The sequence below is a fragment of the Sus scrofa genome, chromosome 13 (genome assembly GCF_054392235.1).
Source record: "Sus scrofa isolate SSC_HxYL_T2T_F1_AM1 chromosome 13, Sscrofa_HxYL_maternal_Yorkshire_Landrace_v2.0, whole genome shotgun sequence".
Taxonomy (NCBI): domain Eukaryota; kingdom Metazoa; phylum Chordata; class Mammalia; order Artiodactyla; family Suidae; genus Sus; species Sus scrofa.
The window spans coordinates 37,759,751-37,977,043 of NC_139395.1; the positions used below are offsets into that span (position 1 = coordinate 37,759,751).

The 217,293-nt window shown below is 44.0% G+C and overlaps 4 protein-coding genes across 27 annotated transcripts; all 4 read left to right on the top strand.

The window, feature by feature from the left end:
• The first annotated feature begins 1,641 nt into the window (after positions 1-1,641).
• Positions 1,642-97,808, top strand: OXSR1 (oxidative stress responsive kinase 1). Of its 4 annotated transcripts, XM_084987082.1 has the most exons (19): positions 1,642-2,074; positions 21,028-21,140; positions 27,857-27,965; positions 30,783-30,919; positions 38,425-38,566; positions 53,464-53,519; positions 57,501-57,610; positions 61,457-61,558; positions 64,939-65,072; positions 65,787-65,835; positions 66,478-66,543; positions 74,150-74,272; positions 84,436-84,471; positions 87,533-87,685; positions 90,246-90,310; positions 90,976-91,028; positions 93,116-93,184; positions 94,575-94,639; positions 95,064-97,808. In XM_084987082.1, exons 4-19 carry the CDS (start codon positions 30,829-30,831, stop codon positions 95,136-95,138), a joined length of 1,389 nt encoding a protein of 462 aa, XP_084843208.1. In that variant the 5' UTR covers positions 1,642-2,074; positions 21,028-21,140; positions 27,857-27,965; positions 30,783-30,828; the 3' UTR covers positions 95,139-97,808.
• Positions 97,809-101,037: 3,229 nt separating this feature from the next.
• Positions 101,038-110,469, top strand: SLC22A13 (solute carrier family 22 member 13). Its single transcript, XM_003132117.4, has 10 exons — positions 101,038-101,524; positions 105,381-105,484; positions 105,681-105,835; positions 106,038-106,206; positions 106,354-106,474; positions 106,561-106,655; positions 106,878-107,092; positions 107,271-107,379; positions 107,962-108,177; positions 108,356-110,469. The coding sequence occupies exons 1-10, from the start codon at positions 101,147-101,149 to the stop codon at positions 108,552-108,554; spliced, it is 1,761 nt and encodes a 586-aa protein (XP_003132165.1). The 5' UTR covers positions 101,038-101,146; the 3' UTR covers positions 108,555-110,469.
• Positions 110,470-113,342: 2,873 nt separating this feature from the next.
• On the top strand, positions 113,343-142,431 carry SLC22A14 (solute carrier family 22 member 14). Of its 3 annotated transcripts, XM_084987792.1 has the most exons (11): positions 113,343-113,510; positions 130,063-130,578; positions 131,326-131,429; positions 131,644-131,798; positions 132,676-132,844; positions 136,381-136,501; positions 136,758-136,849; positions 137,098-137,312; positions 138,995-139,103; positions 139,716-139,919; positions 142,084-142,431. In XM_084987792.1, the coding sequence occupies exons 2-11, from the start codon at positions 130,063-130,065 to the stop codon at positions 142,250-142,252; spliced, it is 1,854 nt and encodes a 617-aa protein (XP_084843918.1). In that variant the 5' UTR covers positions 113,343-113,510; the 3' UTR covers positions 142,253-142,431. The 3 variants fall into 3 exon arrangements, with proteins under 3 accessions (XP_084843918.1, XP_084843917.1, XP_084843919.1); XM_084987791.1 differs by lacking the exon at positions 113,343-113,510 and having other exon boundaries at positions 129,925-130,578; XM_084987793.1 differs by lacking the exons at positions 113,343-113,510; positions 142,084-142,431 and having other exon boundaries at positions 129,925-130,578; positions 136,752-136,849; positions 139,716-140,046.
• Positions 142,432-154,840: 12,409 nt separating this feature from the next.
• On the top strand, positions 154,841-205,646 carry XYLB (xylulokinase). 19 transcript variants are annotated; one of them, XM_084987781.1, is made up of 23 exons: positions 154,841-154,912; positions 156,451-156,533; positions 162,446-162,515; positions 166,130-166,210; positions 168,464-168,550; positions 169,191-169,319; positions 170,182-170,247; positions 172,322-172,394; positions 174,184-174,302; positions 176,655-176,744; positions 178,970-179,051; positions 179,577-179,653; positions 180,256-180,332; positions 182,059-182,081; positions 182,752-182,792; positions 183,217-183,332; positions 184,086-184,201; positions 185,039-185,112; positions 190,131-190,227; positions 193,943-194,001; positions 195,374-195,461; positions 198,270-198,364; positions 203,464-203,840. In XM_084987781.1, the coding sequence occupies exons 1-23, from the start codon at positions 154,856-154,858 to the stop codon at positions 203,539-203,541; spliced, it is 1,878 nt and encodes a 625-aa protein (XP_084843907.1). In that variant the 5' UTR covers positions 154,841-154,855; the 3' UTR covers positions 203,542-203,840. The 19 variants fall into 19 exon arrangements, 15 of the variants coding, with proteins under 15 accessions (XP_084843907.1, XP_084843909.1, XP_084843908.1 ...); XM_084987783.1 differs by lacking the exon at positions 176,655-176,744; XM_084987782.1 differs by lacking the exon at positions 166,130-166,210.
• Positions 205,647-217,293: the final 11,647 nt, after the last annotated feature.

Below are 217,293 nucleotides of genomic sequence, written 5' to 3' on the forward strand. Positions count from 1 at the left end.
CATATGGAAATTCCCAGGTTAGAGGATGAATCAGAGCTGTAGCTGCTGGCCTATGCCACAGACACAGCAACGCTGGATCGGAGCCGTGTCTTCGACCTACACCACAGCTCATGGCAACACCAGATCCTTAACCCACTGAGCAAAGCCTAACCCACATCCTCACGGATACTAGATGGGTTCATAACCCACTGAGCCACAAAGGGAACTCCAAAACCTTGAGATTTCTAATCTCTACCATCAGGTTTATCTCCTGACAGATCTGATCCCCATCTCTCTTCTCCCTGCCAAATGAAAGGCAAGAAACACATGGCAATAAAGGTGTCAGTAGTAACAGCTGAAACCAATCTTTACAGCAAGGCCTGTGCTATGCTTTCAGACATGGGAACAATAGCACCTTCGCCGTGACTGGATATTCTAGCCTCTCAAATTCCTCCTGTTGGCATCAATGTGAACTTTTCAGGGTCTCCTCTGTGAAACATTATCCAATGCCACCAACCAGGTGGAAACCTGCTAACAGCTTCGTTCTGCAGCTCCCAGTTGACTGCTTTGGTTTTGTGGTCAATGGATTTCCTGCACAAGGTTTCCAGTGCCTGGTAGGGTATGGTTCTTAATGACTAATACAGGTCTGAAAGATGTTCAACTCAGAGGGGTTCACAACCGAGCCTGACCCACATCGATACTCTCGTCTCCATTCTACCAAGCGCGTTCAATTTTCACCTCATTAATTTCCCCCAAAGACCTAAGTGTTCAACTTGAGAAAACTTAAGTTCAGTGAGGTCACACAAAAGTCAAGGCCCTTGAAATGACCTCAGATACCGTGGGCCAAACCTCACTCGTTTAGTATTTCCAGCCACATCAAGGGAAAAATGCCAACCTTCTGAGGTCCCAAGGTAAGGGCTCACTTGAGCTCCCGACCCAAAGCTTAGAAGGGACAGAACACCCTTCCTGCCCCGTAAGGTTAGAGAAAATGCTATATCGCGCGCTGCAAAGAAAACTTCCGCCTAGAAAGTGTCGTCACTTTCGGTGAACTTCCGGCTCCACTCAGTCCCGTGGCCAAAGGCCTTTTATCCTATTTGGCAGTCGTCCACACTCCCAGGTTACCCCACCCAGCTGCTCCCTAGGGTTTCTCCACACCCTGCGGAGCCTTTTGCACGTCTTGAGGGTGTGACGGTTACGCCGCGACGTCACTCGGCGGAACCAGGCAAAGCAATCAAGATACCAGAGATCGCCAAAGATCGGAGCCCTGTCGCCAAACCGCGCGCCGAGCGCCTGGAGGCAGGACTAATTTATGAGTGACGTCCACACACGCCTATTGCCTTTCTGATTCCTTCTCAAATAAGCCAATGAATGCGACGGCGGAGACGGCAACGTGCCCCAGCCGCCAGAAGTGGCTCCGCCCCCTCTACTCGACCGCCCTTTAGTTGCCATGCTTAGTGTGGCTAAAGCTTCTGGGCTATTTAAGGCTCTTCTCTGGCTTTCCGAGTTCCTTGCCGAACTCCTGCCAAAGCATTTCCTCCCTCCCCTTGTCAACTTCCTCCTCGAGCTCCAAGCGCTTTCGCTTTTTATCCAGCCACTCTTGATATGGCGCCTGGGGGCGTGGCCCATGGAGGCGTGCCCGGCGTGGTGACGTCAGCGCGCTGCGTGTCGGCAGGTGGAGGGAGAAGGGAAAGTTTGGCCCGTGCGTGGGGCTAGGGTGGAGGGCGGGACGGAGGGGCTGGGCCCAGGCGAAGCTAGTGTCGCTGCAGCAGCGGAGGCCGAGGCCAGGCGCTGGGCCGAGCCGGGGAGTGCCAGCCGCGGAGGAACAGGAGACGAGGTCTGCCGGCGTTTCGAGCCCACCGCCGCTTTGCCGCGCGGACACCCCCCGCCAGGCGCCGTCCGACCAGTGGCTGTTCCAGAGGCGGTTGGTGGGGGCGCGGCAGCAGCGGTTGGGGGTGGGGAGAGGCGCGGCTAGGAGACGGGAGAGGTCAGCGAGTTGGAGGGAGAACCGAGTGCGGTGCCGCCGTCATGTCCGAGGACTCCAGCGCCTTGCCCTGGTCCATCAACAAGGACGATTATGAGCTGCAGGAGGTGATTGGTAAGAGCTGTCGCCTTGGAGGGAGGAGGCGCTACGTTGGGCGGCGGGTGACACGCGGGAGCTTGGGGAGGGCAGGACCCTCAGATATTTTTGGGCACTCGAGCGGCCCGGGGCGAGGTAGGGCGCGTGGGTGAGGCTTTGCGTTTGTGCAGCGCGTGCGAGGCAGGGAGGCTACTTTGAGTGGCGCTCCTGTGCGGCGGGGCAGGGTGGGGTTTGAGGGGCTCCCAAGAGATTTGCGTACTGACTGATGTTTGAACCTGAGCGACAGGTGTGTTTGGGAGAGAAAAGTGCAGGTGTCGGAAAGGCCTTTACAAGGCGCTTCGAGAAGTGAGGTATTGCAGTTGGGACACGGCCCCCTATTTGGGGGGTGATGGGATAGAGTGCTTTTGTTCACTTCAGCATCCTTGTAAGAAGTGCCAGGCGTTGCTGGGATGGAGCCAGGGATCCTCTCCAGATGAAGCTGCAAGTACAGCACTGAGCTTTGTAGACAACTTGCGACTGCTTGAAATTGACTTTCTAGTTACAGAGGTAGACATTAGATAAGTAGGCAAATAAAAAGAATGACAGGTTTTGGCAAGTGCTAGGAAGGAAATAACCAAGAAGTTCTGATAGAGAATAACCTAGAGACCTAGTCGGGGCGATTTCAAGGAAGTTGTTTTTTCCGAGGCATTGACATGGAAGTTGAGCACTGAAGGATGACCGTCTTAAAGAGCCTAAGGAAGATTTTTCCTTCCTGAGGGATGAGGAAATGCAAAGGCCTTGAGGAGGGAAGGAGCTTGGTGTGTTTTAGGACCTGAACGAAGACTGGTAAGGATAGAAAAGTAAGGGAAGGGCCAGATCTTAGGGACCTTCTCAGCCAAGGTGAGGATTTTGGAATTTTATTTTAAGTGTTATTGAGCGCCTTCAAGGGGAACATGACATGATTTGATGGGTCTGGCTGTTTTGTGTGAAATGGGTTTGAAGGGGTCCTGGGAATACCAGTTGGCAGAAACCAAAACTTGCACAAACATGGATTGTAATTCTCTCTGAGAGGCACAGTGATTGAGGGAGCGTGGGGGCCAGGGATGAGGCGGGTATTTGTTGGACAACAATAATCCAGTGATTTTAGAAATCAGAAGGGGGTGGGTTCAGCTAAACAGAAGCTCAATACAACTGATAGGAGCAGACCCCTGTGTGTTGGAGGAAGGAGATTGTCTACTCTGCTAGCTCAGCATCCTGTCCTAAAATTAGTTTTATAACAAAGAGTGGATGAAAACCCCTTAGCTGGTCTTGTGGGGTTTGAGTGTTTATTGCATTCTGCCTGTATTTAAAGAAACTTCGTCACATTTCTTTTTTTCACTTTACTTGCCTCTTGTTTCGAAACAAATCTGGGCTGAGTTTTATCTGAAAGACATCACAACTTTTTCCTTAAGCCACTTCATGGATCTGGTCCTTCCTGCTGGGTCTTTGATGTGTACTGGTTGGTTGTAAAAACAGCTAGCTAGATCCCTGTCTTGATTGACTGCTTCTGTTCCCTCAGTCAGTTTCATATTGGAGAAAGGGATTAAAAGGGAGATTCCAAAATGATTTCTAAAAAGTGAAGAAAGGGGGTCACTGTCATTTTAGAAAAGGAACTTTGCTTTTCTTTCTGATAAGGAGTACGTCTTTCTAGGGTGAAGAGTTGGGTTGTGGTTGTTTTTAATGTCTTTGCTGTTAAGGTGGCACAAGGCTCTAGAGCTTGAGAGACTTGTTAATTTGGTGTCTTCAGACCAAGAGGGTGTCTGTGAGTGGACAAAAGGGAGGCTTAGCCCTCTGGAATAGGGTTAATCTTCATCTCATTCTCGAAATGGTCTGTGTATAAAAAGTTAAGAATGCCAATGTGATTTGACCACCTTATTTTTTTTAAATTTTTTGAAATATAGTTGATTTATAATGTGTTAATTTCAGGTGTACAGTAAAATAATTCAGTTATACATATATCTGTGTTCTTTTTTTATATTCTCTTCCCTTGTAGGTTATTACAAGATACTGAGTATAGTTACCTGTGCTTAACCACCTTATTTTTAAAAACAACATTACTCTGAGGTATAATTTTACCCATTTTTAAGTATAAAATTCAGTGATTTTTAGTAAATTTATTGTGTTGTGCACCAATTAGCATTAACCAGTTTTAGAATATTTTCATCACCCCAATGAGATCCCTTGTGTCTGGTTGCAATTAATTAGTCCCTGTTCCCACCCCAAGATCCAGGCAACGGCAAATCTACTTTGTCTCCATAGATCTGCCTTTTCTGGACATTTCATATAAATGGGATCATATAATAAGTAGTCTTGGGAGTTCCCATCAAGGCTCAGTGGTTAATGAATCCGACTCGGAACCATGAGGTTGCAGGTTTGATCCCTGGCCTCGCTCAGTGGGTTGGGGATCTGGCATTGTGTGAGCTGTGGTGTAGGTTGCAGACATGGCTCAAATCTTGTGTTGCTGTGGCTGTGATGTAGGCCAGCAGCTACAGCTCTGATTTGACTCCTAACCTGGGAACCTCCATATGATATGGGTGCAGCCCTAGAAAAGACAAAAAAAAAAAGTAGTCCTTTGTGTTTGACTTTATTCATTTAGCATGATATTTTTTCATTTTAAAAAACAATTTATGTACCATAAAATCTACCTGTTTTAAGTGTACAGTACTATAGTTTTTTTAGTAAATTTACAGAGTTCAATCACCATCACAATCCAATTTTAGAACATTTTCATGGTTCCAGAAAGATGCCTCATGTCCATTTGCAGTCACTCCCTATTCCCAACTCCAGTTGCAGGCAACCACAAATTTTTTTTTTTAAAGAGCTGCTCCTGTTGCATATGGAAGTTCCCAGGCTAGGGGTCAAATCAGAGTTTCAGTTGCTGGCCTACACCACAGACACAGCAATGCAGGGATCTGAGCCATGTCTGCTACCAACACCACAGCTCACGGCAATGCTGGATCCTTAACCCACTGAGCAAGGCCAGGGATTGAACCCACATCGTCATGGATACTAGTCGGATTCATTTCTGCTGCACCATGGAAACTCCAACAAATAGTCTTTCAGTCTATAGACTTGTCTTTTATGGATGTTTCATATAAACATGATCATATAATATGTGATCTTTTGTGTTTGATTTCTTTTACTGTGTGAATTTTTTTGAGGTTCATCCATGTTGTATGTAGCCTGTATTAGTACATCATTCCTTTTTATTGGACACAACTTGATGGACATAGAGTTGCTTCCACTTCTTGCCTATTTGGAATAATGTTGCTGTGAGCATTTACATCGAATCTTCATGTTAACATGTTTCATCTTTCTTGAGTAGAATTGCTAGATCATATTTTAGATGTATGTTTTAACTTTTTAAAAAATGGACACACTTTTAAAGTGACTGTATCATTTTACATTCCCATCAGTGATGTATGAGGGTTTCTATTTCTCTACATCTTTGCCAGCATTTGTTATCTTTTTTTTTTTTTGTCTTTTTGTCTTTTGAGGGCCACACCTGTGGTATATGTAGGTTCCCAACCTAGGGGTCCAATCGGAGCTGTAGCCGCCAGCCTGTACCACAACGCACAGCATCGCCGGATCCTTAACCCACTGAGCAAAGCCAGAGATCGAACCCGCAACCTCATGGTTCCTAGTCAGATTCGTTAACCACTGAGTCATGACGGGAACTCCTGATATCAAATATTTTTCCTAGTCTTTTCGTTTTCTCAGGTTTTTTTTTTTTTTTTTTTTTTTTAAATTTTATGTCTGCACCTGAGGCATATGAAAGTTTCTGGGCCAGTTGGATTCCTAACCCACTGTGCCACAGTGGGAACTCCAAGGGTGTCTTTTTTTCTTTTCTTTCTTTCTTTTTAGGGCCACACCTGTGGCATATAGAAGTTCCCAGGCTAGGGGTTGAATGGGAACTACTGCTGCTGGCCTGCACCACAGCCACAGCAACTCAGGATCTGAGCCATATCTGTAATCTATGCCACAGCTCTCGGTAATACTGAATCCTTAACCCACAGGGAGGCCAGGGATCAAACCCACATCCTCATGGATACCAGTTGATTCATTTCTGCCACACCACAACGGGAACTCCTCAAGGGTGTCTTTTAAAGCACAAAAGTTTTGAATATTGATAGAGATTAAGGTATCACTGTTTTCTTTTGATTCTGCTTTTTATCTTGTATCTAAGAAATCTTTACTAACCCAACATCACAAAGTTGTTTTTTTTTTTTTTGTCTTTTTGCTATTTCTTGGGCCGCTCCCAACGGCATATGGAGGTTCCCAGGCTAGGGGTCTAATCGGAGCTGTCGCTGCCAGCCTACGCCAGAGCCACAGCAACTCAGGACCCTAGCCGTGTCTGCAACCTACACCACAGCTCATGGCAACGCCAGATCCTTAACCCACTGAGCAAGGCCAGGGATTGAACTTGCAACCTCATGGTTCCTAGTCAGATTCGTTTCTGTTGTGCCACGACAGGAAGTCCTCCCACAAAGATTTTTTTTTCTTACATTTTCTTCTGTTATAGTTTTAGCTCTTACATTTAAGCCACTGATATATTTTGAGTTAATTTTTCTGTAATGTTTGAGGTAAAGTGAACCATCTTGTTTTACAAATAAAGACACTGAGACATAGAAGTGTAAAAATGAGTACAGTCAGAGCTAGTTACAGGCAGAGGTAGTCCTGGCATCCAACTCTCCTGTTGCCTAATCTAGGACCCTTGTTTCTGCATCTTCTTTTGATTGGTTTTGGGGAGTAGTTCAAAGATGGTGGTCATAGTCCAACTAAGGAAATAGCCTTAACAATGAAAAAAATCTGATAGGAGCAGATATTTTGCAGATAACCCTTTTAGATGTAATAGGATTTAATCTCTTTTGTGCATTCTATTTTGTTATTTTTAAAAAATGTTTTCTTGGAATTCCCATTGTGGCTTAGTGACAACAAACCCGACTAGTATCCAAGAGGACGAGAGTTCGCTCTCTGGCCGCTCTCAGTGGGTTAAGGACCTAGTGTTGCCATGAGCTGTGGTGTAGGTCGAAGACATGGCTGGGGTTTGGTGTTGCTGTGGCTGTGGTGTAGGTTGGCAGCTGCAGCTCCGATTGGACCCCTAGCCTGGAATCTTCCATGTGCCATGCGTGCTGCCCTAAAAAGACCAAAATAAATAAATAAATAAATAAAGTTTTCTTGCTCATTAATAAGTTCCTGAAAGTTCATAATGTACTTCTACTCCACTCGTCATGCACTCTGTCCAACCCCATCTTCCTAACAGGAAAAAAGTTTTCCCTTGAACTACAGCCTGGTACAAGTAGCAAGACTCAATAAAGTGGTGTATTGTTATTCCAGCTTTGCTTCCATGACAATGTTTGGAATACAGTATTTTGTAATAAGATTTAATTAGTTTTTAAAATGAATCTTTTAATTTCTTCAGATTACATTCTTTTTTTTCCAGGAAACAAATCATTGAAGTCTAGAAAAAAATGGTTTGGGGCATCTTTTGAATTTTCTATTTTCAAAGGATTGTATTTTAAGGAAATGGTATAATGGTGTCTTCTTTCTCATCAAAGCACATACATTTATTTGAACCATAATTTTTTTTCCACATGTGCTACTTAGAACTGTCTTTGTGGGGTTAATATATCACATTTTATTTTGTTCTTACTTTTTCTGGCAAAGTCCTACAGAGAAAAGATAACTCTCTTCCTAGAACATAATAAAAGCATATGGATTGGGAATTCAGAGGACTTCCTTTTAAATAATTTTATCATCTTTTTTTTTAATAATAAAAATTTTATTTACTTTTTCCATTGTAGCTGGCTTACAGTGTTTTGTCAATTTTCTACTGTACAGCAAGGTGACCCAGTCACACATACATGTGTACATTCTTTTTTCTGACATTATCATGCTCTATTGTAAATGAGTAGATATAGTTCCCAGTGCTATACAGCAGGATCTCATTGCTTATCCATTCCAAAAGCAATAGTTTGCATCTAATAACCCCAAATTCCTAGTCCATCCCACTCCCTCCTCTTCTCCCTTGGCAACCGTAAGTCTGTTCTCTAAGTCCATGAGTTTCTTTTCTTTGGAAAGGTTCATTTGTGCCCTATATCAGATGTAAGTGATATCATATGGTATTTGTCTTTCTCTTTCTGACTTACTTCACTTAGAATAAGAGTCTCTGGTTCCATCCATGTTGCTGCAAATGTCATTATTTTGTTCTTTTTTCTGGCTGAGTAGTATTCCATTGTGTATGTATATACACCACATCTTCTTAATCCAATCATCTGTTGATGGACATTTAGGTTGTTTCCATGTTTTGGCTATTGTAAATAGTGCAGCAATGAACATGTGGGAGCATGTGTCTTTTTCAAGGAAAGTTTTGTCTGGATATATGCCCAAGAGTGGGATTGCTGGGTCACATGGTAGTTCTATAGTTTTCTAAGGTACCTCCATACTGTTTTCCATAGTGGTTGTACCAATTTACATTCCTACCAACAGAGTTCCCTTTTCTCCACACCCTCTCCAGCATTTGTTATTTGTGTACTTATTAATGATGGCCGTTCTAACTGGTGTCAGTTGGTACCTCATAGTAGTTTTGATTTGCAGTTTTATCATCCTAATCATGCTTTGGCAAAAGTTGGATGTTATTTTTATTTTATTTTATTTTATTTATTTTTAGGGCCACACCTGTGGCATATGGACGTTCTCAAGCTAGGGGTCAAATCGGAGCTACAGCTGCCAGCCTACACCACAGCCACAGCAATGCCAGTTCTAAGCCACATCTGGGACCTACAATACAGCTCACGACAGTGCCAGATCCTTTAACTCACTGAGCGAGGCCAGGGATAGAACCTGCGTCCTCATGGATGCTAGTCAGATTCGTTTCCACTGAGCCATGACAGAACTCCTTGGTGTTCTTTAAATGTGCTTATTCGTAAAAGATGTAGTATTAGCCTCACTATTAATCATTCATCTTTTCAGTGTTTCTGAGCTCCTTTCATAACTCCAATTACTGTATTAGAATTTCTGACCAGGTGGTTACTGTGTTTGATGTGTGTTGAAGCAGTTGCAAGAGTATGTATGGGCTTTGGGATTAGACTGACCTGGATTCAAACCCTGGCTTTATCTCTTACTACCTGTTTGATCTTGGGCAGTTTATGTAACTGGGTTTTTTTTGGTTTGTTTGTTTGGGTTGGTTTTGTTTTTTGTTTTTTGTTTTTTTTTTTTTGTTTTTTGTTTTTGTCTTTTTAGGACCAAACCCCTAGCATATGGAAGTTCCCAGGCAAATCACAGGTACAGCTGCCAGCCTGTACCACAGCCACAGCAATGCAGGATCCGAGCCATGTCTTCTACCTACACCACAGATCACAGTAACACTAGATCCTTAACCCACTGAGTGATGCTAGGGATCAAACTTTGTCCTCCTGGATACTAGTTTGGTTTGTTACTGCTGAACCACAACGAGAACTCCTGTAACTGGTTTTGTGTGTGTGTGTCTTTGTGGGGTTTTTTTGACTGTGGCATGCGTAAATTCCTGAGCCAGGGATCAAAGTAGTGACCGGAGCTATAGCAGTGACAGTGTTGGATCCTTAACCCACTGTGCCACGAGGGGACTCCTTATGTAACTGGTTTTAGTGTCAGTTTTTTGTCTGTAGAATGGGGATAATGGTACCTATGTCATTAGGGCTGTTGTATGGATTAAGTGTTATTGTTTGTAGGAAGCTTTTAGTGAGAATTTAGTACTCCATATGGTGGTGGTTATCTCCAACATTCTTTGTTTCTTCTTTCATTTCCTAATTTTAGGCATCGCCATAAAATGTAAATTACTGTATGGTTTGAAGTCTTTCAAGGGCTGTGCTGTGTAGGTTTTGTTAACTTGTATCTTGAAAAGTCTCGGTAAATATTTACCATTTACCTCAGCCTAGGTTTAGAAAATTGTTCTTTAAGATCTATTTTTAGGAAGGTGTAATTCACTAACCTTCGACACTTTGGTGAAAGCAGCTTACATTCTTTATTCCCTACTTTCCCTCTCCTTTTAAATTATCGTTAATTGTTCACTAGCCACACATTTTGATGTCTAAGATGTTGGTTTCTGAATATAAATTATGGGATCCCACCTCTAGCCCCTCTGTAAATGTGAAAGACATTATGTTCTATCAGTAGAGTGATGCTTTAATGATTACTGTATTTTCTCTCCCTGATAGGAAGACTTAGCAATGGTGACATTTTCAATGAGGCCTGCATTGGGCTAACAACCTCACAGGGTTGTATCAAATAGCATTTGGTTGCATGTAATGGAAAGCAAATAATAGTGGCTTAGTAAAATACTTTTTTTGCCTCCTTTATATAAAATGAAAACTGGAATGGCAGCCTAGGTGCATCAGGCACCCAGGCTCATAGTTTTTCACTCTATTCCACTTAGCACATGACTTGAATTCTCACAGTTGCAAGATAGTTGTTCCACCCCTAGCCTTGTGCTTGTGTTCCAGGCCAGGAGAATATGGTAAAAGGACAAAGTCACATGACAACTAAGTTGGTTCCCTTTCAAAGGGTTTTCTTTGCCGAAGCCTTAGTGACTTACATTTCTGTTTTATTGGACAGAACTATGACATTTGGCCATTTACAAATGAAATGAAGCCTTTTATCCAGGCATTTTATTGCTTCAAATAAAATAGGTCAAAGTTCTCTTATTAAAGAAGGGAAAATTGTATGTTAGATAGGCCACTAAAAATGTTGGCCTCCGTTTTTTTGAATTAAAATAGTTAAATAAGACATTGCAAGTAAATATTTTAACCTGACAGTATCAGTTAATAAATGTTAGCTTTAAAGAGCCAGTTGCCTACCAATTAATAGCATGATGTTGAAACATCATGTCATTTTGGTTGCTAGACCCTACACTGCCTTTTACTAATTTATGACCTAAATCTTACTTTTGCTTCCATTACTTTGTAAGATCAATAACACTTAACTCATGGGGCTATTGTGAGAATTAGATGAAGAAAAGAAATGCAAGTAGAGAGTGCTCAGTATAGTACCTGGCACACAGAGTAAGTGCTCAATAAATGCTAACACTCATGCTGGTAAAAACGAGGCAATGCCTGTGAATACTGTCCTGTGTATGTTCTGCCCCAAGTAAGCAAATTTTTTTTCTTGAAAATATATGCCACTACTTGATTGATTAATCTATTCCACAAATATTTACTGAACTCTTCTTGTGTATCAGGCAGGCACTCTTCTGGATGCCAGAGGTACATCAGTGAAGCTAACATCAGTGAAGCTAACAGCCAGAAATTCCTGCTTTTATGTAATTTATAATCTGGTGGTAATGAAGGACAAAAACCAAGTAGGGAAAGGGGTTGAAGATTGCTAGGATTAGAGATAAGTTTTAAATAGGTCAAGGAGAGCCTTGCTGAGGTGACATTTGGGGGAAGGTGGAGAAATGAATGTTGTGGTTATCTGCAGGAAGTTTGGTCTAAGCAGAGGGAATAGCAGGAGCAAAGGCCATGAAGAAGGAGGAGCATGCTAAATCTGACTCAGAAATAAGCAGATGAGGGGTGGCTGTAGCAGAGTGAGACTGGCTGAAGGGATTAGGGGAGTTAAGTGGTAGGGATGGATGGTTCTGGCCACCAGATGGTGTGAAGCCTGGTAGGTCATTGTGGTACTTGGCTTTTGCTTTGAGTGAGATTGAAAATCATTTCAGGGTGTTGAGCAGAAGGTTACTATGATCTGATTTATGATTTAAAAGGATAACCCAGGGTGCTGTGTGGAGAATAGTTTCCTAAGGGTGGAAGAAGTTATCCTGGAGAGAGAGGTGGGGAGAAGCAGCCAGATACTGGATATAACATTTTGAAATTAGAGCTAAACCATTGCCTTAGACATGAGGAGTATCCAAAATTTTTGGCTGGAGCATCCGGAAGGCTGGGGGTTACTCTCCGTTGAGACAGAGATCACCAGAGTGATCAGGAGAGAGAGGTGATTCATTGTAAAACCATCAGGCTGCTTGAATAATTACTCAGAGCATATGGCAGTGTGTCCTTATTTTCATCTTTGTATGAAGAGATAGTGTGATCTTTATGATAATGACTGTTCTTACAGCTGCTTCACCAGTTCTAGGAGCTTTAATTTTCATTATCATTCGTACAAGAGGGCTTATTCAGAAGAAGGTTCACGAAATTGTAAATTCCTGTATTTTCCATGGTTCAGGTAACAACGTCTTAGTCATCTTTCAGAATGAACAGTCTGGGCTAGCTTTTTAGTGAATGTAAAATTTTACTAAAAGAGTCCCCACCATGGTGCAGCGGAACCGAATCTGACTAGGAACCATGAGGTTTTGGGTTCGATCCCTGGCCTCAGTCAGTGGGTTGAGGATCGAGCATTGCCGTGAGCTGTGGTGTAGGTCAAAGATGCAGCTCGGATCCTGCGTTGCTGTGGCTGTGGCCGGCAGCTGTAGCTACGATTGGACCCTTAGCCTAGGAACCTATATATGCCACAGGTGCAGCCCTAAAAAGCAAAAAAACAAAAACAAAACGTGTTAAAAATATTTAAAATCTTTAGAATAGGTATCGTTATAGTGATGATTTGTCAAAATTTGGGGGGAAGTAACTTCAGTTGATTTGGTTCCGTTGATTTATTTTTTCTTCACAGATAGGAATAAAATCCTTTTTTTTTTTTTTTTTTGCTTATTCTTTTAAATTCCTGGGTTTGGCAATATGGAGAGAGACTCTGAAATTTGGGCAGCTGCTTTTCTCTCTCAAGAGATGAAATTACCCAGTTTGAAGGATTTCGGGAGAAAGCTCAATCGTACTCCATTCTGGTGTGTAATGTACATAATAGCAGTTAAAGAACCAGCTAGGAGAGAACAGAAGAACAGTAGAAAAGTGGGGACCTGGGGAATGGAGGATGTACAACACTTAAAGTAGTGAATGTCTGGAGTTCCTGTCATAGTTCAGTGGGTTAAGAACCAGACTAGTATCCATGAGGATGTGGGTTCCATCCCTGGCTCTGCTTAGCGGGTTAAGGATCCAGCATTGCCATGAGCAGCAGTCAGTGTAGGTTGCAGATGCAGCTGGGATCCCACATTGCTGGCTGTGATATAGGCTGGCAGCTGCAGCCCTGATTCAACCCCTAGCTTGGGAACTTCCATATGTCCCATATGTGCGGCCCTAAAAAGAAAAAAAAAAAAAAGTGAACATTTGAGTTAGGATGTGCTATTGGAAACCATTTTACACTTTCCATTACATTATTCTTCATATTAGACTAGTGCTTAGGGGGCATTAGACCAGTAGCTTCTACACCTGGATTAAACCTTTCCTAACAGATGACCTTTTACACATTTGCATGTGTACTTACACTTAAGTAAAACTTTTACAAATACCTTTTTTTTTTTTTTAATGGCCACACCCATAGCACATGGAAGTTCCCAGGCCAGGGATCAAATCTGAGCTACAGCCGAGACAACACCAACACCCACTGGGCTGGGCATTGAACCCTCGCCTCCACAGTCACCCGAGCCACCACATTCAGGCTCTTAACCCACTGCGCCACAGTGGGAATACATACTGGGGTTTTCTAATTCTTTTTAACTCTAAGAAAAATAATGGTTGAAACCCAGTAAATTGACTTTGATTTGAAAAATTCCTCCTGAAGGAACCTGCTTTAAAGAAGAGATAAAATAGTTTTAAAAGTTTTATCTCTAATCCTGTTTTTAATTTGCTTCAAAAAGTTGTTGAATAATTAAAATAATTATAAATAAAAATTTCAGATGTTCTTCCCTAGTATTTATGCTCAGTTGCTATTTTCTGTGAAGTAAATATTTTCTAACATAAAATGGAACATCATTGGCTATTCTGAATTAGTGGTATTGAAAGTAGTGAGTTTTTACAGCATTACCATAATCCTTTATGTTAGTACCTTAAAATGTTTTTCAATTCCTGAGTAATATTTTGGCATTTGTTTTGGGAAGACCATATGAAAATCAATGAAAGTGATTGCTAGCATAGAAAAACTGGAACCTACAAGTCTCTTTTTATCATCAGGTCTGGGAAACATAGCAGCTTGTCTTTTGGCCATTTGTTAAATCACAACAGAATTCAATGTCTTATTCCTAAGGAGATTTGTTTCTTAAGTGAGTGAATCATTGAGTGAAAGACAGTTACCTTAGTTATAAACAGTTGTTATTTAGTGTTTCATTGGTAGTGAAATTAATTCTGTTTAATAGCGACTAGGAATCTGGAGTTCCCATTGTGGTGCAGTGGTTAACGAATTCGACTAGGAACCATGAGGTTGCGGGTTCGATCCCTGGCCTTGCTCAGTGGGTTAACCATCTGGCGTTGCCGTGAGCTGTGGTGTAGGTCGCAGACGCTGTTTGGATCCCGTGTTGCTGTGGCTCTGGCGTAGGCTGGTGGCTATGGCTCCTATTCGACCCCTAGCCTGGGAATCTCCATATGCCGAGGGAGCGGCCCAAGAAATAGCAAAAAGACAGAAAGACCAAAAAAAAAAAAAAGTGGCTGGCAATCAATAATAACTAAACTTACAATGTTATTTCCATATGTCTCTCTCTCTCTTTTTTTTTTTTTTTTTTTTGCTTTTTAGGGCCACACCTGCGGCATATGGAGTTTCCCACGCTAGGTATCAAATCGGAGCTACAGCTGCCAACCTACACCACAGCCACAGCAACGCAGGGTCTGAGCTGCCTCTTCGACCTACACCACAGCTCACAGCAACGCCATATCCATAACTCACAGAGTGAGGCCAGGGATCGAACTTGCAACCTCATAGTTCCTAGTCAGATTCTTTTCCACTGTGCCACAACAGGAACTCCTGTATCTCTGTTTTTAACCCTAGCATGTTTTTGGTTTAGGTAGAACATGCCATTAGTATGTTTAAGGCTGGTATTTCAGGTTTTGTGTACATAAAATAAATAACCAATTTTGGATGATCCAGAGAGTAGAATAACTGGTTTGAGACTTAATAATGGTTAAAAAGAATATCACTAGATAGTGTGTTTGTGAAAGTCAAAGTGATAATCAGGGATATCTACGTACTAGGAGATGTCTGTTATCTTGGACCAAAAGTACCCTCTTTGGCCCCTTTGTGTCTTCTGTGAGTTGAGAATGCCTCTAGATCTGTGACTTGCATAATTAGCTTCCTTGTCTCTGGTGTTTATCAGAGTAGGGCAGTGGCCTCTCACTGAAGGCAAAAAAGAGAGTTAAGTTTTCTTCAAGGTTTACTTGCAGAAGGAATTAGGAGAGGAGAAGGCGGGAGAGGGAGGAAACTTAGTGATAAACACTAAGGTTCTGCCTAACTCTGACCCATACTCTTGTCAGCCAAGAAGCAGGCTGCAGACTATATCAATAGTGCCCTGTTGATATAGTCAAGCCACGCATCAGTGTTCCTAAGCTATTGTCAAAATAGTTCAAGTACACTGATGAATGATGTCATTGAATGTTAAGTATGTTCTTGGATATTGGAGTTTGACTTTTGCATTGCATGAGCTTTGTGCAGAGGTTTTACTTAGTTTGTTGCCATTGTGATTGGGGCTTATCCATGTCACTGCTGTGTTGTACATATGTGGTTTTAGTCAGAGATTCTGTTGAATGATATAGTTCTAATATATAGATTGCTTTTGTTTTTTAGTGTTTGTAGCACATTAATGTTAGAAATGTGGTAGCATACTTGGACAGATTTTTTTTAAATAACAGCTTAATTGAGATATAATTCACATACCACACATACCATAAAATTTACCCTTTAAATTGTACACTGCGGTAAATTCACAGAGTTGTGCAACAGTCACCACTATCTAATTCCAGAACACTTTAGTAGCTCCAGAAAAATATTCCTTAGCTATTGCAGCACTCCCCATTCCTCCCTTTCTTTAATCCTTGGCTACCACGGATCTTCTTTCTGCTTCTGGGACTTGCTTAGAAGACTCCTAAGAGGACTTGCCTCTCCTGGGTACTTCATATAAATAAATGCAATTACACTATATATGGCCTTTTGAATCTGACATATTTACTTAGCACATTTTCAAGGCCTATTCATGTTGTAGCATTTATCAATACTTTGTTCCTTTTAATTGTCAAGTAATATTTCATTGATGGTATGCCATATTTTCTTCATTCATCAGCGGATGGACGTTTGGATTGTTTCCTTTTTTTTTTGGCTCTTATGAATAATACTATGATGAACAACTGCATGCAGGTATTTATGTGTACATGTTTTTCATTTTCTTAGGAGTGGAAATACTGGATCCCATCTATGGTAACCATTTACCTGTTAAAGGATATTTGAGTTGTTTCTAGTTTTTAGCTATTATGAATAAAGCTGCTATGAATATTCATTTCTGTATGAACATATATTTTTGTTTGTTTTTAGGTCCGCACCCAAGGCATATGGAAGTTCCCAGGCTAGGGTTCAAATTGGAGCCTTAGCTGCCACCCTATGCCACAGCCACAGCAACACCAGATCTGAGCCACACCTGTGACCTACACCACAGCTCATTGCAACGCTGGATCCTTAACCCGCTGAGTGAGGCCACAAATCGAACCTGAGTCCTCATGGATACTAGTTGGGTTCGTTACCACTGAGCCATAATGGGAACTCCAGAAATTTAAGTTTTAAAGCCCTAGATGTAGAGTTCTCTGACATTGTGTTTTAAGATTTTGGTTTCCACTTGTTTATTATTTGTATAAGGAAATGCAGTAGGTTTTTGTGTTGATCTTTTATCTTGCAACCTGGCTAAACTCTCAGATTAGTTCTTGAAGTTTTTCTTAGAGATTACTTAGGATCTTCTTTTTTCTTTTTTTTTTCTTTTGCTTTTTAGGGCCGAGCCTGTGGCATATGGAAGTTCTCAGGCTGGGGGTCAAATCAGAGCTACAGTTGCAACACCGGATCCTTAATCCATTGAGTGAGACTGTGGATGGAACCCGCATCCTCATGGATCCTAGTCAGGTTTGTTAACTGCAGAGCTCTGATGGGAGCTCCCAGGATTTTCTTCATAGACAGTTATGACAAATACAAATGGGGACAGTTTTATTGCTTCTTTTCCAATCTGGATGCCTTTTATTTCTTTTTCTTACTTTATTCTCTTGTTTAGGATATCCAGTACATGTTTAGTAAAAGTGATGAGAATGGACATCCTTGACTTTTTCCCAATCTTAGAGGGAAGGCTGCACCATTAAGTATATGTTAGCTATAAGTATTTTTGTAGATGTTCCTTATGAGGGTAAAGAAGTTCCCTCTCTTCTAGTTTGCTGAGAGCTTTTTTTTTTTTTAATCATGAATGGTGTTGCATTTTTAAAAAAAGTTTTTCTGTGTCATTTGATATGATCATGTGATTTTTCTTCTTTAGCCTGTTGACATAGTGTATTCCACTGATTCTTTTTTTTTTTTTTTTTTTTTTTTTAATATTGTACCAGCCTTACATACCTGAAATACATTCTACTTGGTTGTGGTATATTATCTATTGCTGGAATCAGTTGTATTTTGTTAAGAATTTTGCAGCCAAGTTCATGAGAGATACTGGTCTGTGGGTTTTGTTTTGTTCTATTTTGTTTTCTTGTAAGGTCTTTGTTTGGGCTTGGTGTTGGTAATACTGGCTGCATGAAGTGAGTTGGGAAGTTTTCCCATTTCTTCCATTTCTGGAAAACATGGTATAAAATGACTGTTTTAATTCTTCTTTTAATGTTTGATAAAATTCCCCGTGAAACCATTTGGGCCTGGGGTTTTTTCCAATAACTTTTAAATTATAAATTTGATATCTTTAATAGTTGTAGGATTATTCAGGTTATCTTGGCTGAGGTTTTTTGTTTTTTTGGGTTTTTTTTGTCTTTTTGTCTTTTCTGGGGCCACACCCACCACATATGGAGGTTCCCAGGCTAGAGGTCCAATTGGAGCTGTTGGTGTTGGCCTACGCAAGAGCCACCACAACGCCAGATCCTTAACCCACTGAGCAAGGCCAGGGATCGAACCCGCTACCTCACCATTCCTAGTCGGATTCGTTAACCATTGCGCCACGACGGGAACTCCCGTGGCTGAGTTTTGATAGTTGTTTTCAAAGAATTGGTCCATTTTTTTTCTAAATTGAATTATGAGCTAAAGCTGTTTATAGTGTAGTCTTTTTTAAAAAGGTTGAAGTATGTCACATAATATAAAATTAACCATCATTAAAGTGTACAATTCAGCGGGGGTTTTTTGTGTGTATTCACAGTGTTTTATTATTTTTTTGGCCACGTCCACAGCATGCAAAATTTCCTCGGCCATGGATCAAACTCGTGTCACGGTAGCGACAAGGCTGGACCTTCAACCTGCTGAGCCACCAGGGAACTCCATATTCACAGTGTTTTGCAACTATCATCAGTGTCTAATTCCAGAGCATTTCTCTCACTTTAGAAAGAAGTCTTGTACCCATTAAGCAGTAACTTCCCATTCTCCTCTTCTCCCAGTCCCTGGTAACCACTAATCTATTTTCTATCTCTAGATTTGCCTGTTCTGGACATTTCATGTATATGGAGTCATACCAGTACGTGGTCTTTTGTCGCTAGTTTATTTCACATAGTGTAATGTTTTCAAGGTTCATCCATGTTGCTGCATGTATCAGTAGTTGTTCCTTGGCTCATGGCCCCATTATTCTGACTTCTGCTTTCATTGTCTCACCTTCTCTGACTCTGACCCTCCTGCTTGTCTTTTATAAAGACTTTTGTAATTAGATTGGGTCCACCCAGATTATCTTTCCATTCTCATTTTAATTTAATAACATGTGCCAAGTCTTTTTGCCATTTATGGTAACATTTCAAGGATTAGGATGTGGGAGTGGGGGATATTCTGTCTACCACATGGACTTAGAGCTTTTATTATCCTGTTTCTCCCCGATGCTCTGTTCTTTTTTCCACAGTATGTTTTCTCCCTGTTGTTTAGATTGAGTAAACTATGGAGTTTATCCTCATATTTACCAAATTTATCCTGTCATTTCTATTTTTCTGTTGAGCTTCTCCAGCAAGTTTTTTATTTTGGAAATTTTATGTTTCAGTTGTATAACTTCCGTTTAGTACTCTTTTTTTTTTTTTTTCTTTTTAATGGCCACACCCAAGGCAAATGGAAGTACGGGGGGCCAGGGATAGAATTTGAGCCACTGTAGCTGCAGCCTACACCCCAGCTGCAGCATCACTGTATCTTTAACCCACTGCGCCACCTTGGGAATTCCTTCAGTTGGTACTTTAAAAAGATAATTTCTGTTTCTTTCTTGAGATTTTTCTGTTTTTAAAATTTGTTTAGGGAGAATTCTTGGAGTTCCTGTCATGGCTCAGTGGTTAATGAATCTGACTAGCATTCAGTGAGGACGCAGGTTCAAGCCCTGGTCTTGCTCAGTGGGTTAAGGCTCTGGTATGAGCTGTGGTATAGGTTGCAGACTTGGCTTGGCTCCTGTGTTGATGTGGCTGTGGCTGTGGCGTAGGCCAGCAGCTACAGCCCCGATTTGACCCCTAGCCTGGGAACCTCCATATGTACAGGTGCAGCCCTAAAAAGCAATAAATAAATAAAGAGAATTCTTAACTGTTGAAGCATTTTTATGATGGCTTCTTTGAAATTCTTGTCAGAATAATTCCAATGTAATTCATTTTGGTGTTTGTATCAGTGTGATTGTCTTTTCTTACTCTGTGTGTTTTTCCTGGTTCTTTTTTTTCTTTTTTTTTTTTTTTGTCTTTTTGCTATTTCTTGGGCCACTCCCGCGGCATATGGAGGTTCCCAGGCTAGGGGTTGAATCAGAGCTGTAGCCACCGGCCTACGCCAGAGCCACAGCAACGCTGGATACGAGCCTCGTCTGCAACCTACACCACAGCTCACGGCAGCAACGCCGGATCGTTAACCCACTGAGCAAGCGCAGGGACTGAACCCGCAACCTCGTGGTTCCCAGTCGGATTCGTTAACCACTGCGCCACGACGGGAACTCCTTTCCTGGTTCTTGATGTGACATGTGATTTTCTTCTTTTTAAAATTACATCCAGGTGTTTAGGATGTTAATGTTAGGAGACCACTAATTCATTTAAAATTTCTCTTTTAGTAGGCAGTTACTCTGCTTAGGTTTAAGGCGTAAGTCCTGGCCTACTTTAGTGAACTTTGTAATTCCTATGATAACTTAGTTTTCAGAGCTCTGGCACTGCTTTATTCTTCTGGCACAGCAGGAACTCCTATTTAATCTCTGCAAACATTACCTAGGCTGACTGGTGGATGTGGGTCCTGTCCCCTCTCCCTGCTGCTGCTAAGGGCAGATTGGGGCAGTGAATCTGGCCTATTGCATGCAGTTTGGGTATTTGGGGGAGACCCTGCTGATGCTGTTGCTAATGCTGTGTATGTTGGGTGGATTGGAGAATCTGTCTTCTAGATCTCTGCTGAGCTTCCCCTTTTACAGTCCTTTGGCCAGAAAGAAGAATTTTTCTCATTTGTTTGTTTATTTGTCTGTCTATCCTTTTTGGTGGTTCTGGAAGGCAGGCTGTTCTGGTGCCCAAACATGGATAGGTGAGAGTTTAAAAACAAACAAACAAACAAACCCAGGGAGCTGCAGTGGTGCTTTTCCTTTCATCCTGAGGTTCCTAGTCAGTCCACCTGCTTCTTTCTACCTTTCAGAATCATTTTATGATTGTTTGTTGAATTATTTCTAGGGAATTTAGTTGTGTTCAGAGAAGAAGAGCAAGGAAATGGAAGCCTATGTCGTCATATTCTAGAACCTTTGGGACTCTAGCAATTTTTATTTTTGTGTGCATGTTGGTATTTATTGGCAATTCTATGAAATGGTCGAGGCTTTTGCTTTTATAGATAGTCTACTTTTTAGAATGTTTTTCTGCATCTATTGTTGAGTATAAGAACAAGTTAAGAATTATTCTCTTGTTTGAATTGTGTAAGAATTAGGAATGTCTTGTTTGTATCTATCAATTTATTTATTTACTCACTTATATATTTATCTTTAGGGAGTGGAGCAACAGCTGTGGTCCAAGCAGCATATTGTACCCCTAAAAAGGAGAAAGTGGCAATCAAACGGATAAACCTTGAGAAATGTCAAACTAGCATGGATGAACTCCTGGTATGCACATCTCATATTTCTTTGTATTCATGTTAGAGTGGGAAATAGCTTGGAGTTTTTGATTTCTCTTTAAAAAAAAATTGTGATTTCTTCATTAATAAGTAATGCTTTTTATAAAATTTATAAAATCCAGGTAAGTAGAGAAAACGCATTCACTTATAATCCTCTCATTCCAAGTTTGACTTGCTGTATGTGTGCATTTAAACATCCTTGTATTTTTATGATAATGTAATCATATCTTGGTCTTTTCATTGAAAAAATATTTTAATATTTATTTATTTTTCTTTTTTAGGGCTGCTCCCGTGGCATATGGAGGTTCCCAGATAGGGGTCAAATTGGAGCTACAGCTGCCAACCTACCCACAGCCACAGCAATGCCAGGTCCAAGCCATATCTGCGACCTATACCATAGTTCATGGCAACGCCAGATCCTTGACCTGCTGAGTGAGGCCAGGGATCGAACCTGCAACCTCATGGTTCCTAGTCAGATTCTTTTCCGCTGTGCCACGACAGGACCTCCCATTGAAAAATTTATCATAGAATTCTTTCTGTGTCTGTAAGTATGAGTTAATATAGTTTTCAGTACTTATGTGGAGGTCCATTGAATACTTTTATGTAACCTAGTCTCTGGTGTTGGATGATTTTTATTTTCTTTATATTATTATAAACAATGCTTGCCTACTTCTTTCCTTAAAATAGTATCATGCAATTGTGATTCCTGGTCAAATGGAATACCCTTTAAAAGGCTTTTGGTCTTTTAGGAACATGGTACCAATCTACATTCTGATCATTGATGCACGATGAGCAACAGAATCTCTCTCACGCACACACATCCCAGCAGCATTGGCTTCTCCAAGGGCTGAGGACAGAGAGGAGGATGGGGGTCCCAAGGGTCCACAGCTGCAACTAGAGGTTCTGTGGTGTTAAAAGCTAGTCACACAGGGATCATTTTGAAATTCTTTTATGCACCATGACACCTAGAGTAGTTTAAGTATGTAGTAAGTGCTCAGTAAGGGAAATGGGATAGTTTTTCAAATCATTTAACTTTTTAATCCTCAGGTTCTTTGGCTTAAAAAGGAAATAACATCGCTTTGTGTGTGTTCTTCATGAGGTTTTTCTTGAAGATCAAATGATACAGTACTTGAAAACTATAAATTGCCACACAAATATGAAATAATATTGTTAGATAATTTCTGTAAGAAATTATCAACTACAGCTAGTAGTAGAAAGGGCAGGACCTAGGACTGGGATGATCTAACAGTCCCAAAGCCTTTCCAATGTCCCAGACTGGATTTTATTTCTAGTATAGTCTGTACTGAGTATTTAGGGAATAAATGGAATGAAGAGATAATAGAATTATTGTAGAACCTTCAGCAGATAAGGGAAATGTATTTCTTCAGGAGTTCGTGATGCATAAACAGAAGCTGAAGAATTGGGTTGCTGGAGTTATCTTGAACTGTCTTTGGTGAGAGAACAGACATGTAGAAGGAGATGCCGAGGGAAATGCTATGTCATGATCTTGGATTTTCAGATGCCCACAATACCTTAGAACACTGTTTGGGCATTTGAACTGCTGTGATCATTAAAGAAGTCTAAACTGAAAACTAATTCTGTTAAAGAAAAACAATATTTTTAATCTATATATTAACACTGGAATTTGAGAAGTCCAATATGAATTCCTATCATTTGCCAGTCATTTTACTTTTTTTTTTTTTTTTTTTTTTTTTTTTTTTTTGGCCCCTGCAGCAGATGGAGTTCAGGGACCAGTGATCAGATCTGAGCTGCAGTTGCAACATAAGCCCACCTTAACCCGCTGTGCTGGGCCGGGAATTGAACCTGTGTTCCAGCACTCTAAGGTGCTGCCGATCCTGGGGTGCTGCAGCAGGAACTCCTGTTTTACATAATTCTTAAGGGTAGTGTTAGGATGAATGAAAGTTTTATTATTTACTACTTTATGACTAAAGAAACTGAGGCTGAGTTTAAATACCTTGAATAAGTTCATATGATGATAATACCACACATCTTTTTGGTGCTGGGCACTAAAGTATACTTTAACCTTGTAAACATCTCTGTGAGATAGATAGGTAGTTACTCCATTTTATAAATGAGGGAAATATATCATGATAACCAACAGAGTCTGGATTAAAAATCAGGCTTTTCTGACTCAAGTATTGTTTTCCACTTCATATAATACTAACAAATGATTGATTATAATCTTAGTTCAAAAGTAGAAAGAACATGGAGTTCCCATCGTGGTGCAGTGGTTAACGAATCCGACTAGGAACCATGAGGTTGTGGGTTCAATCTCTGGCCTTGCTCAGTGGGTTAAGGATCCGCCGTTGCCATGAGCTGTGGTGTAGGTCACAGACATGGCTCGGATCCTGAGTTGCTATGGCTCTGGCATAGGCCAGTGGGTACAGCTCCAATTCGACCCCTAGCCTGGGAACCTCCATATGCCACAGGAGCAGCCCAAGAAATGGCAGAAAGACCAAAAAAAAAAAAAAAGTAGAAAGAACATTTATTCTCAAATATCAGTTGACAATTCTTGAAAGTAATATTTGTTATTACATTAGGGTGTTTTTAGAGGAATGCAAACTTGATATACCTTATTAAAAAGAAAAAAATTGGTTAAACCTCCATAAAGTTTGGCCAGATACTTCAATAAGTTTTGCAGTGCAAATGCAGTGTTTATATATTTGGCAGTTAAGAAAAGGTAGGGGCAAGTGATTTAAAATAAGTTGAAGGAGTTCCCGTCGTGGCGCAGTGGTTAACGAATCCGACTAGGAACCATGAGGTTGCGGGTTCGATCCCTGCCCTTGCTCAGTGGGTTAACGATCCGGCGTTGCCGTGAGCTGTGGTGTAGGTTGCAGATGCGGCTCGGATCCCGCGTTGCTGTGGCTCTGGCGTAGGCCGGTGGCTACAGCTCCGATTGGACCCCTAGCCTGGGAACCTCCATATGCCGCGGGAGCGGCCCAAGAAATAGCAACAACAACAACAACAACAACAACAAAGACAAAAAGACAAAAAAATAAAAAAATAAAATAAAATAAGTTGAAGATAATTGGCTTTCTCGGTGGGTATGTGGGTAAGATTCCATTAAACCCTGAAGAAATATATATATAAAAGAATGTAAAGAATGCCTCATTAACCTCCTTTGTTTGTAATGGTGTCAGGAACTGAGATCTGAGTGCCAGAGTCTCTAAGAAATAGGAAGCCCTTCAGTTTACCTTAAAAATTTTATTGGTTCTCAACATAGTGAACTCTTGATGTTATGACTTTAAAATTTTTTTTTTTTTTTTTTGTCATTTCCGCTGAGCCATGTCAGAAACTCCTGACTTTAAACTATATTTCCTTTTCTGTTTTCTTTTTTTGCTTTTTTTAGTGCCGCACCCATGGCATATGGAAGTTCCCAGGCTAGAGGTTGAATTGGAGCTACAGCTGCCGGCCTACTCCACAACCACAGCAACACAGATCTGAGCCATGTCTGCGACTTACACCACAGCTCACGGCATCACCTGATCCTTAACCCACTGAGCGATGCCAGGGATTGAACCTGCAGTCCTCATGGATCCTAGTCGGGTTCATTAACTGCTGAGCCACAAAGGGAACTCCTAAAATATATTTTCAAAAGTATCTTTATTATAGTGCAGAAAAGGTACTGTGGGTTCTCCAGAGAGTACCAATGTAAAGCCACTATGGGTGTCTATTTTGTGTGACAGTTATTAGTGAGACAGTAGTGTATTGCTCCTTTCTCTTGTCATAGTGTTTTCTTGTCTGACAGCCTTTGCTAAGTGTGATAGTAAAATCAGCTGTCAAATCTTACTGTGTTTATTTTCTCCAGAGATTTTACTCACTCTTCTCAAAAAAAAAAAGGCACACAGTGAAGTTGTATTGAGATTTTTAGTCTTCTCTAGTAGATGCTAGGACTGCCTTCATTGGAGGGACCAGTAAGAGGCTTAAAATATCTTTCCTTCTACCAGGAGGCTCACAGTCTAGTTGAATAGTTAAGACCCTTGCCTGTTGTACAAGACTGTGTGCAAATGCCTAGGAAAAGTATAAATTTGTATTGAAGTAAGAGGAAGAAGAGAACTCCCAGTTACAAAGATGGAGTCCTTTGTGGAGATGTTTGTGGTTGAAGAGGCAAAGATGGAGACCTTGCCAGGCAGGGGTTTAGAATCATCAAAGAACAGCATATTCATATATATGATATGTATAATATAACTCAACATTTTCATAAAACTGTTCTTCATTATGTGGAACACACTCTGATTTTCTATCTTATTTTTTGTTTTGTTTCTGTTTTTGTTTTTTGACCACACCCACGGCACTTGGAAGTTCCTAGGCCAGGGATTGAACATGTGCCACAATAATGACCCAGGCCACTGCAGTGGCATTGCAGATCCTTAACCTACTGGGCCATAAGAGAACTCTTTTTTGTTTTCGATGTGATTTGCCAAATTTATTTTTCAACCTAACTAAATTACAACCCATAGGTTGAGAAACACTGGGCTTTCACAGAGAGATACTGTGACTCTAAATTCAGGCAGTGACTGATAATGGAAAGGAAGACACAGATTACCTAGACATTTTATAGATGGAAAAATTCTTAGCACTAGAAGATGGAAAAATTGTTAGTACTAGAAAGAGCACTTCATAATAGCAGGAACTTTGTTTTGTTCACTCTGAGTGAATGAACGAATGAACGAACTTTCCTTGGGGTCTCACTGAATTGTGTGACCTAGCGGAAAACCACCCATATTGGAGAACGTTTTCTAACCAGGGAGTAAACAATAGAAACCAAGTAAGTTTCAAGAAGAAATGAACAGTTACCACCAAAACATGGCTTCAGAATGCTTCAGATGGAGAACTGAACATTCCAGACAAAAGATCTGGTATTAACAGACAATAGAGGAATTTCAAGGAAGTACTTGAAATCACTTATGAGTGTAGAGGAAGCTGCTGGGAAATTTGAGTCAGAATGAGTGCTCTTGCCAAGCACTAAATATATATATTTTCTCTTGGAAAGGAAAGGGATAACTCCAACAGGAATTAAGATAAAAGAAGATTCCTCTTCCTCCCTTAAAGGACTAGCAGAGAAGAAAGACAGTATTTAAGGATCTTTTAATCTTTAAATTTTATGGCTCTCCTATGATAGTCTCCTTTTTTGTTGTTGGTATTTTGCTCGTTTATTTCTATTTTTGTTTTTTTGGTTTTTTTTTAGTTGAATTATAGTTAATTACAATGTTTCAGGTATACAGCAAAGTGACTCAGTTATACATACATATATATTCTTTTTCAGGTTCTTTTACATTTAAAATTATTACAAGATATTGAGTATAGTTCCCTATGCTATACAGTAGGCCTTTGTTGTTGATCTATTTTTATATATAACGTGTGTATCTGTTAAACCCAGATAAATCTCTGCTCATTTGGCACATACATGCTGTCCTGTCTCTCCCATATGTACATATCTCTTCAAATTCTATATAACTATGTCAGTAGGCAGGTGCTTACATTAGTTCCTTCCTCCTTATTCTTCATATTTACGTAGCTTTTAGTACAGAAGACTGTGCTAGTAATTTAGTGGGTGTTTTACCAAATTCTCAATTTATCCCCCTCCATAGTCTCCTTTTTTTTTTTTTTTTTTTTTTGCTTTTTAGGGCCACGCCTGCCACATATGGAAGTTCCCATGCTAGGGGTTGACTCAGAACTGCAGCCGTTGGTCTATGCCACAGCCACAGCAATGTGGGATCTGAGCTATGGCTGGGACCTACATCACAGCTCACTGCAATGCTGGATCCTTAATCCACTGAGCAAGGCCAGGGAGAGATAAATTGGTATACTGTGTTCTAGGCACAGTAAGTGCCAGTAATGCAGAGTCTGAGTTCTCATTGAGCTTATAGTTACAATTTAGTATGATAATTCCCACCATGTATAGGAATCCACTTTTTTTTTTTTTGTCTTTTTTCCACTTCTTGGGCCGCTCCCGCGGCATATGGAGGTTCCCAGGCTAGGGGTCCAATCGGAGCTGTAGCTGCCAGCCTACGCCAGACATAGCAACGCGGGATCCGAGCCACGTCTGCGACCTACACCACAGCTCACGGCAACGCCGGATCCTTAACCCACTGAGCAAGGGCAGGGATCGAACCCACAACCTCATGGTTCCTAGTCGGATTCGTTAACCACTGAGCCACGACAGGAACTCCTGAAGTGAGAATTATTAATTATTTCACAGAAATGCACAGAAACAATATTTGGGGGAAAAATGAAACAAACAAAAAAACAACCATCTGTTTATTAGTAATCATTCTCTATGACTGTAAAACCTGATTTCTCAAGGTGGTTCTTCAACGGCATTTCTTAAAGTAAAAATGTCACACGTCCCAGTGGAGGCCTCTGTAGTGCTGTCCAGGGTGTGATAAGTGGTGTGTGTTTCTGGTTTTAGAGGTTACTTGTATAGTGAATGAAAAGGGTAGGGTCAGAATGGACTGTGGGAACACTAAGTAGTTTTTTTGGTTTAACCATTCTTTTTTTTTTAATATTAAAATTAATTGATTTATAGTGTTGTGCCAGTTTCCAGTTTAACCATGCTTGAGGAGGTCAGGGCCATGGAAATCCTAGACATAGTCTCAAAATTCCCAAATCTGGATTCAGTAACTTATAAACTTATGCTTTAGCTTACATATTATGAATTATCATGTTTTCTCTTCTTTGTAGAAAGAAATTCAAGCCATGAGTCAGTGCCATCATCCTAATATTGTGTCTTACTACACGTCTTTTGTGGTAAAAGATGAGCTGTGGCTAGTCATGAAGCTCCTAAGTGGAGGTGAGTAGAGTACAATAAAGTATCGTTTCCATGGTTTGGAAAGTTATTACAAATATTTTTCTTTTTATCCTGGTTTGGTTTTCATGGACATTTGTGTTTGAGAAAATACTAAGAATACAGTATCTGCTAACCATGGTAGTATATGAGCTGATAGAAGCTCGACTTGTTGCATTTGGTTGTCATGTCTCCTCACTTGCTCTTATTTTAGGATGGTTCCCTTCCATTTCCTCTCTTCCATGACACAAACTTGTTGAAGGGTCTGGTCTGAAGGTCTTGTAGGATGTCCACGTTCTGGATTTATCTGGTTATTTCTTCCTGGTGATGTTTAAACTGATTTATATTCCTGTGTTTCCTACAAATTAAAATTAGACCTGAAGATCCGGTGTTGCCGTGAGCTGTGGTATGGGTAGGTCACAGACACGGCTCGGATCCCACATTGCTGTGGCTGTGGCATAGGCCAGTGGCTACAGCTCTGATTGGACCCCTAGCCTGGAAACCTCCATATCCCATGGGTGCAGCCCCAAAAAGACAAAAAGGCAAGAAAAAAGAAATTAGACCTGAAGGTTTGTTTGGAGAGAATGTGTTGTAGATGATGCTATGTACTTCATATTGCATCACATCAGGAAGTAGTACTTGCTGTCTAGTTGTATCTTTGAGTGTGATGTTAATTTTGACTGCTTAAGGTTGTAACAGCCAGGCTACCCCATGGAAAAATTAGCTTTATTTCCCTTTACAGCTAATAAATAATCTGTGGAATGATACTTGGGCATTGTGAGTGTCTGTTTCCTAAAAGGCTTATGTCTGATGATTTTTAGTGTCCATTAACAATCCTTGTTTGAATCAGTTATTTTGTGAGGGATGGCAGACAAACCCTCTTGTTCATATTGTATCCTATTTTAAATATATATGTATTTATATATTCATATATATTTCTAAACTTGCATTCTTTCTCTGTAGAGGAAATTTTCCTTTTTAACTAGAGCTTTTTTTTTTTGCTTTTTAGGGCCGCACCCACAGCATATAGAGATTCCCAGGCTAGGGATCTAATCAGAACTTCAGCTGCTGGCCTACACCACAGCTCATGTCAAAGCCAGATCCCTAACCCACTAATCGAGGCCAGGGATCAAACCCACAACTTCATGGCTCCTAGTCAGATTCGTTTCTGCTGTGCCATGACAGAGACTCCTAACTGGAGCTTTTTGATTAACCTGTACTGTAGTTCCTACTGAAAAGGCAGGATATATAATTGGATTTTTTTTTAAGGACCAATTTTCAGAGTAAAGGTTTAATAATTAAATTGCTTCAGTGGTAGCAGATGAGAGGGTTCTTTGGGGTTTTTTTTCTCTTTTTTGACATTGAGGCTTTCATTTTTTGGAGTGTCATTATCTAGACTCAAAAGTTTTTATATATTCCTTGTCTTTCAGTTATCCTCTGTTCTTCTCAGGCTCAGGTTATCCAGAATTTTGTCAGTGGGTGCTTACTCTTAGGTCCTTTTGACATGAATCCATCAGTCTTTGATAGCTTCCTTGATTTTTGGTTCAGCATAAATGATTCACAGTTACATTATTTTTCTCAGATTCAGAATCAGCCAAGTCTCCAAGGAGCCCTAATCCTTTTTATGGGGAGTGGTATTTAGAAAGAATAACTTGGATGCTTGGGATGCTTGTCACTACTACTTTGTTACTGCTTCTAGTTGAAAGAGCTTGGAAATACCACATATTAAAAATAAATCACAGGCGTTCCCGTTGTGGCACAGTGGTTAACGAATCTGACTAGGAACCATGAGGTTTTGGGTTCGATCCCCGCCCTTGCTCAGTGGGTTAAGGATCCGGCGTTGCCGTGAGCTGTGGTGTAGGCTGCAGACTCGGCTCGGATCCCGAGTTGCTGTGGCTCTGGTGTAGGCCAGCGGCTATGGCTCTGATTCAACCCTAGCCTGGGAACCTCCATATGCCGCGGGAGCGGCCCAAGAAATGGCAAAAAGACAAAAAATAATAATAATAAAAATAAAAATAAATCACAAACCGTGATTTGACATTAATATTTCCAATTCAGGTTGGACATTACAAACCTTTAAAACTTTAAATTTATATTTTATCTCTTTTCTCTTACACAGAAAATCTTGGTTCCCCCATATGAACATAATTAATTGTATGTATTATCCTTCAGTGTTATATATACAATTATTTCTGCTTTAGTCCTTAGAATAAAATGTAAATATTGCTGATGTCAACAGTGGACCCTTGATATGTAACCACTGAAGTTTTGTCCTGGTACCTGAAGGCCCATGCCTTGTAATAAATTAGACATTTTGCCACAGCGTGGATTTGAATCAAGTGGCAAGATGGAGAGAATGAGTGAGTGATGAAGCTGCCCAACTTTTCCATTAATATGCTGCTTGTTTGCATACGTATTTTATATGGGAACGTGATTTTCCATTTTGGATTGTTGTGTTGTAGAAAAGAGAATCCATGTTTATTTGCCATTTCAATACCATTGCTCACTGAATACCTTACTTTCCCAGAGAGGCTTTACAGAAAAGTCCATAGGCTTTAGAATTAAATTTCAGGTTTTCTACTTAGCAGTTGTGTCATTGGGCAAACTTTTAGCTTTTTGAACCTACTTCCTTGTCCATTAAATGGCGATAGCTTTCTGCATTTCAGGGTATTGGGAAGGAGTAAATGAGATGAATATGTAAAGCATCTACCATTGTGCTGACTGTAGTAGGTGCACAAGAAATTTTAGTCATTAATAATAATCCCTTGTTATTTGATGCTTTTCAGTGTAGCCAGAATCACCTTTTTGTTTCAATCCCATTAGTGACACACTGGAGAAACTGGATTGCTTTGTTAAAGGCCCTGTTCATATGATGGTTGGAAGCCTTGCTAACACCAACCACCTTTCAAGATGGTGGTCAAGCATGGTTCTTTCAGTATGGACAGATATGGGAATATTAGGTAATACTGTATCTTTCGTTATTGATCACCTATAGCATAATTTTCTTTATTTGTAATTTACAGCAATGTGTAATACAAAGTTTTTAATGTTTTGCTAGAAAGTCCTGACAAATAGGAATAAATTGCCTGCTTAATTCTCATCCATAGCTGTATGTGAGCCCATTCTTTCTGCTACTGCTAAGCAGAATATTTTTTCCAAAAAAATTTTTTCTTTAGGAGTTTCTGCGGTAGTGCAGTGGGATTGGCAGTGTCTTGGGAGCACTGGCACTCAGGTTCAATCCCTGGCCCCACACAGTGGGTTAAGGATCTGGTGTTGCCGCAGCTGCAGTTTATGTCATGATTGTGGGTCGGATCTGATCCCTGGGCTGGGAACTTCATATGCTGTGCAGCAGCCAAAAAGAAAAAAAAAAAAAAAAATTTAAGAATTACAGTTCTTGGGAGCTCTGGTGCAGTGGAAACAAATCCGACTAGGAACCACGAGGTTTCGGGTTTGATCCCTGGCCTTGCTCAGTGGGTTAAGGAAATGGCATTGCCGTGAGCTGTGGTGTAGGTCACAGACATGGCTTGGATCCCATGTTGCTGTGGCTGTGGTGTAGGCTGGTGGCTGTAGCTGCAGTTTGACCCCTAGCCTGGGAATCTCCATATGCCACAAGCGTGGCCCTAAAAAGCAAAAAAAATAAAAGAGTTACTGTTCTTCTCTCAGGGATTTTATGTCCTGATTACAGAAGGGGCAGGATATATAGCTGTGTAGGATATCTTTTAAACATATCTCTCTGTTCCTCCAGGTCTTAAGTTTCCTGGGCTAGTGCCCAAATTTTCTAGCATAGCGCTCAGCAAATTTCTTGGATGATAATTTCAAACATGTTCTAGGCATTAATTCTTTTTATAATTAACTTAGGCTTACACTAAACAGTTACTTTTCTTTCTTTCTTTCTTTTTTTTTTTTTTTTTTTTTTTTTGGCTGCTCCCATGGCATGTGGAAGTTACTGGGCCGGGTATCAAACCTGTGCCACAGCAGCAATCCAAGCTTCAGCAGTGACAACACCAGGTCCTTAACCCGATGAACCACAGAGGAACTCCAACAGTTACTTTTAAAATACTAAAAACTTTGCATCTTTTTTACGAAAATGTAACCTTTTATAGCTATAAAGTGAACACACATTTAAATGAAGAGATATATTTAAACAGTATTTATAAAACAAAAGATAGAACTAAAGATAACTTTTAAAAAATTTAAATAAGAGGAAACTGTCAAGATAGCTCAATTAAAATGCCTTTCATCAATTGTTGATTACCAACACAGTCATTAATCAAACTGTTAGTTCCTTGTTCTTATGGGCCTTATAGCTAATAAGAAAAAGGTACAATTATGTAATTATACATGTATATAGTGCCATGAAGAACTATCAGATGTCATGGAAGCAAGTACCAGGACAACCTAACTTTATTGAGGGAGAATAAATTTAGTGGAATAGACAAAAACTGCCCTAGGAAGTGATATTCTTCAGGAGACCTGAAGGATAGGTAATAATTAGGTGAAATGTGAGGTAGAGGTGATATATGGGGAAAAAGGAAAAGGGATCCATATAAAGGGAGCACTGTATTGAGAGGGTCTGGAGGCAGGATGGAGGAGTGTGGTGTGTTTGGGGAACTGATGGAGGATCACAGCTGGAGCATAGAGAGTGTGAGGAGGGCCCATTGATAAGCAGGGGCTCCTTTTGATTAATTAAAAAAATATAAGGAGTTCCCACTGTGGTGTGCTAGTTTAAGAATTGGACTGCAGCAGCTCGGGTTGCTGCAGAGGTATGGGTTCGATCCCCAGCCCAGTGCAGTGGGTTAAAAGATCCGGCATTGCTGCAGCTATAGCATAGGTTGTGGTTGCGGCTGGGTTCAGTCCCTGGCCTGGGAACTTCCATATGCCACAAGTGCTGCCATTAAATAAATGAGTAAACAAAAGGAAGCCAGAGTTAACAAATGTGTTTAGACTACACCCATTCACATCAACTTTCAGACAAAATATTTAAAACAAAAGCATATTTTTGACTTAGCAGGATTGTACTGATGGAGATTTTAATAAACTAATTAAATTGTAAAATTAATTACAATTGTCACTCTTAAGCCCATTGACCAGGTAGACATCACGTTTAAAATAAGTTTAAGGGTGTCGGTATTATAATGCTTCATTATGACTATAATATTCTTAACTTTTGTTAATTCAGCAATTAAAACTCTGATATAAAATGTTAGAAGTTGTTGATACAAAAAATTAATCTTTAAAAATCAGAATCACTTTTGAGAGTTCCCGTCATGACTCAGTGGTTAGCCAACCAGACTAGTATCCATGAGGACTTGGGTTCAGTCCCTGGCCTTGCTCAGTGGGTTAAGGATCTGGTGTTGCTGTAAGCTGTGGTGTAGGTCACTGACGTGGCTTGGATCCCACATTGCTGTGGCTGTGGTGTAGGCCAGCAGCTACAGCTCCGATTCAACCTCTAGCCTGGAAACCTCCATATGCTGCAGGTGCGACCCTAAAAAGCAAAAGGAAAAAAAAAAAAAAATTTAGAGTCACTTTTGGAGTTCCTGGTGGTGCAGTGGGTTAAGGATCTCCCATTGTCACTGCTGAGTCTCAGGTTGCTGCTGTGGCATGCATTAAGTTTTTAAAAAAACAAAACATTTTTTTAAAGAAATCAGAATTACTTTTGATCTAGATAGCTATTTCTACAATTTATTAGCACCAAACTGCAGCATAAGGTTTTTTAAAATCAAAAGTAATTAAGAAAGCTTCTTAGAAATAGCAACAACAACAACAAAAAAGACAAAAGACAAAAAAAAAAAAAAAGAAAGCTTCTGAAAGGAAAAGAAAACAAGTACCTATAGGACTTAAAGGGATGAACTGCAGAAATACAGAAATCTAATTTAAATTCACTGTCTTAATGAATTTTTTTGTAGTCTAGAGGTGCTCTCAACTTTGTCATCTTCTAATGGAGATAAAAAGTATGAAACTTCTTGGCCCTAAGTATGACCCACGTAAAAAGTATTAAGAGTGACCAGCTTTAGATGGTCAACAGTGGAGAATATGTCTGTTGTTCTGAAATAGAATACTCAGACCAAGCAAATTTTGGCCCCTTTGAAAACTTATATGGCTTAGGAAGACACAAACAGCATGTCATGACTGAAGATTGGTTAAAACTTCCTGGTAAAAGTACTGGTAACTAAAATAAGTGAGTTAATTTTTGACTCAAAGAATTTTTTTTTAATAAAAATAAACTGAGGAAATGAACATGTTGACTGAATAATTAATTTGAACTCTAATTATCAGATTTAACAAGTGTCTTAAACCAGCAGCTGTTTCACCACTTCTTCAATATTATTTTATTTTTTTTAGATTATTTATTTATTTATTTACTTACGGTCTTTTAGGGCCGCACCCTCGGCATATGGAGGTTCCCAGGCTAGGGATCTAATTGGAGTTGGAGCAACCGGCCTATGCCACAGGCAGTGCATGCACCGCCAGATCTGAGCTGCATCTACAACCTACACCACAGCTCACAGCAATGCTGGATCCTTAACCCAGTGAGCAAGTCCAGGGATCAAACCTGCAACCTCACAGTTCCTAGTCGGATTCGTTCCTGCTGCACCACAACGGGAACTCCAATATTATTTTAATATTTAGTAATGACTTTCTTGGGTAGTTAAAGTTTTGCATTGCTATTTATTTGTTTATTTATTTATGCTTTTTAGGGCCATACCAATGGCATATGGAGGTTCCCAGGCTAGGAGTCCAATTGGAGCTACACCTGCCAGCCTATACCTCAGCCACAGCAACACCAGATCCGAGCCTTGTCTATGACCTACTCCACAGCTCATGGCAATGCCAGATCCTTAATCCATCAGGGATCGAGCCTGAAACCTCATGCTTCCTAGTCAGATTTGTTTCCACTGCGCCAGGACGGGAACTCTACATTGCTTTTTAAATGTTCTGTGCCGTAGACTACGAAGGCAGACATGAGATGGTTTTGGGAAAATAAATGATCTGCATTTTAATTTTTTGCTTTGTTATAAAATTTGTACCAAATCCTTCTTGTTTTCCATTATTTAATTTACTTGCCTTCACTCTAAGAAATTCTTGGATTTCAGTGGGCAATGTTCATCAAGTAGTCTAGGTTGTTAAAATGCAACTTCTTGGGCCCTACTTCAGATCTTTTGAATGGCAGTCTGTGAGGTCTGGAAATCTGCATGTTTTAAGTAGTTTGTTAAGTAATTTCTTCATTATTAAAGTTCGAGAACAGATTATCCTTGTAGAATATTTCTTCCAGATTGTGCCCAAAGGCTATGCTGATAGAGCCTTCCCTCACTCATTTTCTTTAGATAATAATTTGAATCATCCAGTGATAGTCTGCAGTTTTCTTTTGCTTAGCATACTTTACCTTCACCTTTTTCTTGGTTGATATGAAGTGTTCTCTGTAATTTTGATATTCGAGGAGGGAGGATTGTAGGCACCATCATGTTAGATGCCTCAAGATGCTGAAAAAAATTATGTGGAAAAAAAGGGGGATACCTTCCAGGACCAGTATTCATCAGTTAAAGATGAAGGTCTTTAGTGGCATGATCATCCTTCCATCATTAAAAATCATACTGTTAGGAGATGAAAACTGAAAAGTCATTCTAATCCCAGGGAAGAGGGGGCTTCTTTTGTCTATTTTAGGGCCGCACCCATGACATATGGAGGTTCCCAGGTTAGGGGTCGAATCGGAACTGTTGCTGCTGGCCTACACCACAGTCACAGCAATGCAGGATCCAGGCTGCACCTGTGACCCACACCACAGCTCACAACAAAGCCAGATCCTTAACCCACAGAGCAAGGCCAGGGCAGAACCCACAACCTCACGGATACTAGTCAGGTTCGTTAATGACTGAGCCACAATGGGAACTCCAATGGAGCTTCTTACAAAGCCTTATTTGGTATATCCACTCCGGACACAGTGTTGGGATATGTATTGCTTTAATTTCCCTGTTGATCACTGGATGAGGTGAAACCAATAAAAATCTTGTAAGATTTTGGAAAGGAGTTCCTGCTTCAAACTCTTTAAAAATACAGATGTAATAACTTTGACATGCTCTAAGATCTTTGTTGCTCCATTTCTTTGATCTCCTAGAAGTTCCCTGAAAGCTGGCAGTCATATAGAATCTCTCTTGACATATTCTGTGGCACCTAGTTCTAGATCTCATATTACTTAATTGTTGAATAAGTTGTGTTTTTATTTTCTAGTAGGGATTTCTTTCTTTTCATTCCTTATTTTAGATCTTCTTTGCATTGTGAACATTCAACTGACATTTATACAGGTTTTCTTACTAAGCAGTTCTTCTGTGACCTGGGTTTCTCAGAAGAATGAAATATGCGGCCACTTGGTATAGTCGCTTTGCTTTGGGGGTTGTTGTGTGATTGGTTAAACTAAACAGAACAAAACTTCTTCCTTAGGCCCCCTCTTTATGGATCACAGTCTTGTGAATTTCAGCAATAAGAGGGGGAAACTATGGTAATATATTAGGAAACATTATGTAGAATCTGGAGCCTTCCTGGTTCTTTGTCTCCTGAGAGTAAACTTAGCCTGTCTCCTGCTGGAGGTGGGGATTGGTAGTGGCCTGGTTTCCAGGGTCAAGAGGAGGAATCTCAAATCTTACTCTGCCTTATATGAACTTTCAGCCAGTTTTCCTGTGTTCAACCCTTTCCTTCAGTCCCCCACCCTTCTCCTTATGTGTCCTTGGTGGATGTATTCTGAGTTCTGGCTAGGGATCCTCTTTATTCTAACTGCCATATCTCCTCTGCAGGCCCTAAAATTTCAGATTTCTCCACTCTGCATAGTCAGTTACTTTTTCTGCTTTCTCTCTTCCAGAAAGTTAGTGCTGTCTCTCTTCTGTTATCTTTTTTCTTGTTTTCTTTTTTATTCTAGGTGTATGCCCTTTTTATCAAGTTTATCAAGTTAGTGGATTTCAAATGGGAGCTAAAGTAAGCATGGGTTCAGTCCTCTCCTGTTTGCAGGGATTCCATCTAGACCACTTCTTTCCATCTTCCAAATGTGTTTGGAAGTACATTTTTTCTTTTTAAGTGTGTGAAGTAAAAAGTACTCACCAGGGCATATTTTCAACAGAAGTGGTTTTTTTTTGTTTTGTTTTGTTTTGTTTTTTTTAATTTCAAATTTGGTCATTGAAGTCTTTGCCAAGAAACGGGCATACAGTCTTTTCTGTGAAGTTTATGTTGTGTTCCACACTTCTTGGCACAATTTTTAATATTAGAGATTGTTTTGCTTTGGTTCTGTGATCTTTATGGGCTGTTGCACTGCCAGAAATCTTACTGATCTCTAGCAGATGTTTTTTTGTCATCAGTTATGGTAGATAGGACTATCTGATTTTTTTTGTTGGGGGTAAGGATGAGGGCTGTGCCTACAGCACGTGGAAGTTCCCAGGCCAGGAATTGGACCAGTACCACAGCAGTGAACTGAGGCACAGCAGTGACAATGCTGGATCCCTAACCTGCTGAGCCACCAGGGAATTCCAGCATGCTGTGATTTTAATTACTATATAGGTTTCTTTTCCCTCCCTCTCTTTAAGTAGTAGAAATATTATTTCCCATCCTGGGAAGAATAGGGTTATTAATACATCTGGGGTGTTATGTAAAGAGATCTTCCATTTTTATTCTTTTCATATTTTTCTTGTTTTATTTCTTTTTTCTTTTTTTTTTTTTTTTTTTTTTTTTTGCTATTTCTTGGGCCGCTCCCATGGCATATGGGGGTTCCCAGGCTAGGGGTTGAATCGGAGCTGTAGCTGCCAGCCTACGCCAGAGACACAGCAACGCAAGATCCGAGCCGCGTCTGCAACCTACATCACAGCTTACGGCAACGCCGGATCATTAACCCACTGAGCAAGGGCAGGGACCGAACCCTCAACCTCATGGTTCCTAGTCGGATTCGTTAACCACTGCGCCACGACGGGAACTCCCCTTGTTTTATTTCTATTATTTATTAACCAGAAACATAATTTTAACCCTTGAGTTAGTTTGCATACACATATGATATTTACTTTCAAGTTTTCTTGTGTAATTTGACTTAATTTCAGTTGTGTTTTTATGTATTTATTCATACAACATTGCATACTCTCATCTGGTGTTGGAAGCCTAAACTGGTTTGTGATACCTTATACTCAAGGGCATGGTTTAGTATCTCTAGAGAGATTCTTCAGAAGCAATCAAAAATCCTCTTATTACCTTTTTCAGATTCTCATTAGAAGTTTAAAGAAGAGCTGGTGTAATACTACTATTTGGTTATTAGCAGGCTGCTTTCTGTTTTAGAGTGGAATTAAGAATAAATTATTAATTTTAAACTTCTGAATTTCCTTACATTTCTCTCTCTTCCTTTCTTTCCTACACAGCTAAGTTTATTGATTTCAAAATAGCTCGGAATTATTTTGAATGAGTTAAGAAAATTATGACAAACCATGCCTTCTCTTTTCAGGTTCTGTTCTGGATATTATTAAGCACATTGTGGCAAAGGGGGAACATAAAAGTGGAGTCCTAGATGAAGCTACCATAGCTACAATTCTCCGAGAAGTGCTGGAGGGGTTGGAATACCTGCATAAAAATGGACAGATTCACAGGTATGTAGAGGACACCACTCTTCTCTTTTGGATAAGTGCAGTGATAGTTGGGCTGTATCATTTCATTGAGGCCATTCCCCATTCTTTTGCACAATTAATCATAATCTCTGAGTATAAACAGAGCTCTTTGCATTTCTAGTTCCAGTACATTGTGGTTACACAGCTAGTAAGTACTTAAAAAGTAACAAATACTTAAGTCACATTGGAAAATGCAAAAACAGGGCAAACTCCTAATTTTCTACTAGGAGTCAATCTGTAGTCACTGATAACATTTTGGAATATTCCTTCCCAGTTTCTTTTATATGCTTAAAAATATTTAAAACATAACTATCCATGGGAGTTCTCTTGAGGGTGCAGCAGGTTACAGATACAGCGTTGTCACTGCTGTGGCTCAGGTTGCTGCTATGGGGTGGGTCCAGTGCCAGTCCTAGGAACTTCAACATGCCATAGGTGTGGCCAAAAGAAAAGAATCCTAAAAAACCATATGTATAATTTTGTCTGTTTCTTTTTTGGTTTCTCTTATATCATGACCATTTTCTCAAATTATTAAAAACTTTTGTAAATAATGTTATAAAATTAAAACTTTTTAAAAAATCAAATAACATTTGAGGAGTTCCCGTTGTGGCTCAGCAGAAACGAATCTGACTGGTATCCATGCAGATGCAGGTTTGATTCCTGGCCTCACTCAGTGGCTTGGGGATCTGGCGTTGCTGTGGGCTGTGGTGTAGGTCACAGGCACGGATCAGGTCCTACGTTGCTCCTGGAAACCTCCATATGCCATGGTTTGGGGCCTAAAAAGACTAAATAAATAAATAAAAGCTGTATAACAGTTCATGGTTCAAATATTTCTGCTATTTATATCTCTTCAGTCCCTGAGTACAGATAATAAGAATTCCAAAGGTAGAGTCTCCCTGGATTTGGTTTTCCTTCTTTGGGAATATTTTTATTTCCCCATCCTTTCTGAAGAATGATTTCCCTGGATACGAGAGTTTTTAGTTGGCAGTTCTTTTTTTTCCAGCATCTAAAAGATGCTGTGCTACTTAATTCTGGCCTTCTGGATGGTTTCAGATGAGAAATTTGTCATGTGAATAGGTGTTCTGTGAGCAATATGTTGTTTTTCTCTGGCTACTTTCAAGAGTGTTTCTTTGTCTTTGGTTTTCAGAAGTTTAAGTATGATATATCTTGGTGTGGATTTCTTTAGGTCTATCCTGTTTGGGGTTCCCAAACTTCTTAAATCCATAAGTTTTTGACTTTTACTGGTTTGGGGAAGTTTTCAGCCATTATTTCTGTGAATAACTTTGCAACCCATTTCTTCTCTTTTTCTGGGAAGTGTTAGATCCTTTGTTATTGTAGCGTAATCCCTGAGACTCGGTTCCTTTTTTTTTTTTAACCTTTTTTTTCTCTCTTCGGATTGAGAAAATATTCTCCATTTGTTTTCAAGTTTGCCAATTCTTTGCTGTGTCCTCTCCATTCTATTCTGGAACCCATTTCTTGAGCTTTTTATTTCAGTTGTCATAGGCTTTCAGTTCTATAATTTTCATTAGGTTCTTTTTTTTAGCTTTTTTCTTTTTTGCTGAGATTTTCTGTTTTTCATTCGTTTTGAGAATTCTGAATTGCATGTTAGAAACACTTTTATGATGGCTGCTTTAAAATTCTTCTCAGATAATTCCAACAATTGATTCATCTTGGTGTTGATGTTAGTTGATTTGTCTTTTCTTATTTAAGTTTTTCCTAGTTCTTGGTATGTTGAGTAATTTTGTTTTATTGTATCATGAATGTTTTGGACATTATATTAGAAGACTCTTGATCCTATTTAAATAATAATATATTGAAATAATATATTTTAGGAATTGCCCTGATTTTTAGAGCTTTTGCAGTGGTGTTCTAGTTTGTTTTGTTCACATGACATTGCTGGAGCTCTCTGCTCAGTTCTTGATGATGCCACCATGGGAGCAGAGTGTATTTCCCCAGGCTAGATGCTGCTAGGTGGAAGGTGGAGATAGTGGCTGTGCCTTTGGGTCCGTGAGCACTTCCTTGGGCTCAGCTTGTGAGCTAGGCCACCTTGTGCTAGTTGGGCTCCCATTCATTCTCTGGTATTGCCTATGGACATGAAATGCACCTCTCTGGGCCACCTTTTGTTGCTGGGCTGGGTGTTAGGAGACATTGAACCAGGGTTATCCTTTACCACTGTGTGGAGGTCCAAGAGGTGCCAGGCCTAGGTCAGTCACTACCCTGAATGGAAGAATGGGAGGTCGCGGCTGAGCCTGAGACAGGTTGGGACCTAGGACCTGGGACCCTTTGCTGCAGTGGCTGCAGTGCTTTCAACTAGACAAACATCTCGAGCAACAAAATACAAAGCAACTGTAAGGGACTGAAAATAACTGCGGACATATGCATTTGGGAAAAATTATAAGCAAGAAGATACAAAAAGAGCTAAAAACCAGGCTGCCTCTTCTGAAGAGCCAAGAGCAAATCAGGGTGTCAGAAGCAAGAGTAGAGTACTACACATGCCCCCTGCACACACCACCACCAACAAGGTGGGAAGACCACCTAAACCACTCTTCTCACCTGACCCTTGGACCTGCCCCTACCCTCACTGCATATAAGGAACCAGCTCTGTGCCCCTTGAGGAGTGAGCAAGCAAGGGCACCTGTTGTCATTATTTCCCCCTGCTGCAGCAGGGACTCCAATAAAGCCTTGCCTGAATTATCCTTTCTGGCCTTTTGTCAATTTTTATTGATTGAGGAAGGCCAAGAATGCAGATCTTAGGGAGTTCCTCTTGTGGCTCATCAGGTAAAGAACCCAACTAGTATCCATGAGGGTGCGGGTCTGATCCCTGGCCTTGCTCAGTGGGATAAGGATCTGGCATTGGTGTGAGCTGTGGTGTAGGTTGCAAACTCGGCTCAGATCCCGCATTGCTGTGGCTATGGCTTGGGCCAGCAGCTGCAGCTTCAATTTGATCCCTAGTTTGGGAACTTCCATATGCCACCAGTGCAGCCCTAAAAAGCAGAAAAAAAAAAAAAAAAAAAGTCAGACAACTACCAACTTGTAAAACTGAAGGTTGGTGGGGGTTTTTTTGTTTTTTTTGTTTTGTTTTGTTTTGTTTTGTTTTTGTTTTTGTTTTTTTGCTTTTTGGGCTGTACTGGTGGCATATGGAAGTTCCCAGGCTAGGGGTCAAATCAGAGCTGCAGCTTCTGGCCTGCGCCACAGCCATAGGCACACCAGATCTGAGCTACATCTATGACCTACACCACAGCTCATGGCAAATGCTGGATCCTTAACCCACTGAATGAGGCCAGGAATCAAACCTGCATCCTCACAGATACTAGTTGGGTTCATTACCGCTTAGCCACAGCAGAAACTCCTAAAACTCAAGTATAAGGGGTAATCAGAAAATGGAGAGGAAAAAAGCAAAGTATCCCCTCCCTGAACACAAAAACATTTGATTAGTTACCTTGAGACTAGAAGCATTTTAAAGAAAATCAAGGTATAATAGGCGAAACCTGCTATCTATAGAAGTATCTCATTTTAGGAAAAAATGAATGATTTTTCCTTCCTTCCTTCCTTCTTTCTTTTCTAGCCTCACTTGCAGCATATGGAAGTTCCCAGGCTCAGGACTGAATCGGAACTGCAGCTGCCAGCCACAGCCACAGCAACTCAGGATCTGAGCTGCGTCTGTGATCTACACCACTGGTTGCAGCAACTCTGGATCCTTAACCCACTGAAAAGGGCCAGGGAGTGAACCCTCATCCTCATACAGTCACATTTGTAACCTGCTGAGTCACAATGGGAACTCTGAATAATTCTTTATAGTTGTTTAAATTTTCAACCTGTTTAAGTCTTACAAAGTAAATCAGCTTTCTTTTTATGGGGATAAAAGAGAAGAGTTGATTCTAAGGAATAATATGTAAACCAGAAATCATGGAAACACTGAAGTTGTATATTTAAGACAATAGGATTTTTCATCTGAAATGGAGTCATGGCACAGTGGAAATGAATCTGACTAGGAACCATGAGATTGTGGGTTTGATCCCTGGCCTTGCTCAGTGGGTTAAGGATCTGGTATTGCTGTGGCTGTGGAGTAAGCAGGCAGCTCTAGCTCTGATTGGACCCCTAGCCTGGGAACCTCCATATGACGCTTGTGCGGGCCTAAAAAGCCAAAATAAAATAAGATGAAATAAAATTGTACCTAATCAAAAAAAAAAAAAAAAAAAAAGTACCGGGTTCAATCCCTGGCCTCACTTAGTGGGTTAAAGATCCAGCTTTGCCACAAGCTGCAGTGTAGATGACAGATGCGGCTCAGATCCAGTATTGCTGTGGCTGTGGTGTAGCTCTGATTCGACCCCTAGCCTGGAAACTTCCGTATGCCCAGGTGCAACCCTTAAAAAAAGAAGGAAAAAGAAAAAAAAATTGTTTTTAATATACGTAATCAATTGTTTTGTATCTAGTTAAAATAATGTGTTAACAAATGACTGAAAAGGGGGCATGACCAAAGAGTAAACACTTGGGAATTTATTTCCCACACTGTCAAGAGGAAAAGGTACCCTGAAAAACAGCATTCCTATCCTCTGAATGATGATAACCTTGTGTATCATACCTTGATACTAGCAGTGAACATAATTCAGTTAATACCTCAGTTTGATTCCATGTTCTTTGAGTAATCTTTTAGAAGGAAATATGCCAGCAACTGCTAATTGGCCTCTAATATGTCTCCCCTCTGTTATTTTTATTTATTTAGTCTTTTTTTTTTTTTTTTTTGCCTTTTCTAGGGCTGCTTCCCACAGTTTATGGAGGTTCCCAGGCTAGGGGTCTAATCAGAGCTGTAGCCACTGGCCTACACCAGAGCCACAGCAACGCGGGATCTGAGCCGTGTCTGCGACCCACACCACAGCTCACGGCAACGCTGGATCTTTAACCCACTGAGGGAGGCCAGGGATCAAACCCTCAACCTCATGATTCCTAGTCGAATTCGTTAACCACTGCGCCGCAACGGGAACTCCTCCCCTCTTTTAGAACAAGAAAAAAAGGCTTTTTTTTTTTTTTTTTTTTACTGGGAAGATGACCATCCAGAAAAAGGGCAACGTTTCATAGCCTCCCATGCAGGCCAGATATGACTGTGAGATTTAGTTTTTAGCCACCGTGATGAGAACAGAAGTGTTGTGTACTATTTCCAAGTTGTTCCCTTAACAGGTTTTATCAACCTCAGCACTACTGATGTTTGATCTGAACAGTTATTTGTTGTAGGGGCTATCTTGTGCATTGTAGAATGGATCTAGCAACATCTCTGGTTTCTACATATTACGTGCCAGTAGCACTCCCCATCCCCACTCCATCAGTGTCCGCTGTGACACCCGAAAATGTCCCTTAACACTGCCGTATACCCCGAGAACTACTGCTAACAGAAAGTGACATAACCACTCTTTGCCCTTTTCCTTCATTCCATTGAAATGTGGATGTGGTAGTAAGGCATCATGGACTGTGCAGCAAGAACTTAAAGATGGTAAAGCAATAAAATACAAGGGACCTGAGTCACTCACTGCCTCTATGGAGTCAGTCCATGCCAGATTCATGTCATTCATGCCCAGACTATTATGTGAGAGGGAAAAAAATTTTTTTATAGCCATAGAGATCACCAGCGATTGATAAACTCTAGCCCACAGGCTGAATTATTTGTTTCTTTTTTAAAACACAGCCATGCCTACTCATTTACAGATTGTCTATGGCTGTTTTCATACTACAGAGACAAAGTAGTGGTGATGGTGAACCTGTGGCCCACAAAACCTAAACTATTTACTGTCTGGCCCTTTAAGAGAATGTGGATTTCTGGTGTCCATGATAATGGCAACTAGCAGTCACTGAAACTTGTGTGTGAAATCATTTTCTAAATATGTTTCCAAGCTTTCCTCAATTAATCTTCACAATTACTTTCTGAGTTGGTACTATTATTATTATTCTTCCTATTTTACAGATGACAGACCAAGACAAAGAGAGTTAAGCCAGTGGTCACCCAGCTAATGAGAGAGCTGGGATCTGAATTTAGGCAGTCTCCTTGCAGAGCCTTCTAGGAAAAAGTGGGCTAATCAGTGAAGCTGGGCATACACTGGTTCAATATCAGTTATAGCTTTTAGTTACTAACTCAGTAGAATTTAGGTCTGCCACTGGATTATTATTCTTCAAATAAGCTATCTGTTGTCTTATTTAATATATCCATATCTCTATCTTTAAAAGTCAGTCTTAGAGTTCCTGTCGTGGCTCAGTGATTAACAAACCCTGCTAGTACCCATGAGGATTCGGGCTCGATCACTGGCCTTGCTCAGTAGGTTAAGGATCCCGTGTTGCCATGAGCTGTGGTGTAGGTTGCAGATGAGGCTCAGATCCTGCATTGCTATGGCTGTGGTGTAGGCCACACACAGCTCCGATTTGACCCCTAACCTGGGAACTTCCATATGCCATGGGTACAGCCCTGAAAAAAGACACACACACACAAAAGGTCAAGGTCTTCACCTCAGAACATGAATAGAAGTGTATATATTCCAAGTGTATGAACCTTGGATGTTTTCAGTAGATTTTATTCTCTTCTCTTTAGAGTCCAGTTGTTATTTCATGTAGATTTGTGTCATGGTGAATTAGGGCAAATAATTTTATTCCATCTCTCCTGGGTTTTCTCCTTGACCTTCTAATCTTTAGAGCGTTTGACTAGGGTGATCAGGTCTCTAAATTAGACTTAAACTTTTCTCTGTCTCTTTTTTACTTACGTATTTTTCCAATTTAAAAAGGTTAGCTGATTTGTTTCTTCTCTTGGCCTTTATCAAGTGTTCCATAAACTTTGCCTGTTGATGAGTCATAAAAATGTAGTGGGAAGAAACTTGTGTTCTGTACTAATGAGAAAGTCAAGTATGTTTGTGATATTTCTTTTAATTTTAAAAGGAATTTGTAACTTTGGTGCAATAGTGCCATGTAAGAAATGGCATTAAGCTGTGAAAAATAAAACTCACTGTTCTTACTATTTAAGATTTGTCAAAGGATTTAACTATTGTGGTTGCTTGGTATCCTTAGTGGTGGGGTTAAAAAAAAAAAAAAAACTTTTTTTTTTTTTTTAAACAGTCGTATCCACAGCATATGGAAATTCCCACGCCAGGGATTGAATCCGAGCCACAGGTGTGGCAACACCAGATCCTTTAATCCACTGCACTTGACTGGGGATCAAACCCTCACCTCCACAGCACAGCAACCCAAGCAAGCTGCTGCAGTCAAGATTCTAAATCCACTGTACCATACTGGGAACTCCAAAAAAGGTTCTTTCATTAAGGACTACTATATTGATTTTCAGATACTTAGTTACAATTTTTCTTCTTTCTTTATGCTTTTTAGGGCCGCATCCAAGGCATATGGAAGTTCCCAGGCTAGGGGTTCAATCAAAGCTACTGCTGCCGGCCTGCACCACAGCCACAGCAACTTGGGATCCGAACCACATCTGCGACATATACCACAGCTCACAGCAATGCCAGATCCTTAACCTACTGATCCAGGCCAGGGATAGAACCCAAAACCTCGTGGTTCCTAGTAGGATTCGTTTCTGCTGAGCCACTACAGGAACTCCCAGTTATAAGTTTTTTTCTTGAAAGGTCTGTTATCCTGTTCTGTGTGAAGACATGTTGGTGTGCTTGGTTTTCCAGTGAGCCACTTAGCTTCATGATATTCCTCTGCTTTTACTCTTGGAAGCACTCCAATCTATAGATTATACTTTTGGTTTGAAAAGGGAAATATGAATTGAGTATCTGGGAAATTTATCAGGAAAAATAGTCACCCAAAGTGTAGGCTCTATTGAAAATGGATTACTGTCGTTTCACATAAGACAAAAACTTAGAAAACATTATTTGAGGGAGTTCCCATTATGGCTTAGCAAAAATCCAGCTTTTATCCATGAGGATCCAGGTTTGATCCCTGGTTTCACTCAGTGGGTTAAGTATCCAACATTGCCACAAGCTGTGGTGTAGATTACAGATTCATCTTGGATCTGGCATTGCTGTGGCTATGGCATAGGCCTGCTGCTGTAGCTCTGATTCGACCCCTAGCCGGGAACTTTCATATGCCATAGGTGCAACCCTAAAAACAAAACAGAAGAATCTGACTGCAGTGGCTTTGATCCAGTTCAATCACCTGCTGGGCACAGTAAGTTAAAAGATCCCATGTTGCTGCATCTGCAGCATAGGTTGCAGCTATGGCTCAGATTTAGTCCCTGGCCTGGAAACTTCCATATGCCTCAGGTTTGGCCACTAAAAAAAAAAAGAGAGAAAAAGAAAACATTATCTGAATGAGTAATGCAAATACAAGGCTTAAAATTTTTAAACAGCACAAAATGGTGTATGACATGACAAATCTTCTCAATATCATGTTGATACTATGTTCTCTTGATATGATGTGATGAAAATGGCATTTTACTGTTGTGATTTTTCTTTCCCCAAATGCAACACCAGTCTAATCTTGAGGAAAACATCATAAAAATTCCATCAGAGGGGTGTCCTACAAAATACTTGACCATTACTCCTCAAAACTGTCAAAGTCGTTAAAAACAAGGAAAGTCACAAACAGGAGGAACCCTAAGAAGACATGACAACTAAATGGAATATGGTATCCTGGGAAAGAAAAAAGGCATTAAGTTACAACTAAAAAACCTGAGTAAATTGTAGGTCTTGGTTAATAGCAATGCATCAGTACTGGTTCATTAACCTGGCAAAAGTACCCTTCTCATATATGATGTTAGTAATTGGGGGAGCTGAGTGTCAGGTATATGAGAATGCCTCTGTACTGTCTTCTCAAGTTTTATGTACATCTAAAATTTTTCTAGGAGTTCCTGTCGTGGCTCAGCGATAACAAACCTGACTAGGATCCATGAGGACAAGGGTTCAATCCCTGGCCTCACTCAGCGGGTAGGGGATATGGTGTTGCTGTGCGCTATGGTGTAGGTCATAGATGCGGCTTGGATCTGGCATTGCTGTGGCTGTGGTGTAGGCTGGTAGCTGCAGCTCCCAGTTATGCAGACTAACTGGGAGCCTCCATATGCCATGGGTGCAGCCCTAAAAAAAACAACCAAACAAAAAAAAATGTTTTAAAAAGTAAAGTGTTAAAAAAGTCTCTTTTTTTTCCCTGAACCTCTAGTATCCTGGTCTAAAGGGAACCACTTCTTGCCATTTTCTTGTGAATCCTTTGAGAGAAATTTTATGCCAGTTTAAACCTACTGTATATATCCCCCTCCCTCCTGCATTAAACAAACAAAGAGGGGGTAGTTCTTCCTGTGGCACAGCAGGATAAGGATCCGGTAATTTTCTCTGTGGCAGCATAGGTTCAATCCCTGGCCCAGTGTGATGGATTGAGGAGTGCACATTGCCACAGCTGTGGCATAGGTCAAAGCTGCAGCCTAGATTCAGTCCCTGGCCCAAGAACTTCCATATGCCTCAGATGCAACCAAAAAAAAAAGGCAAATGGCAACATGAAGTACTCTTTTTTCACTTGATATATTTGCAGATTGTCCCATATTAACAAACACATTCATTTGTTTTGGTAGTATTTCATTATATATAGCTATACCATAATTGTCTTCTATTTAGATGGATAGTTGTCCTCTTTAGCTACAACATATTAGTTTATAACCCTAATATTTAGAATAGAGATTAGATGTGGGAATTGGGGGCTGGGACAGCAGGAGGGAACAATTAAGTTACAAAATAATACAATTCTTTTGGTATTTAGTTGGATGAATTGATTGATTTAATACTTTCAGAAACAATCACTTTTTTGTTTTTTTAATTGAAAATTTGATTTCTTATTAATATAGCCAAAGTTACTCAGTTTTGAATTTCTCCTTATATGCCATTGAGATTTTAAACATCTGACAGAATGTTATGCATAGGCAGGAATAGTTGCTATTACTGAACTGATTAAAGACATTTTCTTAATATTTAATTGCTGTTTAAACTCATACATTGTTTTCATTTTTTAAAGTTTTATTGAAGAATTTGATTTAAAATGTGTTAACTTCAGCTGTACAACATAGTGATTCAGTTATACATGTCTACACATCCATTCTCTTTCAGATTATTTTCCCACATAGATTATCACAAAATACTGGGTAGAGTTCTCTGTGCTATTTTGGTGTATAGGTGGATGGATGGGTGGATTGACTTACTGCTTCACTTATCTCCTTAAGAGGATTTGAGGCAGGTGTCTTCTACTTAGTTATTTAAATCTGTTTGATGAATATCTGGCAGGTCCTCCTTATGTCCTAACTGTAATACCAAGTAAGTGCAGGTGATAAAGAAATATATTAAGATACAGGCCCAGATATGGCTAATGGTAAAATGAGAAAGACCCAGAGATAGGATTATATTTTTATGAGCTCTACTAACATTCTACAGTGCAGCCTGCTGCAAAAACACAGAGGAGGAGGAGGTAACTAAACTGTATGTCGCTGATACAAGATTAACACTCAGAAATCAGTTGCATTTCTGTTTATTAAAAATGAAATATTAGAAAAGAAATACAAAAATACAATACCTTTTAAAATTGCACCCCAAAAAGTCAAATACCTGGCAATAAATCTGACCAAGGAGGTGAAAGACTTATATGCTTAGAACTATAAAACATTCATCAAGGAGGAGTTCCTGTCGTGGCTCAGTGGTTAAGGAATCCGACTAGGAACCATAAGGTTTCGGGTTCGATCCCTGGCCTTGCTCAGTTGGTTAAGGATCCGGCGTTGCCATGAGCTGTGGTGTAGGCAGGCAGCTACAGTTTTGATTAGACCCCTAGCCTGGGAACCTCCACTTGCCGTGGGTGGGGCCCAAGAAAAAGACAAAAAAAAAAAAAAATCACCAAGGAAATTAAAGAGGAGTCAAAGAAATGGAAAGATATTCCATGCTCCTGGGTTGGAAAAATTAATATTGTAAAAATGACCATACTGTGCAAAGCAATCTACAGATTCAATGCAATCCCTATCAAATTACCCATGACATTTTTCACAGAACTAGAGCAAACAATCCAAAAATTTATATGGAACAATAAAAGACCCAGAATTGCCAAAGAAATCCTGAGGAAAAAAAAACAAAGCAGAAGGTGTAACTGTCCCAAGACTTCGGGCAATATTACAAAGCCACATTCATCAAGATAGTGTGGTACTGGTACCAAAACAGACATATAGACCAATGGAACAGAACAGAGAACACAGAAATAAACTCAGATACCTACGGTCAGTTCATCTTCAACAAAGGAGGCAAAAATATAAAATGGGAAAAAGACAGTCCTTTCAGCAAGTGGTGCTGGGAAAACTGGACAGCCGCATGTAAATCAGTGAAACTGGAACACACCCTCACACCATGCACAAAAATAAACTCAAAATGGCTTAAAGACTTAAACATAAGAGAAGACACCATCAGACTCCTAGAGGAGAATACAGGCAAAACATTCTCTGACATCAACTTTACCAATGTTTTCTCAAGTCAGTCTCCCAAGGCAACAGAAAGAAAAGCAAAAATAAACCAGTGGGACCTACTCAAACTGACAAGCTTTTGCACAGCAAAGGAAAACGTTAAAACCCAAAAAGACAACTTACCGAATGGGAGAAAATAGTTTCAAACAATGCAACTGACAAGGGCTTAATCTCTAAAATATACAGACAACTTATACAACTCAATAGCAAAAAAGCCAACAACCCAAGTGAAAAATGGGCAAAAGACCTGAATAGACTTTTCTCCAAGGAAGATATACAGATGCCAACAAGCACATGAAAAAATGCTCAACATCACTGATTATTAGAGAAATGCAAATCAAAACTACTATGAGGTAACACCTCACACCAGTCAGAATGGCCGTCATTAATAAGTCCTCAAATAACAAATGCTGAAGAGGGTGTGGAGAAAAGGGAACCCTCCTGCACTGTTGGTGGGAATATAAATTGGTACAAACACTATGGAGAACAGATGGAGGTACCCTAGAAAACTGTACATAGAACTACCATATGACCCAGCAATCCCACTCTTGGGCATATATCCAGACAAAACTTTCCTTGAAAAAGACGCACGCACCCACATGTTCATTGCAGCACTGTTTACAATAGCCAAGACCTGGAAACAACCTAAATGTCCATCAACAGATGATTGGATTAAGAAGATGTGGTGTGTATGTATACACAATGGAATACTACTAAGCCATAAAATAGAACAAAATAATGCCATTTGCAGCCAAATGAATGGAACTAGAGACTCTCATACAAAGTGAAGTAAGTCAGAAAGAGAAAGACAAATACCATATTATATCACATATCTGGAATCTAATATATTGCACAAGTGAACCTTTCCACAGAAAACATCATGGACATGGAGAACAGACTTATGGTTACCAAGGGGGAGGGGAAGGGAGTGGAATGGATTGGGAATTTGGGGTTATTAGATGGAAACTATTGCTTTTGGAATGGATAGGCAATGAAATCCTGCTATATAGCACTGGGAACAATATCTAGTCACTTATGATGGAGCATGATGATGTGAGAAAAAAGAATGTATGCGTGTATGTGTGACTGGGTCACCTTGCTGTACAGTAGAAATTCGACAGAACACAGTAAACCAACTATAATGGAAAAGATAAAAATCGTTATAAAATTAAAAAAACTGTACGTTGTTTTTTCTGTTGTTTTAGATGTCATTACGCATGAGCTGAGAAAAAGGAGTTGAAAGTTCATGGTTGTCTTAGTTGAATGGTCTTTGTCACCAAGGGAAGGGAATATCCTCAGTTCTCTCTTGTTCATGGTCAGAGACTTTAGGTGTGTAGGGCAAAGTGAGCTAACTTCCATTCTAAGTCAGCCTCTGGGGAAAGATCCTATAAATTTCTTGGATTTATAAACAGAACGTAATACTCAGTAATGTGATGTCCTTAAGCTTTAGTATATAGGAAAGGTATTATATACTCATGATACAGTGGTGCTGCTACACATAGTTGTGACACAGTTGTTCACTGTTTACCAGAGAATGGTTATATCTAAGGATGGAGGAACGAGGACAGGGGCAGAGAAAGGATGAAGTGTTGTGCTTTTCACAGGTTCTTTTCCCTGACAAGTAGGGCTTTCTTCCGTGAGCTAACCTCATTTTTCTTTCTTTTCTAACTTTAAGACCTGGCTCTCTTTTGTTTATTTAATTATATTTATTTATTTATTTTTAAGATTTTATTATTTTGTTGTTGTTGTTGTTGTTGTTGTTGTTGTTGTTGCTATTTCTTGGGCCGCACCCGCGGCATATGGAGGTTCCCAGGCTAGGGGTCGAATCGGAGCTGTAGCCACCGGCCTACACCAGAGCCACAGCAACGCGGGATCCGAGCCGCGTCTGCAACCTACACCACAGCTCACGGCAACGCCAGATCGTTAACCCACTGAGCAAGGGCAGGGACCGAACCTCAACCTCATGGTTCCTAGTCGGATTCGTTAACCACTGCGCCACATCGGGAACTCCTAATTATATTTATTTTTAACTGTAAAATAGATGAGTCCATTCCCACAAGATTATCAAACACTGTTCCCCCTTGACTCCAGCCCCATTCCTCTCTGCCAAGGAACCAAATTGATTTTTTTGCGTTTCGTGTATATGGAAAGGGGTGTGTGTCGCGTAATGGTATCATACAACATGTACTGTCCTTTTTGATTTGTTCTCTTAAGGTATCTTAGAGAGTGTTTGAAGTCATAACAGGTTAATTGACCTTAATCTATTTCATGGATGTAACAGAATTAATTTAACCTTTCTTCTTTTGTTGGCTTTCTAACTTATCATTTGGGGTTTGTTATTATAACCAAAGCTGTAGAGAATTGCCCTTTACATTTCATTTACATTGTGAGTTTCTCTAGTTATTAAGGAGCTGATTTGCTACTCATAGAATTTAGAGATTATAGATTTTTGTCAGATACTACTGACATGTTGCATGAGGAAACAAGTTGAAGATTTGAATGGAGAGTACAATATCATTTATGTTGAAAGAAAAGCCTGGCTATTTCACAGGAACATATTCTGTTAAGTGGATTTAATGGTTGAACATTTTGGAGAGAAGAATATTGGACTTGAGAATGGTAGTCAAATGAATTTTGACCTTTTCAGTGATGTTTAGGTTTTTACAATAGGAATGTATTTGTGTATTACTTGAATTGTTATAGTTATTAATAAAAACAGAGATGTTTGAATAATTTTATCATATTTTATGCTATAGGTGTAGAACAATCCCTGTTGCATATGGACCATTTAAAAATATTGATCATATCTTAGGGTGTAGAAAAAAAATCAATGTATTTGAAAAAGAAATAACATGAGGGTAAGTGAGGGCCATATTCTTTGGCCACTGTTATTTCAAGTGAGGATTTAATAACCTTGGGTTTTCCAGATTTTATAGTGGAAAGCTATGGTATTGTAGCTTTCTGTATACAAAGTTTGGATTCTAGTACAAGTGACTATAATTTAAAAAATACTGCTCTTGGCCTTAATACCCTTTAATGCAAAATCAAGCATTTAATATTGCCAGTGTTGGGAGTTCCTGTTGTGGCTCAGTGGAAGTGAACCTGCCTAGTATCTGTGAGGATGCAGGTTCGATCCCTGGCCTCACTCAGGTTAAGGATTTGGTGTTACTGCAAGATGTGGTATAGATCACAGATACAACTCGGACCTGGCGTTGCTGTGGCTGTGGCGTAGGCCGGCAGCTGCAGCTCTGATTCGACCCATAGCCTGGGAACTTCCATATGCCGCAGGTGCAGCCCTAAAAGAGCAGTAAATAAATAAATAAATAAATACTGCCAGTGAATATAGTGAACTGTTTAAATCATGTGATTTCATAGAATAGATGTTTTTTAATGTGTGGTTTTCTTTTTTTCAAAGAGATGTGAAGGCTGGAAATATTCTCCTTGGAGAAGATGGCTCAGTACAGATTGCAGGTAATGATTAGTATTTCTTTTTGTTTTAATTTAATGGTCGGTAGAACCACATTATTTATCTTTTTTCTCAGGTGGTTTTCTCTCCTGTTCCATGGACCATCTCTGGTCAAATATAGTATGTTAGCATATCCCTGCTGACTGAAGATGTCTTCCACTACTCATCCTTTAGTTTTAACCTTGGGCATTTTCTGACCATTCCACATTACCTTCCAGTTATCCACTCCTTACCCTTATTAGAGTCATCTTCTTTGGGTTCTCATAGTACTTCCCTTTAAAGGAGTGCTCAAGAAGCCTCATTACATTTAAGAATAAATATGCTAGCACATTGTAAACCAACTTGAATAAATCATCCTTCAATAAAATAAATTTTAAAAAAGAAGAAGAAATATGCTATAGAAAGTTGATACAGAGCTGCTTCTGTCCTGGGGAAAATGAAGTATTTGCCAGTTAGGAAAAGGTGGAAGTATACTTTTGGCAGATTCAGAATTGAAGAGTAAGAGTTGGAGGCCAAAGCCTGCCACTGTTGCTATTCCCGGTGAAATACCCTCTCTACCAGGGTGAGACTCCAGAATGGCTGAACTGCAGGATTGTTAAACAAGCAGATCATCTGAAAAAACCTCAGCTCAGTCCTGTACTGCTGGGATAATCAAGTGTTTGGCAGGAGGAAGATAATCACCCAAACCTTGAGTTATTTTTTCAGCCTTAGAAGATAATTTAGGCACACATCTTCATGTTTTCAGTTAAGGCAATATTTTAACCAAACCACATCATGCTTTTACTAAGCCACATTATGCTTTAACATAAAGAAAAATATTGATAAATTTGACTCCTGTAAAATTAGAAACTTCTCTTTCATTGAAAGAGGAATAGTTTATCACCATTAATAAGAAAAATAAGGCAAAACCACAGATTAGAGAAGATATTTGCAGTATGAATCATTGATAAAGGGCTTAAATTTAGAATATACAAGAACTCATTAAGGAAAAATCAGATAATGAAGACATGAGAATATAAATGGAATGCAAGATGTTCAGCCTCACTAGTTATCAATTAAATGCAAAGTAAAGTAACCTCAAGATACCGCATTATACTGGCTGACCTAGCAAACACACTAGTTGTCAGTGTGAATGTAAAGCAAGGGAAAATCTCACACTCTGGTGGTGGGAGTATAAATTAGTACACTTTATTTATTAAGTTTAAGATATGCATACCCAAAGACTTTCACTTCTAGATGTATGGTGTACAGAAATTCATACTTCAGCATGCTATAGTGCTCATAAAAGTTTGAAACAGGAGTTCCCGTCGTGGCGCAGTGGTTAACGAATCCGACTAGGAACCATGAGGTTGAGGGTTCGGTCCCTGCCCTTGCTCAGTGGGTTAACGATCCGGCGTTGCCGTGAGCTGTGGTGTAGGTTGCAGACGCGGCTCGGATCCCGCGTTGCTGTGGCTCTGGTGTAGGCCGGTGGCTACAGCTCCGGTTTGACCCCTAGCCTGGGAACCTCCATATGCCGCGGGAGCGGCCCAAGAAATAGCAGCAACAACAACAACAAAAGACAAAAGACAAAAAAAAAAAAAAAAAAAAAGTTTGAAACAGTCCCAAGCCTTTCGTTACTAGAATGGATAAATTGTAGTTAATTTATACTTTGGAATACCACATGGTGTTGAAAATGGATAGAACTACAACTTACAGAAAAATGTTAAATCAGTTATAAAAACATAGGGTGAAAGAAGCTAGTCAAAATAAAATATATAGCTTGTGATTCCATTTATATGAGTTCAAGACCAGGCACAATTATGTTGTATTGTTTAGAGAAACAAAACCCAGTGGTAAGAAACTAAAGAAAAGAGAATTCTTAGAAGATGGCAGAGTAGAAAGCACCTAAATTCTGTCTCCCCACCTAGACAATAATTGAATTGGCAGAATCCGTCTGATGTTACTGTTTTGAAATTCCACAGTCCATTGATTGCTTGAAAATTCTAGGGGCAGACTTGCAAGGTAAATTGCAGTTAATTTTGATCAATTTCAGAGCTACTCATTCCTCATCCATCAGCCACATGACTGGCAGCTATGCACATGTTTTTGGAGTGGCTTGCACACAGCTTAAAGGAACCATGGGGGCCAGAAAGGACCCTATTCTCCAAATACCAGGGATCTGCTCTGGTTACTGAGGTGCAGACAAAGAGACGGGCATCGGCCCCATTGTCATTGCACCTTCTCCCTTCCATGTGATTTTCAGGAGACTTAACTGGCCATCATTTTTTGTTTTTTGTTTTTTCCCTTCCCGTCATTTTTCCCTTCTTCCCCGTTTTGGAGCCAGACTTTAAGACATTAAAGAACAACCACATTCGGAGGGAAAATTGGAAAGTAAATGAATGTGCCCAGAAAAAGGTGCAAAAAAGATCCAAGAAGACCTCAAGTTTATACTTCAGGTTGATGCTTGACACAGATGCAGCCTACAACAACCTCCCCAAACAAAACAGTAACAAAAAACAGCAAACCCTGGGGAAGGGGAAGAATCTGATTTCCAGAGTTAACTGCATTATTAGATTCAAATGTTCATTCTTCAACAACAACACAAAAATAACAAGGCATTCAGTGAAACAGGAAAGTATGGCTTATGCTAAAAAATAAATAAACCAACATAAACTATCACTGAAAAAGACCTGATGGCATATCTACTGACAGAAACTTTGAAACAGCTATCTTGAAGATGTTCAGAGAATTAAAGGAAGATATGGGAAAACTCAAGAAATTGATGTGTGAATAAAATATAAATAGCAATAGGAGATAAAATCTAAAAAGAAACCACAAACAAATTCTGGAGCTAAAAAGTACAATGACTTGTATTGTGAAATGAACAATTCACTAGAAGGTTAACTTTAAATGAAGCTTTGAGCAGGGAGAAGTATATATCATCATACCCAACAGGATGGCTAATATCAAAAAAATATAAAATAAGAGGATGCGGAGGAATCAGGAATCCTTGTTCACTGTTGGGGGGAATATAAAATGGTACAGCTATAGTGGGGAACAAACAGTATGGCAATTCTTCATATCAATTAAAAATAAAAATACTATATGTTCCAGTATATAACCCCAAGGAACTGAAAACAGGGACTGAAATGGTTCTTTATACACCCATTTTCATAGCAGCATTATTTACAATGACTAAAATGTGGAAGCAGCTTAAGCGTACATCAGTAGATCAATGAATACACAAAATGTGGCATATATATATATGCAATAAAATATCACTCACCCTTTAAAGGAAGGACATCTTGGCGTATCCTACAACACAGATGAACCTGGAATGTTTTGCTGTGTGAAATAAGTCAGTTATAAAAAGACAAATACTGTATGATTCTACTTATATGGAATACTTATTTTTTATTTATTTATTTATTTATTTTATTCTTTTTTTTTTTTTTTGCTTTTTAGGGCCACACCCTTGGCATATGAAGGTTCCCAGGCTAGGGGTCCAATTGGAACTACAGCTGCCGGCCTACACCACAGCTCACGGCAATGCCAAATCTTTAACCCACTGACCAAAGTCAGGGATCGAACCCGAAACCTCATGGTTCCTAGTTGGATTCATCTCCACTGTGCCACAGCAGGAACTCCAGCTTATGTGAAATACTTAGAATAGTCAAAATCATGGAGACAGAAAGTAGAGTGGTGGTGGTTGCTGGGGGCTAGGGAGAAGGAGTAGTGGGAATAATTGTTTAATGGATATAGAATTTCAGTTTAGTAAAATGAAAAGAATGAATTGGAGCAAGGAGAAAAATCTGAGATGATGATGTGTGGAGGTGAGAGGAATGGAATGAGGAACCCCTAAGCTGTATCTTAATTTAGTCAAGAAGTTCTGCAGAAAGAGGAGAAAATGTCTTGCTATGTGTTATAGAACTATAACTATATAACAATGTTTTCCTGTCTATTTGTTACTGTACTTTTAATACCTTGCTCTTGTATTTCTATTTTAGACTTTGGGGTTAGTGCTTTTTTAGCAACTGGTGGTGACATAACCCGAAATAAAGTGAGAAAGACCTTTGTTGGAACCCCTTGCTGGATGGCACCCGAAGTTATGGAACAGGTACTGTGTCTTTTATCTTGTTTAAAATGACTTAAGGTTTTGTTAGAACATTAAAAAAACCGAAGGAGTTCCCATCATGGCTCAGTGGTTAACGAATCCGACTAGGAACCGTGAGGTTGCGGGTTAGATCCCTGGCCTTGCTCAGTGGGTTAGGGATCCACCGTTGCTGTGGCTGTGGTGTAGGCCGCCGACTACAGGTCTGATTCGACCCCTAGCTTGGGAACCTCCATATGCCGCGGGAGCGGCCCAAGAAATGGCAAAAAGACAAATAAACAAACAAACAAACAAACTGAATAGTTTGCGTTTGTTTGGTCTACTGGTTTGGCTTTGGGAAATACATCTCTGTACCTTGTTTAAGACTTTGGTCTATGATTAAAAAACAAACAACCCCCTCCCCCCAAAAAAACCTCTAGAACATTTCAAGAACATATAAACCTCAATAGTTATATGAAAGGCAATCCAAGGAAGGGTATAATCATGATTGGTTTAATACTTTCCTTAGTACAAATTAAATGACCTCATCTTTTTATATGTAGCTTAATCGCTATGGCTCATGAAGGACTAGTTTTCTACATGTCCCTATTTCCCAGTTGTCTCACATAACTGCAGTCTGATGTCACTCATCCCATTATTGAACGGAAACTCAGCTAATTCTCCAATCCAGTGCTCATTTTTTGCTGCTTGTATTCTTTATGGGTTTTCAAACTGTTGACCTTTTCCTCCTTTATTCACTTCTTAGCTTCCTCACTCTTCTCCTACTTGGGTCATTTCTCTGACTTCTCCTCTGGCTTTCCTTCTAATACTTAACAACACTGCATACTAGTGCCTTGTTTCTGAACTTTTCCTTTGAATTTACATACTCACTAGAAATTTTTATCTCCACTTCCCATCTGTTAATTATTTCTTAATTATATCCTGTCTAGTCTTGTTTTTTAAGCTTGCAGTTAGATATTTCCAACTCCCTATAGATATTTTACACACATGTCTTATAAGTATATCAAACTCAGTATGTAGCATATAAATCTTCTTTTTATTCTGTTGCAGTGTTTCTATTGACCCTGTTGGTGAAGGAAGGCTTCCTACCCTAGGGTTATGGGGCTGGCTGAATGCACAGCACTGGACAGTGGACCTCATGAGATTGACAGCAATTTACTATTATTATTATTTTTTTTAATGTCTTAAATGATTTTTATTTTTTCCATTATAGTTGGTTTACAGTGTTCTGTCAAATTTCTGTTGTACAGCAAAGTGACCCAGGCACACATACGTATATACCTTCTTTTTCTCACATTATCCTCCATCGTGTTCCATCACAAGTGACTAGATATAGTTCCCAGTGCTATACAGCAGGATATCATTGCTTATCTATTCCAAAGGCAATAGTTTACATCTCTTAACCCCAGATTCCAAGTCCATCCCACTCCCTCCCCTTCTCCCTTGGCAACCGTAAGTCTGTTCTCTAAGTTCATGAGTTCCTTTTCTGTGGAAAGGTTTATTTGTGCCATATATTAAATTCCAGATATAAGTAATATCATATGGTATTTGTCTTTCTCATTCTGACATACCTTACTTAGTGTGAGTCTCTAGTTCCATCCATGTTGTTGGCTGAGTAGTATTCCATTGTGTATATATACCATATCTTCTTTTATTTTTTTATTTTTATTTATTTATTTTTTGCCTTTTTAGGGCCACACCTGCCACACACACATGGAGGTTCCCAGGCTAGGGATTGAATTGTAGCTGCAGCTGCCAGCCACAGCCACAGCAACAAGAGATTCAAGCCTTGTCTGTGACCTACACCATAGCTCACTGCAATGCTGGATCCTTAATCCACTGAGCAAGGCCAGGGATTGAACCTGAGTCCTCTTGGATACTAATCGGATTCATTGATTGCTGAGCCACAACGGGAACTCCAGTACCACATCTTCTCAATCCATTCATCTGTCAATGGACATTTAGCTTGTTTCCATGTCTAGGCTATTGTGCATAGTGTTGCAATGAACATAAGGTGTATGTGTCTTTTTCAAGAAAAGTTTTGTCCAGATATATGCCCAAGAGTGGGATTGCTGGGTCGTATGGTAGTTCTATATTTAGTTTTCTGAGGTACTTCTTTACTGTTTTCCATAGTGCTTGTGCCAGTTTACATTCCCACCAACAGTGCAGGAGGGTTCCTTTTTCTCCACATCCTCTTCAGCATTTGTTATTTGTAGACTTATTAATGATGGTCATTCTGACAGGCGTGAGGCGGTACCTCATAGTAGTTTTGATTTGCATTTCTCTAATAATCAGTGATGTTGAGCATTTTTTCATGTGCTTTTTGGCCACCTGTATGTCTTCTTTGGAGAAAAGTCTATTCAAGTCTTTTGCCCATTTTTCACTTGGGTTGTCATTTTTTTTAGCTGTTGAGTTGTATAATGTATTTGTATATTTTAGAGATTAAGCCCTTGTCAGTTGCATTGTTTGAAACTATTTTCTCCCATTCGGTAAGTTGTCTTTTTGTGCTTTTTATGGTTTCCTTTGCTGTGCAAAAGCTTTCAGTTTGAGTAGGTCCGTTTGACTGGTTTATTTTTGCTTTTCTTTCTGTTGCCTTGGGAGACTGACCTAAGAAAATACTTGTAAGGTTGATGTTAGCAAATGTTTTGCCTAGGTTCTCTTCTAGGAGCTTGATGGTGTCTTGTCTTACTTTTGAGGGGTTTTTTTGTGTGCTTGGTGTGAGGTTGTGTTCCAGTTTCACTGATTTACATGCGGCTGTCCAGTTTTCCCAGCACCACTTGCTGAAAGGATTGTCTTTTTCCCATTTTATATTTTTGCCTCCTTTGTTGAAGATGAACTGACCGTAGGTGTCTGAGTTTATTTCTGTGTTCTCTGTTCTGTTCCATTGGTCTATATGTCTGTTTTGGTACCAGTACCACACTGTCTTGATTACTGTGGCTTTGTAATATTGTCTGAAGTCTGGGAGATGTTTATTATTTGCATATACACATATCTGGAGGCAGAGGACACTGCATGCCTCACAGGGTTGTACTTAGGAAGGGAGTGAATAAACAGTTGCTATAGGAGACAGGCTTTGTAGTATGCCTATGGGATGTGGGATGCCATTTGGTTTCTTTGTGAAGGTGTGATTGGCTTGTTTGAACAATTCTGAGGGCTGGCACAAAGTGGACATCTGCTGCTCAAGGTGATATACCTGATTGATTTGATAAGCAGGATTGTTGAACTTAGGGAACCTTGTCCTTGGGAGGAGAGTGGGGAAGGGAAATTTTGTTTAGGTCATTAGAGGCCTTCCTAATGTCAAGGCGGGACATAATGTAGAGCTTTAATTTTAGATCTCAAACCACACACACCCCAAAACCTGTTTTTCTTCCTATATTGCTTAGGACAGAAAATTAGAATATTTATTTAGTATGCTGGTGACCATGTAAAGGAGAGATATTTGGCAACATATTCACACCAACAACTTTAAGAATACTTTCATCCTTTGCAGCTTTTTTCATTCTAAAAATTAAGGTGAAATGAAAAATAAATAAATAAAAATTAAGGTGATAAGGAGTTCTCATTGTGCTCAGCAGATTGCAAATCCAGTTAGTATCCATGAGGATGTAGGTTCCGTCCTTGGCCTTGGTCAATGGGTTAAGGATCCTGCATTGCCATTGGGCTGCAGTGTAGGTCACAGATGCAGCTCAGATCCCATGTTGCTGTGGCTATGGTGTAGGCAAGTGGTTGCAGCTCTGATTCGACCCCTAGCCTGGGAACTTCCATATGCTGCAGATGTGGCCCTAAAATAAATAAATAAATGTGCTTCGAAGGTGGTAAAAGTAATCATGTACGTCTCTCTCTTGTTTACAGGTCCGGGGTTATGATTTCAAAGCTGACATCTGGAGTTTTGGGATCACAGCAATTGAATTGGCCACAGGGGCAGCTCCTTACCATAAATATCCACCAATGAAGGTAAGGTCCATATTCAAAGTACTCCCCCAACTGAAGTCCCAGTTCTCTCAGACTCCTACTTTTTTTGATATTGTTATCCATAGAATTCTGCCCTGAATTCCTTCTAGCAGTTAAAAATCTTATAGATATTTGGTATTTAGCATTGGATGACTTTACATTGTAGTTGATCTTTTTATATAATGACTCACCATCCCTTGACTGTGTAACAGTTTGATATTAGGACCTGATCTGTCTGTGTCTCTCTCTTTTTTTTTTTTTTTTTAGAGCCGCACACGTGACATGTGTAGGTTCTCAGGCTAGGGATTGAGTCAGAGCTGCAGCTGCCGGCCTTCACCACAGCCACAGCCACAGCAACGCCAGATCTGAGCCTCGTCTTCGACCTACACCATAGCTCACGGCAACCCCAGATGCTTAACCTGCTGATCAAGGCCAGGGATCAAACCCACATCTTCATGGTTACCAGGCAGATTCGTTTCATCTAAGCCACGAAGGGAACTCCTGATCTGTCTCATTTTAATGTGTGTTCCCTGCAGTCATCTGTGTAGAGGGGAGATGATGATCATTTCTACTTCATAAGGTTGTTGGAAGGGTTACATGTTTGTTTTTTACGGCCATATCCTTGGCATATGGAGATTCCCAGGCTAGGAGTCAAATCAGAGGTACAGCTGCTGGCCTTCACCACAGCAGTGTCAGATCCGAGCCACGTCTGCAACCTACACCACAGCTCACAGCAACGCCGTATTCTTAACCCACTGAGCGAGGCCAGAGATCAAACCCGCACCCTCAGGGTTCCTAGTTGGATTCGTGTTTGCTGTGCCACTATGGGAACTCCCAAAGGTTCCATGTTATAGTACTTACAGCTTCCATTCATTGAGCACTTATCTGTGCTTTAAGTGCTTTTTACAAATTAAGTAAGATAATCCTTTTCAGAGTGTTCGTTATACCATACCTATGTATTATTCTCATTGTTATTGAATAAAACTTTGCTTTGTGGTAGGACATTAAGCAGCTTTTATTAAAAGGCCTATTATATCCCATGAGGAGTAGTTCTTAATCCCAATGTCCCCAGTATTAGTAATAAATTCATGTTTCAAAATGGTCCTGCCAGTACTATTAGTAACCATTTTTCTCTATATGATCTCTTAGTTATAATATGCATATGAATTCTGTATCTGTTTGTATTTCTAGCTGTTGTTTATAGTTCAGCTTGCATCACTTTGCAAATTGCCCTATGCCTGTTTAAAATGGTGACCACTATTGAGAACTTTTGTCAAAGTGATATTTCACATCTCTGTGATCTTGGTGCACTTCAGAACCTTTAAAATGCTATTCTGTCCCCTTTAGGGCTCTGACAATGTGGAGAGAGAGAAATCCAGTAAAAACCTCTCTGTATCTCCATATTTAAACATGGATATTGACCTATGTGTTTGATGGATGAATTTTTTTTTTCTTTTTTTTTTTTAAGGGCTGCAGGTATAGCACATGGAAGTTCCCAGGCTAGGGGCTGAATTGGAGCTATAGCTGCTGGCCTACGCCACAGCAACACCTGATATGAGCCGTGTCTGCGATCTATACCACAGCTCGCCACAATGCCGGATCCTTAACCCACTAACCGGGGAGCCAGGGATTGAACCTGCATCCTCCTGAATACTAGTTGGGTTCATTTCCACTGAGCCACGACGGGGACTCCTGAATGAAATTTTGATTATATAAAAGGTTAATGATATTTTAAGGCCATGGTTTTCCTAAAGGTCAGAACTGCTAGGTGTAAGTGGATATTCACAAGGTTTTGTAAAGGATGGTTTTTTTTGAAACTGTAAGGTGGGAGGCTATTTTTAGACCCAATAAATGGCTTTTTTAAAGGGAGGTAGAGGAGAAAGATAAGGTTTACTTTTTATCATTGTAGGCAGTGACTGCTGCAATTGTAGCCAGACATAAACATGTTAACCTATTTGCTCAAAATAAAAAATATTGCCAACCTTAGTAATTCTCTTTTAGGAAATATAAGTTGACTCTGAATAGCAAATAATAACCCTGATTATAGCCTTTTGATTTTAGTATTGGCTGACTGTGTCCTTAGAGAAATGATGTATACTTTTATTAAGAAGTTAAACAGTACAGAAAAACACAAAACAACCCAAATCCCATTATATGTATATATGACCTTTATTAATTAAATCTTTTTACATCAAGATAGTATGTTGCCATGTAAGTCAAAGAAGGAAGAAATTTAAGATGGACAGAGTAGGAGTTCCCGTCGTGGCACGCAGTGGTTAACGAATCCGACTAGGAACCATGAGGTTGCGGATTCGGTCCCTGCCCTTGCTCAGTGGGTTAAGGATCTGGCATTGCCATGAGCTGTGGTGTAGGCTGCAGAGACGGCTCAGATCCCGCATTGCTGTGGCTCTGGCGTAGGCTGGTGGCTATGGCTCCGATTAGACCCATAGCCTGGGAATCTCCATATGCCTCAGAAGCAGCCCTAGAAAAAGCAAAAAGACAAAAAAAAAAAAAAAAAAAAAAAAAAAAAAAAGATGGGCAGAGTAATGAAGATTATCAGTTGCTACAGGGAAGGCAGGAAGAATGAGAACTGAAAAGAGGACTGTGTAGTTGTGTAATCTAGGATATCATCAGTGATTGCTATGAAATTTCTGAGGAGTTATGGAAAGAGAAGGCCAGGTTACAAGGGGTGATGTTGAAACAGAGCCATGAATACATAAAGTAAGCAAGGTCACACTTTTAATTTTGCTATTAAAATAAATAAATAAATATATATACATATGTGTGTATATATATATATATATCTCCAAGATACGTTGCTGGTGTAAGAATGGGGCCAAGAACACAAAGAAAGGATTCCAACTGAAGGACATACAACATTGATACAGTTGAGCCCTTACAGGTGTATTTTCTGGGAAACCAACTATCTATAGGATATTACTTATGTGCAAACAGCTAAAAAAAAAAATCTAGTATCAAAACAGCTGTCTAGATGTGAACCTTTTTTTTAATTCTTTTTAGAACCACACCTGTGGCACATGGAAATTCCCACACCAGGGGTTGAATCAGAGCTGCAGCTGCTAGCTTACCCCACAGCCATAGCAATGCCAGATCCAAGCTGTGTCTGTGAGCTATATCTGCAGCTTGTGGCAAAGCCAGATCCATAACCCACTGAGCAAGGCCAGGGATCGAACCTCCATCCTTATGGATGCTGGTTGGGTTATTAACCTGTTGAGCCACAATGGGAACTCCTAGATGTGAACTTGTAGAAAATAATTCTGCTTGTATGTTTTGAGGTTGTCTCTATTGGAAAATCTTAGCCACAATATTTAATTTACTTTATGAGTCTTCAGAAGTTTATATTATGTTGAAAATTCTTACAGGTTTTAATGCTGACACTGCAGAATGATCCTCCTTCTTTGGAAACTGGTGTTCAGGATAAAGAAATGCTGAAAAAATACGGAAAGTCATTTAGAAAAATGATTTCATTGTGCCTTCAAAAGGATCCAGAAAAAAGGTAGACTATGAGATAAAGCTTACTTTTCTTCTTGATCTAATATGTAAACCTTTGGGAAAGGCTAAGAATCACATACATACATGCACAGGGAATTATTGCTGCATATTCGAAGGAACTGCATATAAACTTTAGAAAAAATATACACAGACCATTGTATTAGATTGGAATTGAGTAAATTACTTTCTCCCTTCTTTTTAGTATAGAGTATACCCTAAATAAGCTATTTCCTGTTAATTTTTTATAATCATATATATAGATATAGATATAGATATATATCTCACCAAAATGCCAAGTTAGTGCTAGGGTTTGTTTTCAATTTGCATTTAAAAGTTATGAGTAAACAACTATCTTAATGCACTTTACAATTTTAGTAACAAAAGAAATACACATAGCAAATGTTTTATTTAATGTCAAATAGTCATACTTATTTCCTTGCTTCTGCCAAATTAGTTGACTTAAAAAAAATAAACATTTTATTAATGAATTTTTGAAAGAACCTACAGTAATTATTATCAGAACATTGCTATTTGATTTTTTAAAATTCTGTTCAGTGTCTTGTACTGAGTTTATCCTTTTCACTTTTTAGCAGGTTAAGAAAAGTGGAGTACACTGAGTTTTTTACCTTGCTGCTCAAGAAATCATTTTTTCATTTTGAATAATGAAAACCCATATTACACTTTAATTAACTCTAAAAACTTTCTTTTCTGGTTTTAGACCAACAGCAGCAGAACTGTTGAGGCACAAATTTTTCCAAAAAGCAAAGGTAGGAAATTCTAACTTTTGATTTCATGTGTTCATATGACCGTCCTCAATTACCTAAATTAGGCTCACTCCTCAAATGTTGTATTATCTTGAAATTATTATTTTTGGAAGAATGATGGTAGGTGAAATGATTGCTAAGGGTACTGTAAAATTATCTTTGGTATTTAAGATAAATGTATTTTTCCTATAAATAAATTTAAATGTCAGGCTAAACCTGTAAGAGGAAAAAGTGAATGTTAAACTTTTCTATTATAAATACAATCAGTGAAAAATTATGTGAAAAATACTGACCTCTAATTTTAGGGTTTACTACTGAACTAGTAAGTAATCTCATTTCCGAAGGATAACTGATAAGTGAGATGTTACTGTAGTTGGAAATGAGGGACTTTGATTCCAAAGGACATCTGATAAAACAAAATTTTCATCAGTGATGGCTCACACAGTACACTAAAGCTCTGTCTCAATGTATAAAGCCATGGTAGTGATACATTACATGAAATTCAGAATAAAAGAATGGAAACTTTTCTCAAACTTCTTTATAAAACAGTTGCTATATCACATTTTAATTGTGAATGTTTCTGTGTTAACTTTTTTGTTCAATAAAAAGTTCTTGTAAGAGAAAATACTTATTTTTCCTCTCCAGAATAAAGAATATCTTCAAGAAAAAATATTGCAGAGAGCACCAACCATTTCTGAAAGAGCCAAAAAGGTAAATGGGGATTTAACTGAGTTTTTCTGGGAAATTACTTAGGGTAGATTTACTTTCACATTTTGAAAGTGTATCTAAGTAATACTTTGTTAACAGTATGAGTATTACTCGTCTTTTTTTCTCTTTTTTTTTTTTTTGTCTTTTTTAGGGCCATACCCACGCCATATGGAGGTTCTTAGGCTAGGGATCGAATTGGAGCTGTAGCTGCCAGCCTACACCACAGCCACAGCAGCATGGGATCCGAGCTGCATCTGCGACCTACACCACAGCTCCCAGCACCTCCTGATCCTTAACCCACTGAGCGAGGCCAAGGATTGAACCTGCATCTTCATGGACGCTAGTCAGATTCGTTTCTGCTGAGCCACAACGGGAACTCCAAGTAATACTCATTTTCAATCCTTTCTTTTCTTTTTTTTGGCCTTGCCCATGGCATATAGAAGTGTCTGGGCCAGAGATAGAACACATGCCACAGCAGCAGCCCAAGCTGCTGCAGTGAGAGCGTCAGAATCTCAACCTGCTGAGCAATAAGAGAACGCCTTTCAATCCTTTCTTTAGCATTCTTTGATATATTCTTTTAGCAAATATTGTTAGTCCACTCTGCTAGGTATTACTCTGCTATCAACTAAAAGGAAAAGGTATATTACACAGTTGATGAATCAATTCTAAACTGTGGTAACAACAGACATCACAGAAATAGAAAGGATCATAAGAGACTACTATATGCAACTATACGCCAATAAAACGGAAAACCTAGAAGAAATGGACAAATTCTTAGAAAAGTACAATCTTTCAAGACTAAACCAAGATGAAATAGAAAAGATGAATGGACCCATCACAAGAACTGAAATTGAAACTGTGATTAAAAAACTTCCAACAAACAAAAGTCTAGGACCAAATGGCTTCACAGGCAAATTCTATCAAACATTTAGAGAAGAGCTAACACCTCTACTTCTGAAACTATTTCAAAAAACTGCAGAGGAAGGGATACTCCCAAAATCCTTCTATGAGGCCACCATCACCGTGATACCAAAACCAGACAAAGACTCCACAAAAAAAGAAAACTACAGGCCAATTTCACTGATGAACATCGATGCAAAAATCCTCAACAAAATACTAGCAAACTGCATCCAAAAATACAGGATTGTACATCATGATACAAGTGGGATTTATCCCAGGGATGCAAGAATTCTTCAATATCTGCAAATCAATCAGTGTGATATACCACATTAATAAACTGAAGAATAAAAAGCATATGATTCTCTCATTAGACGCAGTAAAAGCCTTTGACAAAATCCAACACCCTTCAGAAAGTGGGCACAGAGGGCACCTGCTCAACATAATAAAGGCCATATATGACAAACCCACAGCGAACATCATGCTTAGTGGTGAAAAGCTGAAAGAATTCCTGCTGAGATCAGGAACAAGGCAAGGATGCCTGATCTCGTCACTAATCTTCAACATAGTTTTGGAAGTCCTAGCCACAGCAATCAGAGAAGTAAAAGAAATCAAAGGAATCCAAATTGGAAAGGAAGAGGTAAAACTATCACTATTTGCAAATGACATGGTACTATACCTAGAGAATCCTAAGGACTCTACCAGAAAACTGTTAGAGCTCATCCATGAATTTGGCAAAGTCACATGATGCAAAATTAATACACAGAAATCAACTGCAATTCTATATACTAACAATGAAAGATCAGAAGGAGAAATTAGGGAGACAATCCCGTTTAACATCCAAAAGAATAAAATACTTAGGAGTAAACCTACCTAAAGAGGCGAAAGACCTTACTCTGATGAAGGAAATCAAAGATGACACAAACAGATGGAAAGACATACCACACTCTTGGATTGGAAGAGTCAATATTATCAAAATGACTATACTACCCAAAGCAATCTACAGATTCAGTGCAATCCCTATCAAATTACCAAGGACATTTTTCACAGAACTTGAACAAAATATTTTAAAATTTGTTTGGAAGCACAAAAGACCCGGAATAGCCAAAGACCTCCTGAAAAAGAAAAATGGAGCTAGAGGAATCAGGCTCCCTGACTTCAGACTATACTACAAAGCAACAATCCTGAAAACCGTATGGTACTGGCACAAAGACAGATCAATGGAACAGAATAGAAAGCCCAGAATTAAACCCATGCACCTACAGCCAACTAATCTATGACAGAGGAGGCAAGAATATACAATGGAGAAAGGACAGCTTGTTCAATAAGTGGTGCTGGGAAAACTGGACAGCCACATGGAAAAGAATGAAATTAGAACACTCCCTAACCCCATACACAAAAATAAACTCCAAATGGATTAAAGACCTAGATAAAAGACCAGACACTATAAAACTCTTAGAGAGTGCCACTCTCCGAAATGAACTACAGCAACATCTTCTCAGATCTACCCCTTAGAGTAATGTCAAAAAAAAACAAAAATAAGCAAATGGGACTTAATTAAACTTAAAAGTTTCTGCACAGCAAAGGAAACCCTAAACAGAAAGACAGCCCACAGAATGGGAGAAAATATTTGCAAATGAATCAACTGACAAGGGATTAATCTCCAAAATTTATAAACACCTTCTGCAGCTCCATACCAAAAAATCCAAACAACCCCATCAAAAAATGGGCAAAAGATCTAAACATTTCTCCAAAGAAAACATACAGATGGCCAAAAAACACATGAAAAGATGTTCAACATTACTCATTCATAGAGAAATGCAAATCAAAACCACTATGAGGTACCACCTTATACCAGTCAGAATGGCCATCATCAAAAAGTCTATAAACAATAAATGCTGGAGAGGGTGTGGAGAAAAAGGAACCCTATTACCCTGTTGGTGGGATTGTAAATTGGTGCAACCACTGTGGAAAGCAGTATGGAGATTCCTCAGAAAACTAAACATAGAACTACCATTTGATCCAGCAATCCCACTCCTGGGCATCTATCCAGAGAAAACCATGACTCCAATGTCCATTGCAGCAGTATTTGCAATAGCCAAGACATGGAAACAACCTAAATGTCCATCGACAGAGGAGTGGATAAAGAAGATGTACATATGGTACACACAATGGAATATTAGTCATTAAAAGGAATGAAATACCAGCATCTTTAGCGACATGGATGGACCTAGAAATTATCATGCTGAGTGAAGTCAGTCAGTGAGACACCAACATCAAATGCTATCACTTACATGTAGAATCTGAAAAAAGGATACAATGTATTTTTTTGCAGAACAGATACTGACTCACAGACTTTGAAAAACTTATGGTTTCCAAAGGAGACAGGTTGGGGGTTGGAGGGATGCACTGGGGGTTTGGGATGGACATGCTATAAAATTGGGTTGTGATGATTATTGTACAACTATAAATGTAATAAATTCATTGAGTAATATAAAAAAATTAACTCTGTTAAATCACTGTTTGCAACTACCAGAGTGATTTGAGTTTCTTCATACCTTACAAAACAATGGAGACACCACTTCATGTTCTTTAGGATAACTGTAACAAAAAGAATAGAGAATAAAAAGTGTTGATAAAAGATTTGGAGAAATTGGAACTCTTACACATTACTGATGAGAATGGAAAATGGTGCAGCCACTTTATAAAATAGTCTGGCAGTTTCTCAAAAGTTGCCATATGAGCCAGAAATGTTTCTGCTAGGCATACCCAAGAGAATTGAAAACATGTACGCATAAAAATACGTACATGAATGTTCATGGAAGGTTTATTTGTAAAATGGAAATAACCTGAATGTCCACTTACTGATAAATGGATATATAAAATCTTATATAGCTATAAAATCTCATATAGCTATAAAATGGAATATCATATAGCTATAAAGTGGAATATTTTATTCAGCAATAATAACGAATGAGGTAGTGAACCCATCTAGTATCTGTGAGGACCCGAGTTCAGTCCCTGGCCCCACTCAGTGGGTTAAGGATCTGGCATTGCCCTGAGCTGTGGCACAGACTCAGCTTAGATCTGGCATTGCTGTGCTGTGGCTGTGGCGTAGGCTGGCAACCACACCCCCGATTTGGCCCCTAGCCTGGGAACTTCCATATGCCACAGGTACGGCCCTTAAAAAAAAAAAAAAAAAAAAAAAGGGAACGAAACATTGATACATGCAATAACATGGATTACTATTACAAAATGCTGGAGTGGAGTTCCTGTCATGGCACAGTGGAAACAAATCCAACTAGGAACCTGCGTCCATGAAGATGCAGGTTCAATCCCTGGCCTTGCTCAGTGGGTTAAGGATCTGGCATTGCCATGAACTGTGGTGTAGGTTGCAGATGCAGCTCCAACCCCTCATTGCTGTGGCTGTGGTGTAGGCCGGCAGCTGTAGCTCCAATTCAACCCCTAGCCTAGGAACCTCCATGTGCTGGGGGTGCAGCCCTAAAAAGCAAAAAGCAAAAAAAAAAAAAAAAAAATCATGCTGGAGTTCCCTCATGACTTATCAGGTTAAGGATCTTACATTTTCACTGCTATGGCTCTGGTTATAGCTGTTGTACAGGTTTGATCCCTGGCTCAGGAACTTTCTCATACCATAGGTGGGACCAAAAATATATATATACACTAATTGAAAGACATATTGTATTATTCCATTTATGTGAAAATCCTGAATAAGCAAATGTATTAGAGACAGAGAGTAGCATATTGGTTGCCTCAGACTTGAGCAAATTGTAGAGAAATGGGTAGTGAGTGCTAATGAATATGGGATTTTGGGCGGGGGGGGAGTTGGGAAAGTGATGAGAATGATTTAAATTTGATTGTGAAGATGGTTTCACAACTCCCAGTATACTAAAAATCATTTAATTTCAGTACTTCAAAGGGTCAAATTAATCATATATGAAATTTCTCTATATAACTATTACTTTATGGAGTTCCCTGGAGGCCTAGTGGGTTAAGGATATGGTGTTGTCACTGCTGTAACTAGCCCAGGAACATCTTCATGCCACAGGCACAGCCACATACACACACACACAACAGCTGGAGTTTCTGTTGGGGCTCAGAAGGTTAAGGAACCAACATTTCCTCTGTGAGAATGCAGGTTCAGTCCCTGGACTTGCACAGTGGGTTAAGGATCCGGCATTGTTGCTGCAGGTTGTAGCATAGCATGCAGAGGCAACTCGGATCCATTGTTGCCGTGGCTCTGGTGTAGGCCACAGCTGTAGCTCTGTTTCAGCCCCTAGCCAGGGAACATCCATATGCTTCACATGCGGCTATAAAAGGAAAAAAAAAAAAAAGCAGCAGCAGCATTTAGGAATCCCACAGTGGCACCGTGGGTTAAGAATCTGACTGCTAGAGAGGTTCATGTTCACTCCCTGGCCTGTTGAGGTGGATGAAAGGATCCAGCATTGCTGCAGCTGCAGTGTAGGTCAGAACTATGACTCAGATTCCATCCCTGGCCTGGAAACTTCCATGTGCCGCAGATGTGGCCATTAAAACAAACAAACAATAACAACAAACAAAAAATGCTAAGCATTTAGAGAATGGCACCACCACCAGAAAATTGGAAATTGAAAACATTAAATTCATTACATAGGTTTTAGGGTTAAGTTGAGGAAATTTATCAGAAAAGAGAGCCACAAGGTCAAGAGATACATGACAGAAAAGATGAGAACATGAGAGAATTATTTAAGAAAGTTCAACATTTGAGTTTTTAAAAGAGTTCCAGAAAAAGAGAACTGAGAAAAACAGAAGAAAGGAAATTATGGAAAAGAAAGAAAAAACTTCATCAATTTCCAGATTGAAAGAGCCCAGGTACCCAGACAAATAATGAAAATACACTAAGACTCAGGCACATACTATGGTAGATCAGAATCCTGGAGGTGAAAAGATCCTGCAGCCCTCCAGAGAAGATCAAAAGGTCAGAGATAGGATCATAAGTCATAATGACTTCAGTAGCACCTCTGGAAGCCATATCACAGGGGAGCAAAAGTGTGTTCAACAGTATGGAAAAAAATGATTTCTAACCCAGACTTTTTTTTTTAACCAGGCAAACTATATATGAAGTGTGGGGATGGAATCAAGATATGTTCAGAAATGCATGGCTTTAATAAATGCACCATGCTAATAGTGAAGTGCTTAAAGTAAGAACAGGGAAGTCATGTGATCCAGGAAGCATGGTCTTCTGAATGATGGTAGAGTGAGTACCAGACCTGATGTGAATCTGGTGGAGCAGATCAGGAGGCTCTGGTGAGAGGCTTCCTCAAGAAGATAATACCAGTGAATACCTACTGTATATGAATATGGTGAGAGAAGATTTACACAGCAGGGAGAGAATTTGGGGATACATATGGCAAGTAAGAAATAAGTACTAACTCCAGGAGAAATAAAAAAAGTTATTCAGGGGAAGTTCCCATTGTGGCTCAGTGGTAACAAGCCCCACTAGTATCCATGAGGATGCGCATTGGATCCCTGGCCTTGTTCAGTGGGTTAAGGATCTGGCACTGACTTGAGCTGTGGTGTAGGTTGCAGATGAGGCTCAGATCCCACATTGCTATGGCTGTGGCATAGGCTGGCAACTTAGCTCCAATTCGAGTCCTAGCCAGGGCACTTCCACATGCCACAGGTGCTGCCCTAAGAAGCAAGAAAAAAAAGTTATGTAGGGAAGAAAAGTAATTATAACATGTAATAAGGTTCAGCTGTATAGTTTATATTCATGATGTTATGTAAACATTGAGTTTTGATTTAACCAAAATTACAATATATTGGGAGTTCCCTTTGAGGTGCAGTGGAAGCAAATCCGACTAGTATCCATGAACATGTGGGCTCAATCCCTGGCCTTGCCCAGTGGGTCTGGGATCCGGCATTGCCGTGAACTGTAGTGTAAGTTGCAGATGCGTCTCAGATCGCATGTTGCTGTGGCTGTGGCGTAGGCCAGCAGCTGTAGCTCTGATTTCAGCCCTTAAAGAAAACAAAAACAACAACAACAAAAAAAACCAATGTGTCTTGAAAAAAAGACAAGAGGATTGATAATAGGGTTAAATTCTCTCTTCTGTAGTGAGAAATCCAACAGATAATTCCTAAAACCAAAAAATCAAGGGGTAATAAAAAATTACTTAGAGAAATAACTGTAAATTCCAAAAGGATAAAATGAATTAAAAGTGGTTGCCTTTGGGGATGCAAAAATTTTTTTTTCTTAACAAGTCTTTCACAGCTGTAGTACTCTTGAAACACTATACAAGTATAATTGTGACTTTAAAATTTGAAGTTAGAGGGGAAAAAAGGCAGAATCTTCTTTATCTTGAGTTTATTTGGGGGCTGAACCCCTCCATTCTTTTTTAATGTCTCAGGATATGAAACCATTAATTAGATTTGACCTGTGACTTCACATAAGAAGGATTTGTATGATGTTCAGGCTCAGAGTATAGAAATATAGGGAAAGTCATTGGTTGTGAATAAAGATAAATAGTGGAGATTATGAACAGAAAGCAAGTGAAAGATGGAGGGTGTGAATTTTTATGGGACAACTTATTTGTGGGGAAGATTGTCATCTGCTTACTGTGTTGAAGTTATAGAAAGAGAAAGAAATATGGTTGACTCTTATATATAGTAAGTGTCAAATACTGCCAGAGTCCATGTCTCTCTTCCCAACGAATAGGTTCGGAGAGTACCGGGTTCCAGTGGCCGTCTTCATAAGACAGAAGATGGTGGCTGGGAGTGGAGTGATGATGAATTTGATGAAGAAAGTGAGGAAGGGAAAGCAGCAATTTCACAACTCAGGGTAAGTTTTGTTAAACTATGTGCTTCAGCTAGAGTTCTACCTGCTTGACTGAAGCCTCTGAGGTAATACTACATTCTGTGGTTCTGTTCAGTTTAACCAGCTAAAATATAAAAAATATGGACACATTTCCTTGAACAACTTGTTAATAGGAGCCCAAGTAATTCTAAATGGAAAAGGGGACTGGCCTATCTGTTTGATAATATTTAGGGTATATAACAATGACCTAGATTGAGAGATGAAACCTATAATGTCTGAGATGAAAACAGACTGGATGTGATTATTGACTGATTAAACACTGCAGAAGAGAAGATTAGTGAACTTGGAAGTAACCTTCTACCTGAAGAGGAACTATGCACCTCTTCTTCAGTTGGTATATCCTGCAGAGTGTGTGTGTGTGTGTGTGTGTGTGTGTGTGTGTGTGTGTGTGTGTGTGTGTGTGTGTGTGTGTGTATTACTTTTTGCTAAAAGCATTGTAGACAAGGGTCTTGTTTTAATTCATCACTCTTATATAGCATTAAATTCCTCAAGTTGATTGTTAGGACTCATTGCCAAGAATAGAAATGTGTATAGGAAATATTTGAGGCATCATAGCTTTGACCACTAAGAACCTTTTTGTGGGGTGAGTCGTGGTCAGGTGGTATATCTCTTCCTTCTTTTAGAATCTGCTCTGTGATGGCGGTTAGGACTTGCTGATCAGCACTGAATATTTGTTGTTCTTATTTTCAAATGAAGTCTTTTTTTTTTTTTTTTTTTTTTTTTTGGTCTTTTTGCCATTTCTTGGGCCGCTCCCGCGGCATATGGAGGTTCCCAGGCTAGGGGTGGAATCAGAGCTGTAGCCACCAGCCTATGCCAGAGCCACAGCAACACGGGATCCAAGCCGCGTCCACAACCTACACCACAGCTCACGGCAACGCCAGATCCTTAACCCACTGAGCAAGGGCAGGGATCGAACCCGCAACCTCATGGTTCCTAGTTGGATTCGTTAACCACTGCACCACGACGGGAACTCCCAAATGAAGTCTTTGAGACTAGTCCTTTAGGAGAACCAAGTTTTCAAAGACTTTGCCAATGAAAATTGACAAAAATTTTTTTAAGCTCTTGCTTTGAAAAAGCTCTTCAAAAGGTAATAAATGTAAACATTTGTTTGTATACGATTGCGACTTTTTTTCTTTATGGAAGTGAGACTATGGCAGCCTTCCTTTTTTGTATGATTCCTCTCTGAATTTATATTCTCTTATTCTCTCTCTCTCTCTTTTTTTTTTTTGGTTTTTTTTTTTTTTTTTTTTTTTGGTTTTTTGCCTTTTCTAGGGCTGCACCCACGGCATATGGAGATTCCCAGGCTAGGGGTCTAATTGGAGCTATATCCTCTGGCCTATGCCATAGCCACAGCAACGCGGGATCCGAGCCACGTCTGCAACCTACAGCATAGCTTACAGCAACACCGGATCCTTAATCCACTGAGTAAGGCCACGGATTGAACCCGCAACCTCATGGTTCCTGGTCGGATTCGTTAACCACTGAGCCACGACGGGAGCTCCGAATTTATGTTCTCTTGCAATGTTACATTGAAGTGGCCGGAGGGAGATAGATTTACATGAACCTTGTTGTTCTAGCTTCCCATGAGAGAGACAATGATGCTTTTTCTCACAGCAACAAATAATATTTAGAAAGGTAAACAATAGCTTTTCAGTATCTGATTACTATTCTCTATCTACAACAGAAATTTAGTTGTTTAAAGTTTGGTAGTTTTGCAATACTTACAATAGCTTTTTTTTTTTTTTTTTTAAGGGCCTCACCCGTGGCATATGGAGGTTCCCAGGCTCAGGGTCTCATGGAAGCTATAGCCACTGGCCTACGCCACAGCAACACCAGATTCTGCTTCATCTGACCTACTCCACAGCTCATGGCAACGCCAGATCCTTAACCCACTAAGCAACGCCAGGAATTGAACCCGAAACCTCATGGATCAGTTAACCACTGAGCCATGAAGGGAACTCCTCAGTAGCCTTTTTATAACCTAATACACTGGTGTCTAAGCTGCATAGAAAATGATATACTCTTGGAGCTCCCAATGTGGCACAACGGGATCAGTAGTATCTTGGGAGTGCTGGAACGTGGGTTTGATCCCTGAACCAGCACATAGGTTAAGGAGCTGGCATTGCCACATCTGCTGCTTAGTTTGAGACTGTGGCTCAGATCTGATCCCTGGCCTGAGAGCTCCATATGCTGCAGGGCGGCCAAAAGAAAAGAAAAAGAAAAGATGATATATACTCTGTACACAGATTAAGTAGCTTTTTGATTTTCTTGTATTATCCATTATTTCTCATATTATCCTTATAGCCATTTTTGATACCATGTATACTTTATGAAGAAGAGAGTCTTTTAACACTGAGTTGAATTACACTATCTTTTAATGTACCATAATCGAGTGTGGTGTGATATAAGGATGGTTCAATATTAGGAAATTTCGTAGTATTAATAGACCAAAGTTGAAAAAAATTATATTCTTAATTTTTATACAGCCTGAAAAAGACTTTTGACAAAATTCACATGTTCATAATAAGGACTTGTGTAGATTCAGATTTCCATCTATATATCATTTTCCTTCTGCAGATGAATTCCACTTAATAGTTTTGTGGTGTGGATCTGCTGGCAATGATTTCTTTAAATGTTATATCTGAAAATATCCCCTATTTCACCTGTATTTTGAAAAGATTTGTTAGCTGAGTAGAGGAATTCTAGATTGATAGGCTTTTAGTACATGCATACCTTAGAAGATATTGCAGGTTTGATTCCATATTACCTCAATAAAGCAAATACCACAGTAGAATGAGTCACACAAATTATTTGGTTTTCCATGGCATATAAAAGTTATATTTACCCTGTACTATAGTTTATTATGTATAAACTATACACATAATAGCATTATGTCTAAAAAAACAATGTACATACTTTAATTTAAAGATACTTTACTGGAGTTCCCACTGTGGTGCAACAAGATCGGCAGTGTCTTGGGAGCACTGGGACCCAGGTTCAATCCCCAGCCCAGCACAGTGGGTTAAGGATCCAACATTGCCACAGCTGCCGCTTAGGTTGCAACTGTTTCTTGGGTCACAACTGCAGCTCGGATTTCACAGAGTTGTGAGAGTTAAATGAATTGATTTATAAAAAGCATTTTTAAGGAGTCCCTGGCACAATGGGAATGCTGAAATTTTTAAATTATCATTTCATTTTTATTTTTTAATTACTCAATAAATTTTATTACGTTTATAGTTGTAGAGTGATCGTCACAAGCAAATTTTATATAGCATTTCCATCCCTCATCCTTTAAAGTTTTATCATGAGATGGCACCAGTTCAGTCACATCTTCAGGCTCCACTTCTAATTCTAGTTCTCTTGCTATTTCCACCACATCTACAGCTGCTTCCTCCACCAAAATCTTGAACCCTTCAAAATTATCCCTGGGTAACTTCTTCCAGAATCCTGTTAATATTGATCATTTTACCTCTGCACATGAATTCCAAATGTTCTGAATGTCATCTAGAATGGTGAATCCCAAGAAATAGCAACAACAACAAAAGACAAAAAGACAAAAGACAAAAAAAATAAAAAAATAAAAAAAAAAGGAGTTTCCGTCGTGGCGCAGTGGTTAACGAATCCGACTAGGAACCATGAGGTTGCGGGTTCGGTCCCTGCCCTTGCTCAGTGGGTTAACGATCCGGCGTTGCCGTGAGCTGTGGTGTAGGTTGCAGACGCGGCTCGGATCCTGCGTTGCTGTGGCTCTGGCGTAGGCCGGTGGCTACAGCTCTGATTAGACCCCTAGCCTGGGAACCTCCATATGCCGCGGGAGCGGCCCAAGAAATAGCAACAACAACAAAAGACAAAAAGACAAAAGACAAAAAAAAAAAAAAAAAAAAATAGAATGGTGAATCCTTCCAGAAGATTTTCTTTTGACTTTGCCCATATCTGTCGGAGGAATCACTGGGGCAGCTCTTGCCTTACAAAAATGTATTTATTAAATAATAAGACTTGAACTATGGGCTCCAGAATGGATGTTGTATTAGCAGATATGGAAATGTTAATCTTTTAAATCATCAGAGCGCTTGAGTAACCAGGTGCATTGTCAATGAGCAGTCAAATTTGAAGGGAATCTGATTTTCTGAGTAGTACTCTCACCAGTGGGCTTAAAATAGTCAGTAAAACCACGTTGTAAACAGATGTGCTGTCATCCAGGCTCTTTTGTTCCACTTAAAGAGATCAGGCAGAGTAGATTAAGCATAATTCTTAAGAGCCCTAGGATTTTCAGAATGGTAAATGAGTGTTGGTTTCAACTCAAAGTCACCAGCTGCATTAGCCCCCAGCAGGAGAGTGTCAGCCTGTCCTTTGAAGCTTAGAAGCCAGACATTGACTTCTCTCTAGCTGTGAAAGTCCTAGATGGCCTCTTCTTCCAATGGAAGGCAGTTTTGTTTCCAATGAAAATCTATTGTTTAGTGTAGCCATCTTCATTAATTATCCTAGCTAGAGACCTGTTTAACTTGCTGCAGCTTCTCCATCTGCACTTGCTGTTTCACCTTTCACTTTGATGTTATGGAGATGGCTTCTTTCCTTCAATCTCACAAACCAACCTCTAAACTTTTCTTCTGCAGCTTCCTCACCTCACAGCCTTCATAAAATTGTAGAAAGTTAGGACTTTACTCTGGGTTAGGCTTTGGTTTAAGGGAATGTTGTGGTGGGTTTGTTCTTTTATCTAAACCACAGAAACTTTCTGCAGTCAGCAATAAAGCTGTTTTCTTTTAAGTCTTTTGATTTTTCTTAAGGCTTCACCCATGGCATTCGGAAGTTCCCTGGCCAAGAATCAAACCCGTGCCGCAGTAGCGACAATGCTGTATCCTTAACCCACTGATCCAGCAGGGAACTCCTTTGTTTTTTTAAATCATTTCTGTGTTCACTGGAGTAGTACTTCTAATTTCCTTCAAGAACTTTTCTTTTGCATTCACAACTTTTATTTTTGGTGCAGAAGCCCTAGCTTTGGGCCTGTTTGGGCTTTAAACGTGCCTTCCTCACTAAGATTCCTCATTTCTAGCTTTTGATTTAAAGTGAGAGACCTATGGGAGTTCCTGTTGTGGCTCAACAGTAACAAACCTGACTAGTAACCATGTGGACGTGGGTTCGATCCCTGGCCTGGCTCGGTGGGTTATGGAGCTGGAGTTGCTGCAAGCTGTGGCATAAGTTGAAGATGTGTCTCAGATCCTGTGTTGCTGTGGCTATGGTGTAGGCATAAATAAATAAATAAATAGGGAGAGACATATAACTCTTCACTTGACCACTTAGAGGCAATTGTAGGGTTATTAATTGGCCTTAAAAATTTTCTTCAGTTTCATTTTGCGTAATTTCTATTGCTAGACTTTAAATTCATTAATCATGGAGTTCCCGTCATGGCTTAGTGGAAATGAATCTGACTAGAATCCATGAGGACACATGTTCAATCCCTGACCTTGCTCAGTAGGTTAAGGATCTGGCATTGCTGTGGCTGTGTTGTAGGCCAGCAGCTACAGCTCTGAATAGACTCCTTCCACATGCCACGGGTACTGCCCTAAAAAGACTAAATAAATAAACAAATTCATTGATCTTTTCTTCTGCAGTGTAAATCTGCTACTAATCCCATCCAGTCTTTCTGTTTTCTATCTCAGACCTCATACTAAAATTTTGATTTGGTGATTTTTGGTTGTTATATTCTAGAAGCTTGATTGGTGTTGGTTTTTGCATCTTCAAGGTCTCTAACTTTTTGAGGATATGTAATATAGTTTTATTTTAATTTAATTTAATTTTATTTTATTTTATTGCTTTTTAGGGCCACACTCGAAGCATATGGAAGTTCCCAGGCTAGGAGTCAAATTGGAGCTGCAGCTGCTGGCCTCTGCCACAGCCACAGTAACTTGGGATCTGAGCTGTGTCTGCCACCTACACCACAGCTCATGGCAACACTAGATCCTCAACCCACTGAGTGGGGCCGTGGATCAAACCCTCGTTCTCACGGATAGTCAGATTTGTTTCTGCTGAGCCAAGATGGGAACTCCAATTATAATTATTTTAATGTCTTTGCTGCCAATTCTAACATCCATGTTGGTTTGGGGGCAGTTTTATTTGATTGGTTATTTTCTTCATTATGGCTTGGGAAGTGTTTTCTTTAGTTGAGTAAATAGAGGTAAGAGATCAAGGCAGATAAAATTGAAAAGGTAGAGTACCAGAGAGGAGAGAGCTACACAGAGAAAGAAGCTTAGAGCATTGAGTATTTAGCAGACTATATCCAGACTACTACCCATTTGGAGCACTCACAAAGCCAGGCATAGTACCTATTCCCACCAGCTAAACTGGAGAAATTTATAATTCACAGGGTATTTGGTAGAGTTCTCAGAGATGGGGTATAATGTGATGCCCTAGACTGAATACTGCTCTAGAGCCAGCTAACAGCTCGTCAAAACAGGATCCAGAAGGATTAAACCACTTCCAAGTAACATTACTGTATTCTAGAACAAAGCTTAAGAAGACTTATAGAAATACAAAATTATCAGCATGCAACAAGGTAAAATTCAGTGTCTAGCATCCAAACAAAGATTATCAGATATGCAGAGCATCTGGAAAGCAGTAACAGTAAGCACGCCTTATGCCAAAATCTTGGTTTCTAATGTCGTTCTCTACTAAACAAACAGGGGCTCATTAGAGAAATGTCTGATTTCCAGAGTGTAAGCAGGATATCACATGATAAATCTGGAGTATCTTCTTTTGACAGAAAGAAAAATTTTTTATTTAAAGAAAAGTTCTTAATAATATAAGAGTCAGGTTGAAGGAGCTCCCACTGGCCAAATTAGGGATAATTTAACCACCAAAATCAATTGTGGTTATAAATTATTTAAAAAGAAATCTATATGTTTATGCCAGTGATAATTAGATATATGAGTAAATGGGGGAAACGGGATGACTTTTCATTACAGTAAACCCACCAGTGCTGACTGGTAAATGTAGGAATGAATGGGGAAATTCATCATTTCACAGTTATCATAAAACAATTGTAAAGATTGAATTGGACAAGTATCATCAGTGATTGATAAATATGTAGGAACAGAATATTTACACGGTCTTAAGTTGTCTCGCTACAGATTGCCCATTAGTTGCGTGGGGAAAAAATAGCTACTGCATACCTGAGAAACTGGAAAACACTTTGGCTAGGCGACTAAAATTAGCATCACATATGAGGGGCAGAGGAATATGTGGCTGCCTAAGATATGATACCATAGGAAGGATCCATCACTATGCAGAATTCATTTAAGTCTGAAACATGAGGGAACAGACAGACCACAAGCTAGGAATATTCTATTCAAGTGGAGTGTGTAGTAGGCAAGAGCAATGATTATGTGCCAAACTGAAAAAATGCAGGAGTTCTTGCTGTGGCATGATGGGTTAAGAATCCAACTGCAGCAGCTTGGGTCACTGAGGAGGCTCAGGTTCGATCCATGGCCCATTACAGTGAGTTAAAGGGTCTACTATTGCCACAGCTGTTGTGTAGGTTGCAGCTGCATCTCGGACTCAGTCCCTGGTCCAGAAACTTCCATATGCCATGGGTACAGCTCTTTAAAAAAAAAATCTAGAGAGACATGATGACTAACTTCAGTACATAATACCAGACAGCATCCTGAACTAGAACAACAAAGGTTCTAAAGGATATTAGGAAGTCATTGGAGAAGTTGGATTATTAAATTAGAGTGTTATTTTTAAAACTTATTGAATTTGATAACTTTAGTTGTGTGAAGTTATGTAGGAGACTATCCCTATTCTTAAGAAATACTGGAGGTTGGAATTCCTGTCGTGGTGCAGTGGTTAATGAGTCTGATTAGGAACCATGAGATTGCGGGTTCGATCCCTGCCCTTGCTCAGTGGGTTAAGGATCTGGCGTTGCCGTGAGCTGTGGTGTAGGTTGCAGACAAGGCTTGGATCCCACATTGCTGTGGCTCTGCCATAGGCCGGTGGCTACGGCTCCGATTAGACCCCTAGCCTGGGAACCTCCATGTGCCACAGGAGTGGCTCAAGAAAAGGCAAAAAGACAAAAAAAAAAAAAACAAAAAAGAAAGAAAGAAATACTGGGAGTTCCCTTGAGGCTCAGTAGGTTAAGGATCTGATGTCATTGCAGTGGTTTGGATCACTGCTTCAATCCCTGACCTGGGAACTTCCACATGCTGCAAGTGCAGCCAAAAAAAAAGAGGAAAAGAAAGAAATAGTGACTATGCGGTGGTAAACAGCTATGATTATATGTATCTTATTCTCAAAATGGTACAGAATTGATTTTATATATATGTATTTTTTATATATATATTATATATATATTAAAAAGGAAGCACTAAAAAAGTGGTGAGGGAAAAGTTTAGTAATGGATAAATCTGGGTAAAGAGTATAGCAGTATTCTTTGTATTGTTCTTATTCTAACAGTTCTCTATGTTTAAAATTATTTCCAAATATAAAGTTTTTTGTAAAAGATTTTGTGTTGGCCATATACTTTTATATATACATTAGCTATTGCCTGAATCTTGAGTCTCCATAATAAAATGGTAATAAAAATTTTAAAAACCTAAACTGACCTTTATAAGAAGTCTAAATTTATACTTGGTAGAACTTACCATAAATTGACACTTGTTGGTATTTGTATTCCCTAGTGCCTATATTGAGAATTTCTACTAACTTGTGTTTTTACACCATACACAAAAATGAACTCAAAATAGATTACAAACCTATATGTAAGGCTGAATACTTTAAAACTCTTAGAGGAAAACATAGGCAGAACACTCTGTGACATAAATTGCAGCATTGTCTTTTTTGATTCACTTCCTAAGGAAAATAAAAACAAAAATAACCAAACAGGACCTAATTAAACTTAAAAGCTTTTGCAGGGAGTTCCCGCAGTGGTGCAGCAGCAATAAATCCAACTAGGAACCATGAGGTTGGAGGTTTGATCCCTGGCCTCACTCAGTGGTTTAAGGATCTGGCGTTGCCTTGACCTGTGGTATAGGTTGCAGACATGGCTTGGATCCTGCGTGGCTGTGGTGTAGGCCAGCAGCTGTAGCTCCAATTGGACCCCTAGCTTGGGAATCTCCATATGCCTTGGGAACAGCCCTAAAAAGCAAAAAAGAAAAAAAAAAACTTTTGCACAGCAAAGGAAACCATAAAAAATACGAAAGATAGCCCACAGAATTGGAGATCTTTGCAAATGAAGCAACTGACAAGGGATTAATCTCCAAAATGTACAAACAGGTCATACAGCTTTATATCAGAAAACAGTGCAACTGAAAAATGGTGAGAAGATCTAAATAGACGTTGCTCCAGAATTACTACTAATTTAAGATTTACTAAATCAATTTAGCTTAGATTTTTCAAATGAAAGATTATAATTGGTATTTCAATTTTGGCTTAAGATTTCTGCATTAGGAATTACCATCAAGGCTCAGCAGTTAACGAACCCAACTAGTATCCATTAGGACACAGGTTTAATCCCTAGACTCCCTCAGGTGGGAGACGCAGCTTGGGTCCAGCCTTGCCTGTGACTGTGGCGTAGGCCAGCAGCTGCAGCTCCAATTCAACCCCTAGCCTGGGAACTTCCATATGCCTTGGTTGCAGCCCTAAAAAGACAAAAAAAAAAAAAAAAAAGATTTCTTCATTAAAGTCCATAATCAGAATTACTCTGCTTTGAGAATGTATTGGATAATTACCTTGAATGTTTACATTGGTTTGAGATACTATGCATTTAATATGTTGATGATTAGTAGAAAGAATTATACTTTGAAGAATGTGATCTCCATACTGCCTGAGAAATTAGTCTCATTATGTTTGCTTATGAACCTCAAGTTCAGAACTCTTAAAATAGCATAAGTATATTGATGCATTAGAGGCTACCTGAACAAAGAATACAGTAGTATCATGACAGCTTTCTTTTTCCAGAAAACTCTCACTAGAATTACCGATGAGTTAAAGAATGAGAATGTTCTTCCTTTCTTGCTTGATCAGAATGAAATGGAGTTGACTTGCATTTCAGCATTCCATGCATGCAGTTTGGAACTGACTACAAGTAACCTGAGTTGTCAAAGTTAACAAGCCTCCTTTTTTTGTATTTTTTTTAGTCTCCCAGAGTGAAAGAGTCATTAACAAATTCTGAGGTAAGTAGATATGATTATTGAATCGTTAAAGTATGTGTGCTTTTTTTGGTTTGGTTTGGTTTTAACATTAAGCACATTTTTTGGTATGTACCCAAATGGAAATGAGAATTTATGCCAGTCAGATTTTATTAGAGGAGTTCCTGCTGTGGCACAGCGGGTTAAGGATCTGGCGTTGCCACAGCTGTGGTATAAGTCACAGTGCGACTTGAATTCAATCCCTGGCCCAGGAGTTTCCACATGCTGCAGGTGCAGCCAAAAAAAAAAATTTACCAGTATCGATTCTGAGTTTGAATGGACCTTTGCAGTAAAGTGGTGCCACTACACTAATTTTTAAAGTTGGCCTAAGGACCCAGACAGAATGTTCTTCCTTTCTTGCTTGATTTTATGAAGTGCTGTTTTTATCTTAGGCTGCTTAAGTGGAAAGTAGGCTTTGTGTATTAATCTGTCCAGGAATTTGTCATATGCCACCTTTTTCCTTGGCCTCTTCTCTTGTCAAATAGATTCTGATATCTGTAGTTATTGCCTCAGTGTGATAGGAGAGCCTACTAATAATAAGTTATGATAAAATACACATAACATAAAATTAACCATCTTAACCATTTTTTAAGTATGCAGTTCACTGGCATTAAAGTACATTCACAGTGTTGTACAACCGTCAGCACCAGCCATCTCCAGAATTCTTTTCACCTTGTAAAATGAAACTCTGTACCTGTTAAGTAGTGACTCCCCATTCTCTTCTCCCCCCAGCCTCTGGCAACATCTGTTCTACTTTCTGACTCTGAATTTGACTACTCTAGGTACCTCATATAAGTAGAATCATAGAGTATTTGTCCTTTCCTAACTGGCATCTTGCATTTTCCTAACTGGTATAATGCCCTCAAGGGTCATCTGTGTAACATTTCCTCTTTGTTTCCTTTTTAACGCTGAATAATACATGTGTGTGTGCCACATTTGCTTACCCATTTATCTGTTAATGGACATTAGGGTTTCTTCTACTTTTTGGCCCTTGTGAGTAATGCTGCAATGAACTTGGCTGTACAAGTACTTGTTTGAGTCCCTGCTTTCAGTTCTTTTGGGGCTATACTCAGAAGGGAATTGCTGGATTATATGATAGTTCTATTTTTAATTTTTTTGAGGAACCACCGTATTGTTTTCCGTAATGGCTGTACTATTTTACATTCCAATCTGCAGTGCACAAAGTTCCAGTCTCTTCACATCCTCTCATTACTTTGTATTGTATAACCTTTCTGTCTTAGAGGTAAACGTATATGTGCATGCAGTTTGGAGGCCACTGTCTTTTTTGAAATAGTGCTGATAATTATAAACATTAAAAAAAAAATCTTTTGTGTGTGTGTGTGTGTGTGTGTGTGTGTGTGTTTTTGGGCCACACCATCTGCAGTGTATGGAGTTCCCAGGCTAGGGATCGAATCAGAGCTGTAGCCACAGCAACACTGGATCCGAGCCGCGTCTGCAACCTACACCACAGCTCACAGCAACACTGGATCCTTAACCCACTGAGCGAGGCTAGGGATCAAACCTGCATCCTCCTGGATGCTAGTCAGTTTTGTTTCCGCTGAGCCACGATGGGTACTCCTCAAAATTAATCTTAAAGTTCTGTTTTTCTACCAAAAACCAGAGCCAGTTAGTAACTTTCGATTTCCTATGAAGCTAAGTGAACACAAAATTTTACTTCCTTGTCTCTCTTTCTTTTTTTTTTTTCTTTTCCTTTTTTTAACTTGATCGACTGCACCTGCGGCACATGGAAATTCCCAGGCTAGGGATTGCATTGGAGCTACACCTGCCAGCCTACACCACAGCCACAGCAGCACCAGATCTGAGCTGTATCCACAACCTGTCGCAGCTTGCAGCAACACCAGATAGTTAACCCACTGAGTGAGGCCAGGGATTGAACCCTCATCCTTATGGACGCTGTGATGGGTTCTTAACTCTCTGAGCCACAATGGGAACTTTCTACTTCCTTGTTTCTTTGATATTACTTTAGTAACAGCTGTTAGACCTCTCATTGCCCTTTTAATTTTTTCCTCCTTTAACTCTAAATTTTAGCTGTTGCATTGATTTTGTTTTCCCCACTAACTTATAATTTTGAATATCTTGTTTTATACTCAGAATCAATCTTTTTTCCTATTACATAATTAAAATTTATGAAATATTTCAAACGTCCAAAGTAATATTTAATGTTTATGTTAATTATAAAGCTTCACATCCATTTCAAACAGCATTTCAGATAAGTTAAGGAATCATTGGTTGATTTTCTTTTTCTGTAAGTAATGGAGGGTCCCTAACATAAAAGTATGTTACTTCTGTTATTTTGTACTTCATAACTTAAGTTTGTATTTTATAGGTGCTGTTTTGCTAGGCAAAGGGGATAGAATAAATGCAGTTTAAAATAAACATGGAGTTGCTGCTGTGGCGCGGTGGGATTAGGGGTCTCTTGCGAGCACTGAGACATAGGTTCAGTTCCCAGCCTGATCCCTGGCCTGGGAACTGCACATACCACCGGGCAGCCAAAAAAGAAAAAAAAAAAAAAAAATGGTAGTGTTAAAATAAATGTGATACAGTGAACCCAAAGAAGGGGAAAATAGGGAACTACTTATATCTGCTACAACATGACTGAATCAAAAAACTGCTAAATGAAAGAAGCCAGACACAAAAGAACATACATTGTATGATTTTGTTTATACGTTGTTTCTTTTGTTTGGAAAAAGGCATATTGGTAGAGACAGAGGGTGGATCAGTGGTTGCCTAGGGGCTAAGTGTGAGATTGGGAGTTAACTGTGGTGTTAACTCCCAATCTTTTCTAAAAACCATTGAATTGTGTACTTACAATTGGTGAATTTGATGGGACATAAATTACACCTCAAAAAGTTCTTAAAAACAGGGGGCTTCTAATGCAGCTCAGTGGTTAACAAACCTGACTAGAATCCATGGGGATGCAGGTTCAATCTCTGGCCTGCTCAATGGGTTAAGAATCCAGCGTTGCAGTGAACTGTGGTCTAGGTCGCAGACACGGCTCAGCACTGCCTGTGTGTTTTTGTTACAGCTGTTTTCAACCACGCACCCTGTGGGTACTTTACTCCAAGTTCCAGAACAGATTTCTGCTCATCTACCTCAGTCCGCAGGGCAGATGCCTGCGCAGCTGACTCCGGTCTCCCTGCCGCCTGCTGCAGAGTTGGCTCCAGTGCAGGCAGCCCAGGTAGGTGGTGCTGCGGGGCCCTGGGTGGGGGAGGAGGACCACCTGGGGGAGAAGGTCGAGGTCCAGGTAGGTTCTGAAACAAGGCAGAAGTTCTATTTGCACAGTTTTACTTTTATGCAAACGAGAAAGTCTGACAAGGATGGCAGAGGTTCTTAAGCAACAACATAAGTTAATGTTGGAAATATCCCAGACAGCAAAAGTTTAGCAGGCGTCAGCACTTTTCCCCTGATGCATAGGCAAGGGGTTCTGCCCAAGCCTTGGCAGTTGCACTGCACCACTGCACACTTAAGGGGCAGCAGTTGGGGAGACTTGGAGGCCCAGCACCTGAGGCTCCTTCTTGGGACCCTGGAGGGGGCTTTCTCACCCATTGCGTCATCCCCCACCCACTGTCTCCCCTTCTGCCCACAGAAGCCCAAGAGGCACCATTCCCAGCTGGGCTTGGGCTGGGTGGTGTAGTTCGCAGTGTGGGGAAGCCTGGGGTGAGCAAAGCCCATGCTGCCTCATGGCAGAGATTGGGGGGAGTGGAGGCACTTGTCTGAAAAGGGTGATGGCCTCCATTCACATTGCATGGCCCACCGCATGCGCCCCACAAGCAGCAAGGAGGACCAGGACCAGAGCACTACCCAGTGGCACCCGGCCCCACAGGAGGAACAGGCCTGCCTGCCTTACTGGCTGGACCCCTCAAGAGAGCTGCTCCCCTGGTGAACCACCACAGTGAGAACCCAAGGGGAACAGGAACCACCTGCACCTAAGGGAGGTCCTGAAGCTCTAGGGTGGGGTGGTGGGTGAGGGCACCAACCTGAGGACTGGACCGCAACAAGAGGGGCTCCCCTGACCCCTACTCCCAACCCCCGCAGGGAGGGCCTTCTCCAGCCAGGCCAGGAGAAGTGAAGGAGAAGAGGGGCCCTGTCTTGTCAGCTTTTTATTAGGTCATTATTATGATCAAGTTCAGAATGTAGCTGGCACTAAGGATCATTTTTGGCTTTTCTGTTTACTTTAATCTGTCTCTGAGCTGTGATTTTCCTGTATTATCTTTTTAAGGTACTTGTCGGAGTTCCCATTGTGGCTTAGCAGGTTAAGAACCTGACAAATATCGGTGAGGATGGGGGTTCCATCCCTGACCTTGCTCATTGGGTTAAAGGATCTGGTGTTGCCCTGAGCTGCAACGTAGGTCACAGGTACAGCTCAGATCTGCCATTGCTATGGCTGTGGCTGTGGCGCAGACCAGCAGCTGCAGCTCCAATTCAACCCCTAGCCTGGAAACTTCCTCATGCTGCAGGGGCGGCTGTAGAAAGAAAAAGATACTTGTCAAGACTTGCCTAGTGCCTCAGTGGGTTGGGGATCCAGCATTGTCCCAGTAGTGGCTCAGATTTCTGCTGTGGCAGGGGTTCCATTCCTGGTCTAGAACTTCTATATGCTGAGGGCATGGCCAAAAAAAAATACTTCTCAGTTTTGTGGGGGTTGATTTTATTGAAATCTGGTGATGTAATCTGTGAATCCGCACAATCAGGCACACAGAGACGTCATTAAATTAGAGCACACTGAAAGTTGCAGAGGGAATGGGGGTCCCCTGGGAATCTCCATGCTCTGTAGCCCCTACACTTCCCTCAGGAAACTTCAAATACTGTCTGCAGTACGTGACCCTGTGCTCCATGGTGAGAGTAAGAGTTCCAGAGTCTATTCATTTATTAAATAATGCCGATGTTTTTGTTTTATTTTTTCCCAAAATTCAGGTGAGAAGAAAAAAAAATGGAAATGTAGATGTTTTCTTCCGCATCCCAGTGGTGCTCTGCCTTAAGAGACCCCTGCTCAGAGCACTTCCACTTGGACATGTTCTAACTTCATTTCACCTTTTCTTCGCCCAAGCTTTCCATTTCTGTCCATCATGTGGGAAAAGAGGCGATTATCTTATGAAAACTGATGGAAAGATTGGATTCATTTTATAAAGGGCTTAAATAGAATGTATATCCTCCAGGGACAGCTGTATAGCTTTCAGAAAGTGTTAGTTTAGTCCTTAAAGACCTAGAAATTCCAGCTTGGATGGATTCCCCAGGGCAAGCCAGTTTAGACCCTACCTAATGTGTTGTATGATACACTGGCAGATTTTTTGGCCCCCTGCATCTGCGCTATATGGAAGTTCCCTGGCCAGGGAACGATCCTACGCCACAGCTATGGCAATGCCAGATCCTTAACCCACTGTGCCACACAGAAACTTCCTGGCAGATTTTTAAAGGGAAAAACCCAGCTTCATGTTCTCTTCCCTTGTGGAGGGGAACAGGGTTCTGAAAAATACAGCATTGCAGTGTGGCTGTGTATGGAATTTCACGTGGGTTTGAGAATTGCCTTTGTACTTGTGTCTGACTCGGGCTGACATTCAGTTCTTGTTACTGCCTTGCAGTACATGTCTTCCCACAGCAGAGAGTGTCCTAGGGACTAGGATAGTCACATCTGGAGGTGAGGAAAATGCTGCTGAGTGGACAAGTCCTCTACTGACGAACATTAGTCACGTCCACACTTAATAGTCCAGGCAATGACTTTATACTTTTCAATGCTTTTTTAGGCTCAGTCTTCAGGAGCAGGTTCACAAGAAACCAAGATCCCAATCAGTCTAGTACTAAGGTTACGGTAAGCAGACATTTTGTTGTTGTTTTCTGAATACTCTGAATAAGTTCATTTCTCCTTGTAAGTTAGTTACTCCTTCTAGTAATATGTGCCTGAGAGCAGCTGGGTAGGGTTGTGCATCCTCCCAGTGTCAAGTGCTGTTTGCTTGCAGGTATATTATTTCCGTCAGAAATAATAGCGGCCTTGGAGTTCCCATTGTGGCTTAGTGGTTAGCGAATCTGACTAGGAACCATGAGGTTGCGTGTTCGATCCCTGGCCTTGCTCAGTGGGTTAAGGATCTGGCATTGCCGTGAGCTGTGGTGTAGTTCACAGACATGGCTCAGATCCCACGTTGCTGTGACCCTGGTGTAAGCCGGCGGCTACAGCTCCAGTTGGACCCCTAGCCTGGGAACCTCCATATGCCATGGGAGAAGCCCTAGAAAAGGCAAAAAAAAAAAAGAAGAAGAAGAAGAAGAAGAATGGCAAGAACATAAATTAGAAGGGTTATAGGACAGTTAGATGATCACTCAGTTGTTTGCTCTGAGCCCTTAATGTGAGCTCATTAGGACAAATCATATGATTCTATGGTCAGAAAGATGTGTCTGGAGGCAAAGTTTGCTGGTATATGTAGGCATAATTTGTACAAATAAATTCAGAACTCATTTAATACATTTTGTTTTCTTTCATAGGAATTCAAAAAAAGAACTAAATGATATTCGATTCGAATTTACTCCTGGGAGAGGTGAGGCATCAAAACATTGAAAACAAAATAACCTCTCATTTGTCATTTAAGGAAATGTGTGTGAAGTTTCTATCCATTAGATATATTTTGCTCTTAAAGATAAAAACGTTCCCGTTGTGGTGCAGCAGAAATGAATCCAACTAGTATCCATGAGGATATGGTTTGATCTCTGGCCTCACTCAGTGGGTCGGGTATCTGGTGTTGCTGTGGGCTGTGCTCTAAGTCGCAGATGTAGCTCAGATCCCAAGTTGCCATGGCTGTGGCATAGGCCAGCAGCTACAGCTCCAATTTGACCCCTAGCCTGGGAACCTCCATATGCCGTGGGTGCGGCCCTAAAAAGCAAAAAAAAAAAAAAAAAAAAAAAGTTCATGGGTTCCTGGTATAGGAGTTCCCTGGTAGCTCAGCAGGTTAAGGATCTGGCATTGTCACTGCTGTGGGTCTGGTTACAGCCGTGGCATGGATTTGATCCCTGGCCAGGGAACTCCCACATGTCATGGCTGTGGCCCCAAAAAGTGCAGTTCATTTATTACTACCTCATTTAGCAAACTGAGTATAGTACAAACAGTAATGAATATAGCTCTGATTTGCTCCTTACCATACAGCAGGCATCGTGTTAAGCAGTATCTCATTAAATTCTCAGAACAGCTCTTAAAGGAAGATTATGTCTCCATGGCATAGTTGATCAAATGAAGGCTTAGAGAGAGTAAAGTAACTGGTTACAGTTCACATAGCTGAGAAGAGATGTAGCTGGAATTCATACCCAAATCTGTTGGTGCACAGTTCCTGCTCTTATCACTGAATATGGTTGTCCTCTCTGACAGCAAAGAAGCAGCAGGGCTTCCTATGCCCTTCCTCCCCAGCTAAAGCTATGCCCTGTCATGCATCGTTTCTGGCCATGAACTTCTCCCCACAAACAAGGCATATTCTCTCTCTCTTGCCTTCGTTACTCAGGATTCTTTCTTGGGAAGTGGCCCGAAGCCAGCGAGTATCTGTCCTATGTGCCTTTCTTACTCTTCCCGCTGTCTCTGTATCATGAGCAGCTCACTCTCAAATGCAAAGAACAAATGCATATGTACAGAGGTGTTTCTGTTTTCCTTTTTAAAGCCAGACAGTCACATTTTAAGGTACGATTTCAAATCACTGCTCATTGGTACAAGTAGAGGTCCTCCCATTCCCTCCAGGGGTTCTCTTTAGCCATCAGGAAGGAATCATTTGGAGATGAGGTTAACTGATGGTACTCTGTCCTCATCTTTTTAGTTTCTAGTTATATACCCATTGCTCAGATTGTACTACCTGGAGTAAAAACAAGATATGAAGGAAAGCCCATCAGAATAAAAAAGAAAATGTTTTTTAGCAAAAAAACTTTGAGTGTAATCCCCAAAGAGAAGAGATTACAATTTGTTCTCTTAAGATTTAATTGGGGAGTTCCCATCGTGGCACAGTGGAAACAAATCTGACTAGGAACCATAAGGTTGCTGGATCGATCTCTGGCCTCGCTCAGTGGGTTAAGGATCCAGCATAGCCATGAGCTGTGGTGTAGGTTGCAGACATGGCTCCGATCTGGCATTGCTGTGGCTGTGGTGTAGGCCAGCGGCTACAGCTCTGATTAGATCCCTAGCCTGGGAAACGCCATATGCCGCGGGTGCGACCCTAAAAAGACAAAAGACAAAAAAAAAAAAAAAAAAAAAAAAAGATTTACTTGAGACTAAATTATTCTGTTTTATTAGCCCCGGAGATGTCACACACTCATTGTCGTGTCTCCGAGCTCATAGGGCTTTGGTCCAGGATTGACTTCAGACTAGTTTCCTCTGCAGCATCACTATCAGGTGCTCTTCTGACAAGGACAAGAACTCATCTAAATTATGCCATCGTTTAGAAAGTTATCTTTACATTGAGCCTATATTTGCCTTATGGTTGTTACAGGTTCTGCCTTCTAGCTAGACCTGTGAGAGTCCCTCACTTGAGATAATCCTGGTGGCAGCAAAAACCTTTGTGTGGGAGGAAGTCCCACCTGCCGTCATGGTTTTGTGGAGTTAGCAGGGACACTCAGGCACAGGAACTGGAGACCTTCTTCTTTGTCCTTACAGATACAGCAGAGGGTGTCTCCCAGGAACTCATTTCTGCTGGCCTCGTCGATGGAAGGGATTTAGTAATAGGTAACTACTTTGTGTTCTGCTCTTGTGTTCCCATGTCTCTGCATATATACTTAGGATCTGAAACCAGACTTTTATTCCCCTGGGTAGGTCTAATGGTTCTTGGAATGGTTCTTAGTTTTGCTGGAATAACAGGTACAGGGGACAGGTTCTTATAAAAAAGAAAATCTCGTTTCTGAGTTTCCTTTGTGACCCCTGATGATAGTAAATGAAAACTTACCCAGGCCTCTGGGAGACTCTGCTAGAAACCATGACAGAAGTCATAGAGTAAGCTTGGCCGTACCTAATCCATTTTGAAGGATAAACTCAACCCTTATGGAGCTAAGAGATAAGCAAAAATCATTAGAGATTTAGTCCTAAAAAAAAACAGGAAATGAGTTCCTGTCGTGGCGCAGTGGTTAACGAATCCAGCTAGGAACCATGAGGTTTCAGGTTTGATCCCTGGCCTTGCTCAGTGGGTTAAGGATCCAGCGTTACCGTGAGCTGTGGTGTAAGTTGCAGCCTTGGCTCGGATCCTGAGTACCTGTGGCTCTGGCGTAGGCTAGTGGCTACAGCTCTGATTTGACACCTATCCTGGGAACCTCCATATGCCGAGGGAGTGGCCCAAGAAATGGCAAAAAGACAAAAAACAAAAACAAAAAAACAGGAAATAAGAAAAGGCACAGTCAGGCCATGGGTGCATATTACTAAAGGAAAAGGCTATCATCTAGGGCAAGTCAGCAGTTTCAAAGGGCAAAATAGTTTAAGGTCTGCTATATGTGGACCACATACAGTGTCTGTTATTTTTTTGCTCACACCCCCACCCCTCGCCTCACCCCAAGTGTCTGTTTTTAAACCATTCCTAGCTCACAGAACAGAAACAAGCCAAGGGCCATAGCTGGCCAGTTCCCATTCAAGGGTTTTCTGCCCAACAAATAGGCAAATCATGCCTCTTTCACTTGAGTGTCTTTCCTAATTTAATATAGCATCTTAAAGTTAATTTCTCAGTGAATCAAGATTTATTTTGCTACTTGGAGTTGAGTTTTAAAAAAACCTTTCTGGAGTTCCGTTGTGGCTCAGCAGTAACAAATCTGACTAGTGTCCATGAGGATGTAGGTTCGATCCCTGGCCTTGCTCAGTGGGTTAAGAATTCAGTGTTGCTGTGGCTTAGGCTGGCAGCTGTAACGCCAGTTCACCCCTAGCCTGGGAATTGCCATATGCCACAGGTGCGGCCCTAAAAAAAAAAAAAAAAAAAAAAATTAAAAATAGGAAAAAACTTCTGTTCGGGGAGTGATTTATCTTTCTGCTTCTATTTTGATATAGAAGATTCTGAATTACCATTTAAATTTTTTAAATAAGGTTGAAAGTGTATTTACTGAGTTTCTCATTACTTTCTCTGTTTGTATGATTACAGTGGCAGCTAATTTGCAGAAAATTGTGGAAGAACCCCAGTCAAATCGTTCTGTCACTTTCAAACTGGTATTCATCCCTTTCTTCTTGTTAAACCATCTCACCTTTTGCACACCAGTGGCCTCCTCAGACCAACTTCCCTATTCTTTGAGTGATAAGAGTATTAAAAGATGGTGGATTGTGTTTGTTTAGCTTCCCCAGTGCCTTGAGCTGATGTCTCCCTCAGTAGCTTCCCTTCTCCTCTCCTTCCAGAAAGCCTCCTACCCAAGGCCCTTGATTATTTATTCTCAAGAGAGATTGTTAATGAACCTGATTCCACTTTTGTATCCAGACTCCATCTTTTCTGGAAGAAATACCATTATCAACCTCTTGTTTGTATCCCAGGGACCTGTCCCCCACTGCCCTCCCTCCTGCAGTCCTCGTATCAGTTTTAATTGCCACCTGTAATTTTGTTTATAACTAGCCACAGCTTCTCATTTTGTTTGGTTCTTAGGCATCTGGTGTTGAAGGCTCGGATATTCCTGATGACAGTAAACTAATAGGATTTGCCCAGCTCAGCATCAGCTAAAACACAGCCCTGGAAGAGGCGGCCTAAGGAGATTCCACACATGCGTATCTCTGTTGCTTCTGTTGGCCTAAACCCACTACTGCCAAAGAACCCAGCAACAAACCTCCCAGCTAGGAGCTTTAGAGGTCTGTCTTTATGTTTTTCCTGCCATCATTACCCTTTTTCCCATAGGGCAAGAAAAGTTGGATCACCAGTGGCCAGCATCCCTTTAAGGAGTTCCGTTGGTAAACGTACTGCACATGTTCCCTGTCTTCCTGCATCTAAGAAGTGGCCTGGGTGCCTCAGAGCCCAGAGGGGAGGTCTGTCAGTCTTGCCTTACTCCAGTGATGGCGCTGGGTGCAAAGTAACAGCTGTGTTGGGCCTCCTCACCCTGCTTACTCTCCCACACCTGACAGGAGTGGGCATCTTAGGATATCTCTTCACCACCGAAGTAGCATTTCAGAGTTGATTGTTCAGCCGGAGCCCAGAGGATTTAATTTAGTGATTTTTTTTTTTTTTTTTCTTTTTGTATCTGCTATGAATTCTAGCAACCTATGTTAGGAAAAAGCACAGCCTCAGATGGAGGCAGCCTAAACTGTGTTCTAGTTTTGTTCATGACGTTTCTAAGCATTTTGCTGAAGCTGCTCTCAGGCACCCCTCTTCATTACTCCCTCCAGAAAGGGTTGCTAGCCTTAACTTCAGCTGGTGCAAAACATCTGACTGTAATCGAACATCAGCCATTGGATCCTTCACAGTGGAACTTTGGACTATTTTTAGAGAAAACATCAAGTAATGGCTTGTGGAAGAGAATTTTCCCAGCAGAGGTTTTTGAACAGGAGAAATCATAACTCATATCATTGTGGAAGTGTTTATTTTCAAACCTTAAAAATTTGAAGAAAAACTGCTCCTTGATCCTCCCATGAAAATCAATTTGCCTGGCCTCCAAGTCCTGAGGAAATGCAGGCTGAGATTTCTACAGCAATAAAGGAGATTCACACTGGGCCAGAGAGGCCTGCCTTCTGCCCCCTCTCCTGCACTGACCCTTTGGAGGGGGTCCACACTTCTGTGCGCTGAACCTGACCCAAGATGGAAAGTGAAACCACATGTGCCGTGACTTTTAGGATTTATGAGTAGACAGTGTTCGTTTTGATTTTCTACAGAAATAATATAAATTATTCTCTAGGTTTAAAAAAGAGCACTCATAATGCAATATGTGAATCATCAGTGGAGTTGATTTTTCTTTTTTTCCTACTGTTTCACAGCCCTAGTAGTGAGGGCTATCTGTCTAACTGCAGATAGCCCTAACAAGTTTTGTAAATAAAACAGATCCTCAATCTGGCCTTAAAGTGACACACAAAGATGGGCTTTGGCCCCATGGAAAGGGGAGAGTTGCTCCTTAGAGAATCATGGTAGCCCTCCAGCATTGTTGGTCTGTGAATAACAAGATTGCTTTACCTAGTTTTCTCTTGGAGCACCTGGGAAAGCCTTCCCTACAACTGACTTGCTACAGTTTTGTTTCATTCTGGGCTTGTAGTTTTAGTCATGGGCTTTCTTCACCTGCCCTGGATATAGTGGCTTGTTGGGAAAAGATGGCTGTTGGCAAGAAAAGGAGGGGATGGTTTGGGATGGGGGTTGGGAGGAAAATAGATTAGATGTTCAGATACCAAAGTCCAAGGTTGCAGCAAGATTAGTAAAAGGAAGGAGCCTGCTGAGCCTGGAGAAAGAAAAGATTGATCAGCTTTCTGGACAGATATTTAGCTTTCTCTTTTCCTTTTTTCTTTTTCTTTTTCTTTTTTTTTTTTTTTAGAAGAGGGTTGGGGGAACAAGGACAGGAAGGTAGGAGTAAATAATGAAAAAGGGATAGTGTCTTTGGTACAGACTAGTGGCTTACCTTGGAATGTGTGTTTTGATTTCAAATCAGCCCATCATAACCTACTTATTTATGAATACAAAGGGTGGTGGCATCACTATTCTGCCTTTTATTTGGAGGTGGTTTTGAGAGCCTAGGCTTGGAGGAAGCAACAGCCTATCCCCCTGTTCAATTTCTCTAGCCAGCCGTTATCTTTGAACTGCAGTGGGACAGCTGTGACAATAGAAGTGGGCTGGGGCTTTCTTTTTGTTTTCCATTCACCTTTTGCCCTGCTGGGAATTAGGAGCCAGATACCAAGCCCCAGAACAGTGTTATTTCTTCTTCTGCATGATGTATGGTAGACTCCCTTTGCCGACTTGTACGGTGATGCTGAAAAAATGAGTGAACAGAAGCTTCCCAAGTGGGACAGCACGTGACCTAGTGAGCAAACCTCACTTCTCCCCAGCAGCGGTGGTTCAGGATTCACCTGTTTCCCTAGGGCCTCAGAATGCCCTGGTCCCTGGGGTAGGGACTGACTGAGCACAAGGTAACATGTGCCAATGCTATTTGTGAAATGTATGGTCTTTTTAAATGACTAATGGATTTCTTGGGTTTTTTTCCTGCTTACATTTTGAGCAAAATCCTAGAGCCAGCCCATATTCTAATAATCTGGAGGACAGAATAATGGTATATCACTAAATGGAGGTTCCTCCTTGTGTCGTGTACTAGATTATGGAAGATGTAAAATATTTGACTTTTCCCCCTTCCCTTTTTTTTTCTCTTTTGACTTTGTACTTTGCTGCATGTTTCATTCATTTTTAATCAATAAAGAATAAATTGTCTGTCTTGGTGGAAGGATTCTTGACTTTAGTGGCTTTTGGTAGGAGCAGTGGGAAGTGGGTCAAGATATCACTACTAACTTCAATTTTCGTGGGATGAGAGAAAAGCCACTAACTAAAAAAAGATAAAGAGCATGAGTTAATCTACAAATTATCTAGAAGAACTTAAAACCATTGTACAAATGGAGAAACTGAAATCTCAGAAGAGAGAGTTATCTGCCTAGGGAAATTTGTTAGGGTGGGATGTGGAACTCCAGCACTGATATTCTGTGTTTAATTCTGCTCATGCTACTGGGCAGGAGAAAGATCCCAGATTCAAGCCCTTGGGAGTCTCTGACAGATCTAAGAACTGTTGCTTTTCAGTTTGTTCAGCTTTTTATCTGCTGGAACAGAGTGACAACTTTCAAGCCGTTTACATTTTGGAGCAGAAACCAGAACTCCTATCCCCTATTTTTATTACTAGAGTCCTTCTCAGACTTCAAAGAGACTTGAGATACCATCCAGTGCTTCTCTATAGGCGATGTTTGTGGAATACCCTCCCCCACCCCCACCTATACACCAACACACCAACACAGGTGACTGCCAGTGATTGTGTGTTCATTCAGCTTATGCAGCTCCAGTGGTTAGAACACTCTTGTTACACCTCTCTTTGGTCTTAGTTGTGCCCTTGACCGAAGGCAGGTACAAGGAGAGAAGAAGAGAGAGACAGGCTGTGGGATCTCACAGGAAGGGCCAGAGCAACCTGGTCCTACCCTGCAGTCTCCTAGAAGACAGTGGAGGTGACCAGACTGCTCAGGGACGTCAGAGACCAGCACCTATACTACTTTGAGCTCATCCTCCCAGGTCAGTGAGACCACAGGGTAGGGAAGTCTCTAGGGCTATGATGTGCCTGGGAGGGCTCCCTCAAAGAACAGAGCCAGTTGTGGGCTTAAAGCATCATGGGGAGCCTTCAGCAGACTGGTGGGGAGCGGAGTTAAGAGGGCAAATAAGAGGAGTTCCTGTCATGGTTCAGCGGAAATGAATCTGACTAGGAACCATGAGGTTGAGGGTTTGATCGCTGGCGTCGATTAGTGGCTTAAAGATCTGCATTGCTGTGAGCTGTGGTGTCGTCCAAGATGTGGCTCGGATCTGGCATTGCTGTGGCTGTGGTGTAGGCCGGCAGCAACAGCTCCGACTAGACCCCTAGCCTGGGAATCTCCATATGCCCTCAAAAGACAAAAAAAAAAAGAAGAAGAAGAAGAAGAAGACAAATAAGTTCAGTGGCATTTAGGGGTCATAGTTACAACTGTGGACTGCCTTTGGTTAAGTCCTACTCTTCTATCCAGAGTCTCATCATTTATCTGTGGTTTTAGAATCCCAAGCCAAGCAATGGAAGAACCCTTAGCGACCATCTAGCTCAAGCTTTTCCCTTTACATGGATATAGAAATTGAGGCCAGAGAGGTAGAAGAGGCAGACTGAGGGTCACACCAAATCAGTCGGGGAGCCAAGCTTCCGGTCTTCTGTCTCCAACCCCCTTGCAGCCTTGGAGCTGGAAGCACCAACAGTCCTTTACCTGATCAGAGTGAGGAAACAAGGAGGAGGAGCCCAGACTCCTGTCTCCTCCTCAGTTTCCCCCAAAATGGGAGCACAGAAGTGAGCAATGGCCACTGGTATCATCTGCTTTCTTGGCAGTTCACTCAAGGCTGTGCTAAGGATGAGAACGCACAAGGGAGCCAGGTGAGGAAGAAGAGGTGGGGCTGGGAACAGTGGGGAGTTTGGGATGGGGTGGTCGTGGACCCTTGGCTGTGCCTTCCAGCCTCTGCCCTGCCTGGACCCTCCCTTCATGCTGACTACTTAAGAGGCAGCGGATACAGGCCCACTGTATCCAGAACTGCCCTGCACAGCCTTGCTCCTTGCATTCCCTTGACCCATGCACCTCTACTCATCTCTTAAAATGGTTCAAAATCAAAACACTTGAAAAGGCTTTTCTGATGCATATACCAGCAAATATGTGAATGTCAGTGTGATACACAAGCGTGTTTTGTACCCCACCTCCCATAATTGAACTAGATGTCTTCCAAGCCCTGGGTCTACCTCCAGTAAGACTGGAGGGCAAAAGGGCAAAAAGGGTGAGGGCCTTTATCTTTGAGAAGGTCCTGTTGTCAGAGGTCCTACCTTCTCTTAGTCCCCAGTCCTGTAAGAATCTTGACCTACCAGCCACCTCGCTATGCCTCATCCCAACCTTGACTCCCGCCCAGTTATAGGAATGACCCCCCAAAATGGGGGCTTCCACAGCTGGGGCTGCAGCTTTGTCCTTTGTCCGCCTATTCTCCCCAAGGTTGCCCAGGGTAGCTGGGGCTGCTCTTGGGCAGCTTGCATTTGTTTTTATCTTGGGAGGGTGTTAATGATTTCTTCCTTAAGAAGATAGAGACAAAGATGCTCCTGTTAGCCCTTCCGTAATCAGCCTCCATTCTTGAATTGTCTTTGATGCAGAAAGGAAAGGCATTTATGCCCTTCATGGGTCTCCTTGCTTTGATACTACCCTGAGATTGACTGGTACTGCCACCACTGCATGCTAGAGACCCTGCAGGGAAAAATAAGACCAGGGTCATGAGACCAGATTGGTCTGCTGGCAGAGTTAACATGTAGCCTGTGTCATTGCTACTCTGCTAAATTATCCCCCACTGCCCTGCAGTGTTGAAACTACTCTCAGAATTTGGATTCTCTCATAATGGCAGGGGTTTGTGCTGGTGTGAATTGTAGAGGATATTACAGTTAGTTAGGGGTGTTGTTGCTGTGCACCACATAACATTTGGCTAAAGCTTGCTGATATGTGCCTGGCCTGAGAATTTCCTCTTGTGGTGCCTGTCACCCAGTCTGTAAAACATCCTCAGGTCCTCCAAGCCAGAGTCATGGACTTTTTTTTTTTTTTTGCTTTTTATGGCCGCACCTGCGGCATATAGCATTTCCCAGGCTAGGGGTCAAATCAGAGCTACAGCTGCCGGCCTACACCACAGCCACAGCAACAAGGGATCTGAACTGTGTCTGCGATCTACACCATAGCTCATGGCAACGCTGGATCTCTGACGCACCAAGCAAGGCCAGGTAGCAAACCTGCGCATCCTCATGGTTACTAGTCAGATTAATTTCCGCTGAGCCATGGTGGGAACTCCCTGAACTCTTTTTCATAATATTTTATCATTCCTAGACCAGAGCTAGATAACTGAGATGTTACAGTTGGAGTCAGGTGAGGCTGGATTAAACATTAACGGAGCTGCCACCACTGCCCAGAAGAACCAGTGCCCGAGTGAGCTGCAGAGCTGTCTGGTGGTCCCTACTAAGGAGGTGGTGACCAGTGACCATGGCTCACTTTTCCGAGGTCCTGGCTGAAATCGGCACCTTTGGTCGCTTCCAGGTACAGCTATTGATACTGCTGAGTGTCCCCAACTTCCTGACTGCCTTCTACATGTTTGCTCAGGTCTTCATGGTCCTGGATGAGACCCACCACTGTTCAGTGGCCTGGGTCAAGAACCAGACTCTGAACCTGAGCACTGCTGAGCAACTGGCACTGAGTGTGCCACTGGATGCTGCAGGCAGCCCCGAGCCCTGCCTCATGTTTCAGCCACCCCCTGACGGTGCCAGCCTGGAAGACATCCTTAGCCACCGTTTCAACAAGACACAGCCTTGCAAGACAGGCTGGGTCTATCCTGAAGGCCGGCCCCGGTCCCTAATGAATGAGGTAAGGCTGCCCTTTGGTCCGTGTTTGTGCCTGTTTGGGGTCTGTCAGCTCTTCTGCCTGACTCTCTGCTCTCAGTCCCTGGGGTGGCTGCCTCTATAGCTGTTCATGCACCCCCTGTCTGAATGACCATTGGTCCCCTGTCTTTCTCTTTGTCCTTTGCCTGCTGGCCCATCTTCCTCTCTATCCATTTCCTCTGTATGGAGCATCTGCCCATCTATCGTTCATCTCTGCCTGTCTTCCCAATTGTCTCTCCTGTCCTCATGCCTCTCTCTCTCTCCCATGTTCCCATCTGCCTGTCCATTTACCTTGGTCTTTCTGTCCACCCCTGCACGTCTGCCTGCTTATCTTCTGTGTTTAACTAACCCTCTGATGCTACCCTTTCCCTATCCACTCATCTGCCTTCCTGATTGCTTGATTCCAGCTTCCTGCCTTCAGGCTGTCTCTCTAGATCTTTGCCTGCCCACCTGCCTCTGAGATGCTGGAGGACACTCAGAACTCCGGGACTTGTCCCGCACATAACTGAGCATTTGCTTTTGCTTAGTGCATTCTCTTAGGCAGGACTGAGAGATCAGTGGCAAGGGTCCTACCACAGCCACCTCAGAGCAGGCAGGGCTGCCTCCCACACACTACAGAATGGGGAGATGATGTGGCCAGAGCAACATAAAGATTTGAGGGTGGATCTGGGAGTCTTATTCAGGACCCCTGCTGCCCAGTTCCTAGTGGGAATCAGGGAGCACAGATAGCCTAGAAAGCTGAGGGGCAGGTGTTGAAGATCTGTGCAGTGCTCACCTCTGCAGTGACAAGTCCCAAGCCTTCACGGAGGGTAATCTGGAGCCCGGAGAATAAACATTCCCTTTTTAATATGTGACCATGGGAGTCCTCTTGTGGTGCAGCAGGTTAAGAATTTACCGTTGTCACTGCAGGGGCTCAGGTCACTGCTGTGGTGTGGGATCTATCCCTGACCCAAAAATTTCCACATTCCACTAGCGTGGCAAAAAACAAACAAATAAGCAAACAAATTGTGACCATAAACCTGACCCCCAGGCCCTGACCCTTCACCTCATTCCATCCCAAGGAGGAATAGTGGCCTTTGAACTCTGCTCACCCTTGGATCTAGCCCAGCCTAGGCTGGTCTGACTCAGTACCCTTTCCATCATCTCCCCAGCATCACCCGATAGGTCGGGTCTTCATTGGTCCGTAGATGCTGTGGGGGTGCTTACCTCTATACATACTCATAAACTCTGTCCATCTGGCCACATATCACCACCCTTAAAGCCCAGGCTGACTTCCAGAATGCTCAGGGCAAACTCTACCCTTGTTCACAGCCACTATTGGACTATTCATGCAACGATATCCAACCAACACCCACTGAGCATTAACTACCCAAGGAACGGTCAGAGACAGAGGCACCCTCTTTGCCTTCTTCAGGAACCCAGGAAGATCTGGGCTCCTTGTAGAGGGACAAAGGACTAGGTGGGCTCTCAGCCTCGAATTTGCTTCTTCCTGAAGAGGGAATGGATGGGAAACTCCCTGAAAGTGTTGGTTTGTGAGCTGGTCACCAAGGGACCAGATGGTTGTTGGAGAAGGGGAGAAGGCCTTTGTAGATAGAGAACAGCAAAAGAATGACCTGGTAACAGGAAGCAGATCCCATGTCTGGGAAGAAGCAGTAACATGCTGTGCCTGGGGTAGGGCTGGGCAAGTGAATGGATGTTCTCAAGGATTTAGGGATCTCTCTTTATTTTCAGTCACCAACTTAGACTTTGCTGACCCTGGGGTTGGACCTTGGCCCTCTTAGCCTTTCCCTTACCTGCTTCCAATGACTGGGACTCCCAAGGAAATGTACACTTTTGGTGCTTTGTGCCCCGAATTATATGACAACCCCACACTCTGTTCCAGAGTGAGGCTACCTTGTGTGAGGGCTCCACCTCTGTTTCCTAAATGTCAACAGGGGAGCTGCTACTGCCTCGAAGGACTCCCTCTGAGCTGACATCCCAAGTTTCCTTACTCTAACTAGCAGCTTCACATGTAAGCTGAAACATAATCTGAATTTGAGAAGAAAATAGCATATTTCTTTATAGGCTGTGTGCTCGTGAAGGACAGAGCACATTTCTCAGTCTACCTGTCCACACAAATATCTGAAAAGGAAGGGAACTAGCCCATCAGCGAATAGCAGCAATAGCATGGTTTGTCCTAGGACCAAGGAAGAAATGGGGGGGAAGGGGAAGCAGAGAGAAAATAGCCATTTCTAGGGTCTAGAACGCAAAAATGCCTGGCCTGTGTGAGCAATGGGGACATAAAAAGGGGGAGAGGGAAAAGGCAAGAACCAACTCTTTCAGATAGAGTGCTGAGGAATTGGGCCTTTCCTCTAGAGACCAGAGGGAGCCATTGATGGTTTTGGATGGGGGAAGGAGGTGTGATGGGATATGCCCCAAGAAGTGGGCCTGGGATTCTGTGAGCCACTGTGTGAGGCAGGCCTCAGACAGAACTGCGCACAGGAGGCATTAAGGCCTGCGAGGTTGATGACTTGATGACCAGTGTCCCAAGTTGGGACCCTCTTTATCTCTGTCCCATCTGCAACATGATACCACCATGTGAACTTGGGTAGGTCTTGGCATCTCTCCAAGGCTCTGTCACTTCTGTAGAACAGAGGAGATGATAAGCCTTCACGCGGTTAGGAGGAGGATTTGATAAGATAGGAGATGTCTAACCCCAAGGAGGTAGTAAATAGTGTCCACTGAGCAGGATGGCAGCCTTGGAGGACTCGCATGGCACAGGGACCAGGGCACCCTCCCTGAGCTAACATTTGCTGACAGCACAGCCAATGTGCTAAGCGTGTTATATGGGCTAATTCCTTTAATCCTATCAGGCTCCAGTACTATGGTGTCTGTTTCATCCCCATTTTGAACATGGGAAAACAAAACTTTAGCAGATCAGCTAACAGATTGTGTGTGGGAGGAGCGGGGGGGCACACATGTGCATGCATACACACAGGGCTTTGTGTTCTTCCATCATAATCTGCTTCTGCACGGGATCTGCAAGGGCTCCTTAGGATTCTGATTGCCTATGAATGGTGGCAGTTTTGCAGGGATCTTGCAACCAGTTGGGAAAAGTTGGGAAGACCCAAGGAGGTCACAGTGGTGCCATGTTGCAGAGAAGAGACCTGATTTGTCAAGAAGACACAGTTAGTGACTGTCGTATGTTCCCAAATTTTGCGTCCTTAGTGGGTCACTCATTTTTTTTTCCAGTTTATTTTTATTTTTTCCCTTATAGTTGATTTACCAGGTCACTAATTTTACACGGCATCTTCAGGCCAAAAAAATACCTAACATTTTCATGTATTAAGTAATTTGTCCTAAGCAACTTAAGAAGGATTTATGTACTAACAACTCAGTGGCTGTTTAAAAAATAATAATACGTAATACACATAAACAGAGAGAAAATTTTCATTTCCTCCTAAAATAAATGCAATTACTTCCTAATAGGATGTACTGGGAATCTCATGACGCCTTGATCCTTGAACCCTACCACCCTCATTTTCTGCTATGAAAACAAGAACAGTGGTGCTTGTTTTCATAGCAACCACCAAAGACACGACTTCAAACAGATACGATATCACCAAAAAGAATTGCGTGAACTCTCTGGAGCTAGCAGTATCACATCAATATTGTATTTCCCTTTATAATTCTAAGTATCGTGTTGTGTGCCCTGAGTTCATGCTGGTGCCCTGAGGTGCCTTGGTATACAGTTTGGGAAGCTGCCCCACTTCTGTCCTGAGAGGCTTGTCTTGGATGGACTAGATGATAAAAAGACTTGCCCCAGCTGCCCCTAGACTCACACCTGCCTGTGTTTGCCCCAGTTTAACCTGGTCTGTGATCGGAAGCACCTGAAGGAGACCTCCCAGTCAGTGTACATGGCTGGCCTTCTCGTTGGGGCGCTCATCTTTGGGCCCCTCTGCGACTGGTAAGAGCCTTGACCAACTCCCCCATCCCCAACACGCTCTTGGGCTCAGGGCCCAGGGCTTGGTTCCCCTCCAGGGCTCCCAGGTGGGGCCATGCATCCTCCCGCAGACTGAGCGCCCAGGGCAGGGCTGGGGGCTGGTCTCTGTTCCTCTTTCCCTCAGACGTTCCCTTCTCGACCTGCCTGTTTGTTACCCCAGGATTGGTCGGAAGATCACTGTGCTGCTCCAGCTGTTACTCTTCGGCATCCTCGGCCTGAGCACAGCCTTTGTGCCCAGCTTTGAGCTCTACATGGCCCTGCGCTTTGCTGTGGCCACAGCCGTTGCTGGATATACCTTCAGCAATATCACCCTCCGTGAGTATATGAGCCCTGAAGCTGTCAGGCTTTGGGGTTTGGGTGGCCACATTCCCACATTGCCTGTAGGACCAGTCAGCAACCTGTACCTCACGTGGTGGCACTGATGGGCCAGGACCACAGCTCCTGACACGTGGCTCTGTGGGTGGCAGGGAGTGAGAGGGCAGGGTCCAGCCCAGCCTCAGCCTCTGTGTTCTCACAGTTACAGAGTGGGTAGGACCCTCTTGGAGGACTCGGACTGTGGTTGTGGCCCAGTGCTCCTTCTCGGTGGGACAGATGGCCTTAGCCGGGCTCGCCTATGGCATCCGGAACTGGAGGCTCCTCCAGATCGCGGGCGCCTCACCTGTCTTTCTGCTCTTCTTCTACATCTGGTGAGGAGGAACTGCCTGGGCATCAGGAGTCACGTCTGGGAGTGGGAGCCTGCAAGGTGTGTGGGGTTGCTGTGTGTTAGAAGGCTCCTGCGGGAGTAGCAAGACTCAGGTCCAGGTCCCAAGGTCACAGCCATTTCCGACCTCCAGGGCTCTGCCGGAATCTGCACGGTGGCTCCTGACCCATGGGAGGGTAGAGGAGGCTAAACAACTGATCCAGAAGGCAGCCTCTGTCAACAGGAAAAAACTCTCTCCTGAGCTCCTGAGCCAGGTACTTGCAGCAGCTGGGCCAGCCCTGCCCCTCATCTGACCACACAGACCTTCCTGCCTGCCCCTCACTCTGCACTTCCCTCCCAGCTGGTCCCAGAGAAGACCGGCCCCACGGGGAATGCCCTGGATCTATTCCGACACCCCCAACTCCGGAAGGTCACCCTGATTCTCTCCTACGTCTGGTGAGTGCAGAGGGGTCCACGGCCCTCCCTGAGGCCCAAGCCAAAGGGCTGCCATTCTCTGTGGATGGTGGCTGTCTGGGCTGGGCTATGCAGAAAACTCTGCATCTCTCCCTGGCTGTGCTCCTATCTCCTGTTGTCACTTCTGGCCAAGGTGGGGTCTCCTGCTAAGTGTGATGGTGTCCCTTCACCCAGCAGTGACACAACATCTTGAACACTCTGTAGGTTCGTGGACAGCCTCGTGTACTATGGCCTGGGCTTCAAGGTGGGGGACTTTGGCCTTGACATCTACCTGACGCAGCTAATCTTTGGAGCGGTTGAGGTGCCTGCCCGCTACTCTAGCATCTTCATGATGGAGAGGTTGGGCCGCAAATGGAGCCAAATGGGGACTCTGCTTCTGGGTGGTCTCATGTGTATTGCCATCATCTTTGTCCCAGCAGGTACCAGGGCTGGCTCCTCCAACTGCCTCCCCTCATGCACCTGCTGCCTTTTGAGGAATGAGGGCTTCTCTGGGTTTGGGTACAGAAGGGGTGAGGAGTTTGGAAGGGCAGGGCAGGGTCAGTGCCCAGGTGATGGGGCTGGCTACTGTCTGTTTGGCTGACTGACATCCTTCACCAGACCTGCCCGTGGTGATCACTGTGCTGGCTCTGGTGGGCAAGTTTGCCACAGCCGCTGGGTTTACTGTGTCCTACGTGTATTCTGCTGAGCTCTACCCCACTGTCATCAGGTAAGGGTTGCAGGTGCAACTCCTGCTCTTCTCCTCCTGAGACCTGATTTGGGCCATCCCTCCTATGCCCTCACGCTATTCCCCAAAGAGCTTACAGAGCTGGCTCTGGGGCAGCAGGGATGGATGGGGCCTGAGGCATGGAGCATTCTGTCTAATCCCAGCTCCCACATTGTCCCCAAAGCAGTGGAGGGCAGATACAGGAGGGACCACACCCTGGGCTTGTCAGGACTGGAACATGGAATAGGTCCAAATTCCGTGAATGGCTCAGAAGGAACACTCTGGAGGGGGCAGGAGGTGGTCAGGAGGTGCAGCCTTTGACCTGAGACTTGATAGGTGAGCAGGCGTGCATCAGGCAGGCAGAGAGGCCTGGAGGTGGAAGACGCAGGCCGCATGATAGGACTAGGAGAAGTTCAGCACTGCAGGAGCAGAAGGCTGGAAGGCTGGGTGGGCGCAGGAGCCTGGAGACCCTGCAGACCTCTGGGGGTCAAATGAGGGGTCTGGGCTCTCCCGGGGAGGTGAGCATGATTGGGGCTGTGGCCCAGTGGGACTGAAGCTGCTCAGCTTGCACTGGCCTTCCTGCAGGCAGACAGGCCTGGGGCTGGTGGGCATCCCCTCAAGGATTGGGGGCATCCTGACACCATTCGTGATCATGCTGGACGAGTACCATGCTGCCGCCCCTATGCTCATCTACGGCATCCTCCCCATCGGGGCTGGCTTACTCTGTGCCCTGCTGCCAGAGACACGTGGCCAATCCCTGAAGGACACCATCCATGACCTGGAGCAAAAGTCCTACCCACGGTGAGCTGCTTGCTGTCTGAAGCCTGAGACCTCCCTTTAGTGGCCTCATCCTTGTCCACTGTTGCCTAGAGGCCCATGTGGCACCCTCATGATTCCCCTGCTCTGGGAAGGGGTGGTGAGGAAGAATAATAAGGGGCCAGTTCCTGGTCAGCCAGTGAGGGCCTTTTACTCCCTCCAGGTCTCAGAAGGACTCAGAAGGGGATTTGGAGGCCTCAGGAAGTACTTCCAGCTCGGGGGTAGCTTTTGGAGCAACCCATACCTCTGACTGTGTCTCCAAAGCCAGATCAGCAGCAGCAGAGAGCTGCCTACACACTCCCCTGGAGACAGCTGGACCTGGGAGCTCAGCCAGCCTTGCTGATGGAGACAGCACTCTGTGAGCTGGCCCCAGAGCCAGCCAGCCACTGCCCAGCCCAGTCCCAAAGACATCCTCCTTGCAAAACCTTTCTCATCCCCAGAGTACCCCCCCTCCCCCCGCCACCCCGGTGCCCTGTTCTAAGTTAGGGTCTTGGGTGTGTCTTGGGCTTAACTTGTTCTCTTGGAAAATATGGTTGCTCTCATCCCCTCCATCTGGGATCCCCCCTGCCAAGATAACACAGTCAAGCCCAGAGCAGAACAGCTGGTAGTGCCTCCCAAGTATGTTTGAGTAGGAAGAGAAACACACTTAAAATTGTGGGCTTTATCCAGGCAGGTGGAGGAAACACTGTGGAAGAAGGGACGGTTTGGAGTTCCCATCATGGTGCAGCGGAAACAAATCTGACTAGGAACCATGGGGTTGCTGGTTTGATCCCTGGCCTCGCTCAGTGGATTAAGGATCCAGTGTTGTTGTGAGATGTGGTGTAGGTCGCAGACATGGCTTGGATCTGGTGTGGCTGTGGCTCTGGCCGGCAGCTATAGCTCTGATTCTACCCCTGGCCTGGGAACCTCCATATGCCATGGATGCGGCCTTAAAAAGCAAAAAAAGAAGAAGAAGAAGGAAAAGGGAAGGTTGTACTTCCTCCAGTAGCTGGACCAGGTCTGTCTGGATAAGGTGGGACATTTGATGCAGCTGAGAGGAGACTGATGCAGGAAGAATGGAAGCTTCAGTCTCTTTCTCTTCAAAGTTTCTCCTTCCCCTGCCCCACCCTCAGGGACCAATGATGGGGAGAGGGAGCGGGTTAGTTCTCTTCCTTTCTGGCCCCTCATGCTTTTTATGCTCTGCTATTCTGGCTCCTGCAGCATCCGTGCAGGCTGAGGGAAAGGGGCAGAGGTCTTCTTACTTGGCAGCCTCTAATGGTAGTTCTTTCTGGACTTGCAGTCATTAATCATCAGTCAGTGGCCCTGGCAGGCTCCGAAAATTCCCTTTTCCACTGGAGTAGTTGAGGGTTCTCAAGTCTCCTCCCAGGACCTCTGCATCAGTCCTTAGTATGAGCAATGTGCTGGCAACAGACCCTGGGGACCCCTCTTCACCTCCTGCCACTGTGTGGCTCCTCTTACTTTAGAGGACAGCCCTCTTAGATGGGGTCCCACCAGGCTCCCTCATGCCAGGCTATCTTCTTCCAGCGTCAATTTGCCCTGAAGGAACACCATACATCCTTATGTCACCCCATGGTGGAAAAAGAGCTCGTTCAGCAAATGACCCCAGTCCCCATGCCTTGACTTCAAAGGCATCTCCAGCCACCCTCCCACCAATGAGGTCCAGTGTTTCCTTCCCACTGGCACTACCAGTCCCCCAAAATGTTCTTTCAGATCCTTCCTCTCACACTCCCACCTGTTAAGCAGCCTGGAGGGATGGTAAGTGTGGGACTATGAATCCAGCATGAAAGCATCCAGCAAAGAAAAACGGCAGGGTGTCATTACAATAATAAAGTTAATTGAAACACTTAAAACCTCCTTTCATGCTCATATCGGTGACAAAGTGGGGTGCTGGCAGCAGAACTGGAAAGAGGCTGGATCTGAAAGCAGGTTAGGAGGTGAAGACCCTTTGAAGCCACTCCCCTGTCCTGTGCCCTGGGTGAGACCTGAGCTTTTTTTTTTTTTTTTAATAAATTTTATTTGGAGTTCCTGTTGTGGTACAGCGGAAACAAATCTGACTCTTATCCAGGTTCCATCCCTGGCCTCACACAGTAGGTTAAGGATCTGGTGTTGCCATGAGCTGTGGTATAGGTCACAGACGTGGCTCAGATCCCATGTGGCTGTGGCATAGGCCAGTAGCACTAATTTGACCCCTAGCCTGGGAATTTCCATATGTCACAGGTGTAGCCCTAAAAAACAAAAATAAATAAATAAATAAATAAATTGTATTGAAGTATAGTTGACTTACAAAGTTGTGTTAGGTTCAGGTGTACAGCAAAATAAGCCAGTTACACATGGACATATATCCATTCTTTTTCAGATTCTTTCCCATATAGGTTATTACATGGTATTGAGTAGAGTTCCCTGTGCTATACAGTAGGTCCTTGTTACCTATGTATTTAATATATATAGTAGTGTGTATATTCAATCCCAACCCGCTAATTTATGAGAACTTAGTTTCTAGATTTCCTTCATCTCTACCCATGAGAAGCCCCCTGGCCACCAGGCCCAGTGCCCATCTCTGCAGAAAGCCTCTGAGATGAAGACCCCTCTATTGGCAATTGTGTGCACTGCATTAGTGTGCAGTGCCTATGGCACCCCCACACTTCCCCAGCCAGCTCCCCTCTCTTCCATGTTGTCTCTAGTGACTCCAGCCCCACTGACCTAGCCCCAACCCCACCCAGCTCCCCCTGTGATCTCAACCCCCTGTCTTTGTTAGTGCTGCTCCTAATCTGGCAGGAGGTCCCATGTGTCAGACTTTCTTTTTTCTTTTTCTTTTTTTTTTTGTCTTTTCTAGGGCCGCTCCTGCGGCATATGGAGGTTCCTGGGCTAGGGGTCTAATCGGAGTTGTAGCTGCCAGCCTACACCACAGACACAGCAACACCAGATCCAAGCCACGTCTGCGACCTACACCACAGCTCAATGGCAATGGCAGATCCTTAACCCACTGAGCAAGGCTAGGGATCAAACCCACAACCTCATGGTTCCTAGTCAGATTCATTAACCACTGCGCCACAATGGGAACTCCATGTCCGACTTTCTTAGAAGGTTCCTCCATCTCCTGACTCTTCCTCTGGTCATGCATTGTCTCATGCCCAGGAGCTGGGGTAAGGGCCTCCTTGCTCCCCATTGCTGCTGCTGGACCATTACGGCTCTTCCTACTTGTAAAAACCTCTTCTGTCTGTCGCTTCCTTGCTCCCACCTCCTGACCTCCAGCTCAGATGGCCTCATTCATCCAGAACTACCTGATTCATATTGACCCTCCCACTCCAGCTCCTACAATCGTTTTGTGAAAATTCTTCTCCACCTCCAATATTTCAAAAATGTCAGGCCTAGCAGTTCCTGCTGTGGTGCATTGGGTTAAGGATCCAGGTTGCTGCAGCTGTGGTGTAATTTGCAGCTATGGCTTGAATTCAGTCCCTGGCCCAGGAATTTCCATATGCCATGGGTGCAGCCAAAAAAAAAAAAAAAAAAAATTTCAGGCCCGTAAGTGAATGAATGAACGAATCTCAAACCAGACATCCTGTTCTCTTGACCACAACATCCCATCCTCTGGCTTGTTTGCCCCAGCCTTCCCTCCTGCCTCCGTCTGCCCAGGCTGAAATAACAAACTTCTCTAGACTGGGCGCCTTAACAACAAAAACACATTTCTCACTGTGCTGGAGTCTGGAAATCCTAGATCAGGGTGCCAACAAAATCAGGTTTTGCTGAGGGCTCATTTTCTGACTTGCAGACGGCCGCCTTCTTGCTGTGCCCTCACACCCCTTTTTCTCCGAGTATGCATACAGAGAAAGAGATCTGTCTCTGTTTCTCTCCCACCTTCTCTAATCCCTCATGACCATCACCCTCATGATCTAATCTGAACTAGATTATCTCCCAAGGGCCCACTTCCAAATCTCTGGGGTGGATTTCTGCTTATAAATTGGAGGGACACAAACATTTGTCCATAACACCATTCTTGGCTTGATTGGATCTTATGGTCTGTTGACTTGTTACTTTCTCCCTACCTCCAACCTGTCTACTGACATTAGAGGAAATAAGCCATCACCTAAACGTCTGTTGTTGCCAACACCCTACAGTTTAACCCTTTCGCCCTTTGGTTTTGTCCGAATACCAGAACCATAGCTGCAAATGAGTCTAATTGTCTGCCTTCTCTCTGCCTGCACCCTGACTGCTGGTCACTCCTGACAAGTCTGTTCTGTGAATCCATGTTTGCTGGCATCAACTGAGTCTGTTTTTTTGTTTATTTGTTTATTTTTTATGCACCCAAGGCACGTGAAAGTTCCCAGACTAGGGATTGAACCTGCACCATAGTGGTGACATACCATACCCTTTAACTGCTAGTCCACCAGGGAACTCCTCATCTAGGTCTTTAACAGCACCTCATAGTCCTACTTGCTTTTCAAGTCAGCTTGTTTTCCATCTCTTACCAGTGGCTTTTTCTTCTTCTTTTTTTTTTAGTCTCTCCTGCAGCACATGGAAGTTCCTGGGCCAGGGATCAAAACCATACCACAGCAGTGACCCAAACTGTTGCAGTGACATTGTTGGATCCTTAACCTGCTGCACCACAAGGGAACTCCTCACCAGTGCCTACTTCTAACCTCCACCCTGCATATATCCCTTCTTTCTCCTCCCTAACAGCAGAAAAATGAGAAGCCATCTCCCCAGACTTTCCACCACCCAATCTTTAGCCTATACTCCCTCTTCCCCTGGAAGGAGATGTGGGAACAGCTGAGCAGAGGGCCTATTCTTCCTCCACTCTCCTCTCATTCCCCCGCCCCCGCTTTGGCATGGGGGCTGGGGATGGGAAAGTTATGTCTAGAAGGATGGGAGAATTTCCCTCAGTGGAGGTGGGTCCCTGATGAGGAGGTGGGTACTCTACCGGTTGGGAACAGTCTGCATGGAGGCATAGGGCTGGCTCATGTGGAGATTTTCCCAGCCTGCCTTGCCCCATTCTGTCCCTAAAGCCTGTGGCCAGTTTGCCCCAAGAGTAGAATGCAGGTCCTCCTCATGCCCACCCCACCTCAGGACCTCCCTGCCCTGTTGTGACACCACTCCCTGGAAACCATGGAACCCAAGTGTTCTGATTCCATGGATCTGGCAGGGCCTGGATTGTGGTCCAGTCTCCAGGGAGGAGGGACCAGGAGGGGTGTGGAAGGTGGCAATTATGACACTCAGCAATTGTGGAGCCACATTCTCAGCACAGATGTGGATGGGAGCCTGCCAGGGTCTGTTCAGCTGTGGCGAGTCTGTGGAAAGAACAGGTTGTCCTCCCAGGAAGTGTGAGTTCTTAGGCGTGGCATCAGGCCATTTCCTGTCCTCAGAAGGGGGGCTGCTTCTGCCTCTACCTCCCTGTTCCAGACTTTATTTTTGTATTTTTAGGGCCGCACCTGGGCATATATAGGTCCCAGGCTAGGGGTTGAATCAGAGCTGTAGCCACTGGCCTATTTCACAGTATCCCAGCCACGTCTGTGACCTATACCACAGCTCACAGCAATGGCGGATCCTTAATCCACTGAGCAAGGCCAGGGATTGAAACTACATCCTCATGGATACTGGTCAGATACGTTTCCTCTGAGCCACGATGGGAACGCCCCCGTTTCAGACTTTAGTTTCCTCTTTTTCATTGAGAAGCAATTGCCTGGGGCCTGTCCACCTGGCAGCAGACTTTGGGAACAAGTGCTTCAGGGCCTTGCAGATTGTCAGGGCCCTGTGGGTATTCAGGTATTGCTGGGAAGAACTGAAGGGGACCCTGCAGAAGAAGCTGGCTCCAGACCTGAACAGAGCAAAGGTTTCCTCTCTCCCTCCTTTCCTCCTTCCTTAACTTCCTCTGTCCCTGGGAATGTCCTCTATTCAATGCACCCCCTCCAACCCTGCCCATCCACTCTGTGTTAGTTTCCTGTTGCTGCTGTAACAAATTACCACAAACTTAGTGGCTTTAAACAACATAGACTATACCTTATAGTCCTGGAGGTCAGAAGGCCAAAATGAGTCTGGGCTAAAAGCAAGTTGTCGGGGCAGCATTCCTTTCAGGAGGCTCTAAAGAAGAATTTGTTTCCTTTTCCAGCTTCTAGAGGCTGCCCACATTCCTTGGCTCATCATCCCCTTGTATCTTAAAAGCCAGCAATGGCTGGTCAAGTCTTAACAGATGTAGCTAATGTTTATTCATTTTCATTGCTGTATTGTATTCCACTATATAAAATACTACAACTTATCCATTCCTCCACTGATGGGGCATGTAGGCACTTTGTTTTTAGATTTGAAGTGTGTTATTATGAATATTTTGGTATTATTCTTGGATCATATAGACAAATTTTCCCTAAAAGTATATACCTGGGAGTAGAATTGCTGGGTCATAAGGTATGAGAATATTCAGCTCTATAAATCAATGTCAGATTATTTTCCAAAGTGGAACTATGAATAATACTGTCAGAAATATACAAAAGAGAGACACTTGGTATTATTATACCTTTTAAGTTTCCTCAAGCAAATGAGTGTATGTCATGGTCTTCCCCACACCAGCCCTGGCTATATCCTGTGGCATATAGGAGTTCCTGAACCAGGGATCCAATCCAAGCTGCAGCTGCAACCTATGCCACAGCTGCAGCAACACCAGATCCTTAACCCACTTGTATGGGACCAGGGATCTGTTGCCCAGAGACAAGCCAGATTCTCTCTCTCTTTTTTTTTTTTTTTTTTTAGTCTTTTTAGGGTCACCCCTGCAGCATATGAAAGTTCCCAGGCTAGGGATTGAATCAGAGCTGTAGCTACTAGGCTACACCACAGCTCACAGCAACAATGGATCCCTAACCCACCGAGTGAGGCCAGGGATTGAACCCACAATCTCATGGATACTAGTCAGGTTCATTAACCACTGAACCATGACGGAAACTCCAGGGACAAGCCAGATCTTTAACTCACTGTGCCACAGTGGGAACTCCAGTGTATGTCGTGGTCTTCAATTGCATTTCCCTTATTATTAAAGAGAATATAATTAAATTATTTAAATTTCCTCTTGAAATGCTCATTCATGTCTTTTGCCCCTTTTTCTACTTTTTACTACTTATCTATGGGCTTTACATATTCTTGATCCTTTCCCCCAAACCAGTAATATATGTTTGCAATATATTCTTCCAGTTGTAGCTTCTTTAACTATTATAGTTTTTTTTTTTCTTTTCTTCGTTGGCTGCCCTGTGACATGTGGAGCTCCTAGGCCAGGGATCAGATCTGAACTGCAGTTGCAACCTATGCCCCAGCTGTGGCAACCCCAGATCCTTTAATCAACTTTGCCAGGCCAGGGATTGAACCTGTGTCCTGGTGCTGCAGAGACACTACAAATCCTGTTGTGCACAGTAGGAACTCCTGATTTTCACTTTTGAGTAGTCGAACATAATTTAAATTTTTTTGTTGTTGTTGCTGTTGTTGTTGTTGTTATTGTTGCTATTTCTTGGGCCGCTCCTGTGGCATATGGAGGTTCCCAGGCTAGGGGTCAAATCAGAGCTGTAGCCACCGGCCTACGCCAGAGCCACAGCAACGCGGGATCCGAGCCGCGTCTGCAACCTACACCACAGCTCACGGCAACGCTGGATCATTAACCCACTGAGCAAGGCCAGGGACCAAACCCGCAACCTCATGGTTCCTAGTCGGATTCGTTAACCACTGCGCCACGACGGGAACTCCATAATTTAAAATTTTATGGGAGTTCCCGTTGTGGCTCAGCAGGTTAAGAACCCAACATAGTGCTGTGAAGATTTGGGTTGGATCCCTGGCCTCACTCAGTGGGTTAAAGATAACAGTGTTGCCACTAGCTGTGGCAGAGTTCACAAATAGGGTTCAGATATGCTGTTGCCAGGGTGGTGGCATAGGCCAGCAGCTGCAGCTCGAACCCTAGCCTGGGAACTTCCATATTCCCTTAGTCCAGGAACTTTTTTCAGGTGCAGCTGAAAAAGAAAAAATTTTATAGTTAGCATAAAATAGTATAACTTTTGTCTCCTGATCATGAAATCACTTTTACTCAAAGGAAAAAATACATTCCCTATATTTTCTAGTAGAAGTTTTGTTCTTGAAATTCAAGTCCTCAATAGGGCTGAAATTTTTGTTTGTGGCATGAAACAGGAACTCAATGTCAATTTCTTTCCATTTACTGATCTGCAATGGTATTCTCTCCCCCATATACCAAGATTCATTTCCATAGATCTGTTTCTGGACTTTCTACTTAACTAGTCCTGCATTGAGAGCACCTTGTCTTTAATTAATATAACTTTAAAATAGATTCTGATGTTTGAAAAGACAAATCATTCCTCATTATTTCTCAGAATTGTATTACCATGCTCTTTGTTCTTCCATATTAATCCATATTAATTTTAGGATTTCACACAAAAAAATATCTTTCGGAGCATTCCCACTGTGGCACAATGGGATCAGCAGTGTCTCTGGAGCACTGGGAGGCAGGTTGTCCCCAGCCCGGCACAGTGGGTCAAGGGTCCATTTGTGGCATAGGTCACAACTGTGGCTTGGATCTGATCCCTGGCCTGGGAGCTCCATATGCTTCACGGCAGCCAGAAAGAAAAAATGAGGATTTGGGTTCAATCCCTGGCATTGCTCCGTGGGTTAAGGATCCAGCATTGCCGCAAGCCCCAAGGTAGGTTGCACAGGTGGCTCAGATCTCACGTTGCTGTGGCTGAGGTGTAGGCCAGCAGCTGCAGGTCCAATACAGCCCTTAACCTGGGAACTTCCATATGCCACACGTATGGACCTAAAAAGAAAAATGTTTTTAAAAATTTTGGATTTTCGCTGGAGTTATACTGAATCTACAGATCAACATGGAAATAATTGACAACTATTATTTGTGACCATGAGATATCTCTCCATTAATTCTTTTGAATAAGTTTTGCAATTACTTTACACACAGGTCTTATGCATATTTTAAACCATTTTTTGTTGTGATAAAATATACTAAACATAAAATTCGTCATTTGAGTAGTTCTCTTGCGGCACAGTGGGTTATCACTGAAGCAGCCTGGGTCACACTGTTTCGGTCTCTGGCCCAGAAACTTTCCAAAAAAAGCACTGAGCATTTGAAACATTAAAAAATTTTTAGGGAGTTCGTGTCATAGCTCAGCAGTAACAAACCTAACTAGTATCCATGACAAAAAATAAAAAAATTCTAGGAGTTCCCATCGTGGCTTAGTGGTTAACAAATCCAACTAGGAACCAAGAGGTTTCGGGTTTGACCCCTGGCCTTGCTCAGTGGGTTAAGGATCCGGCATTGCTGTGAGCTGTGGTGTAGGTCGCAGACGTGGCTCGCAGACGAGGCTTGTATCCCACATTGCTATGGCTGTGGCATAGGCCAGAGGCTACAAACTCTGATTAGATCCCTAGCCTAGGAACCTCCAAATGCTGCAGTGCAACCCTAGAAAAGACAAAAAAAAAAAAAAAAAAAAAAAAAAAAAGATAAAAAATTAATTAATTAATTAAATTAATACAAAATAAAAAAATTCTAGATAAAGCTAAAGATAAAATTGGCATACACTTGTAAGATATTTAAGTGTACTTTATGGTTCTTTGATATATATTGCAAAACGACTCCCCTCATTCAGTTAATTCACACATCTATCACTTCACATATTTATATATTTTTGATGAGAAATTTGTTCTCTCAGTAAATTTCATTTGTACAATATAGTGTTATCAACTATAATCACCATGTTTTTACATTAGATCCTCAGACCTTATTCATCATAGGGTTGAAAGTAATTACTCTTTTCACGTCTTCTATTTGAGAGTAATTACCTTCTTCCTATTTCCTCACCCCCAACATCTGGCCACCACCTTTTCTACTTTCTGTTTCCATGAGTTTGACTTTTTAAAAAAATTTTAAGGCGTTCCCGTCGTGGCGCAGTGGAAATGAATCTGACTAGGAACCATGAGGTTGCGGGTTCAATCCCTGGCCTTTCTCTGTGGGTTAAGGATCTGGTGTTGCCAGGAGCTGTGGTTTAGGTCGCAGACGAGGCTCGGATCCTGTGTGGCTGTGGCTGTGGTGTAGGCCGGCGGCTACAGCTCCGATTCGACCCCTAGCCTGGGAACCTCCATATGCCGTGGGTGAAGCCCTAAAAGGACAAAAGACAAAAAAAAAGAAAAAGAAAAATTTTAGGATTCCATGTATAGTGATAAAATGCAGTATTTGTTCTTCTCTGAATGTTCAGGTGCACAATGTCCCCAGGATCCATCTATGTTGTCACAAATGGCAGGATTTACTTTTTTTCTCATGGCTAAATATAATTTCAATGGAGATATATATATATATAATACACACACACACACACACACATATTACATTTCTCCATTTCTCCCTTGATGGACACTTAGTTGTTTCCACATCTTGCTGCTTTTGTTTTCTGTTTCCTTTATTTCTTTCTCTTTTTCTGTTGTTGTTGTTGTTTTTTTTTTTTTTTTTTTTTTTTAAATAGCTGCTTGCAGGCTGGGGGTTGAATCAGAGCTGCAGCTGAGGCCTACGCCACAGCCATGGCAACATGGGATCTGAGCTGCCGCATCTGCGACATACACCACAGCTTCTGGCAATGCCAGATCCTTAACCCACTGAGTGAGGCCATGGATCAAACCTCATGGATGCTATGTGGGGTTCTTAACCCTCTGAGCCCCAACAGGAAGTCCTTGTTCCTTTTATTTCTATCTTAACTTTATATAATCTCCTTCCTTTAACTTTATTTAATCTCCTATTGTTCTTCAATTCTTATCATGGGCATTTAGTTAATTTTCATTTTTTATGATTTTCTATTCTACAGCAGTTTAAAACTATAAATTTCCCACAGAGTACCACTTTTTAAAAAAAATTCTTTAAGGGCCACACCTGCGGCCCATGGAAATTCCCAGGCTAGGGGTTGAATTGGAGCTACAGCTGCCAGCCTGCACCACAGCTACAGCAATGTGGGATCCAAGCCTCGTCTGCGACCTACGCCATAGCTCACAGCAACACCGGATCCCCGATCCACTGAGCGAGGCCAGGAATCAAACCCACATCCTCATGGATATTAGGTTGGAGTCGTTTCCGCTGTTCCACAACAGGAACTCCCCACTTTTTAAAAATAATTCAATCGGTTTTATTATATTTATAGTTGTACAACCATGATCACATCCTAATTTTGAACATTTCCATCCCCAACATAAGGCCACCCCTTCCTCCCCTAACCTGTCCCTTTTGGTAACCATAAGTTTTTCAAAGTCTGTGAGTGTGCTTCTATTTTGCAAATAAGTTCATTTGTATCCTTTTTTTAGATTCAACACATAAGTAATATATGATGTTTGTCTCTCACTGTCCAATTAACTCCTGTTATTTGTCTTGGATTTATTTTTGTTGGTTTTTTTCTTCCCTTCTTCTGTTCTCTTGTGGTGTGATGACTCTCTTTAGTGTTGTGTTTGGATTGCTTTTTCTTATTTGTGTATTTGCTACAGATTTTTTTTTTTTTTTTTGGCTTTTTAGGGCCACCCCTGTGGCATATGGAAGTTCCCAGGCTAGGGGTTGAATCGGAGCTGTAGCCACTGGCCTACGCCAGAGCCACAGCAACTCAGGATCTGAGCTGCATCTGTGATCTGCACCACAGCTCACAGCAATGCCGGATCCTTAACTCACTGAGTGAGGCCAGAGTTCAAACCTGCTGCGTGCTCATGGATACTAGTCAGGTTCTTTTCCACTGAGCCACGATGGAAACTCTGCTATAGATTTTTGTTTTCAGTTACCATGAGGTTTTGATATAGGAGTCTATATGTATACTCAGAATTGTTTTAAGTTGTTGGTCTCTTAACTGCAAATGCATCTCCATTATCCTGCATTTGTACTCTCCTCTTCTCACAATTTCTGGTTTTGGCAGCATATTTGTGTGTGGATGATTTCCTGCCTTTACTATATATTTGCCTTTACCAGTGAGCTTTCTCATTTGTAATTTTTTTGTTTCTACTTATGGCCTTTTCTTTCCCACCCGCAGAATTTCCTTTGGTATTTGTTGTAAAGCTGGTTTAGTGGTACTAAATTCTCTTAGCTTTTGCTGGTCTGTAAATTTTCTGGTTTCTCCTTCAAATCTGAATGAGAGCCTTGCTGGGTAGAGTAATCTTGGTTGGAGGTTTTTTCCATTTATCACTTTAGGTATATTGTGCCACTCCCTTCTGGTCTGCCGAGGTTCTGCTGAAAAATGAACCAGTAACCTTATGGGGGCTCCCTTGCATTTTGTTTCTTCTCCCTAACTGCTCTTTGTCTTTAGTATTGGTCAATTTGATTAATATATGTCTCAGGGTATTACTCTTTGGGTTTATTTTATATGATATTCATTGTGCTTCCTGGGTTTGAGTGATTCCTTTCCCATCTTAGGGAAGTTATTGGCTTTTATCTTTTCAAATATTTTCAATGATCCTTTCTCTCTTCTCCTTCTGGCACTCCTATAATGTGAATGTTGGTGCATTTTAAGTTGTCCCACTTCTCTTAGGCTGTCCTCATTTCTTTTCATTCTTTTTTTCTTTATTCAATTCTGTGTCAATGATTTCTACCAGTCTGTCCTCCACCTTGCTTATTCATTCTTCTGCCTCCTATATTCTGCTATTGCTTCCTTCTAGTGAATTTTTTATTTCAGGAGTTTCTGTTGAGGCTCAGAGGGTTAAGAACACAACAGAGTGTCCATGAGGATGTGGGTTCAGTCCTTGGCGTTGTTCACTGGTTTAAGGACCGGGCATCACTGCAAGCTGTAGTGTAGATCACAGATGTGGCTTGGATCCAGAATTACTGTGGCCATGGTATATGCTGGCAGCTGCAGCTGTGATTTGACCACTTGCCCAGGAACTTCCTTATGCCACAGGTGCAGCCATAAAAAAAAATGTCGATTCTTTCCAATATAATTTCAATCAAAAGCACAGCAATATAATTTCAATCAAAAGCACAGCAAGCAATTTTGCAAATATCAACAAATTGATTTTTTTTTGTCTTTTGTCTTTTTATGGCCACACCCACAGCATGTGGAGGCTCCCAGGCCAGGGGTCAAATCACAACTGTAGCTGCTGGTGCACACCACAGTCACAGCATTGAAGGCTCTGAGCCACATCTGCAACCTACACCATAGCTCACAGCAACACCAGATCCTGAACACACTGAGCAAGGCCAAGGATTGAACCTGTATCCTCATGGATACTAGTCAGGTTCATTAACCACTGAGCCATGATAGGAACTCCTCAACAAATTGATTCTAAATTTCACCTGGAAAGGCAAAAGACCTAGATATCCAACACAACAGTGAAGAAGAACAAAGTTGGAGGCTTCATACTACCTGACTTTAAGCCTTGCTAGAAAGTCTTCCATAATCAGGAGTTCTCTTGTGGCACGATGGGCTAAGGATCTGACAATGGTTCACTGAAGTGGCGCAGTTTGGATCCCTGGCCCAGAAACTTCCACATGCCACCAGTGCAGCCAAAAAAAAAAAAGTCTTCCATAATCAAAATAGCATGGTATTGGCATGAAACCATGAAACAGAATAGAGAGTCTAGAAGCAGACCCACATAAATATAGTCAACTGGTCAAAGAAGCATGGTAATTCAGTGGAGAAAGGAGGGTCTTTTCAACAATCATACTAGGAAATTCCTACTGTAGCAACGGGATCAAGTGGCTTGTCTGCAGTGCCAGGATGTAGGTTTGATCCTTGGTGCAGCACGGTGGATTAAAAAAGATCTGGCATTGCCACAGCTATAGTTATTGGTCCCTGGCACAGAAACTCCGTATACTACAAGGTGGCCAAAAAGGGAAAAACAAAACAAAACAACACAACAATGGTACTAGAATAATTGGATGACCATGTGTGGAAATTTAATGTAAACACAGATCTTAACACATTTTACAAAAATTAACCTGAAGTGGATCATAGACCTAAGTGTAAAACACACAACTATATGAAACTTCTAGAAGACAACATAGGAGAAAAATCTAAGTGACCCTGGGTTTGGCAATAAATTTTTAGATACATCACCAAAAGCAAAATATATAAAAGAAAAAATTGGTAAGTTGGACTTTATTAAAATAAAAAACATCTCTGAAAAAGATGCTGTTAAGAGAATAAAACGGAAAGCCACAGACTGGAGAAAATATTTGCAAATCATATATCTGATAAAAGACTTGAATCCAAAATTTACAAATAACTCAAAACTCAATAAGAAGGGAAACCTCCCAATTAAAAAATGGGCAAAATATCTGAGGAGAAAACTCACCAATGAAGGTATATATTATTTGTCATTAGGGACTTGTAATTTCAAAGAAGGAAAAAATAAATAACACTACATATCTATTACTGTGGCTATACCAATTGCTGGCAAGGATACAGAATAAGAATTCCCTTTCATTGCTGGTGGGAGTGCAAAATGGTATATAGTCACTCTGGAAGACATTTGGCAATTTCTTACAAAGCTAGACATAGTTTTGCCATATGATCCAGCATTTTGAAAGTGTGTCTTTCAAATCATCTCAACTGATTTGAAAACTATGTCCACACAAAGCCTGCATACAAATGTTTATAGCAGCTTTTTTCACAACTGCCAAACACTGTAAGCAACCGAGATGTCCTTCAGAAGACTAATGGATAAACAAGCTGTACTACATGGATACATTGAAATATTATTCGGTGATTTTAAAAATGTGCAATTAAGCCTTGAAAAGATATGAATGACCCTTAAGTGCATGCTTCTAAGTGAAAGAAATCAGTCTGAAAAAGCTACATACTCTTTGATTCCAGCTATACGATGTTCTGGAAAAGGCAAGATACCCTGTAAAAAGATTAGGATTAGTGGTAGCCAGGACTTTGAGAGGAGAGGAGGGTTTAATAAGTGAAGCAAAGATTTTTTTTTTTTAGGGCAGTGAGACTTTTGCCTGATGCTCTAATGGAAGATTGATGACTCCATGTGTTTGTCAAAACCCATAGGACTTCACATCCAAAGAGTGAACCTTATCATAAACAAATTTTTAAATCATTTAGGAGATGGAGGGATCCCAGGATGGAATGCAGAGTGTGGTAAATGAAAGTAACTGTATTATACATATATGAAAAATATATGAGAATTTTAAATTATTAAGCTGTTTAAAGACCCAGAATTGCCAAAGCAAATTCCTGAGGAACAAAAACCAAGCAAGAGGCATAACTCTCCCAGACTTCAGGCAATATTACAAAGCCACAGAAATCAAGACAGTGTGGTACTGGTACCAAAACAGACATATAGACCAATGGAACAGAACAGAGAACACAGAAATAAACCCAGACACTTACGGTCAGTTAATCTTCAACAAAGGAGGCAAGAATATAAAATGGGAAATAGTCTTTTCAGCAAGAGGTACTGGGAAAACTGGACAGCCACATGTAAATCAATGAAACTGGAACACGTTCTCACGCCATGCATAAAAATAAACTCAAAATGGCTTAAAGACTTAAATGTAAGACGAGACACCATCAAACTCTAGAAGAGAACACAAGCAAAACATTTTCTGACATCAACCTAACAAATGTTTTCTCATTCGGTCTCCCAAGGCAATAGAAATAAAAGCAACATAAACCAACAGGACCTAAACAAACTGGAAAGCTTTTGCACAGCAAAGGAAACCATAAAAAGCACGAAAAGACAACCTACAGAATGGGAGAAAACAGTTTCAAAAGATGCAACTGACAAGGGCTTAATCTCTAAAATATACAAACAACTTATACAACTCAACAGCAAAAACAAAACAAAACAAAAACCCAATGGAAAAATGGGCAAAAGACCTGACTGAATAGACATTTCTCTAAAGAAGATATACAGATGGCCAGCAAGCACATGAAAAAATGCTCAACATCCTTGATTATTAGATAAATGCAAATCAAAACGACTATGAGGTACCACCTCACACCAGTCAGAATGGCCATCATTAATAAGTCCACAAATAACAAATGCTGAAGAGGGTGTGGAGAAAAGGGAACCCTCCTGCACTGTTGGTAGGAATCTAAGTTGGCACAACCACTATGGAAAACAGTATGGAGGTACCTTAGAAAACTACAGAACTACCATATGGCCCAGCAATCCCACTCTAGGGCATATATCCAGACAAAACTTTCCTTGAAAAATACACATGCACCCGCGTGTTCACTGCAGCACTATTCACAATAGCTAAGACATGGAAACAACCTAAATGATACTAAGCCATGAAAAAAGGACAAAATAATGCCATTTGCAGCAACGTGAATGGAACTGGAGACTCTCATACTAAGTGAAGTCAGAAAGAAAAAGACAAATACCATATGATACCACTTATATCTGGAATCTAATATATGGCACAAATCAAACTTTACACATAAAAGAAAATCATGGATGTGGAGAACAGATTTGTGATTGCCAAGGACTATTGCCTTGGGAATGGATAAGCCATTGCTTATCTCATTAGATCCTGCTGTGTAGCACTGGGAACTATGTCTAGTCACTTATGATGGAGCATGATAATGGGAGAAAAAAATGTATACATGTATATGTAACTGGGTCACCACGCTGTACAATAGAAAAAAATGTATTGGGGAAATAAAAAAACTTTTTAATTAAAAAATAAAAAGAAATTTTTGGAGACTTTATTGTTTAGTGTATGATAAAGTTTTGCAAATGTTGGAGTTCCCCTTGGGGCTCAGCAGGTTAAGAACATGACTAGTATACATGAGGAGGCTGGTTTAATCCTTGGCCCTGCTCAGTGGGTTAAGGATCCAGCATTGCCAAAAGCTGTGCAGTAGTGGCAGATGCTGCTTGGATCTGGCATTGCTGCAGCTGTGGCATAGGCCTGCAGCTGCAGCTGCAATTCGACCCCTAGCTTGGGAACTTCCATGTGCCACAGGTGCAGGCCTAAAAAAGAAAGAAAAAAAGTTGTGCAAATGCTTTGAGTTGGTCTGAGAAAAATGTGTATTCTCTAATTGTTAGATGCAGAATTTTATAAATAGCCATTAGATCAAGCTTGTTAATTGTGTTATTAAAATAATCTATATCTTTGCTAAATTTTTACATTTTTGACCCCTTGAAAAAGATACAAGCAAATTTCTCATTATGACAGTGGAGCTGTCACTTTCTTCCATGAATTTTATCCCTTATTGCTTTAAATATTTGAGGACATTTACTAACTTCATGTATATTTAAAATTAATTTTTGGTGTACTGAAACTTTTGTTTCTATTTTTTTTTTTGTCTTTTGTCTTTTGAGGGCCGCACCCGCAGCATATGAAGGTTCCCAGGCTAGGGGTTCAATCAGAACTGTAGCTGTCAGCCTACACCAGAACCACGGCAACGCCAGATCCAAGCTGCATCTGAGACCTACACCCAGCTCACCAAAACGCCAGATCTTTAACCCACTGAGCGAGGCCAGGGATCGAACCCGCAACCCCATTGTTCCTAGTCAGATTCATTTCCACTGCGCCACGGCAAGAACTCCTTGTTTCTATTTTATTATTTATTTATTTATTTATTTATTTTGTTTTATTTTATTTTTTAATTATTTCCCCAATACGATTTTTTTTTTCTGCTATACAGCATGGTGACCCAGTTACACATACATGTACACATTCTATTTTCACACATTATCATGCTCCATCATAAGTGACTAGACATAGTTCCCAGGGCTACACAGCAGGATCTCATTGCTAATCCATTTCAAAGGCAATAGTTTACATCCATTAACCCCAAACTCCCAATCCACCCCACTCCCTCCTTCTCCCCCTTGGCAACCACAAGTCTATTCTCCAAGTCCACGATTTTCTTTTGTGTGGAAAGTTTCCTTTGTGCCATATATTAGACTCCAGATATAAGTGATATCATATGGTATTTGTCTTTCTCTTTCTGACTTACTTCACTCAGCATGAGAGTCTCTAGTTCCATCCATGTTGCTGCAAATGGCATTATTTTGTTCTTTTTTATTGCTGAGTAGTATTCCATTGTGTATATATACCACATCTTCCTAATCCAATCATCTGTGCAAAACTTTCCTTAAAAAAGACACATGCACCCTCATGTTCATTGCAGCACTATTCGCAATAGCCAAGAAATGGAAACAGCCCAAATGTCCATTGACAAATGATTGGATTATTTTTATTTTTAGGGCAGCACCTGCGGCATATGGAAGTTTCCAACCTAGGGGTCAAATTAGAGCTGTAGCTTCTGGTCTATACCACAGCCACAGCTACATGGGATCCAAACCTAGTCTGCAACCTACACCACAGCTCACAGCAATGCAGAATCCTTAACCCAGTGAGTGAGGCCAGGGATCGAAACTGCAACCTCTTAGATACTAGTTGGATTCATTTCTGCTGTGCCACAATGGGAACTCTGAAACTTTTGTTTTTATTTATTTTTATTTATTTATTTATTTTTTGTCTTTTTGCTATTTCTTTGGGCCACTCCCGCGGCATATGGAGGTTCCCAGGCTAGGGGTCAAATCAGAGCTGTAGCCACTGGCCTACGCCAGAGCCACAGCAACGCGGGATCCGAGCCTCGTCTGCAACCTACACCACAGCTCACGACAACGCCGGATGGTTAACCCACTGAGCAAGGGCAGGGACCGAACCTGCAACCTCATGGTTCCTAGTCGGATTCGTTAACCACTGCGCCACGACGGGAACTCCTGAAACTTTTGTTTTAGATAACTAAAGTCTCTATTCCAAATGATACTATATGGGTTTGTGTGTGTGGGGGGGTGGCAGTAATATAGCTTAATCAGATTTCTTTTGATTGATGTTTGCCTAATACAACTTTTTCCATCCTTTTACCTTCAGCCTTTTCATGTCCTTATGTTTCGAGTCTGCCTTCCTACAGGATGACCAAGTTGTCATCAAAATCAAGACACTTGTAAGAGGGACAAGGGCACCATGAATAATTACACGAGAACAAAAGACATAAATTGAATATGTACTATGGAAATGGAAGATATTAGTCACCTTATTTAAAAACAGCATATGAATTAGATTTTTTTTATTTTTTATTTTCTGCTTTTTAAAAACTGCACCCATGGCATATGGAGGTTCCCAGGCTAGGGGTCAAATCGGAGCTATAGCTGCCTGCCTACGCCACAGCCACAGCAACACAGGATCTGAGCCGCATCTGCAACCTATACCACAGCCCACAGCAACACAAGATTCTTAACCCACTGAGTGAGGCCAGGATCGAGCCTGCATCCTCATAGATCTTAGGTCCATTAACGACTGAGCCATGAAGGGAACTCCTGATTTTTTTTTTAATTTAAAAACAAATTTTTGGGGGTTCCCATTGTGGCACAGTGAAAATGAACTCTCGACTAGGATCCATGAGGATGCGCTGTAGCCACTGGCCTGCACCACAGCCACAGCAACGCCAGATCCGAGCCACGTCTGTGACCTACACCACAGCTCATGCAACCCTGGATCCTTAACCCACTGAGCGAAGTCAGGGATTGAATCTACGTCCTCACGGATGCTCGTCAGATTTGTTTCCACTGAACCGTGGCAGGAATTCCCGAATTTGACTTTTAACAATCTCAATCCAACTATCTCTTTTAACTAGTGATAATTGATATATTTTGATTCATTTGTCTAATCACAATTACTGAAATCCACTTTTTCTATGTTTCTTTTTTTCCTCTCTTTCCTTTACTTTTTCTGGATTGAGGTTTTTTGTTTCAGGTTTTCTTTTTAGTCTACCTTTTTTTCCAGTACTGTTTTCTAGGTACGTTATTGTGGTGGTTATCCTTGAAATTTTATCATGAAAATGTGACTTTGAAATCTTGCTTCTCTCTCCTACACCTGAACAACAGATTTTAGGATATCTCAGCTCTAATCATCCCCGTCCTGACATATTATTGATGCCCACCACTTTCTCTTTTTTTTGGCCACACTCAAGGCTTGTAGAAGTTCCTGGGCCAAGAAATCAAACCTACACCACAGCAGTGACACTGCAGTGACAATGCCAGATGCTTAACCCACTGAGCCCCCTGAAATCTGTCTTCTCTCTAGTTTATTGGAAGATCTTTTCTTTGTCTCTGGTGTTCTGCGGCTTTGTTACAATGGGTTTCTCTTTTATTTATCCTACTCGGGATATGCCATTTTCTGAATCTAAGCGTTCATGTTTTTCAAGTCTTAGAAAATGGAGTGCTTATGGAATTCCCTCTGTGGCACAGGGGGTTAATGACCTGGCTTGTCTCTTGGAGGGGCTGATGTGATCCCAGCCTGATGCAGTGGGTTAAGGAGCTGGCATTGCTACCGTTCCAGCTCGGATTCAGTCCTTGGCCCAGGAACTTTAATATGCTGAATGGGTGGCCAGAAAAAAAAATAATAAAATAAAAATAGAAAACGAATTGCTTTTATCTCTTTAAGTATTGCTTCTCTCTTCCTCCCACTGGGCGTCCAGCTGGAAGCCCATCAAATCTGTCTTCTAAATCTTCTTATTGAATTTTTTTAACCTTCCTTTTAATGTGTTTATTTCAACAACTTATTTTTTGTGTTGTTGTTGTTTTGTGCCTTTAGGGCTGCTCCCATGACATGTGGAGGTTCCCAGGCTAGGGGTCGAATCGGAGCTGCAGCTGCCAGCCTACACCACAGCCACAGCAACGAGGGATCCGAGCCGTGTCTGTGACCTACACCGCAGTTCATGGCAACGCTGGATCCTTAACCCACCGAGTGAGGCCAGGGGTTGAACTCACATCCTCATGGATACTAGTTGGGTTCTTAACCCACTAAGCCACAACAGGAACTCCCAAAACAAGAGTTTTAAGCTTAGTTTCGTGTCCCTGCCATATACATCCCTGGCCTCACCTCCCCTTGTCGCTGTTCCAAGGCAACATTCTCACAGTCAGTGTTGATACCTCACTCCTCCGCTTCATCTCTCTTCCCAGGTTGGCCCTCTGCTGCTGTCTGTCACCCTATCCCGCCCTGGCTCCCCACCTCTGCGCCCAAGTCTTCCAGCTACCCACCTTGTCCTCAGTTATTGGCCACTTGTAAGCCAGTTTTTTGTTGTTTTGTTTTATTTTTAAGGATGGTGCCCAGAGAACTCTCCTACTTTTTGCAAGACTTGTGGTGCCTCTGTGGGGTGTGTGTGAACAGAGTTTCAGTTGGGAAGTTGCAGGAAATCTCAGAACATAGTCATGGCAACAGAAGCAGAGCATTTTCTAAAACATTAAAACAATCTTGGAGTTCCCGTTGTGGTGCAGCAGAAACGAATCCGACTAGGGACCACGAGGTTGCAGGTTCAATCCCTGGCCTCACTCAGTGGGTCAAGGATCCGGCCTTGCTATGAGCTGTCGTGTAGGTCACACATGCAGCTCGGATCTGGCGTTGCCATGGCTGTGGCGTAGGCCGGTGGCTACGGCTCCAATTCGACCCCTAGCCTGGGAACCTCCATGTGCTGCTGAAGGTGTGGCCCTAAAAAAGGCAAAAAAAAAAAAAAAAATCTTGGAATTCCCATCCTGGTTCAGCAGAAACAAATCTGACTAGTATCCATGAGGATGCAGGTTCAACCCCTGGCCTTGCTCAGGGGGTTAAGGATCCGGCGTTGCCGTGAGCTATGGTGTAGGTCGCAGACATGGCTCAGATCTGGCCTTGCTGTGGCTGTGGTGTTGGCCTCAGGGATGGGTAGGCCAGTGGGGGATGGGACAAATTAACAAAGAAACTTCAGAAGAAAAGGAGGGCACCATAGAGAACATCAAGTTTGGAATCGAAAGTGTTTCAAGCCAGAGGGACTCATTCGTGGCCAGTGGGCTGCTGTGTTCATCTCTAATATCTAAAAGGTGATGTCAGTGGAGACTGAGCTGCATCCTTTCTTTGAACAGATGGCAAAGGAAAACGACTTCAGAGCAGAACTCAAATCCCAGCATCATTTCAGGAACTCCCACCGACCTGAGACAACAGAAAGCCCCCCTCCTAGGTCTCTGGACCTGCTATTACGCAGATTAAGGGCCATCGAAGCCAAGCAGAATGATAAGTTTGCCAAAATCATGGATGCCATGGGGGAGTTTGGCACATTCCAGCGGAGGCTGGTGGCCCTCACCTTCATTCCCAGCATCCTGTCCGCCTTCTTCATGTTTGCTGACCTCTTCGTGTTCACACCCCAGAAGCCCTATTGCAACACCAGCTGGATATTGGCCCTGGACCCCAGCCTTTCAGAGAGTGAGCAGCTGAATCTGACCCTGCCCCGAGCACCCAACGGCAGTTTCCTGACATGTCTCATGTACTTGCCTGTGGACTGGGATCTGGAGACTATCATCGAATTTGGCCTCAACCATACAGACTCATGTCAAGATGGGTGGTTCTATCCTGAGGTCAAGTGGCGATCACTGATCAATGAGGTATGCCTTGTCCTGACTTGTCGGTAGCGACCCCAGGGCCCTCACCCTCCCTGGATGGATGGGGAAAGGGAGGCTCAGGGAGGGGAAGCAATTGGCCCAAGGTTACCCCCAAGTCAGAGCCAGGGCAGAAGTAGTGCAGGATTCCTGCCTCCTAGCCCTGGTCTTGCCTATCTTAGCTAGGAAGCTAGAGTGGATTGAGCTGGCAGGGGCAGATGGCAGGTGGCAGGCTTTGTCATCTGTCCAGGAGATTGCTTCTGTAGTGGTGGCTCTGCCCTCCGAAATCACAGAAGATTGGGAAAAGCAGCAGCTTTGATTATAAATCAACTATAATTTTAAAAAATTAAAAAAAAAAAAAGCGGCAGCCTTGATCTGGTACCTCCTATGGAGTTCCTAAGCTGCCACCTGGGCCCGTCACAGTACAGACCTGCCCAATCTGATTCTCCAGGCTGGGGCCTCACATCTGTATTTGGGAAAAGATCTTCAATGTTTCTGGCCTTTGCTCAGTTGCCTCTCCACCTGTCCTGCTTCTTGTCCCTGTGTCTCTGGTCCCAATCTCCAGGCCTATCCCCCAGAGACTGCTAGATGCAGGATGAGATGCAGAGGTACCAGGCTGAGGCAGGCGGCACAACCACCTGCCCCTGTTCCAGGGCCCTTCTGCCAAAAGGCCCACCCTGGGGGAGGCTCAGTCTCTGGACCTAGAAGGCCCTGCGTGGAGGTCCATGGCCAATCCCTGCGTATAACCTCCAGTTTGACTTGGTGTGCGGCAAGGAACCGAACCCAGAAATGGTGCAGACCATGTTTTTGGCAGGCTTCTTGATAGGAGCTCTCATCTTCGGCTTCATAAGTGACAAGTAAGTCTCTCGGAGTTCCCTCTGGTCCCCAGGACGCCCCTGCCTCCTCTTCATGGCCATGCAGATCTGAAGAATCTCATTTTGGGGGAAGCAAGGGTGAGGGCTGTCTGGAGGCAGATGGGTGGCTCAAGACCTGGTGCTGGGTACGGGCTGGGGCCAACCATGGAGGTCCACAAACTTCACGCGTGGCGCAGCCTCCCTTCTACCCCCACAGGCTGGGCCGCTACCCCGCCATCCTGCTGTCACTGCTGGAGCTGATCATCTTTGGCTTTGGGACAGCCTTTGTCAAAAGCTTTCATCAATATCTGTTCTTCCGCTTCCTCGTGTCCCAGGCTGTGGTGGGCTACAGCACCAGCAGCTTGTCTTTAAGTGAGTGGGGTGCTGGGGGGTGGGGGTGGATCCAGCCCTCAGAACTGCTGATAGAGTTGTGGCCTAGTTGGGCAGGCAGTAGAAGCCTAGAGATGCTAGAGAATCTGTGTCCTTCATCCTCCTGGTACCCCACATATCTCTTCCCTCATGCCCCTTGCTACACCCTGCTGCCCATGACTTACTCTTATTGAGCCTTTAAGAAGGGCCAGTCCTCTATATGTATTGTCTCTTTTAATCCTGGTAGCTCTATATTCACTGGGCACTATTCTATTATTCCTTTAGCCGAGGAGGATATTTGAGCCTCAGGAAGTTAATCGACTTGCTTAGGGTCTGCCCTGGCCTGTGTGGTGCGAAAGCCCCAAGTCCCCATACATTCATTTAGCCTCACAGCTGCCATCACCTGGTATGGAAACTACTTCTTGTTGGGAGCTTTCCAGAGCCCAGCCAGAGGGAACTGGGTCCGCCACAGAGCCCAAGGTCTAAGTGGCCACAGCACTGAAGCACTAAGAGCCAAGACAAGGACAGCGATGCCTTGCCTTGTGGATGTCAGGCCTCTTGGAAGGTCCTGTGCCCAGACCAGGCCTTTTCAATGAAAGGTACATGGTCCCTTGGGAGATGTTCAGAGGGAACAGCCAGGTTGAGGACAGCCTGGAGGCTATGTCTGGGGATGGGAGCTCAGGCAAGGGCTTACACTGTGCCTTAGGGGCACAGAGGCAAATTGCCGGGCTTTGAAGGACCAGATCTTGAGCAGGCAGAAGAACTTTTGCCCACTTTCAACTGTCCCTAATAGGACTGGGGCATCTCAGAAGGTTGTGTGCAGGCATAGCCCTGAGAACTCTGAACTGATTCTGATTTTGTCCTCTCGGCCTCTGTACAGTCACTGAGTGGCTAGTGGGCATGCACCGGGCCCATGCCATCATCCTGGAAGGCTGCTTTTTCGCTGTGGGGGTCCTATACCTGACAGGGCTTGCCTACAACCTTCTTCATTGGCGGCTGCTGTTTCTGGTGGGTGGGACACCTGCATTCCTCCTCATCTCCTATATCTGGTGAGCAAATGAATACAGGGCGTGCACAAGGATGGGTCTGATGGTCTGGAGACTGGGGGGTATGGAGCGTCCTGGGAGGGGCAGGGTGAACTGGATTTTCCCTGGGAGAAAATATATAGGATGAGATGAGAAAGAGCCAAGGGCAGAGCCTCTGAAACCTCGGCATTAACCCATCAGAGGAGATTTTCAAAGAGATGTCAGAGAGGTGGTAAGAAAATCAGAAGGAAAAGGATTGAAAGGCAAGAGTTCAAGACAAGGGAATGGTCAGGGTTGAAAGCAAGAAAGATGAGGAATTCCCGTCATGGTCCAGCGGAAACGAATCTGACTAGGAACCATGAGGTTGCGGGTTTGATCCCTGGCCTCGCTCAGTGGGTTAAGGATCTGGCGCCTCCGTGAGCTGTGGTGTAGGTTGCAGATGTGGCTCAGATCTGGCATTCCTGTGGCTGTGGCATAGGCTGGTAGTAACAGCTCCAATTGGACCCTTGGCCTGGGAACCTCCATAAGCTGCGGGTGTGGCCCTAAAAAGACAAAAAGACAAAAAACAAAAACAAAAAAAAAAACACCAAACAGAAAGCAAGAAAGATGAGCCTGGGGAAGGGTCTGTTGGCCTTAGTGACCTTGAGGTGCTTCCGTGGAATGGCAGGAAGTTGAGGAGGAGCTGGGGAAAAAAAAAGGGGGGGGGCATCCATGAGATGCCACTTTCCCAGTGTCATGCTGAAGCAGGCAGAGGAAAGCGGGGACGTCTGTGAGCAGCTAGACAGAGTCAGAGAAGGGCCTCTGGTGTCTGGTGTTTTTAGTTGTAAGGAGGCCACAGACCTGAACAACTGAAACTATGAAGGGACAACTGATAGAGTAAAACTTGGAGGAATAAGGAGGAGGGACTGGGCACTAGAGCAAGATGGCACTGCCTGCTGTGGGCAGGTGGCAAAAGGAGAGGAACAGGGACAGAGAGGGCAGATAGGGAGGTGAGAGTGAGAAAGCTGAAATCATCCTGTTAAGGGTCAGGCCGTTGTGTGTGAAGAAAGATCCTATTCGATCTTGACGTGATCACATGTATCATGACACCTAAAAGAAGATACGTGTGAGTCTCTGGAGTGGGGAGCAAGGAAAGAGGCTTCAGAGGGCCAAAATAATTTGCCCAAAGTCACACAGCTAAAAATTAGTAGACGTGGGATTTGACTCAGACTGTCTGGCTGCAAAACCCCCATTTTTTTTTTTTTTTCTGCCATGCTGCGCAGTGGCTTGATGTAGGATCTCAGTTCCCAGACCAAGGACTGAACCAGGGCCACGGCAGTGAAAGCTCCAAGTCCTAACCACTAGACCACCAGGAAATTCCGCCTCAGGGCCCCTGCCTTTTAGCCACTGCACCATACACAATATGGATCATAAAAAGTGGGCTTACCAGTTGAGAGTGAGGGCACATAGGTGCCTTGGAGATCTGCCAAATCATGCAGAAGCTAGAGACCATCTTTGATAGTCACTGAGTTCATGGCCATACCACCCTGAATGTGCCTGATCTCATCTGATAATTGTTGAAATACCCTAGTGAATGTGAGGAGACAGCTGATGCTGGGTGGTGTGGCTCTGTCACATGGCTAAGAAAGAGGATTTCATTGACCTTAAAATACTTTTTAAATGTTATTAATTCAGGAATTCCCGTTGTGGCTCAGTGGGTTAAGAACTGACATAGGGTCTGTGAGGATGTGGGTTCGATCCCTGGCCTCACTCAGTGGTTAAGGATCTGGCATTGCCACAAGCTGCAGAGTAGGTCACATATGTGGCTCAGATCTGGCATTGCTGTGGCTGTGGCATAGGCCAGCAGCTGCAGCTCCGATTTTTCCCCTAGCCTGGGGACTTCCATATAGTGCAGGTGAGGCCATAAAATTTTTAAAAATCATAAAAATAAAAATAAATGTTATTAATGCAATAGGTGCATATGGTTAAAAATTCAGTAATACCAGAAATTCCCTGGTGGCACAGGGGTTGGGGTTCTGGCATTGTCACTGCTGTGGTGCAGGTTTGATCCCTGGTGGGGAAATTTCCACATGCCGCAGATGCAGCCAAAAAAATCAAGTGGTGCCAAAAGATTCCTGATGAAAAATAAGTCAACAGTGGCAGCTCCTCTCAGCCCTTATATCTTTCCCCAGAAACCGTCACAGTAATCTCTTTAGCTTTTTCTTCTGGTGGATGTCCACATAGTTTGACATTCTATGAGGAGACAGCTTATTAAAAGGGGCACGGTTTTCTTCAAACACTTACTTCAGACATGTCCTGTTAGCTGTCCCTCCGCTGACACTTGACAATATCTTGGGCAAGTTCCATCTCTTTCCAATCATTCTTAGTTTCAAGAAAAGTCTCATTTTGGAGTTCCCTCATGGAATAGAGGGGTTAAGGATCTGGTGGTGGTGCTGCAGCAGCTGGGGTCACTGCTGTGGCAATGGTTTGATCCTGGACCAGGGAAATTCTGCATGCTGTAGGTGCAGCAAAAAAAAAAAAAAAAAAAAAAAAAGCTTTAAATATTAGTCTGTGTGGATTCTTCAGCCTGGGAAGAACTGAAGGCCTAAAGTTATTCTGAGGTCAAAGGCAATGGAGGATGTGGCCAGGAGGAGATGGGACAAAGTGGAGATCTCCATTCACGGAGGCAAGGGCTGGGCCCTGGGGTCAAACCTGAGGGTCCTGCCCCTTCCCCATACTCTCCAGGCTGTTAGGAAACAGAGAGGAAAGAGGAAAATCCCCACCTTTAAGAAGGAGTCTCTAATAGTGGGTGTGGGCTGGTGCCCTCCGTATGCCTGGACAGGTGGGGTTGACCCTGAGATAGAAAATTCAGAACTTGGGGAGTTCTCATTGTGGCTCATCAGGTTATGAACCTGACTAGGATCCATGTGAATTCGGGTTCGATCCCTGGCCTCACTCAGTGGGCTAAGGATCCAGCATTGCTGTGGCTGTGGTGTAGGTCACCAGCTGCAGCTCTGATTCAACCCCTAGCCTGGGAACTTCCACATGCCATAAAAGAAAAAGGGAGGGCAAAAGGGGGGAGGAGAGAAAAATAGAGAACTTGGAGTTCCCACTATGGTGCAACGGGGTCGGTAGTGAATTGGAAGCACTGGGATGTAGGTTCTATCCCTGACCCGTCACAGTGGGTTAAGGATATGGCATTGCCGAAGCTGCTGCTTAGGTCATGGCTGCAGCTGGGATCTGATCCCTGGCCTGGGAACTCTATATGGCTCAGAGCAGCCAAAAAAAAAAAAAAAAAGAAAATAGAGAACTCTTCAAGGCACTTGCAGGGAAGACAGCTGTAGTGCAGAGGCAGCCAGTGGCCATTGTGTTACGGACAGCAGTGGGTACTGTGCGTAGCTGGGGAAGGGCTTACTGCCAGCGGTGAGGAGGGGGCGTGGGATGGGGCAGAGGCTGGTGGTCATCTTCAAGGCCTCCAGCATGTGAGTCACCTCAGGCTGGAGCAAGACGGCCACAGCTGAGGCTGGGATGGGGCTAGGAGCATCTTGGAGTGATGGATAAGAAAAGGACGGGCCCTGCAGGATTCTTCCAGAGTCCCCGAGGTGGCTGATGACGAAAGGGAAGCTAGAGGAGGCCACACAGTTGCTGTGCTATGCAGCTGGCGTGAACAAGAAAACCATTCCTTTAAGTCTGCTGAGTAAGGTAAGAGGCCTCAGGCCAGGAGTGGGGAGGGCCTCTTCCCTCCGCATCCTTCCAGGTGGGACCTCGGCCCAGAGGGCGTGCCCAACCCACTGCCTGAGGAAAATGGTAACATCAAAATTGAACCCTGCCAGGGGAAAGACAGAGGCCAGGCTGGCCCTGTGGGAGGCAGGTGGGCCTTGTGGGTCTTGTGCGGGGAGGAAGCCAGCTGGGGTCTCAGCCTGGCCTCTGGCTGGTCCTGCTTATCCTGTACCTGCAGCTACCCGGAAAGAAGGTGGCTAAAGCCTCTATCCTAGACTTCTATAGCAACAAGCATCTCTGCCAGGTGGCCTTGATTTTGTGTTCCATGTGGTGAGTGCCCAGGGCTGGCGGCAGGGACTGCAAATGGGTGTGCAGACCAGGGATCTGGGGAGAGAAGGGGCGTGGGCAGGCTGTGGGGGACCAAGGCATGCAGACCCTGGCCGGCCCCCAGATCTTTGTGCTTTTTTCTCTCCCCACTGCCACCCTGCTGCTCTTTCCTCTGCCTCTGTTATTTTTTTTTGGCCCCAGCCTTGTGTGTGTCTTTTCCTCTGAGTGTCTCTCTCCTGGCTTCCTTGCAGGTTTGCTCTCGGTTGCAGCTATTACATGCTGAGCTTCAGGATGAAGGAGCTGGGTGTGGACATCCACCTCACACAAGTGATTCCCGGCATCATGGAGGTGCCCGGCCGGCTGTGCTGCATCTTTCTGCTTGAGCGGTTTAAGAGGAAGTGGAGCCTGATGCTCACTCTCTTCCAAGGCGCCTTCTTGTGCTTCCTTAGCCTTGTCCTCCCCTCAGGTAGAGCACCCACCCCCCAGCCTTCTGGCTTCCTCAAACCCCTTCCTCACGCCTCCAGCCCTGACCCGTGAACCGTACCCCCAGAGTCAGCCTCATGCATCCACAGCCCCCCACCCCACAGAGGCCCAAGTTGAGCAGGAGCCATTCACTAGAGTGTTGCCCTCTCCAGGGTTGGGAGGTCCCAAGACAGGGCGCTTGCAGCTCTCGGGGCCCAGTAGGGAAGACATGCTGTCCAGAGGAATTGTCCTCGTGCAGGACAGCAGGCAGCTGTCTTCTGCTGGATTCCAATCAACATCAGTAATTGAAAGTGTTTCCTGCAACAAAAGTGTTTCCTGCAGCTGCTGCCCCAGCCCGGTCTCATCTGTATCCTCACCAGGAAAATAAACCACCTGCCCACTGAAGGCTGAGCATCACATTGGGCCAAACTCTCAGGAACAATTCTTGGATTGAGGCCACGCCTTCCCAGTGGGGGAGGGGGGAGCCCAGAGCCCTGCACCCTGCCAGTTCAGAAGTAGGGAAGGAAATGGAAGGGCTGGCAATATTTTCAAAATTTCAAAGAACCCTAGGACAACGCGTATGGCCCTGGTCACAAGGCTAGAAGAGCATGGCAGGGCTGAGGATATGGCCATTAAGATGCCGGTGTTCAGGAGTTCCCATCGTGGTGCAGTGGAAACGAATCTGACTAGGAACCATGAGGTTGCGGGTTCCATCCCTGGCCTCCCTCTGTGGGTTAAGGATCTGGTGTTGCTGTGAGCTGGAGCTGTGGTGTAAGTCTCAGACACGGCTCGGATCTGGTGTTGCTGTGGCTGTGGTAGCTCTAATTTGACCCCTGGCCTGGGAACCTCCATATGCCGCGGGTGTGGCCCTAAAAAGCAAAAAAGAAAAAAGAAAAAGATGTCGGTGTTCATTCACTTGATCAGAATTGCTGACCTCAGCTGCTGGGGCCGGTGGCGGGGTCGGGGAAGGCTGCATCCAGGGTCTGCCTGAAGGGGCTCCCTCACTTTCCTTGCAGGCTGGAATTTTGTGTGTCTTGACCTGGACCCTTCCTCCCCCAGATGTTGGCAGTTTTGACTGGCTAAAACAAAATGGTGGAAACAAAGCCATTATTAAATTTCTATTTTTTTTTTTCTAAAGTAGGTCTATAATGAGGCAAACAGAAAGGTTTGCAACTCTCCAATGTGTGAGAGGAACTAGAAGTAGTATCCCTAATAAATAAAACTAAATCTCCAATTTCAGTCCCAGAGCCAAGTAAAGCCAGACCCAGAGGGGACAGTGGGAGGTGGGAAGTGGGGCTAGGGGAGGGTCCAGCAGAGGCTCACAGGAGAGGCGCTGAAATTCCTGGCTCCAGGTCACTGAGCGGAGGGTCTGCTCCCAGCTGCCCCTTGCCTGAGAAACAGGGTTTCCCACACAGTAGATGGTGACCTGATTGGCCACAGAGGTCCCACCCTACTGACCAACTCTCTCCCTATAGATACACTAACTCCTGGCCTGCCTGGGCCTCTAGCTGGCTGACCCTCCTCTGACTGAATGCCTGAGTCTGCTGACCAGCTGACCAGGTGGGGGGGGGGACTGTTCAGGTGCCTTCTGAGAGGGATTGAGGGAGGGCTGATGGGCAGGCCTCCCCAGCCTGCCCCAAGGAGAGCATGGCCACAGACTCAAGTGACCATGTTGTCTGGCCACAGAGCTGAAATCCCTCTTGGTCTTGATAATCGTGCTTGGAGAGTTCAGCCTGGCTGCCTCGGTCACCCTATTGTTCCTCTACACTTCTGAGCTCCTCCCCACTGTCCTCAGGTAGGCAGCCTGGTGGGTGATGGTCATGGAGGCTTGGGGAGGGTGGGGCAATAACAAGATGAATAACAGCTGCTAAGACTGGGCATTCACCTGGTGACAGGCACCCTGCTAAGCAATTTACATGGATTACTCCATTAAACTCTCACACACAAAATCCCCCCAACACTGTCATTAACCCCATTTCACACCCAAAGTCAGAGAGATAAGGATACTAGCTCAAGGTCAGACATAGCAGGTGGCAGAAGTGGGATTTGGACCTAGGCAGTCCGACTCCAGTCCCTGACTTGCACTGACCACCTGAAATGTGTCTGGGCCACTCTGATGTTCAGGCCCTTCTCCATGGGCGCCCCTGGTGATGGCCATGTATCCTCCTCCCCACCCATCCCCACATCCCCATAATATGCTGTATGGGTCTGTCTTCTCCCACTCCTGACCCCATGGAGAAATGACTACTTACTTTGCATCAATGGAGAGCTTAATTCTCCAAGGTTGTACACTGAGTTGGGAGAGGGTAGAGAAGAGGGTGTGGGGTATGGGGGAGCTGTCTTTTCTATCCTCTCCAGTCTCTGGGCCCAAGAAGCCCCCCAAGTGAGCTCTCACCTCCCTTTCCAGGGCGACGGGTTTGGGGCTAATGTGTCTGTTCTGGGCCGCTGGAGGCATCTTGTCCCTGATGCTTGTCAGCCAGAGCACCACCATCCTACCCATTTTACTCTGCACCATCTCAGCCACCATGGCCTTGTCCCTTTGCTCCAAGCTGCCAGAAACACAAGATCAGCCCCTCCTTGATAGCCTGGAGCATCTTCCTCTACTGACAAGGTAGGTGTGTGAGGATCCTGGGTTTTGGCCAGAACAGGGTCTGGTTCTCAAGCTCTTGGCCGTGAGAGTATGTCAGGGACTGTCCATCCCTTCCTCTTTGCTGGAAGGTCTTGTGACACAAGGATGTTCTATGTCCATAGCAGTCTCCCCAGCTCTCCTAGATGCTGTCGCCTACCTCTGTCCAGCCCAGCCTGTGCCAGCTCCCATCCTGCCTGACTCTCCTGACCTAGCCTGGGCCAGGTCTTCTCCTGTCCTCATCCTCTGGTGCCTATTGGGACTGGGTGGTGCCCTTGCAGATGTTCTGGGCTCCCTCCCCTCCCAGGGTTTCTGAGTACCTCTCCTTTTCTTTCTGGACTCCTAGTTCCTCAACAAGGACCTAGTCTTTTTTTTGGGGGGGGCGCAGCTCAGTGACATGTGAAAATGTCCAGGCCAGCCATCTAACCCATGCCACATCAGTGACCTGAGCCACTGCAGTGGCAATGCTGGGTCCTTAACCCACTGTACCACCAGGGATCTTCAAATGAAAAAGACCCAGTCTTGATTTATGATTCTGGTCTTGTTGCCCCTGCAGCCCAGGACCCCATTTTCAAAATGGGCTCCACCCAACTGCTTTATGAGCATTTCTGGTCTCTGGTCTCCAAAGTGCCCCCAGAGAAGGTTGTCATGATTGGTAGAACCAACTCTCTCCCTGGACTTGAGCATGTCCCACAGCGCCCTCTGCTTGTAGTACAGGGGCCCCTGCCTTTGGCCCTTCTCCATACTCCTCCCCACTACTCTCCTGCCCTTTGCCTTGTTTTCAAACTCTCATTTGCACCACATGTGCTAGGCATTGTACCGGGGCTGGACTGTCAGAGGAAGAGTTCCCCAGACTTAAGCAAGCCATAGCTTATAGGGGGACAGATGTGCAAACAGCTATCACCACTGGACTCTGACAGTAATGTACAGGACCTATAGGAGTTCAGGAGGGAGAAGCTTTGGTTTGGGGAGTTGAGGTAGGCCTCACAGGGAAAGTGACATTTGCGTAGACTTTTGAAAAACAAATAGGTGTTTGCCCCAGTGTAGAGATGGGAGGGTCCTGCAGCAGAGTAACAGCATAGTAAAGAACCCAGGCTCTCTGGAGTTCCTGTTGTAGCTCAGTGGGTTAAGGACACAACATAGTGTTCGTGAGGATGTGGGTTTGAGCCCTGGCCTCACTCAGTGGTTTAAGGATCTGGTGTTGCTGCAAGCTGCAGCATAGGTCACCAATGCAGCTTGGATCTGGCATTGCTATGGCTGTGGTGTAGGCCAGCAGCTGCAGCATCGATCCCTGATTAGAGCCCCTAGCCTGGGAACTTCCATAGGTCACAGGTGTGGCCATAAAAAGAAAAAGAAAGAAAAAAAGAACACAGGTCCAGGAGCCAGAAGGCCTGGATTTCTCTCACTGCTCACACTTCCTAGCTTAGGCACTGGGAAGTTACCTAATATTTCTGACTCAATGTCTATGTCTTCAAAATGGAATGATAACTTAGTAGTAACAATAGCTGAACTTCCCTTGTGGTGCAGCAGGTTAAGTGTTGTCACTACAGCGGCTCAGATCGCTACTGTGGTGTGGGTTCAACCCCTGGCCTGGGGAACTTCCATATTCCATAGGCGCAGCCAAAACAAAACAAAAAAGCTAACCATATTGAGCAATTCCCATTTGTCAGGTCTTATTCTAGACACATGCCTTTTCACCCCTTGACACCTTGTCCTAGTGACAACCACATGCAAGGTAGGTCCTGTCATTACCCCCCATTTTATAGGTGAGAAAACCAAGGCACAGAGAGGTAAGGACATGGAGCCTGGCCTTCCTCTCTCATGGGGTTTTGGGGAAGGTAAAACCCACACAGAGTAATTAGCACAGTGTTTCACAAGGCAAGTGCTCGGTAAATGCTCCTGATGAAGTTGGTGGACAGTGTCCCAAAGATGCTGAAGAGTGAAGGGTCTCGCTAGGGTTGGGAGATGGGACAGGCCTGATCCTGAAGGAGAGGGTCCCTCATGGGTTTGCGGCGAAGCTTGACTGGGGACCTGCAGGCATAGGAAAGCCCTACTTCTCAGGAATGCAGGGCCAGGTCTGGCCAGTGCTGCTTTTCTCAAGTCCCCAGAAAATGCAGTTCATAACCTTTTTCTCCACTGGCTTCTTCAGGACCATGAGCAATGATGTTTCCAGTGAGGACATGGTATGTGATGATGTGACGGAGGAAGTGACCAAGAACACCATTCTCAATGCCACGATGATGAATATAGACCAAGACTCTTCCTCCAACCAGTCTTTGCATACCAGAGAAGAGGAAATAGATGGACAGGAGGACTGAGGGCCAGACCCTCAGATGATCTTGGGTGCATGTAGTTGGATGCGCGGCCATGGATTCTATGCCATGAATTCCAGGCCCACCCCAGCTTGAGGGGCAGGATCAGTCCTCTAGATCCAAGAATGGCCCCTTTTCAGGGAGCTAGGGTGTAATTCATTCCAATAAAGGTAGCATGCTGGACATGAGATGGCTAGGTCAAAACTGGCTGTGTCTGGAGGAGAGTGAGACCAAGGCCAGTGGACAAGACAGGACCCTCCAGAGTCCTTAATGTCCTAGGGGGCAGTGAGTTGTCTGACTGGGGTATAGGGGTGGGCCAGCAGTGGGCAGGGGTGCCACTTACCTCCTCACTGTCCTCATTCTTTTGCCCAGGCGTCTGCTAGCATGGGTGGGCTTCCCACTCAGGTGCAGGCTGAGGACAGATTCCACAGCCCCCCGCTAGGTAGGTGCACACCTGTCAAGGCAGGGGTGCAGTGTAAAGGAATAATCAGAGCTCCCTTTTGTGCCATGGTGCAGACTTTCTCAGTTTTTCCCTTGCTGCTCCCAAAGAAGTATGCCCTTGGGAATTACCTACCTCAGTCTCCTTCTGAGGGGGTTGCCTTCCCTGAGATGGTTCCATCCTAGGTGACCTCTAACCTCTGCCACCCTGAGCATAAGCCCCCAAACCCTGGTTCACAGTCCCAACTGCCCTGAGGGTGAAGCTGCCTTCCCAGCCAGAGTGAGGATGCCTCCATGCAGGGTCCAGGACCCCTCATCCATTGGTCATACCTGGAAACATCTGGGTCAGGCCGTGGGCTTCACCTCCAGGGTTGGGGGTCAAAACAGTGCCTCCACAGATACAAGCCAGATCATTCCCACAGCAGGAACTCCCATTCCACTCTATATGAAACTTTTTTTTTTTTTTACTGTTTGATTTTTATTGTTTATTTATTTATTTATTTATTTATTTATTTATTTATTTTGCTTTTCAGGGCCTGCAACACATGGAGGTTCCCAGGCTAGGGGTCCATTCGGAGCTGTAGCCACCGGCCTGCACCACAGCCACAGCAACATGGGATACGAGCCACATCTGTGACCTACACCACAGCTCACGGCAATGCCAGATCTTTAACCCACTGAGTAAGGCCAGGGATCGAGCCCGCAACCTCATGGTTCCTAGTCGGATTCGTTAACCACTGCGCCACGACGGGAACTCCAGGATGTAAGTTTTTTTAAAAAAAGATCAGCCGGAGGGAGAGCCATAAGCAGCAGAGTAAAATGCCCTTCTGCACTGTGGGTAGGAGGGCACATCGTGCAGCATTTCTGGAGGGAAGTTTGGCAATATGTACAAATATTTAGCATCTGTATACCCTTTGACTCAGGAATCCCTCAGATTTACCCAAAGAAGATAATTACCTACATAGGAAAATATGGGTACACAAAGATGTTCCCTACAGCTTTGTTACATTAAAAATACACATTTTTGAAAAACACATTTTTAGTAGGGGATGCTACTATTCAGATTAAATAACTAATACAATTTATGATAAAGCTCTATCATGAAAAGATATCCATGACATGTTGGCTGCTGTGACTCAGGTTCCATTCCTTGCCCCGAACTTCTGCATGCTGCAGGTGCAGCCAAAACAAATAAAACTAAAAAAATAAATTTCTCTTTTCCTATAGGGACAGCAATCATTGGATTAGGGCTCACCCTAATCCAGTATGATGTCATTTCAATTTGATTACATCTGCGAAGATCTTTTTTCCAAATAAGGTCACATTCACAGGCACTGAGAGTTAGAACTTGAACATACATTTTTAGAGCACACAATTCTACTCACTACTTGGGTTAAATTAATTTCTTTCCACTCTTTAATGAAAGCATTCGAGAATATACATTTAGGAAGTTCCCTTGTGGCTCAGCAGAAACCTGACTAGCATCCATGAGGATGTGGGTTTGATCCCTGGCCTTGCTCAGTGGGTTAAGGATCCGGCGTTGCCGTGAGCTGTGGTTTAGGTCCCAGATGTGGCTCGGATCCTGCATTGTTGTGGCTGTGGCAGAGGCTGGCAGCTGCAGCTTCAATTCTAGCCATAGCCTGGGAACGTCCATATGCCTCAGGTGCAGCCCTAAAAAAGCAAAAAGAAAGAAAAAGAGAGAGGAAAGGAGGGAATGAGGGAGAAACCCCAAACCCCCCAATAAACAAAACACAAAAGTTGGAATTCTCTGGTGGCCTAGTGGTTAAGCATCCATCATTGTCACTGCTCTGGTGTGGGTTCAATCCCTGGCCCAGGAACTTCTGTATGCCTCAGGTGCAGCCAAAAAAATAAATTAATTAAATAAAGCAAAAGTCGCCTCTCACCACTGGCCACACAAAGTGGCTCTTCTCTTGCTCTCTGTGCTCACACTGCCTGACCGGTGCCACTTAACCTGTACCCTATGCACTTGACTCTGCACTTGCCCCCAGGCTCCAGCTGCTGATAGTTCTTATCAAAGGAGCAGGGAGGAGCTGTTCCCCTTGTTGGTGTCCCTGGTAACTAATGAGCCTACCTGGCACCAGTTCCCCTCGTAGCTGGTAACCCTCCCTCTCCTCAGGATCGAAGCCTGCTGCTGCGTCCTACCTGCCTTCTGCTGTACAGGGTGGGGGGGAGGGTCACTCCAGGACCTTGCTTCAGACCTGTAAGCTCCCCCGTCCATTAAACCACTGATATCTCTATTGCTGGCTCTAGGTCTTGTAGGTGGCAGACTGTAGCCCAACACCCCACTCTTAACAGATAATTGTTAATAATTTGGAGCAGGAGTTCCCGTCATGGCTCAGTGGTTAACGAATCCGACTAGGAACCATGGGGTTGCATGCAGGTTCTATCCCTGGCCTTGCTCAGTGGGTTAAGGATCCGTCATTGCCGTGAGGTGTGGTGTGGGTCGCAGACTCGGCTCGGATCCTGGCATTGCTGTGGCTCTGGTGTAGGCCGGTGGCTACAGCTCCGATTCGACCCCTAGCCTGGGAACCTCCATATGCCTCGGAAGCAGCCCAAGAGATGGCAAAAAGCAAACAGAAAAAAAAAAAATAATAATTTGGAGCATATCTTCCCAGACCTTCCTTTTACCTTTTTTTTTTTTCTTTTTTCTTTAGGGCCGCACCAATGGCATATGGAGTTTCCCAGGCTAGGGGTTGAATCAGAGCTATAGCCGCCAGCCTATACCACAGTCACAGCAACACAGGATCCAAGCCACATCTATGACCTACACCACAGCTCATGGCATTGCTGGATCCTTAACCCACTGAGTGAGGCCAGGGATCGAACCTGTATCCTCATGGATCTTAGTTGGATTTGTTTCCACTGAGCCATGACGGGAACTCCCTCAGACCTTCGTTTTAGATATACAGCACTACAGGGTTTAATTACCTGCTTTAAACACTCATGGAGTAGGGGGAAATGTCAGATCTCAAGGGATGAATGCAGTAAAAGCAGAAAAATGCAAGATATCCACATCAACATCTAATTTTCCTAAATCAAATTTGTTTCTGAGTTGAATGAAAACAGAGAAACAGGAGGCCTGTTCACTTGGGTGAAAATAAGCACTTTTCTGCTCAGAGCTCTTTAGAATCTTTTCAAACATCAAAGTCCATTATACTTTTCTCCAGACATAAACATAAAATCAGCCTCAAAAAAAGTCTTAATGTCAGCTGCACAAGTTACTTATTTAACTGGAGGCAGGACTCAACCTTCACCTTCAGACTTGGACAAACAAATCTGAATGACGTTTGCCATTCCAGAGGCTGTAGTTCAAAACATTTACTTTCACTCATAACAGCTCCCCACTGATCTAACAAAGAAATTGTACTACCTTTGAAATAGAGCAGAGAGAAGTATTTCATTTCTAACATATCTCAAGATGAAATCTATAAAATTTCAGACAGATATAAATTAGTGAATTTTATTTCTGATTTGTCTAATTCATGTTCCAATTTCTGATTATTTTTGATTTAGTGATTTTTTAAAATCTTTGTCTTAGCTGTGGAAGGAATAGGAATTAAAGCTACCTGGAGTTGCCATTGTGGCTCAGCGGGTTAAGAATCTGACTAGAACTACCATGAGATATCACCTCACACCAGTCAGAATGGCCATCATTAATAAATCCACAAATAACAAGTGCTGGAGGGGCCGTGGAGAAAAGGGAACCCTCCTGCACTGTTGGTGGGAATGGAAACTGGTACAGCCACTATGGAGAACAGTTTGGAGATACCTGAGAAAACTTCCATATGACCCCGCAATCCCACTCTTGAGCATCTATCCGGACAAAACTCTACTTAAAAGAGACACGTGCACCCGCATGTTCATTGCAGCACTATTCACAATAGCCAGGACGTGGAAACAACTCAAATGTCCATCGACAGATGATTGGATTCGGAAGATGTGGTATATATACACAACGGAATACTACTCAGCCATAAAAAAGAATGACATAATGCCATTTGCAGCAACATGGATGGAGCTAGAGAATCTCATCCTGAGTGAAATGAGCCAGAAAGACAAAGACAAATACCATATGATATCACTTATAACTGGAATCTAATATCCAGCACAAATGAACATCTCCTTAGAAAAGAAAATCATGGACTTGGAGAAGAGACTTGTGGCTGCCTGATGGGAGGGGGAGGGAGTGGGAGGGATCGGGAGCTTGGGCTTATCAGACACAACTTAGAACAGATTTACAAGGAGATCCTGCTGAATAGCATTGAAAACTTTGTCTAGATACTCATGTTGCAACAGAAGAAAGGGTGGGGGAAAAAATGTAATTGTAATGTATACATGTAAGGATAACCTGATCCCCTTGCTGTACAGTGGGAAAATAAAAAAAAAAAAAAAAAAAAAGAATCCGACTAGTATCCATGGGAATGTGAGTTCGATCCTTGGCCTCACTCACTATGTTAAGGATCCGGCATTGGAGCTTTGGCGTACATTGCAGATGAGGCTTGGATTCTGCGTTGCTGTGGCTGTGGCGTAGGCCAGCAGCTGCAGCTTCAATTAGACGCCTAGGCTGGGAACCTTCATATGCTACAGGGGCAGCTCTTAAAAAAAAAAAAAAAAAAAGCTAACAGTATACTCCTAACTTTTCACACTTAAATTACTCATTTAGAAGGATATAATAAACCTGAATAGTTTCAGTAGTTATCAGTACTAATGAACACAGCTTTGGGTGCGCTAGATAAAAACAGTCTATATATAGATATAAAAAATTTTTTTTGTCTTTTTAGGGCCGCACTCGTGGCATATGGAGAGTCCCAGGCTAGGGGTCGAATTGGAGCTGTAGCCACGAGCCTACGCCACAGCCATAGCCACTCCAGATCCAAGCCTCATCTGTGACCTACACCACAGCTCATGGCAACACCGTATCCTTAACCCACTGAGCGGGGCCTGGGATAAAATCCGCATCCTCATGGATACTAGTTGGGTTCGTTAACCACTGAGCCATGAGGGAACTCCAAAAACAGTGTATTTTTACATAAACAGAATAAAATATATTGGAAACAGTATAATTTTAAAACAGTGCACCTTTATCAAGAAAGCATATTTTTCAAGATTTTTCTCAAAGAAAAGGTTAACTGAGAAAAATCCATGTTGTGGCTGCAAACTTCAAAGAATGAAGAGAATGATGTCTGGTGTTCTTTCACTGGCAAGCAGAGTTTAAGAACTGAATGCATGGAGTTCCTGTCGTGGCACGGTGGAAAACAATAACTAGGAACCATGATGTGGCAGGTTCGATACCTGTCCTCGCTCAGTAGGTTAAGGATCCAGCGTTGCTGTGAGCTGTGGTGTAGGTCACAGACATGGCTTGGATTTGATGTTGCTGTGGCTGTGGTGTAGGCCGACAGCTACAGTTCCAATTAGACCCCTAGACTGGGAACCTCCATATGCCACCTGGGTGCAGCCCTAAAAAGCAAAAAATAAATAAATAAATAGGGACTGAATGCATGTTGGTTTCCATTTTCCTATTTTTACAATGATTTTTCATTATTTACTAACAACATATTTGTCTTTCTCTGAAAAGCTTACATCTAGTGCTTACCCTTAGATGAAGTAGTTTTCACTGACTTCTGTGTCATGTAAAATATTTAGCTGACAAATATCTAGATTCAGAGAAAACTCAGTGATTCAAAGACCTTGCTAACTGAAGAAAATGTAGGCTAATATCTTTGCAGAAAATGTGAGAAAATAGCTTTGTGGTCTGGGAGTCGGGAAAAACTTCTAAGCAAGATCAAATAACCTAAACAATAAGGAGAAAAATTGATGGATTGTATTATTCAAATTAAAGATTTCCAGTCAGCAAAGGACGACATGGACAAAATTAGGAGATAAATGACACATTGGGAGAAGATATTTGCAACATCGAAGACCAAGTGGGAACTTACAGAAACTCCTGCAAATCCATAAGAAAAAAAGAAAAATACCCAAGTGAAAAATGGGCAAGGGAAATAAGCAGGGAATTCACTGAATGGAAAATGCTAAATGGCCAGTGAGTGTATATGAAGTGATGCTCAAATTCAAAACAATAATGAGAAATCACTCCTCACCTATTATACTGGCAGAAATGAGAAGGATGGAGATGTTAGGTAGTATGTATAGGATGCGGAGGTAGAGGTACCCTCGTGCATTCCAGGTGGGAATGTAGACCAGCACAGCCATCCTCAGGAATACTCTGCACTGATCCAACTAGTCATGCACATAGAGTGTAAACCCTAGTCTTGGATATAACACCTTCCTACACCCAATTTCGTTACGCAGGTCCATGGGACCACGGATGAGGACGTGCAAATGTACTGTTTGCATTATCGGGGAACAGGAGTACACTCAAGTGTCACTCAGGGGCAGCCTGGACAGTGAAATCTGGGGTGAGGACACTAACGAATATGATGGACCATTAGGAGCAGACAAGTGGAGAGTTCCTGCTGTGGTGCAATGGGATTGTCAGCGTCTCTGCAGTGGCAGGGACGTAGGTTCAATCCATGGACCAGTGCAATGGGTTAAGGATCTGGTGTTGCTGCAACTGTGACATAGGTCAAAACTCTAGATTGGATACAGTCCCTGGCCTGGGAACTCCATTTGCCGTGGGCTAGCCAAAAAAAAGAAAAAGAAAGAAAAGAAAAGAAGCAAACAGGTGGATCAGAGGGTCTCACATGTTCTCTTTTCATGGCACCCTTAGAATCTCAAGTTTGTCACAGTACTCTACTTATGTACTGTTTGAAGAAAATAATACACAAACTGGGAGAGAAAGTATTTCATTTCATTCTTTATTTCTTTTTTTTTTTTAACTACCCTGGGCATGTGGAATTTCCTGGGCCAAGGATCAAACCCACACCACAGGAGCAACCTGAGCTGCTGCAGCAACAATGGATCCTTAGCTCACTGTGCCACAAGGGAACTCATTTCATTCTTAAATAACCAGAAGTACTCACTAAAGGGACATGTGCGCCTCTTAGGCACTGTACAACCCCTCAAGTGTTGGGATCAGTCTAGTCTTGCTTCACCTTGATTTTCCCCACAGTACTTGAATATGCTTATCCCATGACAAAGTTTTGCAAAGGTATATCCTAGAAAGGGATGCAGCACAATCCAATGTTGGAATGTGAATCACCTCAAGTTAGCAGTTCCCCTGGTTCCTGACAGACTTTCAGTATCACTGGCTTTCCCTAGAAAGGTAAAAATACCCTGCTGCACCCCCATGGGTTCCCCGAAGCTTCCCAGATCACCTGGGTGCACCGTTTGGGACCCACAGACTATATACATCTGTAAAACAGTGTATATAGTTCCCTTGCGGTGCAGTGGGTTGAGGATCCGGCATTGTCACTGCCGTGGTGTGGGTTTGATACCTGGCCAGGGAATTTCCACATGCCCTGGGCATGGCCAAAACAAACAAACAAACCAGAAAACAAAAACCAAATACTTAAAAAATATGGGAGTTCACATTGTGGTGCAGCAGAAACGAATGTGACTAGTATCCATGAGGATGTGGGTTCGATCCCTGGCATAGCTCAGTGGGTTAAGGATCCAGTGTTGTCATGAGCTGTGGTATAGGTCGAAGATGAGGCTCAAATTCCCAATTGCTGTGGCTGTGGCGTAGTAGGCTAGCAGCTGTAGCTCCAATTTGACTCCTAGCCTGGGAATTTCCGTGTGCTATGGGTGCGGCCCTAAAAAGCAATAATAATAATAATACCTATTAGGCTATGCTCCTACTGAGGTTTCAAATACTTGCCTCCTCACTGCTAAACTGAGGGACAGGTTTCCATGCAGCAATAGACCCTGTCTAGCCTAACTCCCAGGAAAATTCTTCCAAGGGCTTCCACCTCACCCCACTCTCAGAGTCTCTTCTTGCACTGGGACATGTCCTTGGCTGTTCCCTCTGGGATTCTCCATCTGTCCCACCGTATAGGCAGGCCACCCAAGATGGCTGTTCTCTTGCTCTCTGTACATCCCTTGTTTGACCAGTACCTGCTTCATCTATAACCGACACACATGACTGATTTTCCTACATACCTGCCTCAGGCCCCAGCTGGTGATGATTCTTATGAAAGGGGCGGTAAGGGGCGTGCCGCTCGGTGGTTTCCCTGATAACTAGAGAGCCCACCTGGTGTCAATTCCTCTCCCTTATAGCTGGTAACCTCCCACTCTTCCCCCCGCCCCCTGGAAGTGAAGCCTGCCGCCATGTCCTCCTGTCCACTGCACACCCTGGGGAGCTGCTCCAAGATCTTGCTTCAGATGTGTAAGCTTCCCCCATTCATTAAGCCATGGATGTCTCTGTTGCTGATGGTGGGCTCTTTCTTCAGTCTTAAAGCTGGGCAAGCACAGCCCTTGTAAACCTATGGGGTGCGTCCTGACACCCATTGTAAGCCTTTCCTGTTCAATCTAGCCCATACCCATTGGGAGATGGTAACACTCTAATCCTTGTCTTCTTCCCGAGCTGAGGCCACGTATCCAACTGCCTCTTCAGTGTCTCCACTCAGACATCCCACAGGCACCACAGACCTACCAAGTCCTCACAAAACTCACCATCTTCCCCCAACACCTGCCTCTCATCCCACGTTTCCTAACTCAGAATGGAACACCCCTCCATCTGTTCACGGCCTGCTCTGGACTGCACTGGCGGCTCCAATTCTTCAACCTTCTCTGCATCCAAACCCCTACTGTTATCTAACATTCGGAAATAAATTGGACGGGGAGACACACATGTTGACCAAACAAAAAACTACTGGGAAGGGACGCCTGGGTGGGAGAGTGGCTGGGAAAGGGAACCCAGGAGAACTGCTCTGCCACATGGCTCAGGGTTTATGGGAATGGGATTAGTTTCCGGGTCTCTGGCTAATCATTTTGCTGGGCCCGTCCTTGGTCTGGCTCAGGGTCCTTTCTGGTGGCAAGGGCACCTCTTAGCCAAAATGGATTCAAGCACCCAGGATTCTGGGAGTTTGGTCGTCTCCTCGCTCCAATTGACCCCTCCTAAATTCTCCTGGTTAGTTTTCACGGCAGCACCATGTTCCTTATGAGGGCCTCCGGTTGTGACACAACTCGTTCAAGTGGCTGCTCCCTTGCCTAGCCAAGGTGGGCGGTTTCAGTCAATGGTTCCCTAACATTACTGCGGCCTCCCCCCCACCACTTGCCTTTGAACTGGCCATGAGACTGACCAGTGACGTCAAGGCAGAAGGGTAGTAGGCAGTTCTAAGTCTAGACCTTCAGAGGCCTCACGACTGTACCCTCTTCTGTCCCCCTCCTTTCATGAGAACAGCGTGCTCGGAGTCTCTGCGGGTCCCAGGAAGGCAAAAATGAGAGACATGTGGAACAAAGCTACTCTGAGCCACGTCTGGATCAAGTGACCTGCTCACATCTGAGGGACAAGAAAAGATTACTGTTTGAGGTCACCAAGTGTGGAGGTGTTTTGTTATGCATCAACAGTTAACTAACTGGAGTTCCTATCATGGCTCAGTGGAAATGAATCTGACTAGTGTCCATGAGGACGCAGGTTTGATCCCTGGCCTCGCTTAGTGGGTTGAGGATCTGGTGTTGCCATGAGCTGTGGTGTAGGTCACAGACATGGCTTGAATCTGAAGTTGCTGTGGCTGTGGTGTAGGCCAGTGGTTACAGCTCCCATTTGACCCCTAACCTGGGAACTTCCATATGCCGCAGGTGCAGCCTTAAAACAGAAGACAAAAACAAACAAAAAAACAAAACAGTTAACTAACCAGGTCACCTCAACTGAAAGCTTGGGCATTACATTTGACTTTTCCCTCCCTCAGTCCATGGGGTTCTAAGTATCTCCTGAATCCATCTGCTTCTCTCCATCCTCAGCACCTCTGAGGCATAAGCCCTAGTTCAGACCACCTCCAAACACATTCTAATTTTCCCTTCTTCCCCTTTGTCTCCCTTCTCCACACAGCATTTTGAGTGACCTTCCTAATCTGCAAATCTGATTATGTGACTCCTCTTCTGAGCTTTGCCCTCAGGTTGTGGTACCCTTAAGGACCCCAGGAGGATAGGAGCCTTGCTAGGGACTGTGGGCAATCTGGTCAATTGATAAGAGATGCTTCAGGGCAGTCTCTACTCGGTTCCCAATCAGAGCAGGAGTTCTTTGACAGGCTCTATGCAGGGATCCAGGTTCAAGTTTGGAGGCTGATAAGCAAAAGACCAGCCTCAGGCCATTGCAACCTGGGCATCAACAACAGGAGGACAACATGGGTGGTATGGACACCTTGGGTTTTTTCTTGTTTTGGCCTCCCCTGAGGCCTGTTCAAATTCCCGGGCCAGGGATCAAATCTGCATTATAGCAGTGACCCAAGCCATAGCAGTGTCAATGTCATATCCTTAACCCACTAGGCCACCAGGAAACTGTAGGTATTAATAACTCAGAATTAAGATTTCTGTCTTTAGAGTTACCTCTGTGGCTCAGCAGCTTAAGAACCTGACTAGTTCCAAATAAGACAGCTTGGAGGGTGGGGAGATGCGCTGGGGTTTGGGCTGGAAATGCTATAAAATTTGGTTGTGCTGATTGTTGTACAACTATAAATGTAATAAAATTCATTGGGGGGGGGGGGAAGAACCTGACTAGTATCCATGAGGATGCAGGTTTGATCCCTGGTCTCACTCAGGGGGTCAGGCATTGCTGTGAGCTGTGGTGTAGGTTGCAGAGCAGCTTGGATCCCATGTTGCTACGGCTGTGGTGAAGGCTGACAGCTGTAGCTCCGATTTGACCCCTCACCTGGGAACTTCCGTATGCCACAGGTGTAGCCCTAAATGATTTCTGTCTTTGGAGTTCCTGCTGTGGCATAGCAGTTTAAGGATCCAGCGTTGTCTCTGCACAATGGGGTTAAGGATCCTGTGGCCAGAAAAGAAAAAATTCTATCTTCATTCTTTGCCAATGGATCAGACAGTGGGTGTGTAGTCTCCTTACACAGGCAAATGGCCTCCACACCTCTGGTTTTCTCTGGAGTGAAAAGGCTGTTCTATTAAGAGAAAGGATGAGTCATCAAAATGAGGCAGATGCCATAACCCATAGAGAAAGGCACCCCTCACCAAGAGTAGGTCTCCCTCTGAGGCAGCCTGAGACAGAGCCAGTAGCCTTGGCCTTCGAGAGCCTTTTATATTTTCCCCTGGGCCTTCTCACAAGGCTCTCCAGCAAATTGTCTTGTTTACTGGTTAAACACCTAAGCTCTGGAGCCAAACTCTCTAGATTTGGGTCCAGCTCTGCCACTGACCTTGGGACCTTGGGCTAAGAGGAGGATCTGGGCTCTAAGCAGTTCAAGTTCAGCAAGAGAGATACGGGTAATCAGACCATTCCATCAGGGCTCTGCTGGGCTGGGAGCTCCCGGGAAGAGCATCTCACTTGAGTAGGTGCCGGGAGGCCATCCAGGGGACACACCAGAGGGAATAAGGGGATGAGGAGGTGTCTTCAGCTGTAGGAATTAAGGGAGTGGGTCTGATTTGGTTCTCACCCCCCGTCACCATGCATGGCACAGGTGACACCATCAACACCAGCTGATCTCAAGGACAAAAGAGCCCCAGATGGAGGGGGTGGGGGGCTCAGGCTCTGACTTTAAATACAGAGGTGAGATGTGGCACATGTCAGAGCTGGGGAATTACTCAATTTGCTGGCTCAGGACAGGGCCTGCTGGAGCCCAGTGCCTCCATCCCCAGGGCACATTTCCCTGTGTCACCACCATCAGTGGACAGCTTCTCCAGCACGAGAGACAGCCATGGCTGTCCCCAGGGCCACCAGAGAGACAGGCAAGGACAAGCTAGCTTAAAGGTGAATCCTTTGGCCAAGGCGTCCTCCGAGGGAAAGCAGACTGTTAGGGCCAAGCCTTTGCAGGGAGCACGATGGGAGGTGGGGCGAGGCGAGGCGGGATGGGGTTGGAGGGAGAGGGCTGCGTGGAGGACCCTGGTGTGAACAGCAGGCCGTGACTGAGTCGCTGCACGTCCCCCGCCCTGCCCACCGGCAGGCGGCGCCAGAGAGCCAGGCCGCGGGGTCCCAGGGTCCGGCGTCCAGCCGGGCGGGGCGAGGGGCGGGCCCTGGCGTGACCGCGTTGGAGCTTGCAGACAGTCCCGCGGCGGGAGCGACCCGTAGCCGGAACCTCCGCAGCCATGGCCGAACACTCAGCTCGCCACTGCTGCCTGGGATGGGACTTCAGCACGCAGCAGGTATCAACGCGGGCCCAGACCAGCCGGGCGTAGCCGCCCTCTTTGCAACATCGGGCGGGCTGGCGGCGTGAACCAGGCACCCGGAACCCTGGGCCACGCCACGGGCGCGCCTCTTTCTAGGGCTTCCCGGCTGTGCCTGCCGGTGCCTACAGCGCGGGAGATGCGACCGTGACCCGGCCTGGACCCCCGGTCCTTCCAGAAACGGCTCCCCCACCCCCACCCCACCCCACCACCGTGTCCCCTACCCCCGCAGGACCCTGCGGGCACGTAGCTGGAAAGCTCCCAGAGGGCCCTGGGGACCAAAGGGTTCACGCCCCCTGGGCGCAGTTGGTGGAACCCAAAGAATTCAGCTACTGTAAGAGAGAGGACCAGACAGACAGGTAGGCACACAGGCAGAACCAGTGACCTAGAACTAGAACACCGCTTGAAGCCTTTTTTAAAAAGCGAAATTGGCACAGTATACACATGAACTTTGTCCCACCTGTGACAGCCATTGGTTGGCACCAGTGTGCTGGGTTAACCTGCGTGCCCAGGGCCCTACAGACAGGCAAGCTGAGGCAAAATTTGCCTTCAGATTGGGCCTGTGGTGTCCAGGGGCTCCTTCTCCTTAACTTGGGAAATTAACACAGTTGCAGTCAAACCTTTCTCTGTGAATGGATCTCCGGAGCAAGGCTGTGACCAATCCCTTACCAGAAAGCCCTGTGACACCTTGGTCAGGTTGTCTTGCTAGGCCTCATTTTCTGCATCTGTCTAAGAAAGGAGTTGTACCCTTGGGTTTGGAGGTCTGCTCCATTGGGAAGTGTCTCTGGTCCTTGGGAACAGCCCAGGGGCCTTGCCTGATCTCTCAGACCCCTGCAGGTGCGGAGCCCCAGAGACATCTCCAAACCCACCGTCGTATTCCTTCTCCTCTAGGACTTTCTCAGACCTCGTTGCTTGACATAGGAACCAGCTTATCTACCTCTAGAAGAACATCCACCTCTAGAAGGCCTTGGCTCTGGCTGTTTGGAGGACAAAAATTCCCTGAGCTGCATGGGTGTTCGACTTAGCCTCAGCTTCTTCATTTTACTAAGTCTTTGGACATGTCCCCCGATGAGACCTCTGTTACCATGGTTACAGTGATGCACTCGGGCCTCAAGGAGGTCTCCAGGCAGAACCACTTTCTAGCGAGTTGAGCTACATTTGGTGATGTTCATATCCTTAGACCAGGTAGAAACTGAGGAAAATTCTGTACCTTACTTTTTTATTTTATTTTAATTAATTAATTAATTTTGTCTTTTTAGGGCTGCACCGGCACATGGAGGTTCCCAGACTAGGGGCTGAATTGGAGCTGTAGCTGTTAGACTATGCCACAACCACAGCCATGCTGGACCTGAGCGGCATCTGCAATCTACACACAGTTCACCGGGATGCTGGATCCTTAACTCACTGAGCGAGGCCAGGGATCCAACCTACATCCATCCTCATGGATACTAGTCAGATTTGTTTCCACTGAGCCACAATGGGAACTCCCGTACCTTACTTTTTAAAATGCCTTCCAGGTAAAAGTTGTTGCTGTTGATGCAGAGCTGAATGTCTTCTATGAGGATAGTGTGCATTTTGACAGAGACCTTCCAGAATTCAGGTATGTACCTAGTGTGTAAGTATGGGGGCGGGGGTTGGGCTCCTCCCTCAACATTTTACATTTGTAAACCACACTATTCTGGCTACATCAAACTGTGGGAGGGTGGTCTTGGTGGATCTGTCAGCATCTTTCTGCGATGCCTGGGTTGTGCTCTCCTGCATTCCTTCCCATTTCTGCTCACTACTTCATATACATAGCTGAGACTTTGTGCCAGGCACTGTGCTGAAATTTGATACTGATCCAAAAAGAGGCATATGGTCCTTGCTCTCCCAGAGCTTCAGACTGAGGGAGAGAGATTGATATTAATCGAAGACGCTCACAAAAGAATATTTGGTTGTAAACTCAGAGAAGGCCATTGAAGGAAAGGAACTATCTTCTTCATCTGTTTATTTTAAAGGAATTAGACACAAACTTGGGAGAATGGGTTAGGGAATATACCTAAGGAAGTAGTGCTTAAGCCAAGATATGAATGAGTGGGGTTAACCAGGTGATAGATGGTAGAGAGGAACGGGCATGTGCAAAGTCCCTGTGGCAAGGAGCGCTGCTCATTCATGGGACTGAAGAAGGCCATTGTGGCTGGGGAGCAAAGAGGGAGGTGGAAGCTGGGCTGGGCCATATAGGCCATAGAATACAGTTTATCTTTATCCTAAAAGCTTTGGTTACCCACTGAAGGGCGATAGGGATGTGTGTGTGTGTGTGTGTGTGTGTGTGTGAGTGTGTGTGTGAGACGTAGTTGTATTGTGTGGGGGGGGTTGTTTGTTTGTTTGTTTGTTTAGGCCATCCCATGGCATATGGAGTTCCCAGGCCAGGGACCAGATCCCAGCCACGGCGTAGGTCACCACTGCGGCAATACTGGATCCTTAACCCATTTTGCTGGGCAAAGGATCGAACCTGTGTTCTAGCACTCCAGAGATGCTACCAATCCCTTTGTGCCGCAGCACGATCCAACATGGCTTATTTATGGGTTTTGTTGGAGTTTTTTGTTTTTTGTTTTTTTGTTTTTTTGGGTTTTTTTTGTCTATTTAGGGCTGCACTCGTGGCATATGGAAGTTCCAGGCTGGGGATCGAATTGCAGCTGCCAGCCTATGCTACAGCCACAGCAACTCAGGATCCTGGCTGTGTCTGCCACCTAAACCATACCTCACGACAATGCCAAATCGTTAACCCACTGAGTGGGGCCAGGGATCAAAGCAGTATCCTCATGGGTTTGTTACCACTGAGCCATGATGGAAATACCCTGTATTTGTGTTTTTAGAAGATGTCTCTGGGTTCAGTGGGAGAGCAGATGGGACAAGGCCAGAGTACCATGTCGGGAGCACATTGAGGAGGTTTTTCACAGTCATCGGGGTAAGAGATGATGTTGTCTTGGAGAAAGGGCATCTGGGTGATAACAGTTGACAAATCTGGTGCAGAGTTGAAAGTGAGATGTGAAGGTGAGATTTCTGGCTGGCCTTTGGGGTGGATAGTAAACTTTGCAAAACAATTGGTTTTAGGGAGAAAGATCATGAATTTAGCTGTTAAATTGGTTTGGGAGGGCTACCAGACCAAAATACCACAGACTGGATGGTGTCAATAACAGAAATTTTTTGTCTCCTGTTTCTGGAGTCTGAAAGTCCAAGTTCAGAGCACGGCAGGTTGCTTTCTTCTCAGGTCTCTCTCCTTGGTTTCCAGATGGCTGCCTTCTTACTACCTCTCACATGGTCACCCTTCCGGCTCAGGCATGTTATTAGTGTTCTAATCTCTTTTGGGCTGCCTCCCGCAGGGTGCGGAATTTCCTGGGCCAGTGATTGAATCCTCAGCACAGTATGTGACCCAGGCCACTGAAGTAACAACACCAGATCCTTAACACAATGCACTGCAGGAGAACTCATATATGTATCTATATATCTATATCTATCTATCTATACATATATATTTTTTTTCCACCCTTTTTCAGCCTCAGCTGCAGTATATGAAAGTTCCCTGGGTCAGGGATCAAATCCAAGCCACATCTGAGACCTACACCACAGCTGGGGCAATGCCAGATACTTTAATCCACTGAGCCGGGTTGGGGTAGAAGCGGCAACCCCACAGAGACTGAATCACTAACCCATTGTGCCACAGCAGGAACTCTCCCCCAATCTTTTTTTTATAAGGACAGCAATCATCCTGGATTAGGGCCCACCCTAATGACTTCTCTGTAACTTTAGTACCTTTTTAAAGGTCCTGTCTCCAAGTTCAGTCACATCCTGAGGTACTGGGGATTAGAAGTTCAACATGTAAATTTCATTTCAGTCCCTGAACTGAAACAGTTCAGTCCCTAACAGCTGTGGACTTACTGACTGAGGTGGCTGGAGAGGTCCTGGTGGACGTGGCCCTCCATGTCTATTTTATTTTACTTCATTTCCTGCTTTATCTTATATCTTATTTTATTTTATCTTTTAAAGGCCACATCTGCGGCATATGGAGGTTTCCAGGCTAGGGGTTGAATCAGAGCTGTAGCCTCTGGCATACACCACAGCCACAGCCACACCAGATCCGAGCCTTGTCTGTGACCTACGCCACAGCTCATGGCAGCACCGGATCCTTAGCCCACTGAGCGAGGCCAGGGATTGAACCTGCAACTTCATGGTCCTAGTCAGATTGTTACGGCTGAGCCGCACCCTCCATGTGTGTTTTAGATGTCACTTCCACTTTCAAGCCTTCCTTGCTGGTCTTTTGTGTGCCTCTCACTGCTTATCAACTTGTGTTGCCCTCTTTTCTCCCCCAGCTGATGTGTCTTCTTAGAACTGAGGTTGGAAGTCACCCTGCTTTCAATTTTACATTACCGCAGGCCACCTGTGTTAGAATTTTGGTAGTTTGTGTCTTTCAGGGACTTGGTCCATTTCCTCTAACCTATCAAATTTGTGGACCTCGAGTTGTTCATACTGTTCTTTTATTGTCCTTTTATGTCTATGGGATCAGTAGCAATGATCCTTCCATCATTTCTGATATTGGTAATTTGTCTTCTCTTTTTTTCATTAGCCTGGCTAGATGTTTATCAATTTCCTTGATATTTCCAAAAGATCAGTTTTTGGTTTCATTGATTTTCTGTATTGTTTTTCCTCTTTTCATTTTCTTTTCTTTTTTTTTCTTTTTTGTCTTTTTGCTATTTCTTTGGGCCGCTCCCGCGGCATATGGAGGTTCCCAGGCTAGGGGTCCAATAGGAGCTGTAGCCACCGGCCTATGCCAGAGCCACAGCAACTCAGGATCCGAGCCGCGTCTGCAACCTACACCACAGCTCACGGCAACGCCAGATCGTTAACCCACTGAGCAAGGGCAGGGATGGAACCCGCAACCTCATGGTTCCTAGTCGGATTCGTTAACCACTGCGCCACGACGGGAACTCCTTCATTTTCTTTTCTTTTCTTTCTTTCTTTTTGTTTTTTTTTTTTTTTTTGTTGTTGTTGTTGTTGTTGTTTCTCTTTAGGGCTACACCTACAGCAGGTGCAAGTTCCCAGGCTAGGAGTTGAAGTTCCCGGCCTACGCCACAGCAGTGCAGATCCAAGCGGTCACCCTACACCACAGCTCCCAGCAATGCCAGATCCTTTAACCCAGTGAGTGAGGCCAGGGATTGAACCCGCATCCTCACAGATACTAGCTGGGTTTGTTAGTGCACAATGGGCACTCCAGAAAAGTTTTTAATTTTGATAAAGTCTAACTACTCTGTTTTTCTTTTGCTTGTATTTTGGATACAGTATTTATTAGGTTTTAGTGTTCATTTTATATTTGCCTCATAAAAAGAATTGGAACTTTTCCTTCCTTTAGGTGCTGTGGAACAAATTGAATAATAATAGAGGAGTTCCCTGGTGGCTCAGCAGGTTAAGGATCAGGTATCACCACTGCTGTGGCAAGGGTTCCATCCCTGGCTCAGAAATTCCTTAGGCTGTGGGCATAGCCAAAAAAGAAAATAGTATTAGAAATACTTGTTCTCTAAAAGTTTTTTTTTAATTTTTTTCTTTTAGGCAGGAAAAAGATTTATTAAGATAGGACACTTGTGAGAGATAGAAGCAGGCAGGCAAGGAGGCCCTGCTTGTTCTCTAAAAGTTTGATAAACGTTTTCTGTGAAACCATTCGGGCTTGATGCTTATAGGGGCGTGAGGTAGCTCTGATCTTCCTTCTTAGCAGGAATTGTTAGTTTGCAGTTATTAAATCCTTGGTGGAATGTTGGGTTTCAATTTTCATCTGTTTTGTAAAGGCAACATTTTTTTTTTTTCTGGTGAGTTTTTACTGTCAGTAGGAAAGTTTGCTGCTCTTTTGCACCTTTCTCCTATCTTAAAAAAAATCAATATTATTGAGTACAATTTATGTACACAAAGAAGCATCCATGAAAATGTGCAGTTGGGGAGTTCCCGTTGTGGCTTAGCAGTTAACAACCCGACTAGTATCCATGAGAATGCGGGTTTGATCCCTGGTCTCCCTCAGTGGGTTAAGGATCTGACGTTGTCATGACCTGTGCTTCAGGTTGCAGACGAGGCTCGGATCTTGAGTTGCTGTGGCTGTGGTGTAGACCGGCAGCTATAGCTCTGATTGGACCCCTAGCCCAGGAACCTCCATATGCTGTAGGTATGGCCCTAAAAAGCAAAAAAAAATAAAATGTGTAGTTGAATTGAATGCATCTTGACAGAGGCAGACCTATACCTGTCAAGATATAGATTGTTCACATCTCCTACCCCCCAAAGAAAGACTCTTTGTGTCACTTTGCAGTCTGTTTCTTCCTCCCCACTGGCCTTAGGAAACCACTGATTGTGCTTTTGCATAATAGGTGGATTTATGTTTTCTAGCATATTATATGAATGGAATCTTGTAATACATACTCCTGTGTCTGGCTTCCTTCACTCAGCATGATCATTTCAGAGTCACCCGTGTTCGTGTGTGCATCAATAGTGAGGCTTTTTTTTTCCCCTGACTATTCTGTGCCCTTTGAAGTCATAAATATACCTCATTTTAGCTCTTCATCTTCTTAGGGACACCTGGGTTGACTTCAGTTTGTTATTACAAAAAAGACTGCTATAATCATTTGTGTACAAATCTTTCTGTGGACTTATATGCTTTCATTTCTCTAGGTTAGATATTTAGGAATAGAATGGCTGGATCACATGGTTAATAGCGTCTTGGTGTGTATTCTGAGCCTGTTCTTTTTAAACTCAGTGAAAGGGTAGGTTGGAGTTCCTGTCATGACTCAGCAGAAATGAATCTGATTTTCATCCATGAAGACACAGGTTTGATCCCTGGCTTTGCTCAGGGGGTTAAGGATCCAGTGTTGCATGAGCTGTGTTAGGTCATAGATGTGGCTCGGATCTGGCATTGCTGTGGCTGTAGTGTAGGCCGGCGATTCGACCCCTAACCTGGGAAGCTCCATATACCTTGTGTGTGGCCCTAAAAAAAAAAAAAGTGAAAGGGTTGGATTTTATTGAATCAGCTTTTAGCACGAGGTCTGGTAACAATGAGGAGGAAAGGGACAGGGTTCCAGGAAACCTTCTAGATTTGCAATCCAAGGACACCCTGGTTGGGGAGTCAAGATGCAGCCCTCAGTACCACACCTCCTCTGCCTCTTCAAGCCCAGTGGATCTAGAAGGGCTTCTAATAAACCCAGACTTCTCCAGTCCCTTCATGCCCACTGTGACACTGTGCCCGCCTGGCAGCATGAACCCCTTCTCCTTAGAAGGCTTGTTGTCACTGGTGCTTTCTGAGAATTGCCACCTCTGGGTCGTGGCGGACAATTTCCACACCTTCTGTTTCCATCTTGCCCAGCATCTTGCCTGTTCCATCTTGAGTTCCTGCGCAAGGCTGGGGGTGGCGTGCTTTTCCTTCTGTGGAAGGGGCCCCGTTTCTGCCACCGCTGAGCTCCCGCCCAAGGCTCTGTTCCATGTTCTCTCTTGTTCTGCTTGTAGAACTCAGGGAGGCGTTCATGTTCATGAGGATGGGCTGACAGTTACTTCCCCAGTCCTGATGTGGGTCCAGGTAAGCACAGGGACTCCTGTCCCTCTCCTGTCCCCGTCCAGCTCACCATCAGATATGGTGATTTGCTAGGAAGAACAAAGGTGGCAGCTTGTGAGAGCCTCTTTGTGACCAGGTCCTCCTGGGGAAGCGGGAGCTGCATGGTCCTAGGGCCAGACACAGCCTCTGCTGGGTCAGTGCTCCTGAGCCCAGAGGACTCACAAAGGGCTTCCCGGTTCTGAAGCCAGAGTGGCTGAAAAGTCCTTCCAGTAACTATCTTTAAAATGCCACATGGTGCTGCAATGAGATCCTGCTGTGTAGCACTGGGAACTATATCTAGTCACTTATGATGGAGCATGATCATGGAGAAAAAAGAATGTATACAGGTATGTGTAACTGGGTCACCATGCTGTATAGTAGAAAATTGACGGAACACTGTAAAGCAGCTATAATGGCAAAAATAAAAATCATTATAAAATTTTACAAAAGAACAGAAAGAAAGCAAATACATAGCCTTTACAATTGCAAAAAATAAAATAAAATAAAATAAAATAAAATAAAATAAAATAAAATAAAATGCCACAGGGGAGTTCCCATCGTGGCGCAGTGGAAACAAATCTGACTAGTATCCATGAAGATGCTGGTTTGATCCCTAGCCTCACTCAGGGGGTTAAGGATCTGGTGTTGCTATGGCTGTGTTGTAGGCCAGCAGCTGCCGCTCCAATTCAACCCCTAGCCTGGGAACTTCTACATGCTGCAGGTGTGGCCCTAAAAAAAAAAAAGTCACATGGAGTTCCCTGGTGGCTCAATATATTAGGGATTCAGAGTTGCCACTGCTGTGGCTCTAGTTAGTTTTGTGGCATGGGTTTAATCCCTGGTGGAACCTCCGCACACCATTAGTGTAGCCAAAAATAAATAAATAAATAAATGAAGTGCCACAGAGCAAACCTTTCCTGATCACTCTGTGTTCAGGCCCTCTGGCCACCCTTGTGCCCTGAGATCCAAACATGGCCTTTGGGCTTCTGGTGCTCAGTCCCCAGACCCTTCAACTTCTGGGGCCCTCAGGATGGTGGCTTGTGACCTGCCTAGTCAGGCTCAGATCCATCCCAAGCCAGCCTGCCCGCTCAGGACGATGCCTGTGGCCAGATCTGGGCGACCTGTGGTGGCGCAGGATCGGCGTGTGGACAGCATGGGCACGTGTGGTGGGAGCTGAGAGCTGCCTCATTAGCCACAGAGGACCTGGAGACCAGCCAAAGGCAGCTCTGAATGTGTCTTCTCAAAGCATTTTCAGTCCTCTAGTCCCTGTGTAACCAATCCCCTGTACTAAATTCTTGTTAAGATATCCGGGGATGCTTTCTTTTTTATCAGCCTGACCCTGACTCATCTGGAGGGATTGGGGTAAAGGATGAGTGTCTACCAGACGGGCTGGCCGAGATGTACTTCAAGGAGCTGAGCCAGGCCACGGGGCAGTGGCAGTGGGGGTGGGGGTGACCAGCAGGAGTTGGGGCCTGGAGGTCCCAGTGAGGACGTCATGGGCTTCTGAGAGGCCAACGCCTTACCTTGGGGAGGTGGCAAGAGGGTGGAAAGCCAGGCTTGGGACTCAGACCAGGGTGATTTCAAATCCTGAGCAGTCCCCCCAGGACTGGACCTGTTCTAGCTTTGCCCACCCCTCCTCCAGCTTGGCCACACTCCCTCCCTGAGCCTTGGCAGCAGGGGCAAGTTGGCAGCCACAGCCAAGGCTGTGAAAGGAGTCCTCCCAGTGTGGGGTGGGGGTGGCAGGGTCAGGCCAAAGTTCTAGGGGCTTCTCTGTCCTGAGGAAAACACAACGTGGGATCAGTATCTAATTCCTGGGCAAGTGTCAAGCTCTTCTGGGTGGCACCATCCATCCCACCCATGCAGTCTTTTTTTTTTTTTTTTTTTTTTTTTTTTGTCCCAAGGCGTGTGGAAGTTCCTGAGCCAGGGAGAGAACCCACGCCACAACAGTGACCCAAGCCACTGACAATGCCAGATCCTTAACCTGCTGCACCACAAGCAAACTCCCCATTCAGGCAGCCTTGCTAGAAAGACAGTTCCATCCAGGTGGTGGAGGGTAGGATGGGGAGTTTGGGACAAATGGTCACCACCTCTACCTGTTCCTCCAGCCTTGCACTCCTGGACACAGGAGTCTAGGCCTGGAGCTCTGCTCTCTTGGGAGCTTCTGCTTGGTTCTTTATATCTCCATTGCAGTGAAGGCACATCACTAATATGGTAGGTAAAAAATGCAAATAAACTAAAATTTGAGCCACCTTGTTTTTACTCTTCCTAAATGCTTGGAAGTTACCAACTGGAGAAGCAAAAAAAAAAAAAGACTGTTTTAAGGGCCTTACCCATGGCATATGCAAGTTCCCAGGCTCGGGGGTGAATCTGCAGCTGCTGTGTACCCTAAGCCACAGCAACTCGGATCCCAGCCATGTCTACAATCTGCACCGCAGCTCACAGCAATGCTGGATCTTTAGCCCACTGGGCAGGGCCAGGGCTCAAACCCACATCTTCATGGATACTAGTTGGTTTCCTTACTGCCAAGCCACAACAGGAACTCTGGAGAAGCAAAATTTGAGGATTAAGGACTGCCTGCTGTGGCACAGTGCATTAAGAATCCAACTGCAGGAGTTCCCAACGTGACTCAACGGGATCAGCAGCATCTTGTGAGTGCTGGGATGCAGGTTTGATTCCTGGCCCAGCACAGTGTGTTAAGGGTCTGGTGTTGCCACAGCTGTGGCTTAGGTCACAACTGTGGCTCAGATCTGATCCCTGGCCCTGGAACTCCATATGCCGCAGGGCAGCCAAAAAAGAAAAAAAAAAAAAAAAGAATCTGACTTCAGTGCCTCTAGTCACTGCGGAGGCGTGGGTTCGATTCCTGGCCCAGGGCCCTGGGTTAAAACATCTGCTATTAGGGCAGCTGTGGCATAGGTCGCAGCTGCAGCTTGGATCCAGTCCCTGGAACTTTCATATGCTATGGGTGCAACCATTTAAAAAAAATTGAGGATTGGTGATTTATCATTCCATTTACTTAAGATATTTTTAGCATAAGCTCCCCCTTCTTTTGGGGGAGAGGTGCTGTGACCCAAGCTACTGCAGTGACAATGCTGAATCCTTAACTCACTGCGCCACAAGGAAACTCCAGCATGGCTCATGTTTTAATCCAATTGCTGCCTATTTGTTTAATTTATCTATTCTAGTGCCTGCAAATCCCAAGTTATCAGTTCCTTCCTCTTTTTTTTTTTTTTTTTTTGTCTTTTTGCCTTTTCTAGGGCTGCTCCCATGGCATATGGAGGTTCCCAAGCTAGGGGTTGAATCGGAGATGTAGCTGCCAGCCTATGCCACAGCCACAGCAATGCGGGATCTGAGCCTTGTCTGCAACCTACATCACAGCTCACGGCAGCGCTGGATCCTTAACCCACTGAGCAAGGCCAGGGATCGAACCGGCAACCTCATGTTTCCTAGTCGGATTCGTTAACCACTGAGCCACGACAGGAACTCCCAGTTCCTTCTTTACCTCTGCTGGAGGAGAAGCACTTAACAGCCCAGTATCAAGGCTTGTATGTTAGCGTGATTCCCAAGTTCAGGGCAGTCATGGTGGCTTCTGTGTTTCTTCTCAGGCTTTGGATATCATCTTGGAGAAGATGAAGGCTTCGGGCTTTGACTTCTCTCAAGTCCTCGCCTTGTCTGGGGCGGGCCAGGTCTGTTTGCTGCAGGCTCCGTGGACCTGGGGGTGTCTGTCTTGGGCAGCGGTATGGGTGCTGAGGTGATGGCTCCTCTCGAGGGATGGCGCTCGTCCTTAAGAGCCACTGCACACATTTGTTGTAGGGAAAAGCCCTAGAGCTGTTTCACTTAGGAGGATGTACACTTGCCTCCTTGCAAGAAGATCTGAGACAGTTAAGTGTTAAATACAATAGGACACTGGGTGAGGAGGAACTGAACAGGGGTCTTCCAAGAGGAGGGAGGAAGGGTTTGTAATGAATTTATGATGGCTGTTCGGAGACACAAAATTCCTATTCGCTTTCCTAGAAGTAAAAGCAAAGTTGGAAGTCACGCTAATAATGATAGCAGTTTTGGTACCAGAGATATTATTAATTATAATGACAGAGAGCACTGAGCACTACATGTATGCACAAACTTCATAACGACTGTACGAGATGGTATCGTGCAGAGGCTGGCTCAGGGGCTCTGGGTTTGATCCCTGACTGCCTGGGATCCCTGGTAACCGGAGGCTTCGTTCTGTCATCTTCCATGGGGTCAATGAATGTCACAGAACAGGGCATAAAAACCAAGTTTTAGCTGCTCCTTTTATTATCATTGCCCTTTACATAGGGAAATGGAGGCACCCAGAGGTAATGTCATTTGCTCAAGGTTACATAGCTGCTGCTGGTGGGGGCAGTGATAATGTCAGGATCCAAGTCCAGTCTTATCCTCCGAGTCACTTTGCTCCGTGTTGGATTGGCGTGTCTTCACACTAAAGAGTGCTTTCTAGCTCTTCTGAAGATGCCTCTTCTTCCCCTGACCTTACAGAAATGTATTGATAGTGTCCTCGTTGAACTAAACAAAGTCCTGATATCTTGTCTGCATCTCTCACCTGAACCCCTGGCCTGGACCCCTCTCCTTCCCAAGTAGCCCCTCTGCCCCCTTGGTCAGGTGTCTTAGGAACGCCCCAGACTTAGCAGATGCCAGACTGAGTGCTCCATCTTTCCCAAGATGTCAGCTCCTGCGATTCCCTTCCTTGGAGAGTTCTCCTCCACCTGGGCCACAGCCCACATGTCATCCCTGACTCCTCCATCCTCCCACCCCCACGTCCAAGGGGTCCCCTCATCCCCTGGTTGTACATGACTCTTGAATATGCCACCTCCATCCCCTCCTCTGTTCTTCAGGCCTAGTACTCATCATTTTTCTCTGGGCCTCTGCTTTAGCCTCCCTCGCTCCAGTCTCCCTTCTCCGTGACTCCCACAAGCCTTTTCGTACGTTCAGCCCTGGCCACGTCACTCCCCTGCTAATCCAGAGTTCTCACCACCCCACATCCTGAGCATGGATTTCGGAGCTCAGGCTGCCATCTCCCACTGCGGTCCCCAACACATCCTGCCCCTTCCCCTCACCTGCCAGCCCCTCTCACCTGTGGTTACTCTCTGCATAGAGCAGCCACACACTCAGCTCTGGGATCCTTTCCCAGTTATCATGTCACTTCACCCCTTCCCTGCATTCCCATGGCCCTTTCACTGCACTTAACAGGGTTTTATAATTGTCCCTTTGTGTCTTTTTTCCTGACTTAAATCCAGTGTCCTGAAAAATAAGGACAGTACTATCCTTTTTATCTGTCTCATGCCTGCTGGTGTGATGTAGCTGATCCATCAGCATTGGTTGAGTAATGGATAAGTGAGTGAATGAGTGAATGTTAGGTAATATTATGAGCAATATATTTAATTTTTTATTTTTGCTTTTTAGGGCCTCACCCACAGCATATGGAGGTCCCCAGGCTAGGGGTCTAATTGGAGCTACAGCTACAGGCACAGCAACGCCAGATCTGAGGTACATCTGTGCCCTACACCACAGCTCACTGCAACACCGGAGTCTTAACTCACTGAGCAAAGCCAGGGATCGAACCCGCAACCTCATGGTTCCTAGTCAGATTTGTTTCCACTGCGCCAAAACAGGAACTCTGTGAGCAATATATTTAAATACAATTTTACAAAGACGCCAAAATCCAGAGCAATAAGTCTTGCTTGTATCCTTCCTACAAGCTTTGAGGCAAAGAGAGCAGAGTTCCTCACCATATCATAGAACTGAGAACCAAGTCTCATAAAGGCAATGAGCTCTGTCCCTTAGAAGTTGGCAGGGCGGGCTTGGAGTCTAGATCTTTGGCGCGTGGTCTGGGTGGGGCCTTTCTGTTTCTCCAGAGCTGTGTGTGTGGCCATGAGAACACAGGCTTGGGTTTTCCCTCGCAGCAACATGGAAGCGTGTACTGGAAGGCGGGGGCCAACCAGGTGCTGACGAGCCTGACACCAGACCTCCTGTTACGTGAGCAGCTGCAGGTAACTGTCACCGTGTTGTGGGAGTCTGAGAAACTTCTGTCGGGGGGAGAAGGGCCTCAAGCCTGGTGGGCTCTGAAGTCGGGGCTTACTTGCATCATCAAGGGTGTGGGAAGGTGGCTTGAGCAGTGTCCTATGAGCGTGGACTGCCCTGCCTGCGTGAATATCCCTGCTGTCTGCACAGAGGCTTGGGTTCTAACAGCCCTCATCACACGGTTCCCCTCCAGCCCAGCACGACTTGGCCAGGGTTGGGGGGGGTCCCCTGCTCAGGAATCCAACCCCTGGGGCGTGGTACCTCCTGGGGATGCTGGGGAGGCAGGCCCTGGCTTCTCTTTTCTCCCAGGCTCCACAGGCTCTGGCAGAGCTGCCCTTTAACACGGCTCTTGCCCTTTTCCACCTGTCTCTAGGGCCCCCACCAGAAACTTTAACCTCAAGAATTCTGGGGAGAGACCCTTCTAGGCCAGGCTGACATTTGGACATGAAGGGCTTGCCTATGGGTCTTTCAAGGTCACATCCAGGGCAGAGGCATCCACACTGGCTGTGATGGGCAGTGTGACTTCCAACGCCAGGGTGTCCATGGGTGGAGCTCACGCCAGAGTCCATGGGTGGAGCTCACGCCTGTGCCTTTGCCCCTTCTTTCCAGGCCTGTTTCTCCATCAGTGACAGCCCCGTGTGGATGGATTCCAGTACCACAGCCCAGTGCCGCCAGCTGGAGGCCACCGTGGGTGGGGCCCAGGCTCTCAGCAGCCTCACTGGGTCCCGCGCCTACGAGGTAGGCATCGCTTACCATAGGCTGGGGACTGGGGCTGCTTCTGGTCTCTTATCCCTGGGTGTCTTGGAGGACGCAGCTGGTGACCTGCCGCTGTGGGGATCACGTGATGCCTCTGGGTATCGCCCTAGTGGAGCCAGGACTAAGCACTCTGGCCCCTGGTTCTGAGCAAGGCCATCTGCGCTGCCCATCGAGCAAGGGCAGGCCTCCTCTCGCTGCTCCCAGGTCACAGCTGAGGTGTGAACATGGCTGTGCTGCGAATGGGGGTGATGATGGCACCTTGGTTTCAGCCTGTCTAACCTGGGGATAAAAATAATGGCATTACATTTTGGGTAGTTTTGAAACTGAAAGGAGTCAGTGCTCATAAGATGCTTAGTGCAGCTACTGGCAAAAAAAAAAAAAAAGAGTGTCTCTTGGAAGTTCCCTGGTGGTTTAGTGGTTAGGACGCAGCGCTATCTCCAGTGTGGCCTGGGTTCGTTCCCTTGGAAGTGAGTTCCCACATCAGTGCTTAACACAGCAGCCAAAGAGAAAAAAAAATAGAGTGCCTCTTTCCCGCTGGCTTCAGTCATGGTCCTGCCCAGACCACAGGGCAGCTGCTGCTGGCCCAGCTGGAGCTGCCTGAAGGAAGAAGAGTATGGGTGGGGAAAAAGCCTGAGTGCCTTGCACAGGTATCTATCCCTTGGTCAGAGCAGATACCCTTCTGTGTAAGGAGTGAGGTCATTATCAAGGGTCTTCAATAGACATCAGACATTTCCAAATTTGTGGCCACCTTAAGCTCTCCTTATGCTAATATTCAGAGCATGCTTACACTGACCTCATTCCATGGTGGATTTGAGTTTTTAAGAATTTGTACTCTTTTTTCCAGCGATTTACAGGAAACCAAATTGCAAAGATTTACCAGAAGAACCCGGAGGCCTACTCACGCACAGAGGTTGGTTAAACATTCCTCTTGGATGGAAAGTCGCAGTTGAATTCTATTTATAATACTTACCTTAAGCATAAATACATTGCGTGTGCATTGGCTAAAATATTGATTAATAGACATGAAAGATGGTACATCTTCAATTTGCTTTTTTCTCATTGCCAGGCTTTTCCCAAAGAGGAGAGAGTGCGGAATTGTGGGAGAGAAAAGTCAGGGGCTCTCCTGACCAGAAGGGGGGCGGTCAGGTCAGGGTGGGAGCAGGGGACTGGTGTCTTCCTGAGACTGCCTGAGTAGATCTAGATGCCCTTAGGATCTGTCCACTCAGTTTCCTATGGTTATTGCAAGAAGACTACCAGGCACTTGATTGGCATGGTCAGTGTTTTCTCAGGAAATTTGTAAAGCTGGACCAGTGTGTCTCCAGCTGTGGCCCTTCCACCAGAGCCCCAATCCCAAGAACTCAAGTTCATTCCTCTTTTTTTTTTTTTCCTCTTTTTAGCCACACCCATGGCATATGGAAATTCCCGGGCCAGGGATCAAACCCGAGCCAGACCTACAACTTACATCACAGCTGCAGCAACACCTGATCCTTAAGCAACTGTTCTAGGCTGAGGATCGAACAGGCGCCTCCACAGAAATCAGCCGGATCATTAAACCACTGCACTGTAGCAGGAACTCCTTAGGTTCATTCCTTGATCCACAGTTGCTAAAAACCTACACGTAATGCCACCCGAGAAGCAGGTCAACATCCTGGCTGGTGATTGTCACTCCGAGTAATTAGAAAATGCTCAGTTATCGGGTTTTTGCTGTGGCACAGTGGGCTCATGATTTGATGTCGTCTCTGTGTTGACACGGATTCGAGCCCCAGCCTGATGCAGTGGGTTAAGGATCCTGCCTTGTGGCAGCTATGGCATTGGTTATAGCTGTGGCTCGGATTCAAACCCTGACCCGTGAACCTCCATGGGCCATAGGTGTGGCCAAAAAGGGGAAAAAAAAAAAATAGGAGAATGATCAGTTAAACCAAAGTTTCTTTAAAAAGGGATCAAATCCCATCAAATCCCAAATATGATCTTAGGAAGTTCACATGCAGTTTATTATTTAAGGATTCACGGTTCCAGATGACTATGAAACATAGGCCGTTCATGAAGGTTTTGGGTGGAGGGGGAATTAAAAATTCTCCAAATTCTGTGCGTGGAAAAGGTGGCATGACTGGGGACAGAAGATGATGGCACTGTCTCCCCTGGCCCAGGGGCCTGTGATTCCCATGTGGAAGGGCAGACTCTCAGGCTAATGTTTGAAATCCTTTGTCCGTTCCTCCTGCTCCTGTTTGGGGTCTGTGGCTTCCAAGGGGCCCACTTTCACTTACTCGGTCTGAACCCCCAAGTCTGTCCCTGTTGGGTCTGAGTCCTGTGGCCACGTATCCTATTTCCCATGCACCTGGACATAAAGACAGCAGAAATGGGGGATGGAAATCAGGGCACCACTTTCCTTGGCATAGGGTTCTGTTTTAAATCCTGCTTCCCTAAGCATGGCCTTTGCACAAGTTTTTGGTTTGTTTGTTTTTGGTTTTGTTGTTGTTTTCCTGTGGCCTCTCAGAAAGTGCAGAGCGAGGACCTCTCCCAAGAAACCAGTTCTCAATGTCCCAGCCACTCAGAATGCTTGGGATATTCAGTCCCTCCTGTTCCTCAATGCTTCTACTTCCCTCCCTTATTTAAAGCTCTTGTCGGAGCTCCCATCGTGGCGCAGTGGTTAACAACTCCAACTAGGAACCATGAGGTTGTGGGTTCGATCCCTGGCCTTGCTCAGTGGGTTGAGGATCCGGCATTGCTGTGAGCTGTGGTGTAGGTCGCTGACGAGGCTCCGATCCCAAGTTGCTGTAGCTGTGGCATAGGCTGGTGGCTACAGCTCCGATTGGACCCCTAGCCTGGGAACCTCCATATGCCACAGGAGCGGCCCTAGAAAAGGCAAAAAGACAAAAAAATAAAATAAAATAAAATAAAGCTCTTGTCATGTTGGGCGTGTCTCAGAAGCATTCCATTGCTTTTGGAAGTGAGTCATAACTCTCCCTGTGTTTCTCTCTTAACAGAGAATTTCCTTGGTCAGTAGTTTTGCTGCTTCCCTGTTCCTTGGGTCTTACTCCCCTATTGACCACAGTGATGGTAAGTCGCCAGAGCCCAGGACTTGGGCCTGTTCAGCCAAGCATGTGGGCAGCCTGAGCCTCATCCACCTGGGTGGGGGCCAGCCTGCCAGCCCTGTCATCTCTTGCCAAGAAGGGGGTGTATCGGTTATCTTTTGCAGCGTAACAAATGACCCCAGTGCCTAGCAGCTGAGGGCTGTGTTAACTATCTCACATTTTCCGAAGGCCAGTAATCTGGGAGTGGCTTAGCTGGATGGTTTTGACTCAGGGCCTCGCAGGAGGTTGCAGTCAAGCTGGCAGCCAGCACTGCGGTCACCTAAAGGCTTGATTGGGGCTGGAGGATCCCCTTCCAGGCCACACATGTGCCTGTTGGCCAGAGGCTTCAGTTCCTTGCCGCGTGGCCACCATGGAAGCTGGATTCCCCATAAGTGAGGGGTAAGAGAAGGTGACAGAGGCCAAGCAGAAACAGCAGGGTCTTTTACATGCTAATCTTGGGAAGGTTGCACATCACACAGACCTATGGGTACAGGAGAGGGGACCTTATATGGTGTGAACACCAGGACTGGGGGATGAACAGGACCTGTCTTGGAGCTTAGCTCCCACAAGGAGTTATTTTATATTCAAGTTTTAGTTCACATTTGGGGAAAGCCATGACAGCGGTGAGCTGCTGGAATCAAAACCTGGAGAAACATAAAAGCAGATGATGCCAGTGAGGCAGGAGAGCTGGGAGGAGGTTGCTGAGGGAGCCCTTGGATGAAGCTAGAGTGAGAGGAGTGAGCAAGGAGGGAGGGGGATGCAGAGCAGCGTGCAGGCCTGGGAGCGTACCTTTGGGATGGCCTCGGGGAGTCCCATGGACGTGTGTGGGTGCCTTATGTGCCAAACTCTGGTCTGGTTGTCAGAGGGAGGGAGGAAGGTGACGAAGGAGTGGTCCCCAAGCTTCACTCACAATCTGGAGAAGCAAAATTTCCTGCGGCCCAGGAGTCCAGCTCCTCGGAGCTCAAACCAGCAGAGCCCTAAACGTGTAAAAGCCTGATTCCACCTGTGTTCTCTACACACTCACCTCAAAATCACCTCCTAACTTAGCAGTTGTCTAACCACTCACATGGGCCCATGGCTCCATGGTGCCCACACACCTGTCCGCCTCCACCTGTTCTCTGGGTTCTCCCCGATCTCCATCCTCAGGAGAACCTTGGGAGAAGTAGATCGTTTTAGGAAGACTTAGCTGATCTTAGCGATGAGTGTGAGGAAGAAGCTGAGAGCTTTCTTAGAAAAGTTAAGACACAATGGGAAATCCCTGAGGGCTGACCCACGTGAGCACTGGGGCTGCTGCCCCAGGGGACATGTGGAGCTGTCCTAGCCAGCAAGACTGGGCGCTCCCCTTCCCCGGCCAGGTCTTAGAGCGGCAGATTTCCAGGTTAACTGTGGGATTAGAGCCCTTAAGGGATGTTTGGGGGAGGTGGGGCTGTATGTTTCCTAGGGACCTGCTGGCCTCTGGCTCTCTGGTTCCAGAGTGACCCAGGTACATTGTTTATATTCCATCAGGACAGAGCTCCAGGTACAGATTTGCTGCCAGAGAATGATCTGCTCTCTGCCAGATTTGTGCCTTTTTTTTTTTTTTTTTTTTTAAACGTAAGATGTTTTTCTTCAACCCATAGCATGTCGAAGTTCCCTGGCCAGCGATCAAACGCATGCCACAGCACCAACCCAAGCCACTGCAGTGTCAATGCTAGATGCTTAACCTGCTGCACCACACAGAAACTCCAAAAAGTCCATTTCAAAGATTTCTGTCTCTTGTTTCCTTCCTTCCTTAGGTTCTGGAATGAATTTGTTGCAGATCCAGGACAAAGTCTGGTCGCAGGCTTGCCTTGGTGCCTGCGCACCTGGTTTAGAGGAGAAGCTTGGCCAGCCGGTGCCATCATGCTCTGTTGTGGTAGGTTCCCCTCCCAGGGACATGGCTCATTTATTTAGAGCTGGCAACTGCTGGGAAGCAGTGTAGTGTCACAGCCCCACAAACACCCATACACGTACCCATGGGATTTTGTCTAGTATAAGACAAGTGTTTGACGTAAGTCAGAGCACAGTGTCTGGAGCAGGGCCTTGCACTCAGGTGATCAGGTACAGGTATAGACTCCTGCCTTGTGGTGGAAGGGTGGTGGGGATCTAGAGATCACCACCGAAGCTTAAAGTAGGCAGGCTGGAGAAAATAAGAAGTGCCAGCGATCTGGGGAGAGTGCAGGCCCTGGTGCCAGTCTGCCTGGGGTGCAATCCCAGCTCTACTGCTCACCAGCTCTGTGACCTTAATCTGTGCCTCAGTTTCCTCATCATTTCCACTGTTTCTGGGAATAATAATACTTTCTGTCTCGTCAGGCTGAAGTGCAATTAAGTGAATTGATACTTTAAGCACTTTAAAGTGCTTAAGGTAGTGCCTGGTCCCAGGAGTAGTATTTAGGAGTTCCTATCATGGCTTAGTGGAAACGAATCCGACTAGGAACCATGAGGTTGCCTGTTCAATCCCTGGCCTTGCTCAGTGGGTTAAGGATCCGGTGTTGCCATGAGCTGTGGTGTAGGTAGCAGACATGGCTTGGATCTGATGTTGCTGTGGCTGTGGTGTAGGCTGGAAGCTGTAGCTCCAATTTGACCTGTGCCCTGGGAATCTCCATATGCTGCGAGTGTGGCTCTAAAAAGCAAAAAAAAAAAAAAAAAAAAAAAAAACAAACAAAAAAAAAAACCTTTTAGAATCTGGTGTTGTTACTGTAGCAGCTCAGGTCGCTACTGTGGTGCAGGTTTGATCCCTGGCTCAGGAACTTCCACATGCCATAGGTGTGGCAAAAAAAAACCCCACACCCACCTCAAACTTGAAACAGCCACATGCTGAATGAAACTGGACCACTATCTTACACCAGATACAAAAATGCCTCCCCAAATTAACTCAAAACGAGGAGTTCCCTGGCAGCCTAGCGGTTAAGGATCTGGTGTTGTCCCTGCTGTGGTGCAGATTTGATATCTGGCCTCAGGATTTCTTCATGCCACGCCTGGATTAAAGACTTGAATGTAGAGTTCCCACCATTGCACAATGGGTTAAAAGGACTGGGCGTTGCCACAGCTGTAGCTTAAGTAGTAGCTTTGACTCTAATTCATCCCCTGGCCTGGGAACCTCCATAAGCCGTAGGTGTGGCCATAAAACTAAAGACTTGAATGTAAGACCTGAAACCACAAAACTCCTACAAGAAAACTGGTGATTAGCTTCTTGACATCTGTCTTGGTGTTGAATTTTTTTTTTTTGCATTTGACACCAAAAGCAAAGACAGTCAAAGCAAAAACCCACAAGTGGGGCTACATCAAACTACAAAGCATCTGCACAGCAAAAGAAACCATCAGCAAAATGAAAAGGCAGTCTATCAAATGGGAGAAAATATTTGCAAACTGTCAAACTGAGGGCTTAATATCCAAAACAGATATAAAGAATCATACAATAGCAAAAAAGAATTCGGTTAACAACCTTTAATCCTCGTGTGGCACCCCCATTCGGAATAGACACTGGCTGGCAATGTCCTCATTTCCCCAGTTGGACCAGCCTGGACCTGGTCCTCGGCCCTTTGGCGGGGATAGCACATGCCCGCCCCACTGCCAAAACAAGCAGAAACGGCGAGTGGGGCCGAGAGTTGGCTGTTAAGGAAGGACAAGGGTCCCTGAGGCCCTGGGGAGGGGAGAGCCACCCGAGCTGGGGTGGTGGGCCATCCTGAATGCCTCGCACTGGGAGTCCCAGCCACACGAGCACTTTTCTGAGGTCAACAGCGACCTGCGCAAAACAGCCTTTGCCACCATGAGCAGAACCTCACTAGCCAAACCATCATCATCCAGAATGTGCCACGAGGCCAGTGTGCAGTGTTTAAGGAAGGGTGTCCTGCTGCAAAGAAGCAGGCAGTTCAGGACCCACTGAGGCTGACACACAGCAGAAAGAAAAAGGAAGAGTGAACAGAAGACAGCCAAGCCTCTGGCACTGGTACTCCACACACAGCTTTTAGTTTCATGTGAGATGGAGAGCAGTGTTTTGTTCACGGCAGCCGGCTTTGTTTACCTTATGCCAGGAGCACCTGCTTCCAAGAGGGAGCCTGTGCAGACACTGGCAGCTTGAGGAACAGAAAGGAACTGATTCTGAAAAGTGTATTTTTGTTTGTAACATATGCACCCACATGATGGGGGGAGACAAGCGAAATCCATGTTTCCTTTCCTCTCTCGTGCTGAAGGTGGTGCCCAGATGGCTTTCTCTCCATTTCCACAGGGAAATATTTGGAGTTGTAGCGGCTCAGATGCTTCCCACCTTGCACCCTCCCAGCCCATCTTGTTCACCTGCCATTGTGGCTTCACGCAGGTATCACCCGGCAGCACCCTGCCTGAGCTGCATCTCATCTCCCTCCCTCCCTCCCAGGGGCTTCTGGGACTCCACATTCCTGCTCTGCAAACGTGTAGGTTCACAAGTTGCCAGCCCATGTGCAAGCTTCACCAGTAGGACGCTGTGGAGAGCTGATCCCTGCTCCGCATCCAGGTGGACAGCCCCCCATCTATTTCACGCAGCTCTTCAGACGCTGCCCACAGCCGTGACCCACTCCACAGTGTGCCCTTGGGTGGGCTTTCCCCCCTTCCCTGTTTTCTCTTCCCCACTTCCCCAAGTAAGCCACCTACAGAAGCCCTTTATCTCCCAGGCAATAGCGTATTCTGACATAAATCTGAACTTTTGCTGGATGGAGCATAGTTTTCTTCCCAGAGGTCAGGAGCTCCCCTAATTTATTCTAAACTTTTGGAACTAAGAGATATTCAAGGGGAAAGAGCTTTCTTTCTTTCTTTCTTTTTTTTTTTTTTTTTTTTTTTTGTCTTTTTGCTATTTCTTGGGCCGCTCCCGCGGCATATGGAGGTTCCCAGGCTAGGGGTCCAATCGGAGCTGTAGCTGCCGGCCTACGCCAGAGCCACAGCAACGCAGGATCCCAGCCGCGTCTGCAACCTACATCACAGCTCACGGCAACGCCGGATCGTTAACCCACTGAGCAAGGGCAGAGATGGAACCCGCAACCTCATGGTTCCTAGTCGGATTTGTTAACCACTGCGCCATGACGGGAACTCCAGGGAAAGAGCTTTCTTTTCTCCTTTTCCTTCCTTCCTTCTTGCCACACCCACAGCATGCAGAAGTTCTTGGGCCAGGGATTAAACCAGAGTCAGAGCAGCAACCTGAGCCACAGCAGTGACAGTGCTGGATTCTTACCCTGCTGAGCACCCGGGGAACTCCAAAAGCTTTCTTTTCATAACTCTGCTTTCTAAAGACAGCAGATCTGTCCAGAGGGTGTTCCTGCCCTCTGATCCCACAGCTGCTCTTGGAGAGGCCCTGAGAGCTGTGGTTCCTAACAGTGTCCACCTTCCTTTCCTTTTACTTGGTGTGTTTTCTTTACAACATTGACCTCTGCACATCTGTGTCCTGCTGCTCTTATTAATTTGGTTGCTGGGCTGATAGAGCATATGTATAAGGCATTATCTACTTCCATGAGTCTGCTTAATGGTTTCCTTCTGTTATTTATTTATTTTTGTCTTTTGTCTTTTTAAGGCCACACCTGAGGCACATGGGGGTCTAATCGGAGCTATAGCTGCTGGCCTACACCACAACCACAGCAATGCCGGATCCTTAACCCACTGAGCGAGGCCAGGGATCGAACCCGCAACCTCATGCTTCCTAGTCAGATTCGTTTCTGCTGAGCCACGATGGAAACTCCATCCTCCTGTTATTTATTTTTAATGTTACAACCAAAGTTCGGAGCTTTTAAAGCAAGTCTGCTTTGGGGAATTCTTTTTTGCCTTGAATCTCAAAATTAAGCGGTTCTTCTCAGATACAGAGAACAGACTTGTGGTTGCCAAAGGGGAAGGGGAGGGAATGGGATGGACTGGGAGTTGGGTTTATAGCTGCAAACTATTACATTTAGAATAGATAAGCAATGAAGTCGTACTGTATAGCACAGGGAACTCTATCCAGTTTCTTAGGATGGAACGTGATAGAGGATAATATAAGAAAAGGAATATATATATGTATGACTAGGTCACTTTGTTGTGCAGCAGAGATTGACACAGCATTGTAAATCAACTATACTTTAATACAAAACATTTTTTTAAAAAATCAAGTGGTCTTGGAGGTCCCACCGTGGCTTAGCAGTAACAAACCTGACTAGTATGCATGAGGATTCAGGTTCAGTCGCTGGTCCCACTTAGTGGGTTAAGGATCCGGCGTTGCCATGAGCTGTGGTGTAGGTCTCAGATGCAGCTCAGATCCTGCATTGCTGTGGCTGTGGCATAGGCGGGCAGCTGCAACTTTGATTCAACCCCTAGCCTGAGAACTTCCATATGCCTCGAGTGTGGCCCTAAAAAAAACCAAAAAAAAATCAAGTGGTCTTAAGGCAGTAGCATCACCTCATGTTCGTGGTTCCAACCCTTTGCTGGGCAACTCTGGTGTTTTGTAAACAGGATGTATGTCCCTTGTCCCATCCCTGGCCTATAGTCTCCAGTGGCCCAAGCAGGAAGTGTTTGCCTCAGTGGAGCGTGCTTGTCTTCTCTCCCTAGGGAGCCATTTCTTCCTACTTCGTCCAGCGCTATGGGTTTCCTGCAGGATGCAAAGTGGTGGCCTTCACTGGGGACAACCCAGGTGAGTACCGTGGGGGATATCACCCTCCAAAAGCCTGCCTTGGTCCTTGCTGGACCTCGGAGAATGCCAGTCCACCATCTCTTGGCGAAGACTGACTGGTAGGCTCCCTGCTCCCTGGCCACCTGCCCCCCTGCTGGCCTGAACTCTGGCTCCTTGTTCCTGCCCCAATGTGGCCCTGACTCTGCCCATGAGAGCCATCGGGGGCTGCCCCTCCAGGTAAAACTGATCAGTGATTAAGGAAGACGGTCTTGCCCACCCTCCCTGATTTGCCTTTTCTGTTCCCAGCTGAACTCAGTTCCTCCAGGGCTTCCTCTGGGACTTGGCTTTGCGTATCCGCCCCATTATTTGACCCATAAGTATAACTTATTCTTCCTCCAAACTCTTTCGTCTTCTCTTCCTTCTTCTCTCCTCCCCTGGGGATTCCTGAGGCTCCCTATGGAGGACCGTCAGGTCTCTAAAGACTGAAGGCCATGTTGCCTTGGCTGTGCTGCAAGCCGGCAGCTGTGGCTCTGATTCAACCCCTAGCCTGGGAACTTCCATGTGCTGCAGGTGTGGCCCTAAAAAGACAACAACAACAAAAGACTGAAGGCCCAGTGGCCACAGTGAGTACCACCAGACTGCTGCCTCTCACCCACTCCTGCAGCCCTTTTCCTAATGAGCCACTGAGTCAGGGTTGCTCGATCAAGTAAATACAAATATAGATCACCCAGTTCAACTTGAATTTAGAAGAATGACAAAAATTAGGTAGTAGAAGTATTTTCCAGGCCATATTTGAATTTCAGAAAACAAGTGATTTTTTTAGTGCAAGTGTGTCCCAAATATTTTCTCTGAAATTGAAATTCGACTGAGTGTCCTTATCTGCCAATTCTGTCATGTCGCCATCGTAAGCAGCCATTCCTGGTCTAAGGAAGTGAGTCTCAGGTTCATATGGAAGGATTTGGGCCGCTGCACCGAGTGACACTAGGGTCTGACTTCAGCCCTTCTCTTGGTTTCCACACTCACAAACCTCCCTGTACTTCCCTGCTTGTACAGATGAGGAAGTTGACATCAAAAATAAAAGAGAAAGAGAGAGGTACACGTGTCTAGGAGTGGAGCTGTGTGCCTAGAAATGGGACTGAAAGTCTTGTTAAAGTGTATTTATCATCGCAATGGTGATATTATATTCCATATTTTCTGCAATATCTATCTGTACTTTTGTGACCAGGAGAAAACATTTAAGTCATTGCCACTGCTGTTTCTCCACTCTGGCATCTGGAGGGACCCCCACAGGAGCCAGACAAGGTACCCCCATCCCTGAGCACTTCATACAGTGATATCACATGGAGCCCTGTTGTCAAAGTGCAACCCAAACACAGAGCAGGCTTTGGGGAAGGTACCCTCGTGTTCCTGGTCTGAGGTGAAGGTGGAGGCTTGTGGCCAGTGGCCAGTTTCAGCAGCAGAAATGCATGAAGCCTGTCACTCTGTCCCCTGTGCACCTGAGTTGAGAGGCAGCTGTGGCCTGCACTGGGCGTGTTCAGGTACCCAGGGTCCTGGGGGATGCCAGGCCACAGTTCCTGTCTTCCCTTAAAGTTGAGGGGTCCAGTCTCCTGAAAAGAACAGTTGGTACACAAACACCAATTCAGGATAGTTCTACATGTTGTGAACCATGCTTGCTTTCCTTTCAAAATGAAAATTACTTCATCAAGTCTCATTAGAAAAACGACTGTTCTTAAGCCTACTCTATCATGGGTGCTAGTCAGATTTGTTTCTGCTCAGCCACGAGGGGAATTCCTCTGCTACTCTATCAACTAGAAGAATTTCAGGGAGAATAAAGGTCGTGCTTTTTAACCATTGAAGCATGAGCTTCTGTACATGTTTGAGAAGGAACAACAAAGAAGCAGCTTCCTAATCCTTTCTTTTGTACGGAGGTCTGAGGCTGAATGTTGAAGATACTAGGCAGGCAGCCCTCAGCCAGTCCCTCCCTAAGTCTGACCTTCAGTTTGCTGCTCACTTAGTTTTATGTGTTATTCTTATGCCTTTTTCCTTTTTCCTTTTTTTTTTTTTTTTTTTTTTTTTTTTTTTTGTCTTTTTAGGACCGCACCCATGGCATATGGAGGTTCCCAGGCTAGAGGTCAAATTGGAGCTACAGCTGCTGGCCTATGCCAGAACCACAGCAATGTGGGATCCCAGCCACATCTTCGACCTACACCACAGCCCATCGCAATGCCAGATCCTTAACTCACTGATCGAGGCTAGGGATCGAACCCGTGTCCTCACGGATGCTAGTCAGGTTCGTTAATTGCTGAACCATGATGGGAACTCCTGCGTTTTTCTTATTCACAAGAAATACATCCTCATTGCAGAAATAATTTTAAGTACTGACAAACCAAAGCAAGGATGTAAAAAAATCATCCATCATCCCTTAACCCCGAGATAACCACAGTTAAAATTTTGAGGGCTGTCCTTCCAACCTTCTTTTTCTATGCCCATAAATAAAGATATTTTATTTTCACGAACGAGGAAAATATCTTTGTGCGACATCACACAAAACCCTAGTGGTTGTCTAGGGTTCCATTGTTCTGGCATTTACTTTGCCAGTCTCCCTCTGTGAGGTGGTACCTCACTGTAGTTTTGATTATTTTGATTATCATTTCTCTAATAGTTAGCGATGTTGAGCATTTTTTCATGTGCTCGTTGGCCATCTGTATATCTTCTTTGGAGAAATGTCTATTCAATCAGGTCTTTTGCCCATTTTTCCATTGGGTTGTTGGCTTTTTTGCTGTTGAGTAGTATATATTGTTCGTATATTTTAGCTATTAAGCCCTTGTCAGTTGCATCATTTGGAACTATTTTTTCCCATTCTGTAAGTTGTCTTTTTTATGGTTTCCTTTGCTCTACAAGAGCTTGTCAGTTTCCTTAGGTCCCACTGGTTTATGTTTGCTTTTATTTCTGTTGCCTTGTGAGACTGACCTGAGAAAACATTTGTAAGGTTGATGTCAGAGAATGTCTTGCCTGTGTTCTCTTCTAGGAGGATGGAGGTGGGAGATAGAGGTAGGCGTGGCTTCTGGCGTTTAGACAATGCAAACATTGTCTCGTCCCCTGTCCCAGTAGGATAAGCTTTCGGAGCTAGGATTCCTGGACCCAAGGCTCTGACACACTCTCCTGATCGTGCCTCAGCAGCAGTGTGTGGGGACGCCTGTTCCTTCCCGCAGTTCTTCCTTCCTTCCTTCCTTTATTCACGTGATACTTACAGGGCACCTGCTACATGGCAGCTCTTCTTTCAGTTCCAGGGTATGTCAGTGAGCCAGGCAGATAAACAGTGCTGTTCTGGGCCTCACATAAGGGGGCAGTCAACCTAACCTTGACCTTTCCTCACCATGGAGGTGGGGAAAGCCCCTCACTCATGCCTCACCTTTGTCTTTCTCTGCTGAATGTATCCTAGTGTCTTGACTTGGCCCTCTCGGTGCTCTGCACTCCTGGAAGCACCTGATGACGGGTGGGGAGTTGGGCACCCTTTAGAAGAGGCTTCACAGCCCTGACCTCCATTCTCTGGCCCTTGGAGCCTCCTAGCCCTTGGTTCACCCTGTTCCTGCCTCTCCTAGCTTGTGGGCAGGGGTGGGAGGAGGGGGCTGCACTCACCTCTGGGGGGTGGGGGTGACTGGGTTGCTTTGTGGCTCCCATGTGACCTCCAGCTAACCATAGGCTCCCCTCCGGTTCTCAGCATCGCTGGCAGGCATGAGGCTGGAGGAAGGTGACATTGCGGTAAGGTGACTTCTCATTCCCACAGGCGGGGTCAGCTCTTTCTGCCCAGGGGAAGAGGGTGCTGGGTCTCAGCAATGTCTTTTTTTTTTTTAGCTTTTTAGAGCCCCACCCACAGCATATGAAAGTACCCAGGCCAGGGGTCAAATCGGACCTGCAACTGTCAGCCCATGCCACAGACACAGCAACAGGGATCCAAGCTGCGTTTCCAGCCTACACTGCACGCACCTCATAGCAACGAAGGATCCCTGGCCTCAAACCTGCCACCTCATGGTTACTAGTTGGATTCGTTTCCGCTGCACCCCAACGGGAACTCCTAGAGAATATTTAAATCTGAGTTTTGTGGCATGAGGAGTGAAGCCACAGGGGTCAGGGGGCTAGAGCTGGGTGAGATGGAGGCGCCTCACCTCTGCCCATCTCTCTCCAGGTCAGCCTGGGCACCAGCGACACCCTCTTTCTCTGGCTCCAGGAGCCTATGCCCGCCCTGGAAGGCCACATCTTCTGCAACCCAGTTGACCCCCAGCACTACATGGCACTCCTGTGGTAGGTTGGCTGGGGAGGGGGAGGTGTGAGTAGGTCTGGCACCATGCGGAGTCCCCCAAGTCATTTCACGGAGCAGGCTCTGTGGGCACCTGAGGCCCCAGGAACTCAGTGCATCTTTCTGAGAGCAGAGCTGGGTGGGGAAGCACCTGGGGCCTGAAGTCTCCCCAAACTCAGATATAAACCCCCTCCCCAGCACCCGTATCCTGTGTGGCCTGAGGCAGACCCCCTAGCATGTCTAAGCCATACTTTGCTCATAAAATCGGGAGACCAAGAGGTTTACTTCATAGTGTTGTCACATATCAGGCATATAGTAGACCTCTGACCTGTGGTGGTAAGGACATCCTTCTTCCTGACTGTTGTCACGGAAGGGGTCTGCTCTCCATGCTCCACACAGGCATTAGGGACCTGCTGGAAGCTACCGAGGGAGGGGGTGTTAACTTCTAAGCTCCAGGAACCACTGGAGACTATGTAGGTTTAGAAAATCTAGCCAGGTGCTGAAACTGCAGCTCCGTCTCTCCCTGGGGCTCATTCGGGGCAACCTCTTTTGTAAACAACCCAAGACAGGTACACTTCCTGGTGACTCCCAGAGACGAGCATTGGGCCTGAAAACTGAGGAGGTACCTCAGGTCCCTGCTGAGCACTGGTTGTGGTCTAGCCTGACCTGCAGCCCGTCTACCTGGGACTCTTCACCAAACTCATGGTCCAGTCAGTAAGCGCTGGGTCCCTTCTTCAGGGTTGTGTGCATTTCTGCAGCTTTAAAAATGGCTCCCTCATGAGAGAGAAGATCCGTGATGAGTCTGCTTCCCGTTCCTGGAGCGAGTTCTCTAAGGCGCTGCGGTCCACAGAGTTGGGGAATGGCGGAAACCTGGGTAGGCTGTTGGGTGATGCCCGGTCTGTGAAGGGGCAGCAGCTGATGGTAAGAGGGGTGGGGGCAGGGAAGCCAAGGGGAGCCCTGACAGTCTCTAATTCCACTCTGTGAGCCTTCAAGCTAATGTGAGACCCCATGATCTAAGCAAGGTGGGGAATGCATCTTCTCTGCCCCTCGAAGCCCTTGGTGACAGCATCAGAGATGGCAAATCACAGTGCTTACTCTACCTGGTGCAATCTCGCCCATGTCTTTCTGCCTCAAACACAGGGTCCTGCTAGGAAGAGTGCCCAGCCCTGGGGCAGGCCTCCCGAGCTAGGCAGCTGCCTCCTGGCCTGTGGGCTGCCAGGTGAGAGCAGGAAGAACTGCCTCCACGGAAAGCTAACCTAAGCCTTTCCAGTTGCCCTCCATCCTGCTGGAGAGAGGAACGTGAGGGTACTCCCAGGGCCGTTCCAGGAAATGATAGGGTCATCTCAGCCTGCTTTTCTTTTCTTTTTTTTTTTTTTTTTTTTTTTTTGTCTTTTCTAGGGCCGCACCAGCGACATATGGAGGTTCCCAGGCTAGGGGTCTAATTGGAGCTGTAGCCACCGGCCTACACCACAGCCACAGCAACACGAGATCTGAGCCACATCTGCAACCTACACCACAGCTCACGGCAATGCCGGATTCTTAACCCACTGAGCAAGGCAAGGGATCAGACCCCCAACCTCATGGTTCCTAGTCAGATTCGCTAACCTCTGAGCCACGACAGGAACTCCTCACGCTGTTTTTCTAAGGCTGTTGTGAGCTGATCTTTTGTTTTTGACCACTGGTGGCTAAACTCTTCCTGGTCTTGTTTCAGGTTTTTATTTTGATGTAATGGAGATCACCCCTGAAATTATTGGGCGTCATAGGTTTAATGCAGAAAACCATGAGGTACGTGTGTTTTTGAAGCCTCAGTGGCTCTATTTTTGACTATTAAATTTAATGAATTCTGTCAAATCATGTTAGTTTTAAGGACTTCTTCATTCACTCAGCTACTGATAAAACAAATACTTAAAAAAAGCTTTTTGTTGAAGTATAGTTCATTTACCATATTGTGTTAGTTTCAAGTGTACAGCAAAGTGATTCAGTTTTTTTTCAGTTTATATTCCATTATAGGTTAGTACAAGGTATTGAATATAATTTCCTATGCTATACAGTAAATCCTTGTTGCTTATATATTTTGTGTATAGTAGTGTGTGTCTCATACTCCTAATTTGGTAACCTTCCCTCTCCTCTTTGATAACCTTGTTTGTTTTCTATGTCTGTGACTCTGTTTCTGTTTTGTATATAGATTCATTTGTATTATTTTTAGAGTCCTCATATAAATATCATATAGTATTTGTCTTTCTCTGACTTACTTCATTAAATATACTATTCTCTAAAGTCCATCCATTTTGCTCCCAATAGTAATCTTTCTTTTTTCATTCTTTTTTATAGTACAGTAATGTTCCATTGTATATATGCCTGATCTTATTAAACCAGTTGTCTGTTGGTGGGCACTTGGGTTGTTTCCATGTCATGGATATTGTAAATAATTCCTCTGTAAACATTGGGATGCATGCACCTTATTGAATTAGTTTTCATTTTTTTCCTGATACATACCTGGGAGCGAATTGCTAGCTCATATAGTAACTCTTATCTTCAGCATTTTAAGGACTCGCCATACTGTTCTCCATAGTGCCTGCCCCAGTTTACATTCCCGGCAACAGTGTAGGAGGGTTCCCTTTTTTCCATACCTTCTCCAGCATTTTTTATTTGTTGACTTTTTTGATGATGGTCATTCTGATCCATGTGAGGTGATACCTCCTTGTGGTTTTGGTTTGCATTTCTTTTTTTTTTTTTTTCGCTTTTTAGGGCTGTACCTGTAGCAAATGGAGGTTCCCAGGCTAGGGGTCGAATTGGAGTTGTAGCTGCTGGCCTACACTACAGCCACGGCAACACAGGATCAGAGCTGCATCTGCAATCTACACCACAGCTCACAGCAACACTGGATCCTTAACCCACTAAGCAAGGCCAGGGATCAGACCTTTGTCCTCATGGATGCTAGTCAGATTTATTAACCATTGAGCCATGATGGGGACTCCTGCATTTCTTTAATAATTAGTGATATTGAGCTTCTTTTCATGCGCTGGTTGGCCATCTGTATATCTTCTTTGGAAAAGTGTCTACTTAAGTCTTCTGCCCATTTTTTGATTGGGTTTTTTTTTTTTTAATATTGACTTGTACAAGCTGTTTGTATATTTTGGATACTAACCCCTTGTTGGTCTCATTATTTGCAAATATTTTCTCCCAGTCCATAGGTTGTCTTTTTGTTTTGTTGATGATTTCCTGTGCTATGCAAAAGCTCAAAAGTTTGATTAGATCCCACTTGTTTATTTTTGCTTTTATTTCTATTGCCTTTGGAGACTGAGCTAAGAAAGATACTGCTGCGATTTACGTCTGAGAATTTGTCTGTGTTCTCTTCTGGAGTTTTAGGGTGTTATGTCTTATATTTAGGTCTTTAAACAATTTTGAGTTTATTTTTGTGTATGGTGTGAGGGAATGTTATAATTTCATTGATTGACATGAAGCTGTCCAGCTTTCCCAGCCGCACTTGCTAAAGAGACTGTCTTTTCTTCGTTGTATATTCTTGCCTCATTTGTTGTAGTTTAATTGACTGTAAGTGCGTGGGTTTATTTCTGGGCTCTGTATTCTGTTCCATTGATCTATATGTCTGTTTTTGTGTCAATATCACACTGTTTTTTTGTTTTTTGTGTGGGTTTTTTTGTCTTTTTTTTTGCCATTTCTTGGGCTGCTCCCGTGGCATATGGAGGTTCCCAGGCTAGGGGTCCAATCGGAGCTGCGGCTGCCAGCCTACACCACAGCCACAGCAACGCAGGATCCTTAACCCACTGAGCAAGGGCAGGGATCGAACCCGCAACCTCATGGTTCCCAGTCGGATTCGTTAACCACTGTGCCATGACGGGAACTCCAATATCACACTGTTTTGATTACTGTAGCTTTGTAGTACAGTCTGAAGTCTGAAATAGTTATGCCTCCAGCTTTGTTCTTTTTCCTAAGGATTGCTTTTAGCAATTCTGGACCTTTTTGATTCCATATACATTTTAGGGTTATTTATTCTAGTTCTGTGGAAAAATTTCATGGGTATTTTGATAGAGATTGCATTAAATCTATAGATTGCTTTGGGTAGTGTGGCTATTTTAATTCTTCTAATCTAAGAGCATAGGATATCTTTCTATTTCTTTGAATCATCTTCAGTTTCCTTTAACAGTGTTTTATAGTTTTTAAGGTATAGGTTTTTCCTTCCTTGGTTAAATTTATTCCTAGGTATTTTTTTATGCAATTTTAAATGACATTGTTTGTTTACTTTCTCTTTCTGATACTTCATTATTACTATAAAAAAATGAAACAGGAATTCCCAATGTGGTTCAGCAGATTAAGAATCTAACTAGTATCCATGAGCATGCAGGTTCAATCCCTGGCCTTGCTCACTGGGTTAAAAGATCCAGTGTTGCTGTGAGCTGAGGTGGTGGTCACTGATGTGGCTCAGATCTGGTGTTGCTGTGGCTGTGGTGTAAGCCAGCAGCTGCAGCTCTGATTCGATCCCTAGCCTGGGAACTTCTATATGCCGTGGATGTGGCCCTAAAAAGAAAAAAAATTGAAACAGATTTATGTATTTAAATTTGTATCCTGCTGTCTTGCTGAATTCATTTATTAGTTCTAATAGTTTTTGTCTGGTGACTCTAGGGTTCTCTATATAAAGTATCATATCATTTGCAAATAGTGACAGTTTTTTCTCTTCCCTTCCAATTTGGATACCTTTTATTTCTTTTTCTTGTCTGATTGCTGTGGCTAAGACGTCCAATACTATGTTGAATAGAAATAGATGAGAGTGGGCATCCTTGTCTTGTTCCTAAATTTAGCAGAAAGGCTTTCAGCTTTTCACCATTGAGTATTGTGTCAGCTGTGGGTTTCCTGTTACCTTGGAGGGCCTTATCCTACACCTCCCACCTCCAAATCATGTATTTCTTCCCAATTGAAAGAGCATCTGTGACAGGAGGCGCTAACATTTCCAACATTTATTGAGCACAGTTTAGTTCCAGGCCCTGTGCTGGTGGGTTTCTGTATCTTCCTCATTTACCTTTCACAGCAACTCTGTGAATTAGGTATTATCATCTCCTTTACAGGTGGAAAAATTGAAGCCCAGTAAAGCTGAATAATACATTCAAGGTGTGAGGGTCTAGGTGGTAGGGGAGGTCAGACCCATCCCCTCTGGTGCTGAAGCTGCTATTTTATTTGCCACCTGCCACGTGGCCTTTCCCAGGAGGGGTTTGGCCAACTCTTGTTGCTTGGAATTGACTTTTCTGTGTGATAGTGACCAGAATCATCACCACATTTTGGATTGGATCTGAGAGACATTTCTGACCCTAAAAAATTGTCTGAGGAGATTTAGTAAGTCACTCTGTCTAGTAACTGTAGCAGGTAGAGTTGGTGTTGGGTTATGTGCTGATGATGGTGTTACATATTGGATTGTAGATAGAAGGCTTTGTATAAGGTATAGGGAGTCCATCTCCTTCAGTTTGGTTCCTGTCGTTCATAGAATATGTGCCTATTCTCCATTGTATAATCCGCATAGGTTTGTCAAGAAGGTAGTTTTCTTTGTTCATTTGATCAATGTGATTGGCGCTGGGGTGGGGGGGACATAAGAAGAACAAAACACATGGGCTCCCTGCTTCTGCTAGGAGGATGTAAACACGTGAACAAATGTGCACACAACTGTGGTGTGTGATGGGGCTAAGAAGGGAAGGAACAAAGCACCACAGGAGAGAGCAGGGGATGGGCTGGTAACCTGGTGAGCCTCCCTGAGGAGGTGGCCTTGAGGTGCAGACTTGAAGGATGGGAGGAATCATACATGAGAAGCATGGGCAGAGTCCCGGCAGAGGCAGCACTTTAGGAGCGCCAAGTGAGTTTGCTTGGAGCAATTCCTGAGGGAGGGAGCAGCAGCATCTGTCACAGGTCTCAGGGCTGGGGAGACGGGCCAGACTGGAGTGAGGCTGGAGTGAGCTGGAAGGGCACGCCATCGCCGTGGATCTCAGCACAGGCTCCTGGCTCTTTCTTTGTGAGCATCAACTGTATAGAGCAGCTTCCTGTTATGTGCTTTATAACAACCCTAAAGCATAGGTGCCACCATCACTTCAGTCCCTTTGAGAAAGAAAAGGCTTAGCCGGATTTATGTAACTTATTTTAGGTCACAGAGTTGAATGGTAGAGGCTGAACTTGAACTCTCAGCAGCCTGAGACTGAGCTCTCTGATGCTCTGACTCCCCAGAGTGATACAAGTGTGAGGAATGTGTGTGTGTGTGTGTGCGCGTGTGTGTGTGTTGTGTGTTCGTGTTGTATGAGTATGAGTTGTGTTGTCTCAGGCGAAATTAGTGAGTCAAGAGCCCAGCTATGGATGAGCTCCACTGGAGGCTTGAGTCATGAGCTCTGAATCTAACTGTTGTTTAAAAAGACACCATACGGGGAGTTCCCATTGTGGCTCAACAGAAACAAATCTGATCAGTATCCATGAGGGTGCAGTTTCAATCCCTGGCCTCACCCAGTGGGTTAAGAATCTGGCATTGTCATGAGCAGTGGTGTAGGTCACAGTCGTGGCTCAGATCCTGCATTGCCCATTGCTGTGGCTGTGCAGCTGTACTCTGATTCAACCCCTAGCCTGGGAACTTCCATATGCCGAGGGTACAGCCCTAAAAAGCAAAAAAATAAAAAAATAATAATAAAAAGTCACCACACACACACAACACACTATGCACGTACCACACACATGGACATACCACACACATATACACACCTCATGCAGTGAGTGGACACTGAGAGTTCTTCACTCTGTGCCCTTTCTCCTGGAGACAGGTCTCAGCATTCCCCTGGGATGTGGAGATTCGAGCACTGATTGAAGGACAATTCATGGCCAAGAAGATTCATGCTGAGGGCCTGGGCTATCGAGTCAGTAAGTGAACTGGTGGTGGGTTGTGTTCCGGGGTGGGGCCAAGAATCCTGCTCACGCCCTGAGGTGCTTGAGACCCATCTTGGCCTTCAGTCCTGTCTCTTAAGGTTCCACTACAGGGGCCTTGTTTGTGTAGGAGGGAGGAGGTGGAGCTGGGCCGCCAGTGGTGGGGTAAGAAAGTGAGCTGACGGGCACTGTGGGCGAGTGTAGCCTCCGAGGCAGGTTGTCCTCTTCTCTGCTCCTCCCAAGTAGCCTTGACTCCTGGCCAGGAATTCTAGGACTTGGGAGAGCTTTCTGTAACCCTCAGCTCCAACCTGCAGACGAAATGTCCTAAGCTCTGGATCCTGAGGCCACGGGCAATGTGGGTGCGAAGGGTCTGGGCTGGGGCCATCATGGGCCTTCACCTTCTAGCCTGGCAGGTGCTATCTGCCATTGGGACACAGCTCTGGGCATTTCAGCCCCAACAAAGAAGAGAGGGGTGTAGAACCACTGTCAAACCTGAGAGGCCTGGAATAGAGGGGGCAGAACCAGGGCCGGGGAAGGCCCTTGGGGGAGAAAAGGACGCCTGAGAATCTGAGCTATGGAATGGGCAGCTTTAGGAGGTCGCGAGTTCCCCTTACTGATGGTTGCTGGAATGGTTGGGAGGGACTGAAGGAGGCTGGACTGGGCGACCGCAGAATCTGGGGTTCTAAGATTGGGCAACAGCTGCAGTCAAGAAAAGCTAGAAATCCTTCCTCGAATCCTTCTTTCTTGAGGGCCTCCTCATTGATACTTATGGACAATCCAGATTTTATACTTGAACCAACCAAGTAAAAGGATACTTTAAAAATAAGCACTGGTGGAGTTCCCACTGTGGCGCAGCAGGATTGGTGGCACCTCTGCGGCACCAGGATGCAGGTTCAATCCTTGGCCCAGCGCAGTGGGTTAAAGGATCCAGCATGGCTGCAGCTGTGGCGTAGGTCACAACTGCGGTTTGTTTGGATCTGATCCCTGGCCTAGGAACTTGATATGCCACAGGGCAGCCAAAAAAGGGGAGGGGGGGGGGAAGCACTAGGCAAGCCTTTTTGAAAACCTGTTAGACAGCATCTGCTAAAGTTGCACACACACCCACCCAGCAACTTCATCTCTGGGTGGATGCATGACAGAGACGTGTACACGTGTTCACTAAAGACATGCAGGAGGACACCCACACTGGCCACACGCTAGAAACAGCCCAGTGCCCGTTGATGGCAAGATAAATTTGTTGTGGGATGTTCAGGCCACATGATTCTACACAGAAGTGAAGATGAATGAGCCTCAACCACAAGAAGCAAACGGAGTGAATCTCACAGAAACACTAAGCAAAGGAAGGCAAATCTGAAAGTATGGGTGGCAGATTCCATGTGCCTCAAATTCAAAAGCAAAGTTCTCTGCTGTTGTTGGCAGTCAGGATAGTTGGCAGTTCCCTTTCGGGGGCCTGGAGGGTCTCTGGGGTGCTGGTGAGGGTTACACAGCTGTGTTGAGTTGTAAAATGTATTGAGCTATCAGCTTGTGGTACATATGTACATTTTTCAAGGTGTTTGTTACAGTTCAGCAATTTTTTTTTTTTTGGTCTTCTTTTTTTTTAAGGGCCATACCCGTGGCATATGGAGGTTCCCAGGCTAGGGGGCAAATTGGAGCTGTAGCTGCTGGCCTATGCCAGAGCCACAGCAACACAGGATCTGAGCCGCGTCTGTGACCTACACCACAGCTCATGGCAACATCAGATCCTTAACCCACTGAGCAAAGCCAGGGATTGAACCCACATCCTCATGGATACTAGTTGGGTTCATTAACCACTGAGCAATTATGGGAGCTCCAGCAAATTTTTAAAAGTAGAATGAACTATAAACAGTCCCACTCCTCTCCATCCCGCCACCCAAAGTGTAAAAAGAAATTCCCCAAGAGCTTCCAAGCTCCCTGAGAGGTAAGCCTGGGTGAGCAGGGCAGGTATGCTGCTGAGGAGGGTGTGAGTGCCTGGCAGGAAGGTTCTCAGGTCATTGTCATCAGGAGGGGCCACTTCAGGGGGCTGTCCTCACCAGCCCAGTGTGGGGGGGAGAGGAATTCCTGGACTGGGGTGGGGGGCAGCTAGTGTAACCCTGTCTTCATTCTCAGCCTCTAAAGCGATTCTTACACAAAACAGCATAAAGATACTTATCCTCTTAGCAGTTTAAGAAAAGAATCAAACCTGTCCTGCCAGCTCTGCTGAGTTTCTCTCAAACAAGATCATGTGAATGAACGCATTTGAACCCCAAAAGGTCTGCACAAATGGGAGGCATCATTCTCCTGGCTGCTGTGTGGACTGACTTCCTTGCATTTCATTCTAGAACAGTCATAGTCTCATTTTTGGAGTTCCCTGGTGATGCAGCAGGTTAAGGATCCAGCATTGTCACTGCAGCTTCCTGGGTCACTACTGTGGTATGGGTTCAGTCCCTGGCCCAGAAACTTCCACATGCTACAGGTGCAGCCCCTGCCCCCCAAAATCTTATTTTAATAACATCTAGGAAGAATAAAAAGACATTTGAAGTAAGATTAATGATAGTAATAGCTAACATTTATTGAGTGCCTACTGTGTGCCCATCCTGTCCAAGCATTTTATTATTTTTATCTATTTATTTTTTTTATGGATACTGAACTTATTTTCATTTCACTGTTTGGGCTTGAGAGAAGGAGACAGAAAAAAGTAAAGAGACGCAAAAGTGCCTGCACAGAGATCAGCAGTGAAACACGATTGAAGTGGTTCTGCTGCCCCTGCTTCCCCGTTGCTCCATCCGCTCTCCCCTCTGGGGCTCAGGCTCCACATCCTGGCTGTGTGCCCTTGGGCACGCTGGGCCTGCATCTCCCTTCCTGAGGATTGCTTGGTGGGATTCCTAAGCACAGACCAACTCTTGCCTTTCAGGCTGACCTCTTGATGTGACCTCCTCTTTTTCTTCTGGAGTAGGATATCTTTTTTTAAGGTTTCCAGTCCATTTGAAGATTGGAAGGTGGAGATTGCTCAGCCTTTAGTTGTGAATTTTGTTGTTTTTAGGAGAGAGGTTGAGCTCTTTCTATTCCGCCATCTTCCAAGCACTTTATTATTAACAACAGTGTCGCAGGTCTTGTGGCTCAGCGGTAAAGAATCCAACTCTTATCCGTGAGAACTTAAGGGCTCATTCTAGAATGCAATTTATTTACATTTCTTTGCATTTACAAATTAAATAAAAATATCTTTTTGTTTGTGTCTTCAGCTATCTCTCATTGTTCTTTCTTGACCATCTATCTCCATTTTAACCCAAAGTGGAACTATATGTCTTTTACTAGATTGTGGTTTATGTTTTATTGTAAAAGATTTCTTGCATCCAATAGAATATATGCTTCATAAATGATAAAACATTAAATAAATGAAAGACTTGTTCACTGAGCGTTCTGGTTAAGCAATAGAACTTTGCTAGAACCTTAGAACTGTCCTGTGTACCCTCCTCAGTTGCCTCCGCAAGAGATGGGTGAGGCAGCAACCCCACAAGCAAATTACGTGTGAGCAGCCTGCATGGACACAGCTGGGTTTGGATCCCCGCCCTCCACCTGGTCCTGTGTGACAAGCAAGAGGTGTTGGCCAGACACTCGTCCTCGCTGGCTGCAGAACTCTGGAAAACAGCCTATTCTGCCTTGGGGGAATTGTCACAGCCTTTTTTTTTTTTTTTTCCTTCCTTTATCCTTGCAGTGCCTAAGACAAAGATTTTGGCCACTGGAGGGGCATCTCATAACAAAGACATCTTACAGGTGAGTTCTGGTAGCAGGCTTTGCATGAGGGCCTTTTCTAATCTGAAACTTTTAAGAGCCAGACACTGAGCAGTAAGGGCCGCCTGTATTCCCACTCCTACAGAGATGGGGAGCTTATAGCTCATTCTGTCCTGGGAAGCTAGCTTTATGGCTTGACAGCTCACATGGCAAGCAGGTTCTATCTTACACTGAGGTGAAATCCACTGCCCTGTACAGCTCCACTCTCTGATACCAGCACTGGCCTTTGGAGTCACCCAGAAGGTGCCCATCCTTCATGGCAAACCTTCTGACCTCTAATGCCAGTGTTCTTGTCTTCTTCAAGGTTTCTCCCGTCCAGTTTAAACATCTCTGATTTTCCCAACCATTCCCCTTGTAATCCAGTTGCCAGACTTTGTCACTGTCTTTCTAGTCCTTCATTGTGCTGGAAATATATGACCAAAAGTGGAATCACCCTGCAGATACCTGACAATCAGGCTGTCACATCGTGGGGTTGTCAGTGTCTTATTGGGACATTGAGCATTTTTGGTTGTAGCCTGACGTGTAATATTCTTTGAGGTAAGATTCTCTAGAAGCAGAGAGAGTGCTCCCAGGAGAAATGGAGTGAGGGGTGCAGGTAGAGGAGGAGAAGATGGTTAAGCAGGGATGTGCTTTTGGCTGGAGTCAGCTTCAGCTCCACCCCCTGGGGAGATATGGTACGTGAACTGTGCCACAGACAGGGTTCCACCTTGGCTAAGGAGGCCAGCTGGCTACCCCAGGGAGAGCTCTATGAGAGGCAGCCAAGAGCAGTTCTTTTGAGGAGGAGGGACAGCTGTGAGCCATTAGCAGTCAGTACTCAGCATCCGGATGAGGGTGCACGCTAGTCCAGTAAGGGGATCCAGGCAGGGCATCAGCAGTATTTCAGGTCCGCAAAGACCCCCCCAACCCAGGTCTTGTCTACGGAAGCTCCTCTTAGCACAAGTCTCTATTCTAAATTTATGCAATTTGTTTTTGGGACCTACATAGGAAACTTGATCCCTATAAAACATGCCCTTGTCAGTTTGGGTTTGTTTGGATTTGTTAATATTAGTCATACCTGACTGTCTCCACCTTGATGGTTTGCTCAGCGTACTTTCTAAATCTTCCTCCTCATGTTTGAAAAATGGGTAAATAGTGCAGGGACAACCCAGAGACCTGTGGCCCTCCACTAGAGACTTCTCCCAAGTTGTCCTGACACCAGGGCGGAATGGCCTAGTGTACCTCCTTTAAAGCAGTAGAGGTGGGATGGAAGGTATCAGAAGACGTAAGAGAAATGAAAACCTGGAAAATGTGTATCAGTGTCTGTGTTCCCTCCAAGGAATGATTTCACTGCAGTAAGAATCTGTGTCCTTTCCAGGTGCTTGCAGATGTGTTTGGTGCCCCAGTGTATGTCATAGACACTGCCAACTCAGCCTGTGTGGGCTCTGCTTACCGAGCTTTCCATGGTAGGTTGATGGATGGGGGCAGATGCCTGTGGAAGTGGTTAGGGCACTGGCTGGCTGGGCTGAGGTCTATGGAAGGGGGAGATTGGGATGTTCCCAGTCTTTGGAGCCTTTAGCTTCATTTTTTCTGCCTTCCCAGCAGGGAAGAGCCAACCCAAACCCTCTATTCCTTTGTTCTCTAATTGGGAGAGGCAGGGTCCTAACGAAACGAGGCCTGTTGTTGAGAGTCAGGCTCAGCACAGGGACGTTGGTTGAAGATTTAGGGCATACTTGAAGGCATGCAGGCATGGGTTTAGACAGCTGGTAGGCAAGAGAAGTTGATAAAATCCAGGGCCGTATTTTCAGCAAGAGCAGGAAGTTGAGACGGAAGGTGAAGGTTTCAGAACCAAACGGTCCAGGACCCTGGACAGCTCCTTGGGGGTGGGGCATGGCTCTGATGGAGGCCTGGCTGAAAGGCCTGATAATGAAGGAATCTCTCTCATCTAAGTAAGTTATGGCAAGAGCAGCACATGCCCACAAGGCATTCTTCCACCCCTGTGGTCAATTTGCCCTGTGTTCTGCCTACCCAGGCTCCTCCCCTAGGCACCCATGTACCTCAAGGACTTTGTCCTTTCCCTATAGCAGTTCCATTCTTCACGCATTTATCCTTTTTTTTTTTTTTTGCCTTTTAGGGCCGCACACATGGCATATGAAAATTCCCAGGCTAGGGGTCGAATCAGAGCTGCAGCTGCCAGCCTACAGCACAGCCACAGCAATGCCGGATCCAACCCCAATCCGTGACCCACACCACAGCTCATTGCAATGCCAGATCCTTAACCCACTGAGCAAGGCAATGCCAGATCCTTAACCCACTGAGCGAAGCCAGGGATCAAACCTGCATCCTCATGGATCCTAGTTGGGTTCATTACCACTGAGCCACCATGGGAATTCCACGTAGCCTTCTCTCAATAATCAACTTCTTACTCTTTCATTTCCCTCTCTATCCATCTTACCCCACCTTGTGCCACTTCCTGTATCAAGATCATGGGGCAATTTATTTCTAGACTTGTATTTTTAATCAAGTGTTACACTATGCTGGCTCTTATTTGCACTTGCACATGGGTTAGTCTTTCTTTTCTTTAACTCCCTGCAGTTGCACTTTCCTTCTTCCTTTCTATCCTAGTTTTGTTGGAGTATACAGCCTGAATACAACTTTCTGAGGGCTTGCATGTCCAGCAAGGGCTTTGTTCCACCCTCCCAAAGAATGCTACCCTGCTGGACAGAGGATTCCAAGTTTAAAATATTTTCCTCAGAACTTTGAAAACACTGTTCCGTAAGCTTCCAGCCTTCAGTGTTGCCCATGAGAAGTCTGGGGTCCACGCTCTACTCCTCCTTCTGCCAAAGCAGGAAAGAAACCACTGCTTGCTGCACGGTCTTTTTTCCTTGTTTTTCCTTTTCTGTGCCTATTTAGTTACCAACGTTACCTGGGGTACTGCCCTGCTCTGCCTTCCAAAACCAAAGCCTGAGCTAAGTCCTAGCACACCAGTTCCCCCTTTACACGGACATCCATTCTCTCCACTTGGGTCCAAGGGTGAAAGCCAGTCACACAAAGCCAGTCTGTGAGTGAATGGAGGGGGACCAGTCTTTCGAGTAGTCTCTGCTGGCCACCCCACCACCCACTGCCCCCTCATCCATACAGCCCCGGGCAGGCTACTCCAGCATTCAGAGAGAAAGCCAGGCCTCACATCTTCAGTGGGCTCTCCTCCCCTCTTGGTGGTCTCAGGCTTCTTTTCAGTCCCTAAATTGCCTGGAAATTCCTTACTATTTCTTGCCCATCTGTGGCAGCCTTCCCTCTTTTCCCTCCCTGCCCTTCCTTTGCTTGCTGAGTATTTATTGAGTGCCTCCTGGATGTGGGTGGTGTGCTTGGCACTAGGGCTCCAATGGAGACCCAATCATGGCCTCTCAGAGCTTCCAGCTCCATAAGGGAGGGACCTAAACCAAGTCTGTGGCAGAAATGGTGAGACGTGTGCCCTAAGGGAAGTGGATGGTGCTGAGGGGGTGGAAGGGTGGAAAGGATATTCTTAGTGGCAACTTCTCCAAGAAGAGGGGAGAGAGGAACATTCCACACAGTGAAAAGGCTCTACGGCAGAAGGAGGTGAAAGAAGCTGGGGTGGCTGGAGCTCAGGGAGCAGTGAGGGGGGTGGAGCCACGTGAGGGAAGAGAGGCTGGTGGACCCTCCCCTGTGTCATAGGTGGTGGGAGTGGGGACGGGGGTGAGGAAGGGAGCTGCCTCCTGACATGCACTTTAGGCAAATTAGGCCCTGCAGAGAAGAGGCCTGCACTTGAAACTTTTCTCTTTCTCTCTTTTTTAAAAAATGGTTATAGTGGGAGTTCCCATTGTGGCGTAGCAGAAACGAATCTGACTAGGAACCATGAGGTTGCAGGTTCAATCCCTGGCCTTGCTCAGTGGGTTAAGGGTCCAGTGTTGCCATGAGCTGTGGTGTAGGTCGAAGACGCAGCTTGGATCCTGGGTTGCTGTGGCTGTGGCCAGCAGCAAAGGCTCTGATTCAACCTCTAGCCTGGGAATCTCCATATGCCTCAGGTGGGTCCCTAAGAAGCAAAAAAATGAAAAAAAAATAAATTTATATGATATAAAAATCACCCAGACTTAAGTATGCAATCTAAGTGTGATTTTCAGTAAATTTCCCGAGTCGTACAGCTGTCACCATAATCTGGTTTTAGAACACCTTATCACTCCAGAGATAAAATGCTATTTGCGGGTAACACCTTCCCTTGCATCATGCATTGATGTGAAATGAGCTTTCCCTTCCAGGCCTTGCAGCTGGAACCAACATGCCCTTCTCAGAGGTTGTGAAGCTAGCCCCAAATCCCAGATTAGCTGCTACCCCAACCCCGGGAGCTTTTCAGGTAAGAGACCATCAGAATTTATTTGTGGCATTTGTGTTATGAAAACCCAACTAGGTTCTTTTTTCCAAAAGGTAAGTTTTTCTTGTCATCTATATTACAGTTGATGTGTTCAATTAAAAGTATAATCCTACATTTTTTTCCCCTTTATTTGGCCACACCCACAGCTTATGGAAGTTCCTGGGCCAGGGATTGAGTCCGAGCCACAGCTGCAGCCTACACCACAGGCTGCAGCAATGCCAAACACTTAACTCACTGTACCAGGCTGGGAATCAAACCCAAGCTGCCATAGAGATAATGCCAGATCTTCACCTTGCTGTGCCACAGCGGGAACTCCTTCTTTGGTCTTTTTAGGATGCACCCTTGGCATATGAAAGTTCCCAGGCTAGGAGTCCAATAAGAGGTCTGTCAGCCTACACCACAGCCACAGCAACACCAGATCCTTAACCCACTGAGTGGGGCCAGGGATCAAACCCTCATCCTCATGGATTCTAGTCAGGTTTGTTACCACTGAGCAACAACGGAATCACCCTTTTTTTTTTTTTTTTTTTTTTTTAATTGTGAAGGAAACAGAGTGAAAGAAGCCAGGTTGTCAAGATTCAGAGACCCTGATGATCTTATAGCCCCAGGGGTCAGATGGCTCCTCAGGGTCTGCCCTTCTAGTTTACTGGGTTCAGAAGACACTGAAAGGCTCTGTCACTTAAGTAGAAGACATGCTGGGTTTCTACCATTCAAATCTGAAGTCTGGATCCAAGACAGCTATGTGGTCATTCAGGCCAGGAAATCTCTATGAAGGCAGACCCCACTTGTTACAGGTTGGGTTCTCCAGAATACAAACTCTGAGATGTCAATGAAGATGCAGGAGATTTTCTACGGGGTGCTTTTGGGAGCTGCATCTGTAGAAGGGAAAAGGAAGATCTCAGTGGAGCCCTCAGCAGTCCCACAGGAGGTTCTGAAGCTGGGATGACTCTTTATACCCCATGTCATTCAGTCATTGTGTGCAGGCCACCCCAGGATAGAATAAGGCAGCTCTCTATAGCCAGAGCAATACCCAAAGGGGGCTGTCAGCTGAAGCCTGGGAGGATAAGTTCTCCATTCCTGCAGGACAGTCTGGGTGGCATGCTGTAGCATCCACTGCACCACTGCTCCAATTGGCAGAAGGTTCTTGCAGCCTAGGAGCAAGGGCAACACAGACTTTATTACTTATTATTATTTATTATACAGGCGTTATTACTCACGGTACAACAGGCAGCATAAGCTTCAGGCTTGCCTCAGTTTTCCTTGGCCCTGAAGTGCCATTGGCTGGTGCAGCATGAACCCAGTGGGTGCTGTACACACATTGTGTCTGCGTCGCAACTGAAGAACCCTGTGCTTAGGAAACCCCAGCATTATAAAGGAGCTGCAAGCAAACCTGTCTGACCTTTGCCCCCAAAGGAGACATTATCTTTATTATCCTGGTCAAGAAACACATTTTCTCTCTAACTTCCAAGGCTGTTTGCTATACAAACACCCTTGAAAAGATAGTCTGGAACAAAAGCTGTCACGAGACTATGGAAGCAGCCTGGAGAATTGTCCTGCAGCCTGTCTTGAACGTAGGTGACTAGATAACCCACTCACATGCCCAGGCTACTATTATTTTCTGTTGTGTGTCCTTCTGTTTGAGGCAGCTCAATGCAGTAGGAAAATCCTTCATTGAGATAAAGGGCCTTTGAGTTCTGATTCTGGTTGTGCCTCTCCGTCACCATATGACCTTCATGTAATCTTGAGCAGCACTCCTCATCTCCAAACCTCTGTTTCTTCCTTAGGAACATCATGAGAGCCACATATGTCATTTAAATTTTTTAGTGGCCTCATTAAAAAAAAAAAAAGTAAATGAATGACTAGTAATTTATATATTATTATTTAATCCAACATGTCCAAAAAATTGTCATTTCAGCATGGAACCGATAAGAAAAATTGCTAGGGTGATGCTTTTACTTTTTTTGGATGAAGCTTTGAAATCAAGTGTGCATTTTATACTTATCGCACCAGTCACATTGCAAGTGCTCAAAGAAAGCCACATATGTCTGTGGCTACCATATTGGATAATGTCACTCTGGATGTGCTCCAGATGACCAGAGAATGTTTGGAGCTGCTTCTAATGTCATGTCCCCCCACAACAGTATTCATAGGCAGTAATCAGAGAGTGGCCTTGGGCACAGAGTCTCCTCACACACTCTTACTTATCAGAGAGAAACATATTGGTCTGTTGCCCTCAACTCCCCCAGCCAAATACCACTTGGTTGAAAGGTGAGCCTTGGCTGTAATAAAGGCTGGGGTAGTGTCTGGGTCTTTCATCCTCTCTAGGAGGGGCCAGCAAGAAGAAGGTAGTTTATAAACAAAGCTTTAGGGCAGCAAACAGCTGCACCTGCCGCATCACAGGTGGCAAATACTCAGGCTGGGTACTGCCACTCTCCCTGGCTTGCCCATGACCACAGTCACTAATAGTGCATGGGACTCTACCAAAGTCCAAGTGTAACTACTGTCTATAAAATAAATAACCGTGAGTTCCCATTGTGGTGCAGTGGAAATGAATCCTGCTAGTATCCATGAAGAAGCAGGTATGATCCCTGGCCTTGCCAGTGGGTTAAAGATCTGGTGTTCACAGATGCAGCTCCCAGAAGTGCTGTGGTATAGGTTGCAGATTCGGCTCAAATCCTGCATTGTGGCTGTGGTGTAGGTCAGCAGCTGCGGCTCTGATTTGACCCCTAGCCTGGGAACTTCCATATGCTGCAGGCATGGCCCTAAAAAGCAAAAAAAAAAAAAAATTAAAATTAAGAGGTTATAAAAATTATCTATAAAAAATAAATAACGGACAAGGACCTACTATATAGCACAGGGAACTATATATTTTGTAATAACCTACAAGGGAAAAGAACCTGGAAAATAATATGAATGAATATATATATATATATATATATATACACATATGTATATATGCATATATATGTATGTATATGTCAGTTTATATATATATATAAAAAACCGAACTGTCGTGCTTACACCTGAAACTAAGAAACTAACATGATACTGTAAATCAACTATACTCCAATTAAACTTAAAAAACAAGTGTAACCTTGGGATCCTTTTCAACCCCAAGTTGCAAGCAGTGACAGTCTATGATTGTTGGCATAAGTGACCTATTTGAGTACTGAATTGTAAACACCTTTAGAGGGGGGAAACATCCTCTGTTTTATTTCTGTGGTACCTCTGTGTACTCAAAACAGTAACAGTGTTTTTTCTTAGGCTCAGCTGAATGTTACAGTTTCCTCCTTGGAGAGGAAATCAGAGCTCCCCACAGCATTCAGAAGTTCCTGGGCCAGGGACTGAACCAAAGCTGCAGCAGTGGCAGTATTGGATCCTTTTTTTTTTTTTTTTTTTTTTTTTGGTCTTTTTGCCATTTCTTGGGCTGCTCCCACGGCATATGGAGGTTCCCAGGCTAGGGGTTGAATCGGAGCTGTAGTCACCGGCCTACGCCAGAGCCACAGCAACACTCGATCCAAGCCGCGTCTGCAACCTACACCACAGCTCACGGCAACGCCGGATCGTCAACCCACTGAGCAAGGGCAGGAACCGAACCCGCAACCTCATGGTTCCTAGTCGGATTCATTAACCACTGCGCCACGACGGGAACTCCAGTATTGGATCCTTAACCCCGTGGACCATCAGGGAAATCCCTTTCTGTTCCTTTTTCCCTTACTGGTTTTTTTGGTTTGGGTTTTACTACACAGCACACTGAGTATATCATTTTGTAGCCCTCTTCTTTGAAAATTCTACATTACAACATATGTATTTTATTCTTAAAAGTGTATAACGTGTTATTTTTAGTAACTATATAATAAGCAATCTGGCTAATGAGCCATATTTTCTTGAGCATTTTCCATGTCTGAGAGCAGTTGCTTCTAGTTTTTCCAGTTTTTATAATGAAACTTATGTGGCTAAAGGGTTAACCAAACCTTTCCCGAGTCTACCTGAAAATTTGACGTTTTGTTAATGTTCTTGCTCTGCTTCCTTTGAGACTTAATAAAACTGGAGTGTCAACAGTGTTACTAGGCAACATGGCTTATGTAAAAATGGCCATGCATTGGGAAACTGCATCTTCCGGCGGGGGGGGGGAAGAACCATAAATACCTGATGGGAAGTCCTACTTAGGGCTCCCTAAGCACAGTGACTTCTTGTGGGCATGTCTCTTGCCTTTGGAATTGTTACAAGAGATACTTCTGTGGGGTGGAAGTTTTCCCTTACTGGTCAGAGTGGTTTTGCCCCTATAAGATGTGGATTTCGTCTCCTTGCACCTGAGCTCTAACCTGAGGTGTGGAAAGCAGGGAGAGGAGAAGCCAGGGAGGCAAAAGACCCTTTCCAGGACACCCGTGCAAACTGTTCATGTTTCTCCAGTGTAGCCCTTTGAGGGCTAAGGTATGGTCTTAGGAGTCTAATTGTTTGGTGGTGTCTAGGAAGACCCTCGGTGGGCCTAGCACCCTACACTTAGGATTCTGTCCTTAGGAGAGCTTTGCAGAAGTGGCATTACCTGGTCAGAGGCTATGGGCATTTTCAAGCCCCTTAATACAGATGTAAAGTTGAGTTGATTTCCCATCAACTTCTACCAAGTATGCAATGAGACAGCCATTTCCAGGTACCTTCATCAAAATTTTTAGAATTTTTTGCAGATTTGAAAGCAAAAATTGACAATTTCTTGTCATAGTTTGCATTTTTTTAAAAAATCTTGGGAGTTCCCGTTGTGGTACAGCAGAAACGAATCCGACTAGGAACCATGAGGTTGCCGGTTCCATCTCTGGCCTCCTCAGGGGGTTAAGGATCCCGTGTTGCCGTGAGCTGTGGCATAGTTTGCACACTCAACTCGGATCCCGAGTTGCTGTGGCTCTGGCATAGGCTGGTGGCTACAGCTCCAACTGGACCCCTAGCCTGGGAACCTCCATATGCCGCGGAAGTGGCCCTAGAAAAGGCAAAAAGACAAAAAAAAAAAAAAATTAAATTGCAACCTCAAAGAGATAGAAGAGGCACCTTCCCTTCCCCATGCTAAACTGCTCTTTCTACCTCTCCAGGTCTACGAGGCCCTCCTCCAGCGGTATGCTGTGCTTGAGCAGAGAGTCCTGACCCAGACCCGGAGGCCTTCTGAATGAATGCTGCAGGCCCAGGTTCATTGATTCTGCTTGGAGACATGGCTCAGGAAAGCAGGGATCCTCTTCCCTGTTGCAAGCAGCTCTGCCTGCCCACCTGACTCCTTGCAGTGCTCCAGCCTTACCTAGGAGCAACTTCAAGCCCACCTTAGCACACCATTCCTCAACATAGATGGGTGGCTTGTGTTCCTGTGCCCTTGTGCCTGGGGCAGGAAAGCATCTCTCTTTTTCTGTCTTTTATCCCAGGAGGCAAGATAACACTGAGCTTGTGATATGTCTAATAAAACTGTGACTTGTTCCCATTCAGGACCTAAATCAGCAGAATGAGGGAGACAAAGCAAAATGAATAGATTCTTTCCTCTTTATTCACCATTTTTTAGGATAATGAGTCAATTCCTCAGCATCCTCTAACAGCAACTTGATTTTTAGTATCAGTATGATACATTCAACATACTTATGTCTTACTCTGTTGCACTAATTATTCTTATCCTTGTCTTCTTTCTGATAGGTGGCATCTCCAACTGTCCTCCTGCTTTCCTGATCTATCATTAGTTCTTTCTTATTTACTGATACTTCTGCTGCGTCTACTCCTTAATTATTGCTGGGCCCCAAATCTCTGTTCTCATTCCTCTCTCCCTCTGATGCTCTCCTCTCTTGTTGGACAATTTCATCTATTCTTGGGCTTCAACTGCCTCTTATTTACTACTAACGCTGGGCTCTGTGTTTCCAACCAGAACTCTTCTTGGAGTCTGCCAGCGTCCTCGTAGGGGTACTGCATACTCTGCTTATCTTCCCTTGCTCTTCTCCAAACCTCCTCCTCCAGAGTTCCTGTTTCAGTGAATTAGTACCACCATCCACCCATCCATTCACTCAGGAACCCACCCACTTCAAATCGGTCACTAAGTGATTGTGGTTATTTCTTTGGTAGCTCCTAGAACAGTTCCTTTCTATCCATCCTCTTTTTACTTTTAGACCCTTTTATTCCTTGATCAAATTATTCCAAAGGCCTCTATAGGAAGCCTTCTGTGATATGCCTCCTGCAAAATCTTCCAGACTTCTTTTTCTTTCTTTCTTTCTTTCTTTCTTTCTTTCTTTCTTTCTTTCTTTCTTTCTTTCTTTCTTTCTTTCTTTCTTTCTTTCTTTTTTTTTTTTTAGGGTTGCACCTGTGGGATATGGAGGTTCCCAGGCTAGGGTCCAATCAGGCCTACAGCTGCCAGCCTGTGCCACAGCCACAGCAACATCAGATCGGAACCATGTCTACAACTGACACCACAGCTCACGACAATGCCGGATCCTTAACCTACCGAGCAAGGCCAGGGATCAAACCCACAACCTCATGGTTCCTAGTCTGATTCATTTCCACTGCACTGTAACGGGAACTCCCCAAATCCTCCAGATTTTTCTTCTGCCACAAGCCTGTACCTCAGCTGGGACTTCAGTTAAATCAAACTACTTGTGGTCTCACCTGGAGTAGGAAAATGCTATGAACAGGTTTGAGACCCAGGGGATCAGAGCAGAGACTGGTGGGAAGTCAAGAGAAGGGGTTTAGAAAAGAGTGGAACCAGAGACATCACTTCTAAGAAAGTTGAATTTATCTTGAAAGGGAATGGTGTTCCTTGCAAGCTTGGTGCATGAAGGGAGAAAAGAACGCAAGGAGCTGAGGATGACAGCCTATCAACAGCAGGTCGGAGATTCAGAAGAAAATGGACAGCTCTCCCACTACCACCAGCACCACCTAGACATTACTCATTAAAGAAATTGTACATGATCGACCAAAGGGGTCTCTTCTATCAAGAAGCAGAGACAGCCACCATTCCATTCCCCATTTTACCCCTGCCCCCACGGAGTTGCCAGTTATTACAAGGAAATCTGGAGTTCCTCTTGTGGTGCAGTGGAAAATCTGACTAGTATCCTTGTGGATGTGGGTTTGATCCCTGACCTTGCTCAGTGGGTTAAGGATCTAGTGTTGCTGTGAGCAATGGTGTAGGTCACAGACATGGCTTGGATCCACAGCTCCAATTTGACCCCTAGAGTGGGAACCTCCATATGCCACGAGTACAGCCCTAAAAAGAAAGAAAAAAAAAAGGACATCAACATAAATAGAAAAAGGGACTTATCATCTATACAAATATGGGAAGAAAACATAGTGAGAATCATAGCTTTTCAAGGTGATGAAATAGTCCAAAATAAAAAGGAACAAAGAGAGTAAACTATAGCAACCCTCCAACGTGAACTTTAAAATAAAAACCAAGAGTGGATGTGAAAGAATACCACAGGTCAGAAATTCAGAAACTTAGAATGAAAATGAAAAAGCAGCAGACACATGTGAAAAGAGAACTGACCAAACATGGGAAAGAATTTAAAAAGATAAAATCACCATAGCTATGAAGACTAAATTACAACACATTCAAATGAAAATGGAAACGGAGTTTCCCTCCAGGCTCAGCAGAAATGAATCTGACTAGGATCCAAGAGGACTCAGGTTCGATCTCTGGCCTTGCTCAGAGGGTTAGGGATCTGGCGTTGCCATGAGCTGTGGTGTAGGTTGCAGTCACAGCTCAGATCCAGCGTTGCTATGGTTTTGGCGTAGACTGGCAGCTGTAGCTCCAATTTTACTCTAGCCTGGGATTTTAGGTGCGGGACTGAAAAAGAAGACAATAAATAAGAAAATAAGAACGACTGCAAGTACCTTAAAGCATATAGAAGAAAGGAATGAAAAAAAGTGAAGGGCAAAAACAACAAACTGGAAGAGCTGGAAAGGCCCAGGAAGAAAATATGACAGGCAAATGAAAACTAACACTGGTAAAATTGGAGCTCTTGCAGCCAAAAGATTAGACACTGGAAGAGAGTTAATATTTAAAACTACTTCAAGAGAAATTTCAGAAAACAAAAAACCTGTATCCGTATCTTGAAAGGGCCTACCTTGTTACAGGGAAAGTTGATCCAGAATGATAGATGGAGACATATTCTAGCAAACTATCATACTTTGAAGGTGAGGGGGAAATTCTCTAGACCAAGACCTAGTCTCTTACTAAGGACAGATCAGGTTGGCATCAAATTTCTCAAAAAGCAATTAGAAGTGGAGTAACATTTGGAGTTCCCATCATGGCCCCGTGGTTAACAAACCTGACTAGCATCCTTGAAGACTTGGGTTTGATCTCTGGCCTTGCTGTGTGGGTTAAGGATCTGGTGTGGCCATGAGCTGTGGTATAGGTTGCAGATGAGGCTCAGATCTGGCGTGGCTGTGGCTGTGGCGTAAGCCAGCAACTGTAGCTCTGATTGCACCCTAGCCTGGGAACCTCCATATGCCACCAGTATGGCCCTAAAAGACAAAAAAAAGACCAAAAAAAAAAGAAAAAAGTGGAGCAACATTTTCAAGAAACTCAAAGAGAAAATACCAACTGTTTCCTGTTCTGCTAAGCTGCCCTTTTAAGTATCAAGGATGTTGAACAATTTTTTTTTTTTTTTTAGAGTTGGTCATACAGCATATGGAAGTTCTCAGGCTAGGGGCCGAATCAGAGCTGCAGCCACTGGCCTATACCAAAGCAACACGAGATCCAAGCTGGGTGTGTGAGCTACACCACAGCTTATGGCAATGCCAGATCCTTAACCCACTGAGTGAGGACAGGGATCAAACCTTCATCCTCATGGATACTAGGCAGGTTTGTTTCCTCTGAGCCACAACAGGAACTCCTAACAAGTTTTTTTTAATTATGCAAGATCTCAGGAAATATTGTACTTAATCCCTTAGGATTCCACTAAAACAAGCTTCATCCAACCAGAAGATGATTGAGAAATGTTTAAGTTCTTATGTTTAAGTCTTTAAGCCATTTTGAGTTTATTTTTGTGTATGGTATGAGGGCATGTTCCAGTTTCATTGATTTACATGCAGAGGTCCAGTTTTCCCAGCAGCACCTGCTGAAAAGACTTTTTCCCATTTTATATTTTTGCATCCTTTGTGGAAGATTAATTGACTGCAGGTGTCTGGTTTTATTTCTGGGTTTTCTATTCTGTTCCATTGGTCTGTATGTCTGTTTTGGTACCAGTACCACACTGTCTTGATGACTGTCACTTTGTAATATTGTCTGAAGTCTGGGGGAGTTATGCCTCCTGCTTGGTTTTTGTTCCTCAGGATTGCTTTGGCAATTCTGGGTCTTTTATGGTTCCATATAAATTTTTGGATTGTTTGTTGTAGTTCTGTGAAAAATGTCATGGGTAATTTGATAGGGATTGCATTGAATCTGTGGATTGCTTTGGGTAGTGTGACCATTTTTATGATATTAATTCTTCCAACCCAGGAGCATGGAATAGCTTTCCATTTCTTTGCACTTTAATTTCCTTGATTAATGTTTTATAGTTCTCAGCGTATAAGACTTTCACCTCCTTGGTCAGGTTTATTTTGGAGTACAATTTTTTTTTTTTTGGTCTTTTTGGGGCCACACCCACGGCATATGGAGGTTCCCAGGCTAGAGGTCTAATCAGAGCTGTAGCTGCCGGCCTACACTACAGCCACAGAAATGCCAGCTCCAAGCCGTGTCTGCAAACTACACCATAGCTCACGGCAACACTTAATCCTTAACCCACTGAGCGAGGCCAGGGATGGAACTTGCAACCCTCATGGTTCCTAGTTGAATTTGTTTCCACTGTGCCATGATGGAAACTCCTTAGAGTACAATTTTAAGAGGTATTGTATTTTTCAGAGTTCCCATTGTGGCACATCAGAAACAAATTCGACTAGGAACCATGAGGTTCTGGGTTTGAGTCCTGGCCTTGCTCAGTGGGTTATGGATCCAGTGTTGCTGTAAGCTGTGGTGTAGGTTGAAGATGTGGCTTGGATCCAGCATTGCTGTGGCTGTGGTGAAGGCCAACAGCTGTAGTTCCGATTAGAACTACATATGCCTAGCCTGGGAACCTCCATATGCCGTAGGTGTAGCCCTAAAAAGACCAAAAAATAAAATAAAAGGTATTGCATTTTTATATTCCTTTTATAAGATTGTACAAGCACATGAAAAAATGCTCAACATCACTGATTATTAGAGAAATGCAAATCAAAACTACTATGAGGTACCACCTCACACCTGTCAGAATGGCTGTCATTAACAAGTCAACAAATAACAAATATTGGAGAGGGTGTGGAGAAGAGGGAACCCTCCCGCACTGTTGGTGAGAATGTAAATTGGTACAACCACTATGGAAAACAGTATAGAGGTACCTTAGAAAACTAAAGAATTACCATATGACTCAGCAATCCCACTCTTGGGCATATATCCAGACAAAACTTTCCTTGAAAAAGACACATGCACCCATATGTTCATTGCAGCACTATTCACAATAGCCAAGACATGGAAACAACCTAAATGTCCATTGACAGATGAATGGATTAAGAAGATGTGGTATATATACACAATGGAATACCACTCAGCCATAAAAACGAACAAAATAATGCCACTTGCAGCCACATAGATGGAACTAGAGACTCTCATACTAAGTGAATTAAGTCTGAAAGAGAAAGACAAATGCCGCATGATATCACTTATATCTGGAATCTAATATATGGCACAAATGAAGCTTTCCACAGAATAGAAATTCATGGACTTGGAGAACAGACTTGTGGCGCCAAGGGGGAGGGGGAGGGAGTGGGATAGAATGGGAGTCTGAGGTTAATAGATGCAATCTATTGCATTTGGAGTGGATAAGCAATGAGATCCTGCTGTATAGCATAGAGAACTATATCCAGTCACTTGTGATGGAACATGATGGAGGATAATGTGAGAAAAAGAATGTATATATACACATGCACATGTATATTTATGACTGGGTCACTTTGCTGTATAATAGAAATTGACAACACTGTAAATCAACTATAAAAGAAAAATTAAAAAATTATTTATAAAAAGGAGAGAGGAAGAGAGCAGTACAAAGAGCTCTGTTGCAAAGGCAACATGTGCAAATCACAGAATATCATTTAAAGTTGAAAAACCAGGAGTTCCCATTGGGGTGCAGTGGAAACCAATCTGACTAGGAACCATGAGGTAGCGAGTTCAGTCCCTGGCCTCGCTCAGTGGGTCGAGAATCTGGTGTTGCTGTGGCTGTGGTATAGGCCAGCGGCTACAGCTCCAATTAGACCCCTAGCCTGGGAATCTCCGTATGCCATGGGTGCAGCCCTAAAAAGACAAAAAGACTAAATAAATAAAAAAATAAAGTTGACAGACTAAATGGTTGAGAAATAAGCAAAAAAAAGTAAATGTAGCATCATATAAACAGTAAATATAGGAAGGACAAGCATATGAGTCAAATTAGTAGATGGAAAGACTCAACTCATGTTTTTTTTTTTTGTTTTTTTTTTCTTCTTCGTCCTGCACAAGACACACAGAAATTCCCAGCCAGGGATCAAACCCAGGCCGAAGCAGTGACAATGCCAGATCCTTAACCCACTAGGTCACCAGGGAGCACCAACTCAGCTATGTTTTATTATTTATTTTTTGTCTTTTGAGGGCCACACTCAGGGCATACGGAGTTTCCCAGGCTTGGGGTCTAATCAGAGCTGTTGCTATCGGCCTACGCCACAACCACAGCAATGCCAGATCCAAGTCTCATCTGTGACCTACACCACAGCTCACGGCAATGCCAGATCCTTAACCCACTGAGCAAGGCCAGGGATCAAATGTACAACCTCATGGTTCCTAGTCAGATTCGTTAACCACTGTGCCATGATGGGAACTCCCTCAGCGTTTTTCGTTTGTTTGTTTGTTTTTTAAATTTTTTTTATTTTTAGGGCCACACCTGTGGCATATGGAAGTTCCCAGGCTGGGGGTTGAATTGGAGCTGCAGGCCTACACCACAGCCATAGCAACATGGGATCTAAGCCATATCTGAGACCTAGGCCGCAGTTCTCATGCTTCCTGCTGGGCATGTGGAAGATCTGCCATTCATTCTGCCAAGACTGCTTGTCCCAGACTAGGGGTCAAATCGGAGAGCAATGCCAGATCTGAGCTGGATCCTTAATCTTATGTGCTACAAGAGAACGCCCCCATCAATCTTTCAGCATATTTATGATAGCTTTGAAAAAATCCTTGACTGATAGTTACATCATCGATCATCATCTTGACTAAAATGACATCTGTCATTTCTACTTCTGTTGACTGAGTTTTCTCCTGATGGTTCACATTTTCCTTCTTCTTGTGTCTAGTAATTTTTAATCTGTTTTTTATGTTTTGGCCACAGTCTGGTCGTATGGAAGTTCCTGGGCCAGGAATTGAATCCGAGCTGCAGGTGCAACCTGTGCCGCAGCTTTGGCAACACCAGATTCTTAACCCACTGTGGGAACTCCAAAGTTTTTTTGTTTTGTTTTGTTTTTGGCTGTGCCTGCAGCATGTGGAAGTTCCCAGGCCATGGAACCTGAGCTGCTGCATTGGCAATGCTGGATCTTTAACCCACTGTACCACAAGAGGGCTCTGGTAATTTTTAAATTTAGGTGTTAGGAGTTCCTGTCGTGGCTTAGTGGTTAACCCGACTAGTATCCATGAGGACGTAGGTTTGATTCCTGGCCTTGCTCAGTGGGTTAAGGATCTAGCATTGCCATGAGCTATGGTCTAGGTCGCAGATGTGGCTCAGATCTGGCATTGCTGTGGCTGTGGTGTAGGCTGGTAGCTGTAGCTCAGATTCGACCCCTAGCCTGGGAACCTCTATATGCCATGGGTGTGGCCCTAAAAAGACAAAAGACAAATAAATAAATAAAATTTAAAAGTGAAATTAGGTGTTTTGTAAATGCTTTTAAATTGTAGAGTGCCAGGTTTGATGAATTAAAAATTGTTGACCTACTGTCTGGTAGGTACCTAAGTTACTTATAGATCAGCTTGATCATTTCAAGGCTCGGTAATGTGGGCTCACAGGGCTAGTTTATTTATTCTAGGGCTCGTTTAACTTCACTGCCATGGAGTGACCCTCTGAATGTGTCTTGGTTATTCAGTGAGGACTTTACACTCTGGCTGGTTAGAACTAAATACTATCCTGTGTCAGTCTTGGGGTTCAACTTGCTTGCTTTCTTCCCTCACCTCACAGATTTTCATTCTGTATATGTGAAACCTGGGATTCAGCAAAAGCCACAGGGAAACTCTCCTGCAGACTCCAGCTTTCTTTATGAAGTTCCCTCCTCTGTAGTACTCAGTCCCTTCAGTTTGCTGCAGCCTTCCTGACCTCCAGTGGCTCTCTCTGTCCCCAGTTCTGCAAGGTTGCCAGGCTCTGCTTGGGATGCACTTCCTGCACCATGGACTGGAATTTGTCTCTTTTTCAGAGAAACAGAAAATAGAATGTCCAAAATAGTTGCCTCTTATATTTTGTCCAGATTTCTTGTTATGGCAGGAGGGCAAATACTGTTCCAGCTACTGGATAATGGCTGGAAGTAAAATATCTTATCTAGCTCAATTTTGGTTCCACTTCCAGAAATTTCTCCTTATTGTAGGAACCTGACTTAAAAAGGAGGCTTGGATGGTCAGTTCTAAGAGTTTCCATGGGAGACTGCTGCAGCTCTTTCTTGTTCTTATCAGAGTCCCCTTGCATTCACTTGCTACTGGACTGGGCAAAACCACTCCCGGTTTTACCTACTGTTTTTAAGTTATTGAGCCATGCTTTCCCTGAATCTCTGTTTTTCCAGGTACTTCTTCTACCCTATTGAGTTCCTCATCTTCCCTTTGCACAGATGCGAGTCCATGAAGCTTTTATTGCCCTTGGAAGTTTGTAGTTTGTCTCCACTTGCTTGTATTTTAGTGTTTTAGGGGAAACCTTGTCACCAGTTTTATTGTAAATGTACATGGATTTTCCTCCCTCCCTTCCCTCCTTTCGATTTTTAGGGCTGCACCTGTGGCTTATGGAAGTTCCCAGGCTAGGGGTCAAATTGGAGCTGCAGCAGCCAGCCTACACCACAGCCACAGCAATGCCAGATCTGAGCCTAGTCTGCGACCTACACCACAGCTCACAGCAATGCCGGATCCTTAACCCACTGAGCAAGGCCAGGGATCGAACTGGCATCCTCATGGATATAAGTTGGGTTTTTCACCGCTGAGCCACGATAGGAACTTCTGTACATGGATTTTCTATCGTCGTTTTTTTCTTCCATGTAGTTGTGCTGTGAGAATTTTGGAAGAGTCAAAAGCTCTGCAGCCAGGACTTCCCATGTGGCTCACAACAAAAGCTCTGCAGCCACCAAGCTAGCCATCATTTTTTCAGAATCTGGGGGAAGTGTTAGGAACCTGAATGTAATTTACCATGCTGTCTTTGCCCTGTCTCTGGAATATATCAAAATGTAGCCTCCACTCGCCTGTATCACTAAGTTATTACAATGAGTACAGCTGCTTGGTGACCCACAATGGACATGAGGTATGAGTGAAAGTAAGTTTTGTTGTTTTAAGCCACTGGGGTTTGGGGACCTTCCATTAGCACAGCATCATCTAATCTGTTTTAGAGAGTTACCTTTCCATCTAAGCCAATTAATTCAGTTGGCCTCAAGGTAGCCACTGTGAAGCTGAGACAGGGTGGGAAAAGAACTATGGGGGCAAGGGAGAAAAGAAAACAATTTGAGGACTATGTCTAGGAAATAACTTCTGATGTTGACAGCACATGAAACAGATTGCAAATAAAAGGATAAGCTTGGGGGGAATTGTATTGCCAAAAAAAACCATGCACCCATCAAATTATATAATGTGAATGGTACCCCCTGAAATTATTTATTTATTTATTTTTTGTGGTTGTTGTTGTTATTCTGAAATTTTATTTTTATTTTTTTACAGAATAAAATACATACATTTACACACAATTACATTCTCACAGATTATTATATCATGGATCTTAAGAAACAGATTAAGTGACTCCCACTGGAGAAGTGGAATGGAAAATATGCTGAGACAAATAGGAAATTTATTCTATACTTTATCCCAATTTTATGGCTTTCATCTTTACTACTTAGTTTTATCTATTTCAATTTTTCTTTAAAAATTAGCATTATATTAAATTGTTATATTATGCAACTAAAATTTATAAAGAAGAAAGGCTTATATACCATTAAATATTTTATATAGCATAGTAAAAAGAATAACTTAACTTGTAAGCATAACAAAAATAATACACCCTCTGAAAATAAGTAAAATATAAAATGCATAAGTTGGTTAAAAAACAGTGTAACTATATAAATATGTCCTCACAATTTGTTCCATCTCATGGATTCTTCAATAAAGGCATTACACCATTCTAGGTGATGTGATAAACAAGACATTATAGACTTTACATTGTACCATGGAGAGAAATGGTTATTAATAATACAATTGTAGAACTGTATTATTTAATTGTACAGTGGCATTATTTAATTATAATTATCATGAATTCTTTGATGGAGAGGAAACCAGAATCAGATCTAAGAAGACATCAGCATTCCAAGAATGATGTCAAATGACCCCCTTCATGGTGGATTATGCACTTATTTACTGTGAGATATATTTCTTCTCCAGAGATTCCTTGTTTGTGTATCAATTGTAGATTTTTGTTTTGCAGTTATTCTGAAGTTTTGATGTAAGAGTCTATATGTATATGAGATTGTTTTAAGTTGTTGTTCTCTTAATTGCAAGTTCATCTCCACTGTCCCGTATTTGTACCCACCTCTTCTCATGATTTCTGATTTTGATGGTATAATTGTGCATGGATGATTTCGTATCTTTACTGTATATACACCTTTACTGGTGAGCCTTGTCATTTGTGGAATTTTTGTTTCCTGTTGCTGATCTTTTCTTTCCCGCCTAGAGAAGTTCCTTTAGTATTTGTTGTAAGGCTGGTTTAGTGTTGCTGAATTCTCTCAGCTTTTGCTTATCTGAGGTTTTTATTTCTCCTTCAAATCTGAAGGAGAGCCTTGCTGGGTAGAGTGAAAAACCCGGCGCGCCCCCGCGAGGGACACCCCCCCTGGCGGGGAAGCGCCCCGCGGTGGGGGGGGGAGCGCCAGAGAGTGGGGAGAGCACAGCGACAGGTCTCACTCCCTCGGCCCCGGGATTCGGCGAGCCCCCCTGAAATTATTTAATGTGGTACTGCTATACCTAAGTCACCCACTAAAAGATACTAATGTATATTGCCCCATATTTCTCACAATTACCCACTATGGTATATCCTTAACCAGGGTCTTCAGGAACTGAGAGAAGCTGGGGACACTTCTGTATATTTTAGTGATGAGGTCTTCAAATATTAATACAAAAATTGTGGTTACTTGAAGAGTTTAGCTTACCAATGAAATGCATTTAGCCCTCACAATAGAATGTATTATAATCATGCAGATACTAATTGTATTATAATGCTATACTTTTCTGCCTTCTCTCGTTAACTTGATACTGAAGGATGCAGTGATCAATTGTTTCTTCCCAATTCATTGGTTTCCAACATTGATGCTCCCTTCCAACCTAGGAAGGGAGTGACTAGGGGAAGAGTGGTTCTAACACAGAGAATGTCTGAATGGCAGAGTTCCCTGCCATAATTTTTATAGTGGACATTTTTGTTGATGTTTTCTTTTTTCCTTTTTTTTTTTTTTTTGCTGCTTTTTAGGGCCACACCCATGGCATATGGAAGTTCCCAGACTAGGGGTCAAATCTGAGCTATGCCTGCTGGCCTACACCACAGCTACAGCGACATAGGATCCAAGCTGTGTCTTCGAACTACTCCACAGCTCATGGCAATGCCAGATCCTTAACCCAATGAGTGAGGCCAGGGATCGAATCTGCATGCTCATGGATCCTAGTCAGGTTCATTAACTGCTGAGCCATGAAGGGAACTCCCCGTTTTTTTCTTTTGTTGGCCATGTCTGTGGCATGCAGAAGTTCCTGGGCCAGGGATTAAATCTGCACCACAGCAGCAGTCTAAGCCTTAGCCATGATAACACCAGATCCTTAACCTACTGAGCCGCCAGGGAGTTCCTCTAGTGGACGTGTGTTTTGTTTTTGCCTTTCAGCTTCCTGTCATTTTATGTCTGATATCAAATGCAGTATTTAGTACTCTTGTAGTTCAAAAGGGCAGAAAAACCAAGCCAAACTTGCTTTTCAGATATCCATCATCACCTTTCCTAAACAGCCTATAGGCTCATGAACAAATTGTGGCATAGAGAGGCTAATGCTATGAGCTCAACAACATGGATTTTAGCTCTGCAAGAGAATCAAGGGAAGAGCGCAGGGGTTCTAAGGTAGAAAAAACCTTAATGTGTCTCAGGAGCAGAAAGCAAACCAACATGTCTGGCTGATGGTGAGATGGAAGAAGAAGAAAAGTTGATTATGTCCAGTTCTGTTAGACATTGTAACAGGAAGCAATGGGAGGATTTTAAGCAAGAGACAAATGTGAAGTGAGTTCCATTTTAAAAAGATCATTTCCAGAGATCCCGTCGTGGTGCGGCGGAAAAGAATCCAACTAGGAAGCATGAGGTTGCAGGTTCAATCCCTGGCTTTGCTCAGTGGGTTAAGGACCTGGTGTTGCCGTGAGCTGTGGCAACAGCTTGGATCCTGTGTTGCTGTTGCTGTGGCTGTGGTGTAGGCCCGCAGCTGTAGCTCGGATTGGACCCCCTAGCCTGGGAACCTCCATATGCCGCAGGTAAGGCCCTAAAAAGACAAAAAAATAAAAATCATTTCAGTTGCTGTATAGAAGATGTATTATATTATAGCCAGGCAAGAATGGAAGCAGGTGACAAGTCACAATCACTTTCCTTCACTGCTGTTGCACTGGTCCATGTGTGAGATGTTGGGTGGTGACCGTATATGTAGAAAAGAAGTGATTGGATGGTGGATTTTTCCCCCCTCTATTTTAGGGCTGCACCACAGCTCACAGCAATGCCAGATCCTTAACCCACTGAGAGAGGCCAGGGATCGAACCCCTGTCATCATGGATCCTAGTCAGGTTTGTTAACTGCTGAGCCACAAAGGGAACTCCTTGATGGTGGATTGATGTGTTTTTGAAACAAACTTGGTGATGGACTGAACATGGGAAGAATCAAGAATGACTCATAAAATTTTTTTTTTTTTTTTTTTGGTCTTTTTGCTATTTCTTGGGCTGCTCCTGCAGCATAGGGAGGTTCCCAGGCTAGGGGTCTAATCGGAGCTGTGGCCACCAGCCTACGCCAGAGCCACAGCAACGCAGGATCCGAGCCGCGTCTGCAACCTACACCACAGCTCATGGCAACGCTGGATCGTTAACCCACTGAGCAAGGGCAGGGATGGAACCCGCAACCTCATGGTTCCTAGTCGGATTCGTTAACCACTGCGCCACGACGGGAACTCCGACTCATAAAATTTTGATTTGAGCAATTGGTTGGTTATGTCATTAATTCAGACAATTGGAGGAGTAGATTTATGGGGGAAATGAAGAATTCTGCTTTAACTAGGTCAAGTCCGAGATACCGTATAGGCTGCCCAATAGAGATGTCAAGAAGGCAGTTGGTTACACAAATTTAAAGTTCCCAGAGGAGTACCTGTTGTGGCTCAGTGGGTTAAGAACCTGACATAGTGAACATGAGGATTTCGGTTTGATCCCTGGCCTTGCTTAGTGGGTTAAGGATCCGGAGTTGGCACAAGCTTCGGCTAGGTCGCAGGTGTGGCTCAGATCTGGTGTTGCCGTGGCTGTGTTGTAGGCGGAAGCTGCAGCTCTCATTTGACCCCTAGCCTGGGAACACGTGCCGTAGGTGTGGCCTTAAAAAAAATAATAATAAATTTAATAAATTAAATTAAATTAAATTAAATAGGAGTT

What these genes read in the sequence shown, in the direction of transcription:
- OXSR1 (XM_084987082.1), top strand. Translation starts at nt 30,829, where the DNA reads ATGATGGTTGGAAGCCTTGCTAACACCAACCACCTTTCAAGATGGTGG. An exon ending in ATAAATATCCACCAATGAAG is followed by an intron (nt 61,559 to 64,938) that starts GTAAGGTCCATA and finishes AAATTCTTACAG; the next exon opens with GTTTTAATGCTGACACTGCA. An exon ending in TGGAAGGGATTTAGTAATAG is followed by an intron (nt 93,185 to 94,574) that starts GTAACTACTTTG and finishes GTATGATTACAG; the next exon opens with TGGCAGCTAATTTGCAGAAA.
- SLC22A13 (XM_003132117.4), top strand. Translation starts at nt 101,147, where the DNA reads ATGGCTCACTTTTCCGAGGTCCTGGCTGAAATCGGCACCTTTGGTCGC. An exon ending in CTTCAGCAATATCACCCTCC is followed by an intron (nt 105,836 to 106,037) that starts GTGAGTATATGA and finishes GTGTTCTCACAG; the next exon opens with TTACAGAGTGGGTAGGACCC. An exon ending in CATCATCTTTGTCCCAGCAG is followed by an intron (nt 107,093 to 107,270) that starts GTACCAGGGCTG and finishes ATCCTTCACCAG; the next exon opens with ACCTGCCCGTGGTGATCACT.
- SLC22A14 (XM_084987791.1), top strand. Translation starts at nt 130,024, where the DNA reads ATGTCAGTGGAGACTGAGCTGCATCCTTTCTTTGAACAGATGGCAAAG. An exon ending in CTCCTCATCTCCTATATCTG is followed by an intron (nt 132,845 to 136,380) that starts GTGAGCAAATGA and finishes CGGGCCCTGCAG; the next exon opens with GATTCTTCCAGAGTCCCCGA. An exon ending in CTCCTCCCCACTGTCCTCAG is followed by an intron (nt 139,104 to 139,715) that starts GTAGGCAGCCTG and finishes CTCCCTTTCCAG; the next exon opens with GGCGACGGGTTTGGGGCTAA.
- XYLB (XM_084987781.1), top strand. Translation starts at nt 154,856, where the DNA reads ATGGCCGAACACTCAGCTCGCCACTGCTGCCTGGGATGGGACTTCAGC. An exon ending in CAGTCCTGATGTGGGTCCAG is followed by an intron (nt 162,516 to 166,129) that starts GTAAGCACAGGG and finishes GTTTCTTCTCAG; the next exon opens with GCTTTGGATATCATCTTGGA. An exon ending in TGGAGGAAGGTGACATTGCG is followed by an intron (nt 182,793 to 183,216) that starts GTAAGGTGACTT and finishes ATCTCTCTCCAG; the next exon opens with GTCAGCCTGGGCACCAGCGA.